Source organism: Amblyomma maculatum, chromosome 2 (assembly GCF_055883805.1).
Source record: "Amblyomma maculatum isolate TAMU_Amacu chromosome 2, ASM5588380v1, whole genome shotgun sequence".
NCBI classification, from domain to species: Eukaryota; Metazoa; Arthropoda; class Arachnida; order Ixodida; family Ixodidae; genus Amblyomma; species Amblyomma maculatum.
The window spans coordinates 218,985,375-219,273,732 of NC_139345.1; the positions used below are offsets into that span (position 1 = coordinate 218,985,375).

Consider the following 288,358-nt stretch of genomic DNA (forward strand, 5'->3'; position numbering starts at 1 on the left):
GACTTGTGCAAGGACAAGGGCATCAAGGATAAAGATTCTGCAGGAAGTGGGACTAACCGCAAAAAGGGAAGAGGACTTCTCCAAATGGTTCACCGACAACAATAAGAGCAGGAGCCTCCTCAGGTTCCTTACAGAAAATAATTTACACTGGTTTTTATAATATGCCTTATGGCAAGCTTGCGTAATAAAAAAAATAACAGTGTACAAATACAGCTAATTCAGTCTGCTTAGCTTGAGGTGCTGCGCTGCCTTTCGCTTCGACAGCATATTTGACTTGTTGAGTCCATTGATAAAAAAATGAAGCCGCGTAGTAACATAAAAACTGACTATGCGAGGAGTAATACTCTCAGCATGCGCATTACATCCCACATTTAAAGGAGCAGCACAATGAATTATGTGTAAAATATCCATGACACTTTCAGAATGAACTTTGCGCGCACTAAAGCAATTAGTAAAAATGTCCTCCAGCCTGGTGATGAAACGGAACAGTTCAACCGAGGGGTAGAGTAAGCCAATATGCTTAACAAATTCTGCAGCATGCATGCGGCGCCCTTGCTCTGCTGGCAATAAGAGGCAATCGATACATGCAGGACATTTGGTCGGTAGCACGCACTTTTTCGCCACGTACCCAGAAATGTGATAGATCAACCTTGAGTCACTTCTTTGGATGTTATAGTCATGTTGCATAGCTGCACTGCCACATGAAGCCGACGGTACCTCTTTTTCGGTGCAAACCTTCACTTTCTCAATCAGTTGCTGCTTTGCAGTTTCCTCTTTGTCCCCCGCGTCAAGAAGAGAACTTAATATGTCGCTCTCTGCATTTCCACCTGCAACGCTGTGTGCCAAGTTGTAATAAGAAAGGCAGTGAACAGTGATAACAAACTGTTGTGGTGTTGGGTGGGAGTTGCAGTCAGATGAAAGCCTAACTAATCCAAAGAACTTCTCCACTTTGTCCTGGCTCAGTCGTGATGTCAACAGGTAGCTGTAGACAACTTGATCGTGCAAGTACTGAAGGAGCTCAAGAGTACTTGTTAGCGTGACTCTTAGGCCTTCCGCGGTAGATTCGCTCAGAATTTTTTTTTTTATCAGCGCGGCGCTCCCAGGTGTCTAGGAAACCTAGGGTTTCCTTTATTAACTTCACACCACCAGAAGCAGGCCTGAAGGCTTCAGCTGTATACCTGCCAGTCATCACAGCAATCAAGGACTTCATTCTTATGAAAAACTTCTCTGTAGCTTCAAGTTTACCGCAGCTCTGCTCTAGCTGAGTGCGGTAAAGAAAAAAAGCTCGCAAAGGACCATGCCCGAACAATTGGAATGCATAACTCGCCCGCATTTTTTCGAAGTTGTTGGGGCTGATGTGCACGCTAGTTATGCCAGGCATTGCTTTCATTGTTACAGCATTTCTGTCCAGTTCGAGAAAATTGCATTGATACCGTTCCATCGGGGGTGTCAAAAGTTGTGACAAGCCTGTTTCGAATATTTTTGACAAGGTGTGGGAAATCTGAAAAAAAATATATATATAAGAAACGGCTGCTGTCAACAGGATGCGGTTTCTTGCAGACCACTTCTTTCAAGGAAGCTCGAATATTAAACATGCGCCACACTTTCCGGTTTCAGGCCGCTGCATCACATGTGACGTAGTCCACTAAGAGGCCAGCCTTTTCTGCAAGAGCTGTGGACTCGATTACAATTTTGGCCAGCAGGTCACCTTTCACGTTCTCGTTACTCCCGAAAACACCAAGAACTTGAGTCCAGCTGCCAACAAGTGGCACAAACATCACAACAAGACCATGATTGCATGGTAATGTTTTTTTTTTTTTCTTTTTCGGGCGTATGTGGGCCAAGGTCAACAAGGCCTTCTATCTTCGCACCTGTTGTCACTGTTAAGTGTTCTGCTAGCTTCATTTCATCTATTATTATCCCACCGTGTCGGTGGAACACATCGAGGTGGGCAACCTTCTTTTTCAACACATTCAGCATTTTTTCATTAAATCCGTAGCCGCTCCTGTACTGCGCAGTGTATTTACGCAGCGTTGTTTCACTTGGGAGTGTCAAGATGTTCTGCCGCCTCATATACCGGTACCGTTTAGGGCTCCTCATTTTAAGCAATATGCATTCAAGCATCCACTCCTTATCGTACTTCATGCCCCGTGGGCTTTTTCTCTTGGATGCTTCGAAGCACTGCCTTATAGCCATCTGCTGCTTTGGTAATAAGGAGCTTATTTTCCGAGAGTGTATTTCCTCAGCTGTTGCAGCGCACATAGTTTTCATTTCCTGAAGATCCACTGCGAGCTTGTCTAGCTTTGATAAAAGCCGTTTGTTTTTTCGGGAACATGCTTGCAGCTTCTTGGAAACGGGACCGCGACATCGCGAACCAGTATTTTGGTTGTTCGTTCCTTGACACCTTTTCAGGTGTGACTGCCGCTTAAAAAGCGCTTTCCTTAAGTACTTGCAACTGACGCATGAAGCACCATCTTTGGTTGCCTTGCCTTGGCAGCGAGTACTATATGCTGTTCTTGATTTGTACTCAATTTGATTTTGCAAGCTTGCTGTTAGGCTGGTCATCAGGGAGTTTTCATCCCTTGACGCTGCACCTTTGCAGATATGAAAATCATGCGCTTCTTGCATTGTGGTTACAGCATCTTGCATTGTTGCCACTGGTGCTCCCGCTACCTGCTTGCCCACCAGGAACGTCTTTGTATGCAAGGCACCAGCACTGTCTGCAATAAAGAACACGGCCTTTTCCACGGTCACCTCACCTGACAGCGAGTCGAGAGCACATAATGTAAAACATACTCCATCTGCGTCTTGAAGTTCATGCTGCGTCCATCGCTTCCCTGGGACTTCCATTCTCCTCACCGCGGGGACAGTTGCGGCCGCGCATACTTCGTTGCTGGCCGCAGGTTCGACAGGTTCATCTTCGATCACCTCCGTAACCTGCCTTCGTGACTTTTTTCGCGGTGTGACATCGTCCTCACCACTCCTTTTTCTCTCATTCCTCTTGGGAGTGGGGAGCTTGCTCAAGTAAGCTTGGCAGATTGGGTAAAATTGTGGGGACGGTAAGCATAGGTGTCCCGCGTGGAATTCGCACTTCCTCGCCATTTATGCGGTGCACATAATCCCTAACGATGAAGCGTGGCTCAAAATGTAGCTCACATACCCGCAATCTGCGGTTAGCGGCATGTCGCCTCGATGTAGGTTCCTCTCCCACGTGGATCTGCGCTCAGGATCAGCAGGCACCTTGAATAGCGACAACTTTCGCGCGTTTTTTGTTCTTGCGTATCCTGTGCTGCACCCTGGGGCATAGCAGTGGTTGAGCCGTTGCTTTGCACTCATTGTTAACACACATCAAAACACTCGTGCAATGTAACCACACTGAACGAAAAGCCAGCGCACAACCACGGCCGCTCGATGGAAGCGGCGCTTCCATCGAGCGGCCGTGGCACAACTGAAGCATAGCCTCCTCTATTTTTAGAGGAGGCTATGACTGAAGCGCCGTCGGGCGTGCTCTGACCCGTCGCTGCCGGCCGCCTTCAAGAGTGGTCGACAACAGCGCCGCCGCTTCAGGAGACACACTCGATGACGCGCGTATAGTGCTGCGTAGCAAGGCGCTGCCCCCTCCGCTCGCTTCATTGGAAAATATTCTAGTTCACTGTACTACCCGGGGGAATGAGTGAGTGCAGGTTTTGTGCGTTCGCAGTCTTTTGCTTTCGTTCTCTTTCTTCCGGTGGTCTGGCGGGGTTAGAGCTGGTATTCGAAGCGAAGCAAGGACTTCTAGTCGCGAGTCTGCTTTTTCGCAGCGCGCTGCAGGGATTGTGAGTTTGCTTCCTCACTACAATGAAAACGTGCAAGAGTACTGACCTTATGCGGGGCCTCAAATATATTGAGTACCTGCGCATGAGTTATCTGCACACACGCGTGTCCACACACATGCAGTTTTTTAGTGGGAAAAAGCAAATAACTTTACAGCATCTTGCGCGTAAACGTTGATGTTTGGAATTAAGCAGTGAAATTATACAAGATGTTACTTAGCTTACGGAAACGTCACTATATATATATATGGTTGTATGTACATAATTTAGGCGTAACTTTTAAGGTGCAAAGGCGGCTGATTGAGCCAAGTAAACGACACAGCAAATCTTCAGCACTCCCTCCGCTGCCTCTCAAGCCAAACCAGCCCATACATCACAGCTAGGGAAAAAGAAGAAAGGAAGCAAGCGTGCATACTGCTTTACCGAGGGCAGCTTTACCAAGCCATCACTCGTTTGAAACCACGCTGTCTACGTTGGCTAGCCTGCCCGCCCCTAAAGCCCCTTTATTGAGGGGCTTTACCCGCCCCTCCTTTCAACCTCTCCCCACTAATAAGAAAAAAAATACAGAAGAAAACACATTAAGCGGCCGCGCCGTCGGAGCACCTCTCTTCCACCGTGGTAAAACTATAGCTCCGTTTCATACATCAAGTGCAACACTGCCAAAGCTGCAGCTCTTGTTCGCGCTTTCCGAATCCGCAATGAAAAATAGCGCCAGCTCTTTACGAGAAGAAATAATATTTAATTTGTCTGCAAGCTTAATACATCTTACATTTGCCATCAACTTCATAAAAAGCACCTTTTTTTAGAGAGAAAGGATCGGATTCGGTGAATTTGTACGTTTTTTATGTCGTTTTTGTTCGTGTCGCGTTTTCGCTGCCCCGCAACGTTGCCAGCTGTGCCACTAGATGGCGCTGGCTTTGCCCTCCGCGCTGCGCATCTTTTTTTTGAAAAAATGGTTCTTCGGTGCGCATTTTTTCTATAAGATCTGCACTGCGAAGATGTCTAGGCATGTGAAGCAAGTTATTGCAAATGTGTATGCTCGGAATAGAGCCCGTTTCCGCAGGAACCACTCGGCCAAAAAAAACGAGCGCGTAGTGATATGCCTCCTTTTTTTTTCTTGCGGACTATTTGCGTAGCTTTCGCTGCGTTGCACCTGATGTATGACACGGGGTGGAGGAGGAAGAACATTTATTTCCGCCGAATATGGCGCAGCAGCCACCTACGGGTCCGCACGCAGGCGTCCGGGGAGGCAGTCTGTCGCACCGCGGCCAGAGGACACCCGGCCTCGTCTAGGAGAAGAGGTCTTCAGCCTCGGCCGCCAGGCAGACGGCGAATCGCTGCGTTTTTTCGTCGGAGCTTCTTAGCGTGGTCTCCCATTCATCGCTAATTTTAATCGCGTTGCGCCCTGGGGCACGAAAGCATCTCCATATTATATGATCTAATGTTGCCCCGTGGCCGCAAAATTTACAAATTTCGGTTTCTGCACCATCCCTCTTCCGCCCTCTGGCACCCGTCCAACTCCTCCACAGGGGCGAAAAGAAATTTCGAGCTTGGAGTCTTCTCCAGTCGTACGATTCCTTTTTACTCTGGGATCTAACCTGTGGCGGATATATCCTCCGGTCTTTCTTCAGGTTGTCGGTTACATCCCTAAAGGTACCAATATATTCTTTGGTTTTAGATATTGTGGAGGCGTCCGCAGCACCCCGAGGTAGCGAGGAGCGGGCGAGCATGTGGGCAGCCTCGTTGCCGGCGAGACCGGCGTGTGCTGGGGTCCAGATTATGGTCACGCTTTCGGCGGGAGACGACTTGATCAGAATTTTTGCAGCACTATTGCTGACTCTACCCTTGCTAAAATTTCTAACCGCCGCTTTGCTATCGCTGATGACATGTTTTCACGCCTGGTCGCGCAATGGCAATAGCTATTGCAATCTCCTCCGCCTCTACCAACGGTAGATCCCGGTTTCTTTCGATTCCTATAGCGATACCGGCGTCTAATAGGGCGACCGAGGTTAGGTCGCCTTCTTTCCCGATCGCTGCATCGGTGTAGGCGACCGATCCCGGCGGGAGTTTGTCCAATTTGTTAGCGAGGTGCTTAGATCTGCTTTTCCTCCTCCCCTCGTCGTGTACGGGGTGCATGTTCTTCGGTATGGGCGGGACGTTTCAGATTTCTCGATCTATGCTTTCTCTGGCACTTTCGCCTTCCCCGGGCGCTAGTAGGTTTACCCAGTCGAGGATTTGCCTACCCGCCGCCGTTCCTGCGAGTCGCTCTCTCTGGGACAGCCTGACCGCAGCAGCTAGCTCTTTCCACTCATTATGCAACCCCATTTTCTCTAGAATGTCGTTAGAAGTAGTTATGGGGAGTCCTAGAGCGCACTTCGTGCATCTCTTAATTATGGTGTTTAATTCGTGTTCTTCAGTCTTGTTGATATTTAGGAATGGAGTCGCGTAGAACATTCTGCTCGTGACAAAAGCTTGTACGAGTCTGAGTCTACTAGCCTCCGTGAGACCACTCCTTCTGTTGGACGTCTTAAATACTCTGACTACGAGCTCCGCCTGATCTTTTAATTTCTTAATCAGGCTTTTGTTACTACCCCTGCGGTTGATAATCATACCTAATATTCTAATTTCATCTACTTTCGGGACTTCGTTCCCGTTGACTTTATTTTGATATCTGGAGTTATCTTCCCACTACTGCTGGTCATTACCAGGAGCTCCGATTTTTCTGGCGAACAGCATAGACCTACGTCCTCTGCGTGTTTGCTGATTATATCTGCTGCCTCTTGGAGCCTGGATGTGATGTACGAGTCGTTCCCTTCGCAAATCGAGACGGTCACATCGTCCGCTTAGATGCTTAGTTTTAAGTCATCGAGATGGCCAAGCTTACGGGGGAGCTTCCTCATTACGATGTTAAAAAGGAAAGGTGAGAGCACAGCCCCCTGCGGAGTGCCTCTGTTACCCAGCGGGAACTCCTCCGAACATAAGCCCTGAAAGCTGATGATCGCCGTCCTGTCTCGCAGGAATGATCTAATGTAGGTAGGTTCTTTCGCCTACTCTTAGCTCAGCGAGCCAGTCGAGAATGGCGTCGTGGCTGACGTTGTCAAAAGCTTTCTTAAGATCTAAGCCTAGAATAGCTTTCGCATTTTTTTTCCTGAAGTCTCTGACAACATCGTTATGTAGTCTGAGCATGGTATCTTGCGTACAGAGGCCGGGCCTGAATCCGACCAATTCGGTGATTTTTTTGTTTGAGTGTTAGCGTCTGTGTATGTGTGTATTAAATGTGCGTCCGTGTGGGTACGGCTGGCGTCTAGTTCATGTTTTCGGCCTTAGCGTTCGCCGGCACGGCCGGTCTCGATCAGGGAGAGCGCGCTTCTCTTCTCTTAGGGCCTCACCAATGGGGTCTGTTTCCACCGCCCGCCGCGCCTCGGCGGGGTCGCCACCGCCCCAGCATACATGGCAAAATTACTTTTGAAAAGGAATTAAATTACATTACTAATTACTTTGCTGAAAATTACAAAAAGTAATTAAATTACATTACTCATTACTGCTCCTAAAAAGTAATAAAATTACATTGCAATTACGTCGACTGAGTAATTCAGTTCCTTTTAAATTACTTTCTGGTTTTCATCCATGCAACAATTAAGTAAAGCTAGTAAACAAAACAACAACTTGTTCTCCAGACACGAAGCACGCACATTTTTTCGTCTTCCCGCCAAATTCCGTCCCAGAGAACTGTTCCTTCCCTCTTTCCTACAGCACTTAACATTGAAAAAAATAAGACAACCGCAAAAAAATAAAAGCAAAAGCAGAAGCATGGTTGAACGGTCGTGAAATGAGCGGCGAACCCAGCGTCTTGCTGGCCCGGAGCTGTCTCCGCCATTTGAAGGTCCCGAAGAAGCTAGGATATTTATTGCTTCCGTAGTCCCAAGAATCGTCCTCGGCCCCTTGCGCTAAGTAATGCTCACGCCACGGCGGCTCACAGCATGCACCCTTCTGCCTGTCTATCCCGCCCCAACCCTCCCTCGCCCCGTGGTGACGAGTGTAACCAGGCACCACTGTGCCCTAGCTAGCCGACGCAATACGCCGCGCTTCCGACTAGTTTTCAACTTCGGCTTTCTTGCATCATCTGTCCCTTCGGCATTCCCTGGACGCCTTGTTTCCTGCTGCTTGGAAAAAGGTTGCCATGGGATAGCTGCATTGCGAACTGCTACACAGGAGATCTCAGGCGCACTGTTTTGCTCAATTTTGTCTCGTTTTGCCGATCCGTTACGCTGGCTTCGGCTTGTGGCACGTCGTTCCTGCTTTCGCAGTACTCTACTTTGTTGTCTATTGAAGGAGTAATGGTGCAGGTAAGTAAAAGTAATTTAGAAATGAATTAATTACTTTTGCTCGAAATTACTGCCAAAAAGTAATTCATTACATTACAAATTACTGGGGAAAGTAATTAAATTACAGCAATTTGATTACTGTAATTCAATTACTGCCATGTATGCGCCCCACTGTTGCGCCTCTGCTACCGCCGTTCACGCTAACGTTACTAGAACAAACTCAGTTACACAGGATGGATGTATGGAATATAGGAGCGTCCCCTTTGAAACGGGGTGGTAGCAGTAGCTATAATGCTCATTTGATGATAGCTATCAGTAGCTATCATCATGCTCATGAAACGGGGTGGTAGCATCAGCTATCATCAGGAGTACAAAGCTCCGCCCGGAGAGGTGTCCCAAGTGGCGGTCGCGAGAACTAGCGGCGCTGCAGTCGACTCTTGCACCTTGCCGGGCGCTGTCGTCTGCTACACGCGGCGCGGAAGCATGGAGCGGCCGGCACACACGTAGCTGTTAGTTGTTGCATGCCGTTGTCAGATGGAGGGAGGTTTGGTGCCAGAAGGCTCCGCGCCTCAAGGTATCATATAACCTATCGACGCGTTGCCGTTGCACTCTACATGGCTGCAGTAATATTGTCCGTCGCCGCCACTCTCTGCCCCGCGGCTGCCAGCGTCGGCGGCTGCAGCGGTCTTAAACGCGTGCCCGCGCCAGTCACTGCGCGTCAGCTGCTTTTGGGTTATTTCTTTCGTTTTATTAACGCGATAGCGTTAAGGAGCTCGTGTCGCAGGAAAGCCGGTGTCGTCGGCGTCGTTGACCGTGAGCGATAAATCCCGGCATGCACTTCATAAATAAAAAGCAACTTCCGAGATGGGCTGGGTGGGAATCGAACCAGGGTCTCCGGTGTGTGTGAGACGGAGACGCTACCACTCAGCCACGAGTTCGATGCTTGAAAGCGGTACAAAAGCGCTTCTAGTGAATGCGGTGTTGCCTTAGAAACGTGCCGTAGAACGTTATACTGCGGTGTATACCGGTAATTATGAGCATGTTACTTACAGAAGTCGCAGTTACACGAGTAGCGAAGTACGTTTCCGCTAAATTTCTTCTGCGCTCTGCGCACATGCAGAGCCATCTTGCGGCAAACACAGAAGAACCCCTCCTCGCAATGTGCGGCGCTGCCCCGACACGTGGCGCGCCACTCGCCCCTGACGCTATCGCGTTCCACTCTTGAAGGCGAAGCTTAAGCGTCCTCTAATTTTTTTTTTTATTTTGCGACATCGGGACTCACCATGCCGACCTGTTTTGCCCTAGGGTGCAAAAGTGGGTATCGAAATGAAGACTCGAAAGGCCGTCATTTCTTCGCTCCACCGAAAGACCCTATCGAATTTAAAAGATGGGAGCAAGCCCTTCACAGAAAAGACCGACAACTGGCTTCGAAATGCAAGGTTTGTGATCTGCACTTCAAAGAGGAAGACGTCTTAAAGACCTATCGGCATATAATTCAAGGTAAGGAAGTAATTTTGGATAGAGGGAAATGGATGTTGGTACCAGGCGCTCTACCGAGGCTTTTTCCTTCATTGCCTGCACACATCTCAAAACCAAAGCATTCTAGACCGAAAAGAAAGTCACCAAAGGATCGCGCTTCCCCATTTGTTTCGACAGTGGTGTCGGAAGCGAACCTACAAGACTTCGTATCAGAGCAGCACGAACAGGACAGCAGCACTGCACAAACGGACTCGGACTTTAATCTCGATTGCCTGGAGTCTGTAACAAATTGCCAACAACTCAATGGAAATTTGAGTACTTTCGCGATGAGGAGACAGATGAAAGATGCGGGCTGTTTTACACTCGTCTAGTTCGAGGAAACTTGCTAGTTGAAAAGACTTTTGTGATCGACGAGCGGTTGTCATGTGCAACGAACGCGTACACCGGTAAAGTGCACAAAAAGTTCTTATATAATGTGCAAAGGGTTGGACAGGTAGAAGATCTTCTTAAGCATGGCCAGTGAAATGAAATTGTGTGAGAGGGCCGCAGTTCAGAGCTTAAGCGAAGAGCGAATGCATCATAAAAACTGCTCTGTGCTAACTTCGCGACAAGTTTGTTCTGTTTAAGGCTGCGCAGAAAAATTCGGCAAGCAAGAGGGTCAGAAAAAAGAAAACGACTTGAACAACTGAAGACACGTACGACGGCTAAGAAAAGCACTTCTGCGAGCTTCGGCAGCAAACAAGAAAAAGAAAGAAGAAATAGCGCAGTTAAAAGAAAACCTCGAAAAGAACTCAGAAGGAGATTTAGAGCGGCGTGGAGCTTGCAGAAAAAGTCAGAGTAGCAAGGAAAAAGGCCAAGCTGCTCTGATAGAATTCTCGCTCTCTGCAGTTGTGCTTACTATCAATACACGTGCAATCATTATATATATACTTGGATTGTGATGTCAATATATAAAAAAGAATATGTGCAATCGTATTCGCTGTATCACTGCCGAATTAATCTATGTCTAAATGCTGATTCTCCCTCAAACAAAACAATAGGTTGTGCTGTATAGTCAAATATTTGCGAAAGAGGAAGCAGTGTTGTTCTTTGATTTGCTGTTGATTCCTGCAATTTTTATCAACGTTGAGGAAATCAAGTTTTTGTTGTTTGCTGCACTTCATCTGCACGTTACTGTTGTTGACAATTACTGCATTTTTCTCATTTTTCTTTAGTTGCGTTACCAATTTCATTACAATTACCTCTACAAGCAATAAAATAGTGTCGTTACTTCTTTTGTTTTGTCTGTATGTGTGTGTGTGGGGGGGGGGGGATTTCTCAAGGCCATTGTGCCAATAAAATCCCAACTACCTGTGATAACTTGCTATAAATGTTTTTTTTTTTTTTTAGAGAGAGGCACTCGTGTTTGTTCTGTTATTTGATTTTGCTCTGCTTATGTCCATTCCCGCTGAATTTCTCAGTTGATTCGCTAATTAACTCCGCCCATCCTACGTTCTTGTATAAGATAAGGAACAAAACTTCTTTTAGAAATGCTAACAGATCGTTATTCTGCGTCATACCTAAAAATAGGACACTAAGAACAGACGTTCTGATTAGACAACGACGTAGGCCGTTTGCTGGCATTGAATCTTCGTCTAATCGGTACTGGAATACCCGCTACAAAACAGAAGAAAGTGGGCAAAGCAAAGAACAGCGTTGGTGAGCAAGTCGACGGCGTTGTCAGATTTGTTTCATGGCATTAACGAGGAAATTTCGCAGCACATAAACGCGCTCTCCCAGGTAACACTTAGCTTCGAAGCCAAAACTTTCGTAATATAGTTCACTGCAGCCATGTAGAGCGCAACGGCAGTTCGCTAAAACGATATGTGCGCTGGCCGCTCCATGCTTCCGCGCGGCGTGTAGCAGACGACGCGCCCGGGAAGGAGCAAGAGTCGACCGCAGCGCCGCTAGTTCTCGCGACCGCCACTTGGGACACGCTCCTCTGCTGGGCGGTATGGACGATTAGCACTAGGTGCCCACGGCAAAACTACAAATGAGGCGGTACAGGGAGATATGGGCTGGGCATCTTTCGAAGTGCGGGAAGCTCAGAGTAAAATATTATATGAGGAACGCCTGAGGAAATTGGACAGTAACAGATAGGCAGCTAAAGTATTTAAATACCTGTACCTAAAAAGCGTTGACTCACAATGGAGGAAAAGAACTAGGAAACAAACTAGTAAGTATGCTAGTAACAAGGACGGAGCATTGAGCAACAGGTGAAAAACACAGAAGGTAAAAATTGGATAAATTCGATGGAAAAGAAAGAGTGTGGAATTATACCGAAAGTGGAAAATGCAGATCAGGAAGGAAGATTTCTTTGATAACTCAAGAGGCAGTGCCCTACTTTTTGAAGCTAGATCAGAGTGCCTTAGAACACGCAGCTACAAAAAGAAATTTAACAATGGAGATGACGCATGTGCTGTAGGTGGAAACTCCAGTGAAACAATTGCCCATATTATACTCGAATGTAATGGTATCCATCCGGAAGTTGGCGCAGGCGCAATCACTGTTCCTGAAGCTCTGGGGTGTAGAGATAACAGTGGTCGGGTGAATAAACCGGCGGTGGAAACTAGCAAAAAACGGCTGGAAGATTGGTGGCCTAAAAGTAGAGAAGTGACATAATGTTAGTAATGTAGGAACAAAATTTATTAAGTAGAATTATGGTTTAGTTAACCATTCTAAATCAATAATTAAGATATAGGGAGAAAAAATGAGCATGATAGCTACTGCTACCACCCCGTTTCAAAGGGGACGCTCCTATATTCCATCCATCCATCCATCCGGTATGTGTGAAACCCATCAGCTGTGTGAAACTGAGTTTGTTCTAGTAACGTTGGTTCACGCTCAAGGGAAACGCACGCTCGCCCTTAATTCGCTCCGCCCGCCTCAGTAATTGCAACCGGCAGGTCCCGACATATTCCACCCCTTATGGTTTATACAAAGACGCCGTAATCAGCGTCTAAGATTTATCGTGTACGAGGAATAAAATATAAACACCGCTCACGTGCGCGCGCCTTCGTCAGTGCGGCCGAGCACGGTCGAATGAAGAACTTTTGTACAGAAATAAATTTATGAGGCTATGCAGTGTTCCTTCGAAAGCTGTAAGCAGGTGTAGCGCGACCTGACGTGAGTGCATGTCAAGCTGTTGGCTAGAGATTCTGTTAACAGCTTCTGTTTTCGTTTAGAGCAAAAGAGGCACCGGCGAAAATTCATGGCGCGTCTCAGATTCATAAGGAATAAAATTTACGCATATAGTTAAAATTGCAGTTGTCGAGTAGAGTGAGCTGTTCTAGCTTCGTTCAAAACAAATCAGTCAGTTGAAAGCGGAATATGTATATGTAGTATCCCGACTGACGCACGTACGTGTATAATACAGACATAGTCGTTTTAAATAAACAACTTTTAATCAAGGAAATGGGAATGAACAGTTATGCCTAATTAAAAAGAGCGGCTAACAATAAAAAATTGTCCTTCAAAGTTATACATTATACTAGTATTTACCAATTCATCAAAACGTGACCTGCGGCTAGAAAGTTCAGTCTCAATCTTTCTGGCCGGTTCGTTCATATAGGGAGCTGGCCTGTAATTCCTGTCTGTCACTTTCTTGGCATAACTGACAAGGATTCTAATAAATTTTTTAGATATCAAAGAAGTGGACCTTATAGGCTGTTGTTAATTCCTTCAGGGTACTCAGCAATGGCTAATTCTCAATTGCGCTGCTTGAATCAGGGTTTGAAGCACTTCGAGAGGTTTCTGCGCGGTAGATGCACGAATTTTTTTCTTTTTTTTAAAGAGAACATTGTCCAATAGGGCAATAAAATCTGGTTTCGGATAATGCAGTCCACTAGAATTCTTGTCCTCGTAGAAGAATGTACCGTCTGTTGCAGAAGTTTGCGGCCCAACGCGCCGGGCAGAGGAGCGGTATCGCTCCCGAGAGGCGGCGCTGCGCCCGCCGGCGCTGCCTGGTGACGCAGCTATAAAGAGTGAGGAGACTTGTTCTCTTCCCCTCATCCCGCGGCTGAGAGCAAATATGTGCGATATCTACCGCGGGATGCGGAGAACAGAACAAGCCTCCTCACTCTTTATAGCTACGTCACCAGGCAGCGCCGGCGGGCGCAGCGCCGCCTCTCGGGAGCGATACTGCTCCTCTGCCCGGCGCGTTGGGCCGCAAACTTCTGCAACAGACGGTACATGGGGCTGCTTCTTTCGCTATATAGTTTCAAGAAATATAGCGCAGCGTCACACCCGAGGTCACTGATTAATTTATCAATGTATCCATCAACGTAAGCTAAGCCGGAATATGTGACAGTAATGGGGTGACAGCAGATGCCACCAGAATTCCTTCATTTTCTCGGTTATTGGTTGTACCGAGCAGAAATGATTTCTTCGGCATCGACGAAAACTGCCTTGATTTTGCTCCAAGATGAAACGTCCGTCTTTACAATGTGGTCAAGTGCCGCAGTTAAAGGGGTCGTGAAACGAAAATGTAGCTGCCCAGTTGCAATTTTCCTTGCTTCGGTAAACATTAGGCATGCCGATTCCAAAATATCTCGTCGAAATATTGCTTCTGCATTTATTAATACCATTCTGAAATCACAGCATTTTTGCGTTCCTGAAGCGACCCTGTAGGCCGGAATTAGAAGTACTCGCCTACGTCATGTTTAGCCGTTTGGAAACGCAGATATTAATCATTATTTCCCTTAAGATAATAGGTTTCTGTTAAAGTTAGCAAATAAAAAATTGTATATCAGTTATTCGCTCACACAAACGCATTTCTTTAACAATCTGTACCCGGGCTATCCCGGGCGCCCGGACAGTCTCTCGTTGCTGTCACGTGACGCGCGGTCTTCTTCTTTTGTGTGCGTCTTCCCGTGCGCTTTATCTTCAGTCAAATTCGTATACATATATTGCTCGCCTCCGCGCTGCATCGTTGAGAATAGCGTGTCGAGCTTCGCTTCCTTTATTTCGGCTCGATGACCTGAACTATGGCACTACACGGAAAGCGGGAAACAGGAAACACCCAGACGGCTGCTTCAACTACGTAGTCGCCGCCGGGATATCGCCAGATGCTCTCAAGAGCAGTCGGCATCGGCACGCACCGCCCGCAGCTGCACCTGTTCGAAAGCTTCGGTTAGCGATTGCGCACTCTCGTAACGGTCGAACGTAGGATAGGCTGCAAGACTCGGACATACATACCAATGCTATAGTGCTCTAGACCAATGCGTAGTTCCGAAACGGCTGGGATCGGGAGGCTGGCGGTCGGGGCTTCTGCAAGTCGGAGTTGTGCCGCGGTTACCGCGGCCTCTCGACACAAGTGTTATTGTACCGATCGCAGGCTCCATCTTCGCCGATCTGGCACCCGAAAAGTTGCGTCGGCGTAAGGCTCAAAGCCCACGATGTAACCATGTTTTAACAGTAGCGACTATATAGGCACCGTGCAGAAACCCAGGGGGCAGCACTCGCGGCGAACAGGCAGCGCCACGAGTGAGCGCCGGAACAGTTTGATAGGGAGACGCGCGGCCGCCTAGGCAGGGCGCGCGCTTGAAAAGGCGGCCTGCACAACGAAATGGTAGCAGTTTCAGCCAGCTCGAGCGACGTAGCGAAGCACAAACGATGCGAGAGCCACACGACACAAGACGCAGAGACAGAGACGAGCCCTGGCCGCCCGCTGGGCGTTTATTTCTAGGCTGGAAACACGCGAAACGGAAGACGACAGAAGAAGCGCGCGCAGTTGGGAAAGGCCGAGCAAAAAACGAAGGCGGTGGGAGGGTGGGGGCGTAAAAAACATGGTAAAAATGTAAGAAAAAGACAAAAAACATTTGTGGCGAACGCCCCTCCTCCCAAGTGTGGTACAGCTTCACAAAGGCCAGCTCGAAGGCCTCAAGCTGGGGTGGGTGAGAGAAGAAAAAAAAAAAAAAGAAAGCTGCGGGGAATCGAGCGGCCGAGAAGGGTGGAACGAGTATGGGAGAAGAATAGGAATGAATGAAGCTGTAGTCGAAGAAGAGAAAAAAGCTTAAAAAAAAGGGACAAGCCTGAAAACTCGAGAACGCGATTACCGGGGCCTTAAGATGCCGCAGGCACTGATATCACGCAGACGGATTTTGAAGAGCTTAAGCTGTTTTCTGGTGAGGCGGTTGCCACTTTTCTCGACGATAAAGGAAAGGATGGCAGATGGCACGCGGTCGTTGATACAGCGACACAGCTATGAGAATGGAAACTGCCTTACAGCACTGCACAAACGATCTAGTTTCTAATGCACATTCATGTCTTCCTCTCTGCCACATGTCAGAATTGTGCCATGCTTAATTTTCTTTTTCGTTGAAAGAACGTCCTGCCTCATCCCGACTTGAATGCTAGTTTTCTTTCGTTTTTTTTTTTTTAACGATCCTTAATGCCTCTTTAACGGTACTTTCAAGTCCTCTGCCACAAAATGAAGTTTTGACAGGGGAAGGTAACAGGTGGCAGCCAGCCGCTCGACAACTTGTTTGGAGCAGGATGGCATGTAATGAATGCAAGATCTGTTCAGAGTGTCCACGAATAAGTAAAAAAAAACATTTTTTTTTACTTATTTTTTATTATAGTCTCGATTGAGCAGTATCGCATGAGAAACAGCTTATCATTCGAGGTTCAACAACTCAGTAGACATCGAAATGTCATTAACACAACTAAATGAATAAAGCGTATGGAATGGCACCTCCTGAATCATATCTACAGAGGAGGGCGAAGTGGACAGCGAAGGATGGCGAGGAAAAAAAAATATCAGGCTGGGGGATGGACAAGGGAAGCCGCCCAAGAGGAGAAGGAAAGTAGCGGCATAAGCGTGGAAGGAAAGGGTGTGGAAAGAAAAGGAACGAGCTGAGGGGAGGAAAAAAATAATGAAAGCAAGCAAGCAAGCAAAAAAAAAGTTGCCAAGGCAAATTCGCGAAACTAATGCGCAAGACAGTAAATGCGCCATTTAAATACTCCATTCCTGTTGATTACTCTTTGCATTGTACTGGTGCCTATGCAAGCTGTCGTAGACAGGGAAATATAGACCACAGGACAGCATAAATAAAAATTATGCAATGAACAACTGCATCCACGAGCGCCGCCCACAGGCGCGCACGGCGGTCCCAGTAGCGCTGATGCCTATGAGCTGCCCAATTTCTTTAAATATATATATATATATATATATATATATATATATATATTTTTTTTTGCGGGTTGAGAAATGATGCTAATGCAGGTGAAGGTATAGTCTGTCCTCTTTCGGGAAAAATGCTTCGCCGTAAATCTGGACGCGGCAATACCCGGGCATGATTGCCAGCTCACTGCTCGTTGGAAGGCAGCGATTCGCCTTAGCGTCGCTTCGTAAAGCTTATTCGGTGACGCGAAAAATATTTTATCAGGCCAGTGAAAATGTGTGCAACAGCAGCAATCCAAGGTCTGCAACCTAGCAATTCATTTGTGACCATAGAATGCCGCGAATCGAAAGAACGTACGGCGAATGCGCCCCACGCACAGCAGATCCGCCGCGTCTCCACTGCGCGGCCGGGCGCTCATCTCCCTACCAAACTGTTCTTCCCGCCGCGAGGGGCGCGCGCGTCGCACCGCGAGTTACTCCTGCACGGTGCCTAAAGCCATAGCAGCGACGCTGGAACCTGGGACGTCGGCCATATTAAAAAACCCTGTGTGAGTGTAGAGCAGGGCACAATTAGAACCTCTAAAATACACCGAGCTCGGTCAACCTTGGCTCAACAGGCTCCGGCAACGGGAGCTTCTCATTGGCTTAGCGCTATGACGTATCTGTTGAGTTGAGGAGGACGCGCACTAGGGAACCGAAATTCTGTTTTTGTCGCTATTAAATCAACGCGGGCGATGAAACGAATCGATATATATTATATGATGCAGGATAAGGATTCTATTTAGGCAAGCCGTGCAAAATTTCCGGAAAACGTTTCACGACCCCTTTAAGGCCCTCGCATCTAGCATGTCGTTCTCTCCGCACATTAGCCTTACTTTCACTAAGAGAGCCTCAATGGGGTCACTACTGAGTTTCCTTGTGAAGACGGAGCCGACATCTTTCCCAAGGAGGTATTCTACCACTTGTACAGTAGACTCGTGATGAACAGCATTTCTTGAAATGTTTCTTCAGTGAAAGTTTCCTTCTTTAACCCTTTAGAAGATTTTTGGATGCTTTCGATATAGCAAGTAAACTCGTTTGTCAGCCACTGCAATCGATGGTTGGTTGGTTGGTTTGTGGGGTTTAACGTCCCAAAGCAACTCAGGCTATGAGAGACGCCGTAGTGGAGGACTCCGGAAATTTCGACCACCTGGGGTTCTTTAACGTGCGCTGACATCGCACAGCACACGGACGCCTTGCTTTTCGCCTCCACCGAAAAGCTGCCGCCGAGGCCGGGATTCGATCCCGCGTCCTTGGGAACAGTAGTCGAGCGTCGTAACCACTGCGCCACCCCGGCGGGGTGTATCACCAGCTGCGCCATTTATTAGCCTCTTTTTACCGCTTCCAGCACAAGTGGTGTCATGAATATCAACCCATTTCTTTATTGTTGTCATATATCATAATATTGTGACAGATATTCCCTGCATCGCTGGACGCTAAAGGAGACAACGATCAGAAACAGTGACACAGACGACGACAAAGTGGTAGCAACGTTTAGTGCTAGAAGGAGGTTAACGCTGTTGTGATTCTGTGCTTTGTGTGCTGCATCAACCTGGACTAACCTTCGTGCACTAACCTCGCCACGTATCATCTTGGTGGAGGTGCGGGGTAATCAACGCAGAATCTCCAGGTATTGTCCTTCTTTTTAACAAGCACGACAGGCAACTCCCAGGGACTGCTCGAAGGCTCTATGTTTTTTGCTAACATCTTGTCCACTTCATCTTGTATGACGCGTCGTTCTGAAATAGCGACTCAATAAGGTCTTCTGTGAATTGGGCGGGTGTCTCCGGTGTCGATACGATGTGTAACGAGGGACGTTTGTCCTAAGGGGCGGTCACCAAAATCGAAAATATCGCTGTAAGAATTCAGAAGACTCGTAAGTGCTGTAGCACGGTCAGGGAGCAAATTAGGTGCAACCATTCCTGATATGCGAGCCTCCGGAGATGGGGACGGTGCAGGTTGTGTCGACACTTTAGCAGTAGGGTCAGGCATAAGAGCGGCAACTGTGACGTCAGACAGTGGGGTCAGTTCGGCGAGAGTAATGCCCCCAGGAAGATCGTGCACAAAAAGGCCGAAGTTCAAGACTGGAATATAAGCGTTGTTATTTTCTACGTGCACGATGTTATGAGGGAGAGCGATTCTACGCTGCAGTGTCACGTCGGTTATGGGGCAAACAACGTAGTTGCCATCAGGAACGGAGGGGAAAGGTGGCATGAGCGCATACACTGCAGCTTCTGGTGGCAGACGAGTAAATGTCGAGGAGCGGAGACGGAGCGTTCAAGTGTCAGAGGCCTGTTTGTCAGGACAGAATGGCAGGTCCAGATGAAGCAGTCCAGAAGAACAGTCAATGAGCGCGGAATGTGCAGTTAAAAAGTCGAGTCCTAATATAACGTCGTTTATATTTTATAACGTAATATAAAAGTCGTGAGTCCTAATATAACCTCGCCACGTATCAATATCATGTAAAATTTCATTAAAACAGCATTTCTTTGCAAAATAAATTGTTTAAATACAACACATTTGCTAATATATAAATTATAATAACATTGAAAACTCAACCTTACAGTCTCTACTCTGACTGTTATGCTAATACTTTATATCATGCACATTACATTTTTATGAAATTATTTTCATCTTCGGTGCTATATATAGATGGTTTCGCATCTAGCGCTGAAAGATGGTTTTTGCTGTTGCAGACGAGTTGCTGCAATGCCTTGAAGACGAGTTGCCTTGAAGAAGCTTCGATGTGATCACTGCTCATTCAGATTTTTTTTTTTTTTTTGCTATTCTTGTGCAGGCTTGGGAACAATTCGGATTAAAATGGACAAAAGTAGCTGCCATGCAGCAATGCATATCATATGCTTGTCGAACGTTTGCTGAGCGACAGTGTTTTTATATAAAGACTCTGTTCACGTGGGTAGTACGCTGAGGACATGCCACTGCAGTATCTACCTTCCGTGTTCTTTCATTCGCAGCTGCACTCGCATCGAAACAAGCTAGCGACAGCGCGAAATCATGCAAAAGCCACTCTCCGCCACTGAAGTATAGTGCTCTAGAATATTGGGCAGTGTGACGACCGGCGCCGGAGAGCGGGCCGCTTTTGCGATGACAAGAACCGACTCCCGCGAGAGGGCGCGACGTGCAACAGGGGTGCCACGTTCGCCGCTCGGCGCGTAGCGGCCGCGGGATAGCGGAGGGGTGCGGTTCTCTTTGGACCGATTTTCAGACGCTACGCAATTAGTGTGATAATTAATAAAGAGGCGACTTATTCCAGGTCCTTAAACTGATCCCTGCCATTCTTTTACGTCTATCTGGAGACATCGTGCACGCTTGGGTTGTCCTTCGCAGCAGCGCGCGATGTTTGAATCGCTATCTGAAACTCTCAACATTTCTTCCTGCGGACAGTTACAAATCGTCCAGATGAGCAATTTGTACTTAATGTTTGCAACGAAGCGTGGTTTTTTGCATTCGTTTTTCCCGTAAGGCAATAAAGGCTACTGCCCAGGAGCGCTATTAACACGCGGAGAAAAACAGTGTACATATGCGAATCAAAGCTTGTGCTTCATAAGGCCTCTTTAGGAGCACCTATTTTTTACAAACCTTATTTACGAACACCTGCTTACATTTTACAGCTTGCGCTTATTAATACATAACAACGTTTATCCTAAATCGTCAGTAATCTGTAATATATCTCTTTAATCGGTGTTCTTTATGTGCCCTAATCACCGCGTATAGAAATTACAAATACAGTGTGCGAGCAAAACACATTTATTCACTACCGTACTAATTTAAAGCACTGTGGTATTTACCGGCAAAAAAATAAAAATAAACAAGGTATACGCGACTCAAGCATTTATTCTTTGTTCATGATTAACAATTACGTATATCACGGACATTTGTTTGCGACGTGCCACTAACCAAAGGGTGAACAAAAAAAAAAAAGTCAAGTACAGCTAGGGCATTACTTCAAATAAAATATGAAAAATTAAACCCGTCACATAAGTAATACGTTCATAGTGGGCACTTGAGTGCGGACGCTTTACTGGCATCAAATGGTAAAGAGCAAACAAACAAAAAATAAAAGCACTGATAATTGCACGTCCAATTGGCAGGTATGATGCAGTTCTTGGCGCGCACCGAGAGAAAGCGGAAAAATGCGAAAAAAGATCACGAGCACCTAATACGCAAGCAATTAATATAATGCCGAAATCAAATGCGGACATAATGCGTGTTTATTCTTTGAGTGTGTGGTATGAAATATGAGTAATCGACTGGATATACTTGCAACTACTGCTTACCGGACTATATATAATCGGGCTACTTGCCGCGGGTGCTCTTTGCAATACTAACCAGACTATAATTGTTAACAAGGTTGATATTACACGTAAAATACTTCCAAGGGATTTTAATTATTTTCCCTTTGGGAACTCTTGTCGTGATTCGCTTACTTCGCAAAGCGCGAAGCCGCAAAAACACATTAAATTTCATTGCTTCACGTGGGAGCTTTTTTGGTGCTCCAATTAAGTAGGTAAACTTTTTGAACCTTCACATTTTACAGGAAGTTTGCACAATCTGAAGTGCAAAGTAATCGAAAAGGACCGTGCATCCGAGCCAAATTTTTGAGTAAATTGCGACCTAGCTTCGAACCTATAGCGCTATTTTTGTTCGTGGTGAGAAACCATGCGGCCTCACAACCTCTCTTTCGCAGAAGGATGATCTAGCGGAAGCGAATAAGCGTACCCTATAGCCTCTGCGTCCTCTATTTTCCGTCGTTATTTCTTTTTCAAAGCTATTCATTTTTTTTTTTATTTTGTATGTACATAAAACAGGACTAGAGCTATCTTCTGGAGGCAATGACTTGCAGATTACCGGTGGCTTGCGCACCCTAGAATGGAAACATTTTCTTGAAGAATTAGGTCATCTCTACCTCCATGCGGGGTAGTCCACATTTATTTCATTCCAACTGAATGCCGACTTCTCTTGTGGCTTCAGTGACGTACTGTAGTCGGCATAGTTGGCGTGGGAAACAACGGAATATACCATTTTGGACTGTTTTGATAATGGGGCTACTGTGACCAGTTTTAGTCAGTGCTCGAACGCACGTGTTGTATGTTTCACTTCTTCATACATCCTGCCTTCACACTGCCCTCTTTTCAAAACGACTACATTTCTGGACGTGAATTAGGTGCTTTATGAATGCTAAAGCAAGCTGTACTGCGAGTGAAGCGTGCTGTGCGAGTCGTACGCCGGCCCTCTCCAAGCTGTTTTCTTCGGAGCCAACTCCTGTCATTGCCGACGGCCAAAATGGAAAATAAATTAGGTGATTGCTAACAGTACTGAGCACCGTTAACCGGCATATTAGTAAAATCTTGTCGCGAACAGCTCGAGACGACGCACAAGCAAACAAGAACGTACAGTCCGCGCGGTATCCGCCCCGCCGCACAGCGCGCATACGCGGGCGCCCAGACGGCTGACACACCAGTTGCTGGTGGCGCCCTCTGCGCTGCGGCGCCTCCGTCATCGCAAAAGCGGCCCCTCGCTCCCATGCATTTCGCGGCGCGGTCGACACACTGCCCAATATTCTAGAGCACTATAACTGAAGCAAATGCGGAGCGAACCGTGAGCAGGTCGCGCCCCTTGCGGCGGCGGAGAGCGTAACTCAAGGAGAAAAGTTCCCATTGTTCCCGCTGCGACTGAGACGGCCGTGCCGTAAGAAAGCGCGCACTCTCCCTCGAGAACGGCCGTGACTAGAGTTAAGGCTCCTCTTTAACTAGAGTGGAAGCGCAGCGCCTCTAGCGGGAGAACTGCCAGCCGGCGTGGCGCCCCACTAGACATGGTAGCTTGCAAGGGTGAAGAAACGGGCTAGTTGGTATATCATCTTGGAAAGCAAAACAGCGCACTTCAAAACACAGACGCAGAAAGGGAACAGCAACACAGCGCTGTGTTGTTGTTCCCTTTCTGCGTCTGTGTTTTGAAGTGCGCTGTTTTGCTTTCCAAGACATGGTAGCCCATCTCTCGCAGCTGGTTCACGCTTAGAGGTCAAACGTGGCACGGTCCGGGATTACGCGAAAGCCGGTTCATGGGCGTAATATTGCTTTCGCAATAAAAAAAAACGTTATGGCGTTTGTGATGCACCGCCGCTCGCGAGCTGGGGGGTTGAGCAGGTCACGAGGCTCGCGAACGGCGGTGCATCACAACAAACGCCGTATTTTCTTTTATTTATTAGTCAGGCGGCAGTCACGATAATACATGCTAAATATTAGTCTAGCGCTTAGAGCCGTCTGTGATAACTGCGCTACCTGGCCCGCTCGCACATGAAGAAAAACGACAAAATACATCGCCATCAAACCCCATCGCACATAAAGCACGCACCGAACAAATCCTCATTGCAGCTGGAGACGATTCCACTTAGCTCTGCAGCATCAACCCCTGGCTGCTTTGCCCTTTGAGATCCCTTTCCATCTCTCTCTGCCTCCGCGCTCTCCTTTAGAATTTTTTTTCTTACAATAAATGTAAGTCTGTCGTGAATCTGCACGCTAAGAGCATCTCAATCTGTCACGTTGAACATAGCCCGCGCTCACTCTTACAGTATACAGTATACGCATGTGTTACGAGTGGACTGTGAAAACGCTGAAACATTCCCCCATACGCGTGAACATGATACTGCAATCACTGTCACTACTTTCCGCCCCGAAGGCAAGAAAAAAAGGGGGGAGCTTTCACTTCCTACCTGTGTTGGTGTGGCCATTACGCAGTTCAGTTGCGAACCAGTACCTGCGACCACTGTGGCTAGTAGCGTGCAGCTGTGAACCCTCCTGGTAGTAGGCGGTGGTTGCAAACGTGATGCTGGTGTCATCGTCATGATATAGGGTGACGTCGGTGTAAATGCGGAGACCTCTGTGCTGGTCTTGTGTATCAATTATGTGGCGTTGTCGGTGATCTCTTCTTGGCCCCTTGGTGTTGGTTGGAAGGGGTTTTGAATCCGTTACCAATGTTTCTGTCCATGGTGCTGTAAGGTTGTTCAATATGGGCAAGTGAAGGTTTTCTTCGTCAGATTCAAGTAAGGAGGCGGTGCCCGTTGGGTGTGTGTCGCAAGTTTTATGATTGGCTCGATGCGTAGCAATAAGCATCCACTGGTGGGAGTTGAGCGAATCTGTGAAGCTCCGTAATGCGCGTGTGTACGGGTAGACCAGTTATAACCCTCAAGGCAGAGTTATAAAGTAAGCCAAGTGTCTTGTAATTGGCTGCGGTCAAGTCAAAGTAAGGGGCACCGTAGCGGAGCTTAGCGAGCAGAATAGCGACGGTGAGGCGACACGCTACCTCCGTCCCTGTGCCCCCACTCTTGCTACTGAGCTGTTTGATTAAGTGGAGCGTTAGCTTCCATTGAGATTGCAGCTGCTGGATCCAATCCTTAGCAGTACCATGTTGATTGATGGGAACGCCAAGTATCTGGAGATGACCTTCTGGGGTTTGTTCTATGCTTTAACCACCGAAGTGAAGGTTGACGTCCATGCCGCCAGGCGGTGAATGAATGACCAGAAATTTTGTTTTTACTGCCGTCCAATGTGTTTTTCGCCGCTCCCGCACGATGGCACCACATCCTCCTGCAAAAGGCGGATTCATGCCAAGCTTTTTTTGCGCTAGCATTTAAATTCACAACTTAATCGCTAAATAAAAATATTTCGGCCTTCAGGCTTCTCCGCAGTACACGGTGACAAGTGGGGACACCAGTGATGACGTCATCCCTAGAGATGCATTTCCAACGCCTAAAATGTTTGCTCTGAGGAAGAAGACCAATGCCAACGAATGTAAAGGTCGCTAGGCGTCGTTTGGCGGCATCGGGTGACTCGCAGAAAGAATTGGAAGAAAGATGTTGAAACTCCAAATGTCACCCATAATGACGTCACTGTCTAGTTTCACCACACTGCTGCAATGCTCTGAGAATTGTCGCAAATTTAATAGTTGACTACGTCATAACTTTATATGACAGCGCGAAACCATTTCATGAGCTTAATCTACAACTTTGATATAGTATTCTAATGTGCGTATATTGGGAAATTGTCAAAAGCATTTCAGCTTTCCTTTAAGCAAGGAGGTTGCAGGCGCGGTTCAAGCGTGTCGTCTGTTGCCTGCAAACGCAGTGGCACTTCATGCAAGCAAAAGTGTGTTTAAAAACGCTAACGGAGTTTTATTTACCCTTGTGATGCTGAAAGAACAGGGTTAGTAGCATTTAAAATTTATTTCTGCCACTGCAGCGGGGGGGGGGAGTAGGACACCATGTAAACGAGACTAGCAGCAGAGAACTCGTTGCAGCCGTATTTAAGAACGCCTGAGATAAGCGGTCTGCGCAGAAAACATGCGAAGTTATTACAAGCATGGCATTGCGCTGCGTCACAGGGCGGATGGGTGGTGCGATCGTTTTGGGATTTGCTGACGTCATATAGACGATCCTTGGGCCCACTCCACACCGAGCAGCTTTTCAACTGTATCTTATCTAAGTTAGGCCTTCGCCTTGCAGCAGGTATAGTCCAGCTGATGATGATGGTAACAATAGCAACCCACATTAAGTGGTTGCCGCACCAATTACTACCAGGACCCTAGCACCTTCATTTGAAGCTTGCAGTCTCAGGAAATGAGCACATACCTGCCAATGCCTTCTGTAGTACAGCGCCTGCACCGTCGCAACCATTATTCACACAATATTGAGGTGTCCCGTCTGTTCCACTGAGGAACTGTGTGGTGACGCTAGTTTTATGCCGACCCTCGCATAAGTTTTGTTGTTTTAGCATTCCTATTTATAAGTAATAATAATGCAGACAGTATTTTATAAGTGTTAAAATAGTGCCGTCCTTGGGAAGTGCACACATCTCTACTTTAGCAGGTAGTTTGGCATCCTGTACACAAGAGGCGCCACCATTACGCCTTATTCTTTTGCTTTGTTGAAAAAGGAGAAGGGAAGAGGATGAGGCAGTCACGCAAATCCTCACGCTGCAGGTACTGTCTAAAGGAGGCACTGACCTGGCAGGTGGCAAGGACGGGCACGCGGATTGGCTGGAGAGTTATGTGACGCACGAGACCAAATGGCATGATAGAGATGGAGCGGGCAGCTCCTTCCATACAGAAGGGCGAGAATACCATGAGCATAAAATTAAAGAATACCATAAAACATTGTGTGCTGCCACTCCGATTGGTTAAGCTATGGCCTAAAGCAAGTAATTCAAGTCAAGGTCTGTGTAGCTGATTAAGCAAACTAAGGCTTATGATTGACCAATCACTGGTGATTGCTTGACTTGACGTTAACTTGGCTTTTCGTTGAACCTTTGACCTCAACCATAAGCTGAAAACGGCCATTGACGTAACTGGGTGAATCGATTTTTCTCTCATTTCATCTTGCGCGCTGTGAATCTTCGGTATCAAGCAATGTCACATGTTGCAGGTCAATGACTAATACACACCCCTAGCATAGTGTGTGCCATCAGACTCACCACACTTAAAAGCCTGAAACTGCACTTTGAAGGAAAAAGGTCATTGTGGCCATGCCTGCCACATGTGCGCAGCACAAGTCACTTGCCTTCATTGTTGCCGGGCTGCCCTCAAGAACAGCAATAAAAATAGTTTATTTTGTATGTTGCCCACGAGGCACCCAAAGTGCGCCGACGATCCCTTCAAATGGGCACTTGACTCTCTACAGTGGTCCTGCCATGTGCCTTCTTTCAAAGAAGTCGAGCTGTGCTATCTGCTGTGGCAGGAAGGGCTTCCCGCGCCCCTCAGCCCGCTGGGCAGCGTTGGCGTGGTTGCGCAGATGCATGGGCACTGCTGGAAGTGGGCCCACGTGCCCCCGCACGGCCTCTTCGGCGCGTGCAAAGGCCTCGTATGTTTCCCGTGACTTGGACGCTCTCGCACAATACACGGCGCAGTGGGACAGCGTGATCTGCGACAGAATACAGCCCAGTGGTGCATAACTGAGTTAACAGTCTGCTACATGCATTAGAAAAATGCAACAAAACGAGTGCAGAGCCAACCTCATGAACAATGCCCCACAATTCCTTCCGAGAAGATGTAGTGATGATGCCATCTGGTGGTACCGCCACCAGCAATGTAGTGCAAGTACCAAGTTATAACAAGTGCAATACACCACTTCAAATGAGCCAAGACACCAACATTATGGGCGCACGTTTCTATTAACACTATAGCATTAAAGGCACCATGTTGCAGGAAAGCCGGTGTCAGTGTTATGGCTGTAATGTGAAAATAAGAAGTTAAGAAACAATAAAAGTTTTGCAGAAACCCACGGTGTCGAACACGGCTGCTTCGCAATGCGAGGCAAGCACACAACCACTCCGGCACAGAACCGCATTGCTTCTTTCCGAATAAAGGTGGACCTAATGTATGCATTGCATTACGATTGTCAGATCTTTAGGTGCATCATTAGAAAGAAACTAATTATGAAAGTAATAGTTAAGTGACAGTAGCAAAGAACATTTCCGCTTTACTTACCTGCAATGCAACACTCACTGGAAACTTCCTTAGATCATACGGCACTGATTCAACAGATGGTGCGAGCCGCTGCCAATTTAAAGCCTTATTCATCCTCATCTTCATGTTATGTTATGTTGTGTTGTGTTAAATGGCGCATAAGCAACTGAGGCTATCATGCGCCAAGTTCAAGGTTAAGGTTAAAAACCAGCTTGGTGTATTTATGGACTGTAATTGTTCTGGGCTATATGTATGTATGATATTAGCTTCTTTTAAAAAACTAATAATGCAGGATAAGTTGAAAAGGGCATTTTCACCTAAAACCAATGCCGGGTGAAAAGGAGTGTGTTCATTGTAGAACTTTGTGAAATGTTTTCTCCTTAGTGCTTCAAAAGTTTTTATAAGTATAAGACATGGTTTACAGCGAGGTCACCACTGCATACTTCGCATATGGGTTTGTCTTGTTTTACGAGTAGGAAATTATGTGCGAGATGAGTGTGGTCTATACGAAGGCGACATACAACCACTTCTTTAAAATGTTCCTGGTGGGTACTTGATTTCCATTCTCCCAACGCAGGCTTTATCAAATGAAGTTCTTATTTTACTGCGTTATTCCAAGTGCACTGCCATTTATGTTTCTGTTTACAATGAGCTAACTTCATGCAGTCTTTAAATTGTAAACATACTTTATTTGTTCCTCTCGAGCCTGAGCTGCACATGCATCTGTTCTCTCATTCCCTTTGATTCCTACGTGGCTTGGGACCCAACAAAACATTTTATGTTCAGTCCCTGTGCAGTGGCATCTGCTATGTTGTGTATGATTTAATGGTTTAGCGGCATTTCTAGGGTGAAGGGCGGTGAGTATAGTCAGGGAATCAATGCAAATGATGCTGTTCTTTGCATTCTCGTTTAATGCTGTTTCGACTGCTAAGGAGACAGCGTAACACTCCGCAGTGAAGATGGAAGCACAATGAGGCAACCTTACAACTTTTTCTCTTTTATCTTCTACTAGAGTACTGCCTACATAAAATGCTCTTTAGAACCGTCAGTATAGAATGTTTCATAATTTTTGTACTTTTCGTTGAGGGCTAAAAATTCCTGCAATAGGTGTTTATGTGGTGTTTGGTTTTTGTTGAATTCTGTAAGTGTGAAGTCGAATACATTTGGGATTTTGTACCAAGGTGGCAGAGGGTACAGACAATGCACGACATCAGGTAGTGTATCTAGTATGTTCAAATCTGTGCACATACCCTCGAAATGAAGCAGGAGCGGCTTGACTCCTCGGGGCTTGTTATTGAACAGTGTCCTAGATGGGCATTTTGTAGTTATCGTGTAACAATAGTGTGTTGGTAGTGAACGAATTTTCAGTATGTAAGAAAGTGTGAGCACGGTTCTTCTGTCTGAAAGTGACGGCTCGTTTGTTTCAACGTAAAGGCTTTGTACTGTTGCTGACCCGTATATAATGCAACCATAGTCCAAGGAAGGACACACGACAGAGTGGTAAATTTGAAGAACAGATGATCTATCGGAACTCCAGTGTTTACGCGACAGGACTTTTAAGTATATTTAGTGATCGGGAAGTTTTCTTTTTCAGTGCATTTACAGTACAGCCTCGATAATTCGAACTCGGTTAATTCGAAATCCCGGATAATTCGAAGGTTTTCTGCAGTCCCGTATTTTCCAATGTAAATTTGGCCGGATAATTCGAACAGGCGGCCTGCGCCAGCCCGGTTAATTTGAAAATTTGGACTGCTATGCGGCAATGCCTGATCCATGTTTCGCCGCAAACCCGGCGAAACGACGGCCCTACGGAGCCGCGAGGTAAAGCCACATAGTAATGGTGATGATTTATAGGCGAAGCGCCCCAGCCGGAGCACTCTCTGCACAAAAATCGGTCCACAGTGCGCCTCGCGCACCGCCGAAACACGCGCCTGCAGAGGAAAAGACGTGCTTCACTGCAACACGGCGGGCATACCGGTTTTTATCACGTGACCTCGCCCCCACTCCATCCCTTGGTGTGCTTCGCCCACTCTTCCCCCGTGCCTCCGACGCTGCAAGTACGCCACCACCACCGCCGCGCCGGTCTCGCCTGCGCCATTTCTTTGTGTTGTGCGCTGTGGTTAGGGGTCGGCTACTGTGCCGTTTTTTTGGGCGGGACTGTGCAGAAGTGCTAGCTTTGTGACCGTAGCAGTGCAGAAATGCCAAAGTACAAGACTTTAACACTGCAGCAGAAGTTCTGCTTGATCCAGAAAGCAGGCAAGAGCGCTTGTTCGAAGACCGAGTTGGTCAAAAGGCATGGCGTGCCCCTCTCGACGTTGTCCACAATATTGAGCAACAATAGCAAGCCTGCTTCAAAAATGCGCGGCTGCCGCCAAAGGATGAACTCGTCTACAGGCACAATAAGAAAGCCTGGATGACAGGTGCAATATTTGAAGAGTATGTGCGGCAACTTGACCGCAAGTTCGCGGCCACGGGCAGGAATGTCCTATTTGTCGTCGACAACTGCCCGGCACATGGCGACATCCCACATCTCCAGGCCAACAGGATGGTATTTTTACCTCCGAACACCACTTCTATCTCACAGCCGATGGACCAAGGCGTCATTCACCACACTAGGAAGATTTATCGGTACCACCTGCTCAAGCGCATGCTCCTTTGCTACGACAATGGCAAGGAGTACTCCATCGACCTCCTCGGAGCCATATGCCTCATGGTGTACGCTTGGAAACAAGTGGAGCCCACACTGATCAGGCAGTGTTTTGAACACGCTGGTTTTTCCAGTGAAAGCACTGTTGATGCCGATGCAGACCACCCATGTACTACTACTCTTGACGAAGAAGGAGCAGAGTATTGCGACCGCATCAATGCGCTCTGCGCAGAGGATGAGTCCAACGCAGTCGGCTTCGCCGAGTATATCAACATTGAGAGCGAAGAGCAGACTGGCTACTCTGACTTGGAGGGTGAGATCACTGCTGGTACGAACATGCGCGATGACAGCGACGATAGCGACGACGACACTGACGAGCCTCCCCGAGCACCTGCTCTTGGTGAAGTTATCGGATCGCTGAACGTTATCCGCAGTTTTGTTGAGTGCCGCGGTGGAAGTTCACAGATGTTTAGTCTATTTGACCAACTCGAGAGCATGACCTTAGGAGCCGCAAACTACCGGACGCGGCAAACCAGCATCTCTGATTACTTTCAGTAGTAATTCAAAATATGCCGAATAAAGGTAACGCGTTCCTGCAACAAATTTTTTTGCCTAAGTCTTACTTCTTGGTGTGTTCGGTTAATTCGAAAACCCGCTTAATTCGAAGATTTCTCGCGGTCCCGATGACTTCGAATTAACGAGGTTGTACTGTATCTGGAAAGTGAATTTTTAGTCGAATATTAGGCCCACAGACTTGTGTTCATCTTTTACAGGTCATTCGGTCTCGTTCAGGTGTAGTGCAGATTGCCAGTAATCCTCATTTCAGTGAAAAAAGAACAGACGCCATTTTTTGCGGAGAGAACCGGAAACCACTTCTGTCTGCCCAGACAGTTAGCTTATTAACTGCTAACTGCACTTGTCTTTCACAGGTATATATGCTTGAAGACATGCAAGCTATCTGAAGATCATCAACATAGACTGAGTACATAATAAATTGCAATATGATTTTTTATTAGAATTCATTTTTACAACGAAGAGTGTTGTGCTTAATATGCAATCTTGAAGTACACCATTTTCCTGCATAAAACTGCTTGAAAGGGTTGAGCCCAGGTGCACATAGAATGAGCAATCAGATAAAAAGTCCTTTATACAGTTTAACATCTTGCCATGGATGCCAAGCTCAGCTAAGTCTTGAAGAAACCCATACTTCCAGGTATCATAAGCTTTATCTAAATCAAAAAAATTACGGCCGATTTGCATAGTAAATCAAATGTGAAGTAGGTGCGTAGCACTGCTTAACCGTTGTACTTCAGCACGCCAAGCACGGCGAACCTGCGCCGCAGTGCCTGAAGGCCCGGCTTCATTCACTGCGACGTGAAGCAAACGTGAGTGCAGCCGCGTCCTCAGCTTTCCTTACACCATCTTCAGAAATGAACGAATACAGGCACAAAACACCTCTTTACAACGCACTGCTCTGCGGCCAAAAGGTCTGAGGTGGGATCATAGGGGGAGAGAAAGAGAGAGGGAAACACGCTTGAAGGCGAGTGCCAGTTAAAGCATGAAGGCAAGCACAAGCAGCTTCACGACGCAGTGAGCGGCTCGGAGCCGAGGTCCAGGGAGAACCACGCGTGTATGTCTGCTGTCCGTGAAGGCTGAGGAGTGACTGATGCGAGGGAAGAGATGTCGAAGTTGAGGACGCGCAAGCGACACTAGACTGCTCGCCCTGGAGTAACACACGTTTGCGAAACGCTGCCCAGTGATGGCCGCCACGTCTGCAACTGACACGCCCCTCTTTCACTGTCTTACTCTTTCACTGGGGGCATCTATGCAGCCGCTCCGCCCCCTCAGTGTTAAGTTGCGTGATGCGGGCGTTGCAGCTTTCCCTTCCTCTTCAAGTTCACGGAGAGACGGATGGACAGAGAGAGAGCAGCTTCTGCTGCAGCCGCTCCGCCTCCTCAATGCTAAGCCGCGCGACCCCACCTTCTCTTTCTCTACAAAGAGTTCCCAAAGAGAGCGTGAGCAGCTTCGGACAGACATCGGCGAAATCCCTGATTGCAGCTAGTAGTGCTACGCACTAAAAGACAGCGAGACAGTGTTGTTTGTGTATAAAAGCGTCTCTGATAGTATTTTGGAGACGAACCAGGTGGTCAGTTGTGGAGCAATGCTTTTTCAAACCCCACTGATGGACATCAAGGCACTTGTGCTCGTCTATAAAAAATGTTAATCGAATGTTCAGGATACTCTCAAATGATTTTGCGAGACAGCTGGTGAGGGCTATGGGTCTGTAGCTGCTAGGAGATGGTGGTCTTCCAAGTTTTAATAAAGGAACAATGATGGCTTTCTTCCAGGACGCGGGGATTTTACCCGATACTTAAACTTTGTTAAAGAACGTTAAAAGTGCCTCTGTGCAGGTGAAGTTAGGTGCGCTAACATTTGATAATGAATTTCGTCATGGCCAGGCGGTGTCTGCTTGCCAGTCGAGAGTACTGTACGGAGTTCTTGAAGGGCGAGTAATTTGTTGAAGGACTCGTTTGTACTACCATTTGTTGGCAGTCTTTGTTTCTCAGCTGACTTTTTGTGTTTTAAAAATGATTCTGTGTAATGTGATGAACTGGATACTGCACAAAAATATCGACCTATAATGTCTGTCTGTTCTATGGTTGTTTGCATACTGGGGCCTGTCAGAAGGAAAACTGTGAAAGGGGAAAAGGTGCCATTTAACTTTCATACTTTTTCCCACATTTCTTTTGATGGCATTGAGCTATTTATAGTAGATATATACTTTTGCCAAGAAGATTTTTCCGCACTGCAACGTACGTATCGAGCTTCAGCTCTCGCCTTTTTGAAGTATAATAAGTTCTCTTGAGTGTGATAATGACGAAAAATCCCCCAGGCCTTGTTTTGTTTCTTTTTTGCTTCTTTACACTGTTTATTATATTATAATAGAGTTTATGACTTTTCTTTACTATTTCAGAGGATAGAGGAATCGCTAAGTGTGCTGCATCAATGATGCAGTTTGTAAGAGCTTCATTTAGGCCGTCAACACTAAGGTTATCAAAGATTATTTTATCGAGATTTGCTTTCTCTTCGAACAGGGCCCAGTTAGCTAAGTGTAACTTCCAATGTCTTGGTTTAGTTGGGGAAATTTTTGGTGAAGATGTTGGACTGATTAAAACCGGTAAATGATTGCTTGCATATGGGTTGTCAAGGACATCCCATTTAAAATCCATGAAAACCGAGGAGGAACTAAAAGATAAATCTATACAGGACATTTTTTAAAAACTAAGTGAACAGTACGTGGGTTTTCCTGTGTTTAAAGGAAAAGGTTATGACACAAAATAAAATCTTCAATAACTTGGCCCTTGGAATCAGTTTTTTCGCTACTCCAAAAAGTGGAATGTGCATTAAAATCTCCTACTATTATGTAAGGTTCTGGAAGCTGCTCTAAAGGTTCCTCTAATTCACTGGTTGTTATATTCAGATGTCGCTCTAGATATATGCAGCACATTGTTAAAGTTTTAAAGTTTGTAAAATGACTGCCACAGCTTGTAATTTAGTCTTAAGATGATGTTCTCGCGCTGCGACTACATTATTGACCACTATTGCAACGCCTCCCGAAAGCCTGCATGTCTGCTCTCGGTCACAGCGGAAGACTTTATAGTTTTTGAGTATGCCCTTGTGTTTAGATCCTAGGCTTGTTTCTTGTAAACACAAAGCTACAGGTGAAAATATGGCTAGTATGTCTTTTACGTCATTTAAGTTATTTAAAAGTGCTCTGCAGTTCCAATGTATGAAAGCCATTGTGTATTTATTATGTTCAAACTTAGGTACTGTTTTCAGGCCCCTTTATTCAGAGCTTCTCTTTTTTTTTTACATCTGTCTGAGGAGCTGTGCCGCCCGTCTGACGTTGACAGCACAGGACTGCCTTGAGTTGTGTCCACGCCATCTTCTGATGCACCGGACGTTCGCGTTAAACGCGTAGGTGTGCTTTTGTTTGACCTCGCCATGTGAGGAGAGGCCTTGGGGCGCGCAGACCTCGAGGTCTGCATGGGTTGTTTCTTGGGTGGAGCAGCACTAGCCGCTGCCACAGTGGGCACAGATGGGCCAGGTTCGCTGCGTGTGACCTGCACAGATGCTGGAGGCTGCTGTAATGCTGTGCCCTCTTGCGTTACAACAGAGTAGGAAGGTTTCTGTGACAAAATCCTCTGTCTTCTTCCTTGAAGCTCAACTTTTCTTTCACTTTAATGGTTATAATTTCTTTTTCTTGTTTCCATGCTGGACATGACCGTGAATACACAGGGTGTTGTCCCTGACAATATGCACAAAGGTGAGTTTCAGCTTCTTCTGCCTCATGTTCGTGGGAGGAGCATTTAGCACATGTCAGCTGGCCCCGACAGCTCTGAGAGCCGTGGCCGTACCGCTGGCACTTGAAACAGCGTCGTCGTGGGTTGGATATGTATTGCTTCAGTTGGAGCTTTATGTAGCCTATTTCTATGGATTCTGGAAGAATGCTTGATGCAAAAGTTAGGACAATGTGCTTGGTGGGCATCTCCCTGCTATCACGTCTTATCTTTATTCTGTAGACGTTGGTCACATTTTTGCCTTTCAGGCCTTCCAGAAGTTCATCAGAAACAACACCACGGATGGTGCTCAAGGAACGGTGTGGGCTTATTGTGACTGGGATGTTTCCAAAGGCATTAACTGCAGACAGTTTCTCTTGTTGGTGGTTATACAACACTTCAAGAAGAAGGTCACCATTTGCTAGTCCTTTTACCTTACATCCTTCTCCTATGGCATTTGTTAGAGTCCTGGTAACCAAGAAAGGGGAGACAAGTCGAGCGGTTTTTTCGGCATACTCGCTATGAACGATGTGGAATCTTGAAAAGCTTGTCGGATTTTTTTTGAAGAATTGAGCGGCTACTTCGGTGCGCCCTCTTTTTCGAGAGAGATCAGTTTAAAAGAGATGTAGAGCCATAAAAAATTGTATATGTTCGGCTGTGATGTCAGCCGCCCATCATGGAGCCCAACGACGGGACAAGTCAGGAACTTGTTCCTGCCCATGCCAGCTGTGCACCCCGACTATAACTAAATATGGTGTAACACAGCGTGGTTATCCCTCAGTTAACCCTCACTGCCAGGAAAGAGGAAAATGCCAGAAGGGAGGAGAATACAGGGAAGTTGTGAGAAAGAAGATAGGAAAGTGAAAGGTGGAGGGGAGGATAGGAAAAGGCGACTGCCGATTTCCCCCAGATGGGTCAGCCCGGAGGTGCCGTCTATGGGAAGCGTGGGCCAAAGTGGTGTGTTGCCTCTGCTGAGGGGCCTTAAAGGTCCCTCGATATATAAGGTTTGCGATATAATTTAAGCACCTGAGATAGCAAATCTTGGAGATGATTGTATCAGCAAACCATCTGTACTTTTTGACAAGAAAAAGAAAACTGGAGCTGTTGGATGTACAATAATTTTCGTGGAAGTGATGACACGTGTGGCAGAAGTCACATGTCTATGTCTCCTGCAGTTCGCAACAGTGTATAAAGCAATGTATGCCTCGAAATAAACTTGCTGAAAGTCAGTGCTCATTATGTGTTCTTGCTCTTGTGTCTGTTTTTGCGCTGTTACCTGAAGATGAATAAATACAAACCAAAGCTGCTGTTCTGGCTTGTGCATCAATCCATTGTCTTCAAAGCATTGGGGTTTGAGGACAGCAAACAGAGCCCGATAACACTGTCATGAACTCTTAAAGGTGAAGCTGAGACACAGATTCAGCACTGTGTCTGTGTCTCCTCTCGTTCTCCTCCTAAATACGCTGCACCGATAATGTCCTGGTTCTCGTCTCTCCGGTAAACCTCGATAACACAATGCGTGCTCGCCTTTCAGTACAATATATGCCTCATTCGGCTTCCTAACCTCAATGAGCCGATTTCATACCCTCTAGTTCCTCTAACAGCACTGCTACTGAACTAGCTTCACTAGCCAGGATTCTAGCGCTAACGTTGCCAGGGTCAGTTTCCAATGGCGGCCTGTTGGGAGCCAGACATTCTAAGCACCGTTTGCTGCATTACAGGTCTGACCGCCGCCATGGTCAGTTGCTCCACAGCCGCTGGTGACTGAGGGCCAGGGGTTTGTTGGAGTATTCATAGGAGGTTGCGGCTAATTACTGCACCAGGGTGGCCAAATCCTGTTCTGGTGAGGGAGTGTGTTTCCAAAGGTCTTCACCAGCATCAGGTCGCACCCCAAGCCTGCTTATGCAATTCCATCAACACATTTTTTTAGGGGTGCGCAAATAGCGAAAGTGCCTCTCGAATTGAATATCGAATAGAATATAAGTGCTTATAAGTTATAAGCTCTGATGCAAAAAAAGCAGCTGCTGCACATGATCCGGCAACAGCCTTTCTTGCCTGGGCGTGACAATCTTGACAGCGGTAGAAAATAGCTTTTCACTTGGAACTTGTGTTGCTAGTACAGCCAGGTATTTCATGGCCATTCTGCACAGGCTAGGAACTTTCTGCTTGCCTGTTTTTCTCCAGCATCCAAGAGGGTCTCTATACCTGCAGCAAAATGGCTGTAGAACTCCTCTTAGAACCTTTTCTTTTATTTATGGGTAGATCTGCACCACATTTGCACCATTGGTACACTCTCTTCTGCTGATTCTAAAACTGCAAATTGTTTTCACCTATACACTGTGTGCACAGCTTCATGAAAAGCAGATTAATCGTCTCGAAAAAGCAGGGTATCCTGCCAACGTAATCTACAGTGTAACAGCAAGTCTACTGCGATAAGCAAAAAGGGACGGCAGTAAGAAAGCCTCAACTGTGCCTTGGCCAAGACAGCAGGTTCAAGTCATCCCTTATCTGCACAAAATTTCGCATAACCTGATAAAGATTGGCAACAGGAATGATGTAACTGTGCTCTTTTCTGCACTTTCAAGTGTCTGTACCGTTCTAGCCAAGAAACGTGAGCAATGTGAAAAGAAGCATGGTAGTAGGTTCATCGAATGCTCCACCAATGTTGTGTTCTGCCTGCCTCTCACTTGTGAGTGCACTTACATTGGACAGACGGGTAGATGTGTCAATGGCCGAATCACTGAACATAAGAGGAATGCAGAAAGCTACAAAAGTGACAACCTGTATGACCATATAGTGTCTGTCAGAAATGCAAACCTGTGCATGAGGGCACTATTATTCTCACAAGTGGAAAAACCAAAGTGCAGAGGGAGATCACTGAAGCCTTTTTAATAACAAAAAGCAGGGAAAAATGTATCAGTTCAACTTCTTTAACACTCTTAACTAAAGAGCTAACCGAAGGACATGTGTGATCTGCTGTATCACTTGCTGTAACGCTTATATTTGTTTGTTGATTTTTTTATGACCGACGCGGCTTTTCCCAAGGAAATACGTTTTATTCACTTAAATTCTTTTTAGCCTTTTGGCTGTTTCATTGGTTATAGTTTGCGAATGCATGTTTTACTTTGTAGATTAAACTTGCATGCGTGCGTGCGTGTGTGTTTGTGCACGCGCAGTCTTGCATGTGTGTGTCTGTCTGCATTTGCGGGTCTAACCTTGCCTTCATTTGGCCTTTTTAAGTGCAGCAAGCAACCTTTGGCCTCGGTAATAAGCTGAGATATAAGCAGTTTTTTGCCCTGCTTGGCAGTGGGTGTTTTGCTGGTTTTGTGAATGCGCGTTTATCTTGTATCACTTTGATATCTGATTTCACTTTGTTATATATGTAGGTACAGTTTCTCTAATAAAATCAGTTGGAAGTTTGCGCTCTGTCCTGTCGTCACGTCTCTTTCTTCTTCAACCTATTGTGCAAGTTTATTCCGTTCGCTAATATGAACCAACTCACCCCGAAGAAAGTACTTATTTCATCAAGGTTTGCGATTCCGCATGCCGCGCATCATGCCGTTTCGCCACTGCCGCCACGCCCGTGCAAACTGTTTAGGTATCACTTCTTCACCGTCACCGTCGTAATTAAGCTGCCCATACGCAGCAAGAATCGCCTTGATGAAATCGTTCACGGTCCTCGCTGTCGCGCCGAGCCCCACCAGCTACATTGTTATTGGCCCATTGTGAAATATCAGCGCTTCGTCACTGATTGCAGATAACAACATGCGGCGATGCTGCGTCACCGGTGCGCCTCTTACTCAACCTTTCTTTGTTTTTTAGGACAGTATCAAGCCTAAGTCTATATTTTCGCCGTTTTATGCCATAATCATGATGACGAAACGGAGCTAACCGCAACCAGTCGACGCCGGCAGCCAACCAAAAGTGGTCAGTTTGGTCACATGGCCTCAGAACCCAATTTTGTCCCTTTATTTCCCGCTTCAGGTGTTTGCTGCTCTCGGACGTCAATCGAGATAAGGGAATAGCCTGAATCACTATCGTTCTAATGAGATCAAAATGATGCCTTCGGAGCACATATCTATCGAACTGCGGCTGATCAAATCTCAGCACGATTTGACCTCAATTTAAAGGGCCAAGCGGTCAGATTAGTGCTACCAGGGTTTTGAGCTATTAATTTATTTCCTCCTGCTGTGCTGTGGCTATAGATTAAATATGCGTGCCGCACGATCAGAAAACCATGCAACTGCGCATTCACCCAAATACCCAATAGTCAGTCCCGCAAATACTAGGTATTCGAAAATGTGCTATTCGATTCGTATTCGAAAATTCAAGTATTCGCACACCCCGTTTCTTTTTCTTCTTTTTTTTTTTTGATCAGTTGGAGAATTGTGCGGCACCGGGATTTTAACCACGGTCCTCTTGCACACGAGGTGGATGCTCTACGTCTACGCCACCACTGCCTTCTGAATAGACATGCTCAAATGATGTGGAGCGGATCTGGCCACAGGCAGATGCAGATGCAAAAAAGAACTGCGATGGAGTGCTTGTTCTGAGCCAGTGCGGCCTCCTGTCCCCCATATTAACAGCTGCAGCTATTTCGACCGCGAAATAAATGTGTTGCTTCATCTTTCCAGCATCTTTCACCTCTCAAAAAAAAACCTAAATTAACAGCGCAGTGTAGTGTATATTAAGCTCCGCAACACGTGGGTACGCCTGCCATAATACGAGGTGAATGGCGACATTGGAGGCCCAATACAGCAAACACACACGAGTGCAGTATTTCGACACGACATTGCCTTGCTTGTTTTTTTAGAGGTGGAAGACGCTGGGAAGATGAAGGAACACGTGTATTTTGCGGTCAAAATACCTGCAGATTTTAATATGGGGACAGAGGGCCACGCTGGCTCAAAACAAGCCCGCTATAGCAGTTTTTTTTATTTTACGAAAACTGCATGGTAGAGCGCATAAGCACTGCATTCAACATATATGAGCAAGAAAAGTGTCGTGTTGAAATACTGCAATCGTGTGTTTGCTGCAGTGGGCCGCCATGCACCCCGTAAGAGGCGACGGTCGCTCCAAGCAGCGTGTATCTCCGCTGGCAAGAGCGCCGCGGCACATCGCGCGTGGTAAGGAGAGATGAAAAAGTCAGAGAGGGAGAAAGACGTGACGCCGCTTCGAGCAACGCGTACCTCCACGGGCTAAAATGGCGCGGCGGGCCACGCACGGGGCTAATAATAAAGGAGAATGAAAAAAGAAAGAGAGAAAGAAGGAAAGAGGTTGTCTGGCTACACTGATCAGCAGCCGATTGTACTATGCCTGGTCTGGCAACAGGTGCATTTGGTCTGGCAACACTGACAGTTGGCGCGTGGGTACACCAGAAGAAATTTCGCCGATGAAGCTGGGTTGCCATTATTTTCAAAGTGGTGGGCACAGAAGCATTTTCGATGCAAACATCAAGCATCGGTAAATTGTTAAGTGTATTTTATGAGCCACAAATGTGTCTTATGCCACTGGACAAGTGTGAACACGCCAAGAAAAAGCCATGGAATAGATTTTTACAAAAAGAATTGGATCAATAATGCAGTAAACACACAAGAAAAAGAAAAGAAAATGCAACACAAGACAAATGAGGTAACAAACATGTGCTCATCTTTGAAGCTGCAACCGAATAAATCACCAGGCGAAAGTTGATACGTCTGATGACTTCAACAGCACACTGTATCGGGCAGGTTGGTGTCGTCTCACTCTTCATCTCAATTTCAAACTGTGAAAACCTCTGTTGATTCCCTTGTCTTGTTTTGCACTGTGTTCCTCTCAACCGGAGCCCACTACTGCACTCCACCGTCAATGAGCATCAGACAGGCCTTGATTTGTTTGATTCCAATCGATTTTTCAAAGGCCAATTTTCCGGACCTGCCTGATTATTCGGACTCTGCCATGGCACCACCATACACTCAACACCGACCAAAATTTCAGACGTTTGAAACTTGCCCTGTTCAATTTTCTGGACTTCTTCTCTCAATCACAGGTCAAAAGTTACAAAGAATTGCCACAACATCCCTACTCTTTTGTTTTTCTGCAACCTTGAACCCACATTGCATGCATCCCGCATACCTGCCATACTCCCAATGGCAGGCATCGCTAGCAGTGGGGAATTAATTGAACTGTTACTCCTCAAAATTGGGCGACCTGTGCCATGGGCCTCTGCTCCACAGTTCCGCTGACCGGCGGCGATGGAGCTCCACCCCACAAAGGACGGGAGAGTAAAGGTACTTCTACCATGTGACTGCTTGCCTGTCGCTGTGAGCAAGAGAGCCAGCTGTGCGAGCTGCTGAAAAAGGCAGCAAGTAGTGTCGCACGAGTCCCCTTGCAAATGCCGATGCGCGAGCACAGAGGAAAAAAATATTGTCCGCCTGTTTAGTATCCCGAAAAGCGCCCGCTGCTAACTGACAACAGATGCTGGTTTTACTTCCTTTTGCAATAGACCAGGTGTTCCAACTAAACACACCTCCAATGTTCCTAGATTTCTTTCTATACCGCTATCACCGGGAATGACATCAATGAAGTAAGCATTTACTCTGCACTTTCACGTTGCCCTGCAGTACCGTTAATGAAGCCGAGATGAAAGCATGTCTAGACAGTTGATGGCGAGACAGCATCTTTTTTTTTTTTTTTTTTAACTAACGCGTGCAATAAACAACTTCTACAGCTTTTTTTCTTTTTTTTTTTTTTTTCACGCCAGAGACTGAAAAAAGGTGGTCATGAAGAGTCACGTGGGAGCAGCAAGGACTCGCCCGAACTGGACTGCCAGTGCCTCTTTCTGTTTGAACATCGTACCGCTCCGATCATTGCATGCTTTTTCCCGCTGCTGCCGCCACACCGGAGAGGAGACTGGCTGTGAGAATGAGGAGATTGATGCAGAAACAGACTGACCAGATTTTCAAGGTGCTTGGTAAATGAAGTGACGTTTTTATTGTGAATTAGGTTTTCCGGGCTACCTGGTTTTCTGGACACTTTTTCGGCCCCTTGACGGTGCGAAAAATCAGTCGGTGACTGTATATAGCTTTTTATCACTGGTAACTAACATGTGCTCAGAACAGGGCACTTTTAACATGACAGCCAGGACATGTCACTGAAACAGAACTTCTAATGAGGTGACAGGAGGGGCATGAGCAGCTTACCCTGCATTCAGGCAGCCCAACTTTCATGACGCTGTCGTGTGTTGCCACGGCCAGGACCAGTGCATGGCTGTCGGCAAGACCTTCCACGGAGGAGAAGAAACACATGCAGCTCCATAAACTAGTAGCGGGTGCAAAAGCCACAGGAACAGAAGTGCAATACGCAGCAGCAAAACTATGTATTTGATTTTATACCTATGTATACTAGAAAAGTTAACCAATTCAGTGGCCCACCTACAAAGAGCAAGCAAGTGGACACGCAACTGTTACTTTCCAAGACACACAGTGGCTTAGATACAACCCACCAGTGGCAATTGGGGGGAAATCCAGTTTGAACTATGTAAAACCTCATTACAAGAGACACTCAAGGGACCCGAAAAAGATGTCTCTTGTAACCAAAAATTCTAAAAGCACTGTGTTGATCAGTTTACTGCACCTCAGCACATAAATGCATTTACACGCATTAATAGGAAATTGTTCAGGAAAGCTTACAGAAGTTATTCACACTAGTATGTATTTTTGTGACTGCAGAGTGTATTCCTTCCCAAATTCTGGAGGTAAAGCGCTTCACTTTGCAAGCGCTTTCCTGTTGCTTTGAAGCACTCTTACATGCTTGTCACCCTCAGATGCTGACACTTTTCCTCTGAAATGTCCTCGTAGTCATCCTCTATGGCACATGTGCCATTTACTCGCACGAGAATTGTACAGTCTGTAAGCTCTTTGGGAGCACACAAGATGCACATCTGCAGATACAAATTCCTCAAACGATTCTAGTACCTCAGCAGTCTCTTGGATGCTCACCCAAGCTTCATCTTCAAGGAAGCTTTCCACAGTATCCATATATGGGCCCTCTTACATCATGTCACCACATTTAAAGCCTGCTTGTCTGAAACGGTTTTACACAGCTTCATTTCTCAGGCCATTCCAGACACCTGAAATCACCTGAACAGCAAACTTCGCATCAATTACTATTGTACAGTCTTGCTGCCTGTCGAACAACAGAGGTTCTACAAACCTTGTTTTGTACAACAACTTGACTGAGTGCATAATGCCTTTGTCTATTGGTTGAAGGTACCGTGGGGTTAGGAGGGAAAAAATAACTTTAGTGGCTTTGAGCACAAGAACTTTGGTGCTGCAAGAAGCATTGTCCGCAAAGAGAAAGACATCAGGATTCTGAGCTTTCATCTTGTGATCAAATTTTAATAAAGAAGAGTTAAAAATGCTGGATGTAATTCATGCATTTTGATTTGCTTCGTAGGTGACTAGTATTGCGATGCCAGTGGCTGAAACAGCAGGGTCATTTTGGCTTTCCAATCATGGGGAAGCACTCCTCAGTTCCTTGTATATACAACAAAAAGGATGCCAATATGGAACAGAATTTAGCTTAGGGAATCTGAAGTGCATCATGTACGAGTTGGCAAGCTTCAGCTGCATTGCATGAGCACACCTGGGTTTTGTCCCTTCTAAATAGTGAAGAATTTACTTCTAAGTAGTGAAGAAGTAACCGAGTGTCTCTAGTAACCATGTCTCTTGTATGCAATGTTGGTAACATGGCAGACATAGAAAAACCAACCAAACCATTTTCAAATGTCTCTTATCCCGGTCCGGATACTAATGAAATGCTGAAAGAATTACTTGAAGGGCAAAAAGGCCTAGCCACTGAAGTGACTGCTTTGAGAGAGCAACAGAGCAATATGGAAAAACTCATGAATGATATGAGACTAAGGTTTACAGCCTTGGAGAAGCAGACAAACAGGATTGACACTCTAGAACAAACAATATAGGAACTCCAGGCGAAAATAACTGATTTAGAAGACAGGAGCCGTCGCTCAAACCTTATTGTTTTTGGAACCTTATTGTTTTTGGAGTAAAAGAGGAACCCGGGGAATCTGAGGCTGACTTGAAAAAGAAGTTTCTTGAAGACATAGCGCAAAAAAGAGACGGGGACAACACAGATGTAGACAGGACAGGCGCTAACTGACAACTTTTTTTCGAGGAAAACCACAGCACAATTTATGTCAAAACTCACGTGACAATCAAGGGGCCTTATACTACGACCAAATAAAGTTTGACAAAGGGCGGCCGACAATCTTGACCCGGAGAAACCAAAAAAGAAACAAGGGGGGCCGGATAGCATTATCAACAGATTATATAAAACTCATTGTGAATTTAATACAACAGATGGGGTGCGAACAACATCATGGCCAAGGGACGGTGCCACCCAACCACAGCAACGAGCGAGCCTAAAAGGGCTCAAAACAAGGGAAGTAAAAACAGTCATAGGTCAAAACCAAAAAAACGTGCGAGGCAAAAGCAGAGTCAGAACTAAAAACAGATAAAACGTGCGAAGCAAGAGCAGAGTCACAACTAAAAACAGATGACACGTGCGAAGCAAAAGCAGAGTCAAAACTAAAGACATATGAAACGTGCGAAGCAAACGCGGAGTCATAAGCTAAATCAGACGATACGTGGGAAGCAAAAGCAGAGTCAAAACTAAAAAACTAAAAACAGACTCAGGAGTGTAGAAGGCTCCCCGCTAAAACATTGAAGTGCTAAGCAAGAATGATCAGGATGGGCGAGTGGAAGAACAATTATGAAGAATGAGAAAATCAGGGGAGTAAACACACCAGAAACCGGGAAGTAATAAAAGAAATTCCACAGACGATAACTCGTTTCATAACAGTCAGCAACCGGTTGCTTGTGGTAATAAAGCAAAAAGGGTTATAACACCTACATGTGGCCATCAAGGAATTCAAATTCGCTTTCAAGAAGGTTGATAGAAGGTACGCTGACGCAATCCTGACCGGCCTTCCTAATGAAGTATGCCTCCATGACTTCGCGCTCAGTTTTTTCTTTGGCTGATCTTAAGAAATCTGTACTATGTAAGAGCGGATAACATGCGTTAGTTGGATCAGTTTTACAAGCTTTACAATGTTCGGCGAGGTTAGTACCCGATTTGTTGCGTACGCATAGTCTGTGTTCTCTCGCCCTCTCATTGAAACATCTTCCAGTTTGTCCGATGTACTGGAGCCAGCAACTGATTGGAATCCTGTACACGACATTTTCCTTGCATTCCGTGAATTTAGTTTGATGCTTCTTCGTGCATGCTACTTGCTTTTTCATCTTTCTAGTGCATACTTTCGATAGTTTGCATGGTGCAGAGAAAATAATTTTGACGTTATAACGCGCTGCCAGTTTTTTGAAGTTATGTGAAAACCTGTGGAAGTATGGAATCACCTGGACTGGCATCTTACTCTAGATTCTGTCGGTGAAGATCTTCACCGACAGAATCTAGCCGCTTTGCAGTGCGATAAAGAAGATGGCTTTACCATCTTACCAGTTGGCATGTTTCAAGAAAAAGCCCTAACTGCCATTGAGAAGAATTTTAAAAAAGTCAAGTTTGATCCAAAGCGATGTCGACGTGCTGCCATTCAGCTACTGGAAGATCTAGGCCTTGAAACCCTGAGGAGAGCAGTGGATAAGACGAAAAGCGGATTTTTAGAAGTGTTTTATACCGCTAAAACACATAAACCTGAATGCCCTTTTAGGGTCATAGTGTCTGAGAATGGCACATGGCAAAAGCTAGTGAGTTCATACCTGCAACGGTGTCTTAAAACCTTGAAGCTTGAAGATCCCTTCATCATTCGAAGTTCCAAACAAATGGTCGGCATTCTTGAACAAAAATTCCTTCTGCGCAGTGAGTGGCTTTTCAGTTGACATAGAAGACCTTTATTACTCCGTTCCTCATGAAGATCTGCTCATGGTGCTCCACGATTCGATCTCGGAAAGCGGGGAAGTAGCATTCCAGAACAGCGCGGGAACTAGGAGCGATTCTTTCCTTTCTCTGCTAGAATACTACCTTGATTCAACAGCTATTTGCTCAGACGGACAATTCTTTATCCAGAAAAAAGGCATCTGCATCGGTTCGTCGGTCGCTCCTTTGCTGTGTGATATATTTTTATCTGCAGTCGACAAACGTATTCAAGCCAATCTTTCAAACCTTCCAGTTAAAAAAGTGGTCAGATACGTTGATGACTTTTTGATCATTTTTAGTAAATGTCAAGCTAGACAAAGTGATGTTGTCAAGGAGGTGCTCAGCATCTTTTCTGATCACGGTTCCGGTTTAAAGTTCACATGGGAATCGCCTACAGATGGCCTCATTCAGTTTTTAGATATTGAGCTGGATTTTAACGGCCACACGCTGTGCTGGATGTACCGTCCGCGCACAAAAAAGCGCCTGTTATGTTTTGACAGTGCACACTCCAAGGTTGTGAAGCGTGGCATCGTGTTTTCCTGTCTTCACGGTGCCACAACAAAATCCTGTACCCACCGCATGGCTACTAGCATGAATGAGCAATTCAAGCGTCTACAAGACGCAGGTTTCCCCCCTGACGTTATTGTAGCAGTGTGTGAAAGCCTTCTGCAAAACCTAAAAGCCTCAAACAGTCAACGTAGTAAGCAGGGAAACGAAGTAAGCAAGAGTAAGATGCCAGTCCAGGTGATTCCATACTTCCACAGGTTTTCACATAACTTCAAAAAACTGGCAGCGCGTTATAACGTCAAAATTATTTTCTCTGCACCATGCAAACTATCGAAAGTATGCACTAGAAAGATGAAAAAGCAAGTAGCATGCACGAAGAAGCATCAAACTAAATTCACGGAATGCAAGGAAAATGTCGTGTACAGGATTCCAATCAGTTGCTGGCTCCAGTACATCGGACAAACTGGAAGATGTTTCAATGAGAGGGCGAGAGAACACAGACTATGCGTACGCAACAAATCGGGTACTAACCTCGCCGAACATTGTAAAGCTTGTAAAACTGATCCAACTAACGCATGTTATCCGCTCTTACATAGTACAGATTTCTTAAGATCAGCCAAAGAAAAAACTGAGCGCGAAGTCATGGAGGCATACTTCATTAGGAAGGCCGGTCAGGATTGCATCAGCGTACCTTCTATCAACCTTCTTGAAAGCGAATTTGAATTCCTTGATGGCCACATGTAGGTGTTATAACCCTTTTTGCTTTATTACCACAAGCAACCGGTTGCTGACTGTTATGAAACGAGTTATCGTCTGTGGAATTTCTTTTATTACTTCCCGGTTTCTGGTGTGTTTACTCCCCTGATTTTCTCATTCTTCATAATTGTTCTTCCACTCGCCCATCCTGATCATTCTTGCTTAGCACTTCAATGTTTTAGCGGGGAGCCTTCTACACTCCTGAGTCTGTTTTTAGTTTTTTAGTTTTGACTCTGCTTTTGCTTCCCACGTATCGTCTGATTTAGCTTATGACTCCGCGTTTGCTTCGCACGTTTCATATGTCTTTAGTTTTGACTCTGCTTTTGCTTCGCACGTGTCATCTGTTTTTAGTTGTGACTCTGCTCTTGCTTCGCACGTTTTATCTGTTTTTAGTTCTGACTCTGCTTTTGCCTCGCACGTTTTTTTGGTTTTGACCTATGACTGTTTTTACTTCCCTTGTTTTGAGCCCTTTTAGGCTCGCTCGTTGCTGTGGTTGGGTGGCACCGTCCCTTGGCCATGATGTTGTTCGCACCCCATCTGTTGTATTAAATTCACAATGAGTTTTATATAATCTGTTGATAATGCTATCCGGCCCCCCTTGTTTCTTTTTTGGTTTCTCCGGGTCAAGATTGTCGGCCGCCCTTTGTCAAACTTTATTTGGTCGTAGTATAAGGCCCCTTGATTGTCACGTGAGTTTTGACATAAATTGTGCTGCGGTTTTCCTCGAAAAAAAGTTGTCAGTTAGCGCCTGTCCTGTCTACATCTGTGTTGTCCCCGTCTCTTTTTTGCGCTATGTCTTCAAGAAACTGCTACCAACTAGCCCAAACCAAACATCTGTTGAAAAAGAAGGTTCTAACTGAAGTTTTTGCAGAAAAGCTTAAAGTATCTTGCAGTTCTGTGGGCAGAATACACAGGCTGGGCAAAAAGGCAACAAACCGCCCTGTTTTGTGTTCTTCCAGGACTATAACGAAAAGCAAGAACTCTTTAAAAACTGCAATAAACTAAAAGACAGTAATATTTCAATACAGAACGATTATTCATGAAACACACTTAGGAAGCGTAAATTACTGTGGGACAGCGTAAAAACAGAAAGGGATGAAGGGACAAAAGTTACCTTGATAAATGACAAGCTGCGAATCGAAAAAATGCTTTACACCTGGGATGACAGCGATGACAGCAGAGTTCAACTCGGTGATAAAAACAGTTATCAAAGCAAAGACTGACTTTCACAACCTCGTGTTAAGGAATTCCGCTTACTTAATATTAATGCACGTAGTGTTGTAAATAAATCGGAGGCTTTGGAGGCTATCTTGTTGATTCACAATCCACACGCCGTAGTTATAACCGAGACTTGGCTGAGAGATGATATTGATGATGAAACTGTTTTCCCCCGCTCTTATCAAGTTTTTCGCCGTGATAGAGCAACACGTGCAGGGGGAGTTGCGGTCCTGGTGAATCAAAACACAGAGGCACACACGTTGCAGCAAATAGCTAACCATGAAAGTGTGACTTTAAAACTGTCGTACGGGGGTAGATCGTTAGTGCTTTTTGCTGTATACAGACCACCTGATTCACCACCTCAATATTTATGTGATCTGGCCGATCACGTCCAAACTTCACCGTGATAAAATATATCTTGTCGGTGATTTTAATCTCCCAAATATTGACTGGAATAGTTCCTTCCCTAGTACAAACAATGAAATAAATGCTTCATACATGTGTGATATTATGCTGATTCATAATTTGCAACAAAGAGTTAAGCAACCAACGCACATACACGGTGAAGCTGCATCTATTCTCGACCTCGTCTTTATCAGCCAAGAAACAGAACGTTTTACTGTTTCAGATGAAACTGGGTTATCTGATCCCTGCATGGTGGTTTTTACTTGTCCAATTCAACAAAATGTCGATAGTGAACCAGCAAAAATCATTTCCGTGAAAAACTTCTCCAAAGCTAATGATGAAAGTGTGTTAGATTACTTCAGCTTACGCCTTGACATGTTTCGAGGAACTAATGTTGATGAACCCTAGAATAAATGTAAAGAAATTTGTATGTACTGCATTGATAACTACATTCCTAATAGAACAAAGAAAACATGTAAAAAAACTCTTTGGATCACGCGAGAAATAATGCATTTGAAAAGAAAAATAAAACGACTGAAGCGTGGGGGTGCCTGTCAAAACATAGTTAAAATACATCAGGCTAACTTCACAAGCGCTTTGCGGCAGGCTAAACAAAATTACTTTCAGTATAGCCTGCCAAAGTTCCTTCGTGACTCACCACATAAGTTCTGGAAATTTTTATCGAAAAAGAAAAAAACAATTACGCGCATTTCATGTCAAGGTGTGCAGCTTGCTGATAAATCGCAAATCTCTGAGGCATTCAATAAGTATTTGCAGAGTGTGTTTTCCCATCATGGTTTATTTGTTCAACCCAGTACCATGTCTCCCAACTCGACCCCCGACATTGTTTCTTCATCTGGCGTCTTCTCCATGCTACTCAACCTCAAAACTAAAGCTTCCACTGGACCTGACGGGATACCAAATATTTTTTTGCGCCGTTATGCAGAAGCCATCACAAAGTTCCTGGTTGTTATTTTCCGCAAATCATTTGAAACAGGAAACATTCCTTCCGATTGGAGGAAAGCGCGGATTGTGCCCGTGCTGAAAAAGGGTGATCCTGCCTTGATTGCTAATTATCGTCCCATATCAATAACTTCCACATGTTGCAAACTTGCTGAGCATATCATAGCCACGGCCGCTCAATGGAAGCGCACTAGGTGCGGCCTGCTACGTCACCCGAAACCGGCGGGAGGCGCCTACTTCCAGTCGCCACCGCCGCGGCGCCACTGTTCGGGGACAGCCGCGCGCGGAGAGCTGCGCCTGGCTGCGCTTTGAGGGAGGCGTCGGCGTGGTAGAAGTCTTATTTTAAGGATATAAGAGCTCCGCTTCACACAATTTGGCAACAAGAATTAGTATATACTGTCATGCCTAGTGTGACCATGTCAGCACTTAGCGCTTGCTTGGCAAGGATGTATACTGGAGTGTACCCCGAAGAACTTATAGTGACGGTGGTTCAAGGCCTCTCGATTGGAGAGCTCGCATTACCGTGATGTTGCATTCGGATCCAGTTGTTCGTCACATTAAAATGTGACCCGGCTGTGAACAATTCGAAGCTGTTCAGCTGCCATGGTAGCCTAATGCATAACCACTAGATTAACTATGTCGCGAATTCCATGTGTCATTTTCACACCATCTACTCATTCCTGCATACAGCTTTTATACACAAATTGATGTCAACCTGTTCTAAGTTGCCAGCGCTATCCAATAAAAAAATGTCCTACTATGAGCAACCTCTGTGAAAATGTGACATGTAACCAACCTTTCTATCTCATTGTGACGAATTTTACGGTGGAAATATGAAGATGTTTATTAGGTTAAATCTAGATGATAACCTGGGATCTTCAACTCAGTTAGAGACCTTAAACTTTGTACGCCAGAACGCTATCCGTTATGGCTTCCCGCATTTTGCATGACCGGACAAAGTAACCGCGCTTGATAGAGCAGGTCTGCCTCAAGGTGCTACGTATATGCGCCGAATGTTTTTATTACTATATTTATTGGCTGCTCGCAAACCCATACAATTTTGCTAGTTCGTAATTTTCAATGGAAGAACGCGCATCGAGTGTTGCTATTGTGAAACTCTTAGCTTTGATCCCAAGAATGGTCACGCGTCAGAACGCAACTGCGGCCGAGATTCAGCGAGCAGTCGAGTACGCTTATTTAATGGCCACACAAAAAAGGAAGAAAATTGCCAATCGCAGACGGAAAACCTTTCTTGAGAGAGGTTTATTCCATAGCCATAAACATCGCTCCACTGTTGAGTTGACATTTCCAGCCCAGCTCGCTATCAGTGGGGGCAGCAACTTAACGATATCTTGCATAGCGCCTTAGCATGGGCACGATCATTGTTTTTATAGATTAGCTGCAAGTACTGTGTACAGTGAGAAAACAATGATGAAACCAAAAGTTTACACAGCTCGCTACATCGCCAGACCTCTTTAGACTTCATCATCCTGTTAATGAAGGTGCTCGTAAGCTGACAAAGCTTGATTACTTCCTTTGAGGGGTACATCAAGCTTCCATTGTCCTTGGTTTTCATTAACCTGTAACTGGTCCAGTTGACTCATATTTCCTGCAACAAGCTCTTGCTCGACTGACATGTCGCCTCAAAACCATTACCATATATCGCATAAATTAAGCAACAACCTGGTAGTGATAAACAAAACTTGGGGTTCTTAAGCCTCCTTGAGAAGCCTCGTTAGAGTGCCCGCACTTTGCTACCTGCTTATTCACCGTATCCCGTAATTGCTGGCTCTGTCGCTTATCATTAGAATGCAGCCTTAAGCCACCGCATTATATGAAATAGCACCCTACACATAGCTATATAAAGCCCCTCTTTACCGAAGCCGTACGAACGTGCCCTATAGGAGTATAGTGTGCCTGACTTGGGATCTAAGAGTCCCGCTTTCAATAATTCCCATTTCACCCTTACATCTTATTGACTCTCTCTAGTTTGGCAGCTCCTGCTACATTGAACATGTCATGGGTTCTCATCGCGCCAAAGGTGTCTGGCCATACCACCAACTAAAGTGCCTCTTACCTGAGAGGTTTTTTTCCGACTTTCCGCCGATAGAGCAGGCGCCGGATTTTCTTGGAACGTGGCTTTTCATTTTATTGCATCGGCTAAAACAGTCTCAACAGTATAAACAAATGTTGTATGCACAGGCTCCTTTATTGCAAGGCCACTCAGACTAGCACGGCAAAATTTAGAACAAATTGCATGCTTATATAAAAATAAAACCCTTCGTATCTTTTTCTGATATGTTCTCACAACATAACCTGCGAGAACAACTTCTGGTGCTACCTCATCGTGTTCATCTGCTTCACAACACATCGTTAAAAATCCTAGTTCACTGGCCAGCTCCCTGATAACTAAATAGGTTAAACGATGTGACGGGAACACAGGAAAAGAGGACGACACAACTAGCGCGGTTGTGCCGTCTTCTTCTCCTGTGTTTCCCTCACGTTGTTTGCACGGGTAACCTATAATTAATCAGCAAGTCCAATCTGCTGTCCCGTGTAGCAAATTCAATGGCAGCTGATAGGGCATTATGCTTCAGCATCTGGACTTTTTAACCTCAGCGCCTCTTTCATTTCAGTGGAAGCGAGTGCATTTCCACTCCTCGCTGCTGTCTTTGCCTGAAGCGAGCTCAGCGGATCAAATTAGAGGGTCTCTTAGATGTCTCTTAAGCGGAGGACGGCAAAAGCCTACCCTTCTCCTATCATTTGCCTCTCATCGTTTGCCACAGTTCGTCATTTCAAGTCGTCGTTTGATATATTGGTCGTTTCTCAGTCATGATGAGTCTGCCTGCGTAGTCATTGTAGCCCTTATCACTCATAACTAAGCAGGTTACTCATTTAGAATCAGCAGTGATCATTACATGTCGTCGTTTCACATATTGGTCATTTCGTAGTCATTAACAGTAATGATTAGTCATGCCTAGCTGTTATAGTCATTACCACACGTCGCTAAGCACTTTTACTCCTTTCTAATCAATTGCGGTCATTACATGTCGTAGTTTGATATACTGGTCATTACAAATCATTTTAGTCATTATTAACCATTATTATACATTAGCATTAGTCATTACCTCTATCAATGTCTATTTATAACTTATTGATTACCTATTACCATCAATCATTTTCATTCTTAATCTCCCTCCTTGCACGTCCGCTTTTGCGACTGGCACACCAGTGCACAGATGTGACACACAAATATTAGGCACAGCTTCTGCGCATAGATTTTCGCTCCATGAGCCTAGAACGGCTGTCGCCTTGAAAAACAAACGCATCCAGTCTCAACGTTAACGTGCTTGCACATGCGCACACAAAAAAGTTTGCGTTTACCACGCAGACGCGAGGCGAATGCGCCCAGGAAGGAAGCAAACCGCGCGCTCAGAGCCGGCGACCCCGGCGGCGACGTGTCCCCGAACAGTGGCGCCCTCAGCAAAAATAGCGGGCGCAACTGTAAACTCCCCAAGGACGCGCTCGCCCATTGACGGCGGCGCGACGCAGCAGGCCGCACCCAGTGCGCTTCCATCGAGCGGCCGTGTCATAGCTAACTACATAACTACATTTCTAAACGATAACAAGGAGTTACCCCCCATCAGCACGGGTTTCGAAAAGGCTTTTCCACCGTCACTCAGCTAACTTCTGTCATTCATACTTTTGAAAGTGTACTAAATAGCGCTGGTCAAATGGATGTTATTTTTTTAGACTTCAGCAAGACCTTTGATGTTATTTCTCATGCCAAACTAATTTACAAACTTGAACTTATTGGTCTTCCTAATTTCATAATTCGTTGGATTTCCTCATACCTTTCTCACCGCACACAATTTGTTTGTATTGATGATTGCTATTCAAACCACCTGCCGGTCACTTCAGGCGTCCCACAGGGAAGCGTCCTCGGACCTCTCCTCTTTTTGATATATATCAATGACATTACTAACGTTTAACTACCCCTGTTCAAATTAGATTATTTGCAGATGAATGCGGTTTATTTCACCAAATTACTTGCCAAGATGATCAAGTTTTACTAAACTCCAATCTTCAGAACATACATACATGATGTAATAAATGGGACATGAAGCTAAATTTAGAGAAAACAGTATACATGAAGATAACTAACAAAAAGGCTTCCTTCTCATTTCCTTACAATATTTCATCTCACCGTCTGACCGAAGTCAGCGAGTACAAGTATCTAGGAGTTACAATAACGAAAAACCTTAGCTGGAATAAACATGTATCAAACGTATGCTCCTCAGCCTTTCGTAAACTCTGCTTTCTTAGACATAAACTAAAACTTGCCCCACCTGAACTTAAAAAATTAACCTACTTTTCAATAGTAAGGCCATCACTAGATTATGCGTGCACCGTCTGGGATCCCTACACTAAACGTAACATCGAGGCCCTTGAAATGATTCAACGCAAAGCCGTCCGTTTTATTTTTTCAAAGTATCGTGTAACTGACTCACCAACGACCCTCATGAGAACTCACGGTATTGAAACATTACAGCTGCGCCGGAAAATTCAAAGACTGAAACTACTTTTCTTACTAAAAAACCATAAACTGTCTATGAATGCAGACCCCTTCCTTACACCTAACACTACGCGCCAAACACGAAATCATCATGCACAATCATTAACCCCTTACAGTGCTAGGATTAACGCCTTTAAATACTCATTTTTTCCACGCACCATTGAGGAGTGGAATAGGTGTCCGCCAGATCTTTTAACCAGAGCTGATTCTTTTGACTCAATGTTTTCTTCACAGCATTTAATTTGAGAGCCATTTATTTCTACGTTTACTTTTTGTATTTTGCATCTGAGCCTTGTATTTATTGTTGTATTTTGTGTTACAACTTGTATTTAACATTTTTCAATTTTGCTAATCCTGTTCTTTTTGCATATATTATGCATTCGCCCCTCCTGCTTGGGCCTACTGTACAGTATGCTCTAAATAAAAAAAAAAAATAACCGAGTGTCTTTTGTAACGAGAATTAACTGGACTACTAGCACTTTTCGTTTGAAAGATGAGCTTCAGCGTGCACTTCCTCCCTTGAGTGTAAGGTAACACCCCCTTTGAATCTGCGCCAGGAGTCAATGCAGCTTTGCACTTCATGTCCATGCCACACTTGACCAATAAGTGTGTGTGACACAGCACTTGTTTAGATCCTCCAATAAAATTAACTCTTTCGGGACCGCGCCATAGGCCATCGTGTAAAAATGCACGATCAAATCGCGCGCGCTCTCAAGCTCAAATATCCGCTCATTGGAACGCGTGTCGCCATCTAGTGAGTAGTCTAGTATCTAAACTTTCGGTTTTGGTGTAGTTTGCCTTTTTCACGGCAGGCGGCGACGCGTGAGAGATTTTAATCTTTGGCGCGGTGGCGGCGCAGATTGAGAACCATGGCGTCAACCTCGCGTCAGGCCGCGCAAGTGGTGCAAGAAAGCACACACAAAAAAAATGTTGTACATAAGCCTCCCACTTTTTTTTGTCTTGAAGTTAGAAAAGAGGCATTGTATCACATTTTGTATATTCTGAAATATTTTTATTACTCTTTTTTATTTCCGTATTTAAGAATTTCCTTCTTTTTTATGTTTTTTTAAGAAGAAAAGTTATATTTTGAGATTTTTTTGTGATATCATGTATATTTTTAAGGCATCTCAATTTTTTTCTCGTGAAAGTGCGTTCATTTAGCTGCATAACAATATATGTTACAACAAGCTAGCAGAAAATGTCATTGAATAAAAAAATATTTTCTAAGTTGTATCACAATTGCCTTCTTTTCGGGCGGTCCCGAAAGAGTTAATGGTGTCCTATACTGCTTTGCTTTGTTCTCTATGAGCCGATCCTGCCCATCTGGCCCCACAGGCAGTGCACGAAGGGCATCAAGCATTTTTCTTCTCTTTTTTGAGGCTGCCCAAATTGAAGGCTGTCAGTCTGGCCCACTGTGCGCAAGCAATACAGTGAAACCTCGCTAAACCGTAGTTGGCCGGAACTCGGAAAAAGTATGTACTAACTATGACTTAACGGGAGTAGCGTAAGATCACCCCACTTACCTGCCAAAAAACATAAGCGGAAGTCATTTGAGAAAGAAAAACAAAATGCATCCTTCATTTTGCACTGCAAAAGTAAGTAATCCTGGTCTGACACCACGGTGCTCCAGCAGCGACATCAGCAGCATCAAGCTCATTCAGGGCGCCAGCCAGCTTCGTGGCTAGACCCCTTTTTTTCAGCGAACAGCCGCGTGATGCTTACAGTGCGTGCAGCTTTGCCACTGTTGGGCCTAGATCTACTACACTTTCTGCGTCGCAGATTCGACCTGCCGCCATGCGTGTTGCAGCAAGTGAATTGAACCCAGCATCTCAATGGCGTACACCTTGTCGTATTCCAATGCTAGCAGCATCCTGCGCAGTAGATACTTTTTGTAGAGCTGCTTAACAGCTCTCATGATGCCTTGGTCCAAGGACTGAGCAGTCGCCGTCATGTTCAGTGGCAAAAAGACAGAACTTCAGAGCCATGAGGCCATCCATTGCAACGTACGCCGATGTGGTGTCAAAAATATCTACAACTCTTCTTTGTTTCACCTCAAAACGGCAGTCAGTGAGGTGCACATACTGTTCAAAGAGCTTTCCAGTCATCCATGCCTTTGTATTGTTCCTGTAATGGACTCCTGATAGCACTGGGGCACCTTTGAAGCACCTTGGCTTGGCTGACTTGCCAATGACAAGAAGTGGCAGTTTCTCATTTCCAGACATATTACGTGCGAAAGCAACTGAAATGCGATCCTTCGCATGCTTGCCGCCGGTGCACAGCTCTCTCTTGAACGCAAGTGTTCTATTTGGCAGCAGCTTGAAAAAACGTGTGGACTCACCCAGGTTAAATATACCATCAGGCACGTAGTACTTCAATATTTGCCCCAGCTGACCATTCCTCCAATCTTCTGCTCCTTCAATGTCAACCGCAGCGCCTTCTCCAGCTACGGTCGTCGTGCTAATGCCATGCCTCTGGCTAGCCAGCCATTGCTACAAATAAACTAGGCATGCTTGAGCTGCAAGGCGAAAACCAGGGCTTTCTCAGCGAGGAGAGGTCCACTGACTGGCAGGCTTTTCGACCAAGCTGTTTTCAGCCATCACAGCAGCACCTCCTCCACATCCGGAAATGTTGAGCCTCGTACAAGACATCTCTTCGCAGTCGCCTAGCAGCTTTTTCCTGGCATTCCAAATGCCCTACACAGTAGTGAGCGGCAAGTCTCTCTCGTGTGCCAGCACAGATTTTTTTGCCCCCCTTTCAATGGCAATGACAATCTCTAGCTTATCATTTATGCTGAACAACGAGTGCTTTTGTCCAAGCTTCGGCATGATGAGGACGGAGAACTTGCGATGCACTCTGCTTAAGCCCACCTTGTCGCATGTGTTAAAGAAAATGAACCAAGACCTGACTTACTCTGGTGCAAGGGGTGGTCGCTCTTACTGGTCTAAAATAGGGCCCGCTTGGGGGTGTAGGTGGATGTGGCTCCATGATCAGCTCTGGCAGCACACTGCTTGGAGGCCACAGTTAGCTTACGCCACGCGCACCTACGGAATTCATTCGGTTTGCGGGCACCGATGACGGGGCGAGAAGGTGGTGTTGGAGGAAGCAGCAGAAATTAATGGAGGGTCAGGTCCGTAATCCACGGCGTCGAAGACCCGGTGGCCGTGAACTCCAAAGATGGCGCCAAATGTATTATCATCATCATCAGAGCTGCATTCAGTCAACTTTCCGATTTGCCATTAGCCATGTAGCTTGCTGTTGCATAGGTCGCATTTATGGAGGTTTATCACATCGCTAGTCAAACTGTCTTGTGTGGGGGGGTACTACCGCCCTTGATTGAACGACAAAAAGTGAAAATGGTACATGCTAACTGATATGTGCGTGATAAGGTGGTACGATTTATGCGGATGCAAAATGTATTATGTTCAATGGACGCCGGGTTGGGGACTGGGCTTTACTACTTTTGAAACGAAACTACTGTTAAAGCAGGTACGTTTTAACAATATTTTACCATTTCTTTTATGCAGGCAACTCTAACAAATGTCAGTCTCGCCTAAGTCCATTATGCACTTAGTGGCACAGCCAGGAACACGCTATTATTAAAGGTGAAACTACAGCCTAACAAAAAAACACACACAAGGAAGACAACAGGACACGAGGCTTTCGTGGCAATAAGAAAACACAGAATGGTGGGAATCGAAAAGAAGAAAGGAACATGGTTCAGAGAACTAGAAAGATGCTGCAGGAATCTGAGCTGCGTGTTTTTCTGTTAGGGCTCTAGTTTCACTTTTGATATGAACCGACTAGTTCAGATCGTCCTGCATTATTTTTCCGGTGTTTTTTCTCAACAATATATGCTAACCAGCCTCCCTCTTGGAAGAGCTAAACAAGAATGAGCAAAGGTGAGTGCAGTGCACGAACCCCAGGTGGTCGAAATTTCCCAAGCCCTTGAGTTGCTTTAGGACGTTAAAACCCTATAAACCAAACCTCATGCCTTCAGACATTCCAGGCAGCTGGCTTGCATGGCTGGGCCAAAGCACATGTTATTCCACGCCCCGGCACACTTTTGATACTGCCAACAATGCGGACAGATGCCAGGCTCAAGCACACGAAATGTCTCCCGTCCATCACCCACCCTGTCACTGCTGGATCTGCATGCGCCAGTATTTCAAGCTCCCATTCGCTTTGAAACAGCCTTCGCTGAACGTGAAGTCACTGAATTCCGAGCAACATAACATATGTGACTGCAGTATCGACCGCAAACTTCAGACAATAAAACAAACAAAAAAAAAGAGCTCTGTCTGCTGCATAAACCATGCCTAAGTGCAACCTTCATTATTCCTGTGCATGGTCCACTTCACTATCATGCTGGAGCAGTAACAAATACCTACACACAGCTACGCTTGTTACTTTTAACCGCTCCTAACCAGTTGTCTTTCAGCCAAAATAGTAGTAATGGCATTAAATTTCCACTGACCTACACTGCGGATATAAAAAAGAAAGAACATTCCCTATACTTTCCTTGGTTTCGGCGAGAGTTGCAGTGCTGGAACTGACAACAGCGTTCTCATAACAGCAGAAATATTGGCAACTTTACAATCTGTAGCATGAAAATAGTGTGAGCACTGTGGCGCTTCATCTTCATCTTCCGCATGGCTGAACGTGGTGCTTCGTCTTCATCCTGCTCTCTCTTGTAAATACGCATAGTCATCGCAGAGTGTGGTTGGCTGCAGTGTACGACCAAGGCTTCAGGTCTCCAATAAAACCTGATCCCCCAAGTCTGACCTTCACGTTACCTTACACGTGGTGGAGGTGCGCCTTGATTTCCCCGCTGCTTCGTCACCTGCATCTACCTGGAGCTCCGTTCTGGCTTCCGTTTGACCCCGACCACCATCGTCATGACCCAAGAGGGCCACTCCGCTGTTCTGGCTTCTACCAACTAGACTCCAGCTCCCCTTGCCACTTGGACTGTCAGTAGCCGTCAGCGCGACCCGCAGATGTTCGCCGGTCTCCGCGGCGACGACGCTGATGACTGGCTCGACAGCTATGACCGGGTCAGTGCCTGCAGCCTGATCCCACTTCCTTTGGTTTCACTGCCGACGCTGACCTCCGTGCGCTTATTCGTGGATTAATTCGTGAAGAGCTCTCGGCTCAAGGTAATTTGTGCCGCCCTGCATCTGAGCCACATCCTTCAAGTGCCGGCCTGCGTAGTATTGTCAAAGAAGAGCTGGCCTCAATTACTTTTTCCCCCCCCAGCACCAGTCGCTCCTACCATCTGTCAGGTGCCAACGTACGCCCAGGTCACGTCCTTGCCGCCTGCAATTGGAGCTCCTACGCCACCGGCGCCTGCCACTGCTCATGTCGCCGGATTGGAACCACCTGCCGCGGCGCCGACATACTACCCCACCTGGTGCCCAGCCCGCCCTGTTTGTTATTACTGCAGGTACCGAGGCCACATTTCCCGTTTCTGTCGTTGCAGGCTACAAAATGAACGCCGCGGCTATGACTCATTTGAAGCAGACTACCTTCCTCGCTTCTCCGGCTCTAACCACCGTTCATTCCCTGATTATCCCTGACGTTCATCACCCCCCCCCCAGAAAGTCCCGCCCCGCCTGGTGATTACAGGCCTTCAAGACGCTGTTCTCCTTCGCCTTTTCGCCGCTCTACCTCGCCTCTCCGCCAAGCTTCTCCGACGACCTCCCTCCTGTCGGAAAACTGACCACTGCAGTTTTAGGAGGGAAAACTGCACTCTTCGGCCATCCCAAAAATCCTCCGGAACGTCCCTTAAATATTATTTTAGTTTGGGTTGCAGGTTTATCTGTTGAGGCTTTGGTTGACACGGGCGCCGCTGTTTCTGTGATACACACTGACTTGTGCTCCCGCTTGCGAAAAGTGAAAACTCCTTACGATGGACCTGAACTCCGTGGAGCTAATGGCGCAATAATTCGGCCTTTTGCTAAGTGTACTGTGCGAGTTTTTGTTGACGGTGTCCGCCACCACGTACAATTTGCCGTGATGTCACCGTGCGCTCAGCCAATTATTTTAGGCTGGGATTTTCTGTCTGCCGCATCAGCCAGCATTTCGTGTCGTGACAGGGTCATTTACATGAACGAGAGCGATCCGTCTTCTGAACCTCCCGAGCCCAGTCATCGCCTGCTTGCCACTACTGACTCAGTGTTGCCCCCACGATGCGAACAACTTGTCGCACTTACTTAAACTGACATTGATAACGGAGATGTGCTAATCGTGCCTTCTGACAGCCATCTAACCCGTGGAATCGCGTTACCACCAAGTCTTGTTCGGTTTGAGCATGGCACAGCACTTGTCGCTGCTTCGAACACTTCCCTAGAGCCCATTGTGCTGACTAAAGGGACGTTTTCCATGTGCCCTGGACATTCACCCGATGTCCCTCACCACCCTTACCGCCCCCTCTTCCTCACCAGCAGCTTCTACCGATCCCTCTCTCTGTGTTCTCTTTGGCACCATCAATCCTGACCTTACTGCGACTCACCGCCAAGCTTTGCAGGAATTACTTCGAAAACACCAAGCCTCCTTTGATGTCACTTCTCCGACCTTGGGCCGAACTTCTGCACAGCACCGCATTATTACAGAAGGTACTTCTATTGCTAGCCGCTGCCCTTACCGTGTTTCCTTATCAGAACGTAAACTCATAGAAGATAATGTGAATGATATGGTCCGACGAGACATTATTCGTCCCTCAGCTAGCCCCTGGTCATCTCCTGTCGTCTTGGTCAAAAAAAGGATGGGTCCGTGCATTTTTGTGTTGATTACCGCGCACTTAACAAAGTCACTCTCAAAGATGTTTACCCTATGCCACGAATCGACGACTCCCTCTGCTGTCTTCAGGGTGCTGAATATTTCTCCACTTTGGATTAGCGTTCCGGTTACTGGCAGATTCCGATGCACGAAGCCGACAAAGAAAAAAATCGCATTCGCTACTCCAGATGGGCTTTACCAATTCAATGTCATGCCTTTTGGACTTTGTAATTCCCCCGCTACGTTTGAGCGCATGATTGACACTGTTCTTAGAGGACTGAACTGGAAAACATGCTTGTGCTACCTGGACGACATAGTTATTTTCTCTGCAACTTTTTCTGATCATTTATGCCGCATTGATCAAGTATTAACGTGCCTGACATCCGCCGGTCTCCAGCTGAACACAAAAAAGTGTAATTTCGCCAAGAAAGAAATCAAGATCCTGGGCCACCTCGTCAGCCGCGAAGGCATTCGCCCTGACCCTGACAAGCTTGCTGCAGTTTTGAACTTTGCACGCCCTCAGTGGACTAAGGATCTACGCAGTTTCCTTGGCCTATCATCATACTTTCACTGTTAAATTCGCAATTTCGCTACCATTGCTGCACCTCTCCACCACCTTCTTACCGACCGTACTACTTTCAATTGGTCCGAAGAATGCGAAAAAGCTTTTCAAACCCTAAAGAATGCCCTCACTTCGGACCCTGTTCTCGCTCACTTCGACGACACTGCTGCCACCATTCTCCACACCGATGCCAGCAGCCTCGGTATCGGCACCGTACTTCTGCAATGTGATACCGCTTCTCGGAAAAAGGTAATTGCGTTTGCCAGTCGAACTCTAACACCAGCGGAACGCAACTACACCATCTTTTGACTGGACGCCTGGGCCGTTGGATTCTGCGTTTGCAGGAATACCACTTCGATGTCACATACAAATCGGGTGGCAAACATCGAGATGCGGATGCTCTTTCCTGTTGCCCGCTCCCAGAATCACCACCTAGTGCTTCTTTGCACCTTCCTGCGTGCACCCTCGACGTCCCAATGTCGTCCAGAGCTCTAAGCATCACCTGTGCTACTCCTGCCGCTGATCCAGATCGCTACGCCCATTATTTCACACCAGCGAGCAGATCCCTACTGCCTTTCCCTAATCGACCTTCTCACCGGTGCTTCTCACCCTCCTACCGCTAGGATGCGTAGGCAACTCTAAAAGTTCAAACTTGACAACGGCGTGCTCTCCCGTTATAATTATTGCTCTGAAGGCACTCGTAGGGTACCCGTTATTCTGAGAGCGCTTCGCACCCGTATCCTGGCGGCTCTCCACGATGATGCTATAGCCAGTCACTTAGGCTTTCATAAAACTTACCACCGCGTGAAAACCCGTTTCTTCTGGCCAGGCCTCGCCTCGAGCATGGCAAAATACGTCGCCTCTTGTCTGCCATGCCAGCGCTGCAAAGGGCCGACTTCTCCTCCTGCTGGCCTACTACAGCCGCTACCTTGCCCTGCTACTCCTTTCGCCGTTGTTGGCATAGACTTATACGGGCCACTTCCATTGTCCGCACGAGGTAATCGCTGGATCGTCCCCGCCGTCGACCACCTAACCCGCTACGCAGAGACCGCTGCCCTGCCTTATGGCTCAGCACATGAGGTCGCGACCTTCTTTTTGGAATCGCTCGTACTGCGCCATGGGGCTCCTCAAGTGCTTCTCAGCGACCGTGGTCGGACATTTCTGTCGACGATTGTAGCCGAAGTTCTTGAGGCCTCAACCACACATCACAAATTGACCTCCAGCTATCACCCGCAGACCAATGGGTTGACTGAGCGGTTCCACCGCACGCTTTCTGACATGTTGTCTATGTACGTCGACCAGGACCACCAAAACTGGGATGTAATACTTCCTTTTGTTATGTTCGCCTACAATATGGCTGTACAGCGGACCACAGGTTACACCCCGTTTTTCCTCGTTTACGGCCCTTCTCTCGCTACCTTTCTTGATGCCTCTTTCCTTTCTACACATGCCAGTTCCTCATCCTCTCTTCCTGACCAGTTCCTTTCCCGAGTGGCCAAATCTCGCCGGCTTACTCGCGTCAACACGGACGCTAGCCGGGAAGACCGCAAGTGCCGCTATGATGCAACCCACCGCCAAGTTTCGTTCTGTTGCGGCGACGAGGTGTTACCTTGGACCCCATTACGCACTCCTGGCCTTTGTGACAAGGTCCAGCACCGTTACATTGGTCCTTACACAGTTCTTGCAAAAACCTCCCCGGTCAGCTATCGCGTCTCCCCTGTTTACCCTCCTCAGGACAGTCGTTACCGTGGCACTGAAGTTGTCCGCATTTCACGCATGAAGCCTTTTATTCGGCGCAATCCTGCAGACTAACTGCGACCAGGCTGGCCGTTTCAACTGCGCGGGCGAAGTAGTGTGAGCACTGTGTGGCGCTTCATCTTCCGCATGGCTGATCGTGCTGCTTTGTCTTCATCCTGCTCTCTCTTGTAAATACGCATCGTCATCGCGGAGTGTGGTTGGCTGCAGTGTGCGACCAAGGCTTCAGGTCTCCAATAAAACCTGATCCCCCAAGCCGACCTTCGCGTTACCTTACAATACTTAGAAAAATGTGCAAGTTTTACAGCACATTCAAAAAAGAAGAGTTGCAGGAATGTTCTGGTTTCGCTAGGTGGCAAGTTCAGGAGTTCATTCTGATCACAGTATAAAATAGATACAAAAAGCTGATACTGAATATCCAGCCTTAAATCAATTTTTTCACTGATGAAAAATATTAAATGAGCAAATGAAAAACATTTTGCTAAACACAGTGTAATCTTTATTTCATGCCGAAATGATGATCAGTAGAGCCCCTTTATAGTAAAGTCACTGGGACCAGCAAAAATCTTTACTACAGTACAACCTCGATAATTCGAATTCGGTTAATTTGAAATCGCGGATAATTCGAAGGTTTTCTGCGGTCCCGTATTTTCCAATGTAAATTTGGCCGGATAATTCGAACAGGTGGCCTGCGCCAGCCCGGTTAATTCGAAAATTTCGACTGCTATGCGGCAATGCCTGATCCATGTTTCGCCGCAAACCCGGCGAAACGACGGCCCTACGGAGCCGCGAGGCAAAGCCACATAGTAATGGTGATGATTTATAGGCGAAGCGCCCCAGCCGGAGCACTCTCTGCACAAAAATCGGTCCACAGTGCGCCTCGCGCACCGCCGAAACACGCGCCTGCAGAGGAAAAGACGTGCTTCACTGCAACACGGCGGGCATACCGGTTTTTATCACGTGACCTCGCCCCCACTCCATCCCTTGGTGTGCTTCGCCCACTCTTCCCCCGTGCCTCCGACGCTGCAAGTACGCCACCACCACCGCCGCGCCGGTCTCGCCTGCGCCATTTCTTTGTGTTGTGCGCTGTGGTTAGGGGTCGGCTACTGTGCCGTTTTTTTGGGCGGGACTGTGCAGAAGTGCTAGCTTTGTGACCGTAGCAGTGCAGAAATGCCAAAGTACAAGACTTTAACGCTGCAGCAGAAGTTCTGCTTGATCCAGAAAGCAGGCAAGAGCGCTTGTTCGTTCGAAGACCGAGTTGGTCAAAAGGCATGGCGTGCCCCTCTCGACGTTGTCCACAATATTGAGCAACAATAGCAAGCCTGCTTCAAAAATGCGCGGCTGCCGCCAAAGGATGAACTCGTCTACAGGCACAATAAGAAAGCCTGGATGACAGGTGCAATATTTGAAGAGTATGTGCGGCAACTTGACCGCAAGTTCGCGGCCACGGGCAGGAATGTCCTATTTGTCGTCGACAACTGCCCGGCACATGGCGACATCCCACATCTCCAGGCCAACAGGATGGTATTTTTACCTCCGAACACCACTTCTATCTCACAGCCGATGGACCAAGGCGTCATTCACCACACTAGGAAGATTTATCGGTACCACCTGCTCAAGCGCATGCTCCTTTGCTACGACAATGGCAAGGAGTACTCCATCGACCTCCTCGGAGCCATATGCCTCATGGTGTACGCTTGGAAACAAGTGGAGCCCACACTGATCAGGCAGTGTTTTGAACACGCTGGTTTTTCCAGTGAAAGCACTGTTGATGCCGATGCAGACCACCCATGTACTACTACTCTTGACGAAGAAGGAGCAGAGTATTGCGACCGCATCAATGCGCTCTGCGCAGAGGATGAGTCCAACGCAGTCGGCTTCGCCGAGTATATCAACATTGAGAGCGAAGAGCAGACTGGCTACTCTGACTTGGAGGGTGAGATCACTGCTGGTACGAACATGCGCGATGACAGCGACGATAGCGACGACGACACTGACGAGCCTCCCCGAGCACCTGCTCTTGGTGAAGTTATCGGATCGCTGAACGTTATCCGCAGTTTTGTTGAGTGCCGCGGTGGAAGTTCACAGATGTTTAGTCTATTTGACCAACTCGAGAGCATGACCTTAGGAGCCGCAAACTACCGGACGCGGCAAACCAGCATCTCTGATTACTTTCAGTAGTAATTCAAAATATGCCGAATAAAGGTAACACGTTCCTGCAACGAATTTTTTTGCCTAAGTCTTACTTCTTGGTGTGTTCGGTTAATTCGAAAACCCGCTTAATTCGAAGATTTCTCGTGGTCCCGATGACTTCGAATTAACGAGGTTGTACTGTATATCAGGGTCTTTGCTATATCAATTGTCGGAGATGACATAGTCCTGAAGGTGCTGTCTGGTAGTTAAATGGGTCCTTACTGAACATGTCTTGTTACTTAATGAAAAAAAAACACTGAAATACCTTCCATCTCTCCCTTATCATCTTTTCGCGCAACTGTTTCCAGTTATAAAAATTTTTTACATCTTGTGAAAGTACCTCTTAAGCGTGAGGACAACATAGCTACAAATACAACCAAGTATGTTTCATGTGAAAACCAAAGCCTTGCATGAACACGGTGTCACTTTTTGCTGTTTTTGTCTTTTAAAAGGCAATAAGTGATAAATGCGCATGGCAGTCAGGTACTACAAGACTGCACACGCTGCACCTCCACTTCTTGCCTCCGCTGCCTGCTGTTTCGCGCTGCACAGTGCTGTGAATGTTCGCCTGAGTCTTCCCTTTCCTTATTTCTTGCTGCACTTTTACTATCCTTTACTTCCTGAACAAACCACGCCACCTGCTTTCCATGTTTGTAGACAGCTTTACTCTTCTTTTCCTATGCGCTGCGCGCTTGTCCTCAGGGCTCCAAGGCATCCATAAAGTAGGCTTCTTCTGAATCTGCTAAGCCTGGTGGTAAAGCCACTTAAAAGAACACTCGGTGTTATTTTTCTGTTTTCAAATACAAAAAATCTTTGCCTCGCGATTCTAGGTAGTGCGCGGGAGTGGGAGTCGTCGCCGCGACCAGGTACACTTTACTATAACCGATTTTTATCAAATATGACTTCACTATAAAGGGGGGGAGAAAGGTACAGTTGTCTATGGAAGATGAACTGGGATTTAATATAGTGTATGAAAAAAAAAATTCTGCTAAAAATGCATGAATGGGATGACTGATTCTGAAGCCTCACTGCAACAATAATACTAGGAGATGACATCAGCGGTTGCCATCAAATATTCTACTCAGCACATCAACAATGCTTTAAGGATTTTCATTTTTAGCTTTGGCAGTTAAAATTCCTCATGGAAATTTCGTGATGCCTTGCGTTGTTCACAAGGGTGGGACTCATATGCAAAGGTGTTTGAAGCATCCTCTAGTTCACGTGGGTGAGAGACAGCTTCAGTTCCAGAAGCATTCAGGAAATTGTTTAAGTCGTCCTCAGTGTGCTCACTCACGTAGAGAATTTTAGAGCTGACGAACTCCCGTCACCGCAGCAAGGCTGACATGAACAACTCAAAAGAAAACTATACCGCAGGAGTGGGAGAGGCAGCTCACAGGTGGCGCTCAACAAGATGCACCACCTATGAGGCGGTACAGGGAGATATGGGCTGGGCATCTTTCGAAGTATGGGGAGCTCAGAGTAAAATATTATATGAGGAACGCCTGAGGAAATTGGACAGTAACAGAAGGGCAGCTAAAGTATTTAAATACCTATAACTAAAAAGCGTTGACTCACAATGGAGGAAAAGAACTAGGAAACTAACCAGTAAGTATGCTGGTCACAAGGACGAAGAAATAAAGAGCGTTACGCAACAGGTGAAAAACAAAGAAGGTAAAAACTGGATAAATTCGATGGAAGAGAAACAGAGTGTGGAACTATACCAAAAGTGGAAAATGCAGATCAGGAGGGAAGCTTTCTTCGATAACTCAAGAGGCAGTGCCCTACTTTTTGAAGCTAGATCAGGTTGCCTTAGAACACGCAGCTACAAAAAGAAATTTAACCACGAAAATGACGCATGTGCTGTATGTGGTAACTCCAGTGAAACAATTGACCATATTATACTCGAATGTAAAGTTATCCATTCGGAAGTTGATGCAGGCGCAGTCACTATTCCTGAAGCTCTGGGGTTTAAAGATACCAGTGGCCGGGTGAATAAACCGGCGGTGGATCTGATCTAGCAAAAAATGATTGGAAGATTGGTGGCTTAAAACCAGAAAAGTGACATAATGTTTGTGACGTTGAAACAAAAATTCAATAAGTAGAACGATGGTATAGTTAACCAATCTAAAACAATAATTAAGATATAGGGAGAAAAATAAGCATGACAGCAACTGCTACCACCCCGTTTCAAAGGGGACGCTCCTATATTCCATTCATCCATCCACCATCTGTGAGGGCTGGCTCCATAGCTTTGGTTCCCATATTCCGCTTTCTTCCTATCCCACAGGACCTAAAGCACCATTCTAATAGGCAAAACATGTGCATGGTGAAAGTGGTACACAGCTGGAGTACACATGTGTCGCACTCTTTCGCATCTTCTCCAGCAAACCCTGTGTCTGTGCACACTGTGCAAAGTAGCGATTGCAAACGGTAGGAGCACAGGCCTGCATTGTTTGTTAGTGCATCCACCAGTCCTTGCCAGTTGTGCCATGGTACAACACAATGACATGCATCATGGCGCTGCACTTTGTTTTCCAACCTACAAGCACTAAGTGGCCACCAGAACTCTTCATCACCGCCAACAAATTTCTTGAATACAAGACACTGCCACAAATATGCATTTGCCGCATGAGTCAAGTCAAGTCACTTTTATTTTCAACTGTTGACGGTCTCCAGGCAAAAAGCTGTAGGGACAGCTTGACGGGGCCTGGAGACCGGCGGCAGGCAACAGTGACAGCAGTCAGTGACAGCAGTAAAAAAAAAAAAAATGAGTACAAGAGATCAGTTGCTACTTGGGAAAAAAAAAAAAAAAACTGATATTTTATCACAGACATACAAATGAGACGAATGAAGTGAAAATATAAGTTATATCAGGGTGTTATATAAAGACTAGCGTTTACATACACAAAATATTACAACAAACCGATAATTACAACATGACGGACACAAAAACTCAATCTACTATGTATATTACACGCGGTACCATTTTACACTGGAAACAAGCAAAAAACACAGGTCAGCCTATAAACATTGATCGTAAAACTTTGCGTGTTAGTACAGCGTTACTAAGAGTGGTTAAATTGAACTTATTTAGCAACATTGGCACTGTATAACTTAATGACTGCAGAAGGTAATTTGTTCGGTGGTGCGGAATTGTCCATTTTTCAGGTGCACGTGTTTTAGAAATATTGCAGCGTAATGTTGCACCCGAGAGCGTAATTAGAAATTCTTTATACTTTTCATTAGCAAAATGGAGGTGGTGGAGAAGATGGTAACTATAAAGAGACTGAATATTGATTATATGATGCTGACGGAATAGCTCAGCTGAAGGATGCAAAAATGGTACTTTGTTTATGCAACGTATGGCTTTTTTTTCTAGACGCAGAAGTGTACTGATGTTTTGTTTGGTGGTCGTCCCCCCATACTAGCGTGCAGTAGTTAAGGTGTGAGCGGAAGAGGGCATGGTACACTTGTAGTCTGACAGACATAGGAAAGAGGTCGCGCGTTCTAAATAAGGCACCTGCAGCAGACGAAAGTTTTTTAGCCACTTGTTCAACATGACTGTCCCATGTCATCTGATTGGAAAATGTCACACCTAGGATTTTATGCTGTTTAACGATATCTATTTTAAGGAGACCTAATTTTAGCTCCCGACTACAGGCCAGACGTTTGTTTTTAGGAGCAAATAAAATTGCTTTTGTTTTTTTCCCATTTATTTCTAAGCTGTTTACTTCGGACCATTTCAGTACCTTTGACAACGCCCTATTCGCCATTTCAAACAATTCGGCTTCATTAGTTGAGCTAAAGAACAAACTTGAATCATCCGCATATAATACAAATACGGCATTATCATCAGTACGCATAAGATCATTAACGTAGACATTAAATAAAAATGGCCCAAGAATACTGCCTTGTGGGACACCGGATGAAATTGGTTGGAAAGCGGAATAGTAGCCATTAATGTGAACACACTGGGATCGGCCGGCTAGGTATGACTGCAGAAGAGTATTTGTTAGCCCACGGACACCATAATAATCTAACTTGTTAAGGAGGGTTGTGTGACATATTGAATCAAAGGCTTTACTGAAGTCTATATAAATTCCCAGTGTTAACTTATTAGCTTCAATGTTTTTAATGATGATTTCTTTTTGCAGCAGAAGAGCAGATTCCGTTGACCTACCCTTCCGAAAACCATGCTGACAGTCAGATAAAATATTGTGCTTAGTAAAAAAACCGTCTAGTCGGGTGAGCATAATCTTCTCAAGACCCTTAGAAAAGATTGGAATTATAGATATTGGTCTGTAGTTGCTTAGATCGTTCCGGTTTCCACCTTTGAATATAACAGAGACTTTTGCACGTTTCATGTCGTTAGGAAATGTGCCAGATGCTAGCGAAAGATTAAATATATGCACTAAGTACGGACATAAGAGATCAAGGACATGTTTGATAGGTTTAATCTGGATGCTGTCAATGTCAAGGGCTTTACTATTCTTCAGGGAGAGAAACGTGTTGAACACTTCAGATTCATCTGTGGGTTTTAAGAACATGGTCTTTGTGGAATTTGCCTGTAGGCAGCACGAAACTTTACTAAGTGATGAGAGTGTAGTTGGCCACACAAGGAAAGCACATATTAATTCATTTATGTGGTACGCACATGACCATGCATGTCCAACTACACTTGGGAAACAACTGTCTGTGGCTATGCGGCGAATACCATGCAGCCAAAGCACACCAGCTCACTGCATGGCAGAATAAAGTTCCTGCAGAAATATTGCGGACCCTGCTCTAAAATATTAAACTATTACGGAAGTTCAGCCTTTTCATTTGTACATAATGATTGTTACGTGGTGACAAGCAAAGAGGACAGCACAGCATGGCGATAGGGTGAAGGATGATTAAATGGTTGGCCTAGCACAAGGGCTCCCCTCGCGCCACTGCCGATCTTCTTCGTAACACTTCCCGGGGCCACCGAGCGATCGTCCCGATCGGTTCGCTTGAAGTTGATGATGACGTGATGGTGAGGATGTTCAAGGAAATACAGGAGTGAATGACTTGCCACCAGGATGTATGATGCGTGGGTGATCCGCCTCCCCTGGAGCTCTTCAACCCTCTGCCACCAAAGCATCCACGGGACCGATGCCTCGAGGTCGCGTCGGGCGGCTTGGGCGGGGGTTGCGTGTTCGTGTCCATCGGTTCCTTTGGGTCATTTGGGTCTTTCGGGTCCTTCGTCTCAGTTCTGATTGGTCTGTTTGTGCTCCTTGTCTTCAGATCCGGGCTGGGGGCTGGGTGGTGGTAGTTCGCCGAGTCTGGACTGGAAGGGCTGGGGCAAAGCTGCTCGGCGATGTCCCTGGGCCCTCGGTCGATGGTCCCGGCTTACAGATGGCGTCGCTGCTCCAAGGCGAGGATGGGGATGATGTACCCCGCACCTCCACTAAATGTTACAAGGTGACAAGCAAAGAGGACAGCACAATATGGCGATAGGGTGAAGGATGATTTAATGGTTGGCTTAGCACAAGGGCTCCTCTCGCGCCACTGCCGATCTTCTTCTTCATAACAATATTATGCTGCAATAACAGCCAATACAGCAAAAGTATAGTACACCATGCTTATGCTGATAAGCATGGTGGCCTACCATGTCTGTCATATCTCCCTGCTGGTTTGCTTTCACAACTGCGCTTATTTTGGCAACATAAGTCAAGCTTACTATTGATCAATCGCCAATTTACATTGACATAGGCTGTGTGTTACATAAATGCACGTTTCTGCATATTCGGCTGCTCGAAACTATTACTTCAATGCCAAAACTGAACTGAAAATAAAACTGATGCATGATATGCCTGGGCGTAGTAATGCTGTAAGGGAAGCTCTGCCCCCACAGCTTCGAAGAAGAGAGTCAGTGCTCACCGATGTCCTCGCTGGCAAAGATGACGAGTCGGCGGGCAATGAAGAGGGGGTCTTCACCGCCTGCCAACATGCGTGCCAGGTAGTAGAGCGCCCCATTGGCATCGCCACCTCGCATGGACTTGATGAAGGCCGAGATGATGTCATAATGCTGGTCCCCTGCATGGCATGCATTACGCTAAGCGAAGCACGACTGGTGAATTGCAGTCCTCATTTCTTCCTGCCTAACTCTTTTCTCAAATACATAGCAACCTGTTAAAGGGACCTGTTCCTTTCGGTACCCGCCCTGTTCCCCCGCCCCTCCCTTTTTGTACTGTAACAAGTGCATGTATATGGAAGGACTGGCTGAAGTTGCATTAACGCAAGCTCGATTAAACCTTGGTTCAAAGCAGCACAACAACTGTCAATATAAAGACAAAGAAGAGAAGCAAGCATGACTGAAATAAGTGAAAGAACAAAGTGTCCTTCAAAAGTCATCATCATCATCAGCCTGACTATATGCATTGCAGGGCGAAGGCCTCTCCCATATTCTCCAATTAACCCGGTTCTGTGCTAGCTGCGTCCACTTGACCCCTGCTAACTTCTTGCCTTGCTAAGCAACTCGGAGGATGAACTGCAAATAATGATTGATGACCTAGACAGGAAAAGTAAAAAGGTAGGCTTGAAAATCAATATGCAGAAGACTAAGGCAATGTTCAACAGCCTCGGGAAGGAACAGCAGTTTATATTAGGTAGCGAAGTACTGGAAGTAGTAGGCGATTATGTCTACTTAGGACAGGTAGTAACCGCAGATCCGGACCATGAAAAGGAAATAACAAGAAGAATAAGATTGGGATGGAACGCATTTGGCAAGCACTCACAGATTATGAATTATGACTAGCAGCTTACCGGTATCGCTCAAGAGGAAAGTATACAACAGTCGCATCTTACCTGTACTCACCTATGGGGCTGAAACGTGGAGGCTAACCAAGAGAGTTCTACTTAAGTTGAGGACAACCCAGAGGGCTATGGAACGAAAAATGGTAGGGGTAACATTAAGAGATAGGAAGCGTGCAGAGTGGGTCAGAGAAATAACTCAAGTTACCGACATTCTAGTGGAAATTAAGAAGAAGAAATGGGCATGGGCAGGACATGTAGTGCGAAGAGGGGATAACCGATGGTTGCTTAGGGTAACAAACTGGATTCCAAGAGAAGGAAAGCGTAGCAGGGGGCGGCAGAAAGTTAGGTGGGCGGATGAGGTTAAGAAATTCGCGGGGGTCAAGAGGATGCAGCTAGCACAGAACCGGGTTAAGTGGAGAAATATGGAAGAGGCCTTCGCCCTGCAGTGGGTATAATCAGGCTAATGATGATGATAATGATGAACTTCTTAACCTCATCTGCCAAACTAACTTTCTGCCGCCCCCTGCTCTGCTTTCGTTCATTTGGAATCCAGTTTGTTACCCTAAGCGACCATCGGTTATCCTCTCTTCGCACTACACGTCCTGCCCATGCGCATTTCTTCTTGATTTCCACTAGAATGTAGTGCCTCCAAAAGTAGCATGCCTCAAAGAAGGGCAAGCACATATGAGGAGGAGGTGAAACACCAAGTGTTGCTAGAGCAGGACCCTTGGTGCTGCTAAAGAGCCTGCTCCAGTCTACCTTCACAGTACAGCAACTTGCATGTCTGCACAAAACCCTTCTTCCAGATCCAGCACATGCAACAAATGAAGCAAAACATCTTTGAGCAACACCACTTCAGAGTGCGCAAGAAGTCAGGCAAAGGACATCGGTTTGAAGGCTTAAATTTACACAGCCTCATCAATGAGTCCTTCTAACACAGAATGAAGCTTTCAGCAGCCGAGAAAACAAAAAAAAAGGGCTGAGGCTTAGCTTGGTTAAGCCTGGTCAGATGCGAAGCATATTGATTGCTAAACTCTGCTTTCCATGGTTACACTTGGCTAAACTTTTCTTTCCTTGGTTACACGTGCTTTTACACGGTTTAAACTTGGAATGCACAAGCGTGCAACCGCGAGCCGGTCCCCGTCTCTCCTCTGTCGTGACCTCAGCGTATCACGTGGTGTGACGTCACCACACCACGTGGTCCGCACGGCGTGCAACCGCAGCCGACGACGCGAGCTGGACCCCCGTCTCTCCTCTGTCGTGACGTCAGCGTATCACGTGGTGTGACGTAGCATTCCACATTCTTTGCACGGCGTGTAACCGTCACGAAGGGCTGTGGTTTACCTCTAGCAATATGCTTCGCATAATAAATGTCAGTGCAAACACACCTGATGCCTACAGAAAACACAACACACACAAAACATTCAGCACGCTACAGTAAAACTTCATTAAAACGTACCCGCCTTAACAGTAGTTTCGTTTTAGAAGTAGTAAAGTCTGGTCCCCGACCCGACGCCCATTGAACATAATGCATTTTGCATCCGCATGAACCGTATCAGCTTATCATGCACGTATCAGTTCACACGTACCATTTTCACTTTTCGTCGCACAATTCAGGACGGTAGTACTGCCTCACAAAAGACAGTTCAAGTAGCGATGTGGCGAACCTCCATAAATGTGACCTATGCGACCGCAAGCTACATGGCCAATGACAAATCGGAGCCAAAGTTAACTGAATGCAGCTGCGATGATGATAATACCACTATCGCCCTCTTTGGAGTTCACGGCCGCCTGGATCGGCATGCACGGCGAGCGCGCCACAGGCTGTCAATTAACTGTGGCCTCCAAATGGCGCACTGCCGAAGCTGATCATGGAGTCACATCCACCACACCTCCAAATGGGCCCTATTTTACACCAGTAAGAGCGACCACCCCTTGCACCACAGAAATTCAGGCCTTGGTTCATTTTCGTTCGCACGTGTGACGAGTAGTGATGCAGAACTATCAACAGTACTATCGATACTATCAATAGTTGGGTCACTATCGAACTATTGATGGTAAAAAAAAAGCTATAGATAGTACTATCGATAGTACTATTGATAGTACTATCGATGGTGCTATCGACAGTAATTTCGATAGTCAATTGATAGCGCTATGGATAGTCCGTCAATAGTTTATTTCGATAGTGCTATCGATACTACTATTGGTTATAATTTTTCTGGTGCTATCTGTAGAATAAAATCAACTGTGCAAACTCATTGCAGCTGCTGCGAACTGCTAAATGCTTCGTCCGCCAGCTGCTGGCGGTTTGTAACAGCAGCAAAACATGGTTCCCTGAGTGCCTAATATGATGGTGGTGGTAAATATTGCTACGAAGATGACGAAGCGGGCAGTGGCGCGAGGCGGAGCGCTTGCGCCAGGCCCGCTGGCCATTAAAGCATATTTCATGGTCATGTCATCACGTCATTCTGCATTTGTTGTGTCGCCGTGTTCCATCGCTTGTCATGCCACCACGTAACAATATGACAGGGCTCTCCATTATCGCAGTCTACGCATCACCGAGGTCTGTAGATGTGCAGTCGAATTGAAAAAACATAAGCACTAGTGATGTGTTTCCGGAGCTGCCGACAACAACGGTCGCGCAGATAACAAAACTGCCAATCCTGCTCGCAAAGCATGGTGCAGTGCCAGCCGCGCGGTGCAATTTATGCCGCTCTGGTGTCGTCATTTTGTTAACTTTTTTTTCAACATATCTGTACCCTAGGTAGAGGAGCTGCCGACAACAACGGTCGCGCAGATAACAAAATTGCCAATCCTGCTCGCAAAGCATGGTGCAGTGCCAGCCGCGCGGTGCAATTTATGCCGCTCTGGTGTCGTCATTTTGTTAACTTTTTTTTCAACATATCTGTACCCTAGGTAGAGTTGCTGGATTGTGTTAAGAAGTGTGCAGAACTGCGTGGCGTCAAATTTATATTTGCATTTTGTGATTTACGAATAAAAACATCAATCACCGAATTTGTTGGTTGGATTTAACAGGTTACTTTTGAGTATGAATTTATTCATGGACATAATCTGACACTTTCATTGCGGAATTAAATTATATATTTCATTTTCCTAAACTTGATCATAAATTACACGAAATGAGTACTGCTGATAGTAGGTTACAGCAAATGTTTTGGCAATATCACTGGCCAAAAACTGCATAATTATTGACTGCACTATCAATTGCACTATATATCGATAGTTTATCAAAAGTAGTACTATCGATAGCGGTACTATCGATAGATTTTTTTACACTACCGATAGTTTTAAAAAACTATCGATACTATTGATAGTCAATTTACCGATATTTTTACATCACTAGTGGTGAGGCAGCTTCGAGCAGAGCGCATTGCGAGTTCTCCGTCCGCATCATGCCGAAGATTTGACAAAAGCACTGGTTGTTCAGCTTAAATGATAAGTTAGAGATTGTCCGTGCCATTGAGAGGGGGGCAAAGAAATCTGTGCTGGCACATGAGAGAGACTTGCCGCTTACTACTGTGTGTGGCATTTGGAATGCCAGGAATAAGCTGCTAGGCAACTGCGAAGAGATGTCTTGTACGAGGCTCAACATTTCCGGATGTGGAGGAGGTGCTGCTGCGATGGCTGAAAACAGTTTGGTCGAAAAACCTGCCAGTCAGCGGACCACTCCTCGCTGAGAAAACCCCGGTTTTCGCCTTGCAGCTCAAGCATGCCAGTTTGTTTGTAGCAATGGCTGGCTAGCCAGATTCAAAGCGAGTCATGGCATTAGCACAAAGACCGTAGCTGGAGAAGGCGCTGCGGCTGACATTGAAGGAGCAGAAGATTGGAGGAATGGCCAGCTGGGGCAAATATTGAAAGACTATGCGCCTGATGGTATATTTAACCTGGATGAGTCTGCATGTTTTTTCAAGCTGCTGCCAAATAGAACGGTTCAATAAAGAGCTGTGCACCGGTGGCAAGCATGCGAAGGATCGCATTTCAGTTGCTTTCGCACGTAATATGTCTGGAAACGAGAAACTGCCATTCCTTGTCATTGGCAAGTCAGCCAAGCCAAGGTGCTTCAAAGGTGCCCCAGTGCCATCAGGAGTCCATTACAGGAACAATACAAAGGCATGGATGACTGGAAAGCTCTTTGAAAAGGATGTGCACCTCATTGACTGCCGTTTTGAGGTGAAACATTGGCGTACGTTGCAATGGCTCTGAAGTTGTGTCTTTTTGCCGCCGAACATGACAGCGACTGCTCAACCCTTGGACCAAGGCATCATGAGAGCTGTTAAGCAGCTCTACAAAAAGAATCTACTGCGCAAGATGCTGCTAGCACTGGAATACGACAAGGTGCATGCCATTGAGATGCTGGGTTCAATTCACTTGCTGCAACACGCATGACGGCAAGTTGAATCTGTGAATGAGCAGAACTGTTTCAAGCCTGCAGGTTTCCGTTAAGTGTGCGCGAGTAATGCAGACGATGCAAGCGACATAACCGGCGTCCCAGACCAAGTTTGTGAGAGCCTGCTAACCAAAGTCCTTGAGAGGGAAGGTGCTTCAGAAGGCATTACCTTCTCTGATTTTAGGGACGTTCCCTCAGTTGTGGCCGAAGTGTCTCCCAACTGGCAGTGACAACGACGACACAGAAAGTGTGGAAGATCCGGGCCTAACAGTGGCACAAGCTACGTGCACTGTGAGCATCACGCGGCTGTTTGCAGAAAAAAGGGGTCTGGCCGAGAAGTTGGCTCGCAGCCTGAATGAGTTTGAGGCTGCTGCTGTCGCTGCTAAAGCACCGCGGCGTCAGACCAAGATTACCATATTTACTCGCATAATGCTCGCACCCCCAACATTGGGCATCAAAAATTGGAATTTTTTTTTCCTCGCATAATCATCGCACCACCAATTTTACCACCGCAAGAGTCATCTGCTAGTAGTAACAACCGCCATTTTTGGAATGCTACTGAATCTAGCTGGCCTCGTTGTGTGCACGTGCTACTAGGTGGCGATAGCGTGCTCGGGTAGATCATCATCATCGGATATGCTCGTCTTTTATTTCTTTTTTTTTATCTCCATGATGCTTGTAGTCGTCCCCATTTTGCGAAGTGTCTCCGCGTCTCGTTGTCACTGTTCCTTCGTTCCGTCCGTGTTGCTTGCTTTGTACCACCGTCTACAGTGTTCTTGATGCCGCATCGCAGTGGGGCAGTACACAAGTTATACAGGTACTTTTAAGCTGAAAGCTTTTGAGAATGGGCTACAGCATGGAAACCGTGCTGCCAGCAGGCACTTCTGCGTCGAGTTCTGCGTAGTATGCTACTGGAGACAGCAATTGCCGTGTCGACACAGACTCGGATCAAGTCTCTGATCAAGAGTAGTACTGTATCGTCTGCTGTGAGCATTATACCACGAAACACGGTGAGTGCTTATGAGGCTGCGTGCGGTAAATAAAGTGCTTTAGCAATTTGTGCTTTTGGCGACCCTGTACTTTTATAACAAGGGTAAGCTCTGCTTGAAAGTAACGTTTTGGTTATATTTACAATAGCTGACCTATGAATTCCAATTCAAATCTATTTAAATTTGCTTTTAGTGCTTTAAGACATTTGCTCGAAAATTTGCCCCGCATAATTATCGCACCCCCAACTTAGCATAAATTTTTCGCGAAAAAAGTGCGAGCATTATGCAAGTAAATACGGTACTGACTTATGCAGTACAAAATAAAGGATTATTTTTTTTTTTTATTTTTTTTTTATCCATCTTACGCGTATGTTTTTTGGCAGTTAAGTGGGTGATTTTACGCTATCCCATTAAGCTGTAGTACCATTAAGTATGTAGTATTTTTTCCGACTTCCCGCCAACTACGGCTTAACGAGGTTGCACTGTATTGCAAGTCTGCCTTACATTTTCCCTAGCACAGTAAACCTTATAAATTCAAGCTTTAATGTTCAATTAATACAAAGGTTGAATCATCCAAAAAACTTCCAACCTGCTGGCATCATGGCAAATTTTGAAAAACTGCACTACAGTTGTCTGCAATTGAGATGAAAACTGTATGACAATATAGTCAAACCCACTCGAACACGGCTTTGAACAATATATCGAATATAATAATGAACAGCTGCAGCACTGTCAGGTTTGCCATGTGTTTTATGGTAAAACAGCCCGCATATAACAATGCTGCAACAGTAGATTATCGGTTATAACAACTACATTTGGTCACCAACCCTAACAAGACAAACAAATGAAGTCCCTGCGGTATATCATTAGTGCTAAAAATCTTTCAGTCGTCAACATGCAGCAGTTGGACGTTTGGGAGAGGGATGTCAATAAGATGCTATGAACCAGTCAACTAAAATTTAAGCTCTTATGTGTTTTGCATGCAAATAAGTAAAATGTCTAAGCTACTTCCTCTTTAATATAAAACTCAAGTTTGTCACGTCTGCTTCATTGTTTCAGCCTGGCCCGGCTATAACAATGATATTTTCGTGGCGCTTCAATATTGTTTTGACTGATAACATCTTAAAGTGACACTGGCCACGAGGGATGTCAGAATGGAGGGCTGCCCCCTTGTGACCAGTGCCCCAACCACTGAGGTACTGCAGCGGGATATTTTATATCGTTACGCCCTTAGCGTTGCGATCGAGACGTTCTAGTCGGTTCAGTACGATAGGTACACACGGCCAGCAGAAACAACACAGGTGCCATAAGACAAAAGTCGAACGGGCGCGCACACTTCTTCTTTGTCTTCTTTCTTTCTTCCTCCGTGCTCTGTTTGAGAACAAGTCCATAACACTTCCCCAGTCGCAGGCGAAGCCCTCCGGGTGAGTCAATCGTCAGCACAAGGATGACAGGGTTTCAGACGCGCGACGTGGGCAAGCTCAGTTCGTGAAGAACGTCGGCCGCTTTCGGTAAGGCGCGCAATCCGATAGGTGAGGTCACTAATTGCCTCGAGGATAACATAGGGACCGATATAATGCGCGAGCAGTTTCTGACTTAAGCCAGGCTTCCTTAGTGGACGCCAAAGCTAGACCATCTCGCCAGGGAGGTAGGTGACGTGGCGATGGTGGTCGTCGTAGCGGGATTGAAGGGCTTTAGGTCGTCGTAGAGGGATTCGAGCGCTTTTGTGAGGCGAGAGTTCTCAGGCGGGCTATCCGGCAGGCTTCTTCAGCCCGACAGAGGATCTCAGCAATCCCAGGATCGTCATCTGTGGAGAACGGGAGGATCGTGTCGAGGATGTGTCGAGGAGACCGGGCATAGAGGAGAAAGAATGGACTGTAACTTGTTGTTTCCTGTTGGGCGGTATTGTATGCGTATGTTATAAATGGTAGCACAGAGTCCCAGTCCTTGTGGTCGGCGGCGATATACATTGAAAGCATGTTGGTGAGTGTCCGGTTGGTTCGCTCGGTCAACCCATTTGTTTGCGGATGATACGGGGTAGAATGTCAGAAATGCGTTTGGCACAAATGAAGGAGTTCTTCGACAACATCAGCGGTGAAATGACGCCCTCAGTCTCTGATCAACACTCGGGGAGGCCCATGGCGCAGTATAACAAAGTGCAGCAGGAAGAGGGAGACTTGGAGTGCAGTAGCCGATGGAAGGGCTGCCGTCTCACAATAACGAGTGTGGTAATCAGTGCAGATGACGATCCAGCGGTTGCAAGAATGAGACTTGGGAAAGGGTCCCAAGAGGTCTACCCTGACTTTCTCAAAAGGGGATCTTGGAGGCGTCACCGGATGAAGGAGACCAGGAAGAGTGCCAGCGGGGCGTTTGTGACTCGCACACTGAGCACAGCTAGCCACATATTTCTCAGTGGTTTCACGCATCCGGGGCCAGTAGAAACGCTCTTGATGCGATAGAGCGTCCGCGCAGATCCCAGGTGTCTCGAAGTGGGGTCGTCGTGCATAACGCGCAAAACAGAGGAGCCGTAGGCTGACGGGCACCACCAGAAGGTAGCGGAGACCAGTGGGAGAATAGTCCTTTTTGTACAAAAGACCACTCCGTATACAATAGGGACTGGAAGCTGTAGGGTCCCCTGCAGCGGTAAAGAATGGTTGGCGATTCTCATCTTTCCTCTGCTCAGTGCGGAACATACGGGTATCGGGGAATGGAGGTAAAACCGCAGCGATGTAATGATCAAAATTGTCGGCGTCACATTCCGTTGTGGGAAGCGGTAACCGTGAGAGACAGTCCGCGTCAGCGTGCCGGCGCCCACTCTTGTACGAAACTGCGTAATCAAACTCTTGTAAATGGATTGCCCAGCGTGCAAGACGGCCAGATGGGTCACTGAGGTCTATCAGCCAGCACAGGGAATGATGATCAGTGACCATTGTGAAGGGCCGCCCGTATAGATAACAGCGAAACCGCTGAACGGCGAAAACTACCGCAACGCATTCCTGCTCGGTGATTGTGTAATTGCATTCAGGTTTGCTTAAGGAACGACTGGTGTAAGCAATAACATGTTCCTTGTCGCCGTAACGCTGAATCAGCACAGCACCAATGCCAACACCACTGGCGTCCGTATGCAGTTCCGTTGGAGCAGAAGGGTTGAAATGCCGGAGAATCGGATGTGATGTTAGTAAAAACTTGAGCTGGCAAAAAGAAGAGTCACACTCTGATGTCCACTCGAAGGGAGCGTCTTTGTGGAGAAGGCACGTAAGCGGGTTAGCAATGTCAGCAAAACGGGGAATGAAGCGGCGGAAATATGAGCACAGTCCTAGGAAACTTCGAAGTTCCTTCACGTTCTGAGGTGTTGGAAACGATGAAACGGCCGCGGTCTTTTGAAGGTCAGGTCTGACGCCTTCACGATCGACGAGGTGTCCTAGTACCAAAATCTGACGCTCACCGAAGCGACACTTCTTCGAATTAAGTACTAGACCGGCGTTTTTGAAGCAGTCCAGCACGAGAGCGAGGCGTTCATTGTGCTCATTGAATGTCCGGCCAAAAATGACGACATCATCGAGGTAACACATACATATTTGCCATTTTAGTCCCCGTAAGATAGCATCCATAAATCTCTCGAAAGTTGCAGGAGCATTGCAGAGTCCGAAAGGCATTACATTAAATTCAAACAGGCCATCGGGTGTGATAAAAGCCGTTTTTTCCTTGTCGTCAGGGTGCATAGGGATCTGCCAATATCTCGATCGCAGATCGACTGATGAAAAATATGATGCCGAGAAAAGACAATCTATGGCGTCATCGATCCGGGGAAGGGGATACACATCCTTCTTTGTTGCAGCATTCAGACGGCGATAGTCGACGCACAAGCGCCATGTACCATCTTTCTTCTTCACCAGAATTACAGGGGCAGCCCAGGGACTGCATGACTCTTGAATAACACCCTTTTCCAGCATATCTCGAACCTGCTCACTGATGACCTGGCGTTCTGTTGGTGACACTCTGTACGGCTTCTGTCAAATTGGGTGTGAGTAGCCTGTGTCAATGCGATGCCGGGTACGGGTGACGGGAATGCACCGTGAGCCGCTAGGCTCCGAAAAATTAAAGATGGAAGAATACCTGACCAGTAAGGCCTCCAAAGCATCGCGCTTATTCCTGGTTAGAGAGTGGCTGATCATCCGATGCAGTTGCGAGTCAGGGGCTGGAGCAGCAGCACTTTCGCCAGTTGCATCAGTAACCAAAGCCACCGACGGGGCGTTGTCTTGGCTGCACGTCGCAATCTTCATATTCACAGGCAAAACTACTGGTTGCGAAGAGCAATTATAGGCCCACAGCCGTGAGCAGCCCTTGACCACCGACAGTAGGCAATGAGGAACCAGAATGTATTTCTTTGCACAATTAGAATACAGCGGAGCCACTGTAGCGTCGAAGGTGTCGAAAGCACGACTGGGGCACAAAACTGGGACGCACACCACAGACAGGGCTGGCACATTGGTATCCTCTGTTATGCAGAACACATCCTCACGCACGTGTGGCTGCTCCTCTAAATGTCCAGAAGGAAGGGAACCATCAACGCAGAGTTCCCCAGAGCAGCAGTCGACCGTAGCACCACACATTCTCAAAAAGTCAATACCTAGAATTATGTCATGCGTGCATCGCGAAATCACTGCAAACTCCGCTACGAATACCGTTCCACCCAGAGACACTGAAGCACTACACATTCCCAGAGGACACAACACCTCACCACCCGCGCCATGAAAATTCACATTTCTGTCCCAAACAAACATGCGTCCTAACCGCTTCTTAAACGATAAACTCATTACTGAAATGGTTGCCCCGGTATCCACTAAAGCCATTGTCGCCACACCATCCACAAGCACATAGACCGTGTTCTTTAACATAACAAAAGATGGAGGAATTTCTTCAGGCAGCGCACAGTCTCCAGCGACCTGACCTCCAGCGGCCGCGCTGACTAGTTTTCCGGCAAAGGCGATGCCGACCACCGCCGTGGCCGTGGTGACGGAAAGCGGCGCGCATAAGAGGCAGGTGGTGGTGAGACACTTCGTTCGGAAGCAGGAGAGTGGCTGCGCGGTCCATTGGTCTGGGGATACTCATAAGAAGATGGGGGCCATTGCCAATTAGAGTCTTAGAAACGGTTACGTGGCGGAGCATTTTGGACGGGCCGATCGTAACGGGTGAGTGGGCGGCTGCGGCAGTATCGAGCTATGTGCCCCTCAATGCCGCAGCGTCGGCACACGGGGGTTGTGCGACGAAAACCTTGTTCCCTGGAGGGCTCCGAGGAGACAGGGTGCATTGAGTGGTGAAACTCATCTTCAGGTCTTCGGGTTGGACGTCGGAAATAGCGAGCAGGTGGTGGTTGAGGATGGTACTCATAGTGCTGATCATAGTGCGACAAGAAGTTAGTCGGGCGTGAGTCGTAGCGAGGCGGGTGACCAGGGCTATCGAACCTTGGCGTTGGGCTGTTGGAGCAAGCGTCCATATGTGTCGTATTGATAGAATTCACAACGGGCATCGAAGGGAGCAAGGAGGGAGGCCCTCGAGAGCCGACAACATCAGAGGGCAAAGATGATGGAGACCGTACGGGGATCCTGTCATCAATGCATCCTGTCCTTGTGCAAACGAATACCTCGCCACAGGGCAGAATTATTGTTCAGCTTTACACGGCAAGAACCATTTTTCCACAGTTGCGTCAGACAACTGAACATTCCGACAAACTGCATGTAAAAGCAGTTTCATGTCTAAGCAGCCATTTGAGCTTCAGCAAATTTCAAGGTCAAATCTTCAAAGTCAGACCACAGTATCAGTCTTGACCTTGACTTGCCCTATGACTGGTCCAGCTATAGGGTTTTGCAGTTTATCTCAATATTATGAGATACCAAGGGAATTGCTCATATTTCTGAGATCAAATACAGATGCCATTTGTTTATTTGATGATGGAAATGATAACGTGGTTTTGGTGACAATACTATGTGCTAACGTGGTTTCAGTGACCTACTATGTGCAGTGGCGCTATTTTCATAATGTATGCAATGTAAGAACGCCTACTCAACAAGCTTTAAAATGCACATTGATTGTGTTCAGTATACTATCAAAGTATGTTTCCAATTAAGAAATTTAGAAAGGGACTCATCTTTAATGTCACAGCCTACAGTTTGGCAATATACCGTATAACTGCGTGTAAGGGCCGCACCCGTGTATGAGCCGCACCCCTATTTACACCAACGCTCGCGACGGATGTGACGTTGGCCAGTCGCCTAAACTTAGGTGTGATTCGATGCAACTTAGAGGTTTTCTAAACTGCGGTAGTGCTTGATGATGTCAGCAGTGGAGTTCAAATTATCTTTAGCAATAAGGAACATGTCGAAGTCTTCAGCGATGAGTCCCACTTTATCTTCCTCAGACATCCGTGGGTTTACGATCTTGCACAACTTCACAATGTCCTCAATATATGTGGTGCATGTCTCGCCTGGTACCTGGGTTCGCTGCAGCAATGTTTGCTCTGCGCGTTTCTTTTTCGCGGATCCGTCACCAAAGCACTTCTTGATTTCTTCTGTGAAACGATCCCAGCTGGTGATTGAGTCCTCATGATTGTCGAACCAAATCAGTGCCGTGCCTTCCAAGAAGACTATGTTCGCAAGTTTCACGGTTGAATCCCAACGATTGTACCGGCCCATGCGTTCATAGTTGGTCAACCAGCCATCGACGTCTTTGTCAGATTTCGCACCAAAGGTGCGTGGCTCGCGATAATGCTGCCAGTTTCCCACCACTAGTGTTGCTCGGCCAGTGTCCCCGTCTTGAGCCATATTGGATGGCAGGTGCGGTAAACCAGCGGGTCGGCGGCTTCATCGAAGACAACGGGGATCCGTGTCGATCTACCCCGTACCTCCACCACAACTGTTATGTACTCGGTACGTAACGGGGATCTTTATTTTAGTCCAGGCATTCAGAGATCGCAAGGCATGCCAGCTTCTGCTTCCTCCTCTTAACACACCAGCTTCTTCGTCTTCCTTTCCATGACATACCAAAGCATATGACAATATTTTCCCTCTGCTGGGAGCTTCTGCAATCCATATAGGTATTGCCAGCCAGCCATGGCGAGGGATTTGATTCGACTTACATGGTCAGTAACATTAAGAGATAAGAAGCGTGCCGACTGGGTCAGTGAAGTACCTCGTCACTGACATTCTAGTGGAAATCAAGAAGAAGAAATGGGCATGGGCAGGACATGTAGCGCGAAGAGAGGATAACCGATGGTCGCTTAGGGTAACAAACTGGATTCCAAGGGAAGGAAAGTGTAGCAGGGGGCGGCAAAAATTTAGGTGGGTGAATGAGGTTAAGAAGTTCGCAGGGGTCAAGTGGATGCAGTTAACACAGAACCGGGTTAACTGGAGAAATAAGGGAGAGGCCTTCGCTTTGCAGTGGGTATAGTCAGGCTGATGATGATGATGATGATGACATGGTCAGTGGCCGGGCAGTGCAACAGGTCCTACCAGGCCTGCTGTGCGCCGACAACATTGTGCTTGAGGCGGGCTAGGAGTAGGCTTCCAAAAGTTGCTGGATGTCTGCACCATGCACGCAGAGCAGTTGGGACTACAGTTCAGCACGAGAAAAAGTGCAGTACTGTGCTGGTCAGGACAGCCGTGGAACCGAAGCCACTGCTACAAAGGCGTGAAATCCTGTGGGCTTCAGCCTACAGGTACCTCGAGATAGACCTCGCGACGCAGCGCACCTACTTGGCAGACTACAAGAACGGCCTCTGTGCGACCAGAGTGTCCTCAGAGCCAAGGTGCTGTGGTCGTTCAAAAGGATGGAGGTACTGCGCACCATACGGAAGGCGGTAATGTTGCCAGGACAAAGATATGCAAATGCAGTGTTGTGCACCACGTCGGCCATGCAGGAATTTATGGAACAAAGGCAGAGAGAGGTGGGACGACAGGTACTGGGAGCCCATCGTTCATCCCCCAGCGAGGCCGTGCAGAGCACTGCATGGGCTCGGGCTTACCGGAAAGCCAGGGCCGGGTAAAGCGCTTTGTTGGTGGGCCTGGGCCGGGCACGGGCTTCAAGCCGTGGGGCCAGGCACGGCCTTTAAGTTGCGAGCCCGGACCGGGCCCGGCCCTATGAAAGGGTGGGCCTGGGCCAGGCTCGGGCCTGCGTATGACAAGCTGACACGTTTGGGACGTAAAAAAAAAAAAACAAAATGTGAAAAGCGAAAAATATATGCAAATACATATGTGAAGTTCGCTCAGCTTTTCGGGTGCCATTCGGATAATGCATGACCCTGGTTATCTGTTTAGAGATTTTACTCCTGTTGTCCCTGGTCGCAGCCATCACAGCTCTTGTAGAAGCACTTATTGCCAAGGGCTGCCATACGGAGGGTTGGTGGCGGCTGTATTGTCGACGGTGCCATTGCCAAAGGACCCATTTCATTCCCTTTTCTCCTTCCTGCCACAATGCCTTCTGCACGCAGCTCTCTGCAGTAGCCAGATTTTTCGTAAGCACATGCGTTTTCCGTCCATCTTCAAGAAACCAATCTGCGGTAGGCGACGTGTGTGCCACGCAAATGGTTGTCAGGGCTACAGGCAGCAAGAGGATGTGCTGCTATGAAGGAGCCATTGCATCAGAACAAGTGGTGTCGCCGCACGTGCGTCAAGCGAGAGTACCAGGCGTTCGCTTCTGATGTGAGGCAACGAAAGAAGCTGGGGAAGGTCTGCTTTCCAACAGAGTCAGGGCTTTAGAACTGACCTTTCCACGACCGCGTTTGTATCTTTCGCCATATGCACGCATGCACCATGTGTGTGTTGCAGAAAAAAAGCTAGAAAGAAACCAAATAAATCCACTACTCATTCTGGGCGCTTGTTTTATCAGCGGGGACCCACCCCACCCTCCACGCGCGAACACTTTCTTTCGAGTTTGAGTAGCCACACGAACATATGCTTTGAATTGAGCCTGTAACCAAAACCAAGCGGAAAGAGTGCGCTCAGCTTTGCTTCCTGTGGCAATACACCGGCGACAGCTAGCAATACTCCCTCAATTCTGAGTTGCTGTGAGTGGAAATGCGTCCAGAAAAAAAGTTGTGGGGATTTAAGCATGGCTTGGACCTAGTGACACGGTGAAAGTGTGAGTGTTGCAGTGAATTTTTCTGCGATAACCTTGATTTAATGTGCCGCAGTCACAATTTTCGGACGAACCTTCTGTTCTAGCAACTCGCTGTTGTCGTTCACCTCTACCAACTACAGTTAAATCTCGTTACAAGAGACACTGCTACAAGAGACACTCGGTTATAAGAGACATTTGAAAATGGTTTGGTTGGTGTTCCTATGTCTGCCATGTTAACAACATTGCATACAAGAGACATGGTTACAAGAGACACTCAGTTACTAAGGACAACTTTTTAAGGTCCGTGGAGTAAATTCTTTACTATTTAGAAGAGACACAACCCAGGTGTGCTCATGCAATGCAGCTGAAGCGTACCATCTCGTACATGATGCACTTCAGATTCCCTTAGCTAAATTCTGTTCCATATCAGTGTCCTTTTTGTTGTGTATGTCAGGAACTGAGGAGTGCTTCCCCATGATCGGAAAGTCAAAACGGCATCGCATTACAGTCGTGCCCCGTTAATATGACCCCCGTTAATATGGACGACCCGAATTATGGATAGTTTTTCTGGGGATGAAACCTTTTCAATGTAATTATGCCTCGTTAATATGGAAACTCGCTGTCCGAACAATGGACAGGGGAAGAATGCAGGTGCCCCACTTGGGCCCATGTATTTTTGTCTCGTTAATATGGACAGTGCTTGAAAAAAAAGCAGAGGAGTCCGAACGCAAGTTAAAGAAGGGCGCGCCACCCGCGAACCTACGCGACAGCCAATACGGCGGGATGCCTGAACGAGTCCTGCGGGGTTGCATAGAACCAAAGCGGGCGTGTCGCCATTCTAAGGGAGGGGGAGCGCAAGAGCGGAGAAGAACGTACACAGCAAACCGAGGGTCAGCATAAGAAAGACCCCGAAAAGGGGGAACCAGGAGATTTCTGGGTGCAGCGGAAATGCCGCCGCAGTCGGGAAAACAGCAACATGTGGTTACAATAAATTCTGCTGAACGTGAACAGAGAGGCTGGTAAAAGCGTAAGAAAGAAATGACAGGAAGAAAGACAAGTGCCTACAGCGGCGGTGGGAACTGAAGTTTTCTTTCCCAAAGCGCAATATGTGTTCCATGAAGCCGTTAACGCTTATCGGTGAGAGTTAAGACACACTCACAAAGTAGAGCGACAAAAGAAAGGCGACGTACGAACACGCAACCGGGACCGGGCGTCCCGTCCTGGACGCGCTTCCCTCTCATGCTCCTGGTTTTCGTCCCTGTTGTGCTGCCGAACTGCCAAACTATGCACACTAAGCGGTCCGTATGTCGGCTTCGCTTTGAGTCAACGATGCGGCCTTGACAAGGTCTGAGCTCTCTGCAGTCGGCTAGCCATCATTCTAATCTATACTTCAGCTTGCAGTGTTTGTTTTATGGGAACACATAAAAATGGCGCCAAGAAGATGGGATGTTTGATAACCCTCTGCATAGCAGCTTGCCAACTTGACTCTCTTGCTTCCTTACAGAAACAGTACAAGGCAAAAAAAGAAAGAATCAGAAGAACGAAAAGGCAGAAATGTTAACTAGGCAAAAAATGTGCACAGCATCAGGAGCATCAACTTGAGTCTGGCTTTTGGCATGGCGGGAGTTAAACGCAAAAGAATAGAGCTGAACGCAGGCGCGAAGAAATCTGTGAATATAAGCGGCAAAAGCCATCTCAGTCAATCCAAGCTGCGAGGGACTAGTATCGACAGCTCAGCTGTTTCCTCGCCTCAGGAGAATCTCAAGCAGCTACTTAGCGGCTACTTTGCTCAGTAAAGAGGCCATTTTGGAAGTGGCGGTGAGTAGAGAATCAGACGCTGATTCATCGGCCAGTGAGGAGTTCGTGCTCGAAAGTTCGACCAACACAAAGCCCAACATCACGGGTGTCATGGTAAGCGAGTCGCTTCAGACTGCACTACAATTTTTTGAAGACAACAATGGCAAGGATAATGCACTCAAAATTGCCAGTGTTCTGTGAAATTTTGAGTCCAGTGTGCGCTGTTATGTACAAAAGCAGTCGTTAATTACAATTATCTTTTCTAAATAAAATCCTTTTTGTTTTTATTCATGACTCGTTATTATGAATGACTCGCTTTATGGACAGTTTTGGTCGGAAACCAAAGTGTACATATTGACGAGGCACGACTGTACTGTTACCTACGAAGCAAATCAAAATGCATGAATGACATCCAGCCTTTTTAACTCCTCACTGTTAAAATTTGATCACAAGGTGAAAGCTTAGAGTGGTGATGTTTTTCTCTTTGTGAATCATCTGAGGGTGACGAGCCTGTAAGCATCTGAGGTTGACGAGCATGTAAGAGTGCCTCAAAGGTATTAGAGCAACAGGAAGGCTTGCAAAGTGAAGTGCTTTACCTCCAGAATTTGGGAAGGAATACATTCTGCACTCACAAAAATACATACTAGTATGAATAACTTCTTTAAGCTTTCCTGAACAATTTCCTATTAATGCATGTGAATGCATTTGTATACTGATGTGCAGTGAATTTATCAACACAGTGATTTTAGAATTTTTGGTTACAAGAGACCTTGCTTACGAGAGACATGTTTTTTGGGTCCCCTGAGTGTCTCTTGTAACGAGGTTTTACTGTACCAAGTTATCTTCTTTTTTTCTTCTTCTTTCCTCTTCCAACTCCTGGCCCAGCTCTCGGTCTACACTATGTGACATAGTGCTTCACCGTACTAACACCTAGAACGGCAAATAAACACAACATAGAGCGCGAACTAAAAACTGGCTTTTAATGGAAGAAACAGAATCAACTAGCCCCAATTCTTGCCATTTCAACTACATGACAGCTGCTAGGCAACGATCACGTGCGCGGTGTCACGGTGCCATGCGGACGGCTTGACAACCTAGCACAGTGTACCTTTCACTACAAAAGTAACTTCAGCACAGCGGGCAGCCCATCCACTCGTAACACTGCTCATATCAAAAGATCTACCCTGGGGCACTGAGCGCCAGACATGTGGGTGCAAGTGACAGCACTGCCCTGAGGTTTCCATCAGAATCTGGCAGTAGGGTCTGTCACCACTGCTGTCTTTTATTGCCTGTTGAATGACCTTCAACAGCTGAGGAGGAGGAAGAGGAGGAAGAGAAGAAGAGGAAGAAGAAGAAGAATGCTCGGTAACCTGAAGCTAATGAAGAACTATGGTAGCAGTGCAGCCACTATATATATCTTCCAGCACTTTCACGTACGGCTCGTCTACCCTCTGATTTCGCAATGCCTGCATCAGCGCCGAGGTTTCTACTGAGTCAAATGCTTTTTCGTAATCAATGAATGCTATGTATAAGGGCTGGTTATATTTCGAACATTTTTCTATCACCTGCTTGATGGTATGGATATAATCGATAGTAGAGTACCGTTTCCGAAAACCTGCTTGATCCTTTGCTTGATTGCAGTCTAAGGTTGTCTTGATTCTATTAGAGATTACCTTAGTAAATACAGTAAAACCTCGTTAATTCGAACTCGGTTAATTCGAACTTACGGTTAATTCGAACTGACGCTCGGGTCCCGGCATGGCCCTATCTATTTCAATAGCAGAGAACGCGCGATAATTCGAACATGCTAGTATCCACAACGGTTAATTCAAACTAGGAGCCCGTGGCTCACACAGCTCCTCGCACGCAGAAGTCGGCCCATACCGCGTACAATGCGCAGAAAGATTACTAAAGACGCAAAAAACAAAATCTTTCAAATCTGCCCGCGCGCGCGAGATGAGGTGCGCACTTGACAGTCACAGCGAGCATTCTGGTGCATGCCGTAGCAGGTTTTTGCTGCCGGGTGCCGCCAGGCTCCATCACACCAACGGTCCGGCGCAAGCCGTTGCAGGTTTTGGCTCCACGGCGGTTGCTGGGTGCACTTTTGAAAAACCTGTTTTCTTTTTGTCCTGCGGTTACGTTGTCTGCACAACGCAGTTGTCGGTGTCGTGCATTTGTTCGTGACGCGGTGGTCCAAGTTTTACCGCTTTCGTTGCCTCACCGCTTTGCCAGCGACGACTCATCGATGGTGACAGCCATGGCAAACCGCGGTAGATACACGGCAAAGGACCTCAAGACGAAAATGGAGATTTTGAGTGAGGTGGAACGTGGTCTCCTATCCAAGACGGATATAGCCAAAGAGTACGACATCAAGAAGAGCACGCTGTCAACGTATCTCAGGAACAAGGAATCGATCAATGCTGCCTTTCGTAAAGACATTATGGAGCCCTCTCGCAAAAGGCTACGGACGTCGGCCCATCCCGAAGTGGAGAGTGCCGTAATGGCATGGATAAAAGAAGTTTGCAGCCGGAACATTCCGTTAAGCGGGCCCATAATTGCTGCGAAGGCTGCAGTCTTTGCCAGCCAAATGGGCATCAGCGAGTTTGGCGCGTCGGAAGGCTCGCTGTCGCGTTTCAAGGCGCGTCACGGGCTGACATTTAGAAACGTTTGTGGGGAGTCTGCTGAAGTCGACAAGGAAACGTGTGAACAGTGGGTCTCCAGTAAACTGAAGGAACTGCTCGCTGATTATGCGCTCAGCGATGTATTCAATGCTGACGAGACGGCACTGTATTTCAAATTGCTCCCCAACAAGACCGTCACTTACAAAGGCGACACTTGTGCTGGCGGAAATAGAAGCAAAGAAAGAATCACCGTCATGATGTGCGCAAATGCGACGGGCACGGAACGGTGCTGCTTGCTGGTGATCGGCAAGGCAGAGAAGTCTCGCTGTTTTAAAGGCATCAAGACGCTTCCTGTTGATTACACCGCACACAAAAAGTCGTGGATGACACGGGAAATTATCACCAACTGGCTGCGCAAGCTAGACAGGAAATTCGCTGCACAGAACAGGAATGTTCTCATGTTCGTGGACAACTGTACAGCTCATTATGACGTGAGTGGACTGAAAGCAATCCGCTTCGCATTTTTGCCTAAAAACACGACTTCTGTGCTCCAGCCTATGGATCTTGGAGTTATTCAGAACTTAAAAACGCTTTACAGGCGCCACCTCCTAGAGAGACTTCTTTGTTTGGACAGTGGCAAGTCGTACGACATCGATTTGCTTGGAGCTGTCCACATGCTGGCATCATCGTGGAATACCGTCAAGCCGGAAACTATCAAAAATTGTTTCCGCAAGTGTGGCTTCGGTGACGCCCCAGAAGCATGCAGCGCGGAGGTAGCGGCGGCTTCGTCTGATGATGACTCCGTCGTGCTCGACCGTGGCTACGCGGCTTTGTCGGAGGATGTCGCCTTTGAAGCTTACGTTGACGTTGACAACGGTATGGAGACGTCTGGGTCCTTGAGTGATGAGGATACAATCGCGGCTGCATGTGCTCCACAGAGCTCACGGGTGGCGAACATGGCTGAAAGTGATGAAGAGTCCGACGAAGGCGACGATCCGGTGCCACCCCCTAGTGCATGTGAAGTAGCGTCGACGCTCGATCTCGCTGCACGATACTTCTCCGCCGATGAGAATTCAGATCCTGCGCTGGAACTCTTGGGCAAGCTGCAGTCGATGCTTGTGGAGTCACGGCACAAGAAACGCAAGCAAACGCACATTACCGATTATTTTTCCGTGTAAATAAACATGTTTTGAACCTCGCTACTCACACGAATGCATTCCGGTTCTTGTTTGCGGCGCATGACTGACCGATTAGTCCCGTTCATTCGCCGTTGCGGCTCGATTGCAAAAATTATCGGAATCGCCCTCCGTAAACGTGCAGTAGCGCCTAGCCCTCTTTACTCATGGAAATGAGTCAACATGTGGGCTTGGCCAGCACGGTGGGCCACGATGGCGCTCATCCAAGTGCCCGACTGTAAATTCGAACTCCGCTTAATTCGAACAATTTTCTCGGCCCCTTCAAGTTTGAATTAACGAGCTTTTACTGTACAAACCATGCTCGACACTATGCTGCCATGTGCGGCTGATGACCAGCTGCTTACTGCTGACGCAGAAGAATTCACCAACTACGCTGAGGAAGCTCGCTAACTTGCCCGTAATCACATTACAAAACAGCAAGCAACAGATGCACACCGATATAACGACCGACATCGCTATGTCAAATTCCAGCCTGGTGACAAAGTCTGGGTGTGGACACCTGTCCGGCGCCCAGGCCTGTCAGAAAAACTTCTCAGTCGTTACTTTGGACCCTACAGAGTGTTGCGTCGCCTCTTAGAAGTTACGTACGAGGTTATTCCAGACGGAACTGTACCGAGTTCTAGTCAGTGCTTGTCTGCATGTGCTTCGCATGAAGCCGTATTTCACCCGCTGAAAGTCGCATTTGCCATCCGGATCAGTTTTTTCTGTGAGCTCGCATTTTTTTTTTTTTTTCCTCAAGGGGGAATAATGCCACCTGTAAAGAGGAAAATGCCACCTGACGGTTTGAGGTGCGCTTGAAAGACGAAGAAGTTGTAGACTCTCGCGCGCTTCGGCCAGCTAGGACGGTGGACTCTTGAGCCTGTGTCTTTGTGTTACCGTTTCCCGTGAACCACTGTCTTCACTGTGTATCTCTGCCTCTGTTGCCAATTCCCATAAATCCCTGTCTCCGTGACAATATTATTGCGAGCTCAGTCGCGAGTAAAACTGCAGATTGTGATGACGAGCTCGAGCCACACGATTCTGAGGATTTGTCAGATTCGAGCTTTGGAGAAGCGGTCGCGGCTCTGGACCTCCTCCGTAGGTATGTCGCACCTCAAAGCGACGCGTACAGCAATGCGGCTTTCCAGGCTATTGAGAAGCGCCTGGTGTTTTCTAGCGAGCGAAAGAAACGGCAGTCCACTATTCTTGATGTTTTTAAGTCCTAACATCACTTTGCGGAAATAAATTGTTTGAAGTGAAAGCTGCACCGTTCTCGTTCTTTTTCGGAGCCTTCCTCACTGTTGCGTTTTCCCAGCTGTTACGTTTTTTTTTTTCTCGGACCAGTGAAAAACATATGAACGGGGTTCTACGGTAATAATAATAACTGGTTCACAGGAAAGGAAAGGCACAGTATCTGTCACACCAGTTTCTGTAGACACCTGAACCTCCCCTAAAGGAAGGGCGGAAGGTGGGAGTGAAAGCAGAAAGAGAGAAAGGAGTGGCGTAGTAGAGGGCTACGGAGTAATTTCGACCACGTGGGGATCTTTAACGTGCACTGACATTGCACAGCACACGGATGCCACTTCTTTTCACCTCCATCGAAACGCAGCCGCCGCTAATCAGTAAAAATGAGGACTTCCAGCATAGCCCCGCCTCCTTCCTCCAAACAAATTCATGCCAAAATGCCCCTGGAAGACGTCTGACTGAGGAGCGGCTTCGCCGGCTTCTTTGATCGCGTCACCTCCAGCAGCGAACCGATTTTGAGGTCAGAAGTTGTTTTACATATTCTTCAAAAATTTGTACCCAGCAGTATCAAACTAAAGCCATGTTATTTGAGAGCCTTAATTTCGGGAAATTTGTATCCATGGAATCCCTGTGCTTTCTTCTGACATAAAGAAACAATTACCAACGCAACCAGGAGTTAGTGTTTCACGCTACCGTTCTAAAGCGAGGCCCTTCTTTCACTGAAATAAGAATCAACAAGAACATCTACATCAGTGAACCACGCTTAGCTCATGAATATTTTGTGGGGCCTGCCCACCTGGTGGGACGAGAAGTGTGTCCAAAGATGGCGCCACCATGAGGATGCATTGAAGGAATCCAAAAGGCGTGCTTTTCGAGGCCAGCCGAGCAAACAGTTTAGACTGGGCAACGACTTGTGGGGTGAACGTGCACCAAAGCACAGCACCAGCCCAGAGTTGGAAGACCCCGCAAGAGACAACTGAATGGTAAATAAACACCGCACATTCACTGTTTGGTCTGCTTTTACTTGAGAAGAAAAAAAATGTTTTTCATATGCTGCATGTATGGACCAAACCCCAAAAACTGGCCCTTGAATCTGGAAACAAAAAAAGTGCGGCCCTTACACTGATTTATACGGTAATATATTCCTAATACCAAAAATAAAAAAATTGATTTGTGCATTCTGGTTTTCAACCCTGCAATCAATAAGCGCCACCATTAGGATAATATCCACCTTGCTGTACAATCTACTTGCATGAACCGCACTAGTGCAGTTGCAACCTTAACGGCAAAGAACTAAGTTGGCACGAAAGCTGGAGACTAGACCCAGAAGAGTTAGTTGGAACAATAGAGTTTCTTACTCTTACCTAGAGGGAAAGTTGTGCTGCCATCTATGGGAGTTTACATAGAGTTTCCTGACGACCGGTTCAGCCACCATGGGCGCTCAAAGCATCATGGGCCGGACAACTACCGAGTGCAGAACTACAACTTTTGACCAAAACTAATGCAAAACTAATTGTGACTATAAATTGCAAAAAGAGAGGGAAACAGCATGTCAATGTGAAATTTATCCATTATAAGCAATGGCTCTTTCTCCTATTGGCTTAGTTTTGAGCAGCACAAATACCAATCACTTAATAGGCACACTTTGAGAAGAAAACGTTTTGGAAATATTTATGGTTGTGCAACTACTTAAGGAAGTTTTTAGTGGCATTTTGGGAAACAGAAACCCTTTATTGGCGACGTCTGCTTTTGCGCCTTCGCTACTATGGCTTTTGCGATCTGTATACACACCTCGAAATGATGATGATGATGATGAAAAATAGACATCATAGTAATGCCACTCCATGAACCCAAGAAAAATCAACTGTCCCACATCAAGTAGGGCACCAACCCATGATTTTTAGCGCGCCCATGGTGGCTGAAGTGCAGCGCCCTCAGGTTTCCCTCTAGTTAGTGTAAGAAACTGTATGGTTGGAACATGCCTGTTTGCTTCAGTGGACAAAGATAGCCCTTTACAGTTCAGATACTGCTGAAACCCATGTGCAGACCAAACAGAGAGGTCCTATACTGTGCATAGACACTCAATGATGGATGCCCACTTTGAGACCAGTCACTGCCAATCACAGGTCACGTGCAGCCTGGCACAAAGCAGTGTCAGAAGTGGTTAGCAGGGAGAGTGGTTGTACCTGACCGGTCGTAGTGGAAGTGGGTCCTCTGGAGACCCTCCTTGACGCTCTGGGCGGTGATGTGGCTTCCCGCTCCTCCCTCTTGATGCGCCTCCACAGCCGCCTGGAGTGAGTTAAGGGCAGTGCGGGCGTCCCCGTCACACATGGCAGCTAAGAAGTCCAGGGCCTCCTCCTCCATCAGTAGCTGACCCTGCCTGCAGAAACACATGCCAGCAAACCCTTCAGCTGCTAACCGGAGCAGCCCCCTTATTGCACAGCCTTTGGGCACCGACACTGCTTCCACAGCGGCAAAAGCAGTCCCAACTGGATTAAAAATGCCATGGCTACACTACAAAACATGCACGGCACATGAGACAGGAGCGATGCCACTCACTCCTCTTGGGCTGGTTGGTCCATGGACAACAAACAGAGGAGACTAACCTGTCAGGACATTTCATTCCCACAAAGCAGATGGGGGTGAAGAATGCCAAAACATATGTGAAGCGTACATCCACCAATATTCCGCTCAAGTGTGGGAGCATCTATTGTAGAGCCTTGCTGGTATGTTCCTGGTTCATACAATTTCCCATTTCATATGCTACAAATTATGGGCAGTAAAAAATCTCCTACAGAGTCACATTATTTTATTGTGAAAGCAATACTACTCTAGGTTTCGAGCCTTCAGCGTAGCATGGCCGGTAGCCACATCTTACCCACGTGATGCTGTGACGTCACACCCCACGTGATGAGAGCTGGGCTACCAACTCAAGCGGTCGGCGTAGCGCGGTTGCAGCCGCGGCGCAGCACGTGACGTCACACCCCACGTGACACAAAGGCTAAGGTGAGCTCCCAACTCAAGTGGTCAGGCACGTTCATACGGCTTGGTTAAAGCGGAGCTTTATAGGTGGGCTGGCAGGAGCTGCCAACTTGGGTCTCATTTCACATGGCACGGGTATGTTAGAATCAGCCTGCTAGGACCCTGGCATTCACGTTAACTCTATAGGCGACTAAGGCACATTCATACGGCTTGATTAAAGCGGGGCTTTATGTGTGGGCTGGCAGGAGATGTCAACTTGGGTCTTATTTCACATGGGACAGTTATGTCAGAATCAGCCTGCTAGGACCCTGGCATTCATGTGGCTATAAAATCAGGACTGCATTCTTGGGACTTCAGTGGGCTCGGCGAACGAGGACCGGACGGTGTGCTAAGCATGCCTCCCATCTTATTGCAGGCGCAGCCGGACTGCTAACATTTCAACCCCAAGGCTCAGAGAGCAAGCAGCAGAATTCGGCAGCACGTGGGACAACGCCTACTGCATCGACGGTTTTCTTCAAGCGGCAACATCAAGCATCGGATTTGTGACGTCATCAAGGACGCAGGCTATAAAATCAGGACTGCATTCTTGGGACTTCAGTGGGCTCGGCGAAAGAGGACCGGACGGTGTGCTAAGCATGCCTCTCATCTTATTGCAGGTTAGTTATACTTGCTTATTTAGAAGTGATGAAAGAACGCTTGCTGTTGTGCCGAGCCCACACACTCTCCTATTTATTGCTGCTGACTGGTTTCATGTTTGTAAGTTGTTGCTTTGTGGCGATATAGAGGAAAACCCTGGTCCTTCTGTTGCGGAAATGTTAGAGCAACTAGTGGAAGGTCAGAAAGCAATTTGCAGCGATCTAGTAGATATTAAGCAAAGACTGGAAAATACTGAGAAAGCTGTGTTTGAATTTGGTGTGCGCGTGGAGAAGGTAGAAGAGAATATTAAGGAAGTACACAAAAATTCGCAGCAGACACAAAGGCTGCAAGAAATTGTCGCAAAATACCAAGAAGAACTTAACTCGCAGAGGTCACGTCTAACGGATTTGGAAGATCATAGTCGAAGAAATAACTTAGTTGCGTTTGGCATTAACGAACAGGATGACAAAACGGAAGATGACCTGCGACGGAAGGTAATTGATGAGGTCTTTAATCAAAAATTGGGAGTTGGTTGCTTGTCTGTAGCACGCATTCACAGAATGGGACGAGGAGCTTCTATTCACCCAGTTATTCTCTACTTCCAGAACTACCTTGAGAAGCAAATGGTATGGCGTAAAGTACGAAAGCTAAAAGATTCTGGTATTTCTATTCAAAATGACTTCTCGCCAGAAACATTAAGAAAGCGCAAATTACTTTGGCAAAGCGGAAAAGCAGAGAAAGACGCTGCAAAAAAGTAAATTTAGTTGGAGATAAACTACGTGTTGATAAAGCCTTTTACGTTTGGGATGATTCGTGCAACATGCGAATGCGGGCTCAACGGACCATTCAATCAGATAGATAGTGGTCACAGACTCAGCAGCGTCAACTACGCATGCTCTCGCTCAATGCCAGGAGTATTGTGAATAAAACTGATAGCCTGGAATGCCTGCTTCTTTCATATGACCCTAAGACCCTAATATAGTCATCCCTACAAAAACTTGGTGTACTAGACCGAATACCTGACCACGAAAGCTTATTTTTGAATGTATCTCTTTGGGGCACTTCCTTTCTACTATGTTCAGTTTATCACCCACCCAACTCTGCAAATTTGTACCTTCAAAAACTGTATGACCACCTGCTGGCAAAGCGTTATTGTAATACCATATTAACTGGTGATTTCAACCTGCCAAGCGTGAATTGGCCATGTCTGGCTTATGGACAATGTGATGACAATAATACTATCTTGGATATCATGTTAGTTTTGAATTTAGATCAAATGGTTAGAGAACCCACCCGTGACAATGCCCTTCTTGATTTGTTTTTTGTCAGTGAAATTTTTTCCAATGGCTTTTTGAGTGTTGAGCGTGGCATTTCAGATCGTTTTGTTGGTCTTGTAACTATGAACGGTCATTTGAGAATGTACCACCTGTACGTATTCGAGACTTTAATCGGTCAGACGACACTGCCATAATAGACTACCTAGAAATTTCTTTAGTTATTAATGAGAGCGATGATATTCATGTTTTGTGGAATAGGTTTAAAAAATCAATACTTTCTGCTATTAAAACTTTTGCTCCTCTGAAAAAAATAAAACCGTATCGAAGGAATCCTTGGGTCACCCGGGAAATTATACACCTGAAATGCAAAATAAAACATCGTAGGCAACTTAAAGCTCCTACTGCAACCTTTCAAGAATTAAAGCACGCGTTAGCACGAAAGTTAATGATGGCAAAGAACCATTACCACAAAGTTATTCTTCCTTCATATTTAAATACTAATCCTAGGAGATTTTGGAGGCATCTAAGTAAGAGAAAGGAAGTGATAGATAGAGTGAAAACGGATGAAACCGTGTTACTTCATAGCCAGAAAATTGCGGATTTTAAACCTGTCCTTACTAAGCCTAAAAAATGTATAGATCCTAGTGGTATTCCTTCCATCTCAACAGAAGGCGTATTATCATTGCTACGGCAGCTTGACACAAAGAAAGGCTGTGGAGTGGACGGCATTCCAAACACTTTTTTAAAACACTATGCTTCACAGATTGCTGAGTATTTAGCCAACATGTTTGCAGTTTCCTTCCGTACAAGCGATTTACCTTTTGACTGGAAAGTAGCACGTGTAGTGCCTATTCACAAATCAGGTGATCGATCAATACTATCCAATTACCGTCCTGTATCAATAACTAGCAGCTGTTGCAAAATTATAGAACACATTCTGGCGGGTATCGTTAGGGATTTTCTCAGTGACAAAAACATTTTACAGTAGAATCTCGGTGATACGAACTCTGCTGATACGAAATTCGGTGTGATACGAATTCATAAAATTCCCCGGCCGAATTGCATTGCGTTCAGTGGGCAAAAAATCGGATGTTCTGAACACTTTTTCTTTTCGCTACGGGTGATACGAACTTCGGCATCACGACCGGTCGAGGCCCACGCACACACGCACAGCGAGAAAAGCGTGTGCAGCACTGATAGCACGGATCATGCACACACGCGCGAAAGAAGAAAAAAAAAAAATTACAACGGGAAAAAACCGGCTTGGCAACCCGTGGCAGCAGCGAAGTTGGCGAAGGAAGGCGGCGATATCTTGCCCCCCCCCCCCCCCCCTCCCCCTTCCACTCTCTCTCTTTCTCTCCCCTCCCCCGCATTTTGTTTTTTTTTTTTTTAGTTGTGCACACGGCCTTGAGGCCCTCTCCACATTTCTCCGCCGCCCCGCAGGCCACGCTCTTCCGCTTTCCGGAGTCTCCGCTGCAGCGGCAACACGTTGCTACACGTTGCTTCGTTTTCTCGTTTGTTGAGGCTGACAACGCGTTGATAGCGCGTCGTTTTGTGATCATCTCGGCAATGCGAAAAGGTACATCATACTGCAATGTCACGGAAGAGGAAGGCGCTGACCTTTAAAGACAAATTGGAAATTTTAAATAAGGTGGACAAAGAGCCCAAGAAAAGGCGCACTGACATGGCCAAGGAGCTAGGCCTGCCGCTGTCAACGTTGTCAACGATCGTTGGTCAGCGTGACCAAATTATGCAGAATGTGCAGCACTTCGCGATGAATTCTAAAGAAGCCAAAACTGCCCACCATGTGAAGTTGGAAGAGGTTCTTCTAACGTGGTTCAGAGAGGTCACGGCGGCCGGCGTCAACATCGACGGAAGAGTGCTTCGTGAGAAGGCAGCGGACATCGCACTCACACTTGGAATTGGTGACTTTCAGGCCTCCGGTAGATGGATTCATCGGTTCAAGGTGCGTCATAATCTTTCCTACCAAGACCGTTTGTGGCGAAGGAAAAAAAGTCGACGCCTCCACCGTGGAAGACTGGATGACAACCACACTGCCGTCTTACATAGCGGGATATGAGGCACGTGATGTTTTTAATGTAGATGAAGCAGGGTTGTTTTACAATCTCCAGCCCGAAAAAAGTTTGTGCTTTAAAGGCGATGCCTGCCGGGGCAGACAAAACAGCAAACAACGTATCACAGTTTTGTTTTGTTGCAACACCGACGGATCGGAAAAGATGCCGCTGACAGTCATTGGCAAATATCAAAAGCCCCCGATGCTTTAAGGCAGCCGGTCGATTGCCCTGCGTCTACAAGGCGAACAAAAAAGCATGGATGACGTCTTCTTTGTTTATGAAATTCGTCACGTACCTCGACCGCAAGATGTCTTGCCACAACAGAAAAATAGTTTTGCTGCTGGACCAGTGCACCACCCATCCAAAACAAATGACACTACAGAGTGTTAAGGTGGTGTTCCTGCCCCCGAACGCAACAAGTCATTTGCAACCACTGGATGCTGGGATTATAAGGAATGTTAAGCACCATTTCAAAGCTTTGTTGGTGCGCCGCCTCCTCGCGAAGATTGAAAGGAAGGACGCGAATCTCCAGATCACTCTTCTGGACACTGTGCATTTTCTTGCAATTGCCTGGGATCGCGTCGTTCCTACGACCGTCGCCAATTGTTTCGCGAAGTGTGGGGTTTTCAAATCCGCTGTGGCTACTGCCTCACAAGTGCCAGACCCGATTCCCATCGATGTCTGGAATCAACTTGACGTCAACTGTTGCGTCGACGATTTCGTCACCGCGGACGACGACCTCGCCACCTGTCGTCTCCACACGGTTGAAGATATTGCGGAGGAAGCGTCATCACAGCCTGGCATTCCATGCAGTGACGAAGATGACGACGACCAAAGCGTTGATGACCCACCGCCGACGGCAGCAGAAACGATGCACGCCATCGATGTTCTGCGGCGCGCCGTGACCTCCGAGTCTGTGCGGGAGAAGACAGCGGCCCAATTTTTCAGTTTTCAAAACTCTGTTATCAGATCTCGCGGAAAAGAAGGTGCAGAAGGATATACGCGATTTCTTTCAACGAAAATAAATATTTCATACCTGTTGGAAGGCTTGAAAACGGATTTTGCTCGTTTTTTGGTGATATGAAATTTCGGGTGATACGAAAATTTTCGTCTCCCTTTGAATTTCGTATCACCGAGATTCTACTGTATCACCTTTTCAACATGGATTCCGAAAAGGAATGTCAACAGTTACCCAACTTGTGTCAACTGTTCATGAATTATCCTCTGCTCTTGAAAATTCCAGCCAAGTGGACATATTGTTCTTGGATTTTGCCAAGGCCTTTTATGCGGTCGCACACAGTAAACTTATTCATAAATTCGAGCTAATATGTCTTCCACAATATATATTTCAATGGATAAATGCATACTTGGAAAAGAGGAGTCAGTTTGTTGAGGTGAATGGTGCCGTTTCCGAATCACTGTGTGTCACTTCGGGTGTACCGCAGGGAAGCGTGCTGGGTCCATTACTGTTTCTTATACAGTCGAACCCGGTTATATCGAACCCGGATATATCAAATTTTGGTTATATCGAACTCACGGAATATCCCCTTGAAAATCCCATGTAAAAGTATAGGAAAGCCGCGTTATATATCGAACTCAATTTCACCGGTCGTTCGATATATCGAACTCTACACCGCGCACTGGAAAGTGTGCCTTCCCCAGAGAAGATCGCATCACCCTTGGCCGTTTGCCGCATGACGTTTTCAAGCCACGCGCGGAAGGAATGAGAGGGAACAGTTTGGCGACGACTGATCTGGGCAGCGCCGCGCCCATTCCCCAAAGGCGCGCGCATCTGCAGTTATCGTTTCCAGCGCACCAATACATGACGTTTGCAAGCCATGTGCGTGGGTGTGCCCATTCGTTTGCCGAGCTATCTCTCTCCTTCAGCACGCCCTACACATGCACCAAGCCAGTTCACCCCGTTTCCAGACGTCGGACGCTTTCTCCAGCATATGTTGCGAACCCTCTGCAGAACCCTCTGCACGTGCGGCTCACCGCGGCTATGGCGCCTGCGGACGTTAAGAAGCGGGAACTCTTTTTTTTTTTTTTTTTGCGAGAGTCATCCTTTCTTATCGTTGTGCTGTACGCGCGGCGTAGCGTAAGATATGGCGGCTGCGGACGTTAAGAAGCGGCAGTTTTTTTTGTTTCTTTGTTTGTTTTTTTTGGTGGGAGTTGTTTATCCTTGCATGTATGAATCAACGAAAGCTCGCGGTCAGCTGCTGCGATCATGACGCCCGCCCCAAGCGCGGCGTGATAAAACGAACCAGGCTTGCAAAATCAAGCCATCACGGGCACTCTGCCAAGTTAGCTCTCCGCCACCGCAGGAGCTATCAAAAGATAAACGCGCCCTGACATTATCGCAGCCCAGCATCTTGGCACGCTGCCAAGAAATGAGCTGTGGATAAGACGACCGAAACGGAGTGAAGCGCGTCATCGACATGGAAGCGAAAACGCTCGCGATTTCTACCGCGGTGACACAGAAAGCTTGTTTTGAGCTGCGAAAGGGACGCAGTTCCAACAAATTTGAAAATTTTCGCTCTATCGCTGCCGCTCATCGCTGAGATCGCTCAATCGCTTGCATATGTGAGCGAGCTGGCCTTAACACATTTTTTTTTTTAATTCTCGGGTGCAAAAGTGGAGGGTGGGTTCATTATGCGAGTGGGTTGATTACGCGACAAATACGATATCGTTTTTTTGCATCGTAAGTGCCGTCACAAGCCGATTTTTGTATATCGAATTATCGATATATCGAACTATTTCGCGATCCCCTTCGAGTTCGATATATCCGGGTTCGACTGTATATATAAATGATTTGCCTGATGTTATTTCAAATTCTGTATTCATACGATTATTTTCAGATGATTGCATAGTGTTTAAGCAGATAAGGGAAACTTCTGATCATGGTATTCTTCAAGCCTCTATGAGAGCTATTGACAAATGGTGTGTGGAATGCAGCAAGAAACTTAATATCAAGAAAACTGTACTCCTACGTGTAACAAGGAAAAAACATTTTAGCCCATTCACTTATTCCCTACAAGGCTCCGATATTAAAAAAATAGCAAGCCATAAGTATTTAGGGTTGACACTTACCAATCAATTGGACTGGTCACCGCATATCTCACAAATTTGTTTTTCGGCGTTCTCGACACTCTGCTTCCTAAAACGAAAAATTAATCACGCCCCCCTCTAATAAAAAGCTTTTGGCATACAACACATTCATCCGGACTAAGCTCAAGTACGCCTCTATCATTTGGGACCCTCACACAGAAAAGAACATAACTGCTCTTGAAATGATACAAAAAAAAGCAGTCAGGTTTATTTTCCACAAGTACAGCAGATCTGATTCTCCCACACAGCTGATAGATGAAAATGACATCCCGCTCCTTTCAGTCCGCTGCAAAATGAGCAGAATTTTGTTTCTTCGTAAGATTCTGTTACAGGAAGTTACCTAACTTTGTCTAACTTCTACTGCCAGACGAACATGACACACTAGGGAACACATGCTGGAACCTGTCTTAGCCCGAACAAATTCATTAAGGTACAGTTTTTTCCCCCGGACCATCTCTGATTGGAATTTGCTTCCAGAATTTCTTTTCCAAAGCAGTAATTTTAACAAGGCACTGGAAGGTCATTTGTTTGGTTAGGCTGCTCAACTATTTAGTGCTTTATATCTGTTTCCTTAGTTCATGCCGAATTGTGCTGTGTGTTATTGTCTATTTTTATTTGTTAGACTGTCAAATTTTTTATTAATTATTATTATGATTCCTTTCTTCTCGCCGAATTGTAGTGTATATTGGATTTTTTGTTTTTCTCTGTGTGATTGTTACCTGGTATGCCCCTCCTGCTTGGGCCATAAGGTCTGCAGTATTTTGAAATAAATAAATAAATAAATACCCTTATAAGCCACTAAGGCACGTTCATACGGCTTGGTTAAAACGGGGCTTTATATGTGGGCTGGCAGGAGCTGTCGACTTGGGTCTCATTTCACAGGGGACGATTATGTCAGAATCAGCCTGATAGGACCCTGGCATTCACGTTACCCCTATAGGCCACTAAGGCACGTTCATACAGCTTGGTTAAAACGGGGCTTTATATGTGGGCTGGCAGGAGCTGCCAACTCGAGTCTCATTTCACATGGGACGGTTATGTCAGAATCAGCCTGATAGGACACTGGCATTCACGTTACCCCTATAGGCCACTAAGGCACGTCCATACGGCTTGGTTAAAAGCGGGGCTTTATATGTGGGCTGGCAGGAGCTGCCAACTTGGGTCTCATTTCACATGGGACGATTATGTCAGAATCAGCCTGATAGGACCCTCACATTCACGTTACTCCTATAGGCCACTAAGGCACGTTCATACAGCTTGGTTAAAGTGGGGCTTTATATGTGGGCTGGCAGGAGCTGCCAACTTGGGTCTCATTTCACATGGGACGATTATGTCAGAATCAGCCTGATAGGACCCTGGCATTAACGTTACCCCTATAGGCCACTAAGGCACGTTCAACAGCTTGGTTAAAGCGGGGCTTTATATGTGGGCTGGCAGGAGCTGCCAACTTGGGTCTCATTTCACATGGGACGATTATGTCAGAATCAGCCTGATAGGACCCTCACATTCACGTTACTCCTATAGGCCACTAAGGCACGTTCATACAGCTTGGTTAAAACGGGGCTTTATATGTGGGCTGGCAGGAGCTGCCAACTCGAGTCTCATTTCACATGGGACGGTTATGTCAGAATCAGCCTGATAGGACACTGGCATTCACGTTACCCCTATAGGCCACTAAGGCACGTTCATACGGCTTGGTTAAAAGCGGGGCTTTATATGTGGGCTGGCAGGAGCTGCCAACTTGGGTCTCATTTCACATGGGACGATTATGTCAGAATCAGCCTGATAGGACCCTCACATTCACGTTACTCCTATAGGCCACTAAGGCACGTTCATACAGCTTGGTTAAAGTGGGGCTTTATATGTGGGCTGGCAGGAGCTGCCAACTTGGGTCTCATTTCACATGGGACGATTATGTCAGAATCAGCCTGATAGGACCCTCACATTCACGTTACTCCTATAGGCCACTAAGGCACGTTCGACAGCTTGGTTAAAGCTGGGCTTTATATGTGGGCTGGCAGGAGCTGCCAACTTGGGTCTCATTTCACATGGGACGATTATGTCAGAATCAGCCCGATAGGACCCTCACATTCACGTTACTCCTATAGGCCACTAAGGCACGTTCGACAGCTTGGTTAAAGCGGGGCTTTATATGTGGGCTGGCAGGAGCTGCCAACTTGGGTCTCATTTCACATGGGACGATTATGTCAGAATCAGCCTGATAGGACCCTCACATTCACGTTACTCCTATAGGCCACAAAGGCACGTTCATACAGCTTGGTTAAAGTGGGGCTTTATATGTGGGCTGGCAGGAGCTGCCAACTTGGGTCTCATTTCACATGGGACGATTATGTCAGAATCAGCCTGATAGGACCCTGGCATTAACGTTACCCCTATAGGCCACTAAGGCACGTTCATACGGCTTGGTTAAAAGCGGGGCTTTATATGTGGGCTGGCAGGAGCTGCCAACTTGGGTCTCATTTCACATGGGACGATTATGTCAGAATCAGCCTGATCGGACCCTCACATTCACGTTACTCCTATAGGCCACTAAGGCACGTTCATACAGCTTGGTTAAAGTGGGGCTTTATACGTGGGCTGGCAGGAGCTGCCAACTTGGGTCTCATTTCACATGGGACGGTTATGTCAGAATCAGCCTGATAGGACCCTGGCATTCACGTTACCCCTATAGGCCACTAAGGCACGTTCAACAGCTTGGTTAAAGCGGGGCTTTATATGTGGGCTGGCAGGAGCTGCCAACTTGAGTCTCATTTCACATAGGACGATTATGTCAGAATCAGCCTGATAGGACCCTGGCATTAACGTTACCCCTATAGGCCACTAAGGCACGTTCATACAGCTTGGTTAAAGCGGGGCTTTATATGTGGGATGGCAGGAGCTGCCAACTTGGGTCTCTCGTTTCACATGGGACGGTTATGTCAGATTTGCTGGCACTGCAACTGCCTCGGACATATTCAATACCGAGCCCAGGATCATGTTCTCTACAATTACAAAGAAATATGAAGTTTGCGTGAAGGCTACATAGCTTTCCTTAGCATGTATGTTGAGTTGCCGAGCCAATACCACGTTCCCAATATCTTATTTTCTTGATATACAGTATGCAGTTAACCTCCCTACAATAATACCTCTTGGGCACTGCAGGCACACGTAATAAATAAATAAACTGCAGTAATATGGCTATGCTTGGGTCAATATTAATAAGGAATCTATCCTTCATTTCATCACTGGACATGCTGAAGTTGCCCGGCAAAACAACCATGAACATTGCCAATGACACTGCTCCATACTTACTTCCACCTATAGCACCCAAAGACACCACGTAACCACTCTTGCCTTGGCTGTCAAATAACGAACAATGGATAGATAGATGGATAGAATATAGGAGCATCCCCTCTGAAACGGGGTGGTAGCAGTTGCTATCATTGCTTGTTTTTTTTTCCTATATCTTAATTATTGTTTTAGACTGGTTAACTATATCGTCATTTTATTTATTGAATTTTTGTTTCTCCATTACTAACGTTATATCACTTTTCTGCTTTTAAGCCACCAATCTTCCAGTCGTTTTTTGCTAGCTTCCACCGCAGGTTCATTCACCCAGCCACTGTTCCACTGTATCCAATTTTTACATTCTGTGTTTTTCACCTGCTGCTTAACGCTCACCCCGCAGAGTCCTCTGGTGATGTGCCCTTGCCAAGAAGCTCCACCTCCAAGTGGGCAAGGGCACGATGCAGGATGAGTGCCACCTCTGCGGTGGGCAGCTTCTCCAACACAAAGACGCGGCATCGTGACAGCAGGGCCGAGTTTAGCGAGAAGGACGGGTTCTCTGTGGTGGCACCCACCAGCACTACCGTGCCTGCTTCCACGGCGGGCAGGAAGACATCCTACATACGAGAGAAAACCCTCCATGAGTGCACACCATTTCGCATACACAGCTCTCTCACATTGTCTCAGCTATCAATAATCGTCTCGCTAGTCTAGTGCCACGAGTGTGCACACCATGTAAAGATTGCAAATCTGGTCCCAATAAGTGACAACTTATTGCCTTGCTAAGTAACTCAGGAGATAAACTGCAAAGAATGATTGGTGACCTAGACAGGAAAAGTAGAAAAGTAGGATTGAAAATCAATATGCAGAAGACTAAGGTAATGTTCAACAGCCTCGGGAAGGAACAGCAGTTTACGTTAGGTAGCGAAGCACTGGAAGTAGTAGGCAAATATGTCTACTTAGGATAGGTAGTAACCGCAGATCCGGACCATGAAAGGCAAATAACAAGAAGAATAAGATCGGGATGGAGCGCACTTGGCAAGCACTCGCAGATTATGACTAGCAGCTTACCGGTATCGCTCAAGAGGAAAGTATACAACAGTTGCATCTTCCCTGTACTCACCTATGGGGCTGAAACATGGAGGCTAACCAAAAGGATTCTATTTAAGTTGAGGACAACGCAGAGGGCTATGGAACAAAAAATGATAGGGGTAACATTAAGAGATAGGAAGCGTGCAGAGTGGGTCAGAGAAATAACTCAAGTTACTGACATTCTAGTGGAAATCAAGAAGAAATGGGCATGGGCAGGTCACGTAGTGCGAAGAGAGGATAACCGATGGCACTTTGAGTAACAAACTGGATTCCAAGGGAAGGAAAGTGTAGCAGGGGGCGGCAGAAAGTTAGGTGGGTGGATGAGGTCAAGAAGTTTGCAGAGATGAAGTGGATGCAGGTAGCACAGAACCGGGTTAATTGGAGAAATATGGGAGGACCTTTGCCCTGCAGTGGGTATAGTCAGGCTAATGATGATGATGTAGTGACAACTGCCACAGCTATGCGTGTAAACAGCACAAAAAAGACTGGGACGATTGAAGAACACAAACAAGCGCTGAAGCTTTATTGCTTATCCCGTGTTATTGCTCCCCCGAAGTTAGATGGCGCTTGTGTTAGTAGTGGCACTAACAGGGAAAGAATTAAGGTTTTTGAACACAAGACAATCACATCGCTGTTGTCATCTACAGCTGAAGATATTATGTATCTATTTATGTGAATAACATTATGTTTTCCTGTGTTGGTTGTGCCCAGTGTATGTATTTTCACGGGACAAGCAATAAAGCTTCAGTTGAAAGTCAGCACTTGTTTGTGTCCTTCAGCCGTCCCAGTCTTTTTTGTGTTGTTCACACTCGTGGGTTACCAAATCGCCCAAGCGTCTATTTTTAGCACAGCTATGCCTTTGGACAAGAAAGAAGAAATTTCCAAGGTTGCAGGGAATAACTAGTAGACTACCATGCGTATGCCACCAGTTCGCATACCCTTCAGCACTGCTTCTAAAACACCCCGCTGGAGTGGCACAGTGGTAGGGCACTCGACTACTGTGCCCAAGGACGCGGGATTGAATCTCAGCCTCGGCAGCTGCTTTTCGGTGGTGGCGAAAAGCTAGGCGCCCACGTGCCTGTGCAATGTCAGTGACCTTAACCTTTTGAGGGTTTTTGCCGTAAATGTACGGCAGCGGTTTTCCGTCCCGCAAGGTTTTTGCCGTACCAGTACGGTTCAAACACTCCGTTTGACATTTCGCGCCCTAATGACGATGCATGCTCACTGGGAGGTGCTCCCACCTCCTAGGACTTACAAGAAGCGCTTGAAATTCATTGCACTGCCTTCTTGTGAAGATAAAACGTCTGCGCATCCATCGCCCTAATGCGGTTCCGGTTTGACCACATGATCACAATGGAGGCACGAAACTTGATTTCTATCTTTATGGGCGCTTCCTGCTGAGGATAAACAGAACTCATACCTAGCTGCAGTTTGTGGCCTGGTCTGTAGCAACGCCCTTGCATGGTTGCAAAACTTGATTTTTATCTTTATGGCCACTCCCAGTGCAGAGGCCACAGAAACCGATTTCCATCTTTATTGGGGCTACTGTTAGCTTGTTTATCACCGATGCTCAGGAGGTATTCCTGCTCTCCTTGTGGTTTCCTGAAGTTCCCAAGCTTGCAGTGTGGAGCAACGTTGACACCAAAATATGGTTCCAAATATTTTTATACAACTTTTCCTTGACTTTACTCATACTGAACTTTCAAAATCCGCAATAAAGTGATTTGACCATCTGGGAAAGTTTTTTTCAAAAAAATTCGACCGTCAAATGGTTAAAGAACACCAGGTGCACGAAATTTCTGGAACCCTCCACTAAGGCGTCTCTCATAGCCTTAGTCGCTTTGGGACGTTAAACCCAACAAACCAACCGTTTCTAAAACAAACACCACACAAGCCCCCAAGTGGCAAGAACACATGGAACACGCAGAAAAGCTGCTGCTCATCTCTGAAGGTAGAAGCATTTGTGTGACTGTCCAATATGCACTACATAGCTTAAAACCATGTGGTCGAACTGGCACGCACAGAATGGACGTGAGTGTCGTGCACGCACTACACTACTGCTATGTCGCGCCACAGCATACTAAAAAGACAGTCCATCCAGGGAGCAGGAATAGAAGACCTTTATTGGTAACCGGTCAGTGCTTTTTAACCCGTGGCCCGGGAAAGGGGGGAGGGAGATGGCGAGTGCTGCTTATGCGCTGTTCGAGCTGGGAATGCCCGTGCCAAGCCGGACGCGGCCACCGCCTCTTTATCTGGCTATTGCCTACAACCTGCCCCAAAAACTGAAAAAAAAAAAAAAAAAAAATGCATTTTAAAAGTGGAGGTGCGAGTTGTCTGAGAACTTTTTCCAGGGGAGGTCCACTACGAAGCAATATGTGGTAGCCTATACACAGTCCACCATCCCCATCATCATCGAGGAGCCAATGAAGGGCACAGGCAAATCCACATCCATAGTCTATTTTGTGTCACAATGACCATGCTTTGTTGAAGTGCTTTCGAAAGAGTTGGACTATGACTTTACGCTATTCTGTGATGTGCTACAGATGCTACAATATAGTGAACTGCACATGAAGAGTGCAGTTTTAGCATGCTGGAATTACAAATGCCGTGCCGACGGAAGCAAGGGAAGTGCGCAATTGTACCACAGTGGCATGATGTCTTAAAATAAAAAAGGCAGTCCTCATTCTCAACGGCTTGGTGGCAGGCTGATGGTGAAGACCTAAGACAAAACCTTCTCTCCGGAGATTCCGTCAGGCTGGTGTCAACGTGCCTATCCTCATGTGCAAGACAGCGAGTTGCAAGAATCAATGTAATATGCAGTTCAAGCCCAAGGATGAATATTTGGACAATCGTGTGCCGAGCAGGTCGACGTGGTGCTACTCGAGAGCTCAGATGAGTTAACCGATGCCAGCTGACTGAATAAACGAGCTTCAAACTACCCTGACTTAATAAGTGAGCATTAATTGGCAGGTCTCCAGCAGCAGTCAGAATTAACAAGTTAGCGGGGGCCAAAGTAACGAGTTTTCACTGTTCCTTGAGAGTGGCGGTGAAATCTTGGGTGACAGCACTGACAGCGCTGCGGCGATGTTTTTGCAAAAGATTTCTTTTGAAAATGACGGCTTGTGGGGCTAGTTGGTGCGGCATCTTATTCAGAAATGTGGCGCAACAAACACAAACACAAGAGAAGATACACAACACACGCGCACACTACCAACTGTAATAAGAACTGAAAACACTTCCTCTTCACCACTCCTCCTGAAGAAGGAAGATGAGAAGAAGAGGAAGATATGATGTGCCTGAGTGTAGAAGAGGAGGAGTGGTGAAGAGGAAGTGTTTTCAGTTCTTATTACAGTTGGTAGTGTGTGCGTGTGTTGTGTATCTTCTCTTGTGTTTGTGTTTGTTGCGTCACATTTCTGAATAAGATTTCTTTTGAAAAAAGCCTGACCAGTGTTCGCACAGTTGTAACTGCCTAGCCACATTGTTATGAGAAGACGACTAAGTGTTTTCCTCCCTTGCCTCGCGGCAAGATAGATGACAATGAAGCGTGACTGTTTTTCCGCAGTGCTTCTCGCTGCTATGCCAGTTGCAGTCTTGTAAATATACTTTAAATAGATGGAGTCTTCACGTAACATCTTGGTGGAGGTGCGGCCACTGATCCCGGCATCAGCCGCCTCCCGGCATCAGCCGCCTGATTTCCTATCTGACGATGCCTCAGGATACCGTCCCCGCACCGCAGGAGGCCTTGTCATCAATCATCCTCACCCTGCCGCGCGATCCTGACTTTTACTGGTACGGACACTGGTGACGTGGAAGAATGGATACGCAAGTACAAACGTGGCAGTAAATATAATCGTTGGGACCCTACCCTCATGCTAGCCAATGTTTTTTACCTTGAGGGCACTACGCAATCTTGGTACGAGACCCACGAAGAGCAGTTGACAAGTTGGGATGCTTGCAAAGAGAAGCTCTGCGAACTCTTTGGAAAACCCCTTGGTCGAAAGCTTAACGCAAAGAGAACCCTCGAGACCCGTGTCCAGACATCTAAATGCTACATCTACACCTACATCCTACATTCAGGATGTGCTCGCTCTTCGCCACAAAATATATCACAACATGTCGGAGTCCCAAAAAGTTGGTCATGTCCTGAAAGGCATCGCAGACGATGCATTCAACTTGCCTGTATACAAAGACTGCCACACAGCTGATATCATCAAAAAAGAATGCCACCATTTTGAAGACGCCAAAAGCCGTCGCATCGCATTGTCACTTGCTCGCCTTCCTAATACTGCTCCGACATCTTCGTGTCAAGATTTGCCGCCCCAACACCAGCCAACATCGATCGAAAATGTGACCCATATCGTCCGCCACGAACTCGAGGGCATCACTCCCGCTACCTTGCCGCCACATTGTGCTGACGGCCATCACCCGCGCGTTCCCCTAATTCAGGCTGTTGTCCGCAAAAAGCTCGCCACCTTGGGCTTCAACTCCATTGTTACTATCAGCCCACCCACTGCCGCTGACGTTCACGCCGTTTATCATGGTTGACCTACTTATGACACTGACGTTCGCACAGTTTATCCTGGCCGACCTGCCTATGTCGCCCCGCGTCGACGTAATCCAGACAAATGACGCACTTCTGTTAACCGGCCTATTTGTTTTGCTTGCTCCTGCGTCAGCCATATCGCCCGTTAGTGCCAAAAACGATGGTTCTAGCCACGAAGGTCCCGCCTTCCACCCTTTTCTATCTACGATGACCGCTTTTGTCCTTTCTCACCTCGTTACGACTCTTCAAGCACTGTCGTTGAGCCTGAGCCTTCTCGCCTCAACCAATCACCCTCCCCACACCGCCGTCAGTCCCGGTCGCCCCAACGCCGCCGATTTTCATCTCCAGGCCCTGACGGAAAACTAGGTGCTGCAGTGTCTAGAGGTGATGCTGCAGTCCACGATCACAAATCCTCGTCTAGCTCTTTGTGCTTGCCGTAACTTGCTCACTGTGCTCGTTGATGGAACAGCCGTTCAAGCCCTGATTGATACCGGTGCACCAGTTTCTGTCACATATGAAAAGTGCCGACCCCTGCCCCTATACAGGTTGTGTGTGTAGCAGATGGTGCAACATCAAAGGTCGTTGGCTTGTGCTCTGCCCGTGTAACGATATCTGGCCGCCATACTACTGTCTTGTTAACAATTCTACAACATTGCCCTCATGATGTCATTCTTGGGCTCGACTTTCTTTCTGACCATAGAGCCATCATAGACTGTACTACCAGCACTGTTGAGCTTAACCTACCCTCTCCTTTCGACCCGCCCTCTCCTATTTTGCACCGCCTTTGTAGTGTAGACTTTGTCCGCCTGCCACATGAAGCCGTAACTTACGTCACCTTCTGCTCTGTACCCCCTATTCCCGACGGACACTATATTGTTACCCAAACCTTGATGCTCCCCTCACACGAAGTGTTGCCCTTGCTCATACCGTCGTCACTATGACCGCGAACCAAACAGGCCTCCCTGTTCTGAACTTTACGTCGCAAGCCCAGCCCCTTCCTCAAGGCATCTATCTGGCTTGCCACTCTGTGTCCTATAAATGAACGTGATCTTTATGTTGTGATCGTCCTCCTCTGACTGCTCACTCTCTGAAGTTTCCAGTCTCCAAGACTATGCCGAGATGATCGCTACAGATCTTTCTCCTCCCCAAGTTCAAGCACTTTGCCATCTGCTTGCATCTTTCAGAAATATTTGATTTTGATCATCGCTCTTTGACCACTGTTGCGCAGCATCGCATACACACCGGCAACGCCGCTCCTATTCATCGGCATCCTTATTACGTATCCGGTGCTGAACGCCAGGTAATCCAAAAGGAGGTTGACAAGATGGAGGAGAAAAATAGGAAGGAGAGAAAGCCCATGTGAAGAAGGATGCATGGCGCCTGTTCTTTGCTTGGCCAGCTCGGCTCAGTTTTGGGAACCGCAACCCGCACTGCTGCAAATCTCCACTGTCACTACACTGCAGCCACTCACTCCATCTTTGCACCGGGCCACCGAATAATGGGAGAGAGTTATAATCTTCTTCCTGCCAAACTGAGCACGTAAGGTGACCTTGGGCCCATCACACAGAGTGAAGATTAGCACTGGCATAGCCTACATCCCACATATGTTCCTAGCACAGACAGCAAAAGCAAGAGTGGTTTACAGCAAAGATATAGTGGATAAAGGAAAAAAAGAAAGTAAGGGCAAACAAAGACAATTTATGACAACTCAACTGGAAGCAGACCAAAGTATATTAACTGCTACTGCCTTAGCAGATGGCACTAATGCCTGACAACTAATGCCTAGACTTTGAATGAACAGTAAAAGCTCATTACTTTGAACTTCACGGGACCGTAAAAAAAGTTTGAATTATCCGATGTTCGAATTATCAGATGGCCAGAACCATTTGCATTACAGTAAATTTGCTGTATTTATTTGTGTAACAACCCCTACGAATAATGAACCCACCCCCGCTTTTGCCAGAGAATCTGAAAAAAAAAAATACTAAAAGTGTTAGTCGTTAGCGTGTCCTCCCTCCGTTTCACGCTGTCAAATTCCACAGCGCATTTCTTGCAGCTTGACAGAGTGGCCTCATTTTCATTATGTTCACTTTATTGTGCCGCACATGAGGTGGGCGGCATCCACTGCCACATAATTATTGGAACAAATGCAATGCCAAAATGTTTGTTTTGTGGGGTTTAATGCCCAAAGCGACTCAGGCTATGAGAGACGCCGTAGTGGAGGACTCCGGAAATTTCAACCACCTAGCGTTCCAACATGCATTCAAATCGCACAGCACACGGACGCATAGCTTTTTGACTCCACCGAAAAGCAGCTGCCGAGGCCGGGATTCGATCCCGCATCCTTGGAGGACACAGCTTCCTATATTTCTATGGTTTTATATCTTTTCTTCATTGTTAAGAAAGTGCTTATACTGCCTGGTTTCATGCAATGAAAGTTCAGTTGTAAGTTAGTGTCCATCCTGTTTGTCTCGCTGTGTCCGTGTCTGTTTAGCACTATGTGGAAGTGGACACAGTAGTCGAGCACCCTAAAGCTGCACCACCCCGGCGGAGCCCTGTGCTAAAAGCCGCTGTCACCATTACGGGTTGACCGTGTGCTTTTTTTGACTGATGGGTAAAAGGATAGAAAACTGTTGCAAAAAAAAAAAAAAAAAGATTTCCCACGCAATTATTTTATTTATCATTTGGAGACTCGTAGCGCCAAATCAATGTCCTAGCCTTTGTGGGTGCTGGTTGGAACCACGCCGACAGAAATACTTATCCGTATTTCCGAATTAACGGGGATAAAATTAAAGCGTATTTAGTTGCAAGTTTCGGAGGCTGCACAAAAGAGAAGAGCAGGCAACCGCGGCCGCCAACACCTGCGCTGTTCATGGCATCAATCAGGCTTTATCTGCTCTTCCATGCTTTCACCTGCATGGTTTTATCTTCTGTCCCTAGCTTGGAAGTATGCAGCCTCCAAATGTGCCTATTTGGCAGGCGCATCTTTGGCCATGTGCTGGGCGCACCAGGCTGCCCAGACATGGTAGTTCAAATTATCTGCAGCAGAAGTGGCTTGCGTTTGAATTAACGAGCTTTTTTATACACAGACACCTAAGAGCCTGGCCGGACCAAGTAATGTAGCTCGAATTATCAGAAAATTCAAATTATCAGGGTTAATAAACTTTCACTGTATTAAGGCTACCACGCTACCTTCAGCCATACAAAGGGACCAACAACAACCATAGTGCACTAGGTTCAAAGTATATGGTGACTCCAGCTACTCAGGTGTGCCATAATAAAATGCCAGGTTTCACTTATCAAATCTTGCACTGTGCACAAAGGTGCCAAGTACACGAAATATCTGAAGTCAATACTGGGGCAAGAGCTGAACAAACAGAACAAATAGCTGAAAAAAAAACACAGAAAAACATGCCCACAAGTCAGCAGGGCCCCTGCACAGGGCCCCTTGTTGTTCGTCCTGGTTGCGTTTTGGGTACATACAGGATTTTGAATATTTGGGGGCCGGGTTTTAAAAAATGCCTATGCAAAATCTACTACCCATTCGAGCTGAAATAACGTTCACAAAGTAGCAAAATATGGTCTACGTTATCTGATAAGGGATTCAACATCGGTACTTGCCAAGATTTTCTGGAATCGACGAAAAACTGTTCTCGGCGTGCACGCTTGCATCGCTGCTCAACAGATGGTGCACCATGTCAAAGCAGCTTTTTGACTCTTCTGCGAAAATTGTGCACGCCGCTGAGAGCAGTTTTTCGTCGATTCAAGAAAGTCTAGGCAAGTACCGATGTTGAATCACTTATCAGACAACGTAGACTATATTTTGCTACTTTGTGAACGTTATTTCAGCTCGAATGGGTAGTAGATTTTGCATAGGCATTTTTTAAAACCCGGGTCTCAAATATTCAAGACCCTGAATATATTTTCAGCCTTTACACTTCGTACAACTCAGTGTGTCGAAGACTAACCTGCTGAAGCTTGTTGAAGCGATGGATCTCGTCTATGAAGAGCACTGTCTTCTTTTTGAACATCTTCTGGTCATTGCGGGCCCTTTCCAGGACATCTTTCACATCCTTCACGCCAGCTGCGGTCGCAGAGAGCGTCGTAAACCTGGCATCGGACGACTTCTTGCATTGGTTCGCAATAATGTGCGCCAGAGTGGTCTGCAAGATGGGGTGCGGCACAGAGACAGGGAACAAAAAGCATTAGTTTGATACTTGCGATGCTGTAACACTTCTTGGATGGAACTAGCACGCTACACAAGGAAAAAAAGATAGACAACCAAGATACACAGAACCGTGCACTGAACTACGGTTTATTCAGACAAAGAGCGCATTAAAAAGCATTCAAGCCAACTCATTGCCACCGGCAATGTCACATCCATACTCACCCATGCTTCTTTATTAGTTTTATCCCCTCACCTGTTGGTGTGATTATGCACTTGTTTTCTCCAGCCTCCCATATCTCCAAAGCCATTTGTATTATTTCTCTTTCCTTTTTGTCACTTGCACGAGCTAAGATAGTGGTTCTGATGTAGCGCACAAGTTTCATAAAAAAAATCAAGTTTAAGCCATAATTTTCTTCGGAGGGAGATAAAACAGTTCCCAGCTGAGTTCATCCTTCATGGCACTTACGCTGTCTTTTCTTCCAAATCATCCCAAGACGAATCTGGCTGCGCAGCTTTGAATTTTTTCAATGTACTCTGTGATCAGCTTGTTCGAAGGGTCCCAAACAGCACATCCATATTCCTAAGTAGGCCTTAAGCAACTTGTACAGGCGGTATTTTTTAGATTGGTATGAGAGCATCTCAAATTCCTCTGAATAAAATTTAGTGCCCTACTAGTCCTTGCACTAGGTCATCAACATGAACAATCCAATGACAGCATTACTCCGAAATACTTGTATGCAGCCTCCGTACGTATTAGATCGTTATTAATCATATACCGGGAGTCAATAGGCTTTTTCTTTTTGGTAAAACAGACATGAACGCACGTTTTGACATTTAAATTCCTCTTCCAAGTGGAACACCAGGACTGAATTCGGGATAAATCTGTTTGCAAACATGAAACACCCTGATCGGTGGGAATTGTCCGATACAAAACACAGTCGTCGGCAAATAACCGCACAAAGGACGCAATGCCTTCAGAGATATTGTTTATATAAACCAAGAAGTGACTAAACACGATTAAACCAAATTTGACGAGCGATAGCTCCACTTAGCTCGGTTTTGCTAATACCGCTTGTTCAGCTACCAAGCCCACGCGACCATCCGCTATAGATTCTTTTCAGTTCTGGAACTGATCAAAGTTTGCGCCACGCTACGCACCGATACAGCAGCGATACAGACGCTGCAGTAGCTGCGCGCGTTTATTTGGTGTTTCTTTATCCTATTATACTGTTTTTCTCTGAGAGTATCTGGGCATTCTCGGAGTTCAGTGTGGTCGCTGGCATTGTCTATGAATTATTAATCGACAGCCTACAAGAAGCATGCGCTATCGGGTGTTTTCTCGAGTGCAAATTTTTGAAAATAATCCCTTTGAGAGCCCCGCCGTGGTGGTGCAGTGGTAAGACGCCCGACTACTGTGCCGAAGTTCCTGGGTTCAATCCCGACCACGGTGGTTGCGTTTCGATGGAGGCGAAACGAAGTGGTGTCCGTGTGCTGTGGAATGTCAGAGCACGTTAAAGATCCCCAGGTTGTCGAAATTACTCCGAAGCCCTCCACTACGGCTCCCTTTTCTCTTTTTCCCCTTTCACTCCCACCTTCCACCCTTTCCTTATGGCGCGGTTGAGGTGTCCACAGAGCAGTTCAGGTGTCCACAGAGCAAGTGTGACAGATACAGCACCTTTCCCTTCCTGTAAACCAATCTCAATCCCTCTCAGAGGGTATGCGGTGTCTTTCAGTTATCTTTGTTAGAATGTGTTAGAACTGAGTAACCATATTCCAATGTGTTTTGAGCCATAATATTCCACGAGGCACTTGCATAACAGGGAGGAGAGACACTTCTCTCCGCCATTTAATGGCCGCTTGTCCTACAATGGGACAAAATGCTATCCAGGAGAGATAAATTGTGGCGAACATGAAGGATGTGCAATTCACAATTCTGGGCAGGGGATATTGTTAAATTCTATAAACAGGCAATCACCAAAGAAGTGGTCAAAATCTAGCGGACGGCATGGTCCCTCAGGCGTGATGCAGTTCCTAGCATAAGTCCTAATTATCTATAGTTATTCTGCCTTAAGCAAAAATGGCAAATGCCTTAAGCATAAAAAAAGCCACAAAAGTTACACACAGTGGCACAACAAAAAGCGACATGCAGAATATACCAAGTAAATCAGCTGAGTGAAATTTATTCAACTGGTTAAAAAAAGAAATTGAACTGTGGGGTTACCTAGAAATCGGTAGCTATGGATAAAAATAGGCATTGACCATAGGTTAACTTCTTATTTTTTTCAAGGCAGGAATATTACTAAGAGCTATCGCCGGAGTCCACGAAGTCATCAGTTGCGGAATACCTGCCCGCGAACAACTGGCGTTGATGTTAATTACTTCATTAAGAGATGTCGGTGTGACTGTGCATGCTTTGCAAACTATGAAAATTATGCAAGGCCTGCTGGACCTCTAACAGTGGAGGGAGTGTCTATCACAAACATGACGAATTTCTGAATTTGGGAGCAAATGGCGAAGGCCCTAAAAAGGAAAAGTGCACTACAATAAACCATGTAAAAAGTGCACCTTGCGGCCCATCATTTGACAATTAGGCTGGCTAATTCGTGCCGCTTTAACCGGCAGCAAAAACAAACAAATATGCTAACTCTGGGAAGAGAAAGAGAGATATTTTAGTGGTAGCAGGAGATCTCTGCCTGGTACTGATCCTAACACGCTACTCCTGATGAGGATGACAAAGAAGGGAAAGGGAACGAAAACATGAATGAAAAAATCTATAACACACGCTTTCACACACACATAATCACAAACAGATGAGTTTCAAAGGGTCTCTATCAATCCTGTGTCCTTAAGAAAAGTTATTAAGGCCTTTGTCGCTCGCATAGCCGAAGACCCATCACATCAAGGACCGAGGATGTGTTCAAGGTGCAGGACTGTGTCCTTAACTAAGCCTAAATCATTATGCAATGTCCTTCGACGAACCTTTGGCAGCAGGTTATCAAATGTTCGAAATCGTCACACACACATCACATGTAAAGCACAGAGGGGCTATACTAATTTTATGTAAGAAGTAGTTTGTGTACAACACATTCAAGCGAATTCGGTGCAGGCAGTTACGATGGCATCTGCTCAATTTGTGTGGAATTCGAAAGACGCTAGTGGGATCTATTCGATGTAGAGGTCGGTATTGATGGTCACACCACAGAGAGCGCTGCAATAGCCATGATTCAGTGGCTCTTGCTGCATCTCTTCGTTCGTGACGAGTCACGGTGTTAGAAGTAGTTTAGGTGATACTACGACGCCTCCGGAGGCGGCAAACATTTGTACCAACTTCCGTCGTCCGCCCCGAGATGGCGCTAGCGTAATTAGGGCCGCCCGTGCCGGTCGTCGAGCCTGTTTCTCGTCCTGCCCTATGGGTGATCACGTGAACTCTGACACTGCATTTACCCGCCTTAAGCGGATACCATTAATGTTACATGGCACTGTTAGCGCGAAACACCTTAGTGTGCATGCCAATCAAATATAAGCGGTTTTGAGCGTGAAATCGCCGTTGATCGCAATGTACCGAACTGCGGACGCAACGGTTAGGTGCTGTGGGGCGGCGCAGCACTATTTAATATAATCTATGTTCACCATTTTAATATTTATTTTTTCCTTACCTAATGCCACCCACTCGGTTCATGAGGCTTGGCAATATATATCTATACTTTTAATATCAAGCTAGTACTTGTGTGAAGCTGCACACAAGCTGCAGCGCAGAGGAAATGAGGCAAGTAAATTGGCGGAGTCTGGGATAGACATGATTTATTTTGACAAACGCCAGTGAAGCAGGGCAATAATCAGCAATGATAGCACTTGTTAAATAGGGACAAAGACAGTAGTGACAATATTTTTAACAAAATATTTACAGCAAACAGCAGAAAAAAAAATACACGACACATTGCAAAGCTGTACTGTAAAAGTAATACACATCTTTAACCACAGCTCACCAAAAAATGTGAATCTTTCGCTAAGATTTGCATGCAGGGTCAATCATAATATAAGGATGATCAAGCAGGCCGAATGACATGTAACAAAAGGCAGAAGTTAATATTTTCTTTTTTGCAGTGAACACTTAGTGACGTGAAAATACGCATGTCTTGCTTTTCAATAAAATATTTTGATCCAAATGAGGGTTGTGAGGAGTCTGTACTGGGAGTGGAAAAGCCGGGCAGCCCAGCAACTTAAACGTTGACTGCAGGCGCTCAGCGTGCGTTAAGAAATTTTTCTTTCTCGGTTTTTAATAAATAGTTCGTATCGAACATCTCATGACCTTTTGCTTGCGTGCTGGCTGGTTTCCTAATAATGATACTTGGAGCATTCATCTTACGTTCAACTTTGATGAGGTTATCATCTCATGGGAGCCCATTACATTCAATAGAAAGTCGGACTACTGCTTATGCCAGCTTTGACAGTTTTCGAAGGTTTTGGCTTTTGTTCGGCTCATTTTTCTTGAGCTGTTTGCAGTACTGGCGCATTCGCAATCCTACGTAATAGTGCAACACTTGTGCCATTATATCTCTTTTATGTTCCGGACATGGAAAAGATAGATTGAAGTTTTCTAGCGCATAGTCTATGGCTATGTCATACACTTGTTTATCGTCAGTGTGCTTCTGAAATATTTCTTCTGTCTGCTTCATGAAGTAGAAGAGCGCATAGTGAGGATGTTTAAGCCCTCCACGTGTTTTGCATAAAACGAGAGCTGCTTCAGGCTTTCTTGCCACATCATCTGTGGCTACTAACCCGAGTCTATACTTTGAACAACTAGTGGTTTTCAGTAGCTTCCTCATCAGAAAGCCTGTCACATAGTAAACAATGCAGTCTGTCACACTGGTTTCCACGGAGACATTCTCAAACACAGCCTCGCATTCAATTTCGCTCTCCACATAGCTATCAAGTCTCGCCTTAAGCTCTTCCAATTGAGACTTACTGGGCGCATCTTCTAAAAACGCGGCTGTCAGATCAGACAGACTCAGCAGACGTGATTCTTCTTTAGCCTCCAACTGGCAATTCCCGTACTTAGGCGGTCTCATGAGACTGTAAATAGACAGCATATTGTAAAGCTGCAGAAAAGTTGGCAGGCAGGGGTGTTCATTTTGGCCACCTGCATGACGGATTACGTCAAAAAATTTTTCCAGGGCATCCTGATTAAATTTTGCGGTCAAGACATACTTGAAGTCACATGTTTCCAGGAGGTGTGTAGAAAGCTGGGTTGTTGAAAGAATTGTCACTCGCAGCCCTTCAGCAGTTGAGTCCGATAAAAAGCTACGGGGATCAATTTTTCCAGCCTTGACGTCTTTCTGCCACTCATTTAGCCACTGTAAAGAAGACTCCAGCACCTTAAGATCCTGACCAACCAACCTCAGGCCTTCGTTTGCATGTCTGCGATTTAGTGCGTCAAACAAATTGTTCATTCTGATTGTGAACTCAACTGTACTTTCTACATTTCTGAATCCCTCAATCTCTCGCTTGGAATAAAACTGCAAGCCATTCGCGACGCTCATACTAAATAGCTGAGTAGCCAGCTTTACTATCTTTTCTGTGTTGGTTGGGTTCAAATGAGAAAATGACAGTTTTGGACATGCCCTGAGTCGATGCTGACAGCTTTCTTTGTTATTATATGGCTAGGGGGAGCAGCCATATAGTTATACGTGCCATCAGCCACGACCGCATCTGGCAGCACGACTGCCGCTCGAGAAATCTGCACTTCACAGAACACAATCTCCGCAGCCCATCGATGTCAATCTTGTGGCATGCCCACGCATCAGTTGGCAGAGTTATGCACCGAAGATTATTAAAAACCTCCTCGAAGGGATCTTTTATGAGTTCAGCGTTCGGACTGTTCGGGTTTGAGCAACTTTCAGGCGCACATTCACTGTCCACGCTCGATGCTTGCCGGAGTTCACTTAAAGTTCCGCCGTCATTGGATGCATGTGTGCGGCAGTCTTCTGCAGCACGGCGACGTTTGGGAGCGGCGGGGTTCTAACGATCCATCGGTTCTTTTCTTCGTTTTGTCTTCTTCGACAAATATTCCGGGCATCCGGGAAAAATAGTTGGAATGGCGTCTCTAGCCAGAGCAGCTATTCGTGGTGAACTTGCAAGTACTTGCCCGTTGTAACGAGCCTCCCATGTTTTGGTGACGAAGTGTTGTTCAAAGTGCTTCTCGCAGACGTAGTCATTTGGCTGCAGCAAGCGGTTATTGCGCGGTATGATGTGTCGCCATGCTTTTAGGCGATTCTCACCCTTTGGAGCAGCAAACAGGGACACCTTTTCAGAGCACGTCTTGTAACCGGAGTTACATCGAGGAACGAAGCACTTTCTCCCCATGCCGTCACTTTCCCATAACTTACTCAAGCACTGCGAGACTGGACACAACGGTCGTTGAGAATTATCGCTTCTGCGTGTGACAACTCTCGTGAACAGGAGAGCGCCGATGGCCGTCAAAAACCACACAAAGGCTGGCTACCAAATGACACAACCCGCACGTGCGAATGTTTCTTTCTCCAGGCACGGACGCTGCCGGCCCTTCCGGCCCGGCGGCCCGGCTCAGTGTGGCGGCACCTCTCGGCTTGCTGGGGAAGTTCGTCCCAATGTTCTCCGCGGCGGTTGCAAGGCGGAGACGCGCCACCGTATCACCTAAAGTACTTCTAACACCGTGCTTTGGGTACTAGTTTTGCAGCGACGTTGGCGTAGTCACTGCCCGCGGTGCCGCAGTGAGCAGGTTATTTAAGTCAATGACTAGCTGTTCCCGAATCCTTGGTGACTTAAGCAATTGTAGTGCAGCATGACAGTCACTGAAGATAACCCATGCTGCAGGAGGTTGTTTTAGAATATATTGTTACGGGGATGTACTTAATGTAACAGTGTTACCGGGAAACGCGGGACCAAAGTGATGTGCCCACTGAAAAAGACGACGACCGAGGAACGCGGGCACGACAAAGCATTGAGAAAGAGGACGACGCTGACAGAGTGGACACTGCACGGCTACTGAAGTCTTAGCGTCGAGTTCAGCCCATCGCAGTGCTGTTACATTAAATACATCCCCGTAACATCTTGGTGGAGGTCGCGGGTTCGACACAATCTGACGCTGGATCTCCGCAGTGGCCGTCACCTCGGAACCGTCACGATTACAACCGACGCGGCTCCATCTACCTCCGCAACTCCAACTGTCGTAGTAGCGCACCCCCGTGACCCTGGCCCATTCTGCGGTACAGATGAGGTCGATGTCGAGGACTGGCTTTCGCTTTATGAGCGTGTTAGCCAGCACAACAGGTGGGACCCCACACTGATGCTGGCCAATGTCATCTTCTACCTTACTGGCACGGCACACGTGTGGTTCGAAGCACGTGAAGCAGAAATACCCTCCTGGGATGTTTGCAAACAAAAACTCCGTGACCTGTTCGGAAAACCGGTTGGCCGTCAACTCGCCGCCAAGAGGGACCTCGCCACACGTGCCCAGACATCTACCGAGCCTTATATTACGTATATACAAGACGTTCTGGCCCTCTGCCGAAAAGTTGATAAAGACATGCCAGAACCTGATAAGGTGGGGCACATCCTCAAAGGCATAGCCGACAATGCCTTCAATCTTCTACTCTGTCGGGACTGTGCTACGGTTGACTCCGTTCTGCAGGTTTGTCGACATTTCGAGCAGGCCAAACACAGAGGCATTGCACATCGCTTCGATCGGCTCCCCAACATGCCCCTACCTCCACGTGCGAGGATCTGCCGACCCTAAGGCAACCTTCCAACACTGAAAATGTGACCCGCATCGTGCGTCGTGAACTGGAAGCGCTCGCTCCCGCTGCATCCAACCCGCCCTCCTCGGACAGCAACCTAGCGACGATATCCCTCATTCAAGCCGTCGTTCGTCAAGAGGCTGCCAACTTGGGCGTCCCCTATAGCCACACCGTGGAACACCACAGTTCGAGCCCCGTCCCTCCCATGGTCGCCACCGCTACACCCCGCAACACCTACATGCCACGCTACCAATACCGCAATCCTGATGAGTGGCGCACACCTGACGACAGGACGATCTGTTTCACATGCTCGCGTATTGGCCACATCTCTCGCCACTGCCGCAGCCGCTGGACATCACCACTTCGACGTTTTCCTTACGTTGACCGCTACTTCGATTACGATCACTGCCGTTTCACGCCTCGTTACGAGCCGCCCCGCACCGATACCACTCCGCCTCCTCCTGTGTCCAGTCGCTCTCCTTCCCCGCCATCCCGCCGTTCCCGTTCACCTCTTCCTAGCCGCAGTTCCTCGCCGTCCTCTGCCGGCCGCTTCACGGGAAACTAGCTAATGCAGCTCCCAGAGGTGACGCTGCATTGGTACCCCGACCTGGAAATCCTCTACTGCCCATTTCTTCGCCCTGTAACCTCCTCTCCCTGTTCGTGGATGGTGTTCCCGTCTCTGCCCTCATTGACACTGGTATAGTGCTCTAGAATATTGGGCAGTGTGACGACCGGCGGCGGAGAGCGGGCCGCTTTTGCGATGACAAGAACAGACTCCCGCGAGAGGGCGCGACGTGCAACAGGGGTGCCACGTTCGCCGCTCGGCGCGTAGCGGGCGCGGGAAAGCGGGGGTTCAGAGGAGGGTTGCGGTTCTCTTTGGAGCGATTTTCAGACGCTACGCAATTAGTGTGATAATTAATAAAGATGCTTAAACTGATCCCTGCCATTCTTTTACGTCTATTGGGAGACACCGTGCACGCTTGGATAGTCCTTCGGAGCAGCGCGCGATGTTTGAATCGCTATCTGAAACTCTCAACATTTCTTCCTGCGGACAGTTACAAATCGTCCAGACGAGCAATTTGTACTTAACGTTTGCAATGAAGCGTGGTGTTTTGCATTCGTTCTTCCCGCAAAGGAATAAAGGCTGCTGCCCAGGAGCGCTATTAACACGCGGACAAAAACAGTGTACATGCGAATCAAAGCTTCTGCTTCGTAAGGCCTCTTTAGGAACACCTATTTTTTACAAGCCTTATTTACGAACACCTGCTTACATTTTGCAGCTTGCGCTTATTAATACATAACAACGTTTATCTTAAATCGTCAGTAATCTGTAATATATCTCTTTAATCGGTGTTCTTTATGTGCCCTAATCCCCGCTTATAGAAATTACAAATACAGTGTGCGAGCAAAACACATTTATTCACTACCGTACTAATTTAAAACACTGTGGTATTTACCGGCAAAAAAAAATAAACAAGGTATACATGACTCAAGCATTTATTCTTTGTTCGTGATTAACAATTACGTATATCGCGGACATTTCTTTGCGTGCCACTAACCAAAGGGTGAACCAAAAAAAAAAACAAGTCAAGTACAGCTAGGGCATTACTTCAAATAAAATATGAAAAATTAAACTCGTCACATACGTAATACGTTCACAGTGGGCACTTGAGTGCGGACGCTTTACTGGCATCAAATGGTACAGAGCAAACAAACAAAAAACAAAAATAAAAGCACTGATAATTGCGCGTCGAATTGGCAGGTATGATGCAGTTCTTGGCACGCACAGAGAGAAAGCGGAAAAATGCGAAAAAGATGACCAGCACCTAATACTCAAGCAATTAATATAATGCCGAAATCAAATGCGGACATAATGAGTGTTTATTCTTTGAGTGTGTGGTATGAAATATTAGTAATCGACTGGATATACTTGCAACTACTGCTTACCGGACTATATATAATCGGGCTACTTGCTGCGGGTGCTCTTTGCAGTACTAACCAGACTATAATTGTTAACAAGGTTGATATTACATGTGAAATACTTTCAAGGGAATTTAATTATTTTCCCTTTGGGAACTCTTGTCATGATTCGCTTACTTCGCAGAGAGCGAAGCCGCAAAAACACATTAAATTTCATTGCTTCAAGTGGGAGCTTTTCTGGTGCTCCAAGTAGGTAAACTTTTTGAATCTTCACATTTTACAGGAAGTTTGCAAAATCTGAAGTGCAAAGCAGTCGAAAAGGACCGTGCATCTGAGCCAAACTTTTGCGACCTAGCTTCGAACCTATGGCGCTATTTTTTTTCGTGGTGAGAAACGGTGCCGGCCTCACAACCTCTCTTTCGCAGAAGGATGATCTAGCGGAAGCGAATTAAGCGTACCCTATAGCCTCTGCGTCCTCTATTTTCCGTCGTTATTTCTTTTTCAAAGCTATTCTTTTTTTTTATTTTGTATGTACATAAAACAGGACTAGAGCGATCTTCTGGAGGCAATGACTTGCATATTACCGGTGGCTTGCGCACCCTAGAATGGAAACATTTTCTGGAACAATTAGCTCATTGTTAAACTATAACGCATTGAGATTAAATGTTTTAAGTATAGCGCACATCTCTGGTATTTATAAAGCTACCCTTTATAACAATGTTTCAGCTTATGGAGAGAAAAGAAAATGGTGTGTTCTTAGATTAGTGTACAGTTTGACAAACTGTTGTCTCTTAAATTTCGACGCTTATATCATTATACGCGTTCGATTGCAGCCTGTTTGTCCATTGCTTTCCTCTTTCCGGGCCTTCAATTGGTTCTTATGCTTGGTTGTTACCTCTTTTTTTATTCTTTTTAATATATCTCCATTTTTCTTCGTCTTTAGCTGCCTGCTTTCTTTGTCATGCGTTTGCCGTGCCGCACGAAAATTCTGAACCTTTATTCACATTCGCGGTCGCTCTTTTCACGGCGCTGCGTGCCTTCCACCAACCCCTTTCTCTCTCCCTGGTAGGCGACAAGTTTTTTATTTTCCTGTGAAACCTTTACGTCCCACTTCTTCCACCTTTCCTGACCCACTGTGTTCCGTTATTCAGTAGCTAGTTGGCGTGGTGTCGTTCGTTTTTCATGTCCTTACTTCAGTATATCTCTACCTCCATGCGGGGTAGTCCACATTTAATTCATTCCAACTGAATGCCGACTTCTCTTGTGGCTTCAGTGATGTACTGTAGTCGGCATAGTTGGCGTGAAAAACAAGGGAATATACCATTTTGGACTGTTTTGATAATGGGGTTACTGTGACCAGTTTCAGTCAGCGCTCGAACGCACGTGTTGCATGTTTCCCTTCTTCATACATCCTGCCTCCACACAGCCCTCTTTTCAAAACTACTACATTTCTGGACGTGAATTAGGTGCTTTAGGAATGCTAAAGCAAGCTGTACGGCGAGTGAAGCGTGCTGTGCGAGTCGTACGCGGGCCCTCTCCAAGCTGTTTTCTTCGGAGCCAACTCCTGTCATGTTACTTCCCCGAGGTGTTACCGACGGGCAAAATGGAAAATAAATTAGGTGGTTGCTCTGGGAAAGAGAGCAATGGTTAGCCTTGACTGCCTAGTAAAGAGCAGAGACATTAGTCTGCCAACCAAGATCCGTATAACTCGTGCTATGGTCTTTCCAGTTGTGATGTATGGATGCGAGAGTTGGACTGTGAAAAAGGCTGACCGCCGAAGAATTGACGCGTTTGAATTGTGGTGCTGGCGAAGACTCTTGAGAGTTCCTTGGACTGCCAGAAGATCAAATCAGTCGATATTGTCGACCATAAACCCTGACTGCTCATTGGAGGGTCAAATTCTAAAGTTAAAGCTCAGCTACTTTGGTCATCTGATGAGAAGAGAGGAGTCGCTGGAGAAAGATTTGATGTTGGGAAAGGTTGAGGGTCGCCAGAGAAGGGGTAGGCAGCGAACGCGATGGTTAGATGGCATCCTCGAGGCACTGCAGATGAAGTTATGTGATGTTAGGAAGATAGTGAGAGACCGGAAAGCGTGGCGTGACATGGTCCATAGGGTCACGAAGAGTCGGACACGACTGAACGACTGAACTGAACAGTACTGAGCACCGTTAACCGGAATATTTGTAAAATCTTGTCGCGAACAGCTCGAGACGACGCACAAGCAAACAAGAACGTACAGTACGCGCGGTATCCGCCCCGCCGCACAGTGCGCATACGTGGGCGCCCGGACGGCTGACACACCAGTTGCTGGTGGCACCCTCTGCGCTGCGGCGCCTCCGTCATCGCAAAAGCGGCCCCTCGCTCCCATGTATTTCGCGGCGCGGTCGACACCCTGCCCAATCTTCTAGAGCACTATAACACTGGTGCCCAAGTCTCGATCATGAGCTTATCACCGCCTCAAGAAAGTACAGACCCCCGCCGCTTCGCCCACCGTTCGTGTTGCCGATGGCAGTACTGCTGCCGTCACTGGGCTGTGCACTGCCCGAGTCACCCTTGGCGGTCATCACATCCCTGTTTTGTTCACCGTCCTCAACCAGTGCCCTCACAATGTGATCCTCAGCCTTGACTTTTTAACGGCCCACTCTGCCCTTATCGACTGCTCCAGCAGCCTTCTTCGTTTGGACCTACCTGTCTGCTCAGAACATCCTCCATCTACACCCCGCCTTCGCTCCACCAAGTTCGCTCGCCTGCCCCCTGACTCTGCTTTTTAACTACCTCTGTCACCTTTCCCGCGTTCCTTGGTCATCGTCTTCGTCAGTGAGCACATCACTTTGGTCTTGCGTTTCCCGGTAACAATATATATAATAGCCTCTCGCAGAGCTGCTAATTTAGTAGCTATAGCCGAAGTGCGATGACTGAGTGTTGTCGAGATTGTGGTGTGCCCTGATGGTACCCAGACGCTGATGAATGAAGAGACAGGCATAACAGTATAGATGTGGCAGAGTTGAAGATGTGCTCAGTATTTAAGTGCGAGTCCTGGTGTGCGGGCTTTGATGCCAGGTACAGTGGTCCAAATCTGCCATGAAGCAAAGCTCCGTTGTGGGAAAGATGACGGGACAGTGCGTTGATGTTGCGCAGGGAGTAGATGGGAGAGCGCTGTCATACTTTGCTTTGAAAATGGATGGGTAGGCTCATCTATTTGCCTTTGCCTTTGCTATTTCTAGTCTTTATAAATGACATTGTTGAAGGGCTTGAATGTAAAGTGAGATTATATGCTGACGATTGTGCCATTTACAGGAATATACGAAATGATCTTGATGTAAGTAGTATACAGAGTGATCTGAACAAAATTCATTGTTGGTGCACTAAATGGGGCATGTCTTAGAACACTGCTAAATGCCAGTATGTGTCATTTTCCCGTAAACGTCTTCCCGTGAGATCAGTCTATAATTTGGACGGGCTACCACTTGAAAAGGTCCAACATTACAAGTATCTAGGGGTCTATTTTTCAGAAAATTTGACATGGAACCGACACATAGAATATTTAACCTTAAAGTCATCTAGAACGCTAAATCTCATTAGACGAAATTTTTATAAAGCCCCCTCAAAAGTAAAAGAACAGCTATACGTAACTAACGTCCGTCCAATACTCGAGTATGCTTGTGCGGCATGGGACCTTCAAAGCTCTTACCTTGTGGAAAAACTTGAACGCATCCAAAACCGCGCTGCCAGGTTTGTTTCCGGCAACTATAACTTCCATAGTAGCATCACATTAATTAAAGAAAACCTTAGATGGAAAACATTGGCTCACCGGAGACTAACCGCAAAATTAGAACTTTTTTACCAAATATACTCTGATCTTACGGGAATAAACAAGAGCTTGTACATTCTACCTCCACATTTTATCTCTGAACGCCGCGACCATAAGCTGAAAGTTCTTGTAACGCGATGTCGAACTATGTGTTCCGTAATTCCTTTTTTCCTCACACTTCTTCACTTTGGAATAGTCTTCCTAAGAGCATAGAACAATGTAGTAGCTTTCCACCCTTTTAAACCTGTTTCTCGCACTCACATTTTCAGTGTTGTTCCTTTTATTGTTAAACAAATGTGCTTTACTGTATACTTTCAGTATTGTAACATGCTCATTTTAGGTATTTTTTTACCGTTATTGCCCCCCTTGCTATAATGCCCCTGGGCGCTGCAGGTACTTGTATAAATAAATCTATAAATAAATGTGCAAAGCGGAACTGGGCCCGAAGCAGCTCCTGTGGTATCAGCACAGCTACGGATAGACATCTGCTCTCCGCCAGAGTAACTACCACGGAGGTGTTCTTTGGAAGACAGAGGTAGACTCACAAAGCTTTGGCTTGTATGGCTTGAAGCAGTTTTATGCTTGCTTTCGAGAGGACGAAGAGCAGGGAGACCATAGCGCAGAAGGCCTTCACAAAGTGCTCCATAAAGTAGTAATAAGAAAACTGTAGAGCAGCTTCTTCTGGTTGTTGAGAGCATACGAAATATAGATACGTATGAGGAGAGTTTGATTTAAAGTTGTTGAACAAGTGGTGACCATGAAAGAAACTTATCAAAGGTCATACCTAGAAATTTTTGGTGGCTGACAAATGGTATAGTGATGCTAGCAATTTTCAGCACATAACGGGAAAGATCACACCGTGAAAATGAAATTGCTGCGCACTTTTCAGGAGATATTACAAGACCTCACTTGTTTAAGAATAATACAATGCACCTTCTGTAGTCGAGCATGCACAATGCGCCTGTTTCGTCCAGAGCAACATACACAGATGTCATCTGCGCAGAGGGAGATTTCAACAGTAGGTGGCAAGCAACTGTCCAAACCAAGAAGAGAGATAATGACGAGGGCCGGACTTGAAATCCCTCCCTGAGGAACGTCACAAGATACATGAAGTAGGGATGCATCGCACAGAGCTGCTGACATGTAAATTGTCCTATCAAGGTGACAGCCAGACAGCCAGTTATACATTCGTCCACCAATGCCAATCGAACGTAAGGCTGAATGAATCGCCTCATGCGTGACATTGTCAAAAGCTCCTTTAACGTCAAGGAAGACAGCAATGGTTACAGACCTCTCAGCTTTGCTGCGTCTGACACAGTCAGCTAGAGCAGTAATGTTATCAATGCCATTGTGGCTTTTTCGGAAGCCAGATATTGATGGGGGTAAATTCTCGTTTGTCAGGTTCCAGGTGAGGAGGCGTGAATGAACTATTTTTTTCCATCAGTTTCCCGACACAGTTAACGGTGAGACAGGACGATAAATGTTTAGGTCAACTGATGTCTTGGCAGGTTTAAGGACTGGTATTACACACGCAGTTTCCCAGCTCTGTACAAGGCTGCTGGCTATCCAAGAGTTGTTATAGACGGTAAATAGCCGAGTCTTGGCTTTTCTTTCTAGACACGACAGCGAAGCGTAGCTAACACTGCCAGGTCCCGGGCAGAATCTTTTGTTGGTAACTGCTAGCGCGGCTTGAAGTTCTTCCATAGTTAACAGCGTTGGGCGACGGGACAAAGGTGGGGAGCAAATTTGAAGGAGCTGCTAATGGAGCAGTGATCTTTGAACAGAGAGCCTCTGCTACATGAAGGCAAGAAGTATTGGCCTTCACAGTCACACACTCAAAAGGATGTAGTTGTGAAGGCTCTGTACAATACTCCATACTTTAGAAAGAGGCTTTCTAGGATCTAATTTTGCACAAAAAGATCTCCACTCCCTTCTTGCCAGCTTGTCCAAATGGCGCTGAACATGTTTTTGTGCTCGTCTAGAAATCCGGATGTCATCTCTTGAAAGTCTCCTGCGCGCTCGTCTTTCTGCTCTATGGCATATAGCTCAAAGTTTTTCATATTTAGCGTCAACAGCTGAGCACACCTTTGGCAAGTGCAGGACTTTCATGTGCAACATTCGAGCCTGTGCTGCTGCAGCAATGAAGGATTTATAATTTAGGTTTGACAGATTCAGCTTCTCCACGGTGTCAGCAAAAGCTTCCCAATTCGTATAGCGAACTCACAGTGCAAGAATATACTCAGGTGTTGACACTGCGCCGGCGGGAGCGTCCAGATTATGTTCAGTGGCGGCGGTACCTAGGTCCACTTATATCGGCGCCATCTGTCGGCTTGCAGCTGAACTGCAAGGTGCATGCCGCCGCTAAAGTGAGCTAGCTAGCTCACTTACACCTAGGTGAGCGGTGCTGGCACCTTGAGATTCCGCTGTCCAAGCATCTTTTCGGCGTTCGTTGCAGTGCTACATATAATTATAATTGGCTTACAGGAAAGGAAAGGCGCAGTATCTGCCACACTTTCTCCGACAAATATGCGTTTGGACGGTACACCATCGCTCCTGTCACGTGGCGTTCCTTCGCCCTTGTTCAAGTGTGGGATTGCAGATGGCAGGAACGCTAGAAAAGATGATTGAGCCGCCCAACGTGGGCCCACATTTGACAGCGCCCTCTAACCGGTTGCCATGGCAGCACGCCGGAACCAACCGAACATACTCTGGCCGCGAGCGGGCGGCGATCTCGCGCGCGGCGGGAGGAGAGTGTCAGCATTTATATTATTCTTACACCGTGAGCGAACTGCATGCACCTGGGAGGCGAGAGGAAAGCTTAGAGATACCAGTGGCCAGGTGAATAAACCGACTGTGGAAGCTAGCAAAAAACGACTGGAAGATTGGTGGCTTAAAAGCAGAAAAGTGACATAATGTTAATAATGTAGAAACAAAAATTCAATAAATAGAATGATGGTATAGTTAACCAATCTAAAACGATAATTAGGATATAGGGAGAAAAATGAGCAAGATAGCTACTGCTACCACCCCGTTCCAGATGGGCCGCTCCTATATTCCATCCATCCATCCATTGGGAACACTAGATAAAATCGGGGAAAAACATGACGAATGAGAATTGTGAACAAATTGACAGCGGTCCAACAAGAAAGCATGGATCCATTCCACAACCAAAGGATGAAGGTTTAAGCGGAAAATTTTAAGAATGAGGCGTACATGAGGAACTTTATCAAATGCTGTTTCAAAGTCAATGAATATGGCGCTGTGTCACTATCTGCCGCAGCTGCTCATCCGATATCCCCAATAACGTCAACCACATTTTCTGCACATGGGATCACTTGTATTATCGAAAACATCAAGTTGTCATCCTCAGCGGGCACTGATGAAATCACTTCCAAACTCTTCAAAAATACTCGGCATGTCTGCGCATTTTACCTTTCACTACTTTTCACGCAATCACTTGACACAGGTACCATACCCAGTGACTGGAAAATGGGAAAGGTCATTCCAGTCTACAAATCAGGTAACAAAGAATCCCCCCTTAACTACCGTACCATTTCTTTAACTAGTGTACCATACAAAATCATGAAACGTCATTTATTCTCACATAACGAAATTTCTTGACTCGAACAATTTTTTTCATCCTTCACAGCACGGCTTTCGCAAGGTATTCTCCTGTGAAACACATTGAGCCATTTTCATTATGATCTGCATATGAATCTCGATTCTAACATTCAAACTGACTCTATTTCTAGACTGTGTTAAAGCTGTTGACAAAGTGCCTCACAAACAATTGATACTAAAGCTAATTTACACCATAATGTACTAGAATGGATAAAGGAATTTTTAACACACATAACCAGTCTTCTGATTTTCTTCCAGTAACATCAGGCATCTCACAAGGGTCTGTGCGTGGCCCCCTATTATTTTTAATATACATAAACGACTTACCCTCGCATATTACTTCTAAAATCCGCATGTTTGCCGATGACTGCGTCGTCTACCATGCGGTTACTAACACATCTGATCAACTAGCTCTTCAAAACGACTTAACCTGGGTACAAGACTGGTGCAGCCAATGGCTCATGGAACTCAATCCAAGTAAATGCAAGCACGTGTCGTTTCACCGCAAACGTAACCCCATTCTTCTCCATTACTTAATCTCAGGCGTCCGAGTAGAACCAACCAAATCTTATAAATACCTAGGCGTAACTCTGTGCGAAGATCTAATCTGGAATACACATATCCCCAACATCCTATCGTCAGCTAACAGATCTCTTGGTTTCTTAAAGGTCCACGGAAACGGCCCCCAAGAAACCACTGACAAACGTGTTCAGTGTGTAGAACACATCCTTTTGAGCATTAACGCAAAGTATAACTCCTTGGAACAAAGCCAGCGATTTATTATTAATTTTTAAAAACAGCGTTTTTTGAAATTCGCGGGCAGAGGAAATGTCGCTTGGCGGTGTCGCATGGAACTATTTCCTAATCCCGTGACGTCACGGGTCGGTTGGCTGGCAAGGCTTGCTAGAAGCTGCCATTCGCTGCGGTCACTGCAACCATGACGTCACGAACACACTTCCGGTAGCTGCGAAAGTCGTCTGCTCGTACGCTGCTCGAACTCTGTGCGGGCTGTTACAGCTCGCCGCCCTTATCGGTTAGGTGGCCATTGCCCATTAAGTGCAACAACCGAAGCGACGCAGGGATCGGCAGAACGAAGCTGCATTTACAAATATCTTATTTATATAACGTGGTTTCAGGAGTATCGGAGTGTTGTCCGACGAGGCGTCAATAGCACGGTCAAGCACCGCACGATGGCAGCACCTCCTCAACCGCCGTAAACACCGCTGCTGTGGCCCCTCCTCCCGCATACCGTTCGCGAACCACACGGCGGATCGTTAGCACCAATGTCCGAAATAAAGCGTGCTAAACTTTGTTGGCGTCTGGAATACTGAGCCGAATATCAAGTATGAAGCCCTCGTGAGGATCGCTGACCAGCAGCAAATTGCTGGTAAGAGCGATAGCCGTGATACAAGCTAGTTTCTGCTCAAGCCAGTTGCCGCTGGTGCATTTCGGCTGATCCAATCTGCTAGTACTAGCTCTGCGATTAATGCGTCGGCAGAGTTAATCCTATAATTATTTTACTATGGCAGGATAGGAATCACTATAAGGCAGTTTCATAAGTAGACGATTTACGACAGCGTTGATCATGTTCCAAAGCGTCGACCGCCGCGGCTTCGAAGCGAAACAATAGGCCTAGCGACGACTAGGAACGGTCACGCACGGCGCCGGCGTTCGCCGCGCTCGCACGTTCCACCCCCGCGGTAATTGTGTAACGTACCTCAGCCTGCTCGCGGCATCCCGTGCTGCAAGCGTTGCAAACTCGTGTACTTTCATAGCTAAGGCCGCATATTTTTTGGCGTTCTGCTCAGCAACAAGCCGTTCAAACGATACTGTAGGCACGACAAGGCTTCAGTACGCAGTCGCTGCGCTGTCGGCCGTAATCGAAGACGTCGGGCGGCACCATAATCTATACATCGATCTTTAAACGTGATACAGTGGGCAAATGAATAACTTTGTGAAGCAGACCCGCTCGTACGTTTCGCGCACTCGGGCGCCGACGAGTAGCTTCCGTCAACAGACGCCTTCATAACCTCGGTTAACGACGCAAACCGAGGTCGTCAAGCTCGGTTTGCGGTAACCGCGGTTAGTGGTGCAACCATGGTTTGGTCCGCATTGTAACATAGGATAACCACGGGTTCGCGGTTACACTAACCGTCGCTGCGCGAACTGGCGAACTCCTCAGGCGTGTGCAAGCGAGGACGGGTTGGCGGAGTACGCCAGCGAGCGAGGGCGCGGCAACCGGAAGTTCGTCGAAGTGACGGAGCTTTGGGCGGAGCTTTGAACTTGCTTGTATTCTTTGTTTTTTTATGGCTCCCTTCGGCGTACGAGTTGAGAGGGAAAATTGGAAGGGTCATTTTTAATCGCCGATATCTCTGGTGTTGCAGAAGCTAGATCGAAAATTTTTGCGGAAGAATGATGGGTGGTTCAATAACTATCAGTGTTATGGCGTTGTTTACCCTTCTTGGTGACCCCTTTCTGGGGACCTTTAAGGCGGCACTTGCACCACGCACCACCAGACGTAAAACTTCTCGCATACAAGTCACTAGTATGAACAAACCTACAATCTCTGGAGTCCAAACCAAATCTATCTGGTAACTTCACTTGAATCTCTTCAGAATTGAGCAGCTAGATTCATTCATTCCTGCTATTCATACAATGCAGTATATCATCTTTAAAAGCTAAGTCCGGTCTAACAAATCTTGCATGTCGTCGTCGAATTGCCATTATGTGTTTGTTTCATAAGTTTCTTTCCAGCTCACTTCGAATTCCGCCCTACATCAACCACCGGCATGTATTTCGCCCCGCATTGGTCATTCCCTGCAAGTTGCGCATCCACAATCCCGTACTACAACGTTTGTGGCATCATTCTTTCCTCGCTTAGCCGTAGACTGGAATGACCTTCCACACGACATTGCTGGAATCACCTGCCCATCCACATTTTGTAATTGTGTAACTGCCATATCCAACCAATAATATGTTTATTTTTTATATAATCTTCATACATGTACCCACCCCTTAAGTAATACCCCTGAACTTGGGGTCTTTAAGGTACTAATAAAGTGATGTGATGTGATGAGAAGACTGGAGATTACAGCGACTTCGGTTGTACTGACGGACGCCGAAATCGCTGCAGAAGTCTCTGAACATCCCGCAGACGAAGTTCAGGGTGACTTTGCAGACGATGAGAACATTCCTACTTCAAAAGAAGCGCTTGCTGCATTGGATTTGCTGCTCCGCCACTGCAGTGCTACTGAGGGCAGTGGGTTTGCCCTTGTTGAGTGTTTGCAAACTGTGGAACAGAGCGTGATACGAAACGCGATCAACACAAAAAAGCAGGCCGCAATAAGGCAGTTCTTTGCACGTAAATAAATAGACGTGACCCAAGTAAGCACCCTCCGAGTTGCTGTGCCTTCTCTGATTGAATTTTGCTGCTCTTGCATGTATTTTCTATGAAATTTTATATTACGAATTATGGATATAGCTAACTATTTTCCGATTCTTTAACTGTTCATTATAACGAGGTTTCACTGTAGTGCATAATACCTTGCCGCAGCCGGGTGGCCCCCAGAGGATCATGGAGGGCAGCCGGTTGGTGGCGATGAGTTGCCGCAGCAGGCTCCGGTCGCCCAGCACATTGCTCTGGCCCACAAACTCCTCCAGGCAGGAGGGCCGCATCTGCTCTGCCAGAGGCTGGAACTCCTTCTTGAGGGCAGTTGAAGGAGCAGACCCACTGTGCTGAAACAATGGAAAAAAGAAGGCTGATTCAAAATCAATGGCAGACTATGGCCTATATGCAGCAACAGCATAAAAGTGCAGTCAAATGCAGTTGGCCAGCAAAGGGTGATGACCTCAAACAATAGCAAGCCACAATGTGGGGGCACGTCTAATTCAAAAGTGATGTGCACGCCTTTGGTAGCAGCACTTCGGCACATGTGGCAGCGAGTTTCATCACAAAGCTTCTTTCCAGCATCTATAGACCTTAAATAGAGTAGCTCTAACTACCGTGTTGCAAACTGCGACGGCACTTATCAAATTTTGCAATGAAAAGGTGCGCAAGAATGGTGGGAACAAATGCAACTCACTTCAATATCATCAGGACTCTTGTTCTTTCTGCGTAATTATTTTCATCATATATGTTCTTCTTATGTCTTAAAGGGGTATAGACACCAACTTTTGAAGCGCCAGAAGGAATACGGTCGCTTTCTTGGTTATACAGAGATGGTCCCCAAATAATCCCAACCTCTCATTTTGCCGCGAACATATTTCAATTTTATTTTAAATACTAGCCAGGTGAGAACTCCATTTTTCAAAACCCTGAAAACGTGTACATAAGTAAACAACACGACGTCATCAAACAACTCTAACGGGGAGTCAGCAGAGCAAAGATCAATGACGACACAGGATGTCTCACAGTGTCTGCCCTATCTGTATCGACTGGGCACCCCAGCGAAAGCTCTCCGCTTCTCCTCGCTTGACTCGATGGCTTTTCACACTGTCTTCATTGCTGCATGTTACAATTACTTCACTTTGCATCGATTTCGCGGTTGGCGTGTTTTTCAAGCGCAATGCTTGGATATACTTCGTGCACGCGCACGGACACACAAATCAAACTCCCAAAAGGAAGCACAATTTATTTACTCGTTTCATTGACGCCGCACTCGTGCAACTGGAATCTGGTGTACATTAAGGCTGCCTGCTGTACTCGTGTCCCAAGAGCATTCCTGCACAAGCGTGCAGCTTTCGGCAACGGCACCCCCGCTGGTGCTCCTGGAGACGTGAAATGTGCCACCGCTCCCTGCCTGCCCTAGACGTCACTGGACCTAGCTGGTTTCACATTGAAGCGGCAACGGACGGCGCTTCAGAATGAGTTAATGTTGTAATAAACGGACTTTCGGGCCGCTTTACTGGGAAGCCTATCGCATAAAGGATACATTCTTGATTCGCAAGACGCCTTCAGCAGTGGAGCTAGCAGACACCAGGCGAATCGCACCGGACAGCAGCAGCAAAGTGGATGTGGGAAAAAGCTCGCTTGTATCGCTGCAATCACACTACCAGAACCTCAGTATTGGTCAAACAATCCTCCTAATTTATTCGTTATTCATGGTCCTTTGTTACGCACACGAATAAACAGTGATCCATGAGAGATTACCGACAGCGGAGGCTGTTGGAGCCGATCGCGGCGGCCACGGATATCGCCTTGACAGCGCCAGATGGCGCCACATGCCTGGCCAGCGCCACTCAGTCCTGCCGCATCGGGACCAATTAGCGCGTGAGCATGGGCAGGATGGGAGTCACACTGGTCACCGTGGCCAACGCTTTTTTTTTTTTACTGCTAAAGGTGCTTTTTTTTTTTTCCGGGCGCCAGCTTGGAGCTCACAGCGCTGGCAATCCGGGCTGAGAGAGCAGCATCTTCATAGTAATATTTGTTCAACATGTCTAACCAGCCGATACTTCCAGCACGCCAACTGCTAGCTTTCCTGCTTTTTCACTTGTGTCGCTGGCGAGCGGGTTGAAACCAAAGTGCTTGGCAATGTCAATGACATCAGTGCGTTCGAGCGAAACAACGTTGGAGAATTATGCTATGCTGAAACACCACTCGACAACAGCATTTTCTAGCATGTGCGATTGCAAGCAGACGAAAAACGCTACCCGTACGCGTCATTCAATTGTGTGTGTACGTCTCACCAGTCTTGCCAGCAGGAGGCGCTCGTGTGGCGCTCGCTCGCATCTTTGACGTCATCGCGCGCTCATGCTCGTAGAGCTCGATACCGAAACTGGTCCTGATAAATGCCCTGATAATGAATTAATTGAGGCGTGCTGGTGCTTTTTGGGTCGCAGTCCCTCTGTTTTGGACCATCGTGGATTGTTTAAAACAAAAATCCCGAAACAGAAAATGTATGTGTCTACACTCCTTTAAAACAATTGTAAATGGCTGCCTTCTTGTTGCATGCACTCCTTAAAGTGAACCATCATAATCATCATCATCAGCAGCCTGACTATACCCACTGCAGGGTGAAGGCCTCTCCCATATTTGTCCACTTAACCCGGTTCTGTGCTAGCTGCATCCACTTGACCCCTGAGAACTTCTTAACCTCATCCGCCCACCTAACTTTCTGTTGCCCCCTGCTATGCTTTCCTTCCCTTGGAATCCATTTTGTTGCCCTAAGCGACCATCGGTTATCCTCTCTTCGCACTACATGTCCTGCCCATGCCCATTTCTTCTTAATTTCCACTAGAATGTCGGTAACTTGAGTTATTTCTCTGACCCACTCTGCACGCTTCCTATCTCTAAATGTTACCCTCTACCATTTTTCGTTCCATAGCCCTCTGGGTTGTCCTCAACTTAAGTAGAACTCTCTTGGTTAGCCTCCACGTTTAAGCCCCATAGGTAAGTACAGGTAAGATGCAACTGTTGTATACTTTCCTCTTGAGCGATACCGGTAAGCTGCTAGTCATAATCTGCGAGTGCTTGCCAAATGCGCTCCATCCCAATCTTATTCTTCTTGTTATTTCCTTTTCATGGTCCGGGTCTGCGGTTACTACCTGTCCTAAGTAGACATATTCGCCTACTACTTCCAGTACCTAATGTAAACTGCTGTTCCTTCCCGAGGCTATTGAACATTACCTTAGTCTTCTGCATATTGATTTTCAAGCCTACCTTTCTACTTTCCCTGTCTAGGTCATCAATCATTACTTGCAGTTCATCCCCCGAGTTGCTTAGCAAGGCAATGTCATCAGCAAATCGCAGATTACTGAGGTATTCTTCATCTACCCTTATCCCTAACTGCTCCCATTCCAAGTCTCTGAATACTTTCTCTAAGCAAGCTGTGAATAGTACTGGGGAGATTATGTCTGCTTGCCTAACACCTTTCTTTATGGGAATTTTGTTACTTTCCTTATACAGAACTATGGTTGCTGTGCAGCCACTATAGTTTTAGTTTCTGTATTCATGGTCAGCTTTGTAGTGTCTATCATGCGCGATGTGCATGTTTTTCCCTTTTGCTGAAATCGCTGCACATTTCTATCGTTTTACAGTTCTCTTATTATGTTGAAATATTGCTTGCCCAACTATTTTTTCCTAGTTTTGTATAAAGATTACTATGACTAGTTATATACTTCCCTCACATACCACCATAACATCATCTGTTATCCTGCTTTTGTTCTACCCTGATTTGCTTCCACATCCCCCTCTATGTAATGCCCTATTGGGCCGTTAGGGTATTTCAAATAAATAATAAATAAATAAATATATATCTTCCAGCCCTTTCCCGTACGGCTCGTCTACCCCCTGATTTCGCAATGCCTGCCTCACCGCCGAGGTTTCAACCGAGTCAGATGCTTTTTCGTAATCAATGAATGCCATGTATAAGGGCTGGTTATATTCCGAGCATTTTTCTATCACCTGATTGATGGTATGGATATGATTGATAGTAGAGTACCGTTTCCGAAAACCTGCTTGATCCTTTGCTTGATTGCAGTCTAAGGTTGTCCTGATTCTATTAGCGATTACCTTAGTAAATACCTTATACGTAACAGACAGTAAGCTGATTGGTCTGTAATTTTTAAGGTCCTTAGAGTCCCCTTATGAATGAGGATAATGTTTGCATTCTTCCATGGTTCCGGTACCGTCGATGCCACCAGGCACTGCGTATACAGGGTGGCCAGTTTTTCTAGCACGATATCCCCCCCGTCCTTCAGCAAATCTGTAGTTATCTTATCCTCTCCAGCTGATTTCCCCCTTTTCATAATTTCTAATGCTTTCTTGACCTCGTCCTTCGTCACTGGTGGAACGTCTGACTGTTTTTCCCAACCGCCAATCTCGTTAGGGTCCTGACTACTTTGGCTACTGCAGAGATCTGTATAGAACTCCTCGGCTACTTTGACTATCTTGTCTATATTCGTGATGACGTTGCCCGCCTAGTCCCTTATCACATACATCTGGTTTTTGCCTATGCCCAATTTCTTCTTCACCGCCTTAAGGCTTCCCCCGTTCTTTACAGCATGCTCAATTTTCTCCATGTTATACTTCCTTATATCAGCCACCTTGTGCTTACTGATTAGCTTTGATATCTCGGCCAATCTGATCTGGCCTGTTGGATTGAAAGCTTTCATACTCTGGCGTTTCTTAATCAGATCTTTCGTCTCCTTAGCTTACCGGTATCCTTTCTAACTATCCTACCGCCTACTTCTACCGCACATTCAGTAATGATACCTCTGAAATTATTGTTCATTGCTTCTAGGGTAATGTCGCCATCCTCGGTTAGAGCTGAATATCTATTCTGTAGCGAGATCCTGAACTCGTCTGCCCTCCCCCTCACCGCTAATTCGTTGATGGGTTTCTTTCTTACTAATCTGTTGCGTTCCTTCTTCAGATTTAGGCTAATTCGGGACCTCACCATCCTGTGGTCACTACATCGCGCTGTCCCGATTACCTCTACATCTTGCATAATGGCGGGGGTTGAACACATTATGAAGTCAATTTCATTTTTAGTCTCCCCATTAGGATGTTTCCATGTCCATTTCCGGTTCTTCCATTTGCTGAAGAAGGTATTCATGATTCTTAAGTTATTGCCTTCTGCAAGCTCAACTAGTAACTCCCCCCTGCTATTCCTAGAACCAATGCCATAGTCACCTACTGCCTGGTCTCCTGTCTGCTTTTGGTATTGAAGTCGCCCATTAGTACAGAATACTGCGTTTTTACTTTTCGCACTGCCGATTCTACATCTTCGTAGAAGCTTTCAACTGCCTGGTCATCATAACTACATGTGGGTACATAGGCCTGCACAACCTTCACTTTATACCGCTTATTAAGCCTAATTACGATGCCTGCCACCCTCTCATTATTAGTATAGAATTCATCTATATTACCCGCTATATACTTATTGACAAGGAAACCTACTCCTAGTTGTCGCCTCTCTGGTAAACCTCGATAACACAGTACATGACCATCCTTCAGTGCAGTATATGCCTCATACGGCCTTCTAACCTCACTAAGCCCTATGACATCCCATTTCATACCCTCTAGTTCCTCTAACAGCACTGCTAAACTGGCTTCACTAGCTAGGGTTCTAGCGTTAAACGTTGCCAGGGTCAGTTTCCAATGGCGGCCTGTCCAGCGGAGCCAGGAATGCTTAGCACCCCGTGCTGCATCACAGGTCTGACCGCCGCCGTGGTCAGTTGTTCCGCAGCCGCTAGTGACTGAGGGCCGGGGTTTTATGGAGCTAATCATGGGAGGTTGCGGCCAATTACTGCACCAGGGTGGCCAACTCCTGTTCTGTTGAGGGAGTGAGTTGCCGGAGGTGTTCACCGGCATCAGGTCGCACCCCGAACCTGTTTATGTAATTCCATCGACACGCGGATTTTTTTATTTTTTTATTTTTTTCAAATCCGGTGGAGAACTGCGCGGCACCGGGATTTGAGCCCCGGTCCTCTTGCATGCGAGGCGGATGTTCTACCGCTACGCCACCGTTGCACCCCTGAAACAAGTAAGCATAATATACTCGTTTACTTCGCCACGTGTCATTTGTCATTGGCCTGACGTTTGAGACTCCCCTTAGTAGCAAGATTTTTTTATTTATTTATCATATTACTCACGGCGCCCATTTGGCATTACAGCAAAGGAGGGGGGGGGGGGGGTTACAATGTAAATCAGTATACAGTATGACTTAGTGTGGCCAGAAAAAAAGTTGCTGGCTAGACTCGTAAAGCTTAGCACCTGCAGTCATGTTTCCCCTAGACAGAAACTTAAAAACCACTGACCAGCTCAAACACTGCTGCATTCAAAAACAAAGGGGGCGCATACGCGGACACCAGAAGCAGCTGGAGTATTGTCCCACTGTTGCCTGCAATGGTGTGCAGTTAATTTTCGATCGCTCTGCCATGCCCCTTCAAACCTTCCTCATATGTATAGCATTCTAGGCTGTGTTTCAACAATCATGCTGATACTACTGAGCCAGTGTAGCCCATGTGACTGTACAAAAAAGGCAACTTCGAAATGGTGCTGCATACTTTGTCAGTCTTCTTCAAAGCACATGCCAACTGTGAATGAAAGGCTGCTACGTAAATAGCACACGGTAAAATGGGCAAACTACTCAATATTATGTTTCCATGCATTTCTATGGATCGAGCTCCTGTCTGGCACCGACCACTGAGGTTAACCACCACGCACGCCTATCTCATGTGCATGTACTGTCGTGCTTTTAAAATTATATCACCTTCGAAATGAGGTTTCACACTTTTGCAATTTGTTGTAAGGTGTACTTTGCTTTTCTTCAGGAAGGGATTTAGGTGCAATCTAAAATAATAAAAATGGTACTGTATTCCAATGGGGTGCCATCCCACTCAGGATGCAAAAGTGATCACTGGCCGAACTGAGCACAGCGCTAACGATGGTACCTGGTGGCTGCATGGAACTGTTTACTGGATCCATTTGGTAATCACCTGCCCAGGAAACATCATATTTTTATGCCAAAAGGAACCGAGTTTTAGACTTTCCATGATGTAGCATTCAGTTACAGATGATGGGGATGACAAACAACACAAACAACAAACAATTGCAAGCAACACACAAAACAGCAATGCTGATGACTGCATTATTTTTAATGAGATCCGGTCAGTTGACGACCAGGTAGCACTAAACATGACCCTTAACAACATATTCACATGGTGTTGTAAATGGGGAATGAAACTAAACTCGGAAAAGACGGTGTTACTACGTGTTACAAGAAAACATAATCCGTTAAAATACTCTTTTTCTTTGGATTCAGGTCTAATAGCTGAAGTTAACGAATTTAAATATCTTGGTGTGACATTAACAAGCAACTTAAACTGGAACACTCATATCTCTAACACTTGCTCGTCTGCATTTCGAAAACTTTGCTTGTTGCGCCATAAGCTAAAGGATGCCCCTCTCAAAGTTAAAAGATTAGCATACGAAACTTTTATAAGGACTAAATTAGAGTATGCCTGTATTGTATGGGACCCGTATACTGTCACCAACATAAGCGCTCTAGAGCGGATCCAAAGGAAAGCCGTCCGTTTCATGTTTTCGCAGTACTGTCGAACAATCTCTGTCTCTACACTGATGCAATCGAATTCAATACCTACCCTTCAATCCCGGCGAAAATTCCTTCGACTGAAATTTTTATACTTATTGTTTAACCATAAACTTGGAATAGATTCTTCACCGTACCTGCTAGTATCGAACACCAGACAAACCCGACACTCTCACCCCCTTTCTCTTACCCCGTACTTTGCTAAGACTAGGTTATTTCAACACTCTTTCTTTCCGCAGACCATCAGTGATTGGAATAACTTGCCAGCTACCTGCCTACAGTCTCTTGACCTGATTTATGACCATGTTTAGCTTTGGTTATGCTGTGCCATTATCTTTTTCATTTACCGCTGTTTGTGCTTTGTTCTGTTCGCATCGTGGTATTATTGCTCACTCGTAATAACTTGTTTATAATCCACTCCTGCTTGGGCCTCACGGCCTGCAGTATGTACTAAATAAAATAAATAAATAAAAATATTATCCTTATTACATCATTAGATAGGATAATAGTTACCCTCACAGATCTACAGTGAGCCCTGTCCTATGGCTCCTAACTGACCACCCATTATCCTCCACTTCATCCAAGACGCTGTGTTCTCCAGTTTATGCGTCCCTCATTGTGTGTCTTGACATCTCTGCAGCCGTCATTGCTCTTGTGTCCCATGCAACCTAGAGACACATCTAAACATAAATCCTTACAAACAGCTTGAAGTAGCCAAAAAGATTTCACGTGCATACCTGCTATCCCGAGGGCCTTCAAATTTGTAAACATGAAACATCATCATCATCATCATCCAATACCCACTGCAGGGCAAAGGCCTCTCCCATATTCCTCCGATTAACCCAGTCCTGTGCAAGCTGCATCCACTTGACCCTGCGAGCTTCTTAACCTCATCCGCCCACCTAATTTTCTGCCGCCCCCTGCTACACTTTCCTTCCCTTGGAATCCAGTCTGTTGCCCTAAGCACCATCGGTTATCCTTTCTTCGCGCTATATGTCCTGCCCATGCCCATTTCTTCTTCTTGGTTTCCACTAGATTGTCAGTGACTTGAGTTATTTCGCTGACCCACTCTGCATGTTTCCTATCTCTTAACGTTATCCCTACCATTTTTCTTTCCATAGCCCTCTGCGTTGTCCTCAACTTAAGTAGAACTCTCTTTGTTAGCTTCCACATTTCAGCCCCATAGGTAAGTGCCGGTAAGATGCAACTGTTGTATACTTTCCTCTTGAGCGATACCAGTAAGCTGCTAGTCATAATCTGGGAGTGCTTGCCATATGCGCTGCATCCCAGTCTTATCCTTCTTGTTATTTCCCTTTCATGGTCCGGATCTCCGGTTACTACCTGTCCTAAATAGACATATTCGCCTACTACTTCCAGTGCTTCACTACCTAATGTAAACTGCTGTTCCTTCCCGAGGCTATTGAACATTACCTTAGTCTTCTGCATATTGATTTTCAAGCCTACCTTTCTACTTTCCCTGTCTAGGTCATCAATCATTCTTTGCAACTCATCCCCTGAGTTACTTAGCAAAGCATTGTCATCAGCAAATTGCAGATGACTGAGATATTCTCCATCTACCCTTATCCCTAACTACTCCCATTCCAAGTCTCTGAATACTTCCTCTAAGCAAGCTGTGAATACTACTGGGGAGATCGTGTTTCCTTGCCTAACACCTTTCTTTATAGGAATTTTGTTACTTTCTTTATGCATAGGAATGCTCAAGTGAACGATTTCAAAAATATTTGAAAGTACTGCTCAGGCTTTGAGCCCGAAATCACGCTTTGACTATAAGACCATGCAGTCACACTGCACTGAATGCAACAGCTGGTCACACAAAAGAGAGGCCAACACGAAATCAAGATACTGCATTAATACCGTTTCTTGAGCTAGTTGGTTCATACTTGTACTGTGAAAAACTGCGCCGAACTTAACACACCACAAGAAAGAAGACGAGACAAAGACGAGCGCCTTTGTCTCGTCTTCTTTCTTGTGGTGTGTTAAGTTCGGCGCAGTTTTTCACAGTACGAAACCAAGAACCAGGATCTAGCAAAGACGGGGTATGGCGAGAGGCGTAGAGTAATACCAACACTACAACAGGTTTGCAAAGGCAGTTATCACACTTTGGGTATCAATTTCTGGCCCCCCAGATTAACAATAGAAGTGGCCGCTCCTCGTGATAATTTCACAAATCGTAGATACTGACACGTGGCAAGAAGGTTAGCTCAAGAAACACAATGGTTCATATTTAACCAGCGAAAGGACGAGACACAGGGAAGAAGAGAACAGGACAAGGCTGGACTAGCAACTGAATGTTTATTGAACGGAAGAAAACAATGAAGACTCCTTCCGAAAAGCACGCACACAACCCAACTGGTGGAATGGCAGGAGCAACATTCAGTTGCTAGTCCAGCCTTGTCGTGTCCTCTTCTTCCCCGTGTCTCGTCCTTTGGCTGGTTAAATATGAACCCTTACCAACTTGCCCAGTCGTCAACCTTGTTGAACACAAATGGTTGATGACTTGTGTGAATATTCTGGCAAGCACCAACCTTCTCTTAGCACCAACTACCGCTTCTAACTTGCTACAGCTTCGTCTTCCTTCTGTCTCACTTTTGTTGATCGTCGTCTTCTTCAACGTTCAGCGACGCAAGGCATAAATGTGACATTAACCCCCCCGAAAAGCACAGTCCCGGTGCGCACTAGGTCGTACTGCAGGTATAGTACAGCTTCATTCAGGTGACATGAATGATCTTGGTACGTGGTATAGCGGACTGTTGTGGCAGATGCACACGGTTGATCTCGTATGTCACGGAAGTGACTGGCCGTAAAACACGATAGGGTCCTGCGTAGCGTGGCAAGAGCTTTTCACACAGCCCAACTCTAAGAGCGGGAGTCCAGAGCAAGACGAGGGAGCCCGGAAAGTAGTGGACGTCCCGGTGACGAGAATCATGGCGGTGTTTTTGGAAATTTTGGGAGGAAGCTAGTCGGCTGCGAGCAATAACACGGGCAGCGTCAGCTCGAGATATGGCGTCACGAACATAGGAACTGGCATTAACTGTGGGAGGCAGTACGCTGTCAAACGGAAGGGGAGGGTCGCGGCCGTATAGAAGATAGAAGGGTGAGTAGCCCATTGTGTCGTGATGGGAGGAATTATATGCGAGCATTACAAACGGCAAAGTAACATTCCAGTCACGTTGATCCTCCAATACATACATTGACATGTCCGTGAGCGTGTGATTAAGGCATTCGGTAAAGCCGTTTGTTTGTGGATGGTAAGCGGAGGTGAAATAGTGCTTAATGAAACAGTACCGGAGAATTTTGCCGACTACTCGAGCAAGAAAGCAACGGCCACGGTAGTGAGCAGCTGGCGTGGAGCACCATGGAGCAGGATGACGTCGTGGAGAAGAAACGCAGCCACATCAGTTGCACAGCTGGTGGTCCCACCCCTTATGTGAAAGGAAATGAAATTCACTTTAATTTCTTTGGAGCTAAGAAGGCAGCCACAGTGCTATTCCTGTTAGCAGTGTTTTTGTAGGTCCGTGCACCATTCTATGCACATGAAGAATGACTATAGGTCTTATCGCCCTTGTCATCGTGGTTGCTTGCACATTTTCTTTCTCCTTTTAAGGACTCCCATCAATCCCTTGTCTAGCAACCTAGATGCCAATATTTTTCTATGCAGAGGATTGCCAGAAAGAGAAAGAAAATAGGCAAGCCACTAGAACTACAAACCTGCAGTCATTCCAAGATGCCGTCCCTCGAATTGACTCCCGACGAGATTGGTTCCATGATAACACAGAGACAGGTTAACAGAAGAAAACTAAAAATGCCACACATGACTGTCTGAAGCGCTGCAGGTGCCAGTGAAAGCATATTGTCACGTAGCCGTTCAGGCCCATAACCAGAAGGTTGGTTTTAATAGGGGGTTAACCTAGTAAGCACAGAAGAGCAGGTCCAGAGAGCACTGAGTGACAGCAGTAGACTTCAGCTTCTTCTCTAACGCCACGGGGCCACTTCTTCGAGTCCGCGCACGAGACTCTCGATGAGCAGCCGCCTAGCGGCTGCTGTTGCACACGCTACATTACCACCCTCTCTAAAAAAAATAAATGGCAACTTGATGAATTCGAAAGCAGAGAGAAAAAAAAAATAAAGAAAGAAACATGCGTTAGGCGGTGCGGTAATTTTCTCGCGAAAAGTACGGCTTTATGCGCACGATATGGACAACCTCGGATTTCTGCTGGCGAAGAGTAGAAGAAAAGCCGTCCGGAAGCACTTCGTACGTGACGTTGCTCAGCTGACGGAGCACTTTGTATGGCCCAAAGTACTGCTTGAAAAGTTTTTCAGATAGTCCCCGACGTCGAATCGGAGTCCAGAGCCACACTCTGTCGCCCGGTGCGAAAGTCACTACACGGTGGCGGTGATCGTAACGCTGGGCGTCTCTGCCTTGCTGGTTCCGGATGCGTGCCCTCGCCAGCTGTCACGCTTCTTCTGCGCGTTGAGTGAACTCCTCGGCGCCAACTTCGAGGTCACGGCTGTCGTGGGGCAACATGGCTTCGAGCATTGTCGAAACTTCGCGGCCATACAATAAGGAGAACGGCATCATTTGCGTTGTTTCCTGCTGCGCCGTGTTGTACGCAAACGTGACGTACAGGAGGACATCATCAGAAGACCGATGTTCAACATCCACGTACATGGACATCATGTCAGCGAGAGTTTTGTTCAGACGTTCTGTCAAGCCATTAGTTTGTGGATGGTAGGCGGTTGACCTGCGATGGGTAGTGCCGCTTAGCTGCATGACAGATTCCAGTAGCTTGGCAGTGAAAGCAGTGCCTCGGTCCGTTATTATAACTGTCGGGGCGCCGTGCCTCAGGACTATGCGTTCGATGAAAAATTTCGCTGCCTCGATTGCCGTACCACGCTGGAGGGCCTTCGTTTCAGCGTAACGCGTGAGGTAATCTGTAGCGACAACTATCCACCTGTTGCCGGAATCAGAGATTGGAAAAGGACCCAATAGATCCATGCCAACTTGTTCGAATGAGCACCTTGGCACTTGAACAGGATGCAGTAAACCGGCCGGTTTCACAGGCGGTGTTTTCCGTCGCTGGCAATCATGGCATGTTCTCACGTAATGTCGTACTGCGGCCGCAAGGTTTGGCCAGTAATAACTCTTCTTAATTCGGGCCAGAGTTCGAGCATACCCCAGGTGACCCGCGGTGGGCTCGTCATGACATGCCTGTAAGATTTCTTCAGAAAGAGACTGTGGTACGACGAGGAGGTAATCTCTTCCCGTCGGAGCGAAGTTGATCTTGTATAAGACATTGTTTCGCATGCAGAACGATGAATGCGTTCTGGCGAAGAGACGGGGAACTTCTGTAGTGCGCGCTTCCAGAAAATCGATAAAGGAGTTCGACATGACCATCGTGTATAAGTCTGGACATCAGCACAACGGCGCTGACTGCTTGTCCCGTTCACCTGTCGAGGCTGCACGGGAAGACGAAGAACCAGACTTTCCCCTTATCGCAGTCGTCCACGCGCTCACTGTTTCGCAGCAGCAACATAACGATCCGGCTCTCGCACCATAAGCTCCATCGTGCAAGGCGTCCGGAGGGGTCTCGCAAGTTCGTTAACCAGCACAGAGAGTGGTGGTCACTCACAACCCGAAAGTGCCGGCCATAAAGATAGGGTCGAAATTTCATCACCGCCCATACAACAGCCAGACATTCTTTTTCGGTGGTGGAATAGTTCGATTCGGCACGGGACAAAGTCCGGCTGGCGTATGCGATAACTCGCTCGGCACCGTCTTGCCACTGGACGAGTACAGCGCCTAGACCCACGTTGCTGGTATCTGTGTGGACCAGAGTATCGGCATTCGCATCGAAATGGGCAAGCACAGGTGTTGTCTGCAAGCGGTGCCGTAACTTGTCGAATGCCTTTTGCTGTTTGTCCGTCCAGGTGAAGGTGACATCATCCCGGGTGAGACGTGTCAACGGAGCGGCAATGCGTGAAAAGTTTTCAATAAATCTGCGGTAATAGGCGCAGAGGCCCAAGAAACGGCGAACTGTCTTCTTGTTACATGGAGTAGGGAATTTGGTGACGGCTGTTGTTTTAGCGGGGTCGGGACGAACTCCTCGATGGCTGACGACGTGGCCCAAGAACAGGAGCTCTTCATAGCCAAAGTGACACTTTTGTGGTTTTAACGTGAGGCCGGCAGATCTGATAGCCCGTAGCACAGCGGAGAGACGTTGGAGGTGTTCCTCGAACGTTGGTGAAAACACAACAACGTTGTCCAGGTAGACTAGACACATCTGCCATTTAAGACCAGATAGAACTGCGTCCATCATTCGCTGAAATGTCGCCGGAGCGGAGCACAATCCGAAAGGTAGGACTTTGAATTCATAAAGACCATCGGGCGTGACAAACGCTGTCTTCTCGCGATCACGTTCATCGACTTCGATCTGCCAGTAACCGCTCTTAAGATCAAGCGATGAAAAGTAGCGCGCGTGGCGCAGCCGGTCTAATGAGTCATCAATGCGTGGCAGCGGGTAGACGTCTTTTTTTGTGACTTGATTGAGCTTACGGTAGTCCACACTGAACCTTAAACTTCAGTCTTTCTTCTTAACGAGGACAACAGGCGAAGCCCAGGGACTCCTCGATGGCTGGATGACACCGTCATTTAACATCTCATCGACCTGTTGAGCAATGACTTCGCATTCCCGCGGTGAGACTCGGTAGGGGTTCTGTCGGACTGGTCGGGTGCGGTCGCCGGTTATTATGCGGTGCTTGGTCAACGGCGTCTGTTTAACCGCGGAGGTGGATGAGAAGCAGTCTTGGAACTGAAAGAGTAGCCCGACGAGTCTTTCCTTCTCTGCCGGTGATAGAGCGGGATTCACATCAGGGTCGAAGTTGGGCGTTTGGCTGGCAGACGTGTTGGTCTCAAGAACAAAGCAGTCGTGGGCAGCTTCTGCGACACCTTCAAAATAAGCTACCGTGGTGCCTTTAACGATGCGTTGCCGTTCGTTTCCGAAGTTCGTAATCAGCACGTGAGCTAGGCCATTAGTCAGATGAACTATACCGCGTGCAACACACACTCCATGATGTAACAGAAGCTCTGTGTTCTGTTCGGCAACACCGGCAGCACAGGACTGGTCGTCGCACCTGACTGTGACGAGAGCAGACGAACGTGGCGGCATGGATACATCCACGTCAACGATGCGTAAAGGTGCGTGGCGTCGTTCTGAGTCAGCGGTCATTGTTGCAGGCGTCGAAAACGTTACAGTACAACGAGGAACATTAATAATGGCCCCATGCTCACTTAAAAAGGCCATGCCGAGTATGAGGTCCTTGCAGCAGTGCGGCAGGATAACAAAAACGGCTACAAAGGCTGAATCGGCAATGGTTACTCGGGCAGTGCATCGTCCGATTGGCGTCATAAGGTGACCGCCAGCAGTACGAATTTGCGGCCCCAGCCATTCAGTTTTCACCTTGGAGAGCCGATCTGCGAAATTCTTGCTTATTATTGAAAAGTCTGCTTCGGTGTCTACCAAAGCGGTTACTGGGTGTCCGTCGACGAGAACGGAAAGGTCGGCGCTAACAACGTGATCGGCTTGAGGTTGATTGGGAGTTTCGGGTTCATGGGGCGGCGGAAGCATCGTAGTCACAGCATCGGGCTGAGTCGTCACGGGAGGGTCTTCGGGACATCGATTCCGTTCGTCAGCAACCAGCCCCCCTGAGGTCGCCGCCTTCAGTTTCCCCGGTGTGGGATTGGCGACCGGCGCCTCGGCACATGATTAAACTCACGGCGGCCGGGTGACGAGTAGCGCACGGGGGAAGACTGTGTACTGTCGCTCGAAGAGGTTGCCCGGGTTGCCAGATATTCTTCGATTTCTGGAGGGCGTTCGCCGACCCGGGGACGCGGGGAATCACGAGCAAAACCCCGAAGACCGAGTTCACGGTATGGACAACGACGGTACAAGTGGCCAGGTTCTCCGCAGTGGTAGCACAGCGGCCATTGGCGAGGAGTGAGCCAGATGTCTGCCTTCCGAACCGGTTGCTGCATGACGGGGCTCTGCTGGGATGGCAGCTGGTAGGGAGGCTGGTAGGATAGTGGCTGAGGAGCGGACGGCTGCATGATGACGCTCTGCTGGGTTGGCGGCTGGTAGGAAGGTTGGTAGAACGGTGACTGCAGAGTGGGCGGCGGCTGTGCTTCGAAACGAAGCTGTTGCGCAGGAGGCACTGCAGGCCAACGAAGAGCCGCTGCGTAGTTCATAGAACGTGGCTCCAACAGTGACTCAAGCGGTGAAAATATCTGACGGATTTCTTCACGCACGGCTTCGGTGACAGCCGCGGCAGTCGGGTTAGGCGATCCAAGATTGAACTTCAGGAGCTCCTCGCGAACTACCTCGCGGATCAGCTCACGCAGAGAGTGATCTTCAGTGGACCCGTTCAATGTGGCCACACTGCTGAAGGGTTGACGACAGGCAGACTCCGTGCGCCGGTATCATTGCTGCAGGGCTCGCTCAATGAGGGTAGCTCCATTGATGAAGTCCGCTACGGTTTGGGGTGGACTGCGAACCAGACCAGCGAAGACGGGTTCTTTTACGCCCTGCATCAGGTGGCGCAACTTCGCTGATTCTGTCATGTCGGGATCAGCGCGTCGGCAGAGACGGGTCACGTCCTCAGCAAACATGGCCACGCTCTCGTTAGGTAATTGCACACGAGCGTCTAGGAGGCGGCGTGCGCGATCACGGCGGTCATGGCTGGCAAAAGTGTCCCGCAGCTGCTGGCGAAAGGAATCCCAGCTTTGAAGACTGGCTTCCCTATTCTCATACCACGTTTTTGCGCAGTCTTCAAGGGCGAAATATACATTGCGCAGCTTCTGAGCAGGGCTCCACTGATTGAATTGCGCCACTCGCTCGAACTGGTCGATCCAGTCGTCGACATCTTCCGCAGTAGCGCCATGGAAACTGGGGGGCGTACGAGGCTGCTGAAGCAGCAACTGATGCTGACTTGCCTGTGCCATTACAGAAGTCTCGAACTGATGGTCAGCTGGCATCGGTTCAGGTAGAGGAGCGAATTCCGGCGCCAGACCTCGGAGGCGACGGCTGCAGCAATGAACGGGTGTCGACACGAGCGGAAGCCGGTTGGGACTCGATGAGCGGCTGCGAGAGGCCCGAGACATGTAATTCAAGGCCTCACCTCCACCAGTATCACGTAGCCGTTCAGGCCCGTAACCAGAAGGTTGGTTTTAATAAGGGGTTAACCTAGTAAGCACAGAAGAGCAGGTCCAGAGAGCACTGAGTGACAGCAGCAGACTTCAGCTTCTTCTCGAACGCCACGGGGCCACTTCTTCGAGTCCGCGCACGAGACTCTCGATGAGCAGCCGCCTAGCGGCTGCTGTTGCACACGCTACAATATTCTCCAGCTGACAAAACGAAAGCTACTGACACACTACACTTGACAAACTGAGAATATAAGAGCTTTGAGGGAGGGTAATTGACTTTTTTTTTTCTAACTTCCTCCCAAACCATCAGCCAGTAATTTCCATTGAACAAAGCATCATCCATGCAGTATGTGCATACAGGAGCACTGCAGGGATTTGCACTTTGTTTATTTTATGTCAACACAAACTGCCGTAGACATTAACCTCCTCAAATGTTCTCGCGCATGCTGACGACACTAATTTTGCAGTAACTGCTGATAATGCTTCTAAACTTACAAGAGCATAAAAGAAAAATCTGACAGGGTATTGTCTTGTATTGTCTAAGCTTCCCAACTGGAAACTGCCATAACAGTGTTAAAATCAAGGTCTATTTACATACCTTGATGGAGTCACCTCAAAAGACAATTTTCACTGGAAACTGCAGATTAACTCAATTTGTGCAAAGACTACACATCTGGTTCATTTGTATCAGTAGCGCACGAACAATCAGGAAAAAAGAGATAAGACAACAATCCTAGAAAAACATAACAATCAACTGACGTGCGAAACTGTTGAAGCCATCTTCATTTCAGGCCTTAGGGATGATTGCGTCAGCACCCCTTCCATCTCACTACCTAAAAAAGAAATCACTTTCCTCTCTGGTTTTATCTCGCTTTTGGTTTTTAGAGGCACCCTTCATATGTTGCTCTTTTTCGTTCTAGCCATGTTAATCGTTGCCATTCATCCCTCGTTCACTAATCTTTTCACCGTTTTCTCACCCTGCCATTTTCTAACGTCACTGCGACTGCAACCCAGTTTTTTCTCTTTTTTTTTTTTTTTTGCAATTGTCATTCTTGGCCTCTCAATCCTGTTTTTCATTCTTTTTTACATTTGTGCTGTGCATCATGGAATTCATTGCCTAGTGGTTTTTAGCGACGATGCATCTTTTTATGTCCGAAAAAAAACAAAAAAAAAACATTTGATTACCAGTTCGATAGTGCGTCCTCACTGTCACATTGAGTATTCCCTTGGTGTCCTTTTACCTGGCGTGTAACCCGCACCAAAACAGCTTCGTCAGTTGTCAAAAGGGTGTAGTATATCGCGTGCCTTTGTCATGTAGCCGCGAATATATCGGACAAACGGGCAGATGTGTTAACACAAGATTCAGAGAACACAATAACGACGTAAAAGAATGGAACCAGGGTCAGCTCAGCCTGCACTGCCGTAATTGCGACAATAAATGTGAATGTCTCAGCATTGGAAAAAGCCATGTGTACCAGCTTTTAATCAATGCACAATTGAAAGTAAACATTAGGATCAGGGAGTTTGAAAAATTATCGAGGCGGTGATGATTGCACGTGTGGGAGATAAGTGTGTGAGCATGCCATTGGCCTTTTTCAGCCAGAAGGAACTCAGATTTTTAGATGAGATTGGGCTCCTGGTGCTATGCTGTGGCATCATGACGAGTGTCGTTTCCCTTTCTATGATTTCACACTTGCTGGTGTATATATTGTAGGGGGTGTTTATTCAGTCCACGCAGAGGGATTCAGCTGCTCAGGATGAATCGCAGCGGAGCGTCAGGCGTATCGAATCACGAAGACGACCAACTTCTTCGTCCTCGAGAGCGCCAGCACGCGATGCATGTCAGTGGCAATAACGATGATGATTACCACACTACAGTTTCCCCCCGGGCAGAGAAGGAGCCATCCTGGCGACTCATGGAGCCGTAAGGACAGACGGATCGTAGTATGGCTTGATTCGGTCCACATGAACTATTTCACGTCCACGGCGACGCAAGTCCGCAGAGGTCGTAACGGGCTCAACTACATAGTTGAAAGGAGATGTTTTTTTGAAGGACTCGGTATGGACCGTGATACCGAGCAAGAAGCTTCTTTGAAAGGCCGGCGGTTGTGGCAGGAACCCAGAGCCACACCAGGGAGTTGGGTGCAAATGAAGGCGCCTCGCCAGTGTCACAATGGTGTTTTTGTTGCCACTGGTTTTTCTTTGTAAGCGAACGAGCGAGCTGACGGCATTCTTCTGCGTACTGAGCGGCGTACGAGAGTGGCGTCGATTCAGAAACATCAGGGCGGTAGGGGAAAAGCGCGTCCATTGTGGAGGTTGGCTCGCGCCCGTAAAGAAGAAAGAATGGAGAGAATCCAGTGGTTGTCTGTATCGCAGTGTTGTACGTGCAGGTTACGAAGGGAAGGACCTGGTCCCAGTTGGAATCGTACATGGCAGCATGTTACTCAGAGTACGGTTGAAGCGTTCTGTCAGGCCATTTGTCTGAGGGTGGTAAGAAGTAGCGGAGCGAGGAATGATGCGTCATTCTTTCAGTAGGGCCTCAAGAGCATCGTACAAGAAAACGCGTCCGCGGTCCCTGAGCAGTTCCTTTGGAGTCCCGTGGCGAAGAATCAAGTTGTTGAGAAGGAACAAAGCAACGTCTCTTGCTGAGGCAGAGGGTAACGGTGATGTTTCAGTGTAGCGAGTAAGGTGGTCAACTGCCACGATAATCCACCGGTTTCCAGCGGCAGTAGTAGGAAGAGGGCCATAGAAATCTATGCCAACGGTCAAACGGGCGAGCAGGACAGGGTAACGGCTGCAACTTCTGAGAAGTTTTTCGGCGTTGACAAGATTCGCAAGCGCGCACGAAATGTCGTACAAAGCGGTACATTCCACGCCAGTAAAATCACAGACGTAGGCGCGTGTAGGTTTTCAATACGCCACCGTGAGCACACTGTGGGTCTTCGTGGTACGCAGCACAAATTTCGGCGCGGAGATGACGCGGGATGACTAGAAGCCATTTCCGTCCATCAAGCAAATAATTGCGGCAATAGAGAAGACCGTCACGAATGGAGAAGTGGTGGGCTTGCCGGACGAGCGCTTTGGATGAATGACCGGGAGTAGGACTTGAGAGAAAATCCAAAAGTGCCCTGATCCAGGGGTCATTCCGCTGTTCGGTAGCCATGTCGATAGTGGCAAGAGTAGACAAATCGTAAGCACAGACGTGGTCAGACGAGGTATCACTTGGCAATGGCGAGCGGGAAAGAGCATCCGCGTCCGTATGCTTCAGACCTGACCGATAAATGACATGAATGTCATACTCCTGGAGACGGAGAGCCCAGCGAGCAAGGCGACCACATGGGTCTTTCAGAGGGGCGAGCCAGCACAAAGCGTGGTGATCGGTCACAACATAAAACGGTCGGCCATACAGATAGGGACGAAATTTCCCCATGGCCCAAATAATGGCCAAACATTCCCTTTCTGTGACTGAAAAATTAGACTCTGCTTTCATCAATGTTCGGCTGGCGTATGCCACAACATACTCGCTGAAACCAGGCTTACGTTGGGTAAGGACGGCACCAAGCCCAATACCGCTGGCGTCAGTGTGGATCTCCGTAGGCGCAGTCGGATCAAAGTGGCGTAGAATGGGAGGCGAAACCAAAAGGCGGCGTAAAGTGTTAAAGGCTTTAATAGCAGCTTGGGCATGTTGGTTATGCATCTTGAGGTAACAGCGCGGAACACAGGACGGGAGCACAAGATTAGAGGACGACACAACGAGTGCTCGTTGTGTCGTCCTCTAATCTTGTGCTCCCGTCCTGTGTTCCGCGCTGTTACCTCAAGGTTAAAGGCTTTGTCGCAGGCTGGAGTCCAGAAGGAAAGGTCGGAGCTACAGGCAAGGAGCTGGGTCAGAGGAGCGATGATAGAGGCGAAGTTCAAGATAAAGCGTCGAAAGTAGGAGCAGAGGCCGATAAAACTCCGAAGCTGCTTCAGGGAGGTTGGCTTCGGAAACTCTGCAACTGCGCGAAGTTTGGTGGGATCAGGAAGAATGCCGTCTTTAGAGACTACGTGGCCTAGAATTGTGAGTTTTCGAGCGGCAAAGTGGCACTTCTTCAAATTCAACTGAAGCCCAGCGTCGGCGAGACACGTGAGGACATGCTTTAGGCAGAGAAGGTGAGAAGAAAAGTCGGTGGAAAAAACTACGATGTCATCCAGATAACAAAGACAGGTCTGCCACTTGAGTCCACGAAGAACAGTGTCCATCAGGCGCTCCAAAGTAGCTGGGGCATTGTAAGGGCCAAAGGGCATAACATTGAACTCGTACAAGCCGTCCGGTGTTATAAAGGCAGTTTTCAAGCGGTCATCATCAGCCATCGGTACCTGCCAGTAGCCAGAGCGCAAATCCAATGAGGAGAAATACTCGGCTCCCTGTAAACAGTCCAAGGCGTCGTCGATTTGCAGCAGAGGATAGACATCTTTGCGCGTGATCTTGTTTAGTCTACGGTAATCGACGCAAAACCGGATGGAACCATCTTTCTTAGTGACCAAAACAACCGGAGAAGCCCATGGACTGTTAGATGGCTGTATGACGCCCCGGCGAAGCATGTCGTCCACGTTATCAGCAATGTTGGCGCTCAGAGGCTGACACGCGATAAGGACGCTGTCGTAAAGGTGCGTTTGTACCAGTGTCGATTGTGTGCGTAACGACAGACGTGCGACCCAGAGCAGTGTGAGGAAGGTCGAAGGTAGAAGTGAGGTTCTGTAGAAGAGCAGCGAGCTGATCGCGTTGTGCGGGTGGAAGATCTGCGCCAATAGCTTGTTGAAGAACATCGGGTGGTGTCGAAGCGGTCGATATATCGCAAGAGCTGAGAACATTAACGTCTAATGAAGTAGGCGTGGCAGGAAGCGTATTTACAAGCGCGGGATCAAGTTCTTCAATACGACCGAGACACTCGCCGCGTAGCAGGACGGACGAGCACGAAAATGGATTTGAGACGTACATTGCACTAAGGCCATCTTCGAACTTGAGGACAGCAAATGGAAGCAGGAGGCAGGGATGGCATGAAGCGGCGTCGGAAGGTGTGAAGAAGACAGTCGAACTAATAACGCTTTCACAGGAGAGTGGAACGAGGGCAGCAGAAAATGGAGGAATGTCTGTGTGATTGGCGACGAGGAGTTTTGCAGGCCGGGTAGGGACGTCACACAAGACGGTATCACAAAGAGGTAAAAAGGAAACTTCCGCGCGGGCGCAGTCAATAACGGCACGATGAGTGGAAAGGAAATTGTAGCCCAGGATGATGTCGTGTGAGCAGTGAGACGATACAATAAACTCGATGGTGTATAAGACGTCTTCGATGAGAACATGGGCCATGCACGCCGCTGAGGGATGAATGCGCTGTGATGAGGCGGTGCGAAGCGAAAAGTCGGAAAAAGCGGTGGTCATCTTACGAAGACGACGGCAAAGAGCTTCACTGATGACTGATACGGCAGCGCCCGTGTCGACAAGAGCGAGTATTGCGACGCCGTCGACAAACACTTGTATTACGTTAGTGGGAGAACACCGAGGACTTGAAGAGTTCGAACCAAGCGCAGTTCTTGCCCTGGGAACTGCGACTGTTAGTTTCCCTCAACAGTGCCGGTAGAACGTCGAAGTGGGGACGGGGAACGGCAACGAGGGGAAGGTGATCGACGAGTGGTATACATTTGATTGCCGCGAGATACAAAGTCGGAACCGGGCGGAGTTCTCGACAAGGGCTGGTCCGTATCGTAGGAGTAGTTCCAGAGATCAGCTCGAGAAGGTGGAAGGCGTTGGCGGCAAAGGCGTGCGACATGGCCCGGCAGCCCGCAAGAGTAGCAAATTGGCCGGTTGTCGGCGGTTCGCCAAGGGTTCGTAGGGCGTTGGCGTACCCTTGGAATAGGGGCATGGAATGCAGACCCTGGCAAAGGCGAAGGAAGGTTGGAAGGAGCGGCCTGGTAGGAAAGAGATGCTGATGGCATTAGCGGCCTGGCCGCAACTTGGGCGTAAGTCAGTGGTGCCGTTACTTGCGCCGGCACGGGGCTGGGCGGCAGCACAGGGCTGGGCGGGAGCATGGAGCTGGGCGGAAGAACATCAGCGATGTGATCTTGCATGGACGCCGTATGGTAGGGGCCAAAGACGGAGCCACGTCAGGAACAAGGCGGCCAGTATCCTGTAACTTAGAGATCAGTGATAGCTGGCGGGCGACCTCTTCTCGAACGAACGCTTTGATTTGTTGAAGCCAAGGGCTGTCCACTGATGGAGTAGAACCGCCCAGCGTTAGTGCAGAGATGGCGTCGTCTTTACCACTGGACCGCCGGGTAGAAGCGCGCTTTTTACGAAGCTCGTCATAGCTCTGGCAAAGTTTGATCACGTCACTGACCGTGGCAGGACTTTTCACCCACAGCATCTGGCACGAGTCCTGAGAGATGCCCTTTAGGATGTTTTCGATCTTATCCGCTTCGGACATTAGGGGTCGACACGTTTGCAGAGGTCAACGATGTCTTCTATATAACTCGTGAACGACTCTTCGGCCTAATGAGTGCGCTCGCGCAAGCGTTGTTCTGCTCGGCATACATGGCACGCTTGGCGAAATAAATAGTTGGAAGTCAGCGCTCTATTCTCTTCTGCCTTCCCTTCTTTCTACCTGCACTGTTATTGAAGTCACCTTTATTACTTCCCACCATAACTGAAAAGAACAGAGCTGTGCACCTAAAATTTTTATTTCAGTTACTCAAAGATCATTATAAAGTAGACATTTCACACTTATTTCCTTTTGCTACAGGATATGCCACATGACAAAAGCACGCACTAAGAGTAGCTCCTTATTCCGCTCGCAATAACGGCTTCATTCTTTCTTTCCCAGGATCATTACTGAATGGAATAACCTCGACGATGGGATTGTTTTACTGCCTGCTGTTTTGCTCATGCCTTGATCTGTGATCAATGTTCCTCTTACCATGATTTATGTTTCAGTTGTTGCTTTTTACTGAACTTCGTATACTGGTTACATTGTCCTCTTGTTGCCTACAATAGTATACGTCACATTGCATCCCATCCTGCTAAAATCCCCTATGGGATTGCAATATTTATAAATCAATAATTCACCAGCAACCATTTGATGTCTTTAGCCTTCACAACACAACAGTGGTGGTGATGAGTCAGTGTGCCCATGCCCTGGCTGAGTGCAGCTAGCTTGTGCTAGATGCACGATGTAGCAAACCAGAATCAAATATTTCCTACGGAACTGAAGAGCGCAAACAGATGACAATCCACAGATAAGAAGAGAACACAAGGACAGGCGCTAACTAACAACTGCTTTATTCTTCATGGCAACTACGCATATATAGACCTCAAACCAAACTTGTGTAAGCAGACAAGGATCCGGCAAGTCATTTGATCCAAGTTAATAACGTCGTGCGCACAGGAACTTATATTTGGCTTCGTACAAAGAGATAGAAGTATCGCTAATCCAGTTTTCACCTTTTTTCTTGATATGAAAGGCTTCAAGTGCCAACAGCGCATGTTCATTTTTGCTTCTGTCAAGAATCGCCGTCTCATCAAATCCTGGTGCACACTTGCAAGCAAGAATATGGGACACGAGATGAACACCTATGTCATCTTTCTTAACATTAAGCGCATGCTCCCTGAATCGCTCATTAACACAGCGGCCAGTCTGCCCAATGTACGTCTTCCCGCAGGAAAGTGGAGTGGAATACACCACTCCAATGGCGCATAGAACATGAGTAGTTCCGTGCCTGATTTGGCAGCCAAGACGCCCATCACCGCACGTGCGGGAGCAGAGCTTAGATAGCTTGTTCAGGGCAGAAAATGCCAGAGGGATAGAATGCCTCTTTGCTATCTTCTTCATATGATGTGACACCTTATGAAAATAAGGGACCACGACTGTAGAAGAACGGCTGATTGGGCGAGTTGGTGAACCATGATGGACAGTAATGTATAGTGCGCAAAAAGACGAGACAAAAAGGAGAAGTGGACAACGACAGCGCTGAACTGACAACTGATTTTATTCGAAGAACGGAAGAGTATGGGCACGGCGGACGCAGCCTGGCTATGTCACTAATCAGAAATCTGCTCTGCATTCTGCAGCTCGTCGCATCTGCGGCAACAAGCGGCTACACATGTTCGCAATTTGATGGCATCATCGTCACCAACCGCCTTCGTCCTGATTTTTCCACGGACCGGATTTCAACTAACCATTTCCAGACATCATGCCTCAGCTAGCGACGCCACCTGGCAGTCGTGGTGTGACGTCATCAACTCACGCCGCTATAAAAGAAGCACCTCATGAGTACATCTTCTGTGGGCACGGCGGACGCAGCCTGGCTATGTCACTAACCAGAAATCTGCTCTGCATTCTGCAGCTCGTCGCATCTGCGGCAACAAGCGGCTACACGTGTTCGCAATTTGATGGCATCATCGTCACCAACCGCCTTCGTCCTGATTTTTCCACGGACCGGATTTCAACATGGCCATTTCCAGACATCATGCCTCAGCTAGCGACGCCACCTGGCAGTCGTGGTGTGACGTCATCAACTCACGCCGCTATAAAAGAAGCACCTCATGAGTACATCTTCTGTGGGCACGGCGGACGCAGCCTGGCTATGTCACTAACCAGAAATCTGCTCTGCATTCTGCAGGTTAGTTCTTACGGCAGTTCATTGCGCAGCGATTGTCGCAGCATTATTGTCCTGCCGTGCCCACGGAAGTGTCTCGAACTAGCATACGAGTGTTTTCATGTTTGCAAGTTGCTTCTTTGTGGGGACATTGAGGCCAACCCTGGTCCAACGCAGAAAGAGCTGTTTGAGCAGTTGCTTGAAGGTCAAACTGCTATTTGTAATGACATTTCCGAAATGAAAGCTCAGTTAACTAATGCCGAAAAAATGATAAGTAACCTTCAACAGATGTTCACTAAAATTGAAGAAAAGCTATCAGAAGCTTCTCCTTCTCACGACGATCAGGTTGAAACTACCCTTAAATCATTGGAACACGTCATTGGCTTCCAGACAAAAAGTTAACAGATCTGGAGGACCGAAACAGGCGGTCAAATATAGTTATTCATGGCATAACTGACATCCCCGATGAAACAGAAGAGCTGCTCAAGGAAAAGGTTATAACGGAGGTAATGAAGGATAAGTTGAATGTGGAGTGCAATTCTATCGGCCGCATTCACAGGCTTGGCCGAGAAGGCACTAATCGTCCAGTGATCCTCTATCTCCAGGATTTCAATGAAAAGAAACTGATATTTGAAAACTGCAAAAAACTTAAAGGCTCGAACATAAGTATTAGGAATGACTACTCTCAAGCTACACTAAAAAAAAGGAAGCTTCTGTGGGACAGCGCACAAGCTGATAAACTTGAGGGTAGAAAAATATACCTAGTTCATGACAAACTCAAGATTGATAAAGAACTTTTTTTCTGGGATGAGGCCAAGAACATGCGTGTAAAGATTAACAGCAAACCCTCCCCGCAGCCAGAAACTTGACGCTTTTTACAAAAGTGCGACAAGCAACTGCGTATTATTAACCTCAACGCTCGCAGCGTGTTAAACAAAACAGAAAATCTTGAAGTTACTTTATTAGAGCATGATCCACATATAGCAGTGATAACGGAGACGTGGCTGCGGTCTGAAATAAGTGACGAAGATGTGTTCCCTCAGTGCTATCAAGTTTTCCGCAAGGATCGGAATTCTAGGGGAGGCGGCGTTGCAGTCCTTATTAAGAACCATATAGAAGCTGTTGTCCTGGAAGATGACCCAAGTCTCGAAAGTTTAGGCATAAAAATCACGTGTTGGGGGCACAAATTTGTTTTGTTCGCCATTTACAGACCTCCCGATGCGCCGCCTGAGTATTTAGTCAAGCTACAAGGAAACTTGTCTCAATTCCAATCAAATAAATTGTTACTAGTAGGTGACCTAAATTTACCTGACATCAATTGGGAACGTTTGCAAGCACTTTCGCGGACCAGTAAACATTTAAACATTATGCTTGACATAATGCTAACGCACGATTTAATTCAAATAGTTCAGGAGCCAACACGTGTGCAAGGACCCTGCGAATCTGTGCTTGATCTGGTATTTCTGCCCCGAATGTTAACTGAGTATAATGTTGCAGTTGTAGAAGGTATATCTGATCACCGTCTAGTCAGTATCGGTGTACCCATAGTCTCTTCCGCCTCATATGAAAAACCTGTAAAGCGATCCTTCAAGGACTACTCACGCGCAAATGATGCAGCCGTAATAGAACATATGGAAACCTGCCTCACAGACTTTAACGACAGTGACGTGACAACACTTTGGCGCCGTTTTAAAGACATTTGTCAGTTCTGTATTGATAACTTTGTGCCTGATAAATGCAAAGTAATTCACAAACAAAATCCGTGGATGACACGTGACATTATTCACATGACCCGCAAGATAAAAAGGTTAAAGAAAAAACCCCTTCAACTCGATCACGTTAAAGAAATGAAAGAAAAACTTGCGCGTGCAGTACGGACCTCGAAGGAACGCTACTTCAATACAGTATTACCAAACTTTATTGTTGAACAGCCCGAAAAGTTCTGGAACCATATGAGCGAAAAAAAGAAACCAGTATCCCAGATTTACATTGATGGTTCAATCATTACCGATCACCGGGATATTGCGAGTCATTTCAATTGTTATTTTCATAGCGTATTTTCTAATTCTGGTATTTGTTCATCCAATGAAAAAATGTTTCATCCATCTGAGACAAATTTTATTTCGCAACCTGGCATAGTTTCGATGCTATTAAACTTAAAAACTAAATCCTCAAGTGGTCCTGACAACCTCGGAAACATTTTTTTGAAACGATATGCTGAATCCATTGCAAAGTTCCTTGTTATTATATTTCGTGCTTCATTAATCGCTGGAAAATTACCGGATGACTGGAAGATAGCCAGAGTTGTGCCGGTGTTCAAGAAGGGCGACCGTTCATTGTTAGAAAATTACCGTCCGATATCACTGACATCCTCATGTTGTAAGCTAATTGAACATATTGTTGCCAATCAGATTAATGAATTTCTGGATAAACGCTCAATACTGTCTCATTTTCAGCACGGATTCAGAAAAGGCTATTCGACAGTTACACAACTAGTCACTGTAATACATTCACTCGCCTCAAGCCTTGATAAAAATGGTCAAATTGATGCGCTGTTTCTTGATTTCAGCAAAGCCTTCGATACTGTTCCACATGACAAACTGATTCTAAAACTGCGACATCTTGAACTTCCTGAAATTTTGATCGCATGGATAACGAACTATTTAACAAATCGCCACCAGTTCGTATCTGTTAATGAGCAACAATCTGGCTGTCTTCCGGTCACATCAGGGGTCCCTCAAGGAAGTGTCCTAGGCCCATTGCTTTTTTTAATTTACATAAATGACATTACTACTGCAATCAATTCCACTGTGAAAATCGGTTTGTTTGCGGATGATTGTGTGCTCTTTCGCGAAATCATGTCACCAAACGATCAAATTGATTTAAATGCTTCTCTTGCTGGCATTTCTGATTGGTGCAATATCTGGGGAATGAGGCTTAACACTGAAAAAACTGTCTTTCTTCGTTTCTCTCGTCAAAAAGCTCCATTATCCTTTACTTACACGTTAGATTCGTTGCCTTTGCAGGAACGAACCAATTATAAGTACTTGGGTGTCACAATTGCTAACAATTTATCATGGAATTTACACATTGATAATATCTGTTCTTCGGCCCTGCGTAAATTATATTTTTTGCGGCACAAGCTTAAAAGTGCCCCACCTAACGTAAAATTGCTTGCCTATTATTCCTTAATTAGACCTAAACTTGAATATGCGTGTGTAGTTTGGGACCCGTTTACAAAACAAAATATTAAAAGTCTCGAAAGGGTACAGAGAAAAGCAGTACGATTTATCTATTCCAAATTCTCTAGATACGACTCTCCCTCAGAAATAATGCGTAATAATGGTATTGAACTTCTTGAACATAGAAGGAAAGACTTACGACTGCGGTTACTTTCCATGCTTTGTGAAGGGAATTTAGCATTTGGCTCTTCATCTTATCTGTCTCTTTCAACATCTAGGCTTACTCGACACCACCATCCGAATTCACTAACACCTTATTTTGCAAGGACGGATGTCTTCAAATTTTCGTTTTTCCCCCGAACAATTGCAGATTGGAATGACTCGCTGTTGCCTGTTTCCATTGATTGATGTATTGTTCACTTGTAATATTGTTGTATTTTACCACCCTGCTTGGACCTGAGCAAGGTCTGCAGTATCTAATAAATAAATAAAAATAAATATAAGTACACACACTTGTTGTACCCACATGCGCATAGTCAAAAATGTATAAAAATCTATATCAACACATGTAAAACTCCCCCCATCACACGCACGTGGTGAAAACTGCTGACGCACTATCGATTGTGCAGCATGGTCATCTCTTTTTCTGTCAATGCGACGGACGTTTTACTTACACAAACATTTTGCTTTCGGTTAATATGGAAAGCCTCGGCGATTTTCTCGAGTAGTCTGGTCTTTATGAAGAAACAATATATTAGTATCAAAAAAGAAAGGTACACACTCACACACGTTACAATGTTTTGCTAAGTTTGTTTCATTCTTTTTTAAGGACTGCGCATGCTCCATCAGCCTAATATTGATGCAACGGCCTGTCTGCCCAAATATACGTACGGCCACAGGACAATGGTATTTGGTATACTACACCCATCCTACAACTAATGAAACTCTTGGCGTGATTGACCTGGCATCTGTTCTTACTTCTTGTGCCCCCCAGCTTTCTTTGAACCGCTGCACCTACCTTGCCAATCTTATTAGGGGCTGAAAACAACACCTGTACGCCATATTTTGCGCCTATTTTTTTAAAACGATGTGATAATGCATGTATATAAGGCACAACTGCAATTTTATTTCTTTCATTTTTTCTTTCTATCTGTCCGGAACACTTCAGAGAACGCAAAACCTTATCAGCACTAGCTACAAGCACTGAGTCTGGATAACCAGCCTCCCTACATCTATTAGCTTGGATTTCAAGGCTATTATACATTTGATGTGCACAAGACTTATTGACAGCCATCCTAAAACAAGCTGTTACTATTCCAGATTTAACAAGTTTGGAGTGACATGACTTGTAGTTTAAAAGAGGCTTTACACTCCTAGGAGAGTACTGCCAACACACATGATTCATATTAAAAGTCAACTTTAAATCTAAAAATTGCAATACATTTTTCTGAGGAACCTCAAAGGTGAACTTCAGTCCCGTACCATTCCGAGCAAAAATGTCAAGGATTTGAGGCACATTTACAGCATCCAAGGATCTAACTAAAACAAGGAAATCATCTACGTATCGGAATATACGAATGATCTTTCCTGTTAGGTCACTCTATTTTTCGGTCGACATAACTAAGATAAATCTTGCTGAGAACGGGGGCTACTTTAGCGCCTATGCACACGCCAGACTTCTGCATGAATAATTTATCGTCCCACATTACATAGGTGTTCTGAAGATAAAATGACAAAAGTTCCAGGAAGGATCCAAGAGTTATATTGCACTCATTTCGAAACAAACACTCATCATTATCCTCTGTGATGCAATTCTTCACACATTGTAGAAGTTGATTATGGGGAAGAGAATAAAACAAGTCAACCACATCTATGCTAAAGCCAGAGCAAGAAGCCATATTCTCGTTCAAAAGATGCTTTACAACGGTCTCTGAGTTAGGCACAAGAAACGGGTCAATAACGGAAAGTGCTGACAAATGATTGTTAAGGTAAGACGATACGACTACTTGCCAAGTCTGGCGCTCAGAAACTATTGCTCGGAAAGGGATGCCAGGCTTATGCGTTTTTGCTGAAAAGAAAATTTCAAGAACTGGAAGTTCAGCTTTCTTTACTTTGCTTGCCAAATTCTCTAGCCCAAATTCATGCAATAATGCCACAGCCTCTTTCTTGCACTCAACCGGATCCTTTCTGCTCACTCTAAAATGCTTCCTTACTGACTCACATGCTTTTTCTGAAAACTGTTTCTCGGACAGTGCAACAAAGTAGCCTTCTTTATCAGACTGCACAACGTGCAAACGATTGTCACACAGGTAATTGACCAACGAGCGAAACCTGCTACTACGCCGACCACTAGACTTGCTACTGGCTACCGCATCAACAACAACAACAACAGTTGCATCTTGCCTGTACTCACCTATGGGGCTGAAATGTGGAGGCTAAGCAAGAGAGTTCTACTTAAGTTGAGGACAACCCAGAGGGCTATGGAACGAAAAATGGTAGGGGTAACATTAAGAGATAGAAAGCGTGTAGAGTGGGTCAGAGAAATAACTCAAGTTACCGACATTCTAGTAGAAATTAAGAAGAAGAAATGGACTTGGGCAGGACATGTAGTGCGAAGAGAGGATAACCGATGGTCGCTGAGGGTAACAAACTGGATTCCAAGGGAAGGAAAGCGTAGCAGGGGGCGGCAGAAAGTTAGGTGGGCGGATGAGATTAAGAAGTTTGCAGGGGTCAAGTGGATGCAGCTAGCACAGAACCGGGTTAAGTGGAGAAATATGGGAGAGGCCTTTGCCCTGCAGTGGGTATAATCAGGCTGGTGATGATGATGATGATGACCGCATCAACGCACTCTGAAATACACCTAGACCTATCATCGAACTGAGCTTGGACGATACACTGCGAGCAAAAGCCAACTTCTCAACCGTTAACATCCCAGGGTCAAGACAGAACTTTGGTCCGAGGCGTAAAGTCTTTTCATGCTTAGAATCCAACACGACATCATCCAAGACCAAAAGCTTTCCTTCTGATGCCGGTCTTCTCGTACCTTTTGGGAGGGTTGGACGGACTGCGCTCCAAAGGAATTCTGTCAGCTGATCGGTAGTCGTACACCACTCACGAAACACACGCTGATTACGGCGAGTGTTCTCAACCAGGCACTTAGTCCGAAGTAAGTCCTTGAACAGCCTCGCCTGCCGCCACCATTCACTCTTGAGAATTCTGCAAATTCTTCTGTTGTGCCCGTAGAAGGTCGTAACCAGCCACAAAGTGCTTGCACATCCGGAGGGCAGGTATCGTATCGGCAATGCCACGACGCAGTGCGGGCTCGGCAGATACACACGGCGATGATGGGAGACAGTATTGCTGGGTTAGACAAATCGATGTTTCGACACAAAATAGAAGCCCATGTACAAGAAATGAACTGTAGAAGAACGGCTGATTGGGCTCCGGTCAGACCACCACCGGTCTGAATGTTTACATTCGGCCTCCGACCTCTGACTTGGCGTTCCAGCTTTTTGCTTTTTAATCAGAGCCTCGGCAACAGCTGTTATGAGCGACAAAGAGAAACCTGCTGCCAATAGCCGGCGCACTTGATTGTCGAAACTTGCCTGCATTTTATGCATACACGATTTTCTGAGAGCCGACTCCATGCATGAAGACGCTATTCCCTTTTTACTAGTTTCGATCAAATGACTTGCCGGATCCTTGTCTACTTACACAAGTGTGGTTTGAGGTCTATATATGCGTTGTTGCCATGAAGAATAAAGTAGTAGTTAGTTAGCGCCTGTCCTTGTGTTCTCTTCTTATCTGTGGATTGTCATCTGTTTGCGCTCATCAGTTCCGTAGAAAATCATGAACCAACTAGGCCCAACCAAAGTTTTATTGCAGAATCAAATAAGATGAGAAGGAAAGAAATACCACTCCCAGCTCACATAGTACAACAGCAGCCATGAGGAGACACCATTAAAAGTCTTGCATCACAAGACCACGTTGCAAGTTGATTCAGTGTGCCCTTGACGGAATGGAAATAATTCACTACACATTGATGTGACATCTATAAACAAACTGCAGCCCACAGTGGACGTAGAGGAGACAGCTTTATGAGCAAGGGCCCAGATACCGAGGCACTGAAAACCCCGAAATAGGGTATGCCAAAAATATATATATTTCCAACAGGCACTTAAGAACGAACAAGCATATTAAGTAACATTTCAAATTAGCAGTTAATTTACAGCTGATAGCAAGAAATAATTTAAGAGTGCAAAAGCAGGTGCCCCTCAAAGGAAGCCCCAAACAGTGGCACTGATATGGCACTTTTAAAAGCCTAGCACACGGCAGCAATTAGACCGGTTACGATTTTCGCCTTGCTTTCTCGAATATGCCACAGTCCTCATATCTATGTTTACTTTAAGCACAGTCACTTAAATCCTGTTCCCACGCACACAAAAGGGAAGCGATGATAACAGAAGCGTTCATGTTATCTTCAGTCCGCGAAATGAATGGTTACACTTCTCTTTTTATGAAACTACCCCTCTCAGCCCCCCCTCTTGCTCCGTGGCAGTAACCAGTACTAATGAACTATGATTAACTAGTCATCTCACATCAATAAGAAATCGCGAAAACTCTCTGAAATCGGTGCCAGCCTGTGCCGTAAATTTATTGCCTACAGTTGTCAATAGCTTCTGCAACAAAGCCGAAAGCTGTCACCGATCAGCTTGCCCAGAGGCATACACACATGCCTTCGGCAACGCCGCGCGCACACGAGTCGCTGCTGAGCTGATTTTGAAGCGGCCTTCGTCGGGTGCATGCCTGCCACCGCTCACCTTCATGTCGCTGCTTGTCGGGAGGGATGAAAAGATGGGAAAGTTCTTAGGTGCGGCGTCTTCGCGCCTTGGTCGCTTAAGCTGAGGTTGCCCTCTGGAAAACATCACAGCGGCACGCTTTCACGGAAGTAGAGATATTCATGTATGCACAGTACAAACAGGGTGCCAAGGGCTTCTCCAGCGTGCTATTTCCCTGTCATTGCTCTGTCTCAAGGCAACAGACACTAGTTCGCTACAGTTGTTCGCTAACACACACGCGTTTCCTGCCAATCAAGCGTCAAACATCCTCCATGTCCATGTGTTCAGGTAACGTTGCTCCGAGCGACGGCGCCGCCGCGAGGAGCTACGCATGACGCGGCCGTCAGGGGCAGCACCGGTACTGGGCGGTACGTCACGGTATGGTCGGCATGGTGGTTAGCACTACCGGCTTTATTACTTATTACTATTAAGTAATAAAGCCGGTCGTGGTGGTTAGTCATGGGCCTAGTGCGCTGGTATGGAGGCGCCACTGCTCCGGAACAAGTAGCGCCACCTCCCGCCGGCGCACCCATATGTGGTATGTCTGCTCGTCGGAGAGAGGCGGCGGAGTGAACGCGAAGTCTACTCTTCTCGGCAGAAACCTTGTTAGAAGAAAACGTTTGTCGGTCATTTCCTGCCTCCTGCCACACGCGTACATAACAGACACATGTACCATGTGTGCGTGTTGAAAAATAAACCAAAAGCAAAGCGAAGAAAGCCGCTACCCATTCTTGCCGTCTGGTAGAAAGCCGCCGGCGCTTTGGGCGCAGCGCATCGTCGGCGCGCGAGCGCTTATGCTGGCGGCTCTATGGGGTTTTTTCTTCTTTGAAGTAGGAATTCGGAACCCGAACAATATGGTACTTTGGAAGTAACGACATAAATAAAACAAAAACTAAGCCAGTGTGCAATGCGCAGCACTGGCTTTTCGCTTCGGTGGCAGTGTATGTGGAAACGGCATGCTAGACCCCCCAGAAGCAACAGCCGAGAGCTGGGCTCCGTTGGTCAATAAAGAGGCTCCTTAAAAAAAAAAAAAAAAAAAAAAAAAACGTCTTTCCAAAGACGGGACGAGCAGGCTGTACCCTAAGGCGTCGGGCCTTGCGTGCACGTGCTTTTTCGGCGCTCGGCATTTCTGCTGTAGTTTTTATTTTCTACTTGATGCGTCGAAACGAGTGGTGACGGTTCAGTGCGCGGAAAAACAGCCATGGCTAAGCAAGCTCCACAGCGCGTGCTGTTCGGGGGATTTCGGGCGATCGGGAATGTTGACTTAATTTAAGAATAACTGCTTGGTGCGCGGTAAGAAACTGTACGAAGCCAGCACGTGCATGGAGTGCGCGGGGAACTTCACAGTGCAGAAGGGCCCTCGGATATCTTCAGAAAATGCGCTGCTGAAATGAAAACCGCCTTCTACGACGTCAGCTTGGAGGTAAGTTTTATTCGGCCCTTTCGGCATCTCTTCACCACATATGTAATTCATTTTTTTTTGTATGTAGTTGTTGGCGAACCCACGCAATATCACGGATGCCAGTTGCGTCTGCAAGGCCGGGTGCCACTGTTAACGATGCGACACATTGCTCTCGTATGATTTCCAAGGAAACCGCAAAAAAAAACTTGATTTTCGTTTGCTTCCCGATGGTTTTTTTTTTTATAACTATTATGACACCATAAACACAAGAGCAGACCGAGCTGTTAGTTTAAAAGGACGTTTTCTCTTTGCGGGGAACCATGAACGTGTGGCAAGTCGGAAAGCGCGCACTCCTGCAATGTGCTTCGCTCTCCATGTCGTGCTTCTACGTCTTCTACGTCAGGCTAGGCTTCCCAAAAGCGAGCGCCGAGAACAGCTGGAAATTATCATTAGGAAGTCGTTAGAAAAAAAAAAAGTTCCCGTTGGGCAGAAAGGCTCCGCGCTGTCTACAACACAGGCCGTGTCCGAAGGCCTGCCAGCTCTGGTTACAACAACTTTTAGTAGTTGTCACAACTTTTAGAGCTCAAGTTGGGTCCAGAATTAAAAAAAAAAAAAGACCCGTTTATTTTGTGTTTTTCGCGTGCTGCGCGCTCTATACAAACAAGCGATCGCTCGTGCATGCTTGAAAAAACCTAGCGTGAAGTACTGTACAAAAAAAAAAAAAGAAACGTGAAAAATGCGCAGCCTTAACGAAAAGCAATGGGTGCGATATGAGATTCGAAATGACTAAGTAAGTACAGGCCCTTGTTTCAGTCGGTGTTTATTTTTTTATTCTTACGGGGACCCAAAAAGAAATCGGAACACAGCGTCGGTGCTACCTACGGTTGCGGATCCAGACAGCCGCGTTTTACAGCGGCGCCTCCCAGACGGCGCCACATGTTCGGCCAAAGCTGCAGCGCACCAGGCCCATAGTGCTCTAGAATAACGCGGTCGACGAGAAATAGGCGAGATTCTATTTGCGCGTCGGCGACGTTGGGCCGCGTCGGCTCGCGCTCGCTACGTACATCACGCCGTGACGTTGGACTATAGACCTCGGTTTTTCGCCGACGTAACGTCGCGGAGGCCGGCGTGCGCGTGCGCGTGCGTTACGTCGGACTATATTGGGGCCTACTCTAGCTCCACGCCCACTATGCTTCTCTTCAAAACAAGAACCAAAACCGGAACCTTTAACTAGTAACGTTGCCTTCAACAAGCCGAATAACATCTCAAATATGCTATTCGTCTTAATTCATGCAAATTTGTTTTGATACAAATACTTTGCAGAAGTTATTCGTTTGGTTAGGCTTATATGTATTATTTTTGCTCAGAGGTCACTAGCCTGCGATCGTGGCGCCTCACAACTTCGTTTTTTTGTGATTCGGTTAGCGCGCCAGCCGGCCAGTGATTATTGTGGTATACGCGTTTTGCCTTGGCGTTGTATGTGTAAAGTACGCAACGTTCCACGGTTTCCATTTGTAGTCATCATGCGAGTTAACGCCAAGCTCCTTGCCAATTACCAGCGGCAGACCGTATGCCTGATGGGCAGGGTTCTTCAGGTACTTCTCTTTCCATTGCCCTATCTGGTCTTAGTATTTTGAACTGGTGGCGCGCTTTAGCGAGCTAGAATAAAAGGTATTCTAGTTCAGTATAACTCTATAAGCACGGGTGCATGTGCATTGGGTAGTTTGTTTCCCTTTGGGCGCGTGGCTTTACGGTCGCTTCGCTTGCATGTTTTTCTACCGCAGTGCGAGCCGCAGGGCATGTCGTTCAAGATGGAGTCCCCGGACAAGCAGGTTGTCCAGATAATCATGAAGAAACCCGTGAGTCCTAATTCTAAGGAGGACTTGGGACAATCCTGAGCCGAACTTTTGTATTGGTTCAACTTATTATTGTTTCTTCTTTGCGTCACCCGCTGTCTTATCATCTGCTCGGTTGTTGTCACCGTGATTTACCATGTGGTTTTCGTTGGAGACGCGGGCGGGAACTCTTGGGCATGCAGTATACGTAGCGATGCTTTGCGACGCCGGTGCTGAAGCGTGAATTATTAATAAAGAATTGCCTTGCGAGGTGCAAGGTGAAATTCACGCTGTATTTTAAATAGCCTTCATGCACATGTATCAGTCCTTAAGTCTCGCATGGGCCTTTGGCGATGAAAATGCGCCGAGTCTCGCCCAGTGATGGTCGTTTGACAGCAATGAAAACGAAGGCTTGAGCGCTAAGCTTTTATTACAAGTGCACGAGTATACTGTAAAAAAAAAAAGTATATCCATTAAGGCTGAGAACGAAGACTGCAGAAATGCTTGGCTTTTAAAGGAATGAAAATTGCTTTAATTCTTCCAGTTTTCTCACCAAGCACTGCATTTTTCAATGTCCAAAGTTGCTCACACTCAAAAGCACAGCGAAATTGAAAGTTAGACATTCTAAAAGAATAGATGGTTTGCACAGATATGTCAGTGAAGGGAATACGGCACACCGTATCTATGAATAACTAGCTCACACAGTTTATCTGCTGCATAACTATATTGTGGTTGTATACACAATATTTTATTGCTCCAAGCACGGCAGTAGCTGCAAAATTAGCTGAGACTCAAATTTTTGTGCAAGGAAGATCCCAGAAGGCTGTTGCGGCAAATGAGTGCACCATATTACTTGTGGCAAATATGACCGAGAATTAGTGGCGAGAAGTAAATCAGCAATTTCAGCTGTCAACAGTGTGATTTGGCAAAATGAGGAAAGTACCTCGGAGAGACTGATCTCAAAGGGACCCAGTCACTCCATCTTCGTGAGGAAGCACCATGCAGGGAGACTGTATGCTTCCAGATCGCAGTTAAAAACGATACACCAAAAAGCAGCCATCTGGGCACCTTTTTCTGCTGCAGTTGATTGGAGAGAAGGCTTCTGTCAACTAGTTCTGGTATTCAAGAAGCCATAAAGGAATGAATGCTTGCAGGAGGGTTACCAAGGGTGGAAGTGCCGCTCCATTATACTCCAAAACTTCTCAAAACCGGCTGCCTCGATGTTCTGCCGTCAAATTTAGTGGAACATGGGTTTACAAAGATGAACCAGCAAAGAAAGGCGCAGGACAAGGGGAAGTACACACACAACTCTGATGACTTACATCTGATTTGTTCTGAGGAAGAGACTGAAAAAATAACATACACATACCATCCCTCTGCAGGTAGGTGATCCAACCAAAAAGAAAGAAGGTATTCATGACAAAAGCATACTCTTTCTTGGTGAAGCACTGAACAACTTTGGCTTCAGGCACAGGAAGCAGCCTAGCTTTGCATTTCAAGGGCTACAATTGTCTCCTTCGGTTTCATCATGCCTGTGTTATCGGTAGCGGAAATCAGAACGTGAGCTCCTAGAAACATTTTCAATCGAAAAGAATGAGAAAACCTGCCTGAGTGATCCATCACTTCTTATCACTGAAAAGTATACAGTAGTGCCTCGTTAATATGGACACTTTGGTTTCCGACCAAAACTGTCCATAAAGCGAGTCATCCATAATAACGAGTCATAAATAAAAACAAAAAGGATTTTATTGAGAAAAGAGAATTGTAATTAACGACTGCTTTTGTGCATAACGGTGTGCACTGGACTCAAAATTTCACAGAACACCGGCAATTTTGAGTGCATTATCCTTTTCATTGTTGTCTTCGAAAAATTGTAGTGCAGTCTGAAGCGACTCGCTTACCATGACACCCGTGATGTTGGGCTTTGTGTTGGTCGAACTTTCGAGCACGAACTCCTCACTAGCCGATGAATCAGCGTCTGATTCTTATACTCACCGCACTTCCAAAATGGCCTCTTCACTGAGCAAAGTAGCCGCTAAGTATCTGCTTGAGATTCTCCTGTGGCGAGGAAACAGCCGAGCTGTCGATACTAGTCCCTTGCAGCTTGGATTGACTGAGATGGCTTTTGCCACTTGTATTCACAGATATCTTTGCGCCTACGTTCAGCTCTGTTCTTTTGCGAACTCCCGCCATGCCAAAAGCCAGACTCAAGTTGAGGGTTACAGGCTCCTGATGCTGCGCACTTTTTTGCCTAGTTAACCTTTCTGTCTTTCCATTCTTCTGATTCTTTCTTTTTTTTTTGCCTTGTACTGTTTCTGTAAGGAAGCAAGGGAGTCAAGTTGGCAAGCTGCTATGCAGAGGGCTATCGAACATCCCATCTTCTTGGCGCTGTTTTTATGTGCTCCCAGCAAAGAAACACTGCAAGCTGAAGTACATTTTAGAACGACGGCTAGCCGACTACGAAGAGCTCAGACCTTGTCAAGGCCGCATCGCTGAGTCAAAGCGAAGCTGACATACGAACCGCCTAGTGTGCAAAGTTTGGCAGTTCGGCAGCACAACCGGGACGAAAACCAGGAGCATGAGAGGAAAGCGCGTCCAGGGCGGGACGCCCGGTCCCGGTTGCGTGTTCGTACGTCGCCTTTCTTTTGTCGCTCTACTTTGTGGGTGTGTTTTAACTCTCACCGAAAAGCGTTAACGGCTTCATGGAACACACATTGCGCTTTGGGAAAGAAAACTTCAGTTCCCACCGCCACTGTAGGCACTTGTCTTTCTTCCTGTCATTTCTTTCTTACGCTTTTACCGGCCTCTCTGTTCACGTTCAGCAAAATTTATTGCAACCACATGTTGCTGTTTTCCCGACGGCGGCGGCACTTCTGCTGCACCCAGAAATCTCCTGGTTCCCCCCTTTCGGGGTCTTTCTTACGCTGACCCTCGGTTTGCTGTGTACGCTCTCCGCTCTTGCGCTCTCCTCCCTTAGAACGGCGACACGCCTGCTTTGGTTCTTTCCAACCCCACAGGACTCGTTCAGGCATCCCGCCGTATCGGCTGTCGCGTAGGTTCACGGGCGGTGCTCCCTTCTTTAACTTGCGTTCGGACTCCTTTGCTTTTTTTTTTCAAGCACTGTCCATATTAACGAGACAAAAATACATGGGCCCAAGTGGGGCGCGTGCATTCTTCCCCTGTCCATTGTCCGGACAGCGAGTTTCCTTATTAACGAGGCATAAATACATTGAAAAGGTTTCGTCCCTAGAAAAACTGTCCATAATTCGGGTCGTCCATATTAACGGGGGTCATATTAATGAGGCACGACTGTAGGTTTTTGTCACGAATGCCTTCTTTCTTTTTGATCAGAGCACGTGCCTGCACAGAGATTGTATGTTTATTTCTTCTTTGGAATAGATCAGTTCCAGCGGTGTGTACCTACTCTTTTTGTCCGGCATCTATCTAAGCTTATTCCATCTTGTAAGCATTATGAACCAACTTGTCCAGTGATTTATGCTCTTGAGCATGGGTTTTTGTTGCACCGTGGGCCATTGTATAGCCAATACAATTCCTGACCATCAAAAAGGCTGTGGCATATTGTGAGTTGCATGTACACACTATAGAGGCTGCCATAGTCGAAATGATGGCAGAGTTCTAATGCATCTTGCACTGGGCCTATTGCACAAAATTTTCATGAGCTACGAAAATATAGAGCATAATAAATTTTTCTTTGCAAGTAACAATCCACGAGAGGTTGGAGCGACTTATTTGCAAAAAAGAAAATATGTTCTGTGCACTCGGCATAGCACCTTTTCCCAGCCTTTTGAATCGCTGGGGTTAAGAGAAGTAGGAAAACTGAGCGAACCACCTTGAGTCATTAGGAAACTTGACCGGCAACAATGAACTTCACGAGTTATTCTGTTGGTTGTGCTGTGAAACATATATTTTTCACCATCGAGCCTTACTGTAATTAACAAGCGTGGCAAGCCTATGCCAGAAGACATACTTGAAGTGGTAAGGATTAAAACCAGCAGAAAAATGCAGACAAAGAGAGAAGCACACAACACAACGCTGGACTGACAACTGAGTTTATTACTAACTGACATTCATATATACCCTTCAGCGAAGAAGCAACACATGCGCACGTGGCAAGAGAAAAATAATGGCAATAACCGGGAAAATTACCTTAACAGCGCACTATCTATGTGTGCTGTAAAGAGCTTAGGAACTGAAATTCTTTATCTCATCATTTTTAATAATGTGAAAAGCTTCCAGTATTTCGCGTTGGCTCTTTGTTTTACCCCGTCCCAGGATGACCGTTTCCTTAAGCAGTGGCCTACATTTATGCTTTTGGCAGTGTTTTGGCAAATTAGCCCGTTTGTCAGAAAGTACGGATCTTTCATGCTCACAAAGTTGGGCATTTAAGCACCACACGCACAAAAGGACAGAGGCAACTGAATGGGAGCAATCAACAAAATTGATTTCGGCACTACATGGGGTGTGTTGGCTGGTGCTCATCATCTGACATGGTTCCACCTGTAAGAAAAGTTTTGTGCCTGTGCGAGCTATTGTTTCTATTAATAAGCTTTCTCCTGTCAGTGTGACTTTTTTTATTAGACCTGTAGAATGCTAGAATGGATTCAGGACCGTAGTAGCCATGGAATAATGTCCAGTTTGTTTCATTGCAGATTCAGGAACCATTGGAAGGGATCATCGAAGTAGTTGGAGAAGTGACAGCCAAGTTGGCCATTGTTTGCGAGAGCTATGTGCTGTTCCCTCCTGCACTTGCAGAAAAATTTGGTAAGCTTGAGATGCTGGAAGTATTCCATTGACTGTAAAGAAAGGTATGCCTGGGCTCTGCATGGCGGCCCAGTTAACTCTCTCATTTTCTTTCGGTAGCACAGCACTCCACAAAGTCCTTTTCAAAGCACAAATGTTCAACCTTATTAAAGGAGCGGGCCCTACAGGGATTAGCTCAACAATGGAACAGTTAAACTGGGTTATCCCCAGAAAATTTTGAGAGGTGGACACTTAGGACCAGTTTGGAGAGGGTGGGTTGGGGGGGAGTATAAACCAAATAGAGTAAAGCAAGGGACCATAAAAAATTGTTTTAATTATTGAATGGCTTTAAAAAACTCTCAAAAATCGTTTGCATCACAGTAATTTCAGCTGATCGACACCTGTGCGGCGCCAGTCTGCATTTGAAATGATACCCAGGTGAGAACGATGGTTTATTGCCGGTTTTGTCAAGTGCTCTGCTCTGTGCACACTGTCAGGAACATTGAAGTCTCCTCCGCTATTTTTGCAGTGTGTTATGCAGTAGCAATGCTTCCCCAAAACAGTAGGGCCATTTGTTTAACCTACACCAGTGTAGCAAATCTCCTATACCTACAATGGATTTTTGCTGCACTGATGCAGGTTAAAAAAAGCCCTATTGCCGCAGTGGTTTGAGGGTGCACAGTCCACGCGGCCAAGTCAGTGTGCAGTGAGGTGAAACTGCGAGTGTACTGGAAGCGGCCCATGAGAGATATATGCTTAGGCATTGGAACACTGTCCCAGAGTCAAAAAAAAAATTGATGCACATGAAGCGGCGCAATAGCCAATAACAGCTGCAGGATGGCATTAACTTAAAAAAAGCAAAACTGAAATTATGTGATTGAGCTATATCGGCATCGGTGCGTCAAATGTCGTATACCACCATGCGTATCGTGATTGTCCGCAATTACCGTCAGCTACCTGGACTGCATCTCCGGTTCTTGAGCGCGTGTAAACAGCGTTTTTACTAGAACGTGCTCGCTGCCACTCCTAGCTTCCACTGCGTAGTCACAGGAAGTTATTCAAATTAGAGCCCGAGAGGTGGGTGGGTGGTTGGATCGAGGTAGGGCATTGAACCTTCATTACTACTCTGCAGAGTGCCAAAAGAGTAAATTTTACAACGAAGCTGCACATTTTTCATACTTGCAATTTGTTTCTGCATGTGGCAGCTATAGTCATCATACCAGAATTAGTTGCTTTGGCCACCTTGGGCACTCGCTGTGGGTACGAGAGCTTTTGGATCGAACCAGTTGCAAAACGCCGCTTCAAAAAGTGACTAGTTTTTTTTTGTATGCATTTTTTGGGTGCCTGTGAATTGTTGCGCCATCTGGAAAAGGGCACCTAGAAAATTTTCTTCATTGTCGTCATTGCCATTTGGAAATCACATTTTTCTCTCCTTTTACGTCTTAACTGTATGGCTATTACCCTTAACAATATTTCCTACAGCAAGTCTTCGACTAAGTTTATTTTCCATAGTGGTTGTGCATTTATCAATAATCTTAAAGTTTGCAAGTTAGACAAGGTTCCTTTAATGGCCGCGGCCGCCGCCACTATTCATATACACCTGAATTTTGACCAACCAAAACCTTCATTTTTTGATGCATGGGCCCTGTGGGAAGTTCTGCAACTTGTATTGAAGAGCTCTGGTGGATATGTCGTTACTATCGTAGACGCGCAGCTTTTGTAAAGTACAGGCAATCTGTTTGAATGGTAAAGTTAGTCATGCTAATTGTGTAGTCAAATCTCGTTAATTGGGCCTTCCGAGGACCAGGGATAACGTTCAAATTAACTGAGTTTAAAGTATCTACTGTTGCTAAAAACTGCTGAAAATGGCTGCAGCAATAGAACTTGTCAAGCTAGTTGGTTCATAATTCAAAACAAAGGCTGCGCTACCGAGACAAGGACGAAGAATAGGCAAGATGCACATGAATGCATTCATGTGCATCTTGATTCTCCTTCGTCCTTGTCTCGATAGCGCAGCTTTTCTTTGTTTTGCCGCAGCTAAACTGCAGATTGCCTTTCTGTGGGCTCTGTGCCATTTTTTAACTTGCCTCTGTGTTTGCAATATTCTTTTGCCACTCTTGAGGTTATAAGTGTTCTTTTTTTTTATTGTTATAAAATCAGTTGTTAGTTAGCACCTGTCCTTTCCTGTGCATGTTCTAGTCCTCGTTTTCTTGTTCAGTTGTATTCTATTTACGTTGCTGAAAACTTTTTGCATCGCATTTATCTAATGAACACCTTGAATTTGGTACTGCATATGATTGAGGTGAAAGCTAAGCGACCATGATATCTTACAGTCCTGTCAAGTGGTTTGCTTCGGACACAGTGTTGGAAATGTTGAAGAATTGGTCCACAGTTGCATGTGGTTCCATGGCCTGTTACACAGTGTGATGCAGTGCCTCTTCATTCCATTGTGAGGGTGCTTAATCACATGCGTTGTTGCAAGGCATCCTCAAAATGCGACGATTCAGCATGCTCCACAACAGCAGGCAGAGCAGGTGGATGCAAGAAAGAAGTATGCATAGGCATTAGAATGGTGTCATGCATGCCATCCAAAATAAAACTAGGAGGCTAGCATTGTGTAAAGTAGTGTCCGAAATGGTGCAACTGGCCGTTTTACGCCTGATGGCTGCTGTGCGACGTTGTGAATTTGCAAAGTGAAACTGGAACTATGCCGCCGGACTATATTTTGGAAAAAAGGGGACTTCTGATCACTGTTGCGCCTGCCATAGTGTGCACTCGTGTGGTGCTTGGCCATCACTCTTCCATGCAATCCAGGTTCCAGTAGGTCTATTTGCAGTATCTCTGTATTCACGGGTTGTACAGCCCCGTCCACTTCTAGCTATAACCAGGTCCCTGCTTTCAAATCGTCATCGCGTTCGACTCGGCCGCGCAATAAAGTCAAGTGACAGGCCATGTGAAGCAGCACGTCCGGCTCCCTCTGTGCTTGCATCGTTTTGCATCGATATGCGTCTGCGTGCAACGAAATATTGCCTTGAAAGCAGCGTCCATGTTATAGCTAGAAGCGGAGGACCCTGTAGGTCACCCATCCGAATTTGCTGGTGTGAGCCTGCCTATGTCCAAATTAATGAGCGCCTGCTTCCATTAACTTGTTACATTGGCTGGGGCCGTGCTCTTAGTTTGAATTTTCGATGGGTTAAAATTGATGAGATTTTTCTGCAGTTCTGAGACAGTGTTATTAGTTGCTTACCCTGGGTGGCTCTGCGATAGCAGCGTGTTGAAATCCTCGGATGGTTACTTCCACCTCCAGGGCCCTCAGAGGCCAAGGCAGTGGGGTGACACTCCCATAGAGGCAATGGGATGGAAAAATCGCTGGCGACACTAGCGGCTCCTATTTTTTCGGTGGTAAACACTCGGATCTCGGAAAAAAAATCGCTGGCGACACTAGCGGCTCCTGTTTTTTCGGTGGTAAACACTCGGATCTCGGAATCATCCCGGACAGCATCGAAACGCTCCTGTGGCCGCGAGGCAGTGCGCGCACCCGCAACAGGGCAGTGGTGAGCCTCTGTGCGTTCATCGAGCGGGCGGGCTTGAAGCCTCGCTTGCTCTTCGCCAGGTAGTGCGTGCGTGACCTGAACGCTCCGTATGTGCTACCTTGGACGTATGCTGCCGGGTTCCCCACCCCGGCAGCTGGTGCATTGTGTCGCGCGTCTGCGACAGGACGCTATGTGCGCGCGACTATGTATATACATCAATGGTATTACATATATATGTGTATATATTTTGTAAACAATTGCAGGGGCCGCTCGCATGCAGGCATTTGTGGACAGTGCTCGGACACTTGCGCACGAGCGATGCGAACTCGTTCGCCGTCCTTACTTTGTAAATAATGTACAAAGCTCCCCCTGTCCTTTCTTCCTATCGCTCCCCTCTCTACTTCCCCTCGCTATCCTCTCCCTATCCCCTTTTCCTTCCCGCCGGCCGCAGCTCAAGTGCTTCAGTTTTTTAGATAGCAGTTGCCGCGGCCGGCAATTCTCTTTTCCTTCTTTTTGATTATTTAAAAAAAAATAAAAATAAATAAATCAACCACTACCACCACCAAACACTCTGATCACTAAAATTCATCCGTACCCAGCCGAGGGTAGAACAAGGTATATAATGCTTTATATTGCTATATTTTCCCATTATTAGCACTGAAAAATTATTAGCAATGTGTACGACCGGTAAAAACTTCAGATTTTACCCGCAATTGGAACTCATTGATGTTCGCTTCGAAATTGCACAAGCCCCTCTTGCCGCAACAAGCCAATCCAATTCGTTATGGCAGCGGGCACGTTAGGAGTGCCTACCGCAGTTGTACTGCTGCTGCTAGTTTTTTTTTATACGTTTTGTCGCGTGCTGCTTTCACCCAGCGCTTCCGAATATTTTATGAGCACCCACATCCCATGTGTATTGATTGGTTCTTCTCTTGTAGCACCTCAGGTGCATTAGTAAAGCTGTAGCAGAATGCGCCTTGGCGCACACTGCACCCTTGAAAGCGTCATGTGTTAGCCAGGCATCAACACAAAATACTAGATATGAATTGCATACTTTATTCAAATAATAAATAGCACATACAAAAATGACGTGTTTGCGCATGAGTATCACGGCGGCAGTAGCTAAACTTATGTGCATGCACTATGAAGAGGCCTGACTTGACGAAACTGCAGCACGACTGCATTTTCACTGTAACCATGTTAACAAATTTATTAAAGAACCAACAAAAAAACTAACGAAAGCGCAATAAAATATTCCTGAAAGTTCTTCGCCCTGCAGTGCGTATAGTCAGGATGATGATGATGAATGTTCTGTCGTAGCAGCTTCAGGTAGCAGCTGTCATCGGCCTAATATAGCTAACAGTGTCGCTATCAGTCGTAACTGCTTCGCTAATGCAGCTAGCGTTTTAGATGAAGTGCGAAATATACCTCTGGTAAGCAGGAACTGTAGAACTTCCACAATGCTTAGTAGCCGGTGCTGTCGCACAGCTTCTTTACACAACACTATCCCATCAAGTTGCTTCTTTTCACTCCTTACTTTGAAAAAGTTCCCAGCGGCATGTGGTACTTGCTATGGCCATCCGCGCCTGCTGCTACACTCTCAGCTGACTATTCAGATGGATGGGAGGGGGTATATGTCACGTGGGCAGATAATTTTTTCGCAACAGAACATTTGTAACTGCGCGTGGCTCGTTTTGAAATTAACCTATGAACATAAATGTATTGTGCCCCATGCTTCTGTAACTGTGGAAATTGTTATTTATATTAGGCCCAGCGCAACCTGCGTTTTACCTCTGCCTACGGTGCGCTGGTATCATTCCGACCAGAGCTCTTCAATACTACCAGTTGCGAAACTTCCTATAGGGCCCATGTATCAAAAAACGGCGGATTTGATTGGTCAAAATTCGGGTGTTTACGAATGGTGGTGGCACCCGCGGCCATTAAAAAAAACTGCGTCCAAATTCCAAACTTTCCGATTGTTGATAAGTTCACGGCCATTATGGAAAATAAAATTAGTTGAAGACTTGCAGCGGCACAAGTTAAGATAACAGCCATATAGTTAATCAAGATGGAAAAGAGAGAAAAATTTGATTTCCGAAAGGCAATGGCGGCAATAGCAAAAAGCTTGTATTGTGCGCTTCCAGATGGCGTGGCAATTATAGACACCCGAAAAATGCGCACGAAATCCGGTCATTTTTTGAAGCGGAGTTTCGTAACTGGTATGATCCAAAAACTCCGATTCCGACAGTGGCAGCTCCTATAGCGCGGATGCGGGAACATGCCACCCCCCTGGCCAAGGTTAGTGCTGTGTAGCTCCAGGGCCTCATTCTTGAAGGCCTTGAAGGGCGACAGAGTGATTGGTTTGCTGGGGTTCACTTGGAAACGAAGGTGTCAGCATAGTGCTCTGCAGTGCTGCTTGAATATGTGCACCTGCACGCATGTGTAATTGACATCCCACACTCTTCTCGACTGCATTTATCTTAGGGGGCCAGTCATGTGCAAAGAAACAGAGGTGTTAGCTGCCCCTGAATACCTAACATACACACATACCGTAGCGCCATCTGTGGTATGACAAATGCCATTTGCCATCTCCCCTTCACGTTCTGTGAGAAGGCAGTGCTAGTTCATATCATTTTTCCCACAATAGGAAGGCTGCAGTCAGAGAGTAATTGATCGGTAAAAGAGTGCATTTAATGTGCATCACTTATGGTGTTTATCAAAGTGCTGAGAGTTCTTTTTTTACCAAAAGCAGATGTGAGAAACTGCCCTGCCATCTTATAGCCAAGTATTAAGGGGGGACGCTGGTCTTAAAGCCATTTTCTTTATTTTTTGAACTAAAGTGATGAAACTTGGCATACTTGTGCAGTTCCTGCTGCTGATTCCAAAATATTTTTTTTTCTGTGAACCAATTAGGTGTTAAGATAATTAAGAATAATGCTGCATTGGATGTGAGAACAATAGGAAAAAAACCACTTCACAAAAACTTATTAGCATATAGCTATATACTAGAATGAATAAGGAACACAATGTTGCAAGCATATTTTTGATTGAATGATTATTTTTCGTTTTATTGCACATTGAAGTTCAGTAGTCATAACATGGAAACGCAGTGGTCACAAAAAGTGCCATTTTAGAAAATTTCAAAGCAGTAAAGAAATCTGCTTGCAACATTGTGTGCTCCACATGTTTGACCTAATACTGAAAAAAAAATTAATTGCTGTATCTGCAATAGGTGTTGAGATATCGCATTCACAAACTTGACAGGAGATCAAAATCCACATCTTGAGAAAATGAGAAAAACAAATGGAGGTCATTTTTAATCACTAAAAGTAAAAAATGTGCACATGTTCACTACCAAACATTGTTAATATGCCCCAGGGGCATAATCATTTTGAGGACTACCTTTGTGGCGCTTCTTCAGAGCACGCTGCACATTTTCTGCCAATGCGCGCTTGCTTGTAGATGCAACAGACCGATGCTTGTCCTTTTCTGCCATACGCCGCACGCTTCTCTGGCCAGGATTCAAACTCTGCTCGTTCAAAATTCCTGCCGAGGTCCTTTGGTAGCCTATATCAAACTTCAGGACTGCTTCCGCTACTGCGGCCTCGGCACTGAAGAGAGATGCATGCCTTTCTTTTGGTGCCAGTGCCCATACGAGAGAGTGCAGGCTCTTTGTTATTTTGGGTTTTCCCCCTTGCACATCGCTCAAGGAGCTTCTTGCTTTCGTGTAAGAGAGGCGCTCATAAATTGGTCGCAACACCTTGCATACATGACTAGGAAGGCTGTAGTGGTGCCTTGGGGCTGGCTCTCCTCTGGCACTCTCAGCATTTTGCCGGCACCAGGAACTTGAACTTGTTGGGCAAAGGCTGTGATCCGACTCTTGATCATTTGATGTCACATGATAATAGGTAGCCATCACCACTTTTGCCATTTCCTCTATGTTGCTAATGTGGGGCTTGAGTGCCCAGCTATAATATGAACTTAACTTGTTGACCAGATCACCAGTTAGTCTTCCCTTACCACCAAGTGGTTGCGAGCCTGAACTTTTTTGTTTTTACACCAGATTGCGGAGAGCTGTCCCCATCCGCTTTGCACATGGTTAATGCTATCTTCTTTGGTGACCTCAGTGTAGCCATACACTTGGTCATCTTTCAGGGCGAGGAAGGACCGTCTGCAGCCGTCTGACAGCACCGTTGTGTATCTGTGGTTGTGCTTCTGGAGCGATCTTCTGAATAGGATTATGGCTGCTTCTACTTCCATCTCACCAGCCTTTTTATCAGTATTTTTCTGGCAGACTTGGCTTGCTCTCTATTCTTGGTACGTGGGGTCGTCCACTTTCGGTCCCCGCTCACAACCTGCACAAATATTACTCAGCACAACATAGTCTAGGACAAGCCTGTAAAAAGCTCAATGACAGTGCCGACTCAGATGTGGGAAGAATGCCCACGAGTCATCCAAGTCCCATCATAGGACAGGGCTACGTTGCCAGGATTGCGTTGAGTTCATCGTACAGCTTCCGAACTGACTGCGCATTCAACGGTCACTTTCTCAGCTGCACGCGTCGCGGCAGGCGTCAGCTTTTCTTTTACTTAGCTCTGCCACGTTTTTGTGTGCAGTCCACGATGGGAAATATTCATTGTGGCAAAGATGTCGTTGAATGCAGTCCGCCAGTTGCTGGTACTTTGCATCGAGCACGCAGCCAGAATGTTCACAGTGAAAGGATTTGCACTTTATTTTCCGTCTACACGCGGCAAACTCCACGCCGATACCTTGTCGCCGCAGTTGACACATGTCAAGAAAAGCTTGACAGCGAGGCCGTATTCTTGATCACCTCGACTGATTTTCACACTCCCTCCGCACGTTTTACACTTTGCACCGTCAAGAACTGATTACAGCGGCGGTCAGACCTGTGACGCAGCAGGGGGAGCTAATAATTTCTGGCTCCCATTTTTTCACCCATCATTACCAGCATAATTTGTTGCACAGTTGAACTTCTCAGTACCAAAAACTGCAACTACAAATTTCTCGAGGGAATGAAATGAAATTAAGTTTTTTTCTTCTTCAGTATATCAGCACAAGCTGTACAGATATCAAGCAGTTTCTTTTTTATTAGTTAGCAAAACTGAACACCTAAATTTATTGAATTTTATGAAAGTGATGAAAATAAAATAAAGAAATAAACAAAATAATTTAGACAATGTTAGAAGTTGAATTTCGGATATGACTCTTTTCATTGTAGAAGTACAGATTTGACCCCATTTCGTTTGAAACAATTTATCTGTTGTAGTCTTAAAGCCCTGTTGATGACAATGCCTGAAGGTGACTGCAGCAGAAAAATTGGGAAGTTGATTGTGTGCAATCTCTGCTTGTTGCCAGACTGCACTGTCCCATGAGTGGAAAATAAAAAAATGGTGCTTATTCCTTTGTATCTAAACTCCTGGCAGTCACCACTTCATGATGGTTGTGCAAGAGCTACCGAAAGGGCACGATGGCAAATATTAATGTGACGTAGCTTCAGAATAGAAAATGTATACTTGGAGATAAATATGAGGGCGGGTTCTCTGGCGCCTTGCTGAGGGTGGGTTCTCTGCGCTGTATGTGTGTACATGTTTTCTGTCTCTGTCCATGTTTTTTCGCGCAGTTTAATCATGAAAGACAAGCACCAACTAGCCCGCCAGAAAATCCTTCTTGCTATAGAAGGCAGCCGACGTTCATCCAAAGTTCAATGTATACTTGGAGATGAAAATGAGGGTGGGTTCTCTGGTGCCTTGCTAGAGAAGGCAGCCGATGTTCATCCAAAGTTCACACTGATGAAGGGGTTAGTGTCTCATATTTTCCACAGAATGTATTTCGTCTGCAGATGAGGCCACCTTTTGATCTTCCTTGGAAAATGAATCTTTTGGTAAAGCTGACTTGGAACAAAAACTGAGCTCCCACACCTCCATGGGCTGCTTGCACTGCATGTTTGAGACCTGTGACATCGATATCTGCTGTTTGGCTGCATTGTAGCTACACACACAGACGTTTTCTAATCCACAAGTCAGCGCTTTACGACATAGGCTTTTGCCATGTGCTGGCAGTTGATTCCGTGGCAAGCTAACTTGTGCGAGGTACTGCTTTTGGGAAATGTCGCCATGTTTAGCTGCCAGTGTAGGTCAACTAGGAATTTGCAGTTTCTGAACGTTTAGGAGGTTTGCAAACCATATATTCAGACTACTCAAACTATTCACTAATTGTTTGAATAATGAATGTGCTGCAAATCTGATCAAATTCTTCCGCGACTTCCTTCAATGGAATTTGGTGCCACTCACTTGAGCGCGTAATATGCAGCGTATTGCATGTTTGCCGTTTCTACGGTTGCTGCCTTTGTTTGGAAGATCATTCTGTTCTGAGTTTACATAACCTTGCTTCAACTACGATTGTGAGCAATTTTTATAAAGTGCGATTTTTTTTTTTTAAGGAAGTGCACCCTTCGGCTTAGCATTGGCAGCAGTGGGTGAATATCAGAATGCCGCTAAAGGTGTGAACTGTCAGGCTATGCAACTAATATTAAGCATTTAATATCTCAAGTGTGAGCTGCCTCTTCCAAGCTTTAAGGAGGCTCTCTTGGGGAAACCAGTGGGGCACTGAGGCGTTGAAGCCCTCATAATGTCAACCTTGTGCTCTGCACATGCTTGACGCTATATTGCAGGGGTCTCAAACATGTGGCCTGTGGAGCTCTGTGGTGCAGCCCGCAAGATCCAAAAATTTCAGCCTTCGTTCTAGAAGGACTTGCCCCTCCCTCTTGAAATTTTCTGGGTGGCAAATAAACTGATTTGATTTGCATCACAAGCCAGTTTTATCGTCAGACTTGTTTTCCAACTCCGCTCAACTAAAAGGCCTCGGCCCCACGTGATACGCATTCTTTGTGAAGGTGAAAAGCGGCATTGGCCCCTTAACCTGTGTGAATGCTGGACAGCTGTTAACTGCCTTCAAGAGCAAGTCGGCGGATAATGTGCTGTCTCTTTCATCTCCAAGTATAATTTTTTTTTTCTCTCTTTTGAGGATAAGTGACTGTCATAACCGTAGTACTCTTTCAATAGCTCTCTCAGTCATCCTGAAGTGGTGCAGCATTTGTACAGTTGAGCGCATGCTACTTTTCTTTCCCTCAAAGAATAAGAGGATGTGCTCTAGTTTTTTTTTATTATTATTATTTTTTTTTTTTCATATTGATGTTTTGCTTAATTTTTTTTCTGCTTCCTGGCACACGAGCGACGAAATTTTCTGTCTGGTCTGTCTACATAGCAATAACTGAGGTATCCCAGTGGGCAGCGGTGGCATAGAGGTATAACATCTGCCTCGCGTGCAAGAGGACCGTGGTTCGAATCCCAGTTCGGTGCAGTTCCCGATCAGATTTAAAAGAAAGAAAATCCACATGTTGATGGAATTTCATAAACCGGTTTGGGATGTGACCTGATGTCGGTGAACAGCTCCGGAAATGCATTCCCTCACCAGAACAGGACTTGGCCACCCTAGTGTAGTAATCGGCCGCCACTTTCTATGAATACTCTAACAAACACCTGGCCCTGATTCCCCAGCGGCTGCGAAGTAACTGACCACGGCAGCAGTCAGACCTGTAGCACACTGGAGGGTGCTAAGAATGTCTGGCTCCTGACAGACTGCCATTGGAAACTGACGCTGGCAAGGTGAAATGCTACAGCCCTAGCTAGTGAAGCTAGTTTAGCAGTGCTGTTCGAGGAACTAGTGGGCATTAAATGGGATAATGTAGGGGTTAGCGAGATTTTTAGAATAAAAAGGTAGTGCAAAAGGACAGGAAGGGACCACCAACACGAACGCTGCTAACTACTAGCCCAGCAACAAGTTTCATTGAATCATAGTCAGCGAGGTTAGGAGGTCAAATGAGGCATATACTGTACAGAAGGGTGGGTATGTACTGTGTTATCGAGGTTTACCAGAGAGACTAGGAGTAGGGTTCCTTGTCAATAAGCATATAGCTGGTAACACAGATGAATTCTATAGCATTAATGAGAGGGGGGCAAGCATCGTAATTAAGCTTAATAAGTGCTATAAACTGAAAGGTGTACAGGCCTATGCTTCTACTTGTAGTCATGATGACCAGGCAGTCGAAAACTTCTAGGAAGATGTAGAGTTGGCAGTGGGGAAAGTAAAGACGCAGTATACTATACTAATGGGCGACTTCAATGCAAAGGTAGGGAAGAAGCAGGCTGGAAACCAGGCAAGGGGAGTTACTAGTTGAGTGTGCAGAGCACACTAACTTAATCATGAACATGTTCTTCAGCAAACGGAACAACCAGAAGAGGAAATGGAAAAGCCCTAATGGAGAGACTAAAAATGAAATTTGCCCCGCCGTGGTGGTGCACTGGTTAGGGCACGCGGCTGCTGTGCCCAAAGATGCAGGATCGAATCCCGGCCACTTTTCGATGGGGGCGAAAAGCAAGGTGCCTGTGTACGACGATGTAAGTGCATGTTAAAGAACCCCAGGTGGTCGAAATTTTGGGAGCCCTCCACTACGGCGTCTCTCACAGCCTGAGTCGCTTTAGGACGTTAAACCCCACAAAGCAGACCGAAAAATGAAATTGACTTCATACTGTGTTCTAACCACGGCATTATGTAGGATGTAAAGGTAATCGGGAAGGTGTAATACAGTGACCACAGGATGGTAAGGACTCGAATTAGTCTAGATTTGAGGAGGAAACAATACAGTTTAGTAGAACGAATTAGCGGTAAGCGGGAGGGCAGAAGTATTCAGGATCCCGCTATCAGGTTTAACCAAGGATGACTACCTTACAGCAACTACAATGTCTGATTGTGGGTGGATAGTAGAGTCCCATACAGTTCCAACAAACCCACAGTCCTTCTTGCGCATCCCTTATACAGGTTGGGTTTCTTTGGGATGTATCATCATCATCATCATCATCAGCCTGATTATACCCACTGCAGGGTGAAGGCCTCTCCCATATTTCTCCACCTAACTCGGTTCTGTGCTAGCTGCATCCACTTGACCCCTGCGAACTTCTTAATCTCATCCGCCCACCTAACTTTCTGCCGCCCCCTGCTACGCTTTCCTTCCCTTGGAATCCAGTTTGTTACCCTCAGCAACCATCGGTTATCCTCTCTTCGCACTACACGTCCTGCCCATGTCCATTTCTTCTTAATTTCTACTAGAATGTCGGCAACTTGAGTTATTTCTCTGACCCACTCTGCACGCTTTCTATTTCTTAATGTTACCCCTACCATTTTTCATTCCATAGCCCTCTGGGTTGTCCTCAACTTAAGTAGAACTCTCTTGGTTAGCCTCCACGTTTCAGCCCCATAGGTGAGTACAGGCAAGATGCAACTGTTGTATACTTTTCTCTTGAGCGATACCGGTAAGCTGCTTGTCATAATCTGCGAGTGCTTGCCAAATGCGCTCCATCCCAATCTTATTCTTCTTGTTATTTCCTTTTCATGGTCCGGATCTGCGGTTACTACCTGTCCTAAGTAGACATACTCGCCTACTACTTCCAGTATTTCGCTACCTAATGTAAACTGCTGTTTTTTCCCGAGGCTGTTGAACATTACCTTAGTCTTCTGCATATTGATTTTCAAGCCTACCTTTCTACTTTTCCGGTCTAGGTCATCAATCATTATTTGCAGTTCATCCCCCGAGTTGCTTAGCAAGGCAATGTCATCAGCAAATCGCAGATTACTGAGGTATTCTCCATCTACCCTTATCCCTAACTGCTCCCATTCCAAGTCTCTGAATACTTCCTCTAAACAAGCTGTGAATAGTACTGGGGAGATTGTCTCCTTGCCTAACACCTTTCTTTATGGGGGTTTTGTTACTTTCTTTATGCAGAACTATGGTTGCTGTGCAGCCACTATATATATCTTTCAGCACTTTCACGTACGGCTCGTCTACCCCCTGATTTCGCAATGCCTGCATCACCGCCGTGGTTTCAACTGAGTCAAATGCTTTTTCGTAATCAATGAATGCTATGTATAAGGGTTGGTTATATTCCGAGCATTTTTCTATCACCTGATTGATGGTATGGATATGATCGATAGTAGAGTACCGTTTCTGAAACCCTGCTTGATCCTTTGCTTGATCGCAGTCTAAGGTTGTCCTGATTCTATTAGCGATTACCTTAGTAAATACCTTATACGTAACAGACAGTAAGCTGATTGGTCTGTAATTTTTAAGGTCCTTAGAGTCCCCTTATGAATGAGGATAATGTTTGCATTCTTCCATGGTTCCGGTACCGTCGATGCCACCAGGCACTGCGTATACAGGGTGGCCAGTTTTTCTAGCACGATATCCCCCCCGTCCTTCAGCAAATCTGTAGTTATCTTATCCTCTCCAGCTGATTTCCCCCTTTTCATAATTTCTAATGCTTTCTTGACCTCGTCCTTCGTCACTGGTGGAACGTCTGACTGTTTTTCCCTACCGCCAATCTCATTACGGTCTTGACTACTTTGGCTACTGTAGAGATCTGTATAGAACTCCTCGGCTACTTTGACTATCTTTTCCATATTAGTGATGACGTTGCCCGCCTTATCCCTTATCGCATACATCTGGTTTTTGCCTATGCCAAATTTCTTCTTTACCGCTTTAAGGCTTCCCCCGTTCTTTACAGCATGCTCAATTTTCTCCATGTTATACTTCCTTATATCGGCTACTTTGCGCTTATTGATTAGCTTTGATATCTCGGCCAATTCGATCCGGTCTGTTGGATTGGAAGCTTTCATACTCTGGCGTTTCTTAATCAAATCTTTCGTCTCCTTAGACAGTTTACCGGTATCCTCTCTAACTATCCTACCGCCTACTTCTACCGCGCACTCAGTAATGATATCTCTGAAATTATTGTTCCTTGCCTCTAGGGTAATGTCGCCATCCTCAGTTAGAGCTGAATACCTATTCTGTAGCGAGATCCTGAACTCTTCTGCCCTTCCCCTCACCGCTAATTCGTTGATGGGTTTCTTTCTTACTAATCTGTTGCATTCCTTCTTCAGATTTAGGCAAATCCGGGACCTCACCATCCTGTGGTCACTGCATCGCACTTTCCCGATTACCTCTAAATCTTGCATAATGGTGGGGGTTGAACACATTATGAAGTCGATTTCATTTTTAGTCTCTCCGTTAGGACCTTTCCATGTCCATTTCCTGTTCTTCCGTTTGCTGAAGAAGGTATTCATGATTCGTAAGTTATTGCGCTCTGCAAACTCAACTAGTAACTCCCCCCTGCTATTCCTAGAACCAATGCCATAGTCACCTACTGCCTTGTCTCCTGCCTGTTTTTTCCCTACCTTGGCATTGAAGTCGCCCATTAGTACAGTATACTGCGTCTTTACTTTTCGCATTGCCGATTCTACATCTTCATAGAAGCTTTCAATGGCCCGGTCATCATAACTACATGTAGGTGCATAGGCCTGTACAGGGCCCTTCAAAATATGTGTGAACACGGCGAAGCGTGCCCGCGCTCCGTGAGCGTCAGCGCATCCGGCGCGGTCGCGCATCGAAACAATGTGGCGCATGCGCACGCTATGTGTGCATGCGAACGCTTCGAATATGTGCGAATATGCGAATATGTGCGAACGCTTCGCCATGTTCGCACATATTTTGCCCTGTACAACCTTCAGTTTATACCGCTTATTAGGCCTAATTACGATGCCTGCAACCCTCTCATTAATGCTATAGAATTCATCTATATTACCCGCTATATACTTATTCACAAGGAAACCTACTCCTAGTTGTCGCCTCTCTGGTAAACCTCGATAACACAGTACATGCCCATCCTTCAGTACAGTATATGCCTCACTAAGCCCTATGACATCCCATTTCATGCCCTCTAGTTCCTCTAACAGCACTGCTAAACTAGCTTCACTAGCTAGGGTTCTAGCATTAAACGTTGCCAGGGTCAGTTTCCAATGGCGGCCTGTCCAGCGGAGCCAGGCTTTCTTAGCACCCCCTGCTGCGTCACAGGTCTGACCGCCGCCGTGGTCAGTTGTTCCACAGCCGCTGGTGACTGAGGGCCGGGTTTTATGGAGCTTATCATAGGAGGTTGGGGCCAATTACTGCACCAGGGTGGCCAACTCCTGTTCTGGTGAGGGAGTGCGTTGCCGGAGGTGTTCACCGGCATCAGGTCGCACCCCAAACCTGTGTATGCAATTCCATCGACACGCGGATTTTTAATTTTTTTTTTCATCCGGTGGAGAATTGCGCGGCACCGGGATTTGAACCCCGGTCCTCTTGCATGCGAGGCAGATGTTCTACCGCTACGCCACCGCTGCACCCTTTGCTTTGGGATGTATGAATCCCACTAAAACCTGTTGGTCCAAGTTAATCCCAGTTGCATTTCCAGTTGTAGATTTTCACCAGCTGCAGTTTTCAATTAATTTCCTTTTTTACAGTTTTCAGGCTGCTCAGATTAGCTTGATGTGTGTGAAGAGCAAGATTATCTCCAATGGGAGCAGGGAAGCATTTAAAACATGCACGTTTATCACTGCTAAAAGTAAAAAATGCATAGGATTTGTTAATTTTTTTGAAAGGTAAATCAGCACTAGCATATGACAAGCAAACTCCAGAGACATCCTCGGGGATGATTCTGCTAAAACCCAGACCCACGAAGTACAGTCGACCTGTCCTCTTTTGTAGTTGAGGTAATGCTGACAGCTAGGGTTGGGACCGCTGATTGTGCCGTTTTGATACAAAAGGAATTTCCTGCGCCATTCTGCACAAAAAACACTATTGATAGAAATTACGCCAGCTTGCGCCAATAAAAGAGGGCAAGCGTGGCATGTCTTTTTCTCTTTTTGCCTAGCATGTGGCAGCTCCCAGAGGTGTCGGAACATTGTTTTTGATAATGATTGCTATTCCATTCGCACTACACTTATTGTATATATTAGATGTAAGTATTAAGAAATTATGGGACGCATCATGTTTCCGAACTCGCGGCTAGTCGTCGCAGATTCCAAACGGTGTTCACTGGGTGTAGCGCATTTTAACTGGCTTATCTTCAGTGGTGTCGACATCTGCGGTAATGCCAATGGTAACGCTAGCTATATGTAAACGCTTTGACATCGAGAGCTGGCACGGCGGCACCAATAGGTAAAATGTGATGCGGCACTACGCTGTAGTGTCGGACCTTTCAGTGACGAAGAGGGGACCCGGAACAGGTCGCTGTACCTGTGGAACACGTCTTGGGAACACCGCGGAACAGACAAAGCATGTACGCATGCGTTTTCCCGCAAAAGCTTTGCAGCGACCACTTACATGTAATCCTACACAACTAAGTTTTTGTAAAACCTTAGTAGTCAATTCGATCATTTGAGCTAGGGGTATGGTTCATGCCATCAAGTCTGGTGATAACAATTGCAAGCATAGGTGGGCTCTCACTGGTTAATTCGCGCAGCAATGCATTCATGGCGATGGCCGTTGTAGTCCTTCCAAATCTGGATTTCATGCAGCTGGTGCACATGCAGTCTGTTAATTGTAAGAATTATGGCAGGTGCGATTGGAGTCCCACCTAGTTCTGAAGAACAGCACAGTAACATAGTTTCGGTTTAACCTCACGCTATCCTGCGGCTGCGATCAGGCATGCGCCGTTTCGAATGCTGCCTAATTGGTGCATCATATTCACTACCGTAAAATTCTGAGAAAGTCCCTATAACTTAATTCGCTAATTTCACATTTCCATGCCATACCATGTCAGCACAGTAAAGATCCCCAGTGGGTTGAAATTATTCTGCAGCGCTCCACTACGGCTACTCTTTCCCTCTTTCCACTTTTACTCTCATCTTCCTCCCTCCCTTCCCTTAAGCGCGAGTCAGGTTTCTACTGAAACAAGTGTGACAGGTACTGTGCCTTTCCCTTCCTGTGAACCAATTAGTATTATTATTACGCCGTACGGGGAAATCTAACCCCCCACCCCTGTGGCACCCTGACAGTACGGACTTACTCGGATGCGTTCATGCCCAAAGTCCTAATTAAGGGTGCCAGAGGGTGTCAACCGCAAACAAGAAATCTGATGTGCGCGCAGATGGCCCCTGAAATAAGGTATATACGATCACTATATTTATAAAAGTCTAAATTTTACTTCTTTATCGCTCCCACTGATTGTACCATCTCTGTCTGTGTCTTATTGCTCTATACAAAATGCATGCGTTCAGCAATTCGCCCTTTCTGTATAATGGATAATGTATAATTTCATTAAATTTAGAAAAAGAAATTCTTAAAGCAGAGCACTGTGGCCTCACATGCAGAATTGAGGACAGTGAGTACAAACTGCAAATTCCTACACTCAGTGGTGAATGCACATGCTGAGTGTACCAAGAACACATGCTTCAGCAATCTAAATTTTTATTGCTCAATCTACCAAAATAAAACCAATCAGCAAATGAACTGGTTGACATTATGGACTTGAGCGCTTTTTGAGGGGTCTTCTGCAAAAGTAAATAGTTGAAGTTAAGGGCCACCCACATGGAGCGAACTTTCTCTGCGAACTTCATGCGGTGCGGCGCAACGCTGACGCACCGTCGCCGTGCCGTAGTACCACATGCAGCGAAAAACTGGCCGTGTCGGCGCCTGAGTGAGAAAACGCACTAGCTGGTCCGCTTCAACAACGCACTCTCCACACTAAATGACATTTCAAGGGCAACACATAAAATGTTTAAAATGGCGCCCGACAGCGCTTGTATACAGCCTCCGAGTACGTCCGACGCCGCAACAACAGCGTACTGCAGGCGCGTCGCTTTGCAGCAGAGCTTGAGCGAGTGTTGTTGAGCGGAACGTCGAAAATGGACCCGCTTCAGGTGTATTATCAGAGTAGGCAAAATCGCAACGCATACAGCGCCTCATGGCGTGACCTTACCAAAGCTGTATTGCCCGCTAGCGTGGACCTAGTCTACGCTAGGCCTATTTTGTTTCGCATCGATGGTACATGAAACGGCGCCATGAAATTCCTTCATGCTGTAGTAAATGGTCTACTCATAAAACTGCCTAACTCCCAGTGCAATTCTCCAATATAAAAGTAATATATGCTTAATTTCGGCGGCACTTTAGTGGAAGAGTCATGCAAGCGGACTGGAGCAGCCGTGCCGCAAAAGCGGCAGCTGGTTGTGAGCAGAAACTTGCTTGCATCGCAGCTGTAGCTTGTATACCAGCCACCTGGTACGGCTCAACGATCCTCAAGGAGGATTCAGTATTAACATTCAGCTTATTATTTACGGGAACAACAAAATTTAGCACACTTTCTTCAAGTTTTTCGTATCATCGGCGCGCACGACTCGGAGCTGTGGCCGGCGTAGAGCGGCAACAAGTGCTGCCATCGCACGGTGGTCGCGGGCAGCACTGGTCGCGGGCCGCAATATTCGATAATATCTGGCTCGGCTTGTTCGGCTGCGAACGGCCGCCGGGCGGCTGTTCGTAAGTTTGCCCATGTGGCAAACTCGCTCCGTGTGGGTCGGCCTTTACAGGCATGCATGTAATTCACTGGTGTAAACACATCGACACCATCAACCAAGAAGGTCCTGCATGAAGAGTAAATTTTTCATAACTTTCATATATATAGAAAATCATGATGCGTGCTACAGGCATTGGCTGATGAGCTAAATACAATGACATTGTAAACTCCAGGATCTGCTTTTTCCAAGGTCTTTAGTTCCAATTGCCTGCAAAGAAAAAAGCTCGAAATAACAAAGCAAGTCAAAGGCAGTTGAGCTATGTGCCTGGCTCACTGTAAACTCAAAGAACTACATTTTGTGGGGTTTTCATGAAAACTTCATTCAACCTACACATACATACGCACAAAGAAAGCATCAAAACAAGGTGATGCCACTAGCATCTATTCGAAATTAATGGACCTACCATGAATGCGATTGAAACCTTTCAGCTAGTAGGCCATGCATAAACAAAATTCACTCCTAGCTTGCACCTATAGTGAAATTATTCTAGTTCACTATACTTGCATCACAAAACGAGGTCAAGGCAATGGCTTCGTAAGCTGCGGCACTAACTTACCGTTAACTTCAAAAACTGCGTTTTCTAGTGCCATTGAAGGGGGGAACACGGCTCTTCGCGGCCGAAAATGTCTAAAAATCATATTTTCGATTTCATTTTCATGGTCCTGAGGCGTTTCCGTAACTATCTGCAAATTTTGGTTGAAAAGTACCGCCTATTTCGCACGTTACAGCTGTTAAGCGGGGATCCAGGCACTGGTAGCGAGCAGGACCGGAGCGGGAGTGGCCTAGCTTGCAGTCAGCTGGTCCGCAAAATCACTTTCTCTTTCTCGGCGATCTGCCCACCTAATCGGAACTTCTTCTTTACAATCTGGCCCCCGCAGAAAAGAGGAGCCATCCTGGCAACTCAAGGAGACGAAAGGAATGCGGGATCGTAGTAAGGCTTCAAACGGTCGACGTGAACAATCTCACGCCCACGGCGGCGAAGGTCGGTGGAAGCGGCTAGCGGTTCAACTAGGTAATTGACGGGAGAAGTCTGTTGGAGCACTAGATAGGGTCCGTGGTACTTGGAAATAAACTTGCTGGTCAGACCGGCTGGTGTCGATGGGACCCAGAGCCACAGGTGAGCACCGGGAGAAAATTGGTGGACCTTGAAACCTGGCTGCTGTTGCTGTGCGCTTGTTTCTGGGCTTGCTCGTCCGAAGTGAGTGAGAGCCAGTTTGCGACATTCTTCAGCGTGCCTGGCAGCTGCTGAAAGCGATGTATACTCTGAGATATCAGGACGGTAGGGAAGGATGGTGTCGAGTGGAGACGAAGGTTCACGGCTGTACAGCAGAAAAAATGGCGAGAATCCGGTAGTTGCTTGAACGGCGGTGTTGTAGGCGTAGGTTATAAATGGGAGAATCTTGTCCCAATCGGAGTGATCGGAGGCGATGTACATGGACATCATGTCACCTAGTGTGCGATTGAAGCTCTCTGTCAGTCCGTTGGTTTGAGGGTGGTACGCGCTGGCTGTCCGGTGGATGGTTTGACATTCGCGTAGGAGCGCTTTGACAACCTCGGATAGGAAAGATTTGCCTCGATCACTTAGAAGTTCACGGGGGGCCCCGTGCCGCAGAATGAAATTATGAAGAGGAAAGGACGCGATAGTGGGTCCGGTGGCATCCTGAAGTGCTGCTGTCTCCGCATAGCGAGTGAGGTGATCGACGGCCACGATTATCCAACGATTTCCTGCAGGTGTGTACGGCAGAGGTCCATACAAATCGATGCCAACACGATCGAATGGTCGGTATGGGCACGGAAGGTGCTGTAGTGGAGCCGGCTGATGGAGAGGAGGCGGCTTGCGAACGCACATACTTAGTGACGAAGGTATACATACCGCGCCAGTAAAAGCGCTGTCGCAACCGTTCATAATTCTTAAATACACCCACATGGCCACACTGCGGATCGTTATGGTAAGACGCGCAGATATCACTTCGGAGGTGGCGAGGTACGACGAGCAGCCAGACCATCTGGCATATAGTTGCGTCGATAGAGAAGACTGTCACGAAGGGCGAAATGCTGCGCTTGACGACGAAGGGCGTGAGGAGCCGGTGAAAGTGACGAGTTCGTAAGAAGATCGATTAGTGATGTAAGCCACGGATCCTTGCGCTGTTCTGATGGCATGTCGTCGATGGACAAGGAAGACAAGGTGGAGCTGGAGGCAGGGAACAACTGAGCGTCAGGCGACACTGGCGAACGAGATAAAGTGTCTGCGTCGGAGTGCTTACGCCCTGTACGGTAGATGACTCGGGTACCATACTCTTGTAGTCTAAGCGACCAGTGGGCGAGACGGCCGGTGGGGTCTTTTAGTGAAGACAACCAACATAAAGCGTGGTGGTCCGTAACATCAAATGCGCGCCCATACAAGTATGGCCGAAATTTCTGAAGCGCCCAAACAATTGCCAAGCATTCCTTTTCTGTCATCGAGTAGTTGGTCTCGGCCTTAGCGTTCGACTTGCGTATGCCACAACATATTCATCAACACCGGGTTTTCGTTGGGCAAGAACAGCGCCGAGGCCGGCGTCGCTGGCATCGGGGTGCACTTCGGTAGGAGCAGCCAGATCAAAATGGCGCAATACGGGGGGTGAGGTAAGTATCGCGCGCAATTTCATAAAAGCAGTATCGCAAGCCGGCGACCAGGCAGAAAGATCTTTGTGGGCGCTGAGAAGTCGCGTCAGAGGAGCAATGATGGTCGCAAAGTTCCGAACGAAACGCCTAAAATAGGAGCATAAGCCTATGAAGCTGCGCAGTTGCTTGATAGATGTTGGCTTCGGGAACTCAGCGACAGCGCGGAGTTTAGATGGATCAGGAAGGATGCCATCCTTGGACACTGAATGCCCTAAAATAGTAAGTTGGCGAGCGGCGAAATGGCACGTTTTCAGATTGAGCTGCAGACCAGCGTTGCTAAGACATTGCAAGACAGTTTCAAGGTGAGTTAGGTGGGTCGCGAAGTCGGGTGAAAATACGACGATGTCATCCAAGTAGCAGAGGCATGTGTGCCACTTCAAACCCCGGAGAATATTGTCCATCATGCGTTCAAAGGTGACGGGCGCTTTACATAAGCCAAACAGCATGACGTTGAACTCATAGAGCCCGTCGGGAGTGACAAAAGCTGTCTTGGGGCGATCGTTCTTCAGCCATTGGAACTTGCCAGTAGCCAGATCGTAAATCGATTGAAGATAAAAATTCCGCTCCATGCAAAGTGTCCAGCGCGTCGTCTATGCGTGGCAGCGGATAGACGTCCTTTCGTGTGATCGCATTAAGTCGGCGGTAGTCCACACAGAATCGAATAGACCCGTCTTGACTAAAACGACCGGGGACGCCCAAGGGTTACTGGAAGGCTGAATAACACCTCTACGGAGAATCTCATCGACTTGCTCATCAATAATGCGGCGCTCTGAGGCTGATACACTATAAGGACGTTGGCGTAACGGGGCGTGCGTACCAGTATAGATGTGGTGGGCAACAGTTGATGTCCGACCTAAGGATGGCTGCTGGGTGTCAAAGGAAGTTCGGAATCTATTCAGCAAGTCGAAGAGCTTGGCGTGTTGATCTGGAGCGAGAGCACTGTCGATGGCTTTGTCAAAGGCAGCAAGAGGCGATGGAAGAGACGAGGAACGAGGTGGGCTAAGGGCACTTATGCTGTTGGAGATTGTGTCGGCACAGGCAGAGAGAAGCGGCGGGACTGTAACAAAATTTCCTGATCGAACAGGGTCGGCATGCCCAATGCACTCGCCACATTGCAATGTGAGTGGATAGAACGAATCATTAGTAATGGCTAGTTCGGTGCGGCCGCTTCGGACACTAAGGATGGCGAAGGGTAGGAGAAGACAGCGTCGTGAGACGAAAAGGGAAGATGGGGTGAAGAGCACTGTACAGTCATGAAGAGAGGCACAATAGCGGCAGATAAAGGCGGGATATCAGTAGCATCCTCAACGTGGCATTTGGCTTCCCCAAGAACGTTAACGGTGGTCGGTGCGGTGCACAGCGGAGAAAGCTCTACTTCGGCACGAGCGCAATTAATTACAGCGCGATTGCGACACAAGAAGTCCCACCCTAAAATAATGTCATGAGAGCAGTCACGAAGAACAATAAAACTGATGACGTAGAGAACGTCCTGAATAGTGACTCGAGCCGTGCAGGCACCGAGCGGTTTGATGTGCTCAGCAGTGGCGGTGCGCAAAGAAAGCCCAGAATACGGCAGAACAACCTTTTGTAACAAGCGGCACAGTCTAACGTCAATAACCGACACAGCAGCACCAGTATCTACAAGTGCAAGAGTACAAACATTTTCAATGGTAACTTCGATTAAATTGTTCGGGGGCGAAGCAGGACTTCCACTGTTCGACGAAAGCGCAGTTCTTGCCTGCGGAACTGCGTCTAGTGGTTTTCCGGCATTGGCGAGGTAGAACGGCGGTGCATCGGTGACTGAGAGGTTGAGCGGTTGTCATGCGGGAAGTGGTCAAAGTGGGACGAGGGCTGAGGGGGCGCACGGAGATGGGACGGCGGTTGCACGTAGTTGACCGGGCTCTGATCGAAAGCGTACGGTGCCGGGCAACGGCGGCACAGGCGTGCAACATGGCCAGGGAGACCACATGCAAAGCAAATCGGCCGATTGTCAGATGTGCGCCAAGGGCGTAGAATAGGTGGCGCACGACGCTGAGTGAAAAATGCCCGCTGAGGTGAACCGTGCGATGGAAAAGGCGTAGGAGGGGGTGGTCTTGCGGCAACCTCAGCATAAGACAGTGGACTGGGTCCGGGCGTCGGCATGAATGAGCGGAGCTGTGAGTGGAGCGGCATGAAGAGGTGGTTGTCGAGGGGGCGGAAGTGCTTCGGCAACTTGTTCCTGAATAACCTGGCGTATGTTCGAAGCGAGGTGTGAGCTGGATTGCGGAACGTTTGAAATTAATGATAATTGCCGGGCAACTTCCCGTACGAAGTCTGATTTCTTGGATAAGTGCAGAGCTGACAGTGCCATCAGACAGCCGCGATCGTGCCTTCAGGTTGTCGAGGGACGATGCGTTGGCGACGAAGTTCGTCGTAGCTTTGACACATTGTGACATCACTTACAGTGCGGGGCTCTTTGGCCATGAGAATGTTGAATACGCCTTCATGGATGCCCATCATGATGTGGCGAATCTTCTGAGCTTCAGTCATCGATGCATTTACACGATGGCACAAATCTAAAACGTCTTCGATGTAGCTTGTGAAGGTTTCGCCTGTCTGCTGCACCCGCTCGCGTAAATGGTGTTCGGCGCGAAGCTTGCGGACCGCAGGGCGACCGAAGACATCCGCAAAGCGAGATTTGAACGAGGCCCAAGTTGGAATGTCAGCCTCGTGATTTGTGAACCACAACTTTGCGACTTGTGTGAGGTAGAATATCACGTTGTTAAAGGGACACTAAAGAGAGAAAGGAAGTGGGTTTGCATCGATAGAATGCCAGTTCCTGATTACAAAAAGACCACTCTTACTGAAAACAGAGCTGTTATAAGGTAGTAAAGAAGAATAACAGAAATACAGGTATCGCCGCCACAGCCAAACGGCCGAGGCTCGCAACTACAAATCACGTGACGCGCTAGGGATCCCGGAGGCTGACAAATGCGAATTACGTTGAATGTTTGAATGCGGTAGTACGTTTTTTCTCAAACATGATAAAACGCTTTTATCATACGTAAACGACGGCGAAAAGACAACGTAAACATTGCAAGGCAAATACAAAAATATACTGGAGGCGCCACAAGCGCCCACTTCAGTTTTGGTTATGTTTCGGCTCGGGCATTTCGTGCGCACTCGGATAGTTTGTTTGAACCTGCAGCGCCTGAATTACGAGCTTGGAGCAGCAGATGCGCCTTGATGGTTCCCATTTGAGCATTCGGAGGCACGAGCGAGCGAAATCCGCTACCGCCGACACACTCCTTCGTTCACACTTCTGCGCCAACATATCGCCGCCGTTGCCGCTTCGACTGCGACCTGACCGCTTGACTGCAGCTACGTACGCCACGAAAAGCAAACATATGCTAAGTACCGAAAGAAAAACGCATTATCATTCAATTGTTCACTAAATCATGGCACATCTGAACAACATATACTGCGTCAACAAGACCTTCAACGTGCTATTTGCAGGCGTCGTAAACAAAGGGGCATACTTGCCTCTCATACCAAGGAGAGCGTCGATATATTGCGCTCGTCGCCCGGCGAAAAAAAGGGCCTCGGGTAAAAAGTAAAAACTGAAAATAACGAAGCACCAGAAATACATTACAAAAGATTAAAAAAAATCGATTTGCAAAAAAAAAAAAAAAAACGCCATAAGCTAGGTGAGACTCGAACTCGCTACTGCTTGTTCCATAACGTTCGGCACTAGCCGCACTAACCGCTTGGCTACGCCGCGCCACAGGAAGTTGCAAATATTTCTACTTTTTATGTCATGGCCCCATTTACAATAAAGTGTTTCTGCTGCCGGTCTAAAAATTACAACTTCTTGATCATCGGCGCATGCTGCCTGCTCTCACGTCTTGCAACTAATGTTCTGGATGCCTATGCGCACTATATTGTGCACTGGATCCATTTTAACATGTGGAATTTCACAGCGCTGGCAACTGTAGTGGCGCCGGCACTTCGGTCATGTTCTGCTACCGTGGACGTAATTTTCGCTGAACACGGAGCTGTAGCACAAACCTTGAAGGAAAAAAGTGCGACGAAGCTTCAAAACTGACAAGCGCAGCAGCGAGGACACTATTTTGCTGGTAACCAAATCTTATTTGTATGTAAACATGTCAGGAAGCGTTGCGATGACCGAGGGCTCGGTTTGTTTATACACAGTGCAAGAAGGAGCGCAAAAGCTTGAGAAACATATAAAGTATTGTGCATTACAAGCCCTCTATGTTGTTTTTTTTCTTCCTTTATGGGCCCATCGCTCGGTAAATTACTCTCTTCATCGTTTTATTTATTCCGGCTGAGGCCGTCATTGCGAGTACGCTGTTGCCAAGTTGGCCCTTGAGGGATGCGACGCCGCGGGCCGCGCCGGCTCGCTAGCTATCACGGAGTCTCCGCTTACGTCATAGTGTGCGTCACTCAACTCCAACTACGTAGTTGGAGGCCACAGTTTGAATTCGACCGGCGGGAACAAGAAAAAACCTCAACTTTTTATCGCAATATCTCAGCAATTATTCGGTTTTTTTGCTGCCGGATATGCGGCGACAGTGTCACCAAATGTAGTTTATTAGATTTTCATACCATCTTTGGCTGTCTTTAGTGTCCCTTTAAGCTTCAAGATGTCATCCCACTTATTGTGGGTGCTTACACGTTCATGCTACGAAAGCCAGTCCTCCATGTCCTGATCGTCGGTACCGCTGAAGACCGGCGGGTCCCGCTGGCGAAGCACCCCGGAGCATGGAATAGAAGGGAGCCGAGGTAGCGGGGCCGGTGGTGTTAGTGCTGGAGTCAGTCATTCAGGTAGGAATTCGGTGGCTGCGGAGCTCCAGGGCAAGGAAATGGAAGAGAAATCCCGCGACCTCCACCATGTATTAAGCGGGGATCCAGGCACTGGTAGCGAGCAGGACCGGAGCGGGGGTGGCCTAGCTTGCAGTCAGCTGGTTCGCAAAATCACTTCCTCTTTCTCGGCGATCTGCCCACCTAATCGGAACTTCTTTTTTACACAGCATTCAAAAGTTGCGAATCTGAACGCTTGATCCTTTAAAATGAGGTCAAATACGCGGTCCACCGGCATCATTTTAGTCTCGTTCGAAAGAGCATGACTCAGGCTATTCCCATGTCACGATTGGCGTCCGTGAGTGGACAACCGAAGCGGGAAACAAAGGGACAAAATTGTACGAAACTCGCTGCTCTGAAGGCACCTGACCCACCTGGCCACCTTTGGTTGGCTGCCGGCGTCGATTGCTTGTGACCTAGCGCCATTTTGAAAAAGTCGCGCAGTTAGGTCTAGCTGGTTTAGTGGCGTTCCGTCGCCACGGCGTAAAACGTGGAAAATTTAGCTTCGAGCGTCATACCAGCCTAAAAAGCGAATGTAATGATAAGAGGCGCGCCGGTGACGGGGCATCCTGTTATGCGTAATCAGTGACGAAGCGCCGTGATGGCCCGATGACTGCGAGCATCGTAATCAAGATGATGCAGATGAAAAAGTGATACCTAAGCATTTTTTGTCGCCGCGGCAGATCGAGCACCCGGAAAAGCTAGTGACGCGGCGGTCGCGAAATTGCGTCACGCGAGGCATGCAGAATCGCAAACCTTGTCGAGATAAGTTTCCTTCTGAGTTGCAGGGGCAATTATCTCTACTGAAAATGGTGCATTCACACCAAAATCCAGTCATCTCATTTTATCCAGTTGAGCCTTGATAATTAAAAAATATGGCAAAAACGTTTTTCGCCGATTTCTCAAAATTGAATTTTGGTCAGGGTCACTGTTCTGGAAGAGCGACATATAGGCTTCTATAGCAGTTATTGCTATAATTCATTTCTTGCCAGAAAGACGAAGTGATACGTACGCTGCTTTTTAACCACTGTCTGTTTGCCAAAATTATAAAAATAAATTATTTATTCTAGTCACCAAAATGAGCTTTTTCTTTGGCAAGTTTGGCAAGCCATAACTTTCTTCCAAATCATCCTAGAATGCTCCCTTATGTTTTATTGCAGTCCTTTGTGATTCTAGATCATTAAAGATCGAAATCTCAGGATCTAATGTTTACTAACCATGCTTCGTCCAAAAGGGCCATTTTTTTAAATTTTATATAATACTGCCTAAATTAGGTAAAAAACAGTTTCCAGTTTTGGAATGAGTGAGAAAATGCACAAATTCTACAAATCTGGTGCAAATCCACCCATAAATAATAAAAGGAGTGTCCCCCCTGAAGACAAGAAAACTTCACTCTAATGTGCATGCACAGAAAACCTTCAAGTCAGCTGAGGCCACTGATTTGAAAACACTGTGGTGCAAATCTACAACACAAAAAAAGGATTCAACACATACGCACGACCAACTTTTTATTGAAAGAGAAGGGGCATATTTATACCTCTCGCCCACACTTGCCCAACGCTTAATCGCTTCAACCCTGCGATTGAGAGCGTTGGTTTCTTTTTAGTGTCTGTCAACCTACCCTGTGTGGTGCTGGTGTGATGGCTTTTATTGTTAGTTACCTTTGTTTTGTTTTTGCTGTGTTTTTGTTTTGCCTTTGTTTTAGATTTTCATTGCTGTTGCTTTGAATACTTGACACTGCTTTTGCTACGATTGACTTGACTTCGTGATTGCTATGATTTGTTTGGTTTATTTCTTGATATTTGTAACCATTGTTATATTTTAGTCATGTGTGTTTAGTGATGCCATTTTATGCTTACTGTTACCCACAGGGCGGAGAGCGATTAAGCGTTGGACTCATGCAAGGTCGAGGGGTATAAATTTAATTTGCCCCTTTTCTTCCAATAAACAGTCGGCAGTTGTGCACATGTGGTGTCATATTCTTTTTTGTTGTATCATCTTTGCGCTGTAGTATTTTCAAGTCCTGAACCAATTAACTCGCCCCACAGGCTGTCATTCTAGAAGCCACTGATATCTATTCAAAATGCATTGGCTTATCGTGAACGCAATCGGAAGCATCTACCCTGGTGGCCCTGCATGAAAAATGTTCCACAGGTTGCACAGATTAAAAAAATGAATTGAATTAGGGCTGAGGATTAGGAGATGAACTACTTGCCACCACAATGAATGCGTAAATGGGATGAATGCTTGCCTCTGGAGCATCAGGTCCAGTGCTCACCGTTTGTCGGAGGCCAAGGGCCCATGAACACGCCCGACGACTTGAAAGGGGGTGCTGTCTTCGCTCAAGTGGTCATAAGGTCGCTTTGTCGTGTGGTCGGCCGGTAGAGGTTTGAGCTGTTCCTGGTCGTCGTTTACTGTGGTTAGGGCTGGGGAGAGCGGCTGGTCGAGACTGAGCAAGAAGGGCTAAGGTGGAGCTGTGCGGTGATCTCCACGGGCTTTTGGCCGACGATCCCGGAGTACGGTTGGCAGGACGAGATGGGGATGAACCACACCTCCACCAAGATGCTGTGTGGGGGCATATTACAAGCGATGAAACACTGCGACACAACAAAAACAGAATGTGATGATGACGATTAAATATGCTTTATGGCCAGCGGGCTGGCACGAGCACTCTGCCCCACACCACAGCCTACTTTGTCGTCTCTGTAATAATATTAATTAGAGTACAATGACTACACTGCTGAGTATAATGATAGAATAGTGCATTTTTTCAGGTCTGATCAAAAAGTTAGGCCTGAAAATCAATATGTAGAAGACTAAGGTAATGTTCAACAGCCTCAGGAAGGAACAGCAGTTTACAATAGGTAGCGAAGCACTGGAAGTGGTAGGCAAGTATGTCTACTTGGGACAGGTAGTAACCGCAGATCCGAACCATAAAAGGGAGAATAAGATCGGGATGGAGTGCATTTGTCAAGCACTCGGATTATTACTAACAGCTTACCGGTATTGCTCAAGAGGAAAGTATACAACAGTTGCATCTTGCCTGTACTCACCTATGGGGCTGAGACATGGAGGCTAAGGAAAAGGGTACTACTTAAGTTGAGGACGAGAGGGCTATGGAATGAAAATGGTAGATGTAACGTTCAGAGATAGGAAGCGTGCAGAGTGGGTCAGAGAAATAACTCGAGTTAATGACATTCTAGTGGAAATCAAGAAGAAATGGGCATGAGTAATGCATGTAGTATGAAAAGAGGATAATCAAGAATTTGGGAGAGGCCTTCCCCTTGCAGTAGGTATAGTACGGCTGATGGTCATGATGATGATAGTACAGTGCATTCTTCCAGGCTCATCTGCAGTTGTGTCTCAACACAACCACTGAATTTAATCTAAGGCTTTATTGTACTCTTATTTGTTCATGTAAATATTTTCATATTTATGCGCAGAATGAAAGATCAGTCGGTGGATCTTTCATGAGCCCTTGCGGCACTGAACAGACTCTGGTGCGACGTCATGTACCACATGATGGGCATATGATAAATAATAAAAGAAAGTTAACATACCACCGCAAGCACGATTTAAAGCCATGGTGAAGTGTGTGGGCAAGCTTCCCTGGCTGCTGCATATAGGCAACTAAGATATACCAAGTGGGTCCTTACGCTGTGCATTGCTGTCTTAACTACTGTTCGTGCGCAAGTAGGTCCTGAAGCAAAAGCAGGATCACGCAAGCTGAAATTTTGGCGTGTGGCCACATCTGCTTGAGCAGCTGTGCCACGTGGACTTTTCAGGCTGGTCTGTGTTGCTACTGTGGGAAAGAGCGGACTTATCTGCACTCCTGGCCTAGATCTGGAGCCTTCATCCACTTAGCACATTTGGGTGGCAAGGTGCCTATGCTCTGCTGTTAAGCTTAGGTCTACCAATTCTTTTTTTACTACTGCTGTCCAGCTCGTTATTTATTGAGTTTTGGGCCTATAGTAACTAGCCAATTTTGATTGCTGGGAATACCATCGCAGTCAGTGAAACTGGGCAGCCGGAGGCAGTTTGAGTGGGAGTGACATACACATGCTGGTGTGCTGCAGTGCAACAGGTGCTCAGAGGCAGAGATGGTGCTCTTCTGGCCGCTCAGTTTCGTTTTCGCCCGAGTGCAGCCCTGGCTTTCCTCGCGCTGCAGTGGCAACGAGAAGGGCATTATGAAATTGGGAAAGCTGATGTGGAATTTACTTATGGTGGCCTTCAAACATCTGAACAGATAAACGTTCTGTCAGTAGTAGTTAGAAGCTTTTTATTATTAAGCTGTTACTAACCACAATCACTGCTAGTCTTCCCTCGTACCATAAGTGACTGGAATCCTTTACCTATGACCGCAGTAAGTACCATAGATTCCATTGCAAGAATAGAAGGTTAACCTTATCAGTGTTATCGGCTTTGTTTTGAATCGCTTTCAGTGCTTTTTGGATTTTGTTCGTATTGTATTGCCCCCCATGAAAGGTCTTATGTGCCTGTAGTATTCTGTACAATAGGTAAATTAACCAGCCTGCCAGTAACATCCCTTAGCTGTATTTCATGGCACACCATTACTGCCAATGCAATGCAGAGGAAAATGCTCTTTTAGCTCACAATGACTGTTTTAAAATATTGGTTTGGTTTTGGGTTCAACGTCCCAAAGTGACAAGGCTATGAGTTATGCGGTAGTGGAGGGCTTCATAGATTTCACCACCTGGGTTTCTTTAACCCTTTCTCTACGACGAAAATGAACAAAAATTGTCTCAAATATACCGGGAGTTTTTTTCAGTTCAGTTCATAAAAAACATTTCTGAACAAAACAGTGCCATTCTTTCAACTGCAAGGGGTTTCTTTACTTCAAAAATTGCAAGAGAAATACTGCCTAAAGTTGGCTTCACTGAATAGCACACGTCTTACGTCAGTTATGTCAGATTTCTTAAAAAAAATGCTCAAACCAAGCCACTACATCGTCAGTGTCTGGCAGTGCATCGGTTATTCTAGGTGTTTGAGTAAACTGAAAACGCGATGGGGCAGCAGGTGGATTTGCAACCTCGACGGAGAACCACTCACGGGCAATCGCAAGGCCCTCTGTTCCGTCTGCAGAATCGTCGTCAAAGTCCTAGATGAGAACACGTCACTTTCTGTTCCCGAGCACAGTTATAGAGAGCTGTAGTCTGATGAGGAGTCGTCAAAATACTTTCTTTTACGCCCACTGTCATTTCCTTGCGGCATAGAGGCAGCCATGTTTCACGCACGGGTCGCTGAGGCGGGAAGAAAACCAGAGACAAATGGCACAACATGGACATATATTGCCATCTGATGTCAGAAATTGCAACTAGAAGCAGTAGGACGAATATAGTCATTGGTTCACTGTATGAGAAATTTCCGTTCATTATGGATACAATCGTCATTGGTAATATTAGTACAAAATCTCATGACGACTATACTCGTCATCGGTAGAGAAAGGGTTAACATTCTCTGACATTGCACAGCACACGGGTGCCTTGCTTTTCACCTCCCATCAAAAAGCAGCCACCGCGGCCGGGATTTGATCTCACATCCTTGGGCACAATAGTGAAGTGCCTTAACCACTTCACCACTGACGATGGTTATTTTTAAATATTGCTGACAATATGACAGTGGCACATGCGCTTCGTCAGCCATATATAAAATTTCATTTGGAAGAAGTCTGTTTACGACTAAAATGCATGGGTGTCACTGGTGTTCTAATATTGCACTTGCCCCAATTGTTATTTGCTTTCCTTTGCAGATATGGCCTCATACAATGCTGTCGTGGAGTCAGTTCACAACTCTAAGGACTATTACCCGACCATGGCTTCATCGTGAAGTATTTGATCGGAGGAAAATCATTGTTAAATGACTGCGTGCTTTCATGTGATGCCTCTACTTAAAATTATCCCTTTGTGACTTATGGAGGCATTCATCGAGCCCTCACACCCTCCTGTTATTTTTTTCTAGTGCTTTGCTGTGACATCTAAGTGAATCATATGTATCAAGGCATATGGGCATTATGGCTGTGTAAAGGGCTCAATAAAGATTTTGTACATTTGCATCAAATTGTATCATTAAACTCTAGTCCTTCCTGTCCTTGGTAGGTTTCTTAAACAGACCAGATTGCTTCTGCTCTGCCTTGCTCACTTCCGCAGGTGTGGAAGCACTGTGCCATTTATGTTCAAGCAACAGCGCAAGAAGACAAAGACGAGAGCAAGAAGGTACAAAACGACGGCGCTGACGGTTTTCTGCTGTCTTTTTCCCGCCTCGGCGCCGTCGCTTTGTACCTTCTTGATCTCGTCTTTGCCATCTTGCGCTGTTACTTGAACGTGAAGGATCACCAACTAGCCCAAACCTCCGTTCTTATACAGCGCTGCGCTAATTGCTCCAAACTGCTTTCCCTGCTGCATCCTGCTCAAAATGCAATATTCCTCTAAAACTGCTCCAAATTAGCTGCCTTGATGATCTGCCATCAAATTTAGCACAACACTGGAACAATGTCACAGCACCATGGCCAGATATGTATCTTGCACTGGGCTTAATACAAATATTTTTTAAGGAAGGAAGCATGGAGCATAATGAATATTTGTTCGCAAGTAAATTTGGTATGAGCCACAGGTGATTAGAGGTAGTTAATTGCGAAAACAATACACTATGCATGTGACGTAGCACCTCCTTTCAGCCTTTTGAATCGTCAATGGAGAGAGCAGCAAACAGGTTTTGAGTATTGGCAGGAGGCAGTGAAGTAAAGTTAAATGATTGTATACCCTTCAATGCCATCTGTCTATATCCCAAAGCTGCACCAAAATGGTCGAGCCTGCTTCCACCCCTGTCTAAGACCTTAATGTTTACAAACAAGGCGATCGAGGTGGCACTGCAGTCTGCGATCCCATCTCTAATCTCTCGTTATAACGAAGTAGTACGCAGCACGAAAATTTGTTATATCCGATATTCGTTATAAAAGCGCGCCTCAGTTCAGTTCAGTCGTGTCCGACTCTTCGTGACCCTATGGACCATGTCACGCCACGCTTTCCGGTCTCTCACCATCTTCCTAACATCACATAACTTCATCTGCAGTGCCTCGAGGATGCCATCTAACCATCGCATTCGCTGCCTACCCCTTCTCCGGCGACCCTCAACCTTTCCCAACATCAAATCTTTCTCCAGCGACTCCTCTCTTCTCATCAGATGACCAAAGTAGCTGAGCTTTAACTTTAGAATTTGACCCTCCAATGAGCAGTCAGGGTTTATGGTCGACAATATCGACTGATTTGATCATCTGGCAGTCCAAGGAACTCTCAAGAGTCTCCGCCAGCACCACAATTCAAATGCGTCAATTCTTCCGCGGTCAGCCTTTTTCACAGTCCAACTCTCGCATCCATACATCACAACTGGAAAGACCATAGCACGAGTTATACGGATCTTGGTTGGCAGACTAATGTCTCTGCTCTTTACTAGGCGGTCAAGGCTAACCATTGCTCTCTTTCCCAGAAGCAGGCGTCTCCTAATTTCATGGCTGCAGTCTCCTTCCGAGGTAATCTTGGAGCCCAAGAAGAGAAAATCTGTCACAGCTTCCACTTCTTGTCCATTGACACTCCAGGACTTGATAGGGCAAGACGCCATGATCTTTGTCTTTTTAATGTTCAGTTTAAGCCCAAACTTCTCACTCTCTTCTTGTACGCGCATCAGAAGTCTCTTGAGTTCCACTTCACTTTCTGCCATTAAAGTGGTATCATCCACATATCTAAGGTTGTTGATAAGTTTTTCAGCAATCTTCACTCCAGCTGAAGACTCGTCCAGACCGGCCTTCCTCATGATGCACTCTGCATATAGGTTAAATAGGCAGGGCGACAGTATGCAGCCTTGCCTCACTCCTTTCTCGATCGGAAACCAATCAGTAAGACCATGCCCAGTTCTGACTGTGGCCTCTTGCCCTTCATACAGGTTCCTGAGGAGACAGATGAGGTGAATTGGAACTCCCATCTCTTGGAGAGCTTGCCACAATCTGCTGTGATCTACGCAGCCAAACACTTTTGCATAATCAATAAAGCAGAAGTAGATGGGTTTCTGGAAAAGCGCGCCTAAATTCCTGTAAATAAGTTTGCTAATAAAACGAAACAAAATGTTCACAATGCACAATGTTTTAATTAAAAGCTTAGCATACGCATGAAATCTCGCTTTTCGTTGCGTGTTGGAGAGCAAAAATAAGGGATGTTTCCGCTCACAATTTCCACGACGGAGCCAAACTGTCTCGGGGAGCGTAGCGTACGTGTCCGCCGCAGAGGCACGGCAGGGGCTCGCACCAATGACGAGGTAATGGCAATGACATGCCAGTCAGATGCCGGTCGCATGGCCGGACTATGACTGTTTATGTCTTCCGAGATCACCGCGCGCGGTGAATTCGGAGGCCATGGGCTGTTGGTGCTAGTTTTTGTCTCCGCTGCTAGATGATGCGGCACGCGGGCGAATTAAACGCACTTCGGCGGCAGCGTTCGACTTCGGCCGCCGCCGTTCATGACTCCGAGATCACTTTGACCGGAACAGCGCGCACTAAGACACAGACAAGAGAGACACGACACACACTCAGCGCTCGTGTGTGTCGTGTCTCTCTTGTCTGTGTCTTAGTGCGCGCTGTTCCGGTCAAAATGAGTTACCAACTTGCCCAAGCATCTGTTTTTCCGAGATCACCGCGCGCCGGGCTGTGATCTCGGAGGCCATAAAACGGTGGTAGTTTTTTTTTTCTTTTTTTTTTTTTGCCGTCGCTAAATGACGCGGCACGCGAATGCGCGTGCGATTTAAACACTTCTGCGGCGGTGATTCAATTGGATGAAAAATTGCGTTTCTTGTAGTTTTCCGGCTCCTTTACGCGTTACGCGGCTCCTTTCCGTTAGAATGCAAAAAAACTGCTTCGTTATAACCGATATGCTTCAAATTTTGAAAATTTTGGTTTACAGAAAAAACCATGGTAGAATTAGTATGGTAGCGTAACTCCCATAGAAGCCTGCGTGTCGACTCTGAGCGAGGCTTTAGTTTCCCGGCGCCCCCTGCGTACTGTGAGGCAAAACAAACACGTGACGTTGCTTGTGACGTCACAGTGACGCACTTTTGGCGAGGAATTTGTTTTTTTACTTATGAACGAAAAACAAGGCCAACAACGACGGAGGCAGAACGATGCTCAGATAAGGCAGAAAAATGGACACCGTAACTGTTCAGCCAACTTTACTTGACATGGATTTCTACTGTCAAGTTTTACCTTAACTGAAATGTTACGGCATCTTTAACCACCTTATCATAGCATCGTTCTGCCTCCGTCGTCGTTAGCCTAGTCTTTCGTCGCGCGTCATGTAAACGCATTCTGAAGCTTATTTCTTCGGGCACGTTTGTGAACGACGGCCTTCAAGTGAATTCGGCAAGCGCATGGATAGAATCACATGGCTTGAGGCATTTCACTGAGGGCATAAATGAGCGAAGCTGTGCTGCATAGAAAGCCAGGCTTTATTAATTCACAATTACATAAACGCTTCACGACAATGCAAATCTTTAAGTGTAGGAAAGCGACCACCGCTCATTCGTCACGGTCTTCTTGAAATCCTCGTGATAACAAAATGACCTGAGCGTAGGTCTCCAAACGAGACGCGGTGAGATTATAAAAGGGTAAAAGATCTTGCTAACAAACAGTACATATCAGTGTCAAAGAACAAAAAACAAACGAACGGAATAACTAACGCTAGCGCTAGACCAACCTGCAAGAGCTTAGGTAAGCAATTCAAATTGGGATTGCTAGTATTTAGAAGTTAATGCGTCTGAGAAGTGAAAATATCTACGATATAGCTTTGCTCCAATAAATCACGCCCTGTTCACGATTCCATTATTTTACTCGCGCTACATTTCCACTGAGAGGAGTCAATGTGAGGCTGCAAATTTACAACTTAAGCATTTAACATGTTCATAAGAAAGATCCCATTGACAATAGGAACATCCCTGTGATAACAGCTAAAGCACATTCAGCGAACGTTGGTGCGGTAATACGACGCAGTAAGCAAAACACGCAGCAAAGGGAGCGGAACGGAAGGCTTTGCGCAACGCGACACACGTCTTGGGGGCAATAAAATCTCACCTTCACCGTTCAATTAAAACATGCAGCGATACGCCGCTCATGCAGACGTGTATCCGTAAAACAAGCCACCACTTTTGCGACGTGCCTGGGAGGCCGAGCCGAGCTGTGACGCAGCATTGTCCCATCATCCGGAAATGCGCACATGCAGCGGCAATCAGTTGCTCATCGAGCACACACAGTCTTCGCCTTGCTGTAAAGCTCTGCCACAACCAGCAGAATGAAATACTGACTTTTTGGTACAGATAACCCAACCTGTACGCAGCACGCAATGATGAACGTTGAACTGGGGCCGATGACGCACACATCCCGCGGATGAAAAAGCTTTGGTCTGAGCTACGCAGCGGATACTAAATCACTAAATGGCCGAGAGAGGCCGTTAGAAACAAGTTAAAATATTATAAATGTGACACATTTTTTCTTGCGCAAGAAACAAACACTGCATTCATTCCTGAGCGCGAATATTATGTTTACTTTCTAGTTCTTTGGAGTTCTGGCAGATCTTATTTTCTGTGCTTTAGTAATTTGCCTCACAGTTCGCAGGGGCCCTCATCATCGAGTTGATGCCGCTGGCAATAGGCAGCTGCGCGCGTTTTCTTCCAAGTTGCGCGATCATTCGAATTGACCTTGGAACTCCCATAGAAATAAACCATAGACCAACCAAACTGATTGTAGTTCGTTTTATCCGATAATTCGCTATATCCGTGTTCGTTATAGCGAGGTTCGACTGCAAAAATCACGGGAGCGGCACTGGCGCCAAGCTTGTCAAAACGCGGTATTGTGGTCTGAGGTGCCTTTTTGGCAGACAAAATAACCAGTGCTCAGGAATTTATCAGCCCAGGCATAGGATCAAAAAGTATCATGTAATACTCCATATCTGAGGGCTTTGAAGTGTTTTCTAAATAAATACAGATTTTCTGCAGATGAAACTTGCAATGCCTTTACACTTCATTAACATGAAAAGTTGCTGTTTGGACAATAAACAGGAGCCTATTGGGTCCCTATGACCCATCATTTTTCATTAATAAGCACAGCAATGCTTAGAAAAAAACTGGCACTGTGGTACCGAGGTTTATATTGATACATGACAGAAGGCTAGTTCAGGGAAAACCGCCACAGCTGATGACAGACTTAAATGTTCTTGGAAGCACCAACCGTGGCTTCAGCTTCATCGTCTCACTGTTTTTTTTCATCGTCGTCCTCTTCCGTGGAATATACGTAACATTACCCCGCCACGAAAAGCACCGTCCCGGTGCGTACTACAGCTGGAGTGGTAGGGCTTCATGAGAGCGACATCAACGATTTGGGAATGGGGCATATCGAACTGTCGGCGTGGGTGCACAGGGGTGACTAGCTCGTATGTCACAGAAGTGACTGGCCGTAAAACACGGTAGGGGCCTGTGTACCGCGGCAAAAGCTTCTCACAGAGCCCAACTCTACGGGCGGGAGTCCAGAGCAAGACCAGAGAGTCCGGAGAGTAGTGGGCATCGCGATGTCGAAAATCGTGGCGCAGTTTTTGGGAGTTCTGGGAGGAAGCCAGTCGGCGGCGAGCAACAACACGGCGGCCTCAGCTCGGGATATGGCGCCACGAACATAGTGTAACAGCACAGAAGAAGATGAAGTTTAGAACACAAGTGAAGGAGAAAGACGTTGGAAAAAAGACTCGTACCGGACGCGCTGCCGTTGACCAGCTGAGCTCCCTACCCTATCGTCTTGTTCTACGCTCCGACGTCTTACCCTCGTCGTAACAAATTGGTGGTTAGGTGCTGGGTACGACTACCCTCAAGACGCATCCTCAATCGCTGGAGCTTCGTCGGAGCCGTCGCCTCGCTGGTCTCCCACCCTTTTCAACAAGAATGCAGCAGACTACCGAGCAGCCCCGAACATACGGACCCTCTACGCCCGTCTCGAGATGCGCCGCCAACCACCACGAATGCGACGCTACCGTTTCGCGAGCCTCGTTCCTTTGCCGGCCAAGCAGGTGAAGATGTTGATGACTGGCTCACTCATTATGAACGTGTGAGCCGCTATAACCGCTGGGATTCAGTGGCTAAACTAGCCAATGTAGTCTTTTTTACGCAAACCGCATTGATGTGGTATGAGAACCACGAGGACTCCCTGACAACTTGGGAAAGTTTTGTCGAAGCTATCAAGGAATGTTTCGGTGACCTAGCTGCAAAGAAGAAACAGGCCGAGCAGACACTTGCTCAGAGGGCCCAGGCAGCCGGAGAAACTTGCACCACCTACATAGAGGCCATACTCAAGTTGTGCAAGACCGTCGACAGCAGGATGACTGAAGATGATAAGGTAGGCCATCTGCTCAAGGGCATTGCGGAAGATGTCTACCACTTCCTCATTGCCAGGAAAACTTGAGTTCGGTCTCTGACGTTATCCGGCCCTGCCGAACATTCGAGGCCCTAAAGACTCGCCGCATTACACCGAAATTTGGACGGCTCGCAAATGTGACTACAGTGGCTAGCAGTGAAGAATCGCCATCTCAAAGCCTCCTGTGCGCCATCCGGGAAATTGTTCGAGATGAGATGTCATGACGTGAGCAGCTTGCCCGGCCTAATGGCTTCGGAGGGGACGTATATGCTCTTCCAACCTATGGGGGTGCGTGCCCGCCGGTGTCCGCGAATGTCGACTTGCTCTGCCGCGAAGACCTATACACTCCGCGACCAAGACCTGAAGAGAATTTCCAACAATTCTCTTGCCATCAGCGTAGAGATCCTCGCCCTTACTCCAGTCGTACATCGCGCCGACCGCCGGACAACTACATCGTCCCGGAACCACCATCTGGATATTCGTCGCGGCCTACCATGCAGGAACCAGCTGACACGCCACTTTTTGACCGACCTCTTCCGGTGTGCTACCGGTGTGGTGCCGCGGGTCACATTTCCCGCTACGGCAATCGGCGCACATCGTTCCGGAATCCCCCGACGGCACCGAACCGACGCATCGTCCAGCCCTACATCGACAACTATCGGCCAGAACATCCCTCCCGGATGGGCCGTTTTCAAAACGAAGGGCTCCGCAGCCATTCGCCAGCGTCTGACCGTAGTGTGACACCACCTCAGTCATTTCGTGTGCGCCGCTCCCCGTCTCCACGGCGTCGATCTCCACCACCAACGCAGGAAAACTAGCCAGCGCGGCCAATGGAGGTGAGGTCGCTAGACAATGTGCGCTGCTACCTATTATTCCTCCGTCTGTGTGCATGTTAAAGAACAAGGTCAATGTGATTGTTGATGGTTTGCCAACGATGGCGTTGGTAGACACTGGTGCTACGGTTTCAGTAATGAGTTTAGATTTTAAGAACCTTTTGAAGAACAAAGTTATGTTTGTTTGGGACAAAACTGCAAAGTTTTATGGAGTAAGTGGAGAGTTATTGTATCCGGTTGGGGTATGCAGCGTTAAAGTTTCCTTGGGGGGCACAGTATTTCCGGCGGAGTTTGCAGTACTGCCCCGATCTACACACTACGTGATCTTGGGAATTGACTTCCTGCGTATATGCGGCGCTACAGTTGACTGTCGAACGGGAGAGCTAAGTGTTAGTGGTTCTCTTCCTCGTGAACTTTTGGAAAAGGCATCAAATCATGAAGACGTTTTGTGTGTGTGATGAAATCGTCATACCACCACATTCAGCAGTGTGTGTCCAAGTGTCCTGCTCCCGTGCTATTAACGACTCTTTTGAGGCTACTGTGGCGCCTCTTAATTTACAGTGCGTAAAGAAAAATGCGTTAGTGCCTCATTGTTTGGTTCGCGTGAAAGAGGGCCGTACCGGACTATGGAAAATAAATTGCTCATCGGAACCAGTTGTTTTTCCAGCGGGCTCCAAACTAGCTTCATGTAGCGCAACTCTCCCGAATTGTGTAGCTGTCGTTACTCCTTCCCTAGACAACCCCGCTACTAACTCTCCTGCTGACGAAAAGCTTCTTCCGATGATCAGCGCATCGTTGAACACCTCTCAGCGACAGATATTGAAGAACCTCTTGTCCCAGCACCTATCCGTCTTTGATTTCGCGCAGTCCGACGGCTCGCAACGTTTTCCGCTGTCGCGCGCACGCCACAGGATTGACACGGGATCTGCCCATCCGATCCGTCAAAAGCCGTACCGTGTGTCACCATCAGAGCGTAAGATGATCACCGAGCAAGTCCAAGACAAGTTGAACAGGGGCGTAATACAGGAATCCTCCAGTCCTTGGGCGGCTCCCGTGATATTGGTGAAGAAAAAAGACGGAACATGGAGGTTCTGCATTGACTATAGTCGCCTCAACTCCATCACTAAAAAGGATGTGTGTCTTCTCCCACGCATCGACGATGCCATAGATTGCCTTTTCTCCGCGTCTTATTTCTCTTCAATTGATTGGCGATCGGGGTATTGGCAGATTCCGATGGACCCTGCTGACAAGGAAAAAACTGCATTTGTTACGCCGGACGGTCTATTTGAATTTAACGTGATGCCCTTCGGCCTATGTAATGCGCCGGCCACATTTGAAAGATTTATGGACACAATACTTCGTGGCCTCAAGTGGGATATATGCATGTGCTATTTAGACGATGTTGTTATTTTTGGCCGGACTTGAACATAACACGCGACTCGCTGTTGTTTTAGATTGCCTACAGAAGGCTGGTCTTGTCCTGAATTCCAAAAAGTGCCGTTTTGGTGAACGTCAAGCGCTGGTACTCGGGCATCTCGTCGACCGCGATGGAGTTCGGCCAGATCCACAGAAGACTGCAGCAGTTGCAGCATTCCAACGACCACAGACTCAAAAGGAGCTCCGCAGTTTTCTGGGCCTGTGTTCTTACTTTCGACGATTCATCCCAAGGTTTGCCGACGTCGCCTACCCTCTGACATCCCTTCTACAAAAGGACGTCCCTTTCGACTGGACCTCAGATTGTGACGCGTCTTTCCGCCAACTAAAGTTTCCGCTTACGTCACATCCCATACTACGGCACTTCAACCCCTCCGCTCCGACTGAAGCTCACACTGAGGCAAGTGGGATTGGTGTTGGCGCTTTGCTTGTGCAACGTTCGACAACAGGCGAGCATGTAATTGCGTATGCAAGCCGTTGCCTCAGCAAACCTGAGCGTAACTACACTGTTACGGAGCAGGAGTGTCTCGCTGTAGTTTTCGCTGTTCAGCGGTTTCAATGCTACCTATATGGACGCCATTTCACGGTTGTGACGGACCATCATGCCCTGTGTTGGCTTGTCAACCTTCGTGATCCATCTGGTCGTCTGGCACGCTGGGCCCTTCGTCTGCAAGAGTACGACTTCACTGTTTCGTACAAGAGGGGCCGCAAACACGCCGATGCAGACTGTCTTTCACGTCTTCCTCTTCCTACGACCGAATGTGACTCTGGTGATTTCGATCATTACATCGCCTCCGTCGTGCCCGAGTTTCCCGACGCCTCGGCTCTGCGGACTGCGCAAGAGACCGATATAAGCCTCGAGCCCCTGCTCGCGGAGGCACGGGATTCCACTGCTTCCAGCCCATTTTGTCTCCGTGATGGCCTTTTGTACAAAAAGGCTTACTTAAAAACCGGTACGAATTTTCTGCTTGTGGTTTCCGAGAACTACCGCTCGTGCATCTTACGCGCCATGCACGACGACCCCACTTCCGGTCAACTGGGCTCTGCAAGAACGCTCCATCGTGCCCGCGACCGGTTTTATTGGCCAAAGATGCGCCAGGCGACTGAGCAATATGTGGCGAGCTGCACTGAGTGCCAACGACACAAACGCCCTACGTCCACGCCACAGGGCCTGCTGCATCCTGACTCCACCACGTGGCGCCTTTGAGAAAATCGGAATCGACCTTATGGGTCCCTTCCCGAAGTCATCCGACGGAAATCGTTGGATCGTGGTTTGTGCCGACTATCTCACCCGCTACTGCGAAACGGCAGCTCTTCCTTCAGCCACCGCTCACCACGTGTCCCTGTTCTTGCTCCGTTCTGTGATCCTCAGACATAGACCTCCGCGAGTGATCATCAGTGACCGAGGTCGCCAGTTTATGGCAGATGTTGTGGAAGAGCTTCTTCGTTTGTGTGCGTCGCATTTTCGGCATTCCACTCCATATCACCCTCAAACCAACGGCTTGACGGAGCGCACAAACCGCACACTCACAAACATGCTATCTATGTACATCGCATCTGACCACAAGAATTGGGATACTATACTGCCGTTTATAACGTTTACATTCAACACTGCAACACATGAGACTACTGGCTACAGCCCGTTCTTCCTTCTATATGCCCGTCCTCCTCGGTATTGTCTAGACACCATTCTTCCTTACTCCGTCCATGACGAACCGTGCATCGCGGAAACTCTTTGTCGAGCCGAAGAAGCTCGCCGTCTCGCCCGTTTGTGAATTCTCGCTTCGCAAGAGCGTTCAAAAGCTCGGTACGACAGCCGGCATAACCATGTGTCTTACGCCCCTGGAGATTTAGTGTGGCTTTGGCGACCTCTCCGAAAGCGTGGTTTAGCCCAGAAAATGTTGGCGCATTACGCTGGCCCTTACGTTGTGCTTGAACGCGTCAGTGAAGTGAACTACCAAATAGCACGTATGACAGCAAGTGGTCGTCGTTCAGTCAGAACCGAAGTTGCCCATGTTGCCCGGATGAAGCCGTGTCACTCTCGTGGAAACGAATAACTACCTCGCTCGGGGGGCTTCGTCTGCCCAGGGGGAAAATGTAACAGCACAGAAGAAGATGAAGTTTAGAACACAAGTGAAGGAGAAAGACGTTGGAAAAACGACTCCCGTGCCGGACGCGCTGCCGTTGACCAGCTGAGCTCCCTATCCTACCGTCTTGTTGTTCTGCGCTCCGACGTCTTACCCCCGTCGTAACAATAGGAACCTGTATCAGCGGTGTGAGGCAGTACGCTGTCAAACGGAAGAGAGGGGTCACAGTCGAACAGAAAATAGGAATTATACGCAAACTTAACAAACGGTAAAGTAATATCCCAGTCACGGTGATCAGCCGATACATACATTGACATCATGTCCGTGAGTGTGCGATTGAGGCGTTCGGTGAGGCCGTTCGTTTGTGGATGGTAAGCGGTGGTGAAGTAGGGCTTAATGGAGCAGTATCGGAGAATTTCTTCGACTAGTCGAGCAAGAAATCAACGGCCGCGGTCAGTGAGCAGCTGGCGTGGAGCACCGTGGAGAACGATAACGTCGTGGAGGAGAAACGCAGCCACGTTAGTAGCACAGGTGGTGGGTATCGCTCGTGTAATGGCATAGCGCGTAGTGTAGTCCGTAGCCACCGCAATCCATTTATTCCCCAAAGCAGATAGAGGGAAAGGCCCGAGGAGATCAAGGCGAACTCGGTAAAATGAATCTATAGGAATGTCGATCGGCTGTATGGATCCAGCAGGCATAACCGAGGGCTTCTTCCGCCACTGGCACCTGTCACAAGAAGTCATGTAGCGATGAACAGAGCGGTAGAGCCTGTCCAAAAGAAGCGCCGGCGGACGCTGTCGTACGTACGTGATACGCCAAGATGACCCGCAGTGGGCGCGTCATGCAGCTGCTGAAGAACGGTGGCACGCAGGTGGTCGGGGACTACGAGCAGAAGCTCAGTGCCATCTGGTCGCATATTCCGCCGATATAAAGTGCCGTTGTGGAGCACAAACAAAGCAAGGATAGCGTCAGGGTGATCAGTGCTGAGGCGGTTGATAATGCCGCAAAGCTTGGGATCCAAGCGCTGCTCATGACGAATGTTTACAAAGTCAGATATGGACAGCACACAGGTGTCATCATCACATTCGCTTTCAAGTGGCGGATCTACCGGTTTGCGGGACAGGCAATCGGCATCAGTGTGTAGCCGGCCGGACTTGTGAACGACAGAAAAAGTGTATTCCTGAAGACGCAGCGCCCAACGCCCAAGACTACCAGTAGGGTCCTTGAGCGTAGAAAGCGGTCGGTGATTTCGGAGAACGGGCGGCCAAACAAGTAAGGGCGAAATGTTGTAATGGCCCACACGAGGGCTAAACACTCACGTTCTGTGATTGAATATTCCGCTCAGCTGCTGAAAGCAGGCGACTGGCATAAACAATGACGCGAGTGCGGCCCGTCTGCTCTTGGGCGAGAATTGCGCCAATACCGTGGCCACTGGCGTCGGTGCGTACCTCCGTTCGTGCTGAGGGGTTGAAGTGGGCCAGGACGGGCGGGTCGGTGAGGGCTGCGATGAGCGCAGAGGCGGCTTGAGATTGTTCTTGGCCCCAGCAAAATGGAACGTTGTTCTTCAGAAGCAGTGTGAGTGGATGAGCCGTGTCCGCAAAGTTGGGGACAAACCGCCGAAAATACGAGCAAAGGCCAAGAAAACTACGAACGTCACTGGTACAGCGGGGTGTAGGAAATGCACTTACAGCACGAATTTTATCGGGGTCGGGTTGAACGCCGCGGGCGTCGACCAGGTGTCCGAGCACTTTGAGTTCACGTCGGTCGAAGCTACACTTTGTATTCAGCTGAAGGCCAGCTCTTCGGAAGACTCCAAGAATGGCATCAAGGCGGTGAAGATGGCTCTCGAAGGTCGAAGCAAAGACAATGACGTCATCGAGGTATTGTTACGGACTTGTTCTAAAACAGAGCACGGAGGAAGAAAGAAGGAAGAGGAAGAAGAAGTGTGCGCGCCCGTTCGACCTTTGTCTGGTGGCACTTGTGTCGTTTCCGCTAGCCGTGTGTACCTAGCGTACTGAACCGACTAGAACGTCTCCGTCGCGATGCTAAGGGCGTAACATTGTGGTGGAGAAGCCGGGTAACGATCCCTGGCGCTACAGACAGCACCGACACAACTGGAGCCTCGCCGGAGTCGTCGCCTTGCGGGCCTCGAACCGCAAACCAGCGCCATGCAATCGGCCAATGGCCCGCAAGCAGCCCGTGGTGACGCGGTGATCCAGGCTGAAGATCGGCCTGCGGGTGCAGCGAACAGTTCTTCGCATCACTATCGGGAGCCCCGGACTTTCTCGGGAGCGGCAGGCGAGGACGTTGACGAGTGGTTGACCCACTACCAACGGGTGAGCCGCTACAATCGATGGGACGCCGCCGCTAAGCTCGCAAACGTGGTTTTCTTCCTAACCCATACCGCTCTTGTTTGGTTCGAAAACCACGAAGACTCTCTTACCACCTGGGACCGTTTTGTTACTGAATTGCGGCAGTGCTTCGGTGACTGTCTTGCACGAAGGAAGCGAGCTGAACACACGCTTACGCACAGAGCTCAGCTACCTGGGGAAACATGCACAACTTACATAGAGGAGGTCCTGAAGCTATGTAAAACTGCAAGCGCTAATATGACTGAGGAAGATAAAGTAGGACATCTTCTGAAGGGCATCGCAGATGATGTTTATAATTTTCTAATTGCCAAAGGTGACCTGAACGCCGTCTGTGATGTCATTCGGCATGTTCGCACATTCGAGACATTGAAGACTCGTCGCATAACGCCAAAATTTGGGCGGCTCGCCAACGTTCCATCTGTGGCGAGCATTGAAGACAACTTCATGGACTTGTCGTCGACGATCCGTCAAATAGTTCGTGAGGAACTGCAGCGGTTTGAGCCCCCTGTACGGTCTCCATCATCTTTGCCCTCTGACGTTGTCGGCTCTCGAGGGCCTCCCTCCTTGCTCCCGTCGATGCCCGTTGTGAATTCTATCAATACGGCACAGGCGGACGCTTACTCCAACAGCCCGACGCCAAGGTTCGATAGCCCTGGTCACCCGCCTCGCTACGACTCGCGCCCTACTAACTTCTTGTCGCCCTATGATCAGCACTATGAGTACCATCCTCAACCACCACCTGCTCGCTATTTCCGGCGTCCAACCCGAAGACCTGAAGATGAGTTTCGCTACCCAATGCACCCTGTCTCCTCGGAGCCCTCCAGGGAACAAGTTTTTCGTCGCACAGCCCCCGTGTGCCGACGCTGCGGCATTGAGGGGCACATAGCTCGATACTGCCGCAGCCGCCCACTCACCCGTTACGATCGGCCCGTCCAAAATGCTCCGCCACGTAACCGTTTCTACGACTCTAATTGGCAATGGCCCCCATCTTCGTATGAATATCCCCAGACCAATGGACCGCGCAACAACTCTCCTGCTTCCGAACGAAGTGTCTCACCACCACCTGCCTCTTCTGCGCGCCGCTTTCAGTCACCACGACCACGAAGGCGGTCGGCATCGCCTTTGCCGGAAAACTAGTCAGCGCGGCTGCTGGAGGTCAGGCCGCTGGAGACTGTGCGCTGCCTGAAGAAATTCCTCCATCTGTTGTTATGTTAAAGAACACGGTCTATGTGCTTGTGGATGGTGTGGCGACAATGGCTTTAGTGGATACCGGGGCAACCATTTCAATAATGAGTTTATCGTTTAAGAAGCGGTTAGGACGCAAAGTTATGTTTGTTTGGGACAGAAATGTGAATTTTCATGGCGCGGGTGGTGAGGTGTTGTGTCCCCTGGGAATGTGTAGTGCTTCGGTGTCCCTGGATGGAACGGTATTCGCAGCGGAGTTTGCAGTGCTTTCGCGATGCACGCATGACATAATTCTAGGTATGACTTTTTGAGAATGTGTGGCGCTACGGTCGACTGCCGCTCTGGGGAACTCTGCGTTGATGGTTCCCTTCCTTCTGGACTCTTAGAGAAGCCGCATGTCCGTGAAGATGTGTTCTGTGTAACAGAGGACACCAATGTGCCAGCCTTGTCTATGGTGTGCGTCCCAGTTTTGTGCCCCAGCCGTGCTTCCGACACCTTCGACGCTACAGTGGCACCGCTTCATTCTAACTGTGCAAAGAAATACATTCTGGTTCCTCATTGCCTACTGTCGGTGGTCAAGGGCTGCTCACGGCTGTGGGCCATTAATTGTTCTTCGCAACCAGTAGTGTTGCCTGTGAATATGAAGATTGCGACCTGTAGCCAAGACGACGCCCCGTCGGTGGCTTTGGTTACTGATGCACCCGGCGAAAGTGCTGCCGCTCCAGCCCCTGACTCGCAACTACATCGGATGATCAGCCGCTCTCTAACCAGGGACCAGCGTGACGCTTTGGAGGCCTTACTGGTCAAGTATTCCATATTTGATTTTTCCGAGCCTATCGGCTCACGGTGCATTCCCGTGACACGTACCCGGCATCGCATTGACACAGGCTACTCACACCCAATTCGACAGAAGCCGTACAGAGTGTCACCAACAGAACGCCAGGTCATCAGTGAGCAGGTTCGGGATATGCTGGAAAAGGGTGTTATTCAAGAGTCATGCAGTCCCTGGGCCGCCCCTGTAATTCTGGTGAAGAAGAAAGATGGTACATTTCGCTTTTGCGTCGACTATCGCCGTCTGAATGCTGCAACAAAGAAGGATGTGTATCCCCTTCCGCGGATCGATGACGCCATAGATTGTCTGTTCTCGGCATCATATTTTTCATCCGTCGATCTGCGATCGGGATATTGGCAGATCCCTATGCACCCTGACGACAAGGAAAAAACGGCATTTATCACACCCGACGGCCTGTTTGAATTTAATGTAATGCCTTTCGGGCTCTGCAATGCTCCTGCAACTTTTGAGAGATTTATGGACTCTATCCTACGGCGACTAAAATGGCAAATATGTATGTGCTACCTCGATGATGTCGTCATTTTTGGCCGGACATTCGAAGAGCACAACGAACGCCTCGCTCTCGTGCTTGACTGCTTCAACAACGCCGGTCTAGTACTTAATTCGAAGAAGTGTCGCTTCGGTGAGCGCCAGATTTTGGTACTAGGACACCTCGTCGATCGTGAAGGCGTCAGACCTGACCCTCAAAAGACTGCGGCCGTTGCATCGTTTCCAACACCTCAGAACGTGAAGGAACTCCGAAGTTTCCTAGGACTGTGCTCATATTTCCGCCGCTTCATTCCCCGTTTTGCTGACATTGCTAACCCGCTTACGTCCCTTCTCCACAAAGACGCTCCCTTCGAGTGGACATCAGAGTGTGACTCTTCTTTTTGCCAACTCAAGTTTTTACTAACGTCACATCCGATTCTCCGGCATTTCAACCCTTCTGCTTCAACGGAACTGCACACGGACGCCAGTGGTGTTGGCATTGGTGCTGTGCTGATTCAGCGTTACGGCGACAAGGAACACGTTATTGCTTACGCCAGTCGTTCCTTAAGCAAACCTGAACGAAATTACACAATCAATGAGCAAGAATGCCTCGCGGTAGTTTTCGCCGTTCAGCGATTTCGCTGTTATCTATACGGGCGGCCCTTCACAGTGGTCACTGATCATCATTCCCTGTGCTGGCTGATAAACCTCCGTGACCCATCTGGCCGTCTTGCACGGTGGGCAATTCGTTTACAAGAGTTTGATTATACAGTTTCGTACAAGAGTGGACGCCGCCACGCTGACTGTCTCTCACGTTTACCGCTTCCCACAACGGAATGTGACGCCGACAATTTTGATCATTACATCGCTGCGGTTTTACCTCCATTCCCCGATACCCGTACATTCCTCACTGAGCAGAGGAAAGATGAGAATCTCCAACCATTCTTTACCGCTGCAAGGGACCCTACAGCTTCCACTCCCTATTGTATACGGAGTGGTCTTTTGTACAAAAAGGACTATTCTCCCACTGGTCTCCGCTACCTTCTGGTGGTGCCCGTCAGCCTACGCTCCTCTGTTTTGCGCGTTATGCACGACGACCCCACTTCGGGACACCTGGGATCTGAGCGGACGCTCTATCGCATCCAAGAACGTTTCTACTGGCCCCGGATGCGTGAAACCACTGAGAAGTATGTGGCTAGCTGTGCTCAATGTGCGAGTCACAAACGCCCCGCCGGCACTCTTCCTGGTCTTCTTCATCCGGTGACGCCTCCAAGATCCCCTTTTGAGAAAGTCGGGGTAGACCTCTTGGGACCTTTTCCCAAGTCTCATTCTTGCAACCGCTGGATCGTCATCTGCACTGATTACCACACTCGTTACTGTGAGACGGCAGCCCTTCCATCGGCTACTGCACACCAAGTCTCCCTCTTCCTGCTGCACTTTGTTATACTGCGCCATGGGCCTCCCCGAGTGTTGATCAGCGACCGAGGGCGTCAGTTCACCGCTGATGTTGTCGAAGAACTCCTTCGTTTGTGCCAAACGCATTTCCGACATTCTACCCCGTATCATCCGCAAACAAATGGGTTGACCGAGCGAACCAACCGGACACTCACCAACATGCTTTCAATGTACGTCGCCGCCGACCACAAGGACTGGGACACTGTGCTACCATTTATAACATACGCATACAACACCGCCCAACAGGAAACAACAAGTTACAGTCCATTCTTTCTCCTCTATGCCCGGTCTCCTCGACACATCCTCGACACCATCCTCCCGTTCTCCACAGATGACGAACCTGAGATTGCTGAGATCCTGTGCCGGGCTGAAGAAGCCCGCCGGATAGCCCGCCTGAGAACTCTCGCCTCACAAAAGCGCTCGAAATCCCGCTACGACGACCACCATCGCCACGTCACCTACCTCCCTAGGGAGGTAGGTTGGTCTGGCTTTGGCGTCCACTAAGGAAGCGTGGCTTAAGTCAGAAACTGCTCGCGCATTATATCGGTCCCTATGTTATCCTCGAGGCAATTAGTGACCTCACCTATCGGATTGCGCGCCTTACAAAAAGTGGCCGACGTTCTTCACGAACTGAGCTTGCCCACGTCGCGCGTCTGAAACCCTGTCATCCTCGTGCTGACGATTGACTCGCCCGGAGGGCTTCGCCTGCGACGGGGGAAGTGTTACGGACCTGTTCTAAAACAGAGCACGGAGGAAGAAAGAAGGAAGAGGAAGAAGAAGTGTGCGCGCCCGTTCGACCTTTGTCTGGTGGCACTTGTGTCGTTTCCGCTAGCCGTGTGTACCTAGCGTACTGAACCGACTAGAACGTCTCCGTCGCGACGCTAAGGGCGTAACAATATCATAAGCACGTCGTCCATTTGAAACCACGTAAAAGAGAGTCCATCATACGCTCAAATGTAGCGGTCGAAGTATACACAGGCCAAAAGGCATCACCCTGAATTGGTACAGGCCATCGAATGTGACGAAGGCGGTTTTCTCTCGGTCCCGTTCGTCGACCGCGATCTGCCAATAACCGGAACGAAGATGAATCGAAGAGAAATAACTGGCACCGTGCAAGCAGTCGAGGGCATCATCTATCCTGGGAAGTGGGTAAACGCCCTTCTTTGTAACTTTTGTCGGTAATCAACGCAGAACCTCCAGGTATTGTCCTTCTTTTTAACAAGCACGACAGGGGACGCCCAGGGGCTGCTCGAAGGCTCTATAATGTCTCTTGCCAACATCTTGTCCACTTCATTTTGTATGACGCGACGCTCAGAAATGGCGACTCGGTAAGGTCTTCTGTGAATTGGTCTGGCGTCTCCAGTATGAATGTGATGAGTAACGAGGGACGTTTGTCCCAAGGGTCGTTTACCAAAGTCAAAAATGTCGCTGTACGAAGTCAGAAGGCGCGTAAGTGCTTGAGAACGTTCAGGACACTAGTCAGGAGCTACCATTCCTGATATGCAGGCCTCCCTAAGCGGGGACTGCGCAGGTCGTGTCGATACTTCAGCAGGAGTGTCAGGTAAAAGTGCAGACACAATAAAGTCAGACAGTGGGGTCAGTTCGGCGAGACAAATGCCCTCAGGAAGAACTTGTACAGAAAAGCTGAAGTTCAGGACGGGAATATAAGTGTGGTTATTCGCTACGTGGACGCTATTGTGCGAAAGAGCTATGCTACGCTGCAGAGTCACGTCGGTTACGGGGGAAATCACGTAGTCGCCATCAGGAATGGAGGGAAAAGGCGACATGAGCACATACACAGCGGCTTCAGGTGGCAGACGAGTAAATGCAGCGGAGCGAAGACTGAGCGTTGAAGTTTCATGAGCTTGTTCGTCAGGACAGAGCGGCAGGTCTAGATGAAGCAGTCCAGAAGAACAGTCAATAAGAGCGGAGTGGGCAGTTAAAAAATCGAGGCCTAATATAACATCTTTGGGGGCAACTGGTGAGGTCTGTAAATAACACAGGGATGTTGCGGCCGGCAGTGCTAATTCGTGCAGTGCACATACTAATAACAGTGGCTGTGTTGCCATCCGCAACACGGATAGTAGATGAGGTAGTGGGTGTGAGGACTTTCTTGAGGCGCCGGCGGAGCGAAGAACTGAGGACAGAAATGTGGGCGCCAGTGTCAATAAGTGCAGAAATTGGGACTCCATCCACAAGAATATCAATGAGGTTATGTCTAGGTGCGTGGATTAGTACCGAATTGGCAGTCCGGGTCGGTAATGCAGCGTCACTCCGGGGCGCTGCATTCGCTAGTTTCCCGAGTAGGTGCCGGCGTATGATGGGGGTTGTTATGTATGCGCACAACTGCAACTCTGCTTCTCATCCTGTAGCGCCATCTCTACGTGGCCGCCTCAATCCTAACAAGGCTCCAGATAGCGCCACCTACGTAACCGCGACCCAAGTTCAAATCCTGGATAAACCTTAGTTCCTTTTCTGTTCACAACTGGGCTGGTCCGTGTCGTCAGTCTCTCCGACATTAACCAACATAACATGGTGTCAGAATAACCTAGAACCCCGTAAATATGGCCAGTGTGTTTCTGCAACCACCTCCTCACTTCGAGTCCGGCGACAAACCGCACCAGGCATGGGAAGACTGTAAAGACGCCTACAACATCTACGAACTCGCACGTGAGTACGCCAGCAAGCCTCCCGCTACTCGCAAGGCCCTACGCCTCCATGTTCTCGGGCCCCGCGGCCGCCGCGTCGCCCAGACATTCCCCCCTCAACCTCCGAGCGCCGACGGCGCGCAGACGCCGGATCAAGTTCCGTACCTCCTCGAGATGTTCGACGCTCTGTACAAGCCATACAAAAACGTAATACAGGCGTCGGCTGTCTTCAACAGCATGCAACAAAAAGCAAGTCAACCGTTCGACGACTTTGTAACTGACCTCCGGAGGCAAGCAGAAAAATTCGACTTTGGAGAAAAAGCAGAGAGGCTCATAGGGGACCGCATCGTTGTCGGAATTAGAGACGCAGCATTGAGGGAGCGACTTTTCCGTGAACGGGACCTCGCGCTTGACAAAATAATTACAACGTGCAAAGCAGCAGAGATTTCTAAGAAGCACGCAAAAGACCTGCAAGAGCCCAACTTGAAGTGCAAGCCATTAACAATCAGAAAAGATGGAACTCGTCAAAACAACCAGCTTCGAGGACCCCGAATTCGATCCCGCAGCAGAAGCATCAACGCAAATGCTCGCGCTGTGGAACAACGCACAAGCCGCGCGCCTGCCCCGCTTACGGTCACAACTGTTACGCCTGCGGCAAATTCGGGCATTTTTCGAGCATGTGTAAACAACGCCAACGAGGCAGCAACTCAAGTCAGCGAATCGGGCTCCTTGAAGGTTCTCAGAAGCGGGATCAGCAACAAGAATTCTTCCTGGAGAGCCTCGATCTCCTCAACGTAAACAGTGCCTCAGAATGGTTCGAAACAGTCTGCGTGAATGGTCACAGCATCGGGTTCAAGTTGGACACCGGCTCCGACGTGAACATCATGCCCATGCATCAAATCAGAAACTGGCGTATGCAACCAGACATGAAGCCGACGCATGCGCGAGTGACAACGTACAGCGGGCAGGAACTTCCTATATATGCTGAATGCCAACTGAAATGCTCAGCGGGCGAAAACTCCTGCATCTTGAATTTCCTCGTCGTTAAAGAGCCGCTAAAGCCAATCTTAGGCGCCGACGCATGCAAGGCATTGCAGCTCATCAAAATAGTACAGCCGCAGCGAACAACTGTAGCTGCATGCACAGCAACCCAGACCATAAGGAACGTGCTCGACGACTTTTCTGATGTATTTCAAGGCATTGGGAAATTGCCTGGGGTGTGCTCTATACAACTGAAAGAAGGAGTGATTCCTACGGTGTCAGCTCCACGCCGAGTACCCTGCGCAATAGAGCACAAAGTGAAGGCCGAACTGCAACGGATGGAAGAGAACGGCATCATAATGAAGGTGACAGAGCCTTCCGAGTGGCTTCACCCACTTGTCATTATTCACAGAAAAGATGGCAACGTAAGGCTGTGTTTGGACCCTCGCAACCTTAACGCAGCTGTGAAAAGACAGCACTATCAGGTTCCAGTCCCTGAAGAGTTATTTGCAACGCTGAATGGTGCTAAGATTTTCTCTGTTCTCGATGCTAAAAGTGCATTCTACCAGCTGGTCCTAGACGAGCCAAGCTCGCGCTTGTGCACTTTCACGACGCCCTGGGGACGCTATCGTTTCCTTCGGGTTCCATTTGGCCTTGCAACAGCTCCTGAACTTTTCCAACAAGCCATAGACAGGGTGTTTGAGCAGCAACCAATTGTCAAGCCCTATTTTGACGACATCCTTGTGGCATCAAGAAACCTTGAAGAACATGCGGGCGACCTGAGACAGGTGCTGACCATCGCCAGAGCCAACAACCTGAAACTTAACAAGGAAAAGCTCCAGCTGGCTTTGACGTCCATTACATACCTTGGACACCAACTATCATCCCATGGGATTGCTCCAGACCCAGCAAAGGTGACAGCCATCGAGTCTATGCCGCTGCCAACAAACAAGCAAGAACTGCAGAGATTTCTTGGAATGGTTACCTACTTGACGAAATTCATTGCCAACTTTTCGGAACTCACAAGCCCTCTTCGTGAACTACTGAAGACGGATGTTCACTGGCACTGGACGCAACAACATACCGACATCGTCAAGCTCGTGAAGTCAAGGTTGATTACGGCACCCGTTCTTCGCTATTTTGATCCATCAAAGCCCGTGACAATTTCTACGGACGCCAGCTCCTACGGAATGGGATCAGTCTTACTGCAAGAAGGCAGACCCGTGGCCTACGCTTCAGCAGCTCTCACAGCCACCCAGCAGCAGTATGCGCAAATCGAGAAAGAACTGCTAGCCGTCGTGTTTGCGTGTGAAAGATTTCATTACTACACGTTCGCACGAGAAGTGACCATACAGTCGGATCACAAACCTCTGATTGGCCTGCAGAATAAGGACCTGAACAAAATGTCACCCCGACTTCAAAGGCTACTACTGCGCCTCCAGCGGTACACCGTGACTCTGACTTACGTTCCGGGAAAACGACTAGCAGTTGCAGATGCCTTATCAAGAGCTCCCGATGGGTCAACAAGAATGGAAACAGCAGGTCACGATCCCGGACTTGACGTTTCAAGTTTGGTTCAAGCAACTCCTAGCAGACTTCGCGAGATCGCTGAGGAGACATCACGAGATTCGACTCTTCAAACAGTAGCCAAATACATCAAAGAAGGATGGCCTCAAAAACTCGCACAGGTAGACAACAATGTCAAACCATTCTACCATGTGAGAAGCGAGCTCTACACAACGGAATGCTTCGTGTGCTACGGTCAACGCTTGGTTATACCAGCCGCATGCCAGGCAAATGTACTTCGCACGCTCCACCAAGCACACCGCGAAATCGTTGCGTGCAAGGGTTTGGCAAGCCAGAGTGTGTATTGGCCAACTCTAAACCAGGACATCGAGACTTTGGTCAAGAGCTGTTACATATGTCAATCACATCAAATTGGCAATCCACACCAGTCTCTATTGGACCGAGCCCTTCCTGATCGACCTTGGCAACAACTCGCCATGGACTTCTTCCATCTGCAGGGAAAGACATACCTGCTGATTGTCGATTATTTTTCCAAGTATGTAGAGGTTCGGCAGATGAGAACAACCACAGCAAGTTCGCTGATACAGGTACTGAAGGAAACATTTGCCAGGTTTGGCATTCCTGTGACAATCGTATCTGATCAGGGACCACCCTTCGACAGCGACGAGCTTAGAAAGTTCTTCCGTGAGTGGGACGTGATACACCAGCCGTCTTCTCCCTTGTACCCCCGTAGCAATGGTCAAGCGGAAAGAACAATACAGACCATCAAGGCTATGATGACTAAAGCAGCCGAGGAAGGCAACGACCTAGCAGTAGTGCTCCTCAACTACCGCTCCACACCAATACCAGGAGCAAAATCACCGGCTGAGCTCCTGATGGGTAGAAAGCTTCGCACATTCCTACCAACACTACCAAGTGCCTTGAAACCAAGCTTTCCAACTGAGGCTCACCAGAATCTTCTGCAAGAAAGGCAGAAACAACAACACAAGCATGCTGACCTGCACACAAGAAACCTTCCTCCGCTTGTTCCTGGCCAACCCGTATGGCTCCGAAATAGCCGCAACTGGACAAAAGCCACCGTGGTAAATGTGGGCCCAGAGCCTAGAAGGTACGCCGTCAAAACAGATACCGGAGGCATTTTTGTAAGAAATCGAATCCATCTGCGACCTCGAACGGCGGAACGCCCTACTGCCCAAACTTCGCCGGAAGACTACGAGGTAATCGACTCAAGCACTCCTCAACAGAACCCAGAATATCCGGTCCTTCCTACCCAACCACTTCAAGTACCTTCTCGCCCACCTCATACTACTCGATCAGGAAGAAGGATCAAGCCTCCTGTACGTTATCTGAGCCCAATCAATGACTTCAGATAACCAGGATATTCCGTGTGCAACCTTCTCAATTTTTGTTAAAGAAGGGCGTGTTATGTATGCGCACAACTGCAACTCTGCTTCTCATCCTGTAGCGCCATCTCTACGTGGCCGCCTCAATCCTAACAAGGCTCCAGACAGCGCCACCTACGTACCGCGACCCAAGTTCAAATCCTGAATAAACCTTAGTTCCTTTTCTGTTCACAACTGGGCTGGTCCGTGTCGTCAGTCTCTCCGACATTAACCAACATAACAGGGGGGAGCTGCGACGAGGTACCGGTGAACGAGACCGACGAGCGCGGGGAGATGGAGATCGACTGGATCGACGAGCAGTTGTGACAGTTTCGGTACGAGGCTCATCCGGTTGAGGAGGAAAGTGTCCAGGGCCATCATAGGCTGGGCGGGGCTTGGCTGGTTGGGCAACAAAACGTCGAGGTCCATAACTATACCGACGGTCAGCGTTGTGATAGGAGCGAGGGGTGGGGAAGGTACGGCTACGGCAATAACGTGAAATGTGGCCGGCGCGACAGCAAATAAAACAGATTGGCCTGTCGTCTGAGGTACGCCACTCTGCAGGATTGGGACCAACGTAGCGACGTGGGGAGGTTGGGCTGGTTGTTGCAGCAGCCACTAAAGGAACAGAATGCGATGGTGGCGGGGGCGGCGCGGGGCTGGAGGAGAGGCCGACGTTTGCAAGCTCCTGACGGACGACGGCTTGTATCATGGCCGCGGTGTCGGGCTGTGGAGACGGGAGTGGTGCAGGAGTTAGGGTCTCGAGTTCTCTCCGGACGATCCGAGTGACGGTCGTGGGATGGGAGGGCTGGTGCAAAGGGGCCAAGTCATCGCAGGATGAAGTAGCCGGCGTGTTTGGAAGACGCTCAAAGCGATGCACGAGACGTCTTTGTTTTGCCTGCTCGAATTTTCTGCAGACTTGAAGCACCGAGTCGACAGTGGAGCAGTCCGTGCAGAACAGGATGTGGAACGCATCATCCGCAATACCCTTGAGGATATACCCTACCACGGCCGGTCTCGAGGGAGAGCGCGCTTCTCTTCTCTTACGGTCTCTCCAATGGGGTTTGTTTCCACCGCCCGCCGCGCCTCGGTGGGGTCGCCTCCGCCCCACTGCTGCTCCTCCGCTACAGCCGTTCACGCGCAAGGGAAACTCGCGCTCGCTTTTAGCTTCGCCCGCGTCAGTTGCAACCGGCAGGTCCAGACATTTTGCTCCTTATGGTTTATACAAAGGTCGTAATCAGCATCGAACATCTATCGTGTACGAGGAATAAAATACAGTCAATAATCTGCTCACGCGCGCGCGCCTTCGTCAGTGCGGCCGTGCACGGTCGAATGAAGCTTCGGGTACACTTCAACATTTTTAACCCTTTGTACAAAAATGACTTTACCAGGCTATGCAATATGCCTTTGAATGTTGTAAGCAGGTGTAGCGCGACCTGACGTGAGTGTATGGTGAATTGTTTGGTGGAGATTCTGTCAACCGCTACCATTTTCGTTTAGATCAAAAGAGGCACCGGCAAAAATTCATGGAGCGTCTCAGATTCAGAGTAAAGAACAAAACTTTACTCATATAGTAAAAATTTCACTTGTCTAGTGGTGTGGGCTGTTCGAGCTTCGTTCAAACCATATCAGTCGGTTGAAAGACCGAAGATGTATATGTAGTCTCGCGACTGCGTTTAATCAAGGAAATGGGCATAAACAGTTAAGCAGAATTGAAAAGAGCGGCAAACAAAAAAATTGTCCTTCAAAGTTACATATTGTACTACATACTCATCAATTAATCAAAATGCGACCTGCGTCTAGAAAATTCAGTCTCAAAATCTTCCTGCACGGCTTATGCACATAAAGATCGTTGGCCTCTGGGCATTCTCTGTCACTTTCCTGGGGTAATTATTTGAGAAGAACAATTCTGAGAACTTTTTCAAATATCAAAGAAGCGGACCTAATAACATAGCTGTTGTCAATTCCTTTCGGGCAACTCTATTCTCAAATGCTGACTGAATCAGGATCTTAAGTACTTCGAGAACATTTGTGTGTAGTAGGTGCACGGCAGCTTTTTCGAAAAAAAAAAAGCTTGTCCAAAGGGCAACATGTTCTGGTTTCGGATAATGCAGTATACTTGAATATTGTCCTCGTAGAAGTTTCTTTCGCTAGTTTCAAGAAGAATAGTGCAAGCGTCACACCCGAAGTTGATTAACTAAACGATATATCCAGCGACGTAACGTGAACCGGAATATGTGACAGTGGGAAATGGGATGGTAGGAGATGCCATCACTTCCTTCAGTGCCTTGATTTTGCTCTCAGATGAAACGTCCATCTTGACAATGTAGTCATGTGCCGCTAGCTGTTACGGCCTTCGCATCTAGCATATGTCATTCCCTTCCGCACATTAACCTTACTTTCCCGAAGAGAGCATCAATGGGTCGCTATATAGGGCTTGAAATGAGTCTTCAGTTACATTGTTCTTCTTTAACGCTTTAGAAGTTTCTTGCATACTTTCGATATAGCAGGTGAACTCATTTGAAAGTCACTGCATCGAGTATCACCTTCATCATTTATTGGCCTTTTTTTTACCACTTCGAGCACAAGTGGTGTCATGAATATGAAACAATTTTTATTGTTTTCATAATAAGCTTAATATCATGCAAAAATTGCATCAAAGCAATGTTCATTTGCAAAATTAAAATAATGTTTATAATACCACGCATTGGCTAATATATGAATTGTAATAACTGTGAAGAAGGAGATGGACCACTTCGCTGGACGCTGATGAGAAAGAAGCAGTTGTGGAATTGCCATCGCGCAGATCGTGTTGGTCTTGATCGCCCCGCTTCCCCGTCCACCTCGACGCCGTCGTCAACGTCCTTCTTCTACATAACATTTAAAACTCAACCGTACAACATTTACTTTGACTGTTATGCTAATACTTTATATCATGCAAGCATTTTGCAATTTACATTACATTTTCATTAAATTATTTTCATCTTCGGTGCTACTTGGATGGTTTCGCATCTAGCGCAGAAAGACAGTTTTGCTGTCGCAGACGAGTTGCTGTCATGTTAGCCTTGAAGAAGCTTCGATGTGATCATTGCTCATTCAGTTTTTTTTTTGTTCCTCTTCTTTCACAGGCTTGAGAAAAATTCGATTTAAAATGGACAAAAATAGCTACCATGCCGCAATGTATGCCATGCTTGTCGAACGTTTGCTGAACGACGGGGTTTTTTATATCCGTTCACGTGTGTAGTACGTTGACTACATGCCGCTGCAGCATCTACCTTCTGTTTTCTTTCATTTCGGGGCTGCACTCACCACGAAACTCGCGAGCGACAGCGCGAAACCAGGCAAAAGCCACCCGTCGCCGCTGAAGCAGACGCGGAGTGAACAGTGAGCAGGTCGCGCCCCTTGCGGCGGCGGAGAGCGTAACTCAAGGAGAAACATTCCCATTGTTCCCGCGCCGATTGAGAAGGCCGTAAGAAAGAGCGCGCGCTCTCCTTCGAGACCGGCCGTGGCCCTCCTTGTCAATTTCCGGCATGGAGCTGTTGACCTTGCGACACAATGCAAGCACGTCCTGAATGTAGGCAAGGTAGGACTCCGTGTGTGATTGGACACGAGAAGAGAGTTCCGTTCTGGCAGCCAGAGCCCGCCCAATGGGCTTCCCGAATAAGTCCTGAAACTTTTGCTTGCAGATGTCCCAATTAAGTAACGAGCTCTTGTTCGTGATTTTGGAACCATGTTCGAGCTGTTCCCGCCGAATAGAAGATGATGTTAGCGAGCATGATGGTTGCGTCCCAGTGGTTATTCCTGCTGCAGCGCTCATACTCATCTAGCCAGTCGTCCACGTCTTGGTGGTCGTCACCATTACAGATGGGAGGGTGGCGAACTTCTGTGAGTACTACTGGCTGAGGCGATGTTCCCGTGGTGGTAGGGGCTGTCTCGGAGGTCATTGTGGCTGTTTTTGACGTCGCTGTGATGCCAGGTAGGTGACGGCCGCTGCGCAAATCCAGCTTTTGGCAGCGTAAATGGTTTAATCTGTGCGAACGGGGATCTTGATTCACTTCCACCAAGATGATACGTGGCAGAATTGGCTAGTTCATGGAAAACCACCACAGCTGATGACAGACGTAAATGTTCTTGCAAGCACCAACCGTGGCTTCAGCTTCGTCGTCTCTCACTCTGTGTTTTCCATCGTCGTCCTCTTCCGTGGCATATACGTAACAATATTATAGTGTGTGAGGGCTTTTAGGGCTCTTTGTATTTGCGTACGAAAGTAAAACAGACTGGGTTACATGGCTGTTACTCTGTGAAACTGGCATCATATCGTTCATTGCACCGTGCAGAAGATTTTTTGTGAACCCATGAACTGTGAAGCACATTGAGTCCTTCAGCTCACACTCCGGTTCCCAAATCACTTTTTCTTATGTTAAAATAGTTAGCAGTAGGTCACCACTGCAAGGCTTGGCAGCTCATTTGCTAGTAATTGCACAAAATGAATTAAGCTGCCCGCTTAGATTGTAACCATTCCATTATAACCTTATCCTGCAATGCTAAGGTAACACACTGCATTGGTGCAAAGCAGAGCCGTGAATCTGTGAATACAAACAGCAAATCCAATCCAAGCAGAAAAGGAATGAATTCAGATTAAGTTACATGCGACCTCAGTGTCAACAAGTCAGATGTTACATCCATGCCTCAGAGCTTTCAGAATGAATCAACATCAGCATTATAGAACCAGTAACCATGAGATAATGCTTAACACGATGAAAAGATAAGGTAATTAATCTTTGCTAATGTGGTATGAGACCATGTACAATGGTGCCCATACAACAAATGTGAACTGATAGGTGTACCAGAAAACCCAGTTGATCACTGTGCAAGGTGCAAACACATTTAGGCGCACAGCAAATGCAACAAGGACTAAAGAAATCTGTAATGCATCCTAATTTGTCGAAAAAAGTAATGTTCGCATATGCCCTCCATCGATATCACTCAGCAGGCAAGTAATCATGGGCGTCACAGTAAAATGAAAGCAGCATACATGTGCATCGACGACATCTGATTTTGATGGCATTGGAAATATCTCAGTTATGCACCTTAGCAAAGAAATGCAGCCGAATAGCTGCTCAATACCAATAAAACTGAATTGGCATGTAGAGTGGCGAGAGTAGAGCTGTCAAAGCAACAACAAGTACGGGATGCAATGTGCGCAACTCCACAACAGCATCACGTCAGTATAAAGCCTACATATCATATCATTTGTCTAAGCTGTTGTCTAAAGAACTTAACTCATCCAAGTTATGCAGGAAGAAAGCAGATTCTAATCACAATAATAATTTCCGAATTTTTTTTTCTTTTTAACCAATTATGTTTTTATGCTCAACACCAAAGTGTCCATACCATGAGGCACAGTTGCATATGGTGTGCCCTTTTTCAGAAGCATAACCTCCCGCCATACTGTACTTTTTTTTTTCCTTTCTTTGGAATCGCGACAAATATAAATTTTTTTTTAAAGGCCTGGTGCAGTGATAAAGTGTTTAGCCCATCACATACAGAAGTTATGTTCAGTCGACCGATTCATCGCACAGATACTTATTGCAGACATAGGTGCACATAGCTAGCAGGAAATGAAAATAAACAGGAAGGTACTCTCAAAGTGACAGCTGTCGTGAAAGTATACAATATTTTCACAGTTTACACAGTGCCATCGAGCACTCATATCAGCACAAAGCGGCATACTAGTAGCCCGAAAGCCGTGCAGCTAACGTACGTCGTCGAAGGGCTCGGCGCACGTACGGCATTCTTCAAGCGCATGCACATACCGGACCGCGATCAACACAGGTGATCGACACGTCGCGGAAACAACGTCGTGTGCTCGCATGTTGCGGTCACTGCGACCAGCGGAACGGGTGCCAGACTACACAGTGTGTGAGAACTTTGCAAACATGGACAGTCCTCTTCCTTGCTAGGAGGCAGTCGCTCAAATCATAAACACTTTCGCAACACATGCACGGACACTTTTCGATGCTCTGAGGAGCCGATTCGTGCGCATGGCCGTCGGCCGCGAAAATCCTCGCGGGTATTAGAAACACTTGCGATAATCACAAACACTTTGTGACACCGATGCCACGTACACTGCGTAGGTTGGAAGATCACTCTCTCCAGCTCAGCGCAGACGATCCGACTTGAAGGGAAATGCTCACAGTTGATAGGAACACTAGTATTAACCATGCGCGCTAAGTATTATTGGTTTTCAGGCAAAGCAACAACCACCATCTACGCTTCGCCTGTAACTTTGCTTCGTGCCGCTGGCGGCCATGTTGCCGAGGAGGTGGAGAAGGAACCATACAGCGGCCTTTACACGTCCGCTCACTGCGTGTCGTCTGCTCGCCGCGCGGTTAATCAGCCGCGTTTGAGACATCCCTTCAAGATCCGACGCATACTTTGTGCTCTTACTGCGACTTCTACAGCATTTTTATTTATTATCCAACTATCTAAGCCAAATTTATAATTCTTTACAATGGTCTTTTTTAAGCGGAAGAATTACAACCCGCATTCAAAACGGGATTTCGCCTGGGATGGCTTTGAAACCTCCTTCGAGCTATCACTCCAAGAAACACTTGCCGCCAGTAAGTTGCGGATACGGGCCGAGGGAAGAAAGCTAGCTTTGCTAGCCACAGCGCTAGACCACTGCACAATCTAGGCACCCAGTTTTTTTTTTCGTGTTTTTTTTTCCTCGCGTGCTAAGCTGCCAGTCTTTCAAACTGCGCATTGAAGGTCGTTGGCTTCACCTTCTGTGACACAGTGGTACTAAGGACATTAATTAGGCCTCCTTAGTCCTATTGAAAACCAAAAGGAAACTTTTGAAGCCTGGCAACGCCGTTGCCAGGCTTCAAAAGTTTAACTCGACCGCCTGAAACCTGTCTAGCAATTACATATAGCGAAAAACAGAGATCCTGCACGCTACGTTCAGTGACACTCCACTGATCTCACGAAGCTTTATGGCGTGACACATGTACAACTAGCCGTCGCGTGATCAGACTCCTCACATGGCAGTGGCCGCAGCTCCTTGACCGTTACACGTAATCGCTCCCGTGCTGGCGCGATGGTCACAGCCTCACCTTATAATTGCTTTCTTTGAAACGCGTTTTGGCACGTGTATTTCAAGGCACAATCTGAAAAATGGTCTGGAACACGCATACAGAGGGACCGCACACGATCGTTCTATCAATTAACATTTGCATTTGCGCTATAAATAATGTGTCAAAGCTGACGTTGCAGTAAGATTTTAGAGCGGAAATTTTTGGCGCCCGTTCCTCAGTTTCGCGTCGGCTTCGGCCTTGTAACCAGCTCCGCCCCCCTTTCAGCCCCCAGCTTAGCCACCCTCTTCCTGCGTGGCGCCGACCGCGCGTGTTATCTGATTGCTGCGCGCGCTCCCCCGTTCAGCGGTGAGGGTGCTCTTCGATTGCCGAAACGCCGGCTTGCTATCAGCGGATCGCGGTGCGTGCATCCCAAGCCGAATCGCAATCGCGTTCTCTTCACTCGCTAGCGGCATCAGTCAGTCGCTGTTGTCTGTTCGTCGCGCAACGTTTCTATGGGCCCACGCGCTGCCTCCCGCAACCTCCCGATAACTTAATTGTTCTCTTCATTTCTCCGACCGCAAAGCTTCTTTTATGACAGCCAAGCACTGTTAGTGGAGTATTTCTTGAAGGAATACGTGTGAAAAATAAAGAAAAGTCTGTAATTGTACATACACACCTTGCTCGAACTCTTTGCCTCGATCTGTCGAAACAGCTGCGCTCAAATTTGGCATTAGGAAGTAATGTAGTCGTTGTCAATTTTTTCCAAAGAACCTCGCGAACCGCAGCGTGGCGCTTTTCAATAGTTGCAGCACACAAAACAACTCTTCCTACTACGATTTGTACCCTTTTTGTAACGAGGTACAAAACAATGACAATGTCGCCGACTCGTCCCGGTCGACTCCGGTCGGCAGTATCAAAGGAGCTTCAGAGGTTACTGAGTCTTGACATCATCGAGCGCATCGATGCTTCTGAATGGGTGTCCCCTATTGTTGTTGTTGACAAGAAAGATGGTAGCATCAGGATATGTGTAGACCTTCGGGAGCCGAACAAAGATATTGTTCCAGACAGTTTCTTATTACCCCATACAGAAGAGCTGCTTCACGTTTTGGTAGGCGCTGCACACTTAACAAAACTTGACGGCTTTCTGCTTACCACCAGGTTCTTTTGCATCCTGACAGCAGGGATCTGACAGCATTCATCACTCATGATGGTCTTTTCCGCTTTAAAAGAGTTTGCTTCGGGTTGGCTTCTGCCCCGGTGGCATTTCAGAAGATGATGACGACAATCCTCGACCGTCGCCCTGGAGTGTTGATCTACATCGATGATGTGATCATTTTTGGCAAGACCGCAGAAGAGCACTTTTCAATCTTGAAGACCGTGCTGTAAAAGATCAAGAACGCAGGCCTGAAACTGAACAACAAATGCCTTTTTGACGTTCCAGAACTTAAGTTCCTAGGGCATAAGGTCACTGCACATGGTATCTCGCCACTTCCAGAGAAAGTAGATTCCATAGTTAACACCCCAATCCCAACTGATGTTGCCACTCTCGGTTCGTTCATGGTCCTCGTAGAATATTACTCCAAGTATGTTCCACACTTGGCACAAGTGGTCGAGCCTATGAGAATCTTGCATCGCAAAAATGAGCCGTTCATCTGGTCAGCCGAAGCAGACAGCAGTTTAAGGCGGGTTAAGGAAATGCTTTCTTTGAGTACAGTCCTCTAGATGTTCGATCCGTCACTTCCAGCAATTGTGTCGACCGACGCGTCCGATGTGGACTGGGAGCAGTCCTGCAGCAGAAAAGTGGCCACGAACTCCGCACAGTCGCTTTCGCATCTCGTACACTGTCGCCTGCGAAGAGGAAATATGCAGTCGGTGAACGGGAAGCACTAGCATGTATGGGCGCGTGAGCGATGGCGCATATATCTTTGAGGTCGCCATTTAACAATTCGAACAGACCACCAAGCACTGGAGTCCTTGCTGTCGTCCCAAGGACATGGAAGACGCCCACTACGAATCGCACGCTGGAGTGCACGACTGCTTTGACAATTTCACTGTTGAATACCGCAAGGGGTTCGCAAACACTGTAGCAGATGCACTATTTCGGCTGCCAGCACCTACCTCGGAGGCAGAGATTGCTAAGGAGGAAGAAATCGTCTCGTTCATTGAACCAGCCTGTGTGATGAAGGAGAAGTTCAGGCAGACCACCCTCGACGACGGTTGCCTAGAAACCGTCAAGTCATTCGTGCTGAATTCCTGGCCGCCAAGGAAGTCCACACCAGAAGAGGCGAAACTATTCTACCCTATTCGGGAAGAACGGTCTGTTGTTGACAACTTGCCACTACGTGCAGAGTGCCTCGTTCCATCCTACCTCAGGCTTAGATCACCAGCACCGCGCACGAGACACATATCTGAGTATCACGCGCTCGAAGGCGGGACTACGTGAACGGTTCAGGTGGCCACGAATGGATCAGCAAGTTGAAATGGCAATAAAAAACTGCCACATCTGCCTGGAGGCAGATAAGTCCGCCAAAACATCACCAGCACCGTTGCAACCTGTTGAATGGCCTGAGAAACCGTGGCAGAACTTAAGCTTGGCCTAGACATTGTTTGACCTTTGGCGCATGCAGCTTACAACAGCAGATTTGCCGTAACGCTTGTTGATTGCCATTCTAAATGGCCAGAGGTACATTTTTGCCGCGAAGTGTCTACAAATACCGTAAAAGACTTTTTAATAACTGTTTTCTGCCCCTGAATGCTATCCAGAAGAGAGTCTGTGATAATAAACCTCAGTCCACATCGCATGAATTCATCACCTTCCTGCAAAGCAGAGGCATCCGTCTTTCGCATTCGTCGGTGTATTGTCTCCAAGCGAATGGGCAAACAGAGCGATTCAATCGCACACTGAAAAACTTCCTTCAAATTTCACTTCTCGAACTACGACCACTTCGGGAAGCAGTCACAGAGTACCTTGCCATTTATCGATGTACTCCGCACGCTACCACAGGGGCCGCCCCAGCAGTTCTGCTACATGACAGAATGCCCGGAACCAGGCTGGATGTTGTGGGCTTTTCAGCACCAGTTTTCGCGGAAGACCCAGGCAAGGAGTTGGCGCGACTACATCAAAGGGTCCGGCCTCAACAGCAGAACAGCAAACACTACACGGACAAAAGGAGAGCTGGCAGTTAAGAAGATAACTGTAGGCGATTTTGTCCGTGTTAGGAAATCACCGGTTCGAGTCAAGGGAGACTGCGCCTTTTCTCCACCAACAAAAGTGATCGAGAGGAGGCGACCAGCTTCCTTCAGACTTTGAGACGGCCGTACGTGGAATGCCTCCAAGCTTTCCAGGGTCCCGCAGCCCCGGTCTCCTGGCGTGCTGCCTCCTGTCACGCCGCAGCCCCGGTCTCCTGGCGTGCTGCCTCCTGCGACACCGCAACCCCGGTCTGCTGGCATACTGCAGCCTGCTGAGCTGCAACCGCCTTCCCCAAGACGCAGGTTCGGTCTCCTGTCGTACTGCAGCAGCAGCCTACGAGCCTGTCGCCAGCGCCGACAGTGTGGCGTTCAAAGCGAGAGCGCCGGCCACCGGCCTGGCCACAAGACTATCATACTCTTAGTTGGGACTGACATGTACAGTCTTTGTCAAAAATATACGGCCCAAGGGTTTTGATTCTAAGCCTCATAACGAAGCTATTTACGCATCTGCCGGGCTCTAAATCTCGAAGACGAAAAATCTAGTCCTCACTCTTTTCCATGAATACCTCTATATACCAGTATTTTACTTCCAGTAGCCTAGTTAAACCTCTTAGAAACAAACCCCTTGGGCTGTATATATTTGACAAAGACTGTACATATGTGTAAATATGTAAATACGTGTAAATAAGTTAGTGTGAATGTCTTGGAGGTTTTCCTACTAATACCTACTAACAACTAATCACTAAAAATGAGGGGGTGGTATGTAATATTCAGTTTCGTTTTCGGTTTGAATTCTTTATTCCCCAAGGAAGTTTCCGTTTTCGTTATATATATGTGAGTGTATGTGTGAATAAACGGGTTGCGTTCGTTCGGGACGGCTGTACTCTGCTTCCACCTTAGAAAACACCACAATAGTGTTATCGTCATACACCGTCAGGCAGAATTTGCACCAAAAAACAACGTAAGGCGCCCACATCACGCGCGCAGTCCAGGGTTCCAGCATGCATTTCATGCGCCGACCTGACGTGTAAGTAAAACCCCTCTATCTTGGAAAGTAGCGACACTCTCCTCCCTTCGGCTACTTTCCTCCTCAATTCTTTTCTGATTTCCCTCTCCCACTGGCGGTAGCGCTGCACACGGTACGCTGAACCTGCCTGCGCTCGGGGGCGCCGCGGAAGGGTCAATGGTAGTGAATCCAGCGGCTTGTGCTGGCTTTTAAAGTGTTCTTTAAAAAGCTGCTTTGCACAGAGGTATATTATAATAGATTTGAAAATGTTATGATTGGTTTTAACGGCACTTATTGCTCGCAACAACAAAGAAGGAAGGAGAAGACATGCTCAAAACAGCAAGAACTATTTGCACTCTGCATCATGCTCGGATATTCTGAAGCACCAAGAATGGGAAATAAACTGAGCAGGCAGTTATGGTGTCATCTGCCTTGGGTGACAGATGACATTGAATGAGGGCCGATGGCCCCTTCAGAAATCTTCTGCATCTTTGTGCGTGAGCGGCAAAGCGGCTAATTCTGACATCGATCGCTTCCTGGCTAACCTATTAGCAAAAGTGTCGATTGTTGTATGCTTTCATTTTCAAATTGCAGTCTGTAAGAAAACGATGAAGCAATATTCCTACGGCTGCTGATCAGAGGCAGTGTACGTGCAAAAAGTGGCTTTCGTTTCTTCGCAAAATCAATTGATCAGCAAAGTGACTCAGGCAAAATAGCGTCTCATTTTATAGGCAAAATACTGTTTCTTTAAATGCCGTAAGATGTAGCGACTACAAAATACACAGTTCCAAATAAAGAGGAAATGTAGCGATAAACAGTGTTTCCCATTGGAACACAATCCCAAATAGCATCTTTGCTTTTACTGACACGACACAGCACAGGTCGCTTTGGAAAGGGTCGTAAGACATGGCACATGCACATTAGCTTCAAAACACACATTTCCAAATGAATATAAATGCACAGAAAAGCACTGTTAAACAATTGGAAGATGCCGAGAACCCTTAACGAACTGATAAGATATGAAAACGAAGCGCAAGCAAATATGTTCGTACAATCATTTCTTACACACGTTTCAATCAAATTTTAATTTCGATAATAATAAGCTTCATATATGCGCGAGAATATCTACAAAAGATGGAAGTAGTTACCCAGAACTTTAAGGTATTTACAGATTCACTCAGACGTGCGACAGGCAAAATAATAATTGTTTATCCGCAACTTTACACTCCTTCTAGCTTCCTCCTACTCCCCGCTCCCTTTTCATTGTGCCTGATGGCAAACTTCTAGAATAATAAAAAAAATATCTGACAGGCGTAAGACGCATCTGCATGTCGACATTGTGGCTGCGTAAAAGAATAGGCAAATGCACAAACACTGAAACATATACGCGTTGCTCAAAATGTTTCAAATGGATGATTTTTTGCAACTAGAACATGTCTATGGTGATTAACAACAATACTCAATGCCATGTACGAATATTTTCGGTGGAAAGGCCACTTTCTTAACAAAAGACACACAAGAAGGAAAAAAGATGTGCCCGCTGAATAAAGTTAATTTAGATCTGCAATCGAGGCACGAGCGACAAAACTTTGTAGCTTTGTTAACGCCGTTTCCAGGTTCACCTTAGTTCACTGTTCTCAACCTTCCGCCTAATTCACCGTGGACATCAAATTTTATGAAAACCTTATACGGTTAAATGCCTCATATAAGAAGCAAAAACAAGTGCGAGAAGAGAAAAATATCTCGGTCTCTTAAATTTGGCAAACGCACCGCGAGTCATGCAAAAATATCGCGAGACACTCGCGCAAAACAGTTCTTTTCGCCGGGACGAAGTCCTTCCTGCATATGTTTTGCACTCATTTTTTTGTGCACAGCGCGTTTCCCTCGTGGAATGGAAAACAAAGTCAATCCTTTTTCTGCTCTACTTGAACACTGAAACGCACAGCAGCACGGCATCGCGCGCACAGAAATACGCCCGCAGGCCACGGGAAACGGCACCACGAGGCAGTTTAATGGCGGCAGCGAGAAAGTAAAAAACAAGCAAAGCAAGATATTAGCGCGCGCTGATGAAGTATGGTGACGCATTTGCCACGTGAGGGGGCATTCCGGCGCTCAGCAGCTAACAACAAAGCAGAAAAACCGGCCCCACTCTCTCTTTCGAGAGGGGAACGTAGGAGAGTGAAGAGGAAAGCGCCGGGTGAGGGCAACGACGGCAAAGATCTTACATTTTCGCTACCTTCCAAGATAGATGGGTTTTACGTGCAAGCACAGCCGGTCTCAATGGATGGATGGATGCAATATAGGAGCGTCCCCTTTGAAACGGCTGGTAGCAGTAGCTATCATGCTCATTTTTCTCCATATATCTTAATTATTGATTTAGAATGGTTAACTAAACCATCATTCTATTTATTAAATTTTTGTTCCTACATTACTAACATTATGTAACTTCTCGGCTTTTAAGCCACAAATCTTCCAGTCGTTTTTGCTAGTTTCCACCGCCGGTTTATTCACCCGGCCACTGGTATCTCTAAACCCCAGAGCTTCAGGAACAGTGATTGCGCTTGCACCAACTTCCGGATGGATACCATTACATTCGAGTATAATATGGGCAATTGTTTCACTGGAGTTTGTTTCATTTGTAGTTTTGCCGTGGGCACCTAGTGCTAATCGTCCAACGGATCTCTGATTTGTTTCTAATGTCGACTGTACCTCTGATTTTAGGCACAAAACCGCATTTCCGAAAGTAAGTCCGGGCACCATAATTCCTTTCCAAATACCCCTCAAAACCTCATACCTATTGTATCCCCACAATGCCTTATGCTTCATTATCCCGGCATTCCTTCGCCCTTTGGCCTTAAGTGATTGCTCATGCTTTCTAATGTATGCCAATCCTTCGTTTACCCATACCCCCAGATATTGATATTCTGCTACTCTAGGTATTTCATGGCCTTGTATTTTAAGACCCTGATCAGTTGAGCCGTTGAAAATCATCAGACCCGACTTAACTGCGCTGAAACTGAAGCCTAGAGCGTCCCCTTCGTCTCCGCAATACTTAACTAGAGTTTGCAATTCTTCCAGACTCTCAGCTAGCAGCACAATATCGTCTGCATACATCAAACCCGGGAGGCGCTGCTCTATCGCCTTTCCACCTAATCTGTATGACAGGTTAAAACCTAGGTTACTGTCGTATCCTCCGTTCCAGGTTTATCATATAAAGCATGAACAGCACCGATGATAGAGGACAGCCTTGTCTTAATCCTTTGCATACTCTGACATCCTCCGTACTTCTTATCCCTTCCCACGTAATTTCTACTTTGTTATCCCGGTATATTTCCTGTAGGAACTCTATTATCTCATAACCGATACCTTCTTCTTTTAATATGTTCCACAGGAGTTCCCTGCTTACGTTATCGTACGCCTCGTTTATGTCCAGGAAGGCCAAATACAAAGGTCTATTTTCCACTCTAGATATTTCGATGCATTGGGTAAGCACGAACAGGCTATCATCTAAGCGCCTACCATTTCTAAAGCCGTTCTGAAGTTCTCCGAGTATCTTCTTACTTTTTACCCATGCTTGCACCTTTAATTTCACCGCCTGCATGGCTAACCTGTACATAACAGATGTTATGGAAATCGGCCTGTAGGATTTTGTGTGCATCCTGTCTCCTTTCCCTTTATAAATCAAATTCATTTTACTCTGCCGCCACCTGTCCGGAATTTGCTTATTCGTTATGACTGTTTCTAGAGCCTTTAACAACGTTTCCTTACTTTTTGGACCGAGTTCATTAATCAGCTTGATCGGAATTCCATCTATTCCTGTAGATGTGTTTTTAGGAATATTTTTTTCTGCCTTTTTCCAGTTTAGATTGGTCAGTTCTAAGCTGCTTTGTATTCTGCTACCTTGTGTTGCTTCCTGATTTGCGGAGATTGACCTATAGTCGCTCTTAAATGACCCGGCTATAACTGATGTAATGTAGTTCACTGCGTTGTCTCCCTTTAAACAATTTCCCCCGTTATCTTGAATCCGATCCTGCTTTCTTTGATTCTTCTTCCCTAGCCAGCTTATATGGTTCCAGAATTTTCTTGCTCCGCCTCTAGAGGCATCGTGTATGTCAGCCATCCAGCGATTGGTGGACTGCTTTATTTTACTTTGGACGAGGGCCTGTACCTCAAGTTTCTTTTCTCGATATGATTCCCATTTTTGGTCGATTTCCTCCTGAGATACCTGTGCTTTCTTTGCCACTCGGTGTTCCCTTGAAGCAGCCCGTCGTTGTTCAATAGCTTCCCTGATTTTCTTATTCCACCAGCTCCGTGGCTTCCTCTTTCCTATTCCAGCGGTTTGCTACTTTAACCTCCAGAATTTTCCTCCTTATGAGTAGTTCTACCTGTTCATAATCCCAGTCTTCCATGGGGCTTTTCTCTATTGCTTCCTCTATGTCTGCTGCTATCTGCGCTATTTGATCGTCGTTTAATTTTGCGTTTACGCTTTTTCTAAGTTCCATTTCTCTTTTCATCAAGAGCCCCATCTGCAGACTAATACGTTTATGATCACTTCACAGACTACACTCCCCTTCTTCGTCTATTTCCATTTTTGTGACCTGGCTATAAATTTCCTGCGACATTAGACAATAGTCAATGGTCGTCTGCCTGCTGCGGAATTCCCACGTGATTCACAAGATCGTGTCGCTCACAGAAATCTAGCATTAGCTTCCCGTTACAATCCGTGTATCCATCCAGATCGTCAATGTGGCCGTTCATGTCCCCCAGTAGAATAATATTGGCCCCCTTTCCTAACTGGCTTATATCGTTACTGAGACATTCAACAAGATCTTTGTTTTCTTGCCTGCATTGATGTCCTGTTACTAAATAAACTACCCCTAGCCATGTTCATATGCCGACAATTGTTCCTGAAACCCAGATATGTTCTTTACAAGATGATTTAATTTTTTGCCAATTTGTTTCCTGGTGTATCAACGTACCTACCCCTCCACCCTTTTTTTCCGTTCTCGTTCTGTTGCACCCTTCCCAGACGTAGCCTTCTATAAACGGCGGATCTTCTAGATCCCTGAGATGAGTCTCGCAAGGAGCGTACACACCTATTTTGTCATCCTTCAACTGCTGTTCTATCTCCAGCCATTTCGCTCTTTTTCTACCTCCCTGCATGTTTATGTAGCTGATCCTAGTGCTAAATTTCTTTTTTGTACTTTTGTTTCTCGACCTACTCTTTACCATTTTGGGGGGCTCAGCCTCCATTATTACACTTTCTTCTGCTTCACTTCTAACTACCTCTGTGCACGGAGTCCTCGCGGACCCCCTAAAAGAGCTACAGCCCTGCCTGCCAGGCGCCAGCCGATCTCTGCTCCCACCCTTCTGTTAAAATGAATGCCATCAAGCTGGAAAGGCCTACCAAAACCTGCTTTGTGTACCTCACTGTTTACCTCAACCACTTTGAAACGCTTCTCCAGGCTTAACTTTCTTATGTACTGATTAACTGTCACCACGTCCTTTTCCAGCTTTCGATTCAATCCTAGCACCTCTGGTACTGTGCATACAACTATCTGCGCTTGCTGTGCTATCTCCCTGATCTCGTCAACTCCCTTAGCTAAACTTTCCACCACTCCTGCAGCGTCACCATTTAGGACATCGTTTAGCCCCACGGCTACTATTACCATAGTGCGCTCTGCGGAATTCTTCAACAGCCTATTTTTACTCTCTTTCAGCACTGCCCTCATTGTTCTGCCTGGGAAGGCTCCAACCAACACTCTCTTATCACCCTTTAGATGTTCCAAGATATGTCGCTTGCACCTGTTCATGTTAGAATCTTAGGCGATAAGCACTTGAGCCTTCTCTCTCCCTCTCTCAACTTTTGGCTCCTGCTTTCGGTTATCTGTGTCTTTATCTCTGGGATTTTCATTCTTCCTTACTTCTTCCTTTTTTTCCGGAGTCTTAGCTGCTTCTAAATAACTCTGATGGTTCGGATCCGCCTGACCTACTTTGCTTATGCATTCCATGCCAGTGCTGGCCCCAGCCACGTGGCCCGCATTGGAATGTTCGTCCTCGTTGGTTCCAGGGATAAAGTCGGCCCCTTTTTTTTTTCAGGAAGCTGTCCAAGCAGTTTCTAATTTTCCGCCCTTAGCAAACGTACTTCATTTTCTAAATCCTCCACACGAGACACTAAACTGCCCCTTTCATGATCAAATCTATCTAAGCGCGCACTCAGTACGCAACACCGACACAAAAAGTCGCTGCCTTCCGCTTCACCTACAGAGTCAAAACGCGTTTCTTTGAGATTAACCTGCGCCTCACATTGAGTACAATTTACCTTCTTTTGATTGCACATCTTAAGCGCTTATCTCCTGAACTATATCTATTACGAATTCTCAGAATATACAAATTGTCAAAAGAAGACACAAGAAACGACTAGCAAACACGCGTTAAAAACGAATTCTGCGAATGCCAATAGCCTAGAAAAAAGTATTTATCTAAAGACGATAGTTAAAGAATGAATGCCAAGAAAACCTAGCTGCCGGCACGAAAAACCAGGCCGCTAGGACAAAGAGCTAAAATCTGTTCTTTAGGCTGCACCTAACCTAACTAGGTGAAAACGAAATAAAGTTAATAAAAGAAAGAACTCATCTATTTGACGCTTCGTAAGCTTCCGCTGTCGCCAGTCCGTCCGTTTCCGGTAGCCACGTGCAATCGGAGGAGCGATGGAACACGCGTCCGCACCACACGGCTGTCAACTGTCAACTCCCGGTAGGATGGATGGAATATAGGAGCGTCCCCTTTGAAACGGGGTGGTAGCAGTAGCTATCATGCTCATTTTTCTCCATATATCTTAATTATTGATTTAGAAGTGTTAACTAAACCATCATTCAATTTATTAAATTTTGCTCCTACATTACTAACATTATGTCACTTCTCTGCTTTTAAGCCACCAATCTTCCAGCCGTTTTTTGCTAGTTTCCACCGCCGGTTTATTCACCCGGCCACTGTTATCTCTAAACCCCAGAGCTTCAGGAACAGTGATTGCGCCTGCATCAACTTCCGGATGGATACCATTGCATTCGAGTATATTATGGTCAATTGTTTCACTGGAGTTTCCACATACAGCACATGCGTCACCTCCATTTTTAAACTTTTTTTTGTAGATGCGTGTTCTAAGGCACCCTGATCTAGCTTCAAAAAGTAGGGCACTGCCTCTTGAGTTATCAAAGAAATCTTCCTTCCTGATCTACATTTTCCACTTTCGGTATAATTCCACACTCTGTTTTTTTTTTCCATCGAATTTATCCAATTTTTACCTTCTGTGTTTTTCACCTGTTGCTTAATGCTCTTTATTTCTCCGTCCTTGTTACTAACATACTTACTAGTTAGTTTCCTAGTTCTTTTCCTCCATTGTGAGTCAACGCTTTTTAGGTACAGGTATTTAAATACCTTAGCTGCCCATCTACTACTGTCCAATTTCCTCAAGCGTTCCTCATATAATATTTTACTCTGAGCTTCCCGTACTTCGAAAGATGCCCAGCCCATATCTCCCTGTACGGCCTCATTTGTAGTTTTGCCGTGAGCACCTAGTGCTAATCGTCCAACGGATCTCTGATTTGTTTCTAATGTCGACTGTACCTCTGGTTTTAGGCACAAAACCGCATTTCCGAAAGTAAGTCCGGGCACCATAATTCCTTTCCAAATACCCCTCAATACCTCATACCTATTGTATCCCCACAATGCCTTATGCTTCATTATCCCGGCATTCCTTCGCCCTTTGGCCTTAAGTGATTGCTCATGCTTTCTAATGTATGCCAATCCTTCGTTTATCCATACCCCCAAATATTTATATTCTGCTACTCTAGGTATTTCAATATTTTAAGGCCTTGAATTTTAAGACCCTGATCAGTTGAGCCGTTGAAAATCATCAGACCCGACTTAACTGCGCTGAAACTGAAGCCTATAGCGTCCCCTTCGTCTCCGCAATACTTAACTAGAGTTCGCAATTCTTCCAGACTCTCAGCTAGCAGCACAATATCGTCTGCATACATCAAACCGGGAAGGCGCTGCTCTATCGCCTTTCCACCTAATCTGTATGACAGGTTAAAACCTAGGTTACTGTCTTGTATCCTCCGTTCCAGGTTTATCATATAAAGCATGAACAGCACCGGTGATAGAGGACAGCCTTGTCTTAATCCTTTGCATACTCTGACATCCTCCGTACTTCTTATCCCTTCCCACGTAATTTCTACTTTGTTATCCCGGTATATTACCTGTAGGAACTCTATTACCTCATAACCGATACCTTCTTCTTTTAATATGTTCCACAGGAGTTCCCTGCTTACGTTGTCGTACGCCCCGTTTATGTCCAGGAAGGCCAAATACAAAGGTCTATTTTCCACTCTAGATATTTCGATGCATTGGGTAAGCACGAACAGGCAATCATCTAAGCGCCTACCATTTCTAAAGCCGTTCTGAAGTTCTCCGAGTATCTTGTTACTTTCAACCCATGCTTGCACCTTTAATTTCACCGCCTGCATGGCTAACCTGTACATTACAGATGTTATGGTAATCGGCCTGTAGGATTTTATGTGCATCCTTTCTCCTTTCCCCTTATAAATCAAATTCATTTTACTCTGCCGCCAGCTGTCCGGAATTTGCTTATTCGCTATGACTGTTTCCAAAGCTTTTATCAACGTTGCCTTACTTTTTGGACCGAGTTCATTAATCAGCTTGATCGGAATTCCCTCTATTCCTGTAGATGTGTTTTCAGGAATATTTTTTTCTGCCTTTTTCCAGTTTAGATTGGTCAGTTCTAAGGTGCTTTGTATTCTGCTACCATGTGTTGCTTCCTGATTTGCGGAGATTACCCTATCGTCGTTCTTAAATGACTCGGCTATAACTGATGTAATGTAGTTCACTGCGTTGTCTCCCTTTAAACAATTTCCCTCGTTATCTTGAATCCGATCTTGCTTTCTTTGATTCTTCTTCCCTAGCCAGCTTATATGGTTCCAGAATTTTCTTGCTCCGCCTCTAGAGGCATCGTGTATATCAGCCATCCAGCGATCGGTGGACTGTCTTATTTTACTTTGGACGAGGGCCTGCACTTGAAGTTTCTTTTGTCGATATGATTGCCATTTTTGGTCGATTTCCTCCTGAGAAGCCTGTGCTTTCTTTGCCATTCGGTGTTCCCTTGAAGCAGCCCGTCGTTGTTCAATAGCTTCCCTGATTTCCTTATTCCACCAGCTCCTTGGCTTCCTCTTTCCATTCCAGCGGTTTGCTGCTTTAACCTCCTTAATTTTACTCCTTATGAGTAGTTCTACCTGTTCATAATCCCAGTTTTCCATGGGGCTTTTCTCTATTGCTTCCTCTATGTCTGCTGCTATCTGCGCTATTTGATCGTCGTTTAATTTTACGTTTACGTTTTGTCTAAGTTCCATTTCTCTTTTCATCAAGGGCCCCATCTGCAGACTAATACGTTTATGATCACTTCCCAGACTACACTCCCCTTTTTCGTCTATTTCCATTTTTGTGACCTTGCTATAAATTTCCTGCGACATTAGACAAAAGTCAATGGTCGTCTGCCTGTTGCGGAATTCCCACGTGATTTGGCCTTCACATTTTGTTTCTCTGTTTACTATAACTAGATCGTGTCGATCGCAGAAATCTAGCATTAGCTTGCCGTTACAATCCGTGTATCCATCCAGATCGTCGATGTGGCCGTTCATGTCCCCCAGCAGAATAATATTGGCCCCGTTTCCAAACTGGCTTATATCGTCACTGAGACATTCAACAAGATCCCTGTTTCCTTGCCTGCATTGATGTCCTGTTCCTAAATGAACTACCCCTAGCCATGTCCTTATGCCGGCAATGGTTCCTGAAACCCAGATATGTGCTTTACAAGATGATTTAATTCTTTGCCAATTTGTTCCCTGGTGTATCAACATATCTACCCCTCCACCCTATTTTCCGTTCTCGTTCTGTTGCACCCTTCCCAGACGTAGCCTTCTATAAACGGCGGATCTTCTAGATCCCTGCGATGAGTGTCGGAAAGAGCGTACACACCTATTTTGTCATCCTTCAACTACTGTTCTATCTCTAGCCATTTCGCTCTTTTTCTACCTCCTTGCATGTTTATGTAGCTGATCCTAGTGTTAAATTTCTTTATTGTACTTTTCTTTCTCGACCTACTCTTTGCCATTTTTGGGGGCTCAGCCTCCATTATTACACTTTCTTCTGCTTGACTTCTAACTACCTCTGTGCACGGAGTCCTCGCGGACCCCCTAAAAGAGCTACAGCCCTGCCTGCCAGGCGCCAACCGATCTCTGCTCCCACTCTTCTGTTTAAATGAATGCCATCTCGCTGAAAAGCCTTACGATAACCTGGTTTATGTACTTCCCTGTTTACCTCAACCGCTTCGAAACGCTTCTCCAGCCTTAACTTTTTTATGTCCTGATTGACTGTCACCACGTCCTTTTCCAGCTTTCCGTTTAATCCTAGCATCTCCAGTAGTGTGCATACAACTATCTGCGCTTGCTGTGCTATCTCTCTGAAATCGTCAACTCTCTTAGCTAAACTTTCCACCACTCCTGCAGCGTCACCATTTAGGACATCGTTTAGCCCCGCGGCTACTATTACCATACTGCGCTCTGCGGAATTCTTCAACAGCCTATTTTTACTCTCTTTCAGCACTGCCCTCATTGTGCTCTCTGGGAAGGCTCCAACAAACTCTCTTATCACCCTTTACACGTTCCAAGATATCTTGCTTGCACCTGCTCATGTTAGAATCTCCGGCGATAAGCACCTGGGCCTTCTCTCTCCCTCTCCAAACTGTTGGCTCCTGCTTTCGGTTATCTGTGTCCTTCTCTCTGGGATTTTCATTCTTCCTTACTTCTTTCTTTTTTTCCGGCTTCTTAGTAGCTGCATCTAAATAGCTGTGTGGGTTCCAATCCGCCTGACCTACTTTGCTTATGCCTTCCATGCCAGTGCTGGTCCCAGCCACGTGGCCCGCACTGGAATGTTCGTCCTCGTTGGTTCTAAGGATGAAGTCGGCCTTTTTCTTTTCCATTTGAGGAAGCTGTCCATGCAGTTTCTGATTTTCTGTCCTTAGCAAACGTATTTCATTTTCTAAATCATCCACACGAGACACTAAACTGCCCCTTTCTTGATCAAATCTATCTAAGCGCGCACTCAGCACGCAACACCGACACAAAAAGTCGCTGCCTTCCGCTTCACCTACAGAGTCAAAACGCGTTTCCTTGAGATTAACCTGCGCCTCACACTGAGTATACTTTACCTTCTTTTGATTGCACATCTTAAGCATGTATCGATTGAATTATATATATTACGAATTCTCAGAATATACAAACTGCCAAAAGAAGACAAAAGAAACGACTAGCAAACACGCGTTAAAATCAATTCTGCGAAAGCCAATAGCCTAGAAAAAAAATTATTTATCTAAACACAATAGTTAAAAAATGAACGCCGAAAAAACCTAGCTGTCGGCACGAAAAACCAGGCCACTAGGACCAAGAGCTAAAATCTATTCTTTAGGCTGCACCTACAAGAATTATTTATCTAAACACAATAGTTAAAAAATGAATGCCGAGAAAACCTAGCTGCCGGCACGAAAAACCAGGCCGCTAGGACAAAAAGCTAAAATCTATTCTTTAAGCTGCACCTAACCTAACTAGCTGAAAGCAAAATAAAGTAATAAAAGAAGAACTCATCTGTTTGACGCTTCGGAAGCTCCCGCTGTCGTCAGTCCGTTTCCGGTAGCCACGTGCAATCGGAGGAGCGATGGAACACGCGTCCGCACCACACGGCTGTCAACTGTCAACTCCCGTAAGCGGAAGGGCGCGCCATCTAGCGGAGGCATCACCAAACGGCTTCAACACTCCCCATAGGCGCCGCTTGGCGGTAATCTGACTTCAGCATTCTAGCCACTTTAGCACCGTGCTAGCCGGATGAACCTAGGCCTACCTCCTGAGCACGGGCCGTTGGAATTCACCACCGTAGCCGCCCCTCGACCTGTCATGCAAGCCCCAGCTTATTACACTTTACTGAACCCACGACTGCCTAAGCCTTTCCACGGCAGTCAGATTGAAGACGTCGAAGACTGGCTCGTCCAGTTTGAACGTGTCGCCTCATTTAATCAATGGGACGACGCCGCGAAGCTCAGAAAAGTCTGCTTCAGCATGGAAGATGGCGCTCGCACTTGGTACGAGAATCGCGAAGGCGCCCTAACATCGTGGCGCGAGTTCCGCCTATGCATCCTGGAGACCTACACCAGCCCGGATCGCAGAACGAGCGGAAAGGGCTTTGCACTCTCGCATGTAGATGCCGAACGGGGCTATAACCATGTACGTGGAGGACCTGATCAGGCTGTTCCGACAATCTGACCCGGCCATGCCCGAAGAGGAAAAGGTGCGCCATCTCATGCGCGGCGTTAAAGAACAACTGTTCTTTGGTCTCGTGCGCAATCCGCTGATGATAATGATAAGCTCTTTATTTACTCCCAAAATAGAGAAACCAGCCGAAAGACTGGTTGCACTGCTTAGAGGAGCTCCGCAGGGATATATTGGGACTCTGCGGCCTCCAATGCGCGCAAAATGAGCTGGCGGTGTTGGACGATCTCGGTGGTACGCAGGAGGGACTCCCACGCATCCACTGCCGCTGAATTGTCTGCGTTGTGTTGTGCATACATCCACAACATGTGAATCAATGTGGCTGGTTGTGATCAGTGTTTGCACGTAGGTGCAATAAAATTTGGGGGAAGTTTGCTATATAGCTATGGGCTTGGAAAGGTTCCTGTTCGTATTTTGCGTCAATGGACGGCCTCGCGCCGGGATATTTCCCGGTGTGCTGGGGTGTATAGACATCGTTCGAGCCGATAATGCTGGGGGATGTCCGTGTACGTAACAAAGCGTGAAATAGTGCCTTGGGGATTGTCAGAGGAAGCGGCAGGTTGAGGAGGGTGCTCCGCCCAGTAGTTGATGTCTCGGGCTATAGCATGCGCCTGTGCGCTCCCGCTGCGTGCCTCATGGGCCGGGGCCCATATGAGAAGACGAGGTGTAGACGATGCGTAGATGATAGTGTGTGTTTGTCGGGATATACGACCTGCATTGAAGTCACCAACAGCTTGTTGAGAATCGCTAACGACTACTTTGGTGGAGGAGTCGGTCAGACCTAACGCTATTGCAACCTCTTCCGCAGTGGCAACAGTTGCGGCGTTGAGGACGCTGAAGGCATTGTGCCAGTTTCGGTGCAGTGTCAATGCAACCGCGATAGTAGCGAGGTGAAGGGGGTGGTGGGAGGCATCTATGTATGTAACATCGGGTCGGGGCGACAGGAAAAATGTTTCTAGAGTTGCCGGGATCGGTTGGCTCTGGGCTCTGTATGATACTCTGGATGCATTCGTTTGGGAAGCGGAGGTATACGAAGACTGAGTATCTGCTCAGGCGTGAGGTACATATACGTAGAAGTCGCCCTCAGAGGGGTGGTTCATTCCTGGCGCAGCACTGCGCGGCCCGCATGGGTCAGCGAGAGGCGCTCATATTGGGAAGTTAGATTCGCTTCAATCAACTCGTCGACTGTGTTGGAGATCCCGAGGGTCATCAGTTTGGTGATGGAAGTTGACATGGGTAGACGCAATGCTGTCTTGTGTGCCTTGCGTAGTGATGTATCCTGTCGCCCCCGATCTGTTCGCGTGAGGCGAAGGTAAGGGGAAACGTAGGCAATGCGCGTACAAACGAAGGCTTGTACGAGGCGCAAAAGGTTGGATTCGCGCAAGCCCTTATGCTTGTTGGCGACTCTCTTGAGCAGGCGGCGGATCTGGATTACAGATTGATCTATTCGCTGAAAAGTAGTGGCGTTTCCCCACTTATCTTGTAGATGGAGGCTCAGGATACGGATTCGGTCGGTACGGGATATGGTGGTGCCTTGTACTTGCAGATTGAGGTTATTTGGGGCGTCTACCCGGGGTCGGGACAATAATGTAATCAGACTTGGTGGCCGAGCAGGATAGGCCGACTGTGGCGAGGTAGGTACCAACGCGGTCGATGGCTGTCTGCAGAGTCTCCTCCATCTGGCCGTCGCTGCCGTGTGTAATCCATTGAATGAGGTCGTCGGCGTAGAGGCTGTGGTGCAAGTGGGGAATGTCTGTCAAAAGATTGGGTAGGCCAAGCAGCGCAATATTGTCACGTGGTGGTGACAAGGTCGATGACACAAATGAAGAGCCGGTGATTGCACAGAAGAAACTTTTTATTGGGCTGACTTGCGCCCACAAAAGAACTAAGCAACACGGCGGCGGCGATAGCAACAAACGTGCTCGTCGATCGTCGAACAAAAAATGCCCGTCGCACTCGTCAACGCTCAATTTAAAGGATGCTCATAACAATCTAGATAACGTCGCAAACTGCCACTAGCACAACCTGCAACATTGTAGAAACATACGCGAGTGATCAGAATCTTCTAGACAGATCTCGGCGCATCGTTCGCGCCAAAGAAAATGATAACGCGTCGTATCGCAACAACGAGCATGAACAAACACGGGATACAGAATAGATGCGCGCGCCAGAATCACAATGATAAGGCCGCGTGCCAGCGGCTGCCCAACAGGAACAAGTAAATATTTAAACAGTTCGCTGCATTACTCCCCCTTAAAAAAGCATCGCCTCGATGTTTCAAAATAATTAACAAAATTAACATAAACATTGCAAAGGAAACATGAATAGCATTTAGCGTGCATGATATGGCTTAAGGCGTACAAAATGCAAAATTTCTGGACGCACTCGGCGCCGCTGCGATGCTGCCGCGCCGTCGGGAACGACCTTGTAGTTCAATTGTCCTAGTCGGCGAAGCACCTTGTACGGGCCGAAGTATCGGCGTAAATGCTTTTCGCTCAGTCCGCGGCGGCGAATCGGCGTCCAAACCCAGACTTGATCTCCCGGCCTGTACTCAGAATCGCGTCGTCGTAGGTTGTAACGTCGGGCGTCGGTTCGTTGCTGATCTTTAATGCACATCTGGGCGAGTCTTCGGGCTTCCTCTGCACGTTGAAGTAGGCGGCGACGTCCAGGTTCTCCTCGTCGGTTACGTGCGACAGCATTGCGTTGAGCGTCGTCGTGGGCTCCCTGTCGTACACAGGCTGAACGAGGTCGCTCTCGTCGTATCCTGGATTGCCGTGTTATACGCGAAGATCCCGTACGGCAAGATGGCGTCCCAGGTCTTGTGTTCAGCGTCGACGATCATGTCCGCGATCGCTTTGTTCAGACGCTCCGTAAGGCCATTGGTCGTCGATGGCTTGTATGACTGTATTCCTGATTGGCTTGCGTCAGCTCTGTCGTTAATGCCGTTCCCCTGTCCGTGATGAGCACTGCGGGGGCGCCGTGTCGCAAAATAATTTGTTCAACAAAAACTTAGCGACTTGTGCCGCAGTACCATTTGTCAGTGCTTTTGCTTCGGCGTAGCGGATAAGGTAGTCGGTGGCTACGATGATCCACTTGTTACCCGCAGATGAAGATGAAAAGGGGCCGAGGAGATCCATCCCAATTTGTTGAAAGGGCAGGGTTGGGGGCGGTATCGGGTTCAGTAGCCCAGCTGGTCTGATCGGCGGTGTCTTGCGTCGCTGGCACTCACGGCACGTTTTCACGTAATGGGCAACGTCGGCTGGCAGTCGTGGCCAGCAGTACTTCTCCTGGATTCGATGCAACGTGCGCGCAAATTCGAGATGCCCTGCTGTTGGCTCGTCTTGTAACTCATGAAGAATTTCCTGCCTGAGGCTTTTAGGCATGACAAGAAGCTGCGAGGTTTTGTTGGGAGCGAAGTTCTTTACGAGGACGTCATTGCTTAAGGCGAACGACGATAACTGATGCCTAAACAGAGCAGGAGGGGAAGCGGTCTTGCCTTGCAAGTAATCTGCTAGGCCTTTCAGCTGAGGATCTGATCGCTGTTATTGTGCAAATCTGCGGGCGCTTACTGGCCCCAGAAAGACGTCGTCGTCATCGTCCTTCGGGGGAGCGTCGATTGGAGCGCGGGATAAGCAGTGTGCGTCGGAATGCTTGCGGCCCGACTTAGAGACTACAGTCACGTCAAATTCTTGTAGTCGTAGGCTCCATCGGGCAAGGCGGCCGGAGGGGTCTTTCAGATTAGCCAGCCAGCAGAGCACGTGTTGGTCGCTTCTGCCACCTTGAATGGTCGACCGTATAGGTATGGACGAAGCTTACAATTGGCCCAGATGATCACGAGGTACTCCTCGGTCGTTGAGTAATTGACTTAGCGCCGCAAGAAGAAGCCTTCAACGAACTTAAGCGCCGCCTGCAGTCCCCTCCTGTCCTTGGCCACTGATGAAAACGCCGAGACCGAAATTCATGCCGACGCGAGCAGTATGGGCCTACGAGCCGTTCTCGTCCAGAAGAGTGCCGGACAGGAGTGAGTGAACTTTATTAACTGCTCGGGGATCTTTTTCTTCGCCTCTTCAACCGAGGCTGACGAACGGTTGGTGCCCCCAGTCCAGGGCACCACTGGCTTTCGCCAGTTTGCGAGCTCTTGTGACCAGGTAGAGCTGAGCCTCCGGGTCAGAGCTGGCCAGCAAAGCCTCCCACTGTCTTTCATTTGGGTTTTCATTTTTTTGTAGTTGATGTGAGCTGCATTCCCATGTTATGTGGTACAGGGTAGGGGTCTTCCCGCACCACGGGCACTCGTCTCTGAATGTCAGGGGATGCATCATGTGTAATATGTGTAAATGAAGGTGCCCGTCTGTAGCCTCCTCAGATCTATGGCCTCCTCGTTGCTGAGCTTTTTATGCGGCTCCGGATATACTTTCCTCAAGCCTTTGTAGTGTTGTAGTATTGTGGTGTAGTCAGGGTCAAGCGGAATCAGGTCCTCTGTTGCGAGACTGTTGGGCGCACGGTAGGTTGCATGTCCTCGTGCTACCCTGTCTGCGTACAAATTCCCCGTGATCCCTGCATGCCCCGGAATCCACACTAGTGTTTGAGAGTATTGTTTTGTTGGCTCGCTTGTGGAAGAAAGGATTTGGTGCGCTACCTTAGATAATTTACCCCGTTGAAAATTTCTGCTTGCGGATTGAGAGTCTGATAGTATCGTCAGACTCTCTCCCGTTTCTCTTCCTTGCCTAATGACCAGAAAGTAATCGCCTACGTTAGAATTTCTCATCCCATTTAAAAGGTACGTCAGCCGTTGCAAGCGGCGTCAACGGTTCGGCGATGCGCAATAAGTCCCTGACAAAGCGTCGATAATAAGCGCACAGCCCAAGGAATCTGCGCGCGGCTTTCTTGTCGGCGGGCGGTGGAAAGTGCGCGATCTCAGCCGTTTTCTCAGGGTCAGGGTGAACACCATCCTTGCTAACTATACGACCCAGGAACCGCAGTTCCTCGTAGGGAAAGTGGCATTTATCTGCTTTCAAAGTTAGCCCTGATGACCTCATACCTTCTAGCACTGTCCGAAGCCTTTTTAGGTGCTCCTCAAAGCTAGAGGAGAAGACAACGACATCATACAAGTATACAAGACAAATCTGCCACTTCAAGCCCGCCAACACTCGTTGAAACGTCGCTGGTTTGGAGCAGAGGTCAAATAACATCACCTTGAACTCGAAAAGGCCGTCCGGTGTAATGAATGCTGTCTTCTCGCGATCTCTTTCGTCGACCTCAATTTGCATTTATCCGCTCTTCAGGTACATCGATGAGAAGTACCTTGGATTGCAGAGCCGGTCGAGAGTGGCGTCGATGCGAGGAAGAGGATAAACATCTTTCTTTGTTATGTTGTTTAGGCGGCGGTAATCGACGCAGAAGCGAAGTGTCCCGTCTTTCTTCTTCACCAGAACGACTGGTGCCACCCAGGAATTCTTCGATGGCTGGATCACGTCATCACGAAACATTTCTTCAACTTGATCATGTATGGCCTGGCGTTCTCGGGGCGATACACGGTAGGGGCTTTGACGTAGCGGTCGAGCGTGTTTTTCTGTGATGATGCGGTGCTTTGCTAACAGAGTTTGCCGTATCTTCAACGCTGAAGAAAAACACTCGCTAGCGTTCAAGCAGAGTTCGAATCCGGTCTTTTCTGTCTTGGGGTAAAGCTGCGTTGATGTCGAACGTGGGCTGCTTTGCTCAGTTGGGTGCAGAGTCATCAGTTTGGCTGGGGAGGGAGAAGACATCTCGGGTGCCCAATAGCTCGTCTAGGAAAGCAATCGTCATGCCCTTGATCAGGTGCCGGTATTCTTCGGTGAAGCTCGTGACGAGCACCTGAGCTTGCCCGTGACGGAAACAGGCGATGCCTCTTGCGACTCCAAGTCCTCTATCCAGTAACAGCTGATTGTTTCCTCCGACAACCCCTTCCGCGAATTCGGCGTCTTTTGTACCCACAGGGACGATTACGCTTGATCGGGGCGGTACGGTCAATTCTGCGTCGAGGACGCTGAGAGCGGCGTGATGTGTCGAAGTTCTCGTAGAAGGTATGGCTTTCTCCGTCGAGAGCTTGATGAGCTTGGATCGGAGGTCATTGATCGTCCTATGTTCGTTCAGAAAATCCATGCCCAGAATTACGTCGCGGGAACACTGCTGTAGGACGACGAAGCTGGTTGGCGTCCATTTATCGTAACCCTTGCTGTGCATCGCCCTGACGGTGTAATAAGGTTACCACCAGAGGTCGGATTAGCGGGCCATCCCAAGTGGTCGTCACTTTCTTGAGCTGGGCGGCGAAAGCTTCACTGATGACAGAGTAGTCGGCTCCAGTGTCCACTAGGACGGTAATCATGCGATGCACGTTGGCTTCGGTGTTCGACCTCTGCTTGTGCTGAAGTCGCAGCCGGGGCACACCGTCGTCACTTCTCTGGGCGGCAGTGGTAGCTTGAAATTTGGTCGCGTCGTCTTGGATGTTGACGTCGGGCGTAGCGGGGTGTCACCTTGAAGTCTGGGCGTGTCGAGGGCGGGTTCACTAGTAATGTCACAAGCGTCGTCGTCGTTACTCGTTGTCGGAGGATATTCGTTAGTTCGCCGTATAGCAACCTGACCTCCAAAGGTTGCTACCTTTAGTTTCCCCTACGGGGGCTTGGAGACCTTCATCGCACTGTCATCGTAGCTGCGGCCTGGTGACGAAAAGCGGGCCCTGTACGGTGGTGAGGACCTGAATCGTCGGGTTGGTGGCGCCAACTCACCCTACGCAGGTAGTTCTCGATATCTTGAGGTCGTCGACCGGGGCGTGGTCGTGGGGCGTCGATTGCGAATCCAGGGAGGCTAATTCGTCTGTACGGGCCGTGGCGTAGAATGTGGCCGACCTCACCGCAGTGGAAGCATAATGGCCTGTTGTTCGCAGTCTTCCAGGCGTCGCACTTCCGGGGGCTTGGGGGGTAGTTTGTAGGCTTGGCGGGCGGGGGCCAAGGGGCGGCTGTCAGGAACAGGACGGTAGCGGTGAGGGATTGGAAATTCACGTCTGGGCACAGGACGACGTAGTGCAGCAGCGTATTTCATTACTGTCGTTTCTTGCACTGGAGCCGTCGGAGCTGTGGCTTGAGGAACACCCAAGGCCTGCTGGACTTCTTCACGGACGACGTCCGTGAGCGTAGCCACCTGGGGTTGTTGGAATGGTGGCAGCAGCCGGCGAAGTTCCTCTGGGACGATCTCACGGATGAGGTCCCGAAAGATTTCTCCACTGGTAAATGCACTGCTGCAGGGGCTTGCGCTGACCGGTTGCTGTGGTCGATCATAGTTTCGCATCCGGATGTCCATCGTCTTCTCGATTGTCGACGCTTCACTTTCAAATCCGTCCACAGTTTTCAGCGAATTCTAGATGAGTCCTGCAAAAATCGTCTCTTTAACGCCTCGCAATAAAAATTTTACTCTCTCACCTTCGGTCATGTTAGGGTCGGCGCGGCGAAACAGACGCTTCGTCTCCTCAAAGTAAACCAGGATAGGCTCTTTTGGGAGTTGAAGCCTTGATTGAAGAATGGCCTTGGCTCTTTCCTTCCGTACGGCACTTGCAAAGGCAGTCAAAAACTCTTTCTTGAAAATCTCCCAATCTTTCAAAGCTGCCTCGTGATTTTCGAACCATATACGGGCAGATCCTCGAAGAGCAAAATAGACTTGCCTTACCTTCGCTTCATCGTTCCAGCCGTTGAATTCTGCCACACGATCGAAGAGGTCCATCCAGTTCTCCGCATCTTCAGATCTCGGCGCATAGTTGGCGACAAAGAAAATGATAACGCGTCGCATCGCGACAACGAGCATGAACAAACACGGGATACAGAATTGATAAGCGCGTCAGAATCAAAATGATAAAGCCGCATGCCAGCGTCTGTCGAACAGGAACAAATCAAGATTTAAACAGTTCGCGGCAATATTGAACAGAAGTAGTGACAGCACCGATCCTTGGGGTATACCCCGGCTCCCAGGAGAGATGATGGAAGGATATCCTGGGCCGGTGGTGTCAAGTTGCACTGTGCGGTTCGTGAGAAAGTCGCATATATATGCATACGTTTGTTGTTCCACCCCTAGAGTCTGGTGGTTCTGCATAATGGTTTTGTGCCGGAATTGTCAAAAGCCTTCGCGACGTCTAGATCAACTATGACTTTGGTGTCCAAAGTGTTATGTGTCAGCACCTGGTGCTTAAGAAAGAGCATTAGGTCTGGGGCCACATGGTGCGGTCGAAAACCAAAATCGTGTCTGGGAGTAGGTGATGTTCTTCTAGGTAACGAAGAAGACGGGTCTGAATTACATGCTCCAATAGTTTTCCCGCGCAGGATGTGATAGAAATGGGGCGGAGGTTCGAGGGAGTAGGTGGTTTGCCCGGCTTGGGGATGAGAACGAGGTTGGCGTATTTCCACTCTTGCGGGATGACTCTCCGCTCCCAGCATTATGCATATTATGCCCAACTGTGGGAACCACAAGTGCAAGGTGGAGGCCCTGATGCAAACTTGCAAGTGGCATCGGAATCTTCGACGACGGCTCGCCCGAGTCCATACCAACATCGAGAACTATGCCGTAGAGCTGATAACGCAAAACTGGCGCAATATGTGACCATATGGATAAGGCTCCTAACACCAGAAGCACCTGGCAACTACTCCATCACCTCCTCGACTCTGAAGCAAGTTCCAAGCTCGCTAGCAGCTCTAGCGTATCTTACACCAATTTCTCGGCACCTCAGACGACCTTAAACAAGAGCCAGTAGACACCTACATCCACCCAGGACCAATAATATCTCTTCCTCCTTATCAGGGGAGGGAAACGTCCGTTTAGATGCTCCCATCACTTTACCGGAGATATGAGACGAGCTCAATCGTCTCAAGACAAACTCAGCTGCAGGGGCGGACCGGATATCTAACCGTATGCTTCGGAACCTCGACGACGCCTCGATTCATGCGCTCAAAGACTTCCGCAATCCGCCGAGCACGGTTGCCGAGTTTCTTACGGAAGCAATCACGATGGAAAGGATGCTCCAGCAGCGGTCTACGACCTACGAAAGGCCGGTACTCGCCGCTTCGAAAGTTGGGAGCATCTTATCTTCTTACAAAAAGCGGTGCCTCCCCCCTTCACCTCCCCCCCCCCCCCCCCCCGACACCCGTCCCGTCTTTTGACTCCTACGCGAGCTTGACCGTGGAAGGAGCAAGGCCGAACTCAGAACAAGGGCGGACAGACAAGTGTGTACGCTGCAAAACAGGGAGAAAGGGGAGGTGAGGGGGGAGTGGTGGTGAGGCGAGAAGCGAAGCAGTTGCTTTTTAGTTTTGTTGCTTTTATTCTCAACGCAGCGTCACGTGTTCGTAGTTGCTTGAGCCTGCCTGCGTTCCCTGCGACTCTGCGGGTCCGAGAAGACGACGACGGCGATTGCCGCACGAGTCAGCGTTCGTGCTCTTTGTCGTTGGTACTCATCTGTGTTTTTAGAAAAGTTCGGTTGCTCTCAGTCAGCGATTATTTCACCGAGTGCGCTCATCGATGCCTCACTATGAAACGACTTCGTGAAAGTGTGAACTTCGGAATGAAACGGCGGATGGCTGGTCGTCGCGGTGGTGGTGTTCCAACGGATCCTTGACGCCAAATTTCAGCCGCGCATGTAAGTGACGTTTTACATTTCGTTTTACGTGTTTTTCTCTGCTATTTAACTTGGCCTGAACATGTTTTGTTATTGCTTACGTCCGCGACGCTGCTTGTTTGTCTGTGAAACGGCCTCTGAGCACGACGTCTTGGATCCCAACCTGAGCATACCACTCCCTCAGTTCAGACTGGAGGAGCGGCGCATCCCAAAATTTTCAGATGGTCACGACCTTTTTGCGGGATGTTAATGGTGCATTTTTAGTCGTCTACGACGCTCACAAGCATATCCCGCGGTCGAAAGTATGCGTCGACGAGCGCTAATGCAGTCCCGGTGATACGCATTGACGTGTTTGCATGCCGCATTATTTTTGCTCGCTGCCTACAATCGATTTTGATCGTCTGTTGTTGCTGCTTTACGGGAACGTTGCCATAAATGCGGGAGAGCATGCAGGGTGATGGGTTAAGTTTACGGTTCTTTTGCCAGCAACCTGTACGTTCAAATGCAGCGCGGTTGATATCCTAAAGTCACGCTTTCAGAACGCCGATTTAACCCCGCAGTTTTGAGCTGATGGCGTCGAGACCAAAGGTGGGACCGAGCCGATTCGTGTACATGTATACTGTCGCAGCGACGCAATGTGCAGGAAAGACATTTCTCACGCTTTTTTTTTTTTTTTTTCGCTGCAGGCTCAAGTCCTTCGTCTTGTCTGCGCAAGAACGTAGACTGTCGTTTCTTCAAAGAATTTGAAACTGGTCTCTGCTATCCGTGCTGGTAAGTCCAAAGCATTGTTTCCGTCCAGAAAGGGGCGTTTAAATTGACACGCGCACTTTTGTGGCACATATTGCTGATCACTGACATCTGCCTCAATGTATACTGCTTGGGATTCTCGTCGGAGAATATTTATGTCGCGTGCCATGTGTGTGTCTCCTTGCGTGTTGCCATTTTCGCTCATGCCGTGCAATATGGTGCACGCCCAGACAGTGACTTATCAATTGAGTTTAATTGTGTTTGAGGGCGTGTGCGAGTAAATAGTGTTATTTAACTTGCTGATCACTTATGTTAAGAACTGATAATAAATATTGGACTCGATCAAATCACTTAACAAGTGAAAAATCTGGGTTAGCTGGTGATCAGATGTCTTCAGCATTGAAGCAAACCATGTGTCACCCCTTCTCTGCTTTAAGACTGACTTTCTTTTTGTAATCGGTACATAAAAAGACCAGCGCAAAAAATAAAAATAATTACGGGGACAAAGGAACAAAAAATGACAGGACGGGCACTGAAATACGTTTTGTGTTCCTTTGTACCTGTTTTCTTTTTTTTTCTTTTTTTTTCGCTGGTCTTTTAGGGTGTAAGTATGAACCAACTGGCCCAAACAGCTATTTTGATTAAATGTGCTAATTTTCGTTAGCGAGCTAAGGAAAATTTTTATATCACTAATATTTTTCATTTGGGGATTTGCTATAGTTTCTACTCAGCTATTTCCATTCTGAACTTTTCAGCCTCCTGACCCATAGAAAGGAGGCTATGCCTGACCAATAACAACACATTCTTTTCCTTCTGTAGTTTCTGTTGTCAGACATTGTGTTATACTCATTACTACAATTCACTGGTACTGAGACATTCCCTCATTGAAGTTAATGTGTATTGTCATTGTGCTAGCAGTTTGTCATAAATCTGCTATTCTAGTTTATTTAAGCAGTTATTTCGACTGTAAAGAGGTGGCAGATATTGTTACAGATATATCTAGGAACAGGAGTTGTAGCTTTTAAGCTCATTGTCAAAATATTTGAGTCATTGTTTTGGCATGTGTGGTGCCATTTTTTTTTTACTATAGTTATGTATGTACTAGTTACGAGTATCATGCTAATGTTATGAATGATACCTTTGCTGCAGCGTACCTGCCAGTAGGAGGAATACGGTGTAGAAGTGCTGTTACTCCTGCTTCTAAAGATCAACCTGCTTTCTTCAGCGCTGGACGATTACTTCAAAATAACGGCTTGAGGGTGTTTTCCGGTTCTTCTTACAGTTGGTAGTGTGCGCGTGTGCTGTGTATCTTCTCCTGTTTTTGTGTTTATTTGCGCCACATATCTGAGGACGATTACTTACGGCAAGATTTGTGTGGTATGTATTTTTCGACATAGCTGTGGCATTGTGGTCTGTTCATTGTTGCTTTATGTCTATCAAAGAGCATATTTTTCTATGCTGAGGAGCAATAGCCCTGGCATTACATTGATTTTGGAACCATTCAGTGCTATTGAGCAAGTTAGCAAGGGAGGAATTTTTTCAGTATGTAATCGATCTGAACATGTTGACTTCTTTTTATTGAGTGAGCTGTTAATGTATGCCTCTTTTCTTTTTTTCTTCAAAACCTAATATTTAAATTGTTTGCACTTGGTTCTCAACAGTAAGGTTATGTTCTCTGATTGGTGTAATTTTCAACAACTCACATGCTCTTATGTTGCTAGGTATGTCCACAATAGAATGAAACTAAAGATGAAGTACTGCAGGTGATATGTAATGGACGGTATTTTAGCACTTTCAGCTTTATTGTTTCTTTTGTGTTCTTTATATTGTTTTGTGCCATTTGTACTCAGCGTATTTTCCTTGTGTTCCACCACTACCATTTAACAAATATATATATATATATATATATATATATATATATATATATATATATATATATATATATATATATATATATATATATATATATATATATATATATATATATATATATATATATATGCGCCCCCACCCCTTATGTCATGTCTATGGGCCTATAAAGGGAGAATGAATGAAATAAAATTTGCAGTACAATTAGAACTGGATTGTGCAGCACAGTGGACATGTCTGTGGTAGAGGATAATGGTTGAATGGCTAATCAACCAAATTGACTTAACTTTTGCATTTTAATTTTAGGGGACAGTATTATATACCAGAAATGAGGGTCCCCAATATTATAGGTGAGCCCAGTTCTTAAATTTTCTTAAAGAGCAATGTAGTTCAGAATATTGAACAAGGAAAGGCATATTTCAAAACTATTGTCTTGCTTTCCCACATTGCATGTAAAAAATGTTGCTGCACTTGGTATTGTTGCCAGAATCATGTTAGCTTCTTCTGCATCATCAAAAACACAAAATATGTCTATATTATCTGAATAAGAAATGTCAGCAACACCCTTTTTTAGTTATGTAATGTGGAAAAACCAACTTACAAAGCTTTTAAAGGAATATTTTTGATGCTCATTATGTTAGACCACATAGATGATTAGGAGGGTTTTAGGCCTAGGCTCACTCATTAATAGCCTTCAATTTTGCAGTTTTCATATTGCCTCTTATAAACAAAAAGAATAGATAATTAAGTCTAATCCTGAAGCTGTACCAGGTACCCAAAGTCCACATTGCTGCACAACCCACCGGCAGAGACTGCACGGGTGTCTCTTCATAGTTTATGATTTGCAATCTGTAAAGGTAAAGAACATAATCTTCGAGAAATTTGTTGTAAACACTTTTTAATAATCATTCTTGTATAATATTGGTCAGCATTTACAATTTCATTAGTTAGGCATCTAAAGAGATAAGTAGTTGACAGTTCTGGCAAATTGCAGTTTATGAGAAGTTTTATTCCTGCTGCATGTGCTGCAAGCATTACATGAAGCAGCAATACATAGAATCTCAAGCTTTGTGGTTTGTTCAAGGAATTATAGGGGTATTGAAGTGTATTGTTTTTTGCCTCCTGAGCAAGATAATGTAGTTTTGAAGTGAAACGGCAGTCTCGAGAAGTTTTTGGCATCGGCATAAGCTGATGTGTGGTGTGAAACTAGCAATGAACTTATGTAAAAGTTGCATTTTATTGCCATGCTTTACATAATTCTGCATCTGTGACATCACTGCAGTAATGCACATGTGCAGAAGGTGCTTTGGATGTGCCTTGCTATCATTGCTCTTTTAGCATGAAATGTTCCATCTTTCAGAAGTGGTATCCCGCATTTTATAAGGCATAGCCTCTGTGGTATATTCATGCCTTTTTCCAGGAATGTAAACTGCACTAAAGGCAGAAACAATAGAATGGCCTTAGACATACCCCTGCAGGAGCAAGCTCTGCAGGAACAAGCTTCATTCGTTATATTCATGAGAAATGACAACGAATGCAAGAAGAAAAGAACCTCCCCCATCCCTCCCCCCCCCCCAAAAAAAAAAGAAGAAGAAGAGATTTGCAGTTGTCACTTGTGATGGATGATCAGATGACTAAAGACAGTGTAGTCTCAGGAAAACATTAACACTATAGGCAACATAAGATAATGTCATGAAGGACCAGAGACAGTGTTTTCTAGGAGGGTGAGACCATAGTGACTAGAAACAAGACCACTGGTATGGTCAGGTGTGAAAGCAAACTATAATGTTTGGGTGTTGGAGTGGAAACCAGCAAACAACAAAGGTGAAAGTGAAGGTGATAAAACAAAGTTTAACATAAAAAGCTAATGATAAAAAAAGGATAACTGCACATATGAACGAGTAGAGGGAGGGGTTTTTTAAATCACATCTTTTGCCTTTATTAGGCTAGCTTCTATTTTATCAATATGTTTTCATTCATATTGCTTTAAATGACCCTCTGGGTAGTCCAACATCAGTGATGCCTATGGCTTGACCCTGCTCCTAACAAGAATATGTCTCATTGTATATTGTGTCTTATTGAGCATATTGTCAATTTTTGCTGAGATTGCAATGTGCTAGTTGTCTATGTGTGTGTTAGTGGCACAGGTAAAGCTCAGATTTGGAGAATTTTCATTGATCTATATATTGTGTGAGTTCACAATTCTCATTATATAAACACTTGGAAGCCTGTACTGGTACACTATTTCCATCTGTCTTCCTTTTTACTTGCCCTTTGTGCAGTGTTTTTGTGAGACTTTCTTCGTGAGTAACCGATTACAAGTTCTCTTTTCTATGCAGGTCAAATACGTGGTACATCCCTGCCCTGACTGTGCGGAGAAGATTATCCAGTCCCTTGCTGCAACTTCGGTGTATAATGAGGTGAAATAAACACCATGGTATGTTATCTTAACCGATTGTTCTGTAAATTCTTTTTGTTCACTCTGCAACATAACTTACGGCTTGAACACAACATGACACAGCCTACCTCACCTGAAACATTGCTCACTGTCACACTCCAGACGACACAAAGATATTGCAATGTTTCAACATAATCTTTCCTTCCAGAAAATCTTGAAATGTATTGGTTAGCTTTATTCCTGCTTCCAGTGACCAAGTTTACGATGCAGATTGGTAATAGTACTCTTGTGTGGATAGCATATATATACCACAAGATGATGCTTAGATACCCTATGTAATATGGCATTACTTTAAACTGCTTGGAGGGCAACGTTATCCTTCTCCTGGTGGTATAAGCTTGCTCCATAAAGGTGCAAAACTTTGCGCTCTTTGTCGCAATATAAATTTATACTCTAAAATGGTAACTTTGCACCTGTACATACAGGATAAGTTTACGTTGTCAAGGTGCAAACTTGCACCTTTGATGCAAGGGTATGCTTATGCCATCGACCGACTAAAACATAGGCCTTTATGAAAGGTGCAACGTTATGCCTAGGTAGAATACAGTTACACTGCTTGTGAAGGTGCAAGTTTATGCTACCAGAAGCGTAATGTTACACTACATGCAATGGTATAAATACTTAGTCTTGCAAGACACAGCGTAACCTTACCCCAAAAAGGTGTTAGCTCAGCGACAAGCAGTTTACCCCCCAAAAAGACTAAGATCACACCATTTTTTTTTAGAGTGTACTGACACCGAGAACCGCCAGCGCCACGTCCCTCTTCGAATTTCCGCCGAGAGCGTTTCTATTGCGCCGCGTTCCAGTGTTTTTGTGACTGTTAACTGCGACCAACTACGGGACGGGACGGTGGTCGCTGAGGGCAACCAGTCCCTTTTGCTCACCCACGGCATCACCTCGGCGCGGTGACTAACTTCACGAACGAACCCCGTCATCTTTTCCGTGCTACTGCAATCGCATTCGCCTACACCTTAGCTGACTTTTGTGAATGTTTTACGTTCGGAGCAGTTGAAAATGTGCGCCTATCCCTTGAACGTCTTGATATTAGTACGGATCTCTCGGAAACACAGCAGCGCGAACTCCTAAAATACAGCGCTTGTTTCGCGATCTCATCGAAAATTCGGCAAACGCCTCTTGTGAAGCACCGGATTATACTCCCGACGATGCCCGCCCTATACACCAGCAGCCGTACCCCATCTCAACGACGGAACGTGAAGCGATTCAGACACAGGTTCAGAAGGTGTGATGGTGTCACCCAACCCTTCAACAGCCTGTGGTCGTCCGCTATCGTGCTGGTAAAGAAAAACGATGGGGCCATTTCCTTCTGTGTTGATTATAGAAAATTGAACGGCATCACTAAAAGAGACGTCTACTCGCTGTCCCGTATCGACGACTCTCTCGACAGTCTACGCTGCGCCCAGTACTTCTCAATCGACGAGCGGGTAGTGGCAGATTGAGGTTGATGAGTGGGACCCCAGACGAACTGTACGAGTTTAAAGTGCTACCTCTCGGCCTATGTTCAGCGCATAATGGACGCAGTTCTCGCTGGCCTCAAATGGCAAATTTGTTTAGTTTACCTCGATGACGTCGTCGTGTTCTCTGAAAGTTTTATCGAACACCTTCAACGCCTGCGGACAGTGTTAGATGCCGTTCGGTCAGCTTACTTAACACTCAAGCCAGAGAAATGCCACTTTAGCTACAAAAAGTTTAAGTTTCTTGGTCACCTCGTCAGCGCCACTGGCGTAAGGCCAGACTCCGTTCCTGCAACCAAGAGAAGTTTGAAACGCTTCCTGAGTCTCTGCGCGTACTACCGCCGCTTCATCACCGACTTTTCCAAGGTTGCTTCCCCCTGACTCGCCTCACGCGCGATGATACACAGTTCATGTGGGGCGCCGAGCAACAAGAGACTTTTTCGGAGCTGCGCAGACGACTGCAAACAACCCCTGTTCTTGCCTACTTTCATGAAGACGCTGACACCGAATCCAGCAATAGCGGCTTCGGCGCTGTACTCGGTCAACACAAAGCTGGCGTCGAAAAGGTCATCGCGTACGCCAGCCGCACACTCTCCCGCGCCGAGACAAACTATTCCACTAGGGAAAAGGAATGCCTTGCGATTGTGTGGGCAACCATGAAATTTAGGCCTTACCTCTATGGCCGCCCGTTTAAAGTGGTCACCAACTATCATCTTTGTGCTGGCTGGCTAACCTCCGCGACTCGTCGGGGCGCCTAGTACGATGGAGTCTTCGCCTCCACGAATTTTAGTACACAATTGTGTATAAATGTGGCCAGAAGCACGAAGATGCTGACGCGCTGTCGCGCGCACCCGTCGGTATAGTCGATGAGAGCACGGACGACGAGAGCGGTTTTCTTGGACTGTGACTGCTTCAGATGTAATGACCCGGCAGCGAGCTGACCCCGACCTTTGACCTGTCATTGATCACCTGGAGGGTAGCGCTGCTGATATCCCTCGCCAATTTGTTCAGAACCGGCCTGCTTTCTGTCCCCGGAATGGCATTCTATTCAAGAAAAACTCCAGCACTGTTGGCAGAGTGTACCTCGTAGTGCCGGCCAACCTCCGTGCCGATATCCTTTTTGCTTGCCATGATGAGCCCACTTCTGGCCACATGGGCTTTGCACGCACACTCGCAAGAATTCGTCAAGCCTATTATTGGCCTAAATTTGCTGACGCCGTTCATCGCTACGTCAGAGGCTGTCGTGAGTACCAACGTCGAAAGGCGCCGCCTCTCAAGCCAGCAGGTTTGCTCCAACCTATTGCGCCTCCCCGGACGCCGTCTGACCAAATCGGCATCGACCTTCTGGGCCCATTTCCACTGACATCGGTCGGTAAGAAATGGATTATACCCGCGACCGACTATCTCACACGGTTTGCAGAAACCAAGGCGGTGCAGTGTGGCACGGCCCAGTTTTTATTGCGTAAGCAATACTACGCGAGGTTTCAGCCCATCGCGTAAATCCGGCCGGCAGCCACGTTAGACCTTTGACCTTTAGAGAAGAAGAAGAAAAAGAAAAAGAAGAAGGAAAAGAAGAAGAAAATGAGAAGAGAAAGATGAGATCGCCCAGTTTTTATTGCGTAAGCAATACTACGCGAGGTTTCAGCCCATCGCGTAAACCCGGCAGGCAGCCACGTTAGACCTTTGACCTTTAGAGAAGAAGAAGAAAAAAAAAGGAGGAGGAAAAGAAGAAAATGAAAAAGAGAAAGAAGACGAAGAAAACAGAGAGAGAAGCTACGTCGGCTTTGCTTACGCAACCTACCGGGTTTGACTAAAGCTAAACTCTAGCTAGTTTTTTATGCAGCAAATCGTGCTGCGCCATGGCGCATCGTCCCAAGTCATCACCGATCAAGGCACGGCGCTTACGGCACAACTTATGCACGACGTATTTGAACTCAGTCGCACGAGCCATCGCAAAACCACTGCCTGTCATCCGCAGACGAATGGCCTCACGGAGAGACAATAAAACGATCGCCGACATGATTGCAATGTACATAGACTCGCAGCACAAAACCTGGGACGAGAATCTCCCGTCCGTCACATATGCCTAGAACACTGCTATCCAAGAGACGACGCATTTTACGCCACTTCAACTTCTCTATACGGACTCGACATTCAGACGATGTTGTATGCCATGCTTCCGTGCTGCACTGATGATCATCCGCTCACGCCAGACGCCGAACAGTTTGCTCAGCGCGCCGAGGAAGCATGCCAACTTGCTCGCATTCACATTCAGCAACAGCAGGGCAAGGATACGCGTCGCTACAACCTCCGTCATTGACACGTCACATACCAACCTGGAGCGCAAGTTTGGGTGTGGACACCGGTGCGCCGGCCCGGCTTGTCTGAAAAAATTACACGGGTTCAACGCTGATGAACCAAATATTGAGCGAAAGCATTAGCTGCGGGTGACCGAGCGTTCTTCTTCTTCTCTTTTTCTTCTTCCTCAGCCCACATATAAATCCCCGCTTTAAACAAGCCGTATGAACTTGCCTTAGTGGCCTATAGGGGTAACGTACGTGACTGTCAGGGTCCTAGCAGGCTGATTCTGACATAACTATCCCATGTGAAACGAGAGACCCAAGTTGGCAGCTCCTGCCAGCCGCTTGATTTGGTACCCCAGCTCTCACCCTAGTGTCACGTGGGTAAGACGTGGCTACCGGCCGCGCTACTCTGATGGCTCGAAACGTAGAGCAGTATTGCTTTCGCAATAAAACTGATGTCGCGTTACGTTCGACCTAACGAACTTCTGCGCCGTGTAACGGAAGTTCCATACGAAGTCCTTCCAGCGGGTACTTTGCAGCCCTTGCGTCGGTAACCACGCTCCGAGCTGGTGCACGTTGTCCGCATGAAGCCGTATTTCACGCGGTAATGTGCAGTGTGCAAGCGCTTGTTTCGTCGTCGTGTAGGGCACTCTACCCCGTCTCCATTATCTATTCGGTTTCTGTGCTGATCCTTTTGTTTTCGCTTACATCGCCTATCGCTCACGCTCAGTCCCTGTTTCGTTTTTTTTTAGGAAGGGGTATAATGCTGAGTTTCCTGATGTTCTTATGTGGCGCCTGGAAGAAAAGGACGCTGAAGTCGGCTCGCGTGCTGTGTGCGGAACTCTGCTTGCTGGTTCAGCTTCGCCCCGTCGTTTAGTCACGGCTAGCTCTGTTCTCTGTGACAATATATATATATATATATATATATATATATATATATATATATATATATACACCTGGTGTCCCAGCTAACTTGAACCAAGGATTACAAAATAATATATTTGAGGTAGGTCAGTGAAACCAGTTGCATACAACTGCCAGCCTCCTTGCGCACTGCAGGAAATTTTTTGTTTTGCAATTACTTAATTATCTAATTATGTTAATTTTTCTAATTTATTAAATATTCATTTTAGACCAAAAATGTGAATTGGAAAGTTGTAGAGCACCTTCAGAAACCCCCATTCCATTAATTGCAAAAAAGAAAGTCTCACGTGTATCTTTATTTTTCCGGGCTAAAAAAAAAAGCCCGCGGAATACAAATAATACCGCGTGACTAGCGCATTTGAGCGCCGCGATTGTGATGTTCTCAGTCGCGGTTTGAGCGAACGAAATTACCTGCGGCCGTGTCTCCTCGGCTCCGTTAAAGCGGCATATATATATATATATATATATATATATATATATATATATATATATATATATATATATTGTGAGCCCTCCACGAATCTTTCATTTGTACATACCATGATTTTCTTCTTTCTTTTCTACATACCATCGTCATCGTGCCGCGGCGGTGGCTCCGGCACGCACCTGGGTTCACGATCGATTAAACTCTGACACGGCATACCCTGCCTTGCCCTCTCGACCTTGCCGTCTCGACCTGGCCTTCTTTCACAAGTGGTGGAGGTGAAATTCGATCCCCTCGCTGCCTTCTGCCCTGCCTTTCGCTGGAGCTACGTTCCGGTCGCCGTTTGGCAACAACCACCATCGTTATGTCAACCGAGAGCAGTCCCGACCCAGCCGGACCCTCTACCTCAGCTACACCGCCCCCTCCGACTGTTCCCACACGACAACGCGACCCACCGCTGTTCGCTGGTCGTCGCGACGAAGACGTCGATGATTGGCTCGACACTTATGAACGCTGCAGTGCCTACAACCGGTGGGATGATGCTTTAAAATTCCTCAACGTTTCTTTCTACCTTATTGAGGTCGCCAGGAATTGGTTTATCAACCGCGAGCCCCACACCGCTAACTGGCCCACCTTCAACAAGCAGTTTTGACAGTACTTCGCCGACCCAGCTGTTCGGACTCAGATCGCCAAGAACAAGCTCGCTTCCCGCTTTCAAGGTCCCGATGAGTCATATGCATCTTACATAGAGGCCATACTTGCACTCTGCCGGCGTATCAGTCCCACCATCGGAACCTGAACGTGTACACCACGCCTTGAAAGGAATCAGTTCTGTGATTTATAATACCCTAGTTGCCCAGAATCCTTCAATTGTTGATTCCACTATTGCGACGTGCCAACGCATCGAGCAGCTGCAGTCCTCCCGATTGCAGCCCGTCTTCGCAACTGGCCCGACTTCTACTGACCACGATCTACGAGCCCTGATTCGAGCTATAATCTGCGAGGAGCTTCAAGCCCTCAGCCCTATCTGCCGGCACGGATGCAATCATTCTTCTCCTCCTTCTAATGACGCCTGTCTCCACAACATCATAAAAGAAGAGTTGGCAACTATCACCCACCCTGTCGCACCTTACCCTCCTGCACCTCGCCCAACGCCGACTTACGCTCACGTCGCTGCATCCCCTCCTCCTTTTGTTCCCCCACCCCGACAAGCACTACCCTACAACCACATCAACGCCATGACGACGGCTCAACCTGCGCCACCTTATTACGCACCTTGGCGCCCCTCTCGCCCAGTGTGATACTATTGTGGAATTCGAGGACATATATCCCGCTTCTGTCGTCGACGCATTCAGAACGAGCGGCGGGGTTACGACGCCTTTGAAAGTGACATACTTTCATACTATCAGCTACGGCCTATTCCCAGCCCACCTCGTCAATCTTCTCCACCGCCGGTATCCTCGTCTGCACCAAGTGGGGCCCATGTATCCCGACGCCGGTCCCCTTCCTCATACCGCCGCTCTGTTTCTACCCTTCGGCCAGAAACATCTCTTCCTGCCCGTCCTTCGGAAGACTAAGCGATGCAGTTTCCGGAGCTGAAATTGCACTTTGCGAACTCACCAAAAGTCCTCTTCATCGCCCGTACAATATGGTTTCTGTTTTAGCTGAAGGGTTATCGGTCGAAGCTTTGATTGACACAGGGGCTGCAATTTCTCTTATTCAAGCTGATTTGTGCCACCGTTTGCGGAAAGTAACTACACCATATGATGAACCTGAACTTCGTAGAGCAAATGACGTCCCTCTGCACCCTTCAGCAAAGTATACAGTTCGAGTTGTTATAGATGGTATCCGCCACCATGTGGAGTTTGCTGTGCTTTCACTGTGTGCGCATCTGATGATTTTGGATGGGATTTTTTGTCGACCGCTTCAGCGTTAATTTCTTGTGGCGACCGTGTCATCCATATGACAGACACTTATTTTTCATCTGAAATTTCTGAAGGACATTATTCCCTCATTGCCGCAGCTGACACATTGTTGCCTCCACAGTGCGAAAAACGTCTTAACGTTGTTTCGGAACAAATCACTGACGGGGATGTACTCATCGCACCATCTCAGCGTCATCTTGCACATGGAATTACTTTCCCATCAAGTCTTGTACGATTCCGCAGCGGCTCAGCGATAGTAGTTGCCACGAACACTTCCCGTGAATCCCTCGTGCTGACTAAAGGAACTTCCCTGCCATGCATAGTGGATGCTCACCCTATGTCCATGATGGTGCTCACCGCCCCGCTACCTCAGCAACGTGATTCATCGCACGTCTCTCTTTCCATGCTGTCGAAGGCAATCAATCCGAACCTCATGACGCACCAACGCCAAGAATTGCTGGAATTGCTTCAAGCCCACCAAGCCATGTTTGATGCAACTTCCCCAGCATTGGCACAAACTAGTGTTACACACAACCGCGTCATTTTTGAAGGTAGCTCGATCGTATGCCGACGGCCTTATCGTGTTTCTCTCTCGAAACAAAAAGTAATTGAATAAAATGTCAATGACATGCTCCGTCGCGATATAAATTCGTCGATCAACAAGCCCATGGTCCTCCCCAGTAGTATTGGTTAAACGAATGGCGGACCGGTACGATTTTGTGTTGATTATCGCGCGCGCAACAAAATTACCCGCAAATCTACCCGATGCCGCGAATTGATCACGCCCTTGACGTTATCCAATGCGCCGAATATTTCTCGACTTTGGACCTCCGCTCAGGGTATTGGCAAATACCTATGCACGAGGACGACAACGAAAAAACCACTTTCGCAACTCCCGATGGACTTTACGAGTTTAATGTTATGCCCTTCGGCCTTTGTAACGCACCAGCCACATTTGAAAGAATGATCGATACTGTACTTCGTGGCCTAAAATAGAGAAACTGTCTATGTTACTTGGACGACATTGTTATCTTTTCTTCAACTTTTACCGACCATCTCACGCACCTGAATGAAGTCCTCACGTGTCTTTCTTCAGCGCGCCTTCAGCTCAACACCAAGAAGTGCCACTTTGTACAGAAGGAAATTAAAATATTGAGACATCTGGTTAGCCATGACGGCATTTGTCCAGACCCTGAAAAAATCATCGCGGTCATGAACATTCCTCGTCCGCAACGGACTGCAGATTGGCCCAGTTTCCTCAGCCTGGCGTCCGATTTCCGGCGTTTTATAAGGCATTTTGTAACTATTGCTGCGCCACTTCATGAACTACTTAAAGCGCGCAGCTCTTCCGTGTGGACTGAACAGTGCAACACTGCTTTTAACGACCTAAAGCACGCCCTCACATCAGATTTCGTTCTAGGCCGCTTCAGTGACAGCGCTCCTACCATCCTGCACACTGATGCCAGTGGTAACGGTCTTGGCGCTGTCCTTCTGCAGCGCAATGCAACTTCGCGTGAGAAAGTGACTGCCTTCGCCAGTCGCACCATGACTCCAGCTGAGAAAAACTACATTATTACCGAGCAGGAATGTCTTGCCGTCGTATGGGCTGTTCAAAAGTTTCGCCCTTACCTACATGGTCGGCACTTCACAGTGTTGACCGATCATCATGCTCTTTGCTGGTTGTCTTCACTGAAGAATTTGACAAGCCGACTTGGCCGTTGGATTCTACGCCTGCAAGAATACCATTTTGACGTCGTTTATAGATCGGGTCGTCAACACCAAGACGCCGACGCTCTTTCTCACTGTCCACTTTCGGAATCAGCCTGCGGTTTTTCTTCGCAATGCATTTCCACCTCTGACCACAGCCGACCATCTCTTCCCCCGACGCATATAACAGCAGTTTCTTTTGACGACCCTGGGAACAAACACGCTCCCCGCTCGCAGCGATTAGCCGATGCCTACTGCCGGCCCATCATCGACCGCCTTATCGGCGCTTCGAATACAGAGAAAGAGATTGGTAAAGGGCGGACACTCGGCGAAAACTGGCCCCAGGAAATGACGCGCGACTTGTTGCGCTGCCGCCTATTAATGGATGGCGGTACCAGCGTGGACATGCGCGGACGCGCGCCCGACGGTACTCGCTGGAGCGGTAGCCATGGCGGAAGTAGAATGGTGGCGAAGGCTGGGCCCAAAAGCGGTTCAGCGGCACCGCAGCATAGCCACAGGTCGGGGGGCCAACTACTCAGATTAGGAAATTATATTACTACAAATTAAAACGTATCAATCAACATAAAAAGAATAGACATTTTGATAACTTCGTTTGTGCATGAGGTAAGGTATTTTATAAATACATTGTTAACTTTTTAAAAAAAATCTTGAAACACTCTTATCGCCCCAGCCCCTTGATGTTGCATCGGTCAGGAGGCGCTGCCAGAGGTAACCAAGGCAACGGAGATAACGAAGCTGACGAATCACGAAATGGTTTCGTATCGCTGTCTACTGCTCGTCACGAACTGCCGTGGTGCGGGCTTTGGTGCGCCCGTGAAAGCGTAATTTAGTTTGCAAGTCTGAAAATGTCCCTTTCGCGAAGATTTTGACGTCCTTGCTGGTCGTTGCTCTGTCGCCGTTTGGTGAGATTTAATATTTCCCTGCAGCCGTGTTTTTTGGTTTCGCCCCCTTCGTCGTGCGGGCAGTGCGAAGTCTTTTTACAGCAGTGTATCGCGCTTAGCTTTTTATCGCAAGATGAGCCCGCACAAAGTGAGGAAGCGATGTCCTGTGGCACGTTGCGACCGCGTGGGCTCAACCGTCGGTGTCTTACCGCTTCCTGGCTGACTTTCACCGGTGAGCAGATCTGGAGGTTGCGCATAGACTCAATGTATGCTCTAATGCTCCTGTGTTAAGCACGTTTGTTGATTCTAAAGCTGTCTGGACTGGTGCGACCTTGAAATTGCCTTGAAAACTGCTGTATAATTTCTTCCGTTGAATTTAAACTTGAAGAGTGATCCCTCCACGTATGTTTTGATGCAACTACTAATTCATGACATTTTTATTTCAATTGCAGCTGTCATAGCTTTGTTTTCTGTACATGCATGTTTCATATCTGGTGATGTTTTGTGGCGGTTACTTCAAGCCTTTTCTATGCCTCAGCTGTGATCATTGAGATGATTAGTGTGCTTAAACAGCGCTACTGTTTGTGCTGTCAACGACATGCATTTTTATCGTTGTGATTTGTTGCTGTATTTTATTGGTTGATACAATAAACCATGAACATGAAAACCATAATTGTTTACTTGGTACACTCTGTGGCGAACTGGGCACGACTGCCCCGTTGCACCAGTGTTTCTGAACCGCACCTTACTGTGCTGAGGGACAAAGTAAATGGCCAAAGTACGTGCATGACTTGCAGCAGTGTTTGTATTATGAATTTGCATGCGTGGTCTCTATTTGGAAGTGTTGCTGCCTTTCTATGCCGCCACCTTTGCCAACCACTTTCATTGTGCTGGAGCAACTGCTTATAAACAAGGGCGTAAACAACAAACTCGAGTTCATTTAGATGGCAAAGGTTGGCGCGCGCTGAAAGGCAACAACCTTCAAAAAATGCAGGCTCGTCAATGCAACGCGGAGGTTTAAAAAAAAAAAGTTTATAATTCGCGCCAAAGTGAACGTATGGGTGACGCCATTTGACGTCATGGCCCCCCAATTTTCATTGGTCGCTGGAGCCCATGAACCGCCATGTTTTGTACGTATGGGCGTCTATGGAGCCTTCGCTACCATAGTACATATACCTTGCGGTAGCCGCCGAAGCAGACGACAGAAAGATGTCGAAGGGAGCGAGCGGTTGTATGCTCGTGCCTCGCCACGCCTGTGCGGCACAGGTCGCATATTTTTATCTCTCGTGGGCTGCTACGCGGAACAACTGTGGTTTGGAACGATGGCAAGGTGAGCAACGTTTTTTGCTGAACTACGCTGCGTTTCAAGCAGTTTACGCTGACCACACCGGCCGGTGTCTTTCGCAGCTCGTGAACAGGCGCGCCGGCTGTTCAGGCGCAGTTCGTGACGCTCCTGCAGTTTCCAACCGTGGCGAGGTTTAATATGTTGTGTTCCTGGGAAACTGAGCTACATTTCGAACAGTTTATCTCAGCACGCTGGACAAAGTGGCATGTGAAGGCACCAAGGTACACCGTCGCGCCAACATGGCCTATTAGCCGGCCGATGCGGCCAGGCCTGACGCGGTTTGCCGAACGGCTAGTTTTCCTAAGTGTCACGTTTAACAGGACGACGGTAAGGGGAGAAATGTTGCATTCTGGACTTTCTTCTCAAACTGCGCAGTATTTCAGGCAGTTTAGCTCAGTACCGCGGTGACGGCGCTTCACAAAGTCGCACGTGAAGGGCAACAGGCAGGACAAGGCGTGCTGGCCGCCGCGGTGACGTGATATGGCGTGAGGTGGTTTTGCGAACGGCTAGTTTTGCGTGGTGTCGCGTTTGACAGGGCAACCGCAAGTGAGAAATGTTTCATTCTTGTCAAACTGCGAGGCATTTCGGGCAATTTAGCTCAGCACGGTGGTCTGCGCTTCGCAAAGTCGCGTATGAATGGCAAGTCAACATGGCGTGTTCGCCGGCCGCGGTTTTGCGAACGGCTAGTTTCGCGTGGTGTCGCGTTGCATCTAACGGGACAACGTTAAAGTCAGAAATATTTTATTACGCTGCAAGCTTCATAGCTTCAGCTGTTCAGTGCCTTTGAGGAATATTGTTAGTTTAATGGCTGTTAATTCACTCACTGTATAAATGCATTTTCAAATAGGTTCGGCTAGCCTGCATTTCCTGACCTCTACGTTGCAAGAGTAGCTTTTGTATCAATTTTACGAATGACAGCTTTTCTGTTCTGGACCATAACTGCTGCTCAAAAGTCTTCATTCAGTACGCACCCACAAGCACAGATGTGTGCGTGGTGCATTGGTCTTACATTTCATTGCAACCTTCTGCATCATGTTCATTCCTTTTCAAACAGCACTGCATGGACCCACGGACTGCAGCAGAAGCACGGCAGATGCGACGAGTGAACGGTGTGGCCTTCCCCCAAGCGTCAGCACAAGTTATCCTTGCTAAGGTAGCCGCGACTGGGACTGTGTAGTTTATGTATAATACCTGTTTTGTTACATATCATTTGCCATAATTCGGAAATCAACGTTATGCTATTTTTTTCTCTACCTAAGTGTTGTTTCTCGCGTTGTGTATTTTTATTTTTCTGTATTTTGCACATCGCCTACTGTGTGCCAAGTTTTGTCAATGCATCCGTCTACATCTGTTGCGTCTCTTGTGTGTTTTATATGCAGCAAAATAAATGTTCATTTCACCAAGCACTTGGCATCTTTTCTGCAATACTGTTGTGCAAAGGCTGTGGCGCAACTGCGTTGATGGCCAGTTTAGAGAACTGGGAAACTATTTTTCATGTTGTTATGCATGCTGAAAATAAACAGAGACTAGCAGACCATGTAAAACCAAAATTATGCGCCAAAAGGTCAGGGAAGGGAGCAGCGCATCCTAGCATTGAAATCGCGCGCCTTTCAGCAAGACCGGAAGTAGTTGCCGCCGGCTGCTTGGTGCGCTACAGTCAAATGGGCCGCTGGGCCTTATGGTAGTGTCCGCTCTTTACCAATCTCTTTCTCTATGCTTCGAACCCGCCCAATGCTAGGCTTCGCCGACAGCTTCGCAATTTCCTGCTCGAAGATGGCATACTACGCCGCTTTGCGTATTGCCCTGATGGAACTCGCTGGCTCCCAGTCGTGCCGCGTGTGCTTCGCCCACGTATACTGGCGGCTTTCCACGATGACACTACTGCAGGTCACCTTGGTTTTGCCAAAACATACGACCGCATGGAAAGACGCGATTGCTTTGGCCTGGCCTATCTTCCACCATAGCTAAATACGTCGCTTCCTGCCATCTGTGCCAATGTCGCAAGCGGCCGACTTCCTCACCCGCTGGCCTCCTACAGCCCCTTCCCTACCCGCCACGCCATTCGACGTAGTCGGCATCGACTTATATGGTCCGCTACCTCTATCCAATGGGGGTAACCATTTGTTTATAACAGCTGTCGACTACCTTACACGTTACGCTGAGACAGCCCCTGTACCAAATGGTTTCGCTCAGGAGGTAGCTAATTTTTTTATTTATTAATACACAGTACCTACAGCGCCATAACAGGGGCATTATTGTAGGGGGGAAATATCATAAATAAGTACAAACATCTAGTACACAATAAATTAGGCAAATGATGCGGTCTACACAGAAAATACAGAAACCCCATGCACTGTGAAGCAGAAACAAACAAACAAAAAACAAAAACCATTGTAGAAAGGCAAACATACCCTAAACACGCACACACAAAAAAAATATATATTTTAAAATACAGCACTGCTTAATGACTAAAGCTTTAGGAATAATCAACTTTGAAAAAAATTTCAAAAAAAGCAACATTATACACTCGGACAAGAGTTATTGCACTTATATTGACAGGTGGCTAGGCAAATCGGTCAGAAACGATGTAGGAGGGAGACAGTTCCAGTCATGCACCGTTCGTGGGAAAAAACTATATTTGAATACGTTTATACGGCAATTGTACTCGCGCACCTTAAGTGGGTGGTCAGTGCGGGCGGAAATGTAGCTGGGTTCATTAATGTATTTCTCTTTTGGAATTCCAGTTTTATTATTAGGCACATTATAAAAGAAAGAGAATCTCAAATATTTACGCCTGTTTTCAAGTAACGGCCATCCCAACTTCTCCCGCAAACCAGAAGAACTTTTTTGGAAATTATAATCGGCAGACACAAACCTAGCAGCCCGTTTCTGAACGCGCTCCAGCTCCTCAATATTCAGTTTTGTATGCGGGTCCCAAACCGCGCAAGCATACTCAAGTATCGGACGTACAGTAGACATGTATAATGTCTCCTTCAGCGTAAGGGGAGCGTCCTTAAAGTTACGTCTGAGAAAATTTAATGTGCGGCTGGCTTCAGCAGATATGTAATTTACGTGTGTATTCCATGATAGGTCAGTAGAAAAAAAGACTCCCAAGTACTTATAAGTTGAAACTGTGGATAATTCAGTGCTACCAAGGAAATAGTCTGTTTGGAGGAATTGTTTCTTTTTTGTAAACCGGACCAGATTACATTTGGAGATATGCAGCGCCATATTCCAGTTGTTGCACCAAGAGAATACAGAGTTGAGGTCATGCTGTAGTAAAATTGCATCTGCTTCGGAAGAAAAGTTGCGGTAGACACAACAGTCATCAGCATAAAGTCTGATTTTACCTGAAATGTTACTACTGAGGTCATTTATAAAGAGAAAAAGAAGAGGGCCCAAAACCGACCCCTGCGGAACACCTGAAGTCACACCCACACTTTCCGAGCTGACACCGTCGATAACCACGCACTGTTTCCTTTCCGCAAGATACGCTTCAATCCAGGATAAGAGTGAGGTAGGAATATTTAATTCTGAAAGCTTCTGTAGCAACAGGTTGTGAGCAACTAAATCGAACGCTTTTCGAAAATCTAAAGATATACAATCTACCTGACCGGCAGAGTTTAAGGAAACAGAAATGTCGTGTGAATTCCACGAGCTGTGTTTCACATGAGAAGCCGGACCTAAATCCATGTTGTGTCGAACAGAAAAATCTATTCTTTTGTAGATGGCTAATTAACTGAGTATAAATGACATGTTCCAGTGTTTTGCACGACACGCTCGTCAGCGATATGGGCCTATAGTTGCATGTTTTAGTTTTATCACCACTCTTATGAATCGGAACGACATTGGCACTTCTCCAGTCAAGGGGTAAAGAAGAATTATCTAATGATTTCTGAAATAAGGCAACTAGATACGGGGCAACTGAAGCAGCACAATTTTTCAAAACCTAATTATAAATGTTGTCAGGCCCTGGTGCTGATGTAACTTTAATTTTCTGTAATAAAAGCATGATCCCCCGTTCAGAAATTTCTACGTCACTCATTCTGGTCAGGGTGCTGGAAGATTGAAAATCAGTACGTATATTAATGGGATCGGAAAACACCGATTGGAAATAAAGATTGAAACTTCTCGCTTTACCTTTTGAATCCCTTCCAAAATCAGTTTCATCTAGTATATCAGGCGCAGAGACCCTGCTGTTTCTCTTATTTTTAACATACTTCCAGACTGCTTTTGGGTTTGTCTTTAGTTGTTGGCCTAGTGTGCTGAAGTATGCCCTTTTTGCTTTACGGATTTCTTTCGATAAGTTCTTTGTTTGCTTTTTCATCTCGGAGTACAAAGTTAGTGCGGGCGTATCACAATATCTGCGAAACAGCCGTTTCCGCCGGTTGATCATTGCCCGCAACTGTCTATTCATCCAATGCATATCGTCACGACGCTTGGCTGAAATTAAGCGGGATGGGATTAAAGTCTGCGTCAGTGACAAAATTTTAGTTTTAAACAAGTTCCAGAAGGAATCAATATTCAGAGATG

At 47.0% G+C, this 288,358-nt stretch overlaps 2 protein-coding genes and 1 pseudogene across 4 annotated transcripts; 1 reads left to right on the forward strand and 2 right to left on the reverse strand.

Annotated features, from left to right (window-relative positions):
* Positions 1-26,393: 26,393 nt before the first annotated feature.
* On the reverse strand, positions 26,394-170,668 carry LOC146201312 (ATPase WRNIP1-like). Its single transcript, XM_084595757.1, has 8 exons — positions 170,245-170,668; positions 136,887-137,078; positions 116,017-116,211; positions 106,810-107,030; positions 95,237-95,430; positions 70,826-70,981; positions 41,462-41,541; positions 26,394-26,748 (listed from the first exon to the last, which is right to left on the reverse strand). The coding sequence occupies exons 1-8, from the start codon at positions 170,347-170,349 to the stop codon at positions 26,503-26,505; spliced, it is 1,389 nt and encodes a 462-aa protein (XP_084451883.1). The 5' UTR covers positions 170,350-170,668; the 3' UTR covers positions 26,394-26,502.
* Positions 170,669-173,065: 2,397 nt separating this feature from the next.
* LOC146201313 (replication protein A 14 kDa subunit-like) lies at positions 173,066-210,870 on the forward strand. 3 transcript variants are annotated; one of them, XM_084595759.1, is made up of 4 exons: positions 173,066-173,259; positions 173,449-173,523; positions 178,170-178,281; positions 188,485-188,617. In XM_084595759.1, the coding sequence occupies exons 1-4, from the start codon at positions 173,143-173,145 to the stop codon at positions 188,556-188,558; spliced, it is 378 nt and encodes a 125-aa protein (XP_084451885.1). In that variant the 5' UTR covers positions 173,066-173,142; the 3' UTR covers positions 188,559-188,617. The 3 variants fall into 3 exon arrangements, with proteins under 3 accessions (XP_084451885.1, XP_084451886.1, XP_084451884.1); XM_084595760.1 differs by lacking the exon at positions 188,485-188,617 and adding an exon at positions 178,642-178,698 and having other exon boundaries at positions 173,067-173,259; XM_084595758.1 differs by lacking the exon at positions 188,485-188,617 and adding an exon at positions 210,550-210,870 and having other exon boundaries at positions 173,073-173,259.
* Positions 210,871-258,270: 47,400 nt separating this feature from the next.
* Positions 258,271-266,691, reverse strand: LOC146201314 (uncharacterized; annotated as a pseudogene).
* Between the last annotated feature and the right edge of the window lie 21,667 nt (positions 266,692-288,358).

Excerpts from the sequence above, each read along its gene's own strand:
- LOC146201312 (XM_084595757.1), bottom strand. The coding sequence starts at position 170,349 with ATGTTTTCCAGAGGGCAACCTCAGCTTAAGCGACCAAGGCGCGAAGAC. Across the intron at positions 107,031-116,016 it reads GCTTCAACAAGCTTCAGCAG|GATGTCTTCCTGCCCGCCGT; the intron begins GTTAGTCTTCGA and ends TCTCGTATGTAG. Across the intron at positions 41,542-70,825 it reads CTTTGCCAGCGAGGACATCG|GTCTTGCCGACAGCCATGCA; the intron begins GTGAGCACTGAC and ends CCTCCGTGGAAG.
- LOC146201313 (XM_084595758.1), top strand. The coding sequence starts at position 173,143 with ATGTGTAAAGTACGCAACGTTCCACGGTTTCCATTTGTAGTCATCATG. Across the intron at positions 173,260-173,448 it reads TGATGGGCAGGGTTCTTCAG|TGCGAGCCGCAGGGCATGTC; the intron begins GTACTTCTCTTT and ends TTTCTACCGCAG. Across the intron at positions 178,282-210,549 it reads TGCACTTGCAGAAAAATTTG|ATATGGCCTCATACAATGCT; the intron begins GTAAGCTTGAGA and ends TTTCCTTTGCAG.